This window comes from Narcine bancroftii, chromosome 5 (assembly GCF_036971445.1).
Source record: "Narcine bancroftii isolate sNarBan1 chromosome 5, sNarBan1.hap1, whole genome shotgun sequence".
Classification (NCBI taxonomy): Eukaryota; Metazoa; Chordata; class Chondrichthyes; order Torpediniformes; family Narcinidae; genus Narcine; species Narcine bancroftii.
In genome coordinates this window covers 186,813,709-187,077,014 of record NC_091473.1, presented here as the reverse complement: position 1 = coordinate 187,077,014, position 263,306 = coordinate 186,813,709, and the positions used below count along the sequence as shown (strand labels likewise).

The 263,306-nt window shown below is 44.7% G+C and overlaps 4 protein-coding genes and 1 long non-coding RNA gene across 9 annotated transcripts in view; 1 reads left to right on the top strand and 4 right to left on the bottom strand.

Moving 5' to 3' along the window:
* LOC138765399 (SRSF protein kinase 3-like) overlaps nucleotides 1-2,536 on the bottom strand; it is a gene marked incomplete at its 5' end in the record, with an annotated part of 35,832 nt that extends 33,296 nt beyond the window's left edge. The window contains one exon of the mRNA XM_069942442.1: nucleotides 2,433-2,536. Coding sequence (XP_069798543.1) covers nucleotides 2,433-2,536 — 104 coding nt within the window. The remainder of the gene's footprint in view (nucleotides 1-2,432) is intronic.
* A 19,194-nt stretch (nucleotides 2,537-21,730) lies between these two features.
* On the bottom strand, nucleotides 21,731-152,529 carry pi4kb (phosphatidylinositol 4-kinase, catalytic, beta). Of its 4 annotated transcripts, none has more exons than XM_069940196.1 (12): nucleotides 152,397-152,478; nucleotides 108,507-109,405; nucleotides 67,658-67,702; nucleotides 55,813-56,043; nucleotides 51,153-51,380; nucleotides 48,146-48,255; nucleotides 36,128-36,232; nucleotides 34,641-34,764; nucleotides 30,838-31,103; nucleotides 28,223-28,355; nucleotides 27,130-27,250; nucleotides 21,731-24,434 (listed from the first exon to the last, which is right to left on the bottom strand). In XM_069940196.1, the coding sequence occupies exons 2-12, from the start codon at nucleotides 109,386-109,388 to the stop codon at nucleotides 24,253-24,255; spliced, it is 2,427 nt and encodes an 808-aa protein (XP_069796297.1). In that variant the 5' UTR covers nucleotides 109,389-109,405; nucleotides 152,397-152,478; the 3' UTR covers nucleotides 21,731-24,252. The 4 variants fall into 4 exon arrangements, with proteins under 4 accessions (XP_069796297.1, XP_069796299.1, XP_069796298.1 ...); XM_069940198.1 differs by lacking the exon at nucleotides 152,397-152,478 and adding an exon at nucleotides 114,951-115,191; XM_069940197.1 differs by lacking the exon at nucleotides 67,658-67,702.
* On the top strand, nucleotides 152,260-168,063 carry LOC138764365 (uncharacterized). The gene is made up of 3 exons (XR_011358129.1): nucleotides 152,260-152,498; nucleotides 160,366-160,491; nucleotides 166,604-168,063. It is a non-coding gene; the product is annotated as an uncharacterized lncRNA (long non-coding RNA).
* On the bottom strand, nucleotides 160,384-193,795 carry rfx5 (regulatory factor X, 5). 2 transcript variants are annotated; one of them, XM_069940200.1, is made up of 10 exons: nucleotides 193,412-193,795; nucleotides 191,133-191,257; nucleotides 188,033-188,066; nucleotides 182,266-182,348; nucleotides 175,537-175,671; nucleotides 175,184-175,300; nucleotides 171,725-171,806; nucleotides 169,668-169,869; nucleotides 166,364-166,443; nucleotides 160,384-164,578 (listed from the first exon to the last, which is right to left on the bottom strand). In XM_069940200.1, the coding sequence occupies exons 1-10, from the start codon at nucleotides 193,463-193,465 to the stop codon at nucleotides 163,676-163,678; spliced, it is 1,815 nt and encodes a 604-aa protein (XP_069796301.1). In that variant the 5' UTR covers nucleotides 193,466-193,795; the 3' UTR covers nucleotides 160,384-163,675. The 2 variants fall into 2 exon arrangements, with proteins under 2 accessions (XP_069796301.1, XP_069796302.1); XM_069940201.1 differs by lacking the exon at nucleotides 193,412-193,795 and adding an exon at nucleotides 193,047-193,224.
* Nucleotides 193,796-216,208: 22,413 nt separating this feature from the next.
* On the bottom strand, nucleotides 216,209-257,777 carry selenbp1 (selenium binding protein 1). The gene is made up of 12 exons (XM_069940195.1): nucleotides 257,639-257,777; nucleotides 251,403-251,459; nucleotides 247,878-247,990; nucleotides 245,533-245,718; nucleotides 242,858-242,978; nucleotides 240,297-240,479; nucleotides 234,879-235,060; nucleotides 227,143-227,221; nucleotides 225,656-225,777; nucleotides 224,049-224,141; nucleotides 220,233-220,351; nucleotides 216,209-217,720 (listed from the first exon to the last, which is right to left on the bottom strand). Exons 1-12 carry the CDS (start codon nucleotides 257,640-257,642, stop codon nucleotides 217,558-217,560), a joined length of 1,422 nt encoding a protein of 473 aa, XP_069796296.1. The 5' UTR covers nucleotides 257,643-257,777; the 3' UTR covers nucleotides 216,209-217,557.
* Nucleotides 257,778-263,306: the final 5,529 nt, after the last annotated feature.

Here is a 263,306-nt window from a genome sequence, read left to right as displayed (position 1 = left end):
TATCACCCCCTGGCTTTCACTCCACAGGAACATGTTGACCCTTGAACTCTTCATCATTACTCTCCTGAAGACCTCACAGCGCAGATCTATTCACCAACGTCTCAAAATGTCTCTGGAGGCTCCATGTCGATGCAATCACCAAGAAGGCTGGGCAGCGGCTGTACTTGGTATGCCACCGAAGATGCTCAAAATCCTCTCCAGGTGTACTGCATTCTGGCTGGTTGCATCGCTGTCTGGTACAGAGGTGCTAATTCTCAGGACAGGAAAAAAAATTCCAAAGGATTGTTCATGCGGCCAGCGACATCATGGGCACCAGACTTCATTCCATCAAAGGTAGTTACAAGACACTGTGTCTTAAGACCAGCCTCCGTCCTCATGGACCCCCACCTCCCAGGTCATGCTCTCTTCACTCTGCTACCATTGGGAAAAAGGCACAGGAGCCTGAAGGTAAGCACCCAGCAGCAAAAGGACAGCTTCTTCCCCGCTGCCATCAGATTCCTGAACAAATAATAAACTGCAAACACTGCCTCTCTTTGTCTTTTCATTTTTTTTTTGCACTAATTTTATTTATTTTGTAAGGCTGTTTTCATAAATACCTGCACTGTGAAGCTGTCGCAAAATGACGAATTTCATGACATGTTCGTGACAATAAATTGATTCCTAAAATGTCTCTGGACTCTTGAGTGCAGGTCAATCCTGGGACTGAATGGCAAAACAAATGGGGGGGGGGGGGGGGGGGGAATGCTGAATGGCTTCCTCCTGTTCCTAAAATCCAAACCAACTTTTACAGCTTTTCCCAGACACAGGGCAGATCTATGCACTGGGAAGGGATAAACATGGGGGTAAGGTTAGAGCAGAAGAAGCCAGGGAGTGGGGGGAGAAGGGGCTGGTGTCAGCTGGGCTGCCAAGGCCTGTGGGAGGCTCAAAGAACAGTCCAGGCTCCAGGAAAGGGGGGGGGGGGTGGGGGAGGGGGGAGGGGAGACCTCTCTATTTTTACACCAGTTGCTCATCCTGCAATGCCTGTTTGACAGCTGGCTCCAGCCCACAGCAGTGCTTCCCCTCAGGGGCATGGCCCTCTGGCTGGCGGGGCATGGCCCTCTGGCTGGCGGGGCACCCTCAGGTCCTCACACCCATCTCGGCTCCTTCCCCCTCAGCCAGACGCCTCGACCCTCCACGCAGTTCCCCAAGGACTCCAACCTTGATCGGTAACCAGCCACAACCTACCACAACCTCTTCCCTCATCCTATCCTGCTCTGCATCACTCCTTCATTTATTCCCCTTTCTACATCATCCTCCTCCTCCTATCACTCCCTGCCAAACCATCTTTATCCATTGTTCATTCCAGGTCTGCTTCGCCCTCCACCCCCCCAATCCTCCACAACCTCCTTCCATTCCCTTTCCCTCCACCCTCGATTCACTCTTCCTCACCTCTTCTTTCCCTCCCTCTTGCTTTCAACTCATCCCCCTCAGTTCCCTGCATCCCCACTCCATACCCTCCTCCCCTCATCTCTCCTCATTCCTATCATCCTTCCCTTATCCCTCACACCCCTCATCCTTCCCTCCCTCATCACCCTTCTTCATGCCCTCACGCCTCCCCCTCCATTGCACCCTCATCCTCCCCATTCCTCATATCCCCCACCCTCAGCCACCCATAACCCTCTGTCCCCCCACTGTCACCTCCCCTCATCTCCATCCCCACCCCTCATCCCCTTCCCTTAATCCATCCTCACCTCCTCCTCCTCATCCCCTTCCCTCCACCCTCACCCCCCTCCCCCTCCACCCTCACCCCCTCCCTCCTCCACCCCTCCCCCTCCACCCTCAACCCCCCTCCCCCTCCACCCTCACCCCCTCCCCCCTCCCTCCACCCACCCACTCCCCCTCCCTCCACCCTCACCCACTCCCCTCCCTCACCCACTCTCCCTCCCCATCCCTTGCCCAATCCTTCCCTCAACCCACCCCTTTAATCGCCCTCCCTCAATTCTCATCCCCTCCCTCAATTCTTCCACCTCATTCCACCCTCCCTCCCATCCCTCTTCCTCCCTCATCTCCATCCCCTCATCCTCCCCTCCCTCAATCCCCATCCCTCTCCCTTCATCCCACACCGTCACCTCTTCTCATCCACCCTCACCCTCCCTTCGCAGCCCCTCCATCCCCTGCTCTCACCTCCCTTCATCTCACCCCCTCCCTCTTCTCCCCCCGCCACATCTCACCCCCTTCCCCCTCATCTCTCCCCTTCAATCGCTCATCCCACCCCCTCCCCCATCTCCCCACCTGCCGGCCCCTCCCCCTCCATTCCTCACCCACCGGCCCCCGCCCCCTCCATTCCCCCCCACCGGCCCCGCCCCCTCCATTCCCCCCCCACCGGCCCCCGCCCCCTCCATTCCCCCCCACCGGCCCCGCCCCCTCCATCCCCCCCCCCCTCCACCCCCTACCCGCCAGCTCCGCTCTCTCCGCCCTTTCCGCCGGCCCTTTTTCCGGCCCTTCTTGCCCCGGGCCACCGCCACCACCGTCCCCGCCGCCCGAACGCCACCGGCGTTCATCGCGCTCGCTCGCGCGCGCCGCCGACCCTGCGCAGCTGGGACTGGGGTCGGAACTGCGCAGGCGCGCGTCGTGGCCCGTGGGGGGGGGGGGCCTTAAAGCGAGACCCTGCCCCTTAAAGCGAGACCGACGCCCCCATTTGTCGCTACACAACCAAAAACGATGGCATGCACGGTTTCTGAGGGCCGAAGGGTCTCTGTTGTGAGCAGCCCGGGCTTTGGAAGACGAAATCAAACAAATTCAACGGTTGTTAAGGCAGAAAATATTTTTTACCCAATTGTAGTGGGGGTGGAAGGGGCCATTCAGCCCCCTTGAGAATTGGGGACGGGCAGTGGCGTTCAGCCCCTCAGTGGGTCCTATTATAGAGATAGGAGTCCGCCATTCTGCTCAAAGCAAAATAAAATAACAACTGGAAGAACTCAGCAAGTTGAGCAGGATCTGTGGAGCTAAAAGAATGGTCAACTGCTGTTTAAATGGCAGGCGATTGCATCTACATGGTGAAGCCGCATCTTGTGCACTGCATATAGTTCTGGTCTATATAAATGTTTCCATTGCAATACTGCTGCAAAACCATAGATTTTGTGATATGTCCATAACAAATTCTGAGTTTCATATCCGCCCACGCCATGTTGCACATCTCTCCGGTCACCCTTATGTGAGAGATGAGAAAAACTGACATTGCAATATGAACATTAAGAAATGAAGAAAATAAAATTGATACATAAGTAAATGAATGAAGCCAGTGCAAACAACATGAGACATGGATATTAGAAGACAGGAAGCTGACACTGTCTGAGTAAGATAAGAATCTCCTACACCAGCAAGTTCACTGAATGAAGGAGAGAAGGACAGACAATTGAGAATAGAAGTAGAGTTAGTCTGAATGAGATAAGGGTCGCCAAGCCCCAGATAGAATTAGCAAGGCTTGCAGAAATAATTAGAAGACCTTAGATAGTATTAGCAAGTTATACATATATAATTAGTAAGCCATACAACAGATTTTTCAAGTATGCATATTTAACTAGTAAACCCTAGACAAGATTAACGAACCCTGCAGATGAAGGGACTGTAGCCCTGAGAGTCGGGAAGGTGTGAATGGGGACAAGGGCTAGGATGTGAATAAGGACAATGGGAATAATGGCATAAGAAGACACCGACAGGATACCCCCTGATCCTCCAAGTGTACTGAAACTGCACGTAGGCAGGAAGAATTGCCTCTGCCAAACCCATCCAGGGGGCAGAAGAATGTAAGGGGGAGGGTATTCTGATGCTGAAATTTACTGTATAAAAGTTGGGTGAGCCCCAGTGTATGTGTGTATTCCCAGGGTAAGGGGAAGCACCCAACTTTGCATTGTTGCTGTAATAAATGTTCTTTGTTCTCAATTTTTGTCTCGAGCAATTTCTTTAAAGGTACATCTATTTCTAACACTTACGAAGACCTTCTCCTTCGTCTCTCCGTCGATTCGAAGCTTTCATCTTTCAATTGCCCAAGGTTGGTTTGCAGATGCAGCAGGCGATCGAGAAGGCAAATGGATGTTGGCCTCTTTTGCCAGACGACTTGAATATAGGACAGGGAGGTTATGCTGCAACTGTACAAGGTCCTGGTGAGGTGAGATCTGGATTACAGTTCTTAGATTTATTGTCAGAGTACATACAACCCTGAGATTAATTTCCCTGTGGGCCTGGCAGAATTATCACTTGGCAGTGCAATAAATCTGTCTTCAACATACACATGTAAACAAATAAAGAAATGTAAACAAACTGACTGTGCAATACAGAGGACAAACTGCTTTTCCCAGAGCATGGAGAATCTGTGGAATTCGCTGCCCATTGAAGCAGTGGAGGCGATATCGGTAAATATATTTAAGACAGGATGGATAGATTTTTACATAGTAGGGGAATTAAGGGATATGGGGAAAAGGCTGTGAGGTGGAGATAATCCGATCACCCATGATCTCATTGAATGGTTGAACAGGCTCAATGGGCCGGATGGTTGACTCCTGCTCCTATTTCTTATGTTTCAGCTGCTTCTGTCAGGAGGATACAGGAGGATCAGAGCCAGCACCACCAGGCTGAGGAACAGCTTCTTCCCATGGCCAGTGAGAACGTGAACAACCAAAGGAACCGCTCACACTGACCACCCGAGACTCTTGTATTCACGAAACAATATTTATTTGTATATACGAATACTTGTCCTGCGTATGCATTGTTTGTCTGTATGTGCATTATGTCTGGTTGTGTGTCTGCGGGTTTTGCAGAGGACCAGAGGACGCTGCTTCGTCAAGTTGTGCTTGTGCAATCAGCTGACAGTAAAAGTTTTACCAGCATTCACGGCCAAGATCTCTTGCTTCACGGTTGCCAAGACAATCACCAACTGTTCCTTCCACGGGTCTTGTCTCAAATCCCGACAATGAGGTCTGCTGGCTCCATCTCGGGAAGGGGTGGGGGGGTGGTTCAGATCATAGATGCAGCATGGTAACTGACCCTTCCAAACGCACCAACGTGAATTAACCACCAATTCAGACAAATCCTTCATTCATCTGGATTTTTAAAAATCCTCCTGACAATTCCACCCCCATCCTCCCCACGGATTCTACCACTCACTTATACCTTTGACCGCAGACATTAGAACAGAGTTAGGCCTTCCAGTCTGCTCCACCATGCTTGATTTATTTTTCCTCAGCCCCATTCACCTGCTTCCCACCACCCCCACGCTAAACTTTGACACTGTTACTAATATAGAACCTTCAATCTCTGGAGTGATTCTGGAAATGAAAAGGTTATCAGATTGTTTTTATTTTTATTTTTATTTTTTAAATTTTTTATTTTTCACACCATAAACCACATTGACCATGATACATACATTTTCCTTTTCAAATATAGACAGTGTCATTTTCTCCCCCCCCTCCCTACCTCCCCCCCATCCATTTAAAGTAAAAAATCTAAGATACATTAAACCAGTCAAACAATGTTGTCATTCAATAAAAATAAACAAGAAATTCCACTGAGTCAATTCTTTTCATTTCTTTCTCCTTTCGTTAATTTAGGTGGTAAATGTCCCCGGTAGGTTTTCTCTATTGTGTTTCATGTATGGCTCCCATATTTGTTCAAATATTTCAATATTATTTCTTAAACTATATGTTATTTTTTCTAATGGAATACATTTATTCATTTCTATATACCATTGTTGTATTTTCAAATTGTCTTCCAATTTCCAGGTTGACATAATACATTTTTTTTGCTACGGCTAGAGCTATCTTAACAAATCTTTTTTGTGCACCATCCAAATCAAGTCCAAATTCTTTGTTTTTTATGTTACTTAGGAGGAAGATCTCTGGGTTTTTTGGTATATTGTTTTCTGTAATTTTATTTAATATCTGGTTTAGATCTTCCCAAAATTTTTTCACTTTCTCACACGTCCAGATTGCATGAATTGTTGTTCCCATTTCTTTTTTACAACGAAAACATCTGTCAGATACTGTTGGGTCCCATTTATTTAACTTTTGAGGTGCAATAAATAGCCTGTGTATCCAGTTATATTGTATCATACGTAACCTCGTATTTATTGTATTTCTCATCGTTCCAGAACATAACTTCTCCCATGTTTCCTTTTTTATCTTTATATTTAAATCTTGTTCCCATTTTTGTTTAGTTTTACCATTTGTTTTCTCATTCTCCTTTTCTTGCAGTTTAATATACATATTTGTTATAAATCTTTTGATTATCATTGTATCTGTAATCACATATTCAAAGTTACTTCCCTCTGGTAACCTCAGACTGCTTCCTAATTTGTCCTTCAAGTTGGATCTCAATTGGTAATATGCCAGCATTGTATCTTGAGTTATATTGTATTTATCTTTCATTTGTTCAAAGGATAATAATCTATTTCCTGAAAAACAATTTTCTATTCTTTTGATCCCTTTTCTCTCCCATTCTCTAAAGGAAAGGTTATCTATTGTAAAAGGGATTAGCTGATTTTGCGTCAATATTAGTTTTGGTACCAAAGAATCCAGAAATCTTTCTCCTAAGTAACATAAAAAATAAAGAATTTGGAATTGACTTGGAGGTTGCACAAAAAAGATTTGTTAAGATAGCCCTAGCCGTAGCAAAAAAATGTATTATGTCAACCTGGAAATTGGAAGATAATTTGAAAATACAACAATGGTATATAGAAATGAATAAATGTATTCCATTAGAAAAAATAACATATAGTGTAAGAAATAATATTGAAATATTCGAACAAGTATGGGAGCCTTACATTAAATACAATAGCGAAAACCTACCGGGAACAAACATTACCTAAGTTGATGGAAGGAGAAGAGAAGAAAAGAATGGACTCAGTAGAATTTCTGGTGTATTTTTGTTGAATGACAACATTGTCTGACTGGCTTAATGCAACCTAGATTGTATACCTAAAATGGATGAGGGGGGTGGGGGTGGCTTGGGAGGAGGGAGGGGGGGGAGAAAAAGTCACTGTATATGTGTGAAAAAGAAAAAGTGTATATCATGGCTAACGTGATTTATGGTGTGAAAAATAAAAAATTTTAAAAAAAATATTAGTTTTGGTAGTTGGTAATTTGTTTTATTCCTTTCTACGTGAATCTTCTTCCAAATATTGAGCAGATGATGTAATACTGGAGAATTCCTACGTTGTACCAATTTTTCATCCCATTTAATATGTGTTTAGGTGTCTTTTCCCCTATTTTATCTAATTCTAATCTAGTCCAATCTGGCTTTTCCCTTGTTTGGTAAAAATCTGATAGGTATCTTAATTGTGCGGCTCTATAATAATTTTTAAAGTTTGGCAGTTGTAAGCCTCCTTGTTTATACCATTCTGTTAATTTATCTAGTGCTATCCTCGGTTTCCCCCCTTTCCATAAAAATTTCCTTATTATTTTCTTTAACTCCTTGAAGAATTTTTCTGTCAAGTGTATTGGCAATGCCTGAAATAGGTATTGTATCCTTGGGAAAATGTTCATTTTAATACAGTTTATCCTTCCTATTAGTGTTAATGGTAAATCTTTCCAATGCTCCAAATCGCCCTGTAATTTTTTCATTAGTGGATAATAATTGAGTTTATATAGATGGCCGAGATTTTTATTTATTTGTAAACCTAGGTATCTTATTGCTTGCATTTGCCATCTGAATGGTGATTCCTTCTTAAATTTTGAGAAATCCGCATTATTCATTGGCATTGATTCACTTTTATTTACGTTAATCTTGTAACATGATACTTCTCCATATTCCTTCAATTTCTTATATAATTCTTTTATTGATAGTTCTGGTTCTGTTAAGTATACTATAACATCATCCGCAAATAAACTGATTTTATATTCCTTGTCTTTTATTTTTATCCCTTTTATATTATTTTCTGTTCTTATCAATTCTGCTAGTGGTTCTATAGCTAACGCAAACAATAAGGGTGATAGTGGGCATCCCTGCCTTGTTGATCTGCTTAGGTTAAATTGCTTTGATATATATCCATTTACTGTCACTTTCGCCAATGGCCCCTTATATAATGCTTTAATCCAATTAATATACTGCTCTGGTAAACTGAATTTTTGCAATACTTTGAATAAATAATTCCATTCTACTCTGTCAAAGGCCTTCTCTGCGTCTAAAGCAACTGCTACTGTTGGCGCTTTACTCCCTTCTACTGCATGAATTAAGTTAATAAATTTACAAATATTGTCTGTTGTGCATCTTTTTTTAATAAATCCAATTTGGTCTAGATTTACCATTTTAGGTACATAATCTGCTAATCTGTTTGTTAATAGTTTAGCTATTATCTTATAATCAGTGTTAAGTAATGATATTGGTCTATATGACGCTGGTGCGAGTGGATCTTTCCCTTGCTTTGGTATTACTGTAAATATTGCTGTTTTACATGAATCTGGTAAGCTTTGTGTTTTGTCAATCTGGTTGATTACTTCCAGGACGGGAGAAATTAATAAATCTTTAAATGTTTTATAGAATTCTATTGGGAATCCATCCTCTCCTGGTGTTTTATTATTTGGTAGTTTTTTTATTATCTCTTGTATTTCTACTATTTCAAATAGTTCTGTTAATTTATTTTGTTCCACTATTTGTAATTTTGGTAGTTCAATTTTAGTTAAAAATTCATCTATTTTGCCTTCTTTCCCTTCGTTTTCAGTTTGGTATAATTGTTCATAGAATTCTCTAAAGTTTTCATTGATCTCCGTTGGATTATATGTGATTTGTTTGTCTTTTTTCCTTGATGCCAATACCATTTTCTTAGCTTGTTCTGTCTTAAGCTGCCATGCTAGAATTTTGTGCGTTTTTTCCCCTAGTTCATAATATTTGTTTTGTCTTCATTATGTTCTTCTCCACCTTATATGTTTGTAGTGTTTCATATTTTATTTTTTTTATCTGCCAATTCTCTTCTTTTAGTTGTATCTTCCTTCATTGCTAATTCTTTTTCTATATTTACTATTTCCCTTTCCAACTGCTCTGTTTCCTGATTATAGTCCCTCTTCATCTTGGTTACATAACTTATTATTTGCCCTCTAATGAACTCTTTCATTGCATCCCATAGTATAAACTTATCTTTCACTGATTCTGTATTTATTTCAAAGCACATTTTAATTTGTCTTTCAATGAATTCTCTAAAATCCTGCCTTTTAAGTAGCATGGAGTTTAATCTCCATCTATACATTCTTGGAGGGATGTCCTCTAACTCTATTGTCAATATCAAGGGTGAATGGTCCGATAATATTCTAGCTTTATATTCAGTTTTTCTTACTCTATCTTGCATACGAGCTGATAACAGAAATAGGTCTATTCTTGAGTATGTTTTATGTCTACCCGAATAATATGAATATTCCTTTTCCTTTGGGTGTTGTTTCCTCCATATATCCAAAAGTTGCATTTCTTCCATCGATTTATTTATAAATTTGGTTACTTTGTTCTTTCTGTTAATTTTTTTCCCAGTTTTATCCATATTTGAATCCAAATTAAGGTTGAAATCCCCTCCTATTAATATGTTCCCTTGCGTATCTGCTATCTTCAAAAAAATATCTTGCATAAACTTTTGATCTTCTTCGTTAGGTGAATATACATTGAGTAGATTCCAAAACTCCGAATATATCTGACATTTGATCATTACATATCTCCCTGCTGGATCTATTATTTCCTCTTCTATTTTAATTGGTACATTTTTACTGATTAATATAGCTACTCCTCTTTCTTTTGAATTATACGACGCTGCTGTTACATGTCCTACCCAATCTCTCTTTAATTTCTTGTGCTCCAATTCAGTTAAATGTGTTTCTTGCACAAATGCTATATCAATTTTTTCTTTTTTCAGTAAATTTAGCAGTTTCTTCCTTTTGATTTGGTTATATATTCCATTAATATTTAAAGTCATATAGTTCAACGTAGCCATTTCATACTTTGTTTATCTTCCCTGTCCGTTTCTCCATCATCACCTTTCCTTCTTATCCATTTCTGCTTTCTTTTTTTGAACACTTTATAAGACAACATATCTAAAACATCAAACATTTTCCTTATTTTCCTATTTAAAACTTCTTTAACCCCATTCTCCCCTCCCCCTCCTGAGTTGCCCTTTATCCCTTGTCGGGCAACAACATCTTCCCTCTCCATTTGGATTCGCGAATTCACTCGCAAACGTCAACTGATTTTGCAGTGACCGTAACTCCTCCCCACCCAGCCCCCCCCCTCAGAAAATATTTCAATTTTCATATGTAACAAAGGTCACTCTTTTAATTCCCTCCTTATTCCCTCTATTCCCTTATTAATTCTTATCTATACTCTATATATTTTCCTCTAAATACGGATACATTCATGTATACACACATATACATACACATCTAAATACACACACATATACCCATGTACACACATACATATAGTTCGTGGTCATTTTTACTCTCATTACATGTCTTCATCTCTCTGCTTGTTTTGTAGTTGTTCTGCAAATTTTCGTGCTTCCTCCGGATCCGAGAATAGTCTGTTTTGCTGCCCTGGAATAACTATTTTAAGTACCGCTGGGTACTTTAGCATAAATTTATATCCTTTTTTCCATAGGATCGTTTTTGCTGTATTAAACTCCTTCCTCTTCTTCAGGAGTTCAAAACTTATGTCTGGATAGAAAAAAATGTTTTGACCTTTGTATTCTTTTTTTTTTTTTTTTTTTTTTTTTTTTTTTTAAATTTTTTTATTTTTCACACCATAAATCACATTAGCCATGATATACACTATTTCTTTTCACACATATACAGTGACTTTTTCTCCCCCCCCCCCCTTTCCTCCCAAACCACCCCCCCACCCCCCCCTCTCATCCATTTTAGGTATACAATCTAGGTTGCATTAAGCCAGTCAGACAATGTTGTCATTCAACCAAATTACACCAGAAATTCTACTGAGTCCATTCTTTTCTTTCCTTCTCCTTCCATCAACTTAGGTAATGTTTGTCCCCGGTAGGTTTTCGCTATTGTATTTAATGTAAGGCTCCTATACTTGTTCGAATATTTCAATGTTATTTCTTAACCAATATGTTATTTTTTCTAATGGAATACATTTATTCATTTAAATTTGGTAGTTTCTTCCTTTTAATTTGGTTATGTATTCCATTAATATTTAAAGACATATAGTTCAGCGTAGCCCTTTTATATTTTGTTTATCTTCTCTTTCCGTTTTTCCATCATTACCTTTCCTCCTTTTCCATTTCTGTTTTCTTATTTTCAACTCTTTATAAGACAACATTCCTACAACATCTAACATTTTCCTTATTCTCCTATTTCTATCTTATTTATCCCCAATCTCCCCTTCACCTCCTGAGTTGTCCTTTATCCCTTGTCGGACAACCACATCTCCCCTCTCCATTTGGATTTGCGAATCCACTCGCAAGCGTCAACTGATTTTGCAGTGACCGCTATTTCCCCCCACCCCGCCTCCCCCAGAAAAGATTTCACTTTTCATATGTCACAAAGGTCCCTCTTTTAATTCCCTCCTTATTCTCTCTATTCCATTACCTTCCCTTATTAATTCTTGTCTATACTATCCATATTTTCCTCTAAGTACAGATACATTCATGTATGCTCATTGTCTCTATTCACTCTTATACCTCTTTACCTGCATACATATCAATCGTGATCATTTTTACTCTCATTACCCGTCTTCATCCCTCAGTCTATTTTTGTCTTTACCCACATACATATCAGTCGTGATCATTTTAACTCTCATTACCCGTCTTCCTCCCTCAGTCTATTTTTGTAATTGTTCTGCAAATTTTCGTGCTTCTTCTGGATCCGCGAATAGTCTGTTTTGTTGTCCTGGAATAAATATTTTCAATACCGCTGGATGCTTTAGTATAAATTTATACCCTTTCTTCCATAAAATCGCCTTTGCTGTATTGAACTCTTTTCTCTTCTTTAGGAGTTCAAAACTTATATCTGGATAAATGAAGATTTTTTGTCCTTTATACTCCAGTGGTTTGTTGCCCTCTCTTACTTTTTCCATTGTCTTCTCCAGTACCTTTTCTCTTGTAGTATATCTTAGGAATTTTACTACAATAGATCTTGGTTTTTGTTGTGGTTGTGGTTTAGAGGCCAATACTCTATGTGCCCTTTCTATTTCCATTTCATGCTGTAGTTCTGGACATCCTAGGGTCTTAGGTATCCACTCTTTTATAAACTCCCTCATATTCTTGCCTTCTTCATCTTCCTTAAGGCCCACTATCTTTATGTTATTTCTTCTGTTATGGTTTTCCATTGTATCTATTTTTTGAGCTAGTAGTTCTTGTGTCTCTTTAGTTTTTTTATTAGATTCCTCCAATTTCTTTTTTAAGTCTTCTACCTCCATTTCTGCTGCTACTGCCCGCTCTTCCATCTTGTCCATTTTCTTTCCCATTTCTGTTAAGGTCATCTCCATTTTATTTATTTTCTCTTCTGTGTTGTTTATTCTTTTTCTTAAATCCTTAAATTCCTGTGTTTGCCATTCTCTAAATGATTCCATGTATCCTCTAATAAGAGCAAGTATATCCTTTACCTTGCCTCTCTTTTCTTCTTCTATTTCACCATACTCTTCCTCTTCTTCTTCCTCTGGGTTGGCCATCTGTTGTTTCTTTGCTGCCCTTTCCTCCTCTTCTATCTTGTTTCTATTGTCTTCTGTGGTCTCTTCTTGCTGCAGGTGTTCTGCAGCTGTCGTTGCCGGCTGTGGAGATCGACTCCCCAGCTGGTCCCCCCTCCCGTCGGTGTGTTTTTTTTCATTCGCATCGCGCATGCGCGAAACTTCGCGCATGCGCGGTTGCGCACTTTTGTTCGGCTCTGCGAGCCATTTTTGTAGTCCATTATTTACCGACCTGAGGGAGCGGGTTTCTCTCTCCGCAGCGGGCCTCTTCGGACAGGTAAGGCCTTCACCTTTTTCCTCCTTTGTCTTCTCTTCCTCTCTTCTTACCGTTGCTTTCGACTTTTCTTTTTTTGTCGCCATCTTCTTTCCACCTTTATACTCACTTTTCTGTAACTTTTATTTCTGTGCCTTTGTGTTTTCTCTTGTTTTTCCCGACTTTTCTGGAGAGGGCTGGAGTTCACCGTCCGGCCACTACTCCATCACGTGACTCCTCGACCTTTGTATTCCAGTGGCTTTTTGTCTTCTCTTATTTTCTTCATTGCTTTCTCCAATATATTTTCTCTTGTTGTATATCTTAAGAATTTTACTAAAATGGATCTTGGTTTTTGCTGCGGTTGTGGTTTCGGGGCTAATGTTCTATGTGCCCTCTCTATTTCCATTTCTTCCTGTAATTCTGGTCTTCCTAGGACCCTGGGGATTTATAAATTCTCTCATATTCTTGCCTTCTTCATCTTCCTTAAGGCCCACTATCTTTATATTATTTCTTCTATTATAGTTTTCTATTATATCTATCTTCTGAGCTAACAGCTCATGTGCCTCTTTAACTTTTTTATTAGATTCTTCTAATTTCTCTTTTAAGTCCTCTACTTCCATTTCTATGATTATTTCTCGTTCTTCCACATTATCCACTCTTTTTCCTATCTCTGATATGGCCATTTCCATTTTATTCATTTTTTCTTCTGCATTCTTAATTCTTCTTTTTATCTCATTAAATTCTTGTAATTGCCATTTTTTCACTGATTCCATATATTCTTTAAAAAATGATACATCCATTGTCTTGCTTTTCTCTTCTTCTTCCACTTCTTTCTGTTCTTCTTCTTCCTCTTGATTGACCATCTGTTGTTTCCTTGTTTTCTTTTTACCCTCTTCTTTCTTGTTGTCGTTATTGTCTGTGTTCTGCACCTGCTGCTGTGCTGCAGGTGTCTCTCAGCTGTGGAGATCGACTCCGCAGCTGTTCCCCCCTCCCGTCAGTGTGTTTTTTTTCATGCGCATGCGTGGTTGCGCACTTTTACTCGGCTCTGCCAGCCATTTTTGTAGTCCCGAGCCCGGGACTTCCACTGACCTGTGGGAGCGGGCTTCTCTCTCCGCGGCGGGCCTCCTCGGACAGGTAAGGCCTTCACCTTTTTCTTCCGACGTTCTTTCTTCTTCTCTTCTTCCCGTTGTTTTCGACTTTTCTCTCTTCGCTGCCATTTTCTTCTCACCTTTATTTTTACTTTGTTTTAAATTTTAATCTTGTACCTTTGAGTTTTGTGCGTTTTTTTTTAACTTTTCCGGAGAGGACTGGAATTCCCTGACTGGCCACTACTCCATCATGTGACTCCCCAAAAGGTTATCAGATGAGGAGCGTTTAACAGCTCATGGCCTGTACTTGTTGGAATTTAGGAAAACGAGGGGGGGGAGGGGGAAATCTCATTGAAACATTTCAAATGTTGAAAGATGTGTACAGAGTCGATGGAGGAAGGGTGTTTCGCACGGTAGGAGAGTCTCGGACAAGAGGGCGCAACTTCAGGATTGGAGGGTGTCCGCTTCGGACAGAGCTGCGGAGGAATTCCTTCAGCTGGAGAGGCGAATCTGTGGAATTTGTTGCCACAGGCAGTTGTGGTCATTGGGTGTATTTAAGGCAGAGATTGATTAGTCAGGGCAACAAAGGTTTAATGGGGAGAAGTAAAACACCAAAGTCTGCAAACACCGCAGTTGAAGTCAAAATGGAGAAACTCAGCAGGTCAAACAACGTGCAGGTTGAGGTATTTAGGTATCATGGGCCTGTTACCGTGCTGGGTGTCCGAATGTAGTTAAATTTATATAAAGTGTGATGCGAGACCTGCTGAGTTTCTCCGCCATTGTGTTTTTACTACAATTACAGCATCGGCAGATTTTCATGTTTCACGCTGTTCCACTCCCCTCAGAAGCAAGTCCTTCGGCTCATCCTCTGCATGTAAACTGTACGCGTCACAGCTTGGTTCAGAAATCCCAGGAATGCTGAAGGTTGCGGAATAGTGGAAAATTAAACCAGGCCTGTCACGCACCTACCTCCCGTCCACTGCCTTCATCCACCTGAGACGCCGCCTCAACAAGGCAGCCGTCATCATGAAGGTCCCCCCTTGGTCACAACCTCTTCTCAGTGCTCCCTTCGGGCAGAATGTTACAGAAGAGGCCTGAAAGCCCACACCTCCCGGGGTCAAGTGCGGCACGGTTAGAGCAATACAGCGCCAGCGTTCAGGACTGGGGTTTGGATCTGACGTTGCCTGTAAGGAGTTTTTACGTTCTCCACATGTCTGCGTGGGTTTCCTCCCACCCTTTAGAAACGTGCCATGTGGGTTGTAAGTCAATTTCGTGCAATTGCGCAGCACGGGCTTGTGGACCGAAAGGGCCTGTTACTGTGCTGTAGGTCTAAATTTAAATGGTTTTTTCCACAAAGGCTCTTGAACTCCATCTCCCCATATCCCCTAATTCCTCTATCATGTAAAAATTTATCTAACTGAATTTTAAATATGTTTAATGAGGCAGCCTCAACCACTTCCCTGGTTAGAGAATTCCAAACATTCACTACTCTCTGGAAAAAACTATTTTTCCTCATCTCTGTCCTAAATCTACTCCCCCGAATCTTGAGACTGTGTCCTCTCGTTTTAGTAACTTGCATATCCAAGAAGAAATAGCTCTTCGATAGAACCAATAGAATTGAATGGCCCTTGAATGTGCTGTGAAGTTCTATGGTTTGAGAGGAAATCCAGAAGATTATGGAGGAGATTCTGGGGCCTGCTTAAAGGACACTCAGAGTGAAACATGAATGTCTGCAGATGTGATTGTAGTAAAAATACACAGAAATGCTGGCAGGTAGGTGGAGTTAGGTCATAAATTAGATCAGCCATGATCGTATTGAATGGTGGAACAGGCTCGATGGGTCATTTTTGGCCTACTCCTGTTCCTACTTCCCATGTTCATATGAACTTCCTCATATAACCCTATCCCATTGGTTCCTATGGCATCCTAGGCCAGGGGTACTCCGTGGTTACTCAGGAATTACTTAAGGTGGTATGTGAGTGAAAAGAAAAGGTTGAGAACCACTGCCCTATCCCTAAACCACTCCGGGACCAGCAAATTCGCTGGAGAAACTCAGCAGGCCACACTGCATCCTCGGAAAGTAATATGTGGTTAGCGTTTTGGACCTGAACACCTCACCAGTAATGCCCAATATCGGGCAGATGAGAGAATGAGGAGGAGGGTGGGTGGGGAGGAGCATGGCTTTACAGGTCATTCGTAGATGCAGGTGAGGGGGGGGGGGCAGAGAAAGGAACTGGGAGATGATGGGGAGGGAGCAGAAAAATGCTGTCTGAGAGGAGTAAGGGGTCAGGGTGGGGAGCTGGAGGAAGGTTTGCAGGTACTGAGAGTCTAGATAGGCAAGGAGTGCAATGTTGGTAAATGTGACTTTATTCCCTTCGGAAGGAAAAATGGAAGATCAGATTGTTATTTCAATGGAAAGTGATTGCAGCCGTGCAGAAGGGCTTGTGCATGAATTGCATAAGGTTGATTTGTAGGTGCAACAGGCAAATGGAAGGTTGGCCTTCAATGCCGGAGGGATTGAATTTAGGAGCAGGGAGGTTGTGCTGCCACTGGACAAGGTCCTGGTGAAGCCGCATCTGGAGAACTGCAGCAGTTCCGGTCTCCGTACTCAAGGAAGGATGGACTGGCTTTGAACGCGGTGCAGAGGAGGGATGAAGGGGTCGGCCTATGAGGAGAGATCGAATCGTCTGGGACTGTACTAAAAGAATGAGAGTGGTTCTTATAGAAATGTATAAAATTATGAAACACGTCAATAAGATAGAGGTCGGTAAGTTGTTCCCATTGATGGGGGAGACCAAACCTGGGGACATAGCCTCAACATCTAGGGTAGTAGATTTAGGGCGGAGATGAGGAGGAACTGCTCTTAACAGAGGTTCGGGAATCTGTGGGATTTGCTGCCCGTTGAAGCAATGGTGCCGACCTCAGTAAATATTTTTAAGACAAGGTTGGATGGATTTTGACACAGTAGGGGGATTAAGGGATACGGGGAAAAGGCAGGTCGGTGGAGATGATCAGATCAGCCATGATCTCACTGAATGGTGGAGCAGGCTGGACGGGCCGGATGGCCGACTCCTGATCCTATTTCTTAGATCTGATGTTCTTAATTGGCCCCCCCCTTCCCCATCAACACCTTGGTTCCACGAGACTCTTGTGAGCCCACACGTGGGGTTTTGGAGACGCCTCATGACAGGAAGGATGTGGAAGCTCTGGAAAGGTCGCAGAGGATGCTGTCTGGATTGGAGGTTGACAGAGCTGGGACTTTTTGGAGTGACAAAGGATGGGAGGTGACTTAATAGAGGTCGACGAGATTATGAGGGGCTTAGATAGGGCGGACGGACAGCGCCTTCTTCCTGAGGCAAATACAGCAAATACCAGAAGATATCAGTTTAAGGCGAGTAGGGGAGGCATCGGGCAAGTTTTAAAAAAAACTATATAGGTGGGTGCCTGGAATACATTGCCAGGGGTGGAGATGGCGGCTGGGGCAACAGAAAGGTTCATAAGACTCTGAGACAGGCACATGGATGTAAGAAAAATAGTTTGTGTGGTGGAATTAGACTGTTGTGGAGTGGGTTTGTGTAGATTAGCACAATGCTGTGGGCTGATGGTAAAACGTGAAAGTCTGCGGACACTGCGATTAAAGTAAGAACACAAAGCTCAGCAGGTCAAACAGCGAACTTTATGTAGCAAAGATAAAGACACACAATTTACGTTTTGGGCTTGAGACCTTCGTCAAGGTACAAGCAAGATATCGGCAGGAGCCTGCACAAAATGGGGGGGGGGGGGGGTGAGGGGAGGAGCACAGTCCAACAGGCGGGAAGTAATAAGGGAGTGGGGAGGAATGGCTCTGCGAATGCAGAGTGGAGAACTGGAGGAATGGAAGGAGAATGGAGAGTGGTCCAGCAGAAACTGGAGAAGTCAATGTTAACCTCATCCTGTGGGAGACCCCAGGCAGGAAATTAAGTGTGGTTCCTCCAATGCACGGGTGCACTCGGGGGAGGGGGAGGCCATGGACAGACTTCAGTGTGGGAGTAGGGCTCGGATCTGAAGGGCCTGTGCTGTGATCTTGTCTCACCAATTCATAATATTACATTTCTATCGGATTCCCGCTCGTTCTTTGGAACTCTTGTGAGTACAGTCCAAGGGACTCTCTCTCCTCATGGGCTGACCCTCCCCCCCCATCAGCTCCAGCGCAAGCCCACCCTCCCCAAAGGGGTGACCCAGAGTTCCTCAGGCCCAAATCTCAGCCAAAGGGCCGGAGGACATGGAAGGGAAGCCGCATTGGGAGAGGCATTCACCGAGCGAACTGGTCCGCCCCGCCACCCCCTGCCAATTACTCTCAGGGGTGGGGTGTGGGGAGGGAGGGTCGCTGAGTGCGGCGGCATGTCCCGTCATGGGTCCCCGCGATGAAAATGACCCACAGCTTGACTCGATTTTGCGGGAGGTGTTTTTTTTAATCAATCACAAGACGACATGTACAAAACAGGAGTGGGGGGGGGGGAGGTTGACAAGTGAGAGGAAGTCTGGTGCGGGGCTGGTAAACAAAGGAAACAGAATTGTTGTTACGCCAGAGGCAAAAACTGTACAGCAATAAAATCTCAGCAGCTGTGGTTCCAATCAGGGAATGCAGCCAAACTGTTGCTTCAAATCCTATCCTCACATTGCCTGGAAAGTCTTAAAGAATTTAGTTACAGATTTTCAAAAAAAATCTAAATTTCAAAGCGTGCATTGCTTATACATACATATATATATATATATATATATATATATATATATGCATATGCATATATAAAAGAGCAATTTAAATACATTTTTAATAATATGTACAAAGATCCCTCTGTCGTGCTGGCAAAAAAGGGCGGGGAGGGGGTGTCATCCACAGAGCGAGGAGGGTGAAGAAAGGGGCTGGGATGCTATTCGGCACAGCCAGTTTTGGGATGGGAAGGGGGCAGAGCAGCATGGGAACGAGCATCGGGGGAGGGCTGCAGGCGAGGGGTGGCGGAAAGGGGAGGCTGCCTGCAAGAGAGGAAAAAATAAACGGGGGCATTTCGCAGTAAGTCACCGATTAGCTGGACCAACTCCCTGGTTCCTTCGATGTCATGTCACCAAAAACCCCAGGAACAGAAATAAGCCCCATCAGAGAGGAGGCGCACAGATGAAACCTCCGCCAACACCCACAGAGCCAAGCTCTCTCTTATCCACAGTCTCAGGTTAAGGCTTGTAAGGACAGCCTAGGTTAGGTACAAATTTTCCTGCACCATGCCTCAAAGATGCCATGACCAGATGAATCATTCTAAACGAATCATTCTCAACAGCAACAATTTCACTGGTGAACTTTGCCTGTGCACATTGAACAAGCAGTGAACCTGTTTCTTGGTGATGTCAAGGGGAAAAACGCTGGCCTCAGACACCAGTTTGCCATAGACAACTTAGCAAGCTAGGATGAGTGGTTTAGAAGGAAGTCGACCTGTGAGTGGTGAAACTTCTGGTTCTGTAAGGAATAGTTTTGCATTGATGTGGAAGGAGTGACAATTTTATTTACAAAACCAGATGTGGTAATTGTGAGGGAGCAAAGATGTGTTTGAAAAAGTGTGTGATGCATTGTGCATGGCAAAATATTCCCATTTCAAACAGACTGTTCCTGAACCGTCCCATCACACACTCCAGGGGCTGGGCTGAATGAAGTTCCCTCTGCACCGTCTCATCACACACTCCCAGGGTCACACAGAGTGAAGATCCCTCCACACCGTCCTGTCACCCACTCCCGGGGTCAGACACAGAGTAAAGCTCCCTCTGCATTTTCCCATCACACATACACAGGGTCAGACACAGAGTGAAGCTCCCTCCACACTGTCCCATCACCCACTCCCGGGGTCAGACACAGAGTGAAGTTCCCTCCACACCATCCTGTCACACACTCCCAGGGTCAGACACACAGTGAAGCTCCCTCCGCAACGTCCCATCACACGTTCCTGGGGTCAGACACAGAGTGAAGCTCCCTCCACACCGTCCCTTCACACACTCCCAGGGTCACACAGAGTGAAGATCTTTGCACACCGTCCCGTCACCCACTCCTGGGGTCAGACACAGAGTAAAGCTCCCTCTGCATTTTCCCATCACACATTCGCAGGGTCAGACACAGAGTGAAGCTCCCTCCACACTGTCCGGTCACCCACTCCAAGGGTCAGACACACAGTGAAGCTCCCTCCGCACCGTCCCATCACACGTTCCCGGGGTCAGACACAGAGAGAAGCTCCCTCTGCACTGTCCCATCTCACACTCCCAGGGTCAGACACAGAGTGAAGCTCCCTCCGCACCGTCCCATCACACGTTCCCGGGGTCAGACACAGAGAGAAGCTCCCTCTGCACTGTCCCATCACACACTTCCATGATACAGGTAAGAAACACAACAAAGCCCCTCTGTACTGTTTGGTCAGACATTCCCACTTGGGTGGGTGCATCATGAGTGAACAGAATAAAGCTCCCTCTTCTTTCAATGGCCAATCTCATGGCAGAGATAGCACAAGTTAGATGCAGAGTAAATGCCTCCCACAATCTCCTGAAGATATCCAGGACAAGTGTGTCACACCTCTTCGAAATACTCCTCTAAAACACATGTGGTTCGGTGAAGTGGTGGGAATGTTAATTGAAAGACCAGATCATCTATTAGCAGCTGTTGTTGATGTAACAGTAGGGTGTGGGGTTAGGATGGGCAACCATTTGTGGCACACAACTCTGCAACTCCGCCAATGGGCAGAAACTGTCACTGATGAATCGGCTCAACGAGCAAGAGTTCATCTTCACTGTCACAAGTTTCCACTTGGAGATTAAAGTGTCCCACTCAGCTGTCACCCTTCCTGAAGCGATGGCCTACTTTAGCCCAGTTGTCAATGACATCCTTGGCCCAGATAGGGGACGGGAGGAACTTCAGAATATGGACAGCCTCCCTCCCTCTGGGTTCAGTGACAGTGGGGCGTGAAGCTTCCCAGAGATACAATGGGAGAGCGAGAGCGTACGTGAATGAGGGAGAGAGCATATGGGAATGAGGGAGAGTATGTGTGAGAGAGAGCAATGGGAACGAGGGAGAGGGCAAGGGAGAGAGAGCACGGGAACGAGGGAGACCGTGAAGGAGAGCCCGAGGGAGAGCGCAGGGAGAGGGAAAGTGTGCAGGAGGGAAAATGAAAGGGAATGAGAGTGTGAGGGAGAGTGATGGAAAGAGTGTGAGAGGGCGAGGGAGAGAGAGTGTGAGGGAGAGAGTGTGAGAGAGAGGGAGGGCGAGGGAGAGAGTGCGCGAGGGAGGGAGAGGAAAGGGGGGAGAGAGCTCGAGAGGGGAGAGACGGAGAACAGCATTCCAGCAAAGGCAGCTGAGAGCTGCACCCGTGCACCAGGAAATTTCCACCTCTCAAATATTCACTCCTCTCGAACCTGGAAGATGAACAGCAAGGGCCGTCCAGGCATTGACATGGAATTTCCCTCTTCCTGACCGACTGTGGCAAAGGTGTGTGGGGCGAGGTGGGTGGGGGTCAGAGCTGGTGCCAGCTTGGGGCTGGAACACTGTACAACCAAAACGTGTGGTTTGACAGCGCCGGGTTTAACGGGGATCAGGTGAACCAAGACAGAATCATACAGGCTGCATCTCTCTCCTGCCAGTAACTCCCCAACCCCCCGCCTCTCTGCAGCCGATATCTCCCCCACCCTTCCACCTCTCTGCAGTCAACATCTTCTCCACCCCCCATCCGCTTCTCTGCAGCTGACAACTCCCCCCATCTCTATGCCGCCAGCATCTCCCCCATCCCCATCTCTCTGCAGCCAACTCTCCCACCCCACTTCGTTACCGCTCCTATGGAGTGGTGGTGAGGGGGAGAGGACTGGCTGGTCTTATTGGGGTTGGCGGAGATTGGAAGAACAAGGAAAATGGATTTTCTTCATGCTTTTGTTGGGGAGAAAGAACAAGCAGGCCATGACACCCAGAGACTGGCATTTCCCATCAGCAGACAGCTGAGACAAACAGAAAGACAGGCAAATCCCATCTCCCTGAAGTGAGGGTAAATTTGGTTGGGTGAAGGGGTGGGTGGGGGGGGGGGGGAACAAGAGCAAGAATAAACAATGCAATTCCCTCTAATCCATCCAAGGTGTACCGTTGGTTTGAGGTTCCAGAAACACTGCAACGTGGCCTTCATGAGAACCTCAAAACATTCTTGGCATGTTCCTACCTCGCCACAGACTTGGAACCAATCCACTCTCATTCTGCTCCCCCCCAACTTGGGTGGGGTTAATTCTGGTCTTGAACCTGCACCCCCCCCCATTAGTTTTGCACAAGGAAGCAAACTGAAAGCAGAAGGCCCCCATAGCTCTCTCGATTGTTCCAACCGGACGCAGGCAGTTGGGATGGGGGGGGGGGGGTGGGAAAAGTTTAGTTGAGGCTGAGTGTGGACCTCTTCTGGTTCAGCATCAAGGCTGGGTGGTTTTTTTTTTGTTCTCTCTTCTCCTTCCGCTTCTCCCTCAGCCATGGCAAATTCTACACGCCACCACACAGGACTGTGAGATCGACAGTGGGTGGGGGAAATTGGCAAGTGCAGCTCAGAACCAATACCTGGCATGACGGTCTGCACAGAACTGAGGGCACACGCTACGGGCAGCCGGGGGTGGGGGGGCGGGGTGGTGGGAGAAAGAGTTCCACCAGGGGAAGAGGGACAGGGAAGAACCGTTTGACTGAGAGCGGGGCTGCTGAAGTGAGAACAAAATAGGGAGCAGACCTCATTGAAGGAAAAGGGAGATAAACTCCCAAACTAGTATAGGTTGAACCTCTATTATCCGGTGCTCTGTGGTCCAACAACTCCCGTGGTCTGTCACGTTTTGAACCTGCCGCCGTTAGTACAAACTCCTTACAGACAACACGGGACTCGCTGGCGCTGTAAAGGCGTTTCCACCCCACAGTATTAGTTCCTGTTTTAACCTTTGTTCTACCTTTGATATGTTTACATAGGAGGTTCCCTTAGGGGTCAATTTCTGTTTTCCAGTATTTTATTGTGGTCCGCCAATAGCCAGGACCCGACGTCACCGGATTAAAGAGTTCAACCTGTACCTCTTAACTGACTTGCATTTTCTGTCCAAGAAAGACTTGTATTTCAATCGCAAACCTTCATGACATCCAAAAGTGCTTCACAGCCAATCGAAAACAGATATTTGCTGAAGAAAACTAAACCACAGATGTACAGAACAGAGATACCGCCCTTCTGACTTCACCAAGGTCCTATTGACCAAAGGAGAAAAAAATACTCAATTAAAAAGCATTGACACGCACACACAAACACAAAACGTGAGGGGTGTTTGCAGGTGGGGGAATTCAGAGCAGCGAGGAACGGTGGGTGCTTGGTCAGAATCAACGGGAGTGGAAAGGAAGGAGGCGGGGGGGGGGAGGGGGAGGAGGAGAGAAGATGCCTGGAAGGGGACAGTCTGAGCCAACCTGGCCCCGAGAGGTCGGCGAGCTGTTTCTCGTCAGAGCAGTGGTTCTTGGGGGATGACAGAGCGCCGAGGCAGGCGCCCACGGTTTGGATCAGAGGGAGGTTCCTCGCCGCTTCCCGAAACACTGTGCAGCCAGGTCAAGTATCTCTTCGTGTGCTGCCAGGACGCCGGGAATGCAGCCAATGTGACCACAGCAAGGTCCGAAATATGCAACGTAGACTTCTGTTTTTTTTAAATGTATATATTATATATACATATGTAATATATGTACATGGTTGGTTGAGGAATGAACACGTCAGGAACACCAGAACGGGCAGCAGTCACCATGAACTCTTCCTGTCCTCATTTCGAAGATTCAAGCAGGACTTGACACAGTCCCTTCAAGTATTTAGGGCAGTCTTCGGTTTGATGCAAAAGTGCTCTTTCTTGCCCTCCCCCCAAAAATTCTGAGCAAGCTCAGATGCATAGGAAGGACGGGTGGGTATAGTGTGGGGGAGAAAAAACAGGCTCTTTCATCGAGGAATCCAATCGTCTCCTGCAGATGGTGAGAGGTCCAGGCGACTCCTGGTTCCATGGAGAAACAGCATCTCGATCGCCCTTAGACGCAGGTATTCCTGTAACAATCTGCGAGGGTTTTGGGGAGGGGAGGGGGCTGGGTCCAGAAATCCACTGTGTCTTGGTCTTGGCAAACTTGCCCTCAGTTGTCCAGAGAGTGCAAATGCTCTCTCTTCACACATTCCCTTTCTTCGGTCTTCCCCACACAAATCCAGGGGAGGCGGAGGGGGGTTTGAGCAGAGCAGATCACATGATGCCATTGGTGAGGTACTGGAAGCCGTCGTAGAGCTTGGTGGTCAGCGAGCGCATGCTCCCATCCACCATCTGCTCAACCAGTCCCTGAAGCTGCTCCTCCGTCAGGTTCATGTGGAAACGCTCCTTGAGGTGACGTATTGTTCCGGAGCCGTGGAAACAGGGAAGCTGCGAGCCTGCGGAACAGGATGAAAGCACCAGGATTACTGGAAGCCAGAAGAATTCCTGCTGCGGTGCCCTTGCATTTGACACACCAGATGCTCCTACCTATTGAATGACACTTGGCAGAGCAATGGAACCAGGGTTGGGATGAGGTTTCTGTGGTGCACAGACCCAATGGGCCAAATGGCCTCCCATTGAGAAGCAGAGGAGACGTTTCTACAGGGGAAGGTGACCACGGCAGCAGACGAGCGAGGGGCTCAGTGGCCCCACACAGGTGGTGGACGACTTGCGGTCGGGGGACCTGCATGAGCCGCAGGAGACCAGGTGTTGGAGCCGGGATTCGAGAGGGTGCGAGGGCAGGAAGGGCTCCCGAAGGAGGCCTCGGACGCTGAAGGCTTCCCAATTGTGTTGGGTGGGGGTTTGGATCTGGAGCGCGGGCTGCTGTGGCCACGGGCGTGCTGGAGGCGAATCCACAGACACTCGGTGGCTCTGAAGGGACTCTCTTTTGCTTCTCTTTCTCCTATTGTCAGGGCAATGCTTATTTGCCTCACGACAGACAAACTTTGGCTCATCATGTATATTTTGTGATTAATGTATAATTTACATGACAATAAAATAAACTGTTGAACCTTTTGCACTGCAAATTTTTCACGAAAGAACGTAGAATAGCACAGTGCAGGAATAGGCCCTTTGGCCCACAATCTCTGTGTTGAACATGATAAACTAACACCTTGCTGCTTGCACATGGCCCATATCCCTCTGTTCCCTACACATTCACGTGTCTATCCTGAAGCCCCTTGAATCCCATGTGTTGTATCTGCTTCTGCCACCATCCCAGGCAGATTGTTCCAGGGTGAAAATCAACTTGCCCCACACATCTACGCTGATACAGTGCCAGTGACCCAGCTTTGAATCTGCCATTATGTGTTAGGAGTTTGTATGTTCTTCCCGTGTCTGCGTGGGTTCCCTCCCCACCCTCCAAAATGTACGGGGGTTGTAGATTCATTGGTTTACATAAAACCCCTGGTATCCGGAATTCAAGCAGCAACTGGGAGAAAAAAAATTGCAGAAAATAAGTAAGGATTAAAAACTAGGTAAAAAAATGTCAGTTTAAAATTGTAAAGGTAAATGTTCTCTGAAGTAACAGATAAACCTTTGGTTAAGATTGGAGCGGAAGAAGGAGGGCCCTGGTTGGGCTTTGCTCATAGCAGCTGTTTTGAATAAAGTTGTGTGAAACAGCGATGGTGTCACCCAGATTGAAGAGCTGGCTGATGCCACTCGCTAACGGGGCAACTCTCTTAAAGTGTCTCCTTACCCCTGCTTAGTAAGAGCCGCTCCGGGCAGAGGCTTTATCTGTAAACCTGGGGGGAGGTCAATTATCTATGTTATTGTTTGTCTTTCAGGCAGCTCGTGGAGGGGGAGGAACCTGCAGATGCAGCGATGGTTAAATGTTTTCAGTGACTGAAAAATAAAGTAAAATGCTTTGTTTATATGCAAGTGAAGTTTGTTCCGTTTAAGTACAGTGCAGTATTTTTGTCTTTTAAACTGTTTATTCTTAAGGCAGGTGTATTAGTTAGGCACTGGAAGAGTCTCAAGCAACCAGAAAATACATTTATCCGGTAATTACCAATCCCTGTAGGTGCTGGATACCAGGTTGGGGGGGGGGGGGGGGGGCGGTTTACAGTATTTGAGCGCCATGGGTTCAAATGAGCAGCCTGTTACCATGCTTATGTCTAAATTGAAAAAAATATCACCTTTAAACTTGACCCCCCCCCCCGCCCAATCTTAAATGCATGACCTCCAGTGAGTCACATTTTACCCTGTGAAACCGGATTCTGACTCTGTACCCCATCCAAGCTTCTCAATTCAATAAATCTATCAGGTCTCCTCCAAGCATCTGACGCTCCCATTTAACCATAGAACTCTACAGCACAGAAACAGGCCCCTTCGGCCCTTCTAGTCTGTGCCAAAACATATTTTGCCTAGTCCCACTGACCTGCACCCAGCCAATAGCCCTCCATACCTCACCCCTCTATGTACCTGTCCAAATTCTTCTTAGATGTTAAAATTGAATCCGCATTCACCACCTCAGCTGGCAGCTCATTCCACACCCCCAGCACTCTCCAACCTCTCCCCATAACACACACCCTCTCATCCAGGCAGCATCCTGGTACATCTCTCCTGCACCTTACCCAAAGCCTTCACTGACGGCGGGGGGAGGTGATGGTCAGAACTGCACACAATGCCCCAAGTGCGGCCAGCCGTCGAGTCTGGGGTCTTCACGCTGTTGCGCAAAATTCTCTCAGGCCCCCCCGAGCAAGCCACGAGATGGTAACACTCCATTGCTTTCACTCTGCGCCAACCGAGAATACCTCCCCGAGAAAAAGCAGAAGAGATGACCCTACGGGGATGACCATGGCAGTGAACCCACACGGGGAATCTCCATGGGCCGCTGGAGACCGGCTCAGGGGAACCAGGGATCGGTGGGAGTCCATGTGGATACAGAGGCTGCGGGAGTGCTGGAGGCGAATCCACGCTCACTCAGTGTCTCTTCGGTTTCTCTTTCTCTGACTGTAAGGGGCGCCGGGCAATGCCAATGGTGAATCTTCGTCTGCCTTATGGTAGACCAAAGGTAAGTTTATGTAATCTGACTTTTGTTTTATTACATTACAATAAACAGTATATAAAATGAGCCTGCAGTCCACTTGCCTTGCTGCATAATCTCCACAATCTGAGCCACCTTATCCATGTGCTTCCGTGCTGCAATCAGTCCTTGCAACATCAGCATCTTGTAGTAGTTGAACATGTCCCCGTCTGGGCCCCCCATCACCTGTGGGGGAGAAACTCTCTGTGAGTTGGGTGCTGACCCTAACCCGGTTCTGTTACCCTCTCTGCGCCAGCCGAAAACAGTCAGCTCCTGGTAAATCTCTGCACCCTCTTCATAGGTTCCACATCCTTCCTGCAATGAAGCGATCGAAGTGTGGTTTAACCAGAGTTTTATAGAGCTGCAACTTTACCTCATGATGTCTAAACTCAATCCCCTGACAAATGAAGCCCAGCATCCCATATAGGCCTTCTTAACTACTCTATCAACCAGTGTGGCAACTTGGAGAGATGTATGGATTTGGACCCCAAGGCCCCTCTGTTCGTCCATTCTGTGAAGTAGCCAACCATTAACCCTGTACAGGCAGTCCCCGGGTTACGAGCGTCTGACTTAAGGAAGACTTGTACTTACGGATGGACTTCAGCGGTTCGAGGAAGGAGAACGCCGCCCGCCATTTTAAGTCGGATCATGGCTATTTACCCTTGTAACCAAGCCTCCAAAGTGTAAATCTGATGCAAGAAAAACTCTGTACAAACCTCCCTTGATGCCTAATAAGATGCTAAATAAGAACCGTATGTTCTGACTTACCTTCATATTCGACTTAAAGACAGACTTAGGAATGGATCTCTTTCGTAACCCAGGGATTGCCTGTACTCAGCCTTCAGGTTTGACCTTCCAAAATGCATCACCTCACATTTATCCGGACTGAACTCCATATGCCACTCCTCTGCCCAACTCTGTATCCTGTCGATATCCTGTCGTAACCTATGATGACTATTACTCTATCCACAACACCTCCAACCATCGTATCATTTAGCATTATTCTGGATAAATTATCTCACTCTTGGCATTGTTGTTCTCTCCTCTCTCTGCTCTTCAGTGATGACTTTTGGCATCATTGCTCCAATCCAACACTCATCTGTCGGCTAAAACGCTGCTTGAGAATGTGTCGGGAGGGGAGGGCGGTGAGGAACTCACGTCAACAAATTCGCTGGTGAGCTTGAAAGCAGATGTCTCAAAGCCCAGATTTCGGGGAGAGCTGGAGAGAATGAAGCCAAAGTCGATGTGAATGATGTGACCCTCAGAGTCCAGCAGGATGTTGCCATTGTGCCTGAGGAGACACACAGGTCAGATTTATTGTCAGAGTACATACCCGACATCACATACAACGCTGAGATTCCTTTTTCCTGCGGGCGCGGCAGAATTACCACTAATTGGTAGTGCAAAAAGTAAACCGTACCCAGCGTAAAACAAAGAACTGTAAACAGATAATGAATGCAAACAAACTGACTGTGCAATACAGAAAGAAGAAAAATCAATGAAGTGCAGAAGTAAGAGTTCTTAAATGAGTCCCTGATTGAGTTTGTCGTTGAGGAGCCTGAGAGGGTGCAGCTGTTCCTGAACCGGAGGGGTGTGAGCTTTGTGGCACCGACACCTCTTTCCTGATGGCAGCAGCGAGAACAGAGTGTGTGCTGAGTGGTGTGGATCCTTGATGATCGCTCCTGCTCTCTGACAGCAGCTTTCCCTGTTGATGTACTCAATAGTGGGGAGAGTTTTGCCTGTGATGCCCTGGGCTGTGTTCACTCCCTTTTGGAGGGCTTTACACTCAGGGGTACTGGTGTTTCCATAAGGCAGCCAGTCAGCCCACGTTTGTAGAAATTTGCCAGTGTTTCTGATGTCACATCAAATTGTGCGGGAATGGGCAGTTCAGATTCATAAGAACATAAGAAAGAGTAGCAGGAGTGGGACATTCGGCCCAACAAACCTGCTCCATCATTCATCTGATCTAATGACAGGATCATCTCCACCTACATGACTTTTTCCCATATCCCTTAATTCCCCTTTGTTAAAATCTATCCAACCTTGTCTTAAATATATTTACTGAGGTCACCTCCAGTGCTTCAATGGGCAGCGAATTCTATAGATTCACCATCCTCTGGAAAAAGCAGTTCCTCCTCATCTCCATCCCAAATCTACTACCCTGAACACTGAGGCAATGTCCCTAGTTCTCATCTCCCCCCATCAAAGGGAACAACTTACCTACCTCTGGCTTATCTATGCCTTTTATAATTTTATCTGTTTCTATGATCTCCTCTCATTCTTCTAAATTCCAGCGAGTACAGACCCAGACGACTCAATTTCTCCTCATAGGCCGACCTCCTCTCATCCCCGAAATCAACCTGGTGACCCTCTGCACCGCCACCAAAGCCTTCCTCGAGTCAAGAAACCAGAACTGCAAACAGTTCTCCAGATGCGGCCTCACCAAGACCTTGTAGAGTCGCAGCACAACCTCCCTGCTCCTAAACTCAATCCCTCCAGCAATGAAGGCCAACATTCCATTTGCCTTCTTGATAACCTGCTGCACCCGCAAACCAACCTTTGTGATTCAAGCCCCAGCCCTCCCCAGTCCTTCTGAACGGCTGCAATCGCCATTTAAATAACCTGATCTTCCATTTTACCTTCAAAGGTGGATCACCACACATCTACCGACATTGTTCTGCCAGACCCTTGCCCACTCACTTAGCCTATCCATATCTCTCCCCAGACTCTCTGCATCCTCTGCACAATTTGCTTTTCCTCTTAATTTAGTGCCATCAGCAAACTTGGACAACACTGCTCTCCATCCCCTCCAGATCGTTAATGTATAATCGTGAACAGTTGTCACTCTAGCACTGAACCCCTGCATCCTGTTTATCGCTGATTGCCAACCAGAAAAACATCCCTGTCGACGATGCTTTACCAACCAGGAGTTGGGATATCATAAGGCATCGATGAGGCCATATTTGGAGTTTGTGTGCAGGTTTGGTCACCTAACTACAGAGTTAGATCAAAAGAGTGCAGACATATTTACTAGGATGTTGCTGGGACTTGAGGAACTGATTTACAGGGAAAGGTTAAACAGATTAAGACTTTATTCCCTGGAGTGCAGAAGTGCCTGGAGTCCTTCAGGAACCCTTCTTGACCTCAGCACCCTCTCAATTCCCAGTTCCAGTTCCCATGAGCCAGTCCCCAGCAGCCCGTGTGGCTCCCCCGACTGTGTCGCCCACTGCCGTGGGCATCCCCCAGCTGCTAAGCCCCTCGTTGGTCTGCCTCCGTAAGGTCATCTCCACTGCTTCTCCCTCTAAACTGTGGTGTGGTGGGCTGTTCTCCCAGTTTCTGACGCCCTGCGCCGGTCCTCGTGGCTTCTGCCGAGCACAAGCATAGACACTGCAGTTTTAGGATTTTACTTACAAACACTGTCAGCTCCTTTAACAGGCTGGTTAACGCCTGTACGGAGCCGATTACATTAGGACTGGGTGGTTGGACTCTTTGGAGCAGCAGGGTCCATACCAGTGGCAGTGCTGTCGTTTTACACACACACATAGACACATACAGTTACACATATAGACTTGTACACTCACATAGTGATGCACACACACACAGACAGACACACACATGCAGACACACAAATACACTCAGTTACACACACACACAAATATCATACTGTGCAAATATGAACACACGAACTCGATCTGTGCAGCCTCCTCTGAGTTGGGATTGATAATATATACCAGTGTACCCAGTGAATGAACATGAAGGAAGATAATGCTCACCTGTCCTTGACCTGCAGGAGGTAGCAGACAAGACAGTAGCCGGCACAGCTCTGGACGAAGTTACGCTGTGCTGACAGGAACTCCTCAGTGGTGTAGTTGCCGTGCTCCTGCAGGAAGTAATCCAGCAGCGAGAGCTGGGACTGCTTCTTGATCTGGTGCAGCGACACCGCGTTCACCACTGGCTCGATCATCCCGCTGTCGGCCGAGATCACCAGGATCTTGTAGGGCTTGATCCACAGTGGGACTCGCTCCACCTCCCAGATGGCCTGCAAGGAAGAGCCCAGAGAACACTAAAGCATAGACCCTTCAGCCCATCAGGGGTATCCCTTCCCTCTATTGCCAACTGTGGCCTAAACAGGGCTCAAGAAATTAGAGATGATCCTTTCCTGAGAATGTAAGTCTTATAGACAAAGGTAGAGAAGTGTGTATGTTGGTGATTCGGCAACGCTAAAGCTGATTGTGAAGAATAACAACTCCTTATTTGGAAAAGACAGAAAAAGACAATATATTAACTAGTGGATAAGGGGCACGACCCATAAGACCTAGGAGCTCTTTAGCTATTTAATCCTGACCTGACCCGTTTTTCCATTCAGCTGCATTACTCGGCCTTCTCCCCCCCCCCCCCCCCCGCACCCCCCCACCCCCAAATCTTCTGTCTAATCAGGAGTCCAGTGCCACAAATCCTAAGAAACATGGACGGCGCTGTTAACAAGGCAGTTAGCTCCACGTTGTTAACAGCGTCAGCGATCGGGATTGATGTTCGAATCCCGCGCGGTCTGCAGGGAGTTTGTACATTCTCCCTGGGTCTGCGTGGAAATAAATCAGACATACAGCACTGTAACAGGCCAATTTGGCCCCATGAGTCCGTGCCATCCTTGTTAACCTGCACGGCCAATACATTTTGAAGGGTGGGAGGAAACCAGAGTCCCAGGAGAAAACCCACCCAGTCACGGGGAGAACGTCCTTGCAAATGGCGCGGGATTTGAACCCAGATCGCTGGTGCTGTAAAGGCGTTGTTCTAACCGCTATGCCACCCCTTCTTCTGGATGCTCCAGTTTCCTCCCAACATTTAAATATGATTAATGGGGTGTAATTGGGCAGCATGGGATCGTGGGCCGAGATGGGCTATTACCATGCTGTATGTCCGCATTTTAAAAATGTTATTTACAGACATATTTATGTGGAAAAGTCTGTTCAAATGTTCTGTAAAAGCTGGAAGTCTCTCAGTATAAATATGCAACCTGTGAAAATCATCCGTAGACATTTATTTCGATTTATTTACGTGATCATTATGTACTCTGTATTTTGCATGTGCACAGAGACGCAGTTTTATCGGGTTTTACATGTACAATCTCAAAACTCAAAACGGTCAACCAGTTTACCTATCTCGGCTGCACCATTTCATCAGATGCAAGGATCGACAATGAGATAGACAACAGACTCGCCAAGGCAAATAGCGCCTTTGGAAGACTACACAAAAGAGTCTGGAAAAACAACCAACTGAAAAACCTCACAAAGATAAGCGTATACAGAGCCGTTGTCATACCCACACTCCTGTTCGGCTCCGAATCATGGGTCCTCTACCGGCACCACCTACGGCTCCTAGAACGCTTCCACCAGCGTTGTCTCCGCTCCATCCTCAACATCCATTGGAGCGCTTACACCCCTAACGTCGAAGTACTCGAGATGGCAGAGGTCGACAGCATCGAGTCCACGCTGCTGAAGATCCAACTGCGCTGGATGGGTCATGTCTCCAGAATGGAGGACCATCGCCTTCCCAAGATTGTGTTATATGGCGAGCTCTCCACTGGCCACCGTGACAGAGGTGCACCAAAGAAAAGGTACAAGGACTGCCTAAAGAAATCTCTTGGTGCCTGCCACATTGACCACCGCCAGTGGGCTGATAACGCCTCAAACCGTGCATCTTGGCGCCTCACCGTTTGGCGGGCAGCAACCTCCTTTGAAGAAGACCGCAGAGCCCACCTCACTGACAAAAGGCAAAGGAGGAAAAACCCAACACCCAACCCCAACCAACCAATTTTCCCTTGCAACCGCTGCAATCGTGTCTGCCTGTCCCGCATCGGACTTGTCAGCCACAAACGAGCCTGCAGCTGACGTGGACTTTTCACCCCCTCCATAAATCTTCGTCCGCGAAGCCAAGCCAAAGAAGAAGACATGTACAATCAGATGTTAATAAACTTGAACTTGGTCCACACAGAATTGATGGGCTGAATGGCTCTTCTCGATACTTTTAATGTGGTGTCGATTTTACTTCCACCAATAGAACTACAGAACAGAAACAGGTCCTTCGGCCCATCTAGTCCGTGCAAAACTATTATTCTGCCTCATCCCAATGACCTGTACCTGGATCATATTCCTCCAAATCCCTCCCATCCACGTGGCTGTCCGAGTTTATCTTATCTGTCAATAAGCTCGAATTCATCATTTCAGCTGGGAGCTGGTTCCACACTCTCACAACTCTCGGTGTGAATTCCCCCTTATTCTCATGAAACATTGCACCTTTCACCCTGAACGCATGCCCTCTACTTCTCCTCTCACCCAGTGGAAAACCTGCTTGCCTTTACTTGAGGAAGAGGGGCTGGAAAGGACTGGGTCTGACCAGTCTGGGAGGGCAAATGAGGCCCCTCTTTGAATCACGGTCACTGCATTGTCCACAGCCTCTGTCCAATCTGGAAGGCTGTGCCACAGCTCACTGTCCAACTGTGGATGGAGATCTGACTGCAGTGGTGTACGGCCTTGGTGAGGACACACCTTGAGAACTGTGTGGAGTTTTGTTCTCCAAATCTGAGGAAGGACACTTGACAGACACGGAGAGGGAGGGAGATGGGGAGAGAAGGAGATGGAGAAGAAGGAAGGGAGGGAGATGGAGAGGGAGGGAAACAGAGAGTGAGGGAGACTGGGATGGAGGGAGACAAGGACAGAGGGAGGGAAACAGAGTGAGGGAGACTGGACAGAAAGAGACAGAGGGAGATGGAGACAGAGGGAGATGGAGAGGAAGGAAGGGAGGAAGATGGAGAGGGAGGGAAACAGAGAGTGAGGGAGACTGGGATGGAGGGAGACTGGGACAGGAGACAGAGGGAGGGAGGCAGGGAGACAGGGTGGGAGGTAGATGGGGAAGATGGATGAGGAAGGAGACAGGGTGGGAGGCAGAGACAGGGTGGGGAGGGAGGAGAGAGGCAAGCAGGGAGGGAGATGGGGAAAGGGAAGGAGGAAGCGAGGGAGGGAGATGGGGAAGGAGGGAGGCGGGGAAGAAAGAGGCAGGGGGTGAAGGAGATGGGGAAGGAGGGGGATGGCTGGAGGGAGGGAGACAAGGTGGGAGGAAGGCAGAGAGGAAGGGAGGGAGGGACATGGGGGGAGGGAGGGAAATTGAGATGAAGGAGGGAGGGAATGAGGGAAGGAAATCCCTTTATCGCTTGACCCTAACCTTAGCCTAAAACCTTGACAATTTTCAAAGAAACCCATCCCCTTGGTCACAGCCTCTCATCTTCCTTTGGGCAAAAAGTACAGAAGCCAGAAGACCAGAGCCTGCAGGTTCCTTTCCAACGTCTATCGCGCTCTGGACCCTCCTCCTTGCCACATACACCGTGGACTGCTCCGACATCACACAAGGACAACTGCAAAATTAATTTTTTTTCGTGCCCTTTTGTTAAGTGCAGAATATTGTTCATTTATTCCTGGGGTGGAGGGGAGGGGGTAGAAAAGAGGGAAGGGAAGGAGGCAGGAGGTGACCCAGTTTTTCCCTGGAATTCTGGAGACAAAAGCTGCATGCTGAGTTGACGTACCTGCAGTTGCTTTAACACCTGGTAAGCTAAGAGCTCCTGTCGAAGATCGTCGCCGCACTTGACAATAACCGATAGCAGCCGCCAGATGGGGAAGTGGCCGTAGGGAGAATTCTCTCGGATTCGCCTGCACACGGGATTGCAAAGGGTTGAAAGACCTGCTCAGCGCAGAAAGAATGCTAGGAGCAGCCGAGCTGGTCCAGCAGTGCATGTCGGACTTATCTGGAATGTAAGTGCCGCGCGTTCTTGATCATGGGTCAGGTTCAGGTTCCCATTCAAAAGCTGAGATCTTGGACCTGGAGCACATACAGCGATCCCGCAATAGCGGGTCACTTTATAATCACCGCAAGTTCCTCCATCACCGACCCTGGAGTCAAAGAATGTGGGCTTTTGTGTGAGCGGGCAAGGGTGGAGAGCAGAGTCAGGCTGTGGACAGCAAACAATAAATGGGTGACACCGTTGGCATAGAGCGCCAGCAATTGGGACTGGAGTTCGAATCCTGTGCTGTCTGTAAGGAGTTTGTACCTTCTCCCCATGACTTCATGAGTTTTCCCCGTGGGTTCTGTTCGAAATGTAGGTTAATTGGGTGTAAAATTAGGCAGCATGGGGCTCGTGGGCCAAAATTGTTTGTTACCATGTCTAAATTTTAAAAAACAGAAAGCAACTGAAGCAGAAAATGCCAGGAGCACTCAGTGGGGAGAATGTGAGAGAGAGAGCGAGAGCACGAGAGAGAGTGAGCACAAAAGTGATAGAATGCGAGAGTGTGAGTGAGAATTGAGAGTGTGAGAATGAGGATGCGCGCAAGACAGAGAGCCAGAGAGAGAGAGAGAGAGAGAGAGAGAGAGAGCAAAAGAACAAGAGTGAGAGAGCAAGTGAGAGAGAGAGAGAGAGCGCGAGTGTGAGAGAGGGCAAGAAAGAATGAAAGAGACAGCAAGAGAGAACGGGAGAGAGAGCAGGCAAGAGAGAGAGTGCAAGAGAATGGTGAACGCGAGAGTGTGTGCATGAGATACAGCGAGCGAGAGAGAGAGAGAGAGAGAGAGAGAGAGAGAGAGAGAATGCAAAACCAGTTTTCCAGCCTCAGTTACAGCTCACAATCACAAGGGGCAGTGCAGGCACATCAACTCCAGCCACCCAGGCTCCATTCTGACTTCCAGTGCAGTCCGTGAGGAGTCTGCTTGTTGTCATGCAACCCTAACCTTAGGTGGGTTCTCTAATGTTGCACTGATCACTGTTATAAATTGCACCAAGCATTGGAGAACCGGATGGTGGGAAGCAGGAGGGTTGTTCATTCCCAGCATGTGAGCAAGAACAAGTTTGAAGATCATTGCAGAGTGGATGGGATTGCATTGACTAATGGGGTGAACGGCCTCTGCCTAATCCCAAGATGTGAATTTCCTCTCGATTTTGGCTCCTGGTCCTGCTGGCTTGGGTTTTCTCACTGAAGCAAAGCCCCCGGTCTCCAACATGAAGGTCACTTCGAAGAAACATACCTGACCTTCTCCTGCCAGGGTTCCTTCAGGGCCACGGCAGAGGGGTCCTCGGGGTCCCGCTTGAACGTGGTGGGTGCATGGGCCAACTGCTCGGAGAGCCGTCGCCTATGTTGGGATAGAGAGATGCCCATTAAGTCACAGGTACCTGGATGAGATGAAGCACCAACCTCCCTCGCCCATTCCTGTCCTCATCAGCCTGATGTCCAATAACCAACCCCCCTTCATTGCTGGAGCAATGGAGGGGGTGGGGGTGTTTGGCTGCCCCAGCACTGGTGAGACTGCCCCTGGAGTAATGCGTGTAGAGTTCTACAGCACAGAAACAGACCTTTTGGCCCTTCTAGTCTGTAATGAACTGTTATTCTACCTAGTCCTACTGACTTGCACCCAGACCATATACCTCTACACCCCTCCTGGCCATGTACCTGTCCAAATCTTTCTTAAATGACAAAATTGAGCTTGCCTTCACCACTTCAGCGGGCGGCTTGATCCACATTCATACCATTTACTGGAGAAAGGATCTACTGCAGTACTATGACATGGTTGGCGTAGCAGTTAGCGCAACGCCTTTACAGTGCCAGCGGTCAGGACCGGACCTGGGTTCAAATTCCGTACTGTCTGGAAGGGGTTTGTACTTTCTCCCTGTGTCTGTGTGGGCTTTCTCTGGGGGCTCTGGTTTCCTCCCACTCTTCAGAAACATACTGGGGGTGTAGGTTAATGGGGTATAAATTGGGCCGAAATGGCCTGTTACAGTGTTGTATGTCTAAATTTAAATTTTAAAAAATAAGTGGCTTTCAACCTTTTTTTTTCGACTCACATACCACTTTAAGTAATCCCTATGGTCCGTGATTAGTAAGGGTTACTTAATGTGGTATGTGAGAGGGAAGGGAAGGTTGAGAACCACAGCTCTCTCAAGCAAAATGTTTCATTAACAATTGGATCGAGAGCTGTGGTTCTCAACCTTCCCTTCCCATCCACATACCACCTTAGGCAATCCCTTACGAGCACCGATTCCATAGGGATTACTTAAAGTGGTTTGTGAGTGGAAAGGAAGATTGAAAACCCCTGATCTACTAGGTTTGGAGGTTGTGCAGAGGAAGTTCACCAGAAAGGAGGGAGTTATCCCAGCTATATATTCTCCTTCCTTTTTAATCTTTTTTATTGGTTTTTATAATAAATACAGTAAAATAAAGACAAGAGAACGAAACTAAAAATACAATATCGCATCTGTATGCGTGTATATATTAAAAAAAAAAGAACAAACAGTGTAAACTCGGTCCCCTCTCCACTGTAGTGGACGAAGACAGAAAAGACATCAAAAATATTTTATTTAAAACCCACCTAACCTCTTCTACTAAAAAAAGAAACATCTGAGGGTTCCATATATTTTGTAACTTTCGATTTATACTGTGAATCAAATAACCAGGTAAGACTATATCTCATCTGGAAGAATGAGTACATCTAATCACATTAAAAACATTTACATCAAATGAAAATAAGACCTAAAAGGCCACCGTGTATCTTCAAATTTCACCGATAAATCAAATTCATGATATCTAATTTTTTTCTGAACTTAAACAGGACATAATTTGAGAGAACCATTGAAACACTGTTGGAGGTTTCATTCTTGTAGCCAAGAATATCCCATCGCGCAGGTACGGAAACACTCCCGATGTCTGGTTCAATAACCCCAAAAAGACCAATCTCAATGGGGCGTGGGGGGTCACAGCACATTTAAGTAAAAGCCTTATTTCCTTTTAACCTCGTGTAACTTCAATATTTCTTATGTAGTAAGTAGAAGTATGGAAGAAACCCAACTAAACTTGACTGCTTCACAGGGAAGGGGCCCATAAACTTTAAGCAGAGTTTTAGGGTGGGGTGGGGGGGGGAACATGGCCAAAAAAAAAGGTTAAGAATGGCAGAGTTTGCCTATGGTAATAAGACCATAAGCCATAGGAGTAGAAAGAGGCTGTTCAGCATATAAAGACTGCCCTGCCATTTATTTATTTATTTGTACATATTAATACTTGTCATGCATATGTGCTGTACGTATGTTATGTCTGGTAGTTTGTCTGCGTGTTTTGCAATGCAGATCAGAGAACACAGTTTCGATGGGTTGTACTTTTGCAATTGGATGATAAATGAACTAAACTTTCACTGTACCCATGGACCGAGAAATAAAATGTACGGCCACAAGGTGGAAGAGTTGGGCCAGGCAGCACCAAGTAACTGGGGGACCTGATGCATGACTCACCCCTGCCTTGCCCCGACTCTGCTGCCTTGACTTCTGGCCTCTCCCACCAGCCTCCCCAATTGACCTCAGCTGTCTGGCACCTCCCCTGCCCCACCCCGAAACCAACCTCGCCCCCTCCATCAAACCCTCCCTGCCAAACCAAACTTGCCCCCTCCACCCTGATGGCTTTGACGCCTGAATGGCCGATGTCCCACCACCAAATCAGGTTTATTGCCATGAATGAGAGCCACAAGATTTGTTTCGCAGCAGCAATGTCGTGTAGTTCAGGCGCTGTAAATTGCTGTAAATGACGGTTCTGTAAATACAATATTTAAAAATAAACAGCAAGCGCAAAAAGGAGAAAGTGAGGTTGTGTCTATGGTTCATTGTCCGTTCGGAAATCTGATGGTGCAGGGAAAGAAGCTGTTTTTGTGCCACTGGATGTTCCACTACAGGCTCCTGTATCTCCTTCCTGATGGAAGCAGTGAGAAGAGGGCTTGGCCTGGGTGGGGAGGGTCTTTGAGGATAGTGTTACGAGCCCAGAGAAATTCACCCTCAAATGGTTACTTAAAACAAAAGTTGCTTTTAATTATCTTTAAACATGAAATTAGGATAAAACTTTAACTTATTACTATTAACTTAACCTAACTTGATTCTAAGCCCACGTGTAGGTATATTCAGAAAAGTTCTTTGGTTCACAGTCCAATCTCACTTCTCACTCCTCCAAGTTCACTGGTTGCAGGCAATTCTTATACTGTGCACAGAATTTAACATTTATGAATCTTCACCAGGCTTTGGTGCTTGAAAGGTCAATGGTTACCGCTGAGGAAGGTTCTCGTCGGTTTTCAGAGAGATTTGTTGCTCGTTGGACACCTACAAATGATTCCTTCTGATCAGCCACTTCAGTGTCTTGCTGAAGAAACTTGTCCCATCAGGGTTTTCAGGTCACCACAGGGTTCCTTTTTGTTTCCCTTATTTCAAGTGAAACATTAGGCAACCGGTCCTCTCCTCTTGTGTGGACTACAAGGGCTTTGACCAGGCTGAACTAAGAACTCACAACCTGGCTTCAACATGGGGGTCTTTCCACAAGTTTGCCAGCTTGTCCTGTTCCAGTCCCAACTGCTGCTGAACTGTAGAACTGAATTCTCTCTCTCTCTCTCTCTCAGAGAAAACCACATGACCCTCCTAGAACAGCCAACTGCACTCAGACAGACTGCAGCTCCGGACCTAATCTTCCAAGTTCGTTCACCTGCTGCTTTCCAAAACAAAAATCCATTACTCCACAGCATGTCTAATTAACACCTACTTGTGAGGTCCTTATAGGCATTTTTTTTTTTTAAATTTTTTATTTTTCACACCATAAATCACGTTAGCCATGATATACACTTTTTCCTTTTCACACATATACAGTGACTTTTTCTCCCCCCCACCCCCTCCTCCCAAGCCACCCCCCCACCCCCCCCTCTCATCCATTTTAGGTATACAATCTAGGTTGCATTAAGCCAGTCAGACAATGTTGTCATTCAACAAAAATACACCAGAAATTCTACTGAGTCCATTCTTTTCTTTTCTTCTCCTTCCATCAACTTAGGTAATGTTTGTTCCCGGTAGGTTTTCGCTATTGTATTTAATGTAAGGCTCCCATACTTGTTCGAATATTTCAATATTATTTCTTAAACTATATGTTATTTTTTCTAATGGAATACATTTATTCATTTCTATATACCATTGTTGTATTTTCAAATTATCTTACAATTTCCAGATTGACATAATACATTTTCTTGCTACGGCTAGGGCTATCTTAACAAATCTTTTTTGTGCATCTTCCAAGTCAATTCCAAATTCTTTATTTTTTATGTTACTTAGGAGAAAGATCTCTGGATTCTTTGGTATATTGTTTTCTGTTATTTTATTTAATATCTGATTGAGATCATCCCAAAATTTTTCTACTCTCTCACATGTCCAGATTGCATGAATTGTTGTTCCCCTTTCTTTTTTACATCGAAAACATCTATCAGATACTGTTGGGTCCCATTTATTTAACTTTTGCGGTGTAATGTATAGTCTGTGTAGCCAATTATATTGTATCATACGCAGCCTCGTATTTATTGTATTTCTCATCGTTCCAGAACATAATTTCTCCCATGTTTCCTTTTTTATCTTTATATTTAAATCTTGTTCCCATTTTTGTTTAGTTTTACCATTTGTTTCCTCATTCTCCTTTTCTTGCAGTTTAATATACATATTTGTTATAAATCTTTTGATTAACATTGTATCTGTAATCACATATTCAAGGTTACTTCCCTCTGGTAAACTCAAATTGCTTCCTAATTTATCTTTCAAGTAGGATCTCAGTTGGTAATATGCCAGCGCTGTATCTCCAGTTATATTGTACTTATCTCTCATTTGTTCAAAGGATAAGAATCTACTTCCTGAAAAACAATTTTCTATTCTTTTAATCCCTTTTTTTTCCCATTTTCTAAAGGAAAGGTTGTCTATTGTAAAAGGGAGTAGCTTATTTTGCGTCAATATTAGTTTTGGTAATTGATAATTTGTTTTATTTCTTTCTACATGAATCTTCTTCCATATATTGAGGAGATGGTGTAATACTGGAGAAGTTCTATGTTGTACCAATTTTTCATCCCATTTATATAATATGTGTTCAGGTATCTTTTCCCCTATTTTATCTAATTCTAATCTCGTCCAGTCTGGTTTTTCCCTTGTTTGATAAAAATCTGATAGGTACCTTAATTGTGCGGCTCTATAATAATTTTTGAAGTTTGGCAATTGTAAGCCTCCTTGTTTATACCATTCTGTTAATTTATCTAGTGCTATCCTCGGTTTCCCCCCTCTCCATAAAAATTTCCTTATTATTTTCTTTAACTCTTTGAAGAATTTTTCTGTCAGTTGTATTGGCAATGCCTGAAATAAGTATAGTATCCTTGGAAAAATGTTCATTTTAATACAGTTTATCCTTCCTATCAGTGTTAGTGGTAGCTCTTTCCAATGCTCTAAATCGTCCTGTAATTTTTTTCATTAGTGGATTGTAATTGAGTTTATATAATTGGCCTAGATTTTTGTTTATTTGTACACCTAGGTATCTTATTGCCTGCATTTGCCATCTGAATGGGGATTCCTTCTTAAATTTTGAGAAATCCGCGTTATTCATAGGCATTGCTTCACTTTTATTTACGTTTATCTTGTATCCCGACACTTCTCCATATTCCTTCAATTTCTTATATAGTTCTTTTATTGATAGTTCTGGTTCTGTTAAGTATTCTATCACATCATCCGCAAATAGACTGATTTTATATTCCCTGTCTTTTATTTTTATTCCTTTTATATTATTATCTATTCTTATCGATTCTGCTGGTGGTTCTATAGCTAGTGCAAACAATAATGGTGATAGTGGGCATACCTGCCGCGTTGACCTGCTTAAGTTAAATTGCTTTGATACATGTCCATTTACTGTCACTTTCGCTAACGGTCCCTTATATAATGCTTTAATCCAATTAATATACTTCTCCGGTAAACTGAATTTTTGCAATACTTTGAACAAATAATTCCATTCTACTCTGTCGAAGGCCTTCTCTGCGTCTAAAGCAACTGCTACTGCAGGTGCTTTATTTCCTTCTACTGCATGAATTAAGTTAATAAATTTACAAATATTGTCTGTTGTGCGTCTTTTTTTGATAAATCCAGTTTGGTCTAAATTTACCATTTTCGGTACCTGTTCTGCTAATCTGTTTGCTAATAGTTTAGCTATTATCTTATAATCTGTGTTTAGCAAAGATATTGGTCTATATGACGCTGGTGAGAGTGGATCTTTCCCTTGTTTTAGTATCACTGTAATTATTGCTGTTTTACATGAATCTGGTAAGTTTTGTGTCTCATCAATCTGGTTGATTACATCCAGGAGGGGCGGTATTAATAGGTCTTTAAATGTTTTGTAGAATTCTATTGGGAGTCCATCCTCTCCTGGTGTCTTATTATTTGGTAATTTTTTTATTATCTCTTGTATTTCTACTGTTCCAAATGGTTCTGTTAATTTATTTTGTTCCTCTATTTGTAGTTTTGGTAGTTCAATTTTAGTCAAAAATTCATCTATTTTCCCTTCTTTCCCTTCATTTTCAGTTCGGTATAATTGTTCATAGAATTCTCTGAAGTTTTCCTTAATTTCTTTTGGATTATATGTAATTTGTTTGTCTTTTTTCCTTGTTGCCAATATCATTTTCTTAGTTTGCTTTGTCTTAAGCTGCCATGCTAAGATTTTGTGTGTTTTTTCACCTAGTTCATAATATTTCTGTTTTGTCTTCATTATATTCTTCTCCACCTTATATGTTTGTAATGTTTCATATTTTATTTTTTTATCCGCCAATTCTCTTCTTTTGGTTGTGTCTTCCTTTATTGCTAATTTTTTTTCTATGTTTACTATTTCCCTTTCCAACTGCTCTGTTTCCTGATTATAGTCCTTCTTCATCTTGGTTGCATAACTTATTATTTGCCCTCTAATGAATGCTTTCATTGCGTCCCATAGTATAAACTTATCTTCCACTGATTCCGTATTTACTTCAAAATACATTTTTAATTGTTTTTCAATAAATTCTCTAAAATCCTGTCTTTTAAGTAGCATGGGGTTTAATCTCCATCTATACATTCTTGGAGGGATGTCCTCTAGCTTTACTGTCAGTATTAAGGGTGAATGGTCCGATAGCATTCTCGCTTTATATTCTGTTTTTCTTACTCTATCCTGCATACTAGCTGATAACAAAAATAGGTCTATTCTTGAGTATGTTTTATGTCTAGTCGAGTAGTATGAGTATTCCTTTTCTTTTGGGTTTTGTTTCCTCCATATGTCCACAAGTTTCATTTCTTGCATTGATTTAATTATAAATTTGGTTACTTTGTTCTTCCTGTTAATTTTTTTCCCCGTTTTATCCATATTTGGATCCAAATTCAGATTGAAATCCCCTCCTATTAGTATGTTCCCTTGCGTATTAGCTACCTTCAAAAAGATATCTTGCATAAACTTTTGATCTTCTTCGTTAGGTGAATATATATTAAGTAGATTCCAAAGCTCTGAATATATCTGACATTTTATCATAACATATCTCCCTGCTGGATCTATTATTTCCTCTTCTATTTTAAATGGCACATTTTTGCTAATTAATATAGCCACTCCTCTTGCTTTTGAATTATACAATGTTGCTGTTACATGTCCTACCCAATCTCTCTTTAATTTCTTGTGCTCCAATTCATTTAAGTGTGTTTCTTGGACAAATGCTATATCTATTTTTTCCCTTTTCAGTAAATTTAGTAGTTTCTTCCTTTTAATTTGGTTATGTATCCATTAATATTTAAAGTCATATAGTTCAGCGTAGCCATTTTATATTTTGTTTATCTTCTCTTTCCGTTTTTCCATCATTACCTTTCCTCCTTTTCCATTTCTGTTTTCTTATTTTCAACTCTTTACAAGACAACATTCCTACAACATCCAACATTTTCCTTATTCTCCTATTTCTATCTTATTTATCCCCAATCTCCCCTTCCCCTCCTGAGTTGTCCTTTATCCCTTGTCGGACAACCACATCTCCCCTCTCCATTTGGATTTGCGAATCCACTCGCAAGCATCAACTGATTTTGCAGTGACCGCTCTTTTCCCCCACCCAGCTCCCCCCAGAAAAGATTTCACTTTTCATATGTCACAAAGGTCACTCTTTTAATTCCCTCCTTATTCTCTCTATTCCATTACCTTCCCTTATTAATTCTTGTCTATACTATCTATGTTTTCCTCTAATTACAGATACTTTCATGTATGCCCATTGTCTCTATTCACTCTTATACCTCTTTACCCGCATACATATCAATCGTGGTCATTTTTACCCTCATTACCCGTCTTCATCCCTCAGTCTATTTTTGTCTTTACCCACATACATATCAATCGTGATCATTTTTACTCTCATTACCCGTCTTCATCCCTCAGTCTATTTTTGTAATTGTTCTGCAAATTTTCGTGCTTCTTCTGGATCCGAGAACAGTCTGTTTTGTTGTCCTGGAATAAATATTTTCAATACCGCTGGATGCTTTAGTATAAATTTATACCCTTTCTTCCATAAAATCGCCTTTGCTGTATTGAACTCTTTTCTCTTCTTTAGGAGTTCAAAACTTATATCTGGATAAATGAAGATTTTTTGCCCTTTATACTCCAGTGGTTTGTTGCCCTCTCTTACTTTTTCCATTGTCTTCTCCAGTACCTTTTCTCTTGTAGTATATCTTAGGAATTTTACTACAATAGATCTTGGTTTTTGTTGTGGTTGTGGTTTAGAGGCCAATGCTCTATGTGCCCTTTCTATTTCCATTTCTTGCTGTAGTTCTGGACATCCTAGGGTCTTAGGGATCCACTCTTTTATAAACTCCCTCATATTCTTGCCTTCTTCATCTTCCTTAAGGCCCACTATCTTTATGTTATTTCTTCTGTTATAATTTTCCATTATATCTATTTTTTGAGCTAGTAGTTCTTGTGTCTCTTTAGTTTTTTTATTAGATTCCTCCAATTTCTTTTTAAAGTCTTCTACCTCCATTTCTGCTGCTACTGCCCGTTCTTCCATCTTGTCCATTTTTTTCCCCATTTCTGTTAAGGTCATATCTATTTTATTCACTTTCTCTTCTGTGTTGTTTATTCTTCTTCTTAAATCATTGAATTACTGTGTTTGCCATTCTTTAAATGACTCCATGTATCCTCTAACAAGAGCAAGTATATCCTTTACCTTGCCTTTCCCTTCATCTATTTCACTGTATTCTTCCTCTTCTTCTTCCTCTGGGTTGGCCATCTGTTGTTTCTTTGTTGCCCTTTCCTTCTCTTCTTTCTTGTTTCTATTGTCTTCTGTGGTCTCTTCTTGCTGCAGGTGTTCTGCAGCTGTCGTTGCCGGCTGTGGAGATCGACTCCCCAGCTGGTCCCCCCTCCCGTCGGTGTGTTTTTTTTCATGCGCATCACGCATGCGCGACTCCTCGCGCATGCGTGGTTGCGCACTTTTACTCGGCTCTGTGAGCCATTGTTGTAGTTCTTTTTCTACCGACCTGAGGTAGCGGGCTCCTCTCTCCACAGCGGGCCTCTTCGGACAGGTAAGGCCTTCACCTTTTTCCTCCGTTGTCTTCTCTTCCTCTCTTCTTACCGTTGATTTTGATTTTTCTTCTTTTGTCTCCATCTTCTTTCCACCTTTATACTCACTTTTCTTTAACTTTTATTTCTGTGCCTTTGTATTTTCTCTTGTTTTTCCCGATTTTTCTGGAGAGGGCTGGAGTTCTCCGTCCGGCCACTACTCCATCACGTGACTCCTCCTCCTTATAGGCATTCTTCAAGTTTTTGTAAAGGAACCCGGAGCCTGAACTGCCTGGTTTGAGCAGAGCCCTGAGATCTGTTTTGAAGTGTTTGTATGTGACTTAACTGAAAAAAACCTGCCACAATTTATCTCCTTTAAAACTTATCAATATACAATATAAAATATAATATAATCTGTCACAATAGAAGCTGCTTTCTTGAGACACCACCTCTGACAGGTATCCTTGATGGAATGAAGACTGGTTTCCGTGATGGCACTGGCTGAGTTTACAACTCTCTGTAGCCTGTACCTGGCCTGTGCACTGGCACAAGATATAGGAGCAAGTCGGCCCATCGAGGCCGCTCCGTTATTCTAATCATGAGCTTATCCATCCTCCCACTCGGAACCTCCCCCAGCTTTCTCCCCATAACCCAGTGGTGGCCAACATTTTAATGTTTAATTTAGACATACAGCACAGTAACAGGCCATTTTCGCCCATGAGTCCGTGCTGACCCCGATATCCAATGACCTCCCACCTGAGGCAGCAAGTTCCACACACTCACAACACTGGGACTTGAGAAATTTTTCCACATATCTGTTTTAAATTGCCATCCTTTTAACCTTAAGTTATGACTCCCCTGCCATGGGAGAAACACAATAGGCTGCAGATGATATGATTGTAGTAAACACACCAAAATGCTGGAGGAACTCAGATCTTTTTAGCATCTCTAGGAGATAAAGATATTTTGCAGACGTTTCAGGCCTGAGCCCTTCCTCAAGGAAAAATCAGAGGCAGAAGCAGGAAATATCAGAAAGTCTCAGAATTCAAACCACGGGTGAGGAATCCAGACCAACAAAAGGTGTTAATTGGGTGTGAGGTTGAATTAATCATGTCTGTGCGAAAGGACACAGGCAATGGAGAGACTACGGGGGAAGCAGGTGTGGTGGGGGAGCCAGGAGATGCTCTACTTGTGCCCACACCTCCTCCCTCACCACCATTTGGGGGCCACAAACAATCCTTCCAAGCGAAGTAACATTTCGCTTGTGAATCTGCAGGGGGTCGTCTACAGCGTCCGGTGCTCCCGTTGTGGTCTCCTCTACACCAGAGAGTCTGGACCCAGTCTGGGAGATCGCTTTGTTGAGCACTTCGGCTCTGTCCACCGCAATAGCGTGGGTCCTCCAGTGGCCGCCCATTTCAATTCCCCATCACATTTCCCTGCTGACATGTCTGCCCATGGTCTCGTGCATGGCAGACTGAGATCACCCACAAATTGGAGGAACTACACCTCATCTTCTGACTGGGCACCCTCCAGCCGGATAGCGTTAACATCGACTTCTCTGGCTTTCGTTAAATCAAACCCCCCCCCCCCACAACCCCTGCCCCACATTGTCTCTCCATTGCCTATCTCCTTTTGCACAGGCATGATAAATCCCACCTAGAAACTTATCACATCCAATTAACACTCTATGTTGCTCTGGATTCCTCCCCCATTGTTTGAAGAAGGGCTCAGGCTTGTAACGTCGGCAATATATCTTTGTCTTCTATAGATGCTGAAAAGACCGGCAGAGTTCCTCCAACATTTCGGTGTGTTTATCATGGGAAACATCCTGGCCACATCTACTCTGTCCAGGCTTTTCAGCATTTGAAATGTCTCTATGTTCTCCCCCCCGCTCCCCCCCATCCTTCTGTACTCCAACTAGTACCGTTCAAGATCCAACAGTGATGTAACCAGTCAGAATATTCTCTGTGGTACCGATGTAGAAATTTGCAAGGGTCTTGCATCCAACCCGCACCTGTTAAGAGGGTCAAGAACTTCACATTCCTGGGTGTCAACATCTCCGAGGATCTGTCCTGGAGCCTCCACGTCGACGCCATCACAAAGAAGGCTTGCCAGCAGCTGTACTTTGTGAGGTGTTTGAGGAGATTCGGTATGTCTTGTAAGCTTCTAAAGGTGAACCGTGGAGAGTTTCATCATTTCCTGGTGTGGAGGCGCCAATGCTCAGGACAAGAAAAAACTCCAGAGGCTTGTTAACTCGGCCAGCGACATCACAGGCACCAGGCTTCACTCCATTGAGGATATCTACAAGAGGTGGTGTCTTAAGAAAGTCACTTCTATCTTCAGGGACCCCCACCACCCTCTTCACTGCTACCATCAGGACAAAGGTACAGGAGCACTCAAAGTACAAGGGCAGCTTCTTCCCCTCTGCCATCAGATTCCTGGATGAACAATGAACCACGGACTATTTCTGCTGGGTTTTGGTGTCCTCTGGGCTCATAACAACTGACTTACTTTGATCTTTTCTTGCACTTTTAAAAATTTACTTTGAAAGGTGTTTGCACAGTGATGCTGCGGCAAAACAACAAATTTTGTGACATGTTCGTGACAATAAATTCTGATTCTGTTACGCCAACTTCAAACCAGCATTGAGAGAGGAAGCTATCAGCTGGGAGGGAGCAAGATGAGGTACCTGATATCACCAGCAGCTATGAACACCGGCTCCTTGTTCTCTTGACTCGTGATGCTATCAACGGAGAACTGGGAGATGTTGTCGCTGCTGTTTGTATGGACCTCCGGCAACTGTGGGGAGAGAAGGGGTCTGAAATTAGCCTCCAGTCCAAACTACTGCGAGAAGGAACGAGGGAGGAGTTCAGTTGAGGGGTTGAGTTCTTTGACTAGTCAGTCTAGTCTAAAGTTTATTGCCGCCATTCACCGAGATGCAACAACAGAGGTTGTTTTGAAAGCAGACCAGTGAGACATCTCGTATAGAGTACAAGGCACTGTAGAAAAGTGCAGAGCATCAGACAGAAAGAGAGCGAGGGAGAGGCAGAGAGATAGAGTGAGAGAGAGAGAGGAGAGAGAGAGAAAGAGAAAGTGAGAGAGAGAGATAGAGTGCAGTTGGGCCAGAGCAAACGGAGCAGAATTATACTATTTTGGGGTTTATTCTGGAGACTGAGAATGACAGGAAAGAAACGATGATGTGGCATTTCATATCAACCTTCCTCCTGATGGGTGGGGAGTGGGGTTGTGAGGAGAGAGTGTGGCAGGGATAGCACAAGCGTTTTAACGTGTTGGCTGCTTTTCTGAAGCCACAGGAAAGACAAAGAGAGACAGTGAAGGGGTGATGACGAGCCAGGGTGGTGCCTCTGGGCACTTCCACAGGGCCAAGGAAAGGCCTTTCTGTGGTGCATGAACAACAAACATGACTCTGAATCAACACACAAAACAAAAGGTGCCGTGAAACTCAGCAGGCCATGCGGCATCCACGTAAAGCAAAAGGCCGTCGACGTTTGGGCCCTGAGCTCTTTGCCTGGAAGAACGAGTGGTGTGGAGGGGAAGGAAGAGGAGCTCAGGCTGACAGGATGGATACTTTGTGACCTGCTGAGTCCATAAGATGTAGGAGCAGGAATAGGCTCTTCAGCTCATCGATGCTTGCCCGCCATTCAATGACGAGCTGATCCATTTCCCCACTCACCCCTGGCCTTTCCCTCATCAACTTTGATGCCCTGGCTAATCAAGAACCTATCAATCTCTGCCTTAAGTACATGCAACAACCTGGCCTCCACAGCTGCCTCTGGCAACAAATTTCAAAGATCCACTGCCCTCTGGCTGAAGAAATTTCTCCACATCTCTGTTCTAAGTGGATGCCTTTCAAGCCTGAAGTTGTGCTGTCTTGTCCTGGACTCTCCCACTGTGGGAAATAAAATTTCCACATCTACTCTGTCCTCGCCTTTCAACATTCAAAATGTTTCAATGAGATCCCCTTCATCCTCCTAAATTCCAACAAATACAGGCCAAAAGCGGTCAAGTATTCCTCATATGTTTTTTTTATTTAAGACATACAGCACAGTAACAGGCCATTTCGGCACACGAATCCATACCGCCCAATTTACACCTCATTAACCTGCACCCCCCAGTACATTTTAACCTTTTCATTTCTGGAAACATCCAAGTGAACCTGCTTGGAACCCTCTCTGAGTATTGGGTGCCTGGAATGCATTGCCGGGGGTGGTGGTGGAGGCTGGTACAATAAGGAGAGAAAAAAGTGCCTCTTAGACAGGCACATGGATGGAAGTAAAATAGAAGGAGGGAAGTAAGGGCTGGAGTCTCTCCAGCCCACTTGTGCGTGGCAAAGGAGAGGAGCCGAGAGGGTGAGGGGGTGGGAGGTGGGCGGAGAGCCAAGAGGATGAGGAGGGTTGAGACAGGGCCTCGGGCGATCGTATTGGAGGTTCCAATCCAGGAGTTCAGGATCAGACAAGAGGCCATGCTGGAGGTGAATTCGTGGAGACTCTGAAGGGACTTTCTTCCTCCTGTTGTCAGGGGATGCTGGGCTGTGCGTGTGGTGCCTCTCGCATAGAAGTTCACTTGGATGTTTCCAGGAATGCAACAGTTAACACGTGAGGAATACTTGACAGCTCATGGCCTGTATTCATTGAATTTAGGAGGGGAGGGGGGATCGCATTGAAACATTTTGAACATTGAAAGGCATGGACAGAGAAGATGTAGTCAGGTTGTTTCCAACGGTGGGAGAGTCTAGGACAACTTCAGGATTGAAGGGCATCCACTGAGATGTTGAGCAATTTCTTCAGCCAGAGGGCAGTGGATCTGTGGAATTTGTTGCCACAGACGGTTGTGGGGGTCATGTCATTGGGTTTATTTAAGGCAGAGATTGATAGGTTCTTGATTAGCTTGGGCATCAAAGGTTTTGTGTATCAGCAGATTTTTTTGCACTAGTAGGTAAAAACAATGGAATCTCGGACAGAGGTTCTCAGGGAGTCTGTGAGATTTGATCAACAGAGCTGGGGGCTTTTCTCTTTGGAGCTAAGAAGGACGAGAGGTGACTTAATAGAGGTCTATGAGAGGCATAGACAGGGTGGACAGCCAGTACCTATTTCCAGGGGCGACAGTAGCAAACACCAGAGGACATCTGTTCAAGGGGAAGGACGAAGGTTTAGGGGAGGTGTGGGTGCCTGGAATATATTGCGTGGGTGCAGGCTGGTACAATAGGGACACTTAGTTATGGGTGTGAGGGAGGGAAGGGTTAGATTGTTGAGGACGTTTCTACAGGGCGGCACAACATTGTGGGCTGAAGGGTCTTATTGTACTGTAATGTTAACATAGAAATGTACAGCACAGTGCAGGCCATTCGGCCCACAGTGTTGTGCTGAAAAAAAATCTACTCTAACAACTGCCTTGAGTTTTCTTACTGCATAACTCTCCATTTTTCTCAATCCCATGTCCCTATCTAACGTCTCTTAAAAGATCCTATTGTACCTGCCTTCACCACCACTGTTGGAAGCACATTCCATGCACCCACCCCTCTCTGTGTGAAGATCTAACCTCTTTCATTCCTTCATACCAACTCCGAAGGACCTTAAAACTATGCCCACTCGTGTTGAACATTTCAGCCCTGGGGAAAAGTATCTGGATCAACTACCCCTCTCACTCCCCTGCCCTGTGCACCGCTGACCATTCACCTCCACCTGCAGCTCCCCGATGTCGTCCACTGACCAGGCCTCATCATCGTTGTCGTAGTTGGGTACGGTGGTAAAGGTGGAGGCTCGCTGCTCATGGGTCGAGCTGCAGCCCGGCAAGTTCTCCACCGAGCGCGTGCTACGGATGCGGTTCTCCGGGATACGGGTGGGCACGGCCGAGGCCTCCAGGTTGTCGCACTCCAGCACCTCCACATAGATCAAGTAGGGCGCCTGGGAAGCGAACGGGAGGGGGCAGGAGACAGATGGGGAGGGAGGAGGGGAGTGAGTAGGAGATAGAGTGGGGGAGAGGGGGGGCGAGGTGAGGGAGAGAGCGGGAGGGGGCAGGAGACAGTCAGGAGGAGGAGGGGAGAGGAGTGGGGAGAAGGGGGGAGTGAGCAGATAGATATGGGGGAGAGAGAGGGTGAGGTGGGAAAGAACAGGAGGGGGCAGGAGGCAGTCAGGGGAGAGGGGGTGGGGGAGTGAGTGGGAGGGGGCAGGAGACAGAAGGGGAGATGGAAAGGGGTAAGGGTGAGAGGAGGAGAGTAAGGGGGAGGGGCAATAGAGTGAAGGGGAGAGAAAGGGTAGAGTGGGGAAGGGAGTGGGGGAAAGGGGACAGAGGGAGGGAAGGAAAGAGTGGAAGGGGTGAGAGAGGGAGTGGGAGAGAAAGGGAGGGGGAGGGGTAGAGGAAAATGGGTGAGAGGGGAGAGAGAGAAGGGTAAGGGGGAGAGGGAAGTAATAGAGAGTTCATTTAGAATAATCTGCCTGAGGTGTATTCTGTATTCGAAATATCGTCTCCTCCATGTTGGAGAAATCAAATGCAGAAAATGTGACAGCTCTCCTCTGTCCACCCCTTCCTTTCCCTCCTTCCACTCCTCTCTATCCCCTTCTTGCTCTTCTTCCTCTCTTTCTCTCACACCCCATCTCTCTTTTTCTCTCTCCTTCTCCACACTCTCTCCCTCCCTGCCTCTCACTCTCCTCCCCTCCTTTCTCTTTCTCTCTCCCTCCGCCCTTCCTCTCTCTCTCTCTCTCTCTCTCTCGGGAATAGGGCGATTTGGCCCAGTTCGAGCTGTTCAAACCAAATTCTGGCCTGTTTCCATACTGCAGGCTCTTCGTAGCTTCTGAGTGCTGTGTGTGCAGCCAAGGATTTTGCAATCTGGATGCTTTACACAGAGGTCGCTGCAAAGATATATTTCAACACACCAGTTTTACTTTACATGGTAGAATTACTGGCCAAGGGGCTTCTCGATCATGTAGCAGCAAGGTTTGCCATACCCGTCGGATTGTTCAGCTAACAATCCTAATTGTGAAGAACCAAATAGTTCAAGACCCGAGTTCAAGAATGAAGAAGGAAAAGCAAATAATAATTCACCCTCGTCTCGTGAAATGCACAATGTTGTCAATGACAAAAAAGCAAAAAGATGCTCGAGTCAGACCTGACATTTTAGAAAAGACTTTTTTTTTACTTCAGCAAGCACTTGGCAGCTTACAGTCGATCACCGATACACATATGGAGAAAAGAGTTAAACGTGAGAGAGGAGAGAAGGCATGGAGTGGAATCTAAAGCAAAACAAAAGCAGAACTGCTGGAGGAATGGCAGGTCAGGTGGCATCCATGGATGGAGACCAACAAACTCACAGACGTGTCGTCGCAAAGAAAGCGCATCAGTGCCTCAACCTTTTCAGGAGCTTGCAGAGGTTTGGCATGACTTCAGAAACTCTAGCACAGGGATGGCCAACTTTTAATTTAGACATGCAGCATAGTAACAGGCCATTTCAGCCATGAGTCTGTACCAGGGATGTAGGTTAATTGGGCGGGACGGACTTGTGGACTGAAATGGGTAAATTAAAATTAAAAGGTTGCCCGCCCTGCTCTGGCAAATTTCTTCAGAAGTGTGGTGGAAAGTGCACTGACCGGATGCATCACTGATGGGTGCACCGATATCTCTGAGTGGAAAGCCCTGCGAAAGGTAGTGATTGTACACGTACGGTCAGACAACAAAGTTGAACGGGCTGTGTTTGCTCCTCTTCCCCGGATCTGTGCGGCAGTGAACTCCCAAACTCTCTGCCCCCTTGCTAACTTTCTTTCCCAGGAATCTAAAACCCGGCAATGTCAGCTGCAATTCCAAAGGTCTTGCATGTCCTGGTGTGGGTCAAATATTCCTTCCATCACATGAGGATTGTTCTATAACGCTGCAGGATCATTTACCCAAGGCTTCAATCTAGGCATTGCATTTTGTCTTTGTTTATTCAGTTGCTTGGGCCTGAACTCCTCCAGTGTGACAGGAAGAGAGGCAGCTTGTGTCAGTATGATCTGGCACACACACACACATATATGCTGAGCGTATGATTTACAGCATCGTTTAGGTCCAACTCTCCCAACATAAACAGAGTGGAAGGAGATTTAAACCAAAGGCAGATGGATTCTACATTCAAAACAACAGCACAGAGAACGCAACGCGTATGCCAGCAGTCTGTGTTAAAAAGCTATTCCACAGGGACAATGTGAAAATATGCTTTTCCTTTTAAACTGAACTCTGCTCCAATTGCAGTGAAGTTGTAATCGAGCTGACAAACACTAAAACTATCTGCCTATGGGGATTGGTAGGTAGATGCCGGATAAGTGAATTTTCCAGTTGCATGGATTGGTGGCCTAACGGTGAGGAGTGCCAATTGCAAACCTATTCATTTTCAGTTTTTATTTTGCCGGGTGCTTGAGGCTGCTGGTTGGTTGAATTCCGGATGACAGGGGTTTTACCATAGTTTCATTTTAGTAGCTAATAAGACATAGGTCAGATGAGGAGTAAACTGCCAAAGGACAAGGTTTGATGTGGAGTTAAGCTCAACCTGACTGTGTCAGTAGTGGGACTGCCCCTGGAGCGGGCCCCGGGGACCAGAGACTCAGCACTCCTCCGAAGGGTTCCACCACCCAGACTTACTACCAATGGTTCTGTACAGGCTTTAAAGGAGCCAGCGGTGTTAATCCTGCGACCGCGAGTTCTGGGCCCAAGATGGCGGCGTCTGTGGCTGGCAGGTTTTGCAGAGGGCTGGCACAGGGCACCAGGAAAACAAGGAGACCACCCCCTGTTTGAGAAGGAGAAGCAGAGGGGATGACCCCACAGAACAGCGATCATGATGGCGGGCCAGTAAAGGCCTCTGAGGCTCAAGAACACACATGCGGTGGGCTGTGGGCGCCTTGAGGCGTGGAACCCATGCAGGCTGTGGCTGACCTGTGATCAAAGGGCGCACACCAGGCTGCGTACTACTGGAGACTGGCTGAAGGGGGGTACCAGGTATCATAATTGGGATGCGAGAGGCAGCTGAGGTTGGGAGGGGCTCCCGAGGTTTAGATCTGGAGCTTGGGTTTCCAAAGGATTGAAAAGGGTGTTGGGGGTGAACCCACGGACACTTGGTGACCCTGGCGGGATCTCCCTTTTGCTTCTCTTCCTCTGACTGTAAGGGGCTCTGGGTAATTTCTGCTGATAGCGAATTTTTGTCTGCCTTACGTGTAATATTACATTGGTTTTAATACATGACAATGCAAGAATCTTGAATCAACTGTCTCTGCCAGGGAAGGGACAATATAGGATATGCACAGGATTTATTCCTCCACAATGTCCCAGGGGCAGGGTTAGACAAAGAGTAAAGGATTGTCTGCACCATTTCAACCCCACGCAGGGACAGCGGGCGTGAGATACAGCCAAGCTCCCACTGAAGTGATCCTGGTACACACAAGAGTTATGCTCCCTTAAGCCAGTCCCACCTCACACTTCCATGGCAGGGAGAGCGCCTATCTTCACAGTGGGGCAGTTTTCCATCATCTACCTTTGCGGCCTCCTGCAACTTCCCGAAGCAGGATTTCGACCTGAAACACTGACCACCCATTTGGCTTCCTGGATGCTGCCTGACGCGCCGGGTTCCTCCAGCAGTTTGTTCTGTGTGGCTGCATCTGCAGTAGCTGGTGCCTCCATTTATCGGACGATAGTCCTTTGAGGGATAGAACCTTCACCAGACATAATATTTGCTGTACAAGGCAGCCAAATGATGAAAAGAAGAAAACACTCATTGTCAAATCAGCGCCACACAGCCCCAGCCACCTGGGTTCACTGTTGAGCTCTGGTACTGCCTGTGTAGAGTCTGAACATTCTTCTTGTGACTGGGCTCTCCCCACCCCGCCCCCCCTACAACAACACGGCATGGCGGCTTAATAGGCTGGCATATATGTTACTCCAGAAACAGAAAGAGAAAGAAGCAGAGAGAGAGAGAGAGAGAGAGAGAGAGAGAGAGAGAGAAAGAGAGAGAGATAGAGAGAGAAAGAGAGAGACCGAAATAGAGAGAGAGTGAGAAAGTCAGAGAGAGAAAATTCAGTCACCGGGAAATGGTTCAAGAGTTAGTATGGACATGATGTACAGCAAAGTAGAAACTGATTCTGGCTGTTTAACCCTGGGCCGGCCAATTACCTATAGCCCTGCACGTTTTGGAAGATGAGAGGAAACTGAAGCCTTGGGAAAACCAACGCATGAGCGGGGAGAACGTACAAACACCTTACAGACAGCGCTGGGTTTGAACCCGGGACGCTGGTGGTGTAATAGCATCTTGCTAACCGTGCTGCTCTTCTGTGCCCTATGAAAGTAATGCGGGATCGGTGGGAAGAAATGTTGACTCACCTTGTCCTTGGAGTTGAGCACCACTGCCTGGTTGTGGGGAACGCGGACCACATGGTGCTCAAAACCAGATGTTGGGAGCCAGACGCGGGACGGAAGCTTGTGGTTCAGCAGCGACAGCTCCGAGATGAGCCTCTGCGTCTTCTGCTCCTTCGTGTGCAGGGTGACTAGCCGCTTGCCGATGCCCATGAGAGACTTGATGAACTCCCTCTCCGGCGCCAGTCTGGCAGGTTGCTGTGGGGATAATGGAGGGGAGCTTGAGAGGCAGAAGGAAGACAGCACGTCGCTCTTGCACACTGATCAGCATTTACAAAAAAGTGCTTCGTTTGACATAAATCACTTTCAACTTATTCCCATTTTAAGACAGGAAGTACTCAATAGGTCGCTCAAACCTTTCGTGAGGCCCTCTGGATGCAATAAATGTGGATTCTCTTCTTTCAAAACATCCTGTGACACTTCCCACGATCTTTCACTCAAAGATTTAAAGTCATTGAGAGATTTTAAGGAGATACTTTGAGGAGGATGGCTCCCAGCCAGCTGTCACTGGAGTGTTGCGAATTGGAGATGAACCAGGTTCTAATTTAATTTTTGACTTCTGCACGGTAAAAGGTCATTTTGGCCCATATTGCCCAATTACACCCAATTGACCTACAACCCCGGTACGTTTTGAACGGAGGAAACTGGAGGCCCTGGGGGGAAACCTCTCGTAGACACGGGGGAGAACGTACAAAATCCTTACAGACTTACAGAACTCAGATCGCTGGTCCTGTAATAATGATGTGCTAACTGGTTCACTAACTGTGCTCCCCCAGGAGAAACAACAAAGATCTTGCAGGGGGGTGGAAGAAGTGAGGCCATGTCCCAAGATTGGGAAGATAAAGAGCACAGGGTTTAAGGCACAAAGCAACTCCTTTCCAAATGGATGGCAATTGACAAGGATGTTGCCGGGACCTGAGGAACTGAGTTACAAGGAGAGATTAAACAGGTTAGGGCTTTATTCCTTGGGGCTTAGAAGAATGAGGGGAGATTTAATAGAGGTGTACAAAATTATGAGGGGGATAAATAAATGTAAGTCGGCTTCCCTCCCTACGACAGAAATAGTTATCATTCAAGAGTTTTAGCCTTTTTTAGCCAGATCTGAAGATGAGTGAAGACCTGAAAAGCTATTGATGTTTCTCTCTCCATAGACGCTACTGTCTACCTGCTGAGTGTTGCCAAAGTTTTTGAAGCCCTCGGCTGCACACACATGATCGAGAAGTTGCGTCAAGCCTGCTGGTTGGAAACTACCCAGCATTTGGTTTGGACGGCTCCACTGTGCCAAATCACCGTTTCACATTCAGAATTGCAAGAGGAATCGTTTTCTCATGAACTGTGGTGCATTCGGTGTTCCAAGTGTAAAAACCAAGGAGCTGACTGCGAATTTCAGGGGTGAGGGGAGATCAGGAGAACATGAACCAGTCCTCATTGAGGGGGACAGCAGTGGAAAGGGTTAAGGACTTCAAGTTCCTGGGTAGAAACCTCTCTGAGGATCTGTCCTGGAGCCCCCATGTCAATGCAATCACAAAGAAGGCTCACATCGGTTAAACTTCACGAAGAATTTGAGGAAGTTTCGAATGTCACCAAAGATGCTTGCAAATTTCTACAGGTGTACCGTGGAGAGTATTCTGACTGGTTGCATCACGGTCCGGTATGGAGGTGCCAATGCACAGGGCAGGAAAAAAGCTCCAGAGCTGTAAACTCGGCTAGCGCCCATCAGAGGTATCAGTCTCCATCCATCAAGGAAATCTACAAGAGGCGGTGTCTTAAGGCAACAGTCTCTATCCTCAAGGACCCTCTCCACATTGGGAAGGAAGTTTAGGAGCACCCAAGAACAGCTTCTTCCCCTTCGCTAAGAGATTTCTGAATGGACAATGAATCAGATGCTCCCTCAACTTTTTCTTATTTTTGCACTAATTCATTTATTTTTAAATGTAATTTTGTAACGCCTGTAATGCTGCCACAAAACAGCGAATTGCACGACATGTTTGCGACAATAAATTCTGAATCTGATCACCTCCACATTGCAGAAACCAAACTCAGATAGGGTGACTTTGTGGAATACAGTCTGCTCCAGAGCTGCAACTAATACCAGGTAGTTTCTTTTTTAAAAAGAGTTCATTTGCCTCTTGACATCCTTTCATTCCCTCTGCAGGAACTTCTGTCGATTCTCGCCTTTCAAGCAACTCCATGATCCGGCATCCACAGGCTTCTGGAAGCGGTGAAGAGGAAAGAGAATTCCAGAAATTCACAAGCCTCGTCGAAGAAACTTGATTGAAACCTGTTCCGAGATGCAGGGAAAAATTTCCTTTCTCTTTCCACGAAAAAAGGTTGTCACACTCCAGGGTCATTTTGGATCCACACAGTAAGAAATTCACAGAAAATAGCAACAGGATTGATCAAGACTTCATGATAGGGCAGCGCGTGGGTGTAGAGGCCAGCACAACACCGCTATAGCAGCAGTGACATGGGTTCGAATCCAGCACTGTCTGTAAGGAGTCGGTATGTTCTCCCGTGTCTGCATGGATTTCCTCTGGGTGCTTTTATTTCCTCCCGCACTTTAAAACGTAACTGGGTGACACGAGCTCGTAGGCTGAAGGGCCTGTTACCATGCTCTGAGTCTAAATTAAAATATGTAACTTCAAGATAACTGGCAAATCAAAGTTAACACTTAAATCAGATCTAACAGCTGCTTCAAGATGGGAATCCAACACAATTGAATCTCTTACGGTCAAGTGCGTGCATTCACACCTCTCCTTTCTCAGAAGATGGAGTTCAACATGCCGGTTTCCCCCACCCTGTACCTCAACGACTCCCACTGGGAGACCATTGAAAGCAGACTTGCTGGTTGTCTCACAAGATCGGAGGAAGCTGCAGAAGGCCGTGAATGGAGCTCAGAACATCAATCAAACCACCCACCCCTCCACGGACTCTGGATACCCCTGAGGGCTGAATGGCCAACTTGAGCACTCCCCCAGGGTGTCAAGTGCTGAGTGGCCATCTTGCCCCCTTGCAAGCGCCTGTAGTATGAATGGGCACCTTCCCCCCCCACCACCCCCGTACAAGCCCGAGGATTAAATGGCCCCTCTGACTAGTGCTGAGCATAGTTGTCAGAAGCCCCTTTTCGACTGGCATCCCAGTTAATCGGCCATACGGGGTCCTGGGATAGGAAACCCTTTGTGCCGTTTCCATTGGGACATTAATTGCTTTTCCACTGATCACACTCACCCCCACGGATCGGACTGTTCTACCTTCAACTGGAACCAGGTGACTTTCTGCTGTCCCTTTTCCACTGGTTTTATCAGCACACCGGCATCAGCAAATGCCAGGGATGTGAGTAAGGGTAGAGGCAGTTAATCCCTACGTGAAATAACGTCATTTGATGCTAGTGTTTGGACAGTTTCTTTTCCATTGGACCCTGTCCCAGTAAATTCCTGGGGCAGGGTACCAGTGCAAAAGGGGCGTGATAATTGACTGGCCCCATCCTGTTCTTGGTGAGTAGATTGCAAGGGTCTGAATGGCCCCACTGTTCCTTTAGGCAGGGCCGTGGCACCAGCAATACATCCATTGCCTATCCTGACCAGCCACTGCCTATCCTGCCTCTGTAAGGTTCCTGCATGGGTTTCCCAATGGGTCCCTGCAGTGTTTGTGGTGAATGGGTAGAATCTCGTGGAGGAGGGTGGGGGGGTGGGGGGTGGTGGTTGATGGGAATGCAGGGAGAATAAAATGGGTGTAAAACACAAAAATCTGTAGACGCAACGATTGAAGTAAAAACACAATGCCGGAGAAACTCAGCAGGTCAAACAGTGTTATTTATCTAGAACTGTAGAACACTACAGCACAGAAAACAGGCCATTCATCCCCTTTAGTCTGTGCCGAAATATTATTCCACAGTCCCAATGACTTGCACACAGACCATAACCCTCCAGACCTCTCCCATGTATCTATCCAACTTATTCTTAAGAGTGAGCCCGCATTTACCACATCAGATGGCAACTCATTTCACATTCCCATCACTCTCTAAGTGGTTTCCCCCTAAACCTTTCCCCTTTCATCCTCAAGCCATGTCCTTTTGTATTTATCTCTCCTAATCTAAGAGGAAAGAGCCTACTTGCATTTACTCTGTCTATACCCCTCATAATTTCATAGAAAAGATAAAGACACTGAATGGCCACCTTGCCACCCCCCCAAATTCCAGGTTGAAAGGCTGAACGACCATTGTGCTCCTCCCTCTGCTTCACCCCCCCCATTGTTTTGTTCGGTCGCCTATCTACATTTTGCTCATACTTTGATGAGGGTCTCAAGCCCAAAAGGTTGGTTATGTATCTTTTTTCTTTGCTACATAAGGTACGCTGAGTTTCTCCAGCATTGAGTTTTTACTTTAGAGTAAAATGGGTGGTCTCTGCAGACTTGGGAGTGCTGGAGTCCAACTCGTGCTGGAGGGCCCGGATGGCCTCACCTCCCTGGCTCAGGGAAGAAAATCAGTGCCTGGATGGCCTCGCCTCCCTGGCTCAGGGAAGGGCAGAAGTACAGATGGGAAGTTGGGCTTTCCGCCACAAAAGGGTGACAGTGTGTGACCTCCTCCATTGAACGTACAGCATTACAGACCAGGTCATTTGGTCCACAATGCTGTAAACCTTCCCTACCTCACACCCTTAATCTGGCTGTCTTCCTTGTCGATGCCTCTCAAAATCTTGTCAACCTCTATCGAGTCTCCTTTCATCCTTCTTTGCTTCGAAAAGAAAAGCCCTGGCTCTGTTAACCTTGTTTCATATGTTCTCCAACCCGGGAAATCTCTTCTGCCCCCTCTCCACACCTTCCACATCCTTGCTGTAATGAGGTGACTAGAACTGGACACAACATTCTAAGTGTCTTCCAACTGGAGTTTCATAGAGCTGCAACATTATCTCATTACACAGGGGATGTGGCTTTCCAGAGTGAGCCAGCATTTAATGACCTCTTGCTATGTATCACCACCATCATGTCAACTTTAGACAGGAGCTCTATTGAGAGCGTCCCAGCCGGCTGCATCACATTTGCTGTAGACCATCAGATCGGCGTTCAATCCACAGGTCCGTAAGAGTGGCAGAGATGATCACTGCCACCCACCACCCCCCCCCCCCACATCCCGCCAAATCGATGTGATCTGCCAGGAAAATCGATGACAACCACACACCCCATCGTTCATCTGATCCCCTCAATGAAGAGATCCAGGAGGATCAGAGCCAGCACCACCAGACTGAGGAGCAGCTTCTTCCCACAGACAGTGAGAACGCTGAAGGACTTAAATGAACTGCTGGCACTAACCCTCTGAGACTCTACTATTTATTAAACAATATTTATTTATTTTTACATATGTATATTTGTCCTGCGAATTGTTTGTATGTGTGTTATGTCTGGTTCTGCGTCTGCGTGTTTTGCACCGAGAACCTGAGAACACGGTTTGGTCGTGTTGTACAATCAGATGATAATGTACTTGAATTATTTTCCCCAGAGAACCCTGGCCATAATGGTTTCATGGTCTTCATGAATGACCAGGTACAGTCTCACTTCTCGTCACTTCGGCAAAACAAATATTAAAATTGGAATGAGAGGAGAGAGCTCAGGGATTACATCCAAATCCACAAAGCATCCCATATTATGTTTTTTGAGATGGCACGGTTAGTTCTGCACCGTTACAGTGCCAGCGACCCGAGCGCGAACCTGGCACTGCTGGTCAGGAGTTTGTACGTTCTCCCCCTCTCAGTTTCGCCTGGGTGCTCCAGTTCCCTCCCACCTCACATTCCAAAGACATAGGGGGGCAGGGTGTATTGTTGGGTAGGTTCATTGGTCACATTAAGTGTATTTGGGCGGCATGGGCTCGTGGGCTGGAAGGGCCTCTTAGTGTGAGTACACGGCAAAATTTAAAGTACGGGCTGTGGTAGTACGATTATTCAATGACATTAAAGCCAGTGAGGCAAAGTTAACGGAGTTGGGACTTTTCTCTTTGGAGAGTAGAAGTGACTTAGTAGATTTCAGATTTAATGTCAGAGTACATCCATAACATCACATACTTTTTTCTGTGGGCGCAACAGAATTACCACTTATTGGTAGTGCAAAAAATAAATTGTACACAGCAAAACATGTAAACAAACAAAGCACTGCAAACGGATAACGAGTGTAAACAAACTGACTGTGCAATACAGAGAGAACAAAAAGTGCACAAGTAAAAGTCCTTAAATGAGTCTTTGATGGAGTTTGCTATTGAGGAGTCTGATGGTAGAGGGGTTCCTGAACCTGATGGTGCGAGTTTTGTGGCACCTAGACCTCTTTCCTGATGGCAGAAGCGAGAACAGAGTGTGTGCTGGGTGGTGTGGATCTTTGCTGATTGCCGCTGCTCTCCAATGGCAGCGTTCCCTGTAGATGTACTCATTAGGAGGGAGGATTTTTGCCTGTGATGTCCTGGGCCTGAAAGATTCTGACAGGCACAGATAAGGTAGCCTGCCAGCCAGCCAGCACCTTTTTTCAAACACCAGAGGACATCTGTGCAAAGTGAAGGGAGAAAAGTTTAGGGGAGAGATCAGGGGTAATTTTTTTAAATACATAGAGTTGTGTGTGTCTGGATTGCCTTGCGAGTGGTGGTGATGGAGGCTGAAACATTAGTGGGGGGGGGGGTGGGGGTTTAAAAAGACTCTTAGACAGCCAAATAGATGAAAGAAAACTGGTGGGTTATAAGGTAGGAAGGATTAACTTCTTTTCTCATTTTGGTAGGAATATATAGGTCAGCACAACATCAAGGGCCGAAGGGCCTGTAGTGCTCTATGTTCTATTTAAAGCAACACAATAGTTAATTTTGACATACAGCATAGTAACAGGCCCTTTCCGGTTAACAGGAAACAGGTGGGAGGGTACAATAGGAAGAAGCTAAGATGTGATAAGGGGAGAGGGTAGCTCTCGGATTGGTGAAGGAAGGGGGTGGGGCACTGGAGGAGAAGAAAGAGGGGAATGAGAGAGTCTGGGGAAGGGGGTGCAAAGGAAATTAGAGATCAATATTTATTTCCGGAAGGTAGGAGTAACCACCACGCCATGCCCAGACAGGGTGCAAAGTTTACCTGTGTTTCTTGTTTCGCCATTCAATCTGTCCCATTCCCTTGCTCTCCACTTTCTTTTATTTGTCCTCAAGTCCTAACCCCATTTGTCTGTAAGGAGTTTGGATGCTCTCCCTGTGTCTGCATGGGTTTTCTCCGGGGGCCTCCGGTTTCCTCCCACCGTTAAAACGGGGGTGAAGGTTAATGAGGAGTAAATTGGGCGGCCCGGACTCGTGGGTCGAAATGGCTTATTACCGTGCTATACGTCTAAATTTAAATTTAAAAATTTCCCACTGGCCCCCTCAACATCTTACCCACACAACATGGAGTCAGAGGAGGTTCAGAAATGAGGTGGGGAGGGGAGAGGTTGAGCTTACAGGGAGAGATTGAGTTCCCTGGGACAATGTTCATTGGAGTTTAGAAGATGAAAGGGGATCTTACGGAGACATTTAAAATCATGAAAGGAATAGATATGATGGAGGCAGGGAGATTAGTCCTGGGCGCCTGCCTACATTTTACTCACACCTTAACAAACCCCGAAACGCTGGTTCTGTATCTTTATCTTTGCTGTATAAAGGACACTGTTTGACCTGCTGAGTTTCTGCAGACTTCTGTGTTTCACTCCAGCTTCTTTCCACTGGCAGGTGGGACGAGAACTAGGGGCATTTGCCTTGAGATTCAGGGGAGTAGATTTATTAGGACAGAGATGAGGATGGACTGGTTCTTCCAGAGAGGGGAGAATTTGTGGAATTCTTTGCCTCGGATTCTTTGCCTCATGGTATGTTATTTTTAAAAATTTAGACCTACAGCAGGGTCACGGGCCCTTCCGGCCCATGCCGTCCAATTACACCCAACTGACCCAATGGTGGTGGGAGGAAACTGAAGCCCCGGAGGAAACCCACACAGACAGTGGGAGAATGTACAAACTCCTCATGGACAGTGCAGGTTTAGATACCCTGTCAAGATCACTGGTGCTTTAAAAGCATTGCGCTAACAGCTACATTTTTTCCCCGTGGGGGGATGAAGAGATCTGGGGAATAGGCAGGTATGTGAAGCTGAGTCCACAGCCAGATAGGCCAGGATCTCACCGAATGGGGGAAGAATTCTCTGAGCAAGGAAGCAGTGGAGACTTTAAAATGCCTGTTAAAGGAACTGATTGGTGGTTTATTTTAAAATCCTGCGATCGCAGGGTCTGGGCCCAGTGTTCGGCAGGAGTCTCTAAAGGTTGCAGACTTCGAGGAAGCAGAAGGCTGGCGCAGGACACCAGAAAACAGGGAGAGCACCTCCCATTTGAGAAGGAGAAGCAGAGGAGCTGATGCTACAGGGTGATGACCACGGCAGCAGACCAGTGAGGGGCTCTGTGGCTGATGGTGGCTCAAGGCGAGGAACCAAAGCAGGCTGATGGTGGCTTATGGTCAGAGGATTCTCACCAGGCTGGGTGTGGGGGGGGGGGGGGGGGGGGGGGCGGTACCAGTTATCAGAACCAGGACGGTACTGAAGGCACTGAAAACTTCCTGACTGTGCCGGAGGTTTGGATCTGGAGCTTGGGCTGCTGATGGTTTGGATTGGAGTCAATGCGGCTGCAGAAGCGCTGGAGGCGAATCCATGGGCACTCGGACTCCGAGGGAGACTCTCTTTTACCTCTCTTTTTCTGTCTATAAGGGGTGTCTGGCAATTTCTACTGATGGTGAATGTTTGTCAATGGATGTGAGATGTCTTAATAGAGGTCTACAATATTCTGAGAGGCAGAGATAAGATAGACAGCCAGGGAGGGAATTAGCAAACACCAGAGGACATCTGGACAAAGTGAAGGGGTAAGGTTTTTTTTAACACATTTTTTTGTGGGTGCCTGGAATGCCTTGCCAGAGGTAATGGCAGAGGCTGGAACATTAGGGACATTTTAAGAGACGCTTAGACAGGCACATGGTTGAAAGAAAAATAGAGAGTTACGAGGTAGGAATGATTTAGTATTTTTTTTGTTAGGAATATATAGGTCAGCTTGTACTGTGCTGTGGTGTTCTATGTTCTAATGGCAGACTAGTCAATTTCATGTAATACAGGTGCACAATCCTTTATCCGGACAGCTAAAATCTGGAAAGCTCCAAAAACTGGCAAGTGGGGAAGAGAGAAGGCAGCGCGAGTCGGGCGGGTGAGGAGGAGAGACAGGCCGCGCGAGTCGAGTGGGCGAGGTGGGGGGAGGCTGGCAGGGTGAGTCGGGCGGGCGAAGGGGGGGAGACCGGCAGCGCGAGTCGGGCGGGTGAGGGGGGAAACTGGCAGCACGACTGGAAGAGGGTTGGGGTGGATACGGCAGCACAATTCGGGTGGGCTTAAATCTGGCTTTCTGAAATCCGGAAAATCTGAAATTCAGAACACACTGTCCCCCAAGGGTTCCAGATACAGGATTGTGTACCTGTATTATGAGTGTTTTTATCATAGGTCAATAAAGGAATCTTGAAGTGCATTTAAGACACAGATAGATCTTTGTAGGGGAATTAAGGGATATTGGGAACAGGCAAATAAGGGAGCTGAGTCCACAGCCATGATTTTATTGACTAGCAGAGGAATCTCGATGGGCAGTCAGATGTCCTATACCCACTCCTATTTCTGATGTAACCAACTGGGTCTTACTAACACGGCTGGATGGACTGAAATGCACCTGCAACCAGGCATTAAAACACATATCCAGCCACTGCCAAATTTGGCTCCAAGGTTTGAGAATTCCAGTCCCCCAGAGTAAAGGGTTCCAGCAATTCTTCTTAGAAACCAGGACCATTTTTAAGATTTAATCCCATCATCAATTAACACCAGCTATTATCTAATCACTGAACAACAGCAACTAAGGTTGGGGAGGGAGCAAGTGGATTAGGGAGGAATAAAAAAACATCTATGTTCAAGACCACAGCACTCTTTGCCCCTCCCCACAGCCTGTCTGGGGAGTGAATGGCGAATATAGTAACTGGAGAAAGAACAAGCAAACGCAGTAGAGATGGTGAAAAAAAGAGTAATTCCATTGTACAAGAGAAAGAGATGGAACAAGAGAATCAATAGTTCTTGCAGAAACAGTATTTTCTCAGGCCAGAGTGTCTTTTGTTTTGATGGGTCAGTTTTGATCTCATTCAAGTACTTTCAAATCAATCGGGAGTCGAGTTCTTTTGTGGAATTTTTTTTCCGCATTATGTTGAGCACTGCATTGGACAGGACTATAGACCAATAAGAACATATGAAATAGGAGCAGGAGTCAGCCAACTGGTCCTTCGAGCCTGCTCCTCCAGTCCATGAGATCATGGCTGATCTGATGATAGACTCATCTCCACCGACCTGCCTTTTCCATTTAATTCCCTGACTATGTAAAAATCAATCCAACCTCGTCTTAACTCTATTTATTGAGGTCATCTTCACTGCTTCAAAGGGCAGCAAGTTCCGCAAATTCACCGCCCTCCGGGAAAAGCAGTTCCTCTTCATCTCTGTCCTAAATCTACTACCCTGGATCGTGAGGCTATTTCCCCTAGATCTAGACTCCCCCACCGTAGGGAACAACTTACCAATCACTATCTTATCTGTGCGTTTCATAATTTTAAATGTTTTTATAATATCCATTCTCATTCTTCTAAGTTCCAGTGAGCACAGTCCCAAACGACTCAATCTCCCCTGAAAGGTTAATCCCATCATCTCTGGAATCAACCTTGTGAACCTCCTCTGTACCACCTCCAAAGCACTGCTGTTTGCTATTTTGCGCCCAAATCTAACTCACTCAGACAGACTAATTGGTTGGGAGGGATGAGTTGCACCAAAGGCCCCGTTTCCATGCTGCAGGCCTCTACGGGTCAGCATAACAACAGGCCCTTCAGCCCATTCCAGCCCCATTTACCTCTATTCAGCTTCTATCCTCCTAAATCTTTCCTAAGTCTTGATGTCTTTTAAATGTCGCCATAATCTCCACCTCCCTCATCCCCTTTGGCAGGTAGCATCACATACCTGCCACCCTTTGTGTGAAGAGGGTGTCCCTCAGATGAGACTGAATCTACAAAATCTAACCCCTGCTGTACTTGGACCAGGAGGCTTGGGAGTTTTTCATAAGAAGATATAGGGGCAGGAAGCCCACTGAGTCAGCCCTGCCATTCTAATCATGAGCCAATCCATCCTCCCACTCAGCTCCACTCCCCAGCTTTCTCTCCGTAACCCTTGATGTCCTGATTAATCAAATGTCTTTAATTTATAGATACAGGGCCTTCCAACCCGCGAGCCCACGCTGCCCAAATACACCCAATTAACCCGCTTACCCTGTACAGCTTTGGAATGTGGGAGGAAACACGAAGCACCCAGAGGAAACCCACGTGGTCATGGGGAGAACAAACAATCTCCTGAAAGACGATGGCGGATTCGAACCTATGAGGCAGGGGCTGAAATAGCCTCGGCCCAACCATGTTGCCCCAATTTGGACTCTTCCAGCCCCTGGGAGAGCTGGACAGGAGATCGATCTGGGAGTTTTAGGTCATCGCCACCCTGTTGGTGTTGAACGGTAGATTTATCCTGACTTGAATAGACATTGTCTGAGCAAGAGGCAGGGACGCCTTCATGCCTGCGGGGCAAAGCAGCTCGACTCAGAGGGTCATTTTGAAACGGTGTTCAGCCAATTGACACTTTTCATGTTCGTCAGCTGTGACCATGAGAAGCACAAGGAGGAAATACTGTTTGGAAGAAAGGACCCAGCTACCCAGCCACCTCAACAAAAACGGGCCACTTACAGAGTTGTCATCGCTACCAACACTCTCATTACTGGACGAAAGCGCCTGGGAAACAGTGGGAAGGAAAGGTTCGTTACTTCAAGTCTTCACAAAAGAAACTATTCTCATTCAGATAAACCTGTGCTAATCTGCTTCCTCTCCCAGCACACAAGATTAGCAAAATACATGTTCATACATCAATATATTTGGTTAAAAAACAGAAATGCTGGAGGAACTCTGCCAGTCTTGCAGTATCCCTAAGAGGTAAAGATATACAGTGCCCTCCATAATATTTGGGACAAAGACACATTTGCCCCAATTCACAGGTGATTAAAGTGCACATTCCAGATTTTATTCAAGGTTATTTGTAGATGTTTTGGTTTGACCATCTAGGAATTACAGCACTTTTTGTAGATAGTCCCCTCATTTCAGGGCACCATAATATTTGGGACATAGCAATGGTACGTATATTAAAGTCATGTTTGGTATTTTGTTGTATATCCCTTGCATGAAATGACTGCGATTCATCGACATCATCAAGTGGTGTATCTTCTCTGGTGATGCTCCCCCAGGCTTCTACTGGAGCCATCTTCAGCTCCTGCTTGTTTTGTTTTGGGGGGTGGTGATTTGTCCCCTCGTGTTTTCTCTTCAGCATATGGAAGTCATGCCCAATTGGATTTAGATCAGGTGACTGACTTGGCCATTCGAGAATTTTCCAGTTTTTCTCTTTAGAAAACTCCTTTGTTGCTTTAGCAGTATGTTTGGGATCATTGTCTTGCTATAGGATGAAGCTCCGTCCAATGAGTTTGGAGGCATTTGCTCGAACATTAGCAGATAAGATGTTTATATACACCATTTTACTACTGGCCATCAGCAGTTACATTCATCAATGAAGGTAAGTGCGCCAGTACCTGTGGCAGCCATACATGCCCAGGCCATAATATCCCCATTGTCATGTTTTGCAGATAAGGTGGTATGCTTTGTATCATGGGCAGTTCCTTTCCACCTCCACACTTTGCTACCATCATCACTCTGATCTTGGTCTCATCTGTCCACAATTCTGCAGGCTCTTTTAAATACTTCTTTGTAAACTGTAATCTGGCCATCCTATTTCTGTGGCTAACTAGTGGTTTGCATCTTGCAGTGTAGAACCATAGAACATTACAGCACCAGAAACAGACCCCTTCGTCCCTTCTAGTCTGTGCCAAACCATCTTCTTGCCTAGACCCGCTGACCTGCACTCAGTCCATAACCCTCCTTACCCCTCCCATCCACGTATCGGTCCAAACTCTTAAATGATAAAATTGAGACTTCAGCTGGCATCTCATTCCACACTCCCACCATTCTCTGTGTGAAGAAGTTCCCCCTTATATTCACCTAAACCTTTCCTCCTTCATGCTTAATCCATGTCTGGTTTGTACCTCACCGACCCTCAGGGGAAAAAGCCAACCTACATTGACTCTGTCCATCCCCCTCATCATTTTGAATACCTCTATCAAATCTCCCCTCATTCTTCTACTCTTCAGGGAATAAAGTTCTAACCTGTTTAAACTTTCCCTGTAACTCAGTTCCTGAAGTACAGGCAACATCCTAGTCAATCTTCTCTGCACTCTTCCAATCTTATTGATATCTTTCCTGTAGTGAGGTGACCAAAACTGCACACAATATTCTACATTTGGCCTCAGTCTTATAAAGTCTTATATAACTTTACCATAACATCCCAACTCCTGTACTCAATACTTTGATTTATGAAGCACAATATGCCAAAAGCTCCCTTTACAATCCTATCCACCCATGATGCCACATTCAAGGAATTATGTATTTGTATTCCCAGATCCCTCTGCTCTGCCGCACTCCTCAGTGCCCGACCATCTACTGTGCACATCCTTTAATGATCTGTTCTTCTAAGATGCAGCTCCTCACACTTGTCTCCATTAAATTCCATCTGCCATTTTCAGCCTGTTTTTCCAGCTGGTCCAGATTCCTCTGCAACCTTTGAAAACCTGATTTACTGTCCACAAGGCCTCCAATCTTAGTGCCGTCTGCAAATTTACCACATTATCATCCAGATCATTGATCTAGATGACAAACAACAATGATCCCAGCACCGATCGCTGAGGCACATTACGAGTCACAGGCCTCCAGTCTGAGAAGCAATCATCCACCACTACTCTCTGGTTCTCCTGTCCAGCCAATGTCAAATCCAGTTTACTAACTCACCATGAAGAATGAGCATTTCGACCTTCCTGACTAACCTCAAAGGACTTACTAAAGTCCATGTAGATAATACCCACAGCCTTTCCTCGTAACCGCCACAATAATCTCTATAAGATTGGTTAAACGCGACCTACCACGCACAAAACCATGTTGACCATCTCTAATTGGACCTGATTATCCAAATACTTGTCTATCTGATCTCTTAGAACACCTTCTAATAATTTACCTATGATTAATGTCAGACACCGGACTATAATTTCCAGAGTTACTTTTGGAGCCTCTTTTAAACAACGTGAGATACCCTCCCATCTTCCTGCACCACACTCATGGCTAAGGATATTTTAAATATTTCTGCCAGAGCCTCTGCAATCTCTACAGTAGCTTCCCTCAAGGCCCAAGGGCGTATCTTGTCAAGCCCTGAGGATTTATCCCTTCTTATTTGCTTTAAGACAGGAAGCACCTCCTCCTCTTTAATCTGTCAAGGGTCCAGTTTCCTGAGTGATTACTGAAGCAAAAATCCATTTAAGATCTTCCCCATCTCTTCTGGCTCCATACAAAGCCAACCCGTCTGATCTTCAAAGGGGACTAATTTTGTCCCTTACTATCCTTTTGCTCTTAATATACCTGAAGAAATCCTTAGGATCTTCCTTCACATTGTCTGCCAAAGCGACCTCATGTCTCCTTTTAGCCTCCTGATTTCTTTCTTGAGGTTTTTCCTGGCATTTTTTAATACTCCTCAAGTACCTCATTTACTCCATGTTGCCAGTACCTGCTGTACATTTATCTCTTCTTCTGATTGAGATTTTCAATATCCTTCAAAAACCAAGGTTCCCTATGCCTGTTAACTTTGCCTTTAACCCTGACAGGAACATGCAAACTCTTTACTCCCAAAATGTCACCTCTGTATTTCTCTTTATGAGGTCTTCTGCAGACAGTCATTGATTCATCCACACCTGCCTCCTGAAGAGTGTTTCTGATCTGTTGGATGGGCATTTGGGCATTTTTCTTTGTTATGTTGAGAATTTTTCTGTCATCAGCAGTGGAGATCTTCCTTGGAAGACCAGTCCCTTTACGATTACCGAGCTCACCAGTACGCTCTTTCTTCTTCTTCCAAACAGTTAATTTTGTAATCCTCAGGGTTGGGTGACGTCTGTTACCCTTTTATTCTTGATTTTCAGCCTCGTAATGGTTTATTTGACTTTCTTTGGCGCAACTCTAGTCCCCGTGTTGAAAAATGGCAACTACAGACTCCAAATATTATCAAAAGCTTAGAAGCTAGCTGAGTTCTCTTATCCCTGGACCAATGGTGCAATTAAACATACTGGATTAATCACCAGAGAAGCCAAATATCACAAACGCTCTGAAATGGGGGAACTATCTATAAAGAGTGCTGTTATTTCTACACGGTCAAACCAAAATGTACACAAATAGCCTTGAATACAATGTGGAATGTGCACTTTAATCACATGTGAATTGTTTGATTACACATTTCAAACTGTGGAGCACAGGGTCAAATAGAAGAACAAATGTGTCTTTATTCCCAACATTATGGAAGTTACTTTACTGTATAACAAACTTTTCAGGTACGAGTGAAAAGCAGACAAGTGCCCAAATTAAAAGGCTGGGGAGAAGGGAAAGGGCAAGGGGAGGAGTCCAGGCCAACACAGAAAAGGTGTTAATGGGATATGATATGAGGGGAGGTGAGAATTGATCTTGATCTTGACTCTGTGAAAGGAGACAGAGGGAAAATGGAAGGGAGAGAGAGAGCTGGGAGAAAAGAGACCTCATCTGGGCAGGGGGAAGAAGATGAGGGGTGGGGGGAGGTTTTAACAGAAACTAGAAAAGTTGACGTTAATCCCATCTGGTTGGAAAGTGCCCAGACAGAAGATGATGAGGTGCTGTTCCTCCAATCTGTGGGTGGTCTCAGAATGCCTTCAAATGCCTGTCTTTTTTTTTTACTCATACCTTGAGGGAAAGTTCAGGCCCGAATTGTTGGTAATATCTTTACCTCCCAAGATCCCCTGCATTTCTGTGTTTTGACTACAATCACAGCATCTGCAGACTCTCGTGTTTCACATTAATATTCCTGGGTTTACTTAAAATAGTGACACAAAGTCATTTACGCTGATTGTGATTTCACTCACATCGTACATCACCTTTCTCTCTCCACAGATGCTCGATTCAAGTTTTACTTGCATGAACTGTAACTATTTTTCCTTCCTTTACTACTTTATTTATTTTAAATTAATTTCGCGATACCGTGCAGGAAATGGGCTCTTCCAGTCCAAGCACCTCCCCCGGCCCAATAAACCTACAAACCCGCTATGTTTTTAGAGACTGGGAGGAATGTACAAATTCCTTACAGACAACACCGGATATGAACCAGGGTCACTGGCGCCGTAAGAGCGCTGTACCATTTTTGTCTCATGACATATTGATATATTTGTTGTTGTTCCACCTTGCATTAAGAAATTCAGGGCAACTGTACATTGCACAATAAACTCTCATTCTAACTCTCCCTTCACCTGCTTGGCAAGAGATGACATGAAGCAAACTTGGGCATCCCTTTGGGGGTCAAGGTCGAGGTGATTGGGAAATGACTGGCAAGTCCAACACAATCTCACAGGGATCTCCCACTGCTCAACCATTTCAATTCTTCACCCCACTCCATGCTGACGTGCCCATCCATGTCCTCGCGCACTGTCAAACCAAGGCCACCCGTAAATTGGATTGGCAACATTCAATTTTCCGTCCGGGCACTCCCCAACTGGACGGCATTAAACCGACCTCTCAGGTTTCCACTAACCCACTCCCCGTTCTCCCTCCAGCTCTCCACACCCTTCCCTCTCCATTCACAGAGCCATCCCTTTTCCCCTTGTTTGCTGGTGTGCCCGCCATCATCCCAGAGCACACGCTCTATGTTCTTGCTGGTGCCACAAGACTCGCACCCATCAGGTTCAGGAACAGCCGCTGCCCCTCCCCCGTCAGACTCCTCAACGACAAATTCAATCAGGGACCCAATAAAGGACTCTTAACTTGTGTACTTTATTGTTTATTTTCCTCTTTGTACTGCATATCAGTTGTTTACATTTCTTTCTGTTTACATGTGTACATAGAGTCAGGTTTTTTTTTGTGTGGCCAATAATTCTGCCTGGCCCTCAGGGAAAAGAATCTCAGGGTTGTATATGTTGTCATATATGTACTCTGACAAAAAATAAATATGAAATCTGGGTGGCAAGGTTGGCATAGCGGTTAGTGCAGCGCCAGCAATTGGGACCGGGGTTCGAATCTCGCGCTATCTGTAAGGAGTTGGTATGGAGGTAAAGAGATATTACCAACATTTCGTGCTTGAGCCTTTCTTCAAGGAATAATGAAATGACAGGAAGATGTCAGAATAAAGACAAGGGTGGCTGGGGAAAGAGTCCAGGCCAACAAAAGGTTCCCCCCCCATCGACGTAACCCTCAGCTCTTTTCCTTCTGTCACCTTTCACACAGAGCCAGAATCAATTCTCATCTGCCTTTTTATCAGATTCAATTAGCGCCTTTTGTTGATCTGGACTCCTCCCCCCTCCATTTCTTCAGTCTTTATTCTGACATCTTTTCCTGTTCTTTCCTTATTCCTTGAAGATGGGCTCAAGACCGAAACGTGGGTAATCTATCTTTATCTCTGACGGACGCTGCAAGACCGGCTGAGTTCCTCCAACACTTCTGGGCATTTTCCCTCTGAAGACAACAATGAATTGCAAGGCCAACACAAGCCTTTGTTAAAAGGTGCCTTCCCAAACGTAGTCCTTTTTTCTTCCCAGAGTCTTACTTCAAGGGTGGTGGGAGGTTTTGTTTCGGATTGGGCAGCTTGACACAGAATTCTTGTTCGAGCGAAGGTTAGGTTTAATTTCAACGTCACAGGCCCTACTAAGCCATGAGTCTGTGCCCCACTAATATACCAAATAACCCACAACCTCCCATGCGCTTTTGGAGTATGGGAGAAAACCGGAGCACCCAGTGGAAACCCATGCTGACATGTAGAGAAAGCACAAGCTCTTTACGGACAGCGCCAGATTCGAACCTGGGTTGCTGGTGCTTTAATAGCATTACACTATCCACTACACTCACCGTGCCTTTAAGTCTAAGGTCTCTTCACTTGTCCACTTCTGTGAACCAGAGTAAAAATACAATGCTGCAGATTTCGCTCATACCTTGATGAAGGTCTTGAGCCAGAATCGTTGGTGATGCCTCTTTATTTTTGCCATGCAAAGTACACTATATGACCTGCTGAGCTTCTCCAGCGAGTGTGTTTGTATTTCATTCATGGTGTCTGCAGACTTTCGTGTTTTACTTCCGGCCTCCAAATACAAGTATGGGGAGGCATCGTCTCGATGGGGGGTGGGCCAGAACTGAAAGACAAGGTTCTGGCATCAATGATGCAGCCTTGCTTGACATCAGGTAGGACTTGCTGAACAGAGAAGAGAAGGGACTGCTGGGCAAAGAGCAAAGCCAGAAAACTGCAATTCTACAACTCAAGTTCTTAACCAAGAAAATTCTCTCTTGGAAACTGCCTGCCGCACTCTCCGTATTTCAATTTCACAGATGGTAACGAGGAAGTGCGCAGGAGGGAGATAGATCAGCTCGTTTAGTGGTATCACAACAACAACTTTGCACTCAACGTTAGTAATACTAAGGAACTGATTGTGGGCTTGAGGAGGGGGAAATCAGAAGATCACGAACCAGTCCTTGTCGAGGGGACAGCAGTGGAGAGGGTTAGGAACTTCAAACTCCTGGGTGTAAACATCGACGAAGATCTGCCCTGGGGCCTCAATGTTCGATGCAATCATGAAGAAGGCTCGCCAGCGACGATACTTCATGAGGAGATTTGGTACGCCACCAAAGGCTCTTGCAAACTTCTACAGGTTTATCATGGAAAGCATTCTGGCTGGTTGCATCCCTGTCTGGTATTGAGGTGCAAATGCTCAGGACAAGAAAAAACTCGGCCTGCTACATTACAGGTACCAGACCAGTCCACCTGTAAAAGTTTCCGAGAGTCTTCGGTGACATACCGGATCTCCTCAAACACCTCACAAAGCATAGCTGCCGGCAAGCCTTCTTCGTTCATTTCTCAAGTAATCGCAGGTTCACTTTAATACTTGAATTATAAGGATAGGCTGAAACCTGTCGTTTTTGAGGGTAGGACACCAAGAGGTGACCCCATTGAGGAATTGATAAAATCACAGGGGAAGGGTGCAGAGGTAAAGCAAACATTCACAGTCTTCTCCTTGGCGTGGGGAGTTGAACTAGAAGCCATGGTTCAGGGTGAGAGGCTAAAGATTTAAAGGGCTCCTGAAGGGCATCTTTATTTTTAACACATGTGACAGTGATGGGTACAATTTGCAACATTTAGAAGTCTCTGGGATAGGTTTACTGATCAGACATGGGCCGATCCTGGCTTGCTGCATCAGTGTGGAACGGTTGCTGCAAAGAAATGGATTGGAGGTCAATCCACTGGAACAGTGGCAGAGAGGATCATTGCAGTCTCCCTTACCCCCACCCCCCCCCATCAACGTGATCTACCAGGATTGTTTTCTGAAGAGGGTGCGCAAAATCACCTTGCATACAGCATCTTTCAGCTGCTCTCGTCGGGGAAGAGATACAGGGGTAACAGAGCCCCCACCACCAGGCTAAGGAACGGTTTCTTCCCTCGGGCAGTGAGAATGCTGACACTAACTATCCGAGACTCTCATTTGTACAAAACAATATTTTATTTGTCTGTACGTGTTAAGTCAGTTGTGTGTCTGCGTGTTTTGCTTCAAGGACCAGAGAACGCTGTTTTGTCGGGTTGTACTTGCGCAATCAGATGACAATAAACTTGACTTGAAAACTTTATGACAAAGACAGTCAGTGGGTGCTGCTGCGCTTGTTGATGGAGCTGGTGGTTTGACCCAAATGGCGTGAAGCTGGAAAAGGTGCGAGGGTGCTCAAAAAATTCATAATGATGTAACCAAGATAGGAGGGATTAAGGAGAGCCCAGATTGGATGGGGCTTTTTCCCCTTCAGAGCTGAGAGATGATCCCATCGAGGTTTATAAAATCATCAAGAGTATAGATACGGTGCTTTACAGGATAGAGAAATCAACAACTGGAGGGAACAAATTAAGAGTGAGAGGGGAAAGGTTCAAAGGGGCAACTTTTTCCCACACAAAAAGTGGTGGGTGTGTGGAACAACCTGCCAGAGGAAGTGGTGGAGGCGAGGACAATTGCACCATTTAAAATGGGTATAGGCCCACAGAGGCTTGAATTGTGCAAATCACAAATGGGCTTGAGAAACTCTGCAGGTCACGAAGCAGCTAGAGGATGTATAGGGATAGTAAATGTTACCTGACAAAGGGTCCAAGCCCGAAATATTGGTTACCCAATACTTCTGCTAGATGTATGTGGATAAATGTGAGGTTATCCACTTTGGTAATACAAACCGGAGGGCAGATTACTATTTGAATGGCAATAGATTAAGAGATGGGGAAGTGCAGAGAGACCTAGGGGTACTTGTACACCAGTCTCTGAAGGCGAGCATGCAGGTACAGCAGGCGGTTAAAAAGGCAAATGGTATGTTGGCCTTCATATCAAGAGGGTTTGAGTATAGGAACAAGGATACCTTACTGCAGCTGTACAGGGCCTTGGTGAGACCCCACCTGGAGTATTGTGTGCAGTTGTGGTCACCTTATCTAAGGAAGGATGTTCTTGCAATGGAAGGAGTGCAGAGGCAATTCACCAGGCTGATACCTGGAATGGCAGGAATGACTTATGAGGAAAGATTGCGCAAATTGGGATTGTACTCGCTGGAGTTTAGAAGATTGAGAGGGGATCTCATAGAGACATATAAAATTCTGGCAGGACTGGACAGAATGGATGCAGATGGGATGTTTCCAATGGTGGGAAAATCCAGATCCTGGGGCCATGGTTTGAGGATAATAGGCAAACCATTTAGGACCAAGATGAGGAGGAATTTCTTTACCCAGAGGGTGGTGAATCTGTGGAATTCATTGCCACAGAGGGCAGTAGAGGCAGGTTCATTAAATATATTTAAGAGGGAATTAGATCTATTTCTTCAGTTAAGGGTATTAAAGGTTACAGAGAGAAGGCGGGGACGGGGTACTGAACTTTAAGATCAGCCATGATCTCGTTGAATGGCGGAGCAGGCTTGAAGGGTCGAATGACCTACTCCTGCTCCTATCTTCTATGTTTCTATGCTATGTGATCTGTGGAGTTTCTCCAGCGCATTTGTGTATCGGGCAGGTATGTGGAGAGGACAAGTTTTGAAGGATGTGGGCTGATCTAGCTTAGTGAAGCAACTGGGCTGGCATGGCCAAAGAAGGGCCTGTTTCTGTGTGGTGTAACCCTCTGAGTCCAAATGAAGCACAAACTCTGTTCTTTGGCATCTTTTTCTGGCCTTTTCTAGATACAAATTTCCTTTATTGTTACATAATAAAAATTAAATGGAATTTGCTTTAGTTTGCCTTAAGACAGATAGATTTTCCGTTGGCAGAAACTGCCTTTTACAGTCAGAGAGTGAGAAGCAAAAGAGAGCCCCCCCCCTCCCCCCAACAGAGTCACCAAGTATCTGTGGATTCACCTCCAGGGCTCTGGAGTCCAGACCAAGCCAGAAGTCCAGATCCCAATCTCTGACACAATCAGCACCCTTGACGCCCTCTCACATCCTGGCTCCAATATCTGGTCAGCCAGTCTCCAGCAGACCACAGACTGCAGCCCGGCATGAATCCCTTGACCAGAGTCGCCAGCCTGCACAGGATCCTCACCTCGAGTCACCAAGAGCTCGTATGCTCTTCAGCCACCACCAGGGCCAGAAGGGCTCCTGAAGAACCTCGGGTACTGAAGGCTTCCTGATCGTGACAGAGGTTTGGATCTAGAGTTGCCGATGATTTGAACTGCAGGAGCGATGGGGGAAAATCCACGGACCCTTAGTGACTCTCAAGGGACTCTTTTGCATCTTTCTCTCTTGCTACAAGGGCCACACTAAAGGCGACTCTTTCTCTACTGTACCCTATGGCAGGCAAAAGGCAATATCCTGTAATATTACGTGTTCTGTACTATTGCATGCAATAAAGGAATCTTGAACATTGTGGGCCTGTGATGTTCTGATGGTTTGTACAACCCACCAAACGTGCTTTGTTACACTCAATAGCTTCCTAATAATTAGAGATCAAGGAAATAATGATGTTCCTTCTGGTGAGTATCAAGTATCTTGACCAAGGGCTCAAGCCTGAAACACTGGTTCTGTATCTTTGCCGTATAAAGTACGCCGTTTGACCTGCTGAGTTTCTCCAGCGTTGTTTTTACTGCCATAGCTTTCTTACTTTTTTTTCTAAAACTCACCACCAATTAGTGAGATGGATCTGAATTCAATCCCATTAAAAGGTGCTGTAAAGGGATTTAGACGCCATCTCTGGGTCATTTATTATGAAGGTTCTCCTCAAGCTCAGTTGTTAATCAGCCAGGACACGCCGACATCAGCAGAATCGATGTTTAGTCTTGGCCGTGTTAAGCTCTCAAGTTCAGGTTTATTGTCAGAGTACATACATAACATCACATAAAACCCTGGGATTCTTTTTCCTGCGGGCCAGGCAGAATGACCACTTATTGGTAGTGCTAAAAACTGTACTCAACATACACATATAAACAAATAAAGAAATGTAAACAAACTGACTGTGCAATACAGAGAGAGAAAAAAACGAGGCACCTAGACCTCTTTCCTGATGGCAGCAGCAAGGACAGAGCATGTGCTGGGTGGTGTGGATCCTCGATGATCACTGGTGCTCTCCGACGGCAGCGTTCCCTGTAGATGTTTTTTTTTTAAAACACTTAATATGATTTTTTTATTTTTCACACTATGAAGCATATCAACCAAGATATGTACAAACATTTCTCATTAAATTTACAGTGGTCTTTTCTCCCCTTTCCCTCCCTCCCCTCTACTCACCCACCTCTCCAAAACCATATACAATACCCTGTAGATGTTCTTGAGGGTGGGTGGGGTTTTGGCTGCGATGTCCTGGGCTGTGTCCACTACCTTTTTCAGGGCTTTACACTCAGGGGTATTGGTGTCCCCAGACCACGATGCAGCCAGTCAGCACATTTTCTGTCATACCTCTGCAGAAATTTGCCAGGGTTATACCAAACCTCCGCAAACTCCATGGGAAGCAGAGGAGCTGACGTGCTTTCTTCATGATGCCATTAGTGTGTTGGCTCCAGGAAAGATCCTCCAAGAGAGTGACTCCCAAGAATTCCCTCTCCAAATCCAGCTTCTGCCCAGATCAAAGTGGAAGCTGGGATCGGACTCCTAGCCAATGGTGGCAACATACGAGAGGAAGAGATTTTGCCCAGACTGAGGAAAATGAGAATCCAGAGGTGAAGTGTGAGAGATTTAACAGGAACCTGAAAGGTCACCTTTGTTTTACATAGGGGACGGTGGGTGTATGGAACAAGTGCTGGAGGAGTTTGTTGAGGCTGGGACTGTGGCAACATTGAAGAAACATTTGGACATGGATAGGACAACTTCTGAGGATATGGGCCAAATGAAGGCAGGTAGGATGAGTAGGGGAGGCAGTTTGGGCTTAAAGACCCGTTTCCACACTTTATGATTATGATATCCCGAATAGATCTCATTTACCAGTGGGACTATTGTTAGGCAGAATTTTATGGCCCAATTTCTCCAAGCAAATCTGCTGACTTCTCCTTGCTCTTGTGAAATCTCTTCCAACTGCGCAATCCTCAGATCTCCATACTCCTCCGTCTCACGTTCCGCACTTCCTCACCTCCTTCGGTCCACCAATGATAGAGATACCTCATCACCAGTCCACGTTGAGGGGTTCAGCAGTGGAGAGGGGAAAGAACTTCAGATTCTGGGTGTCGATACCTCTAAAGATCTATCCGAGGCCATCACGTTGATGCAATCGCGAAGAAGGCTCACCAGCGGCGATGCTTCATGAGGATATTGAGGTTCGGTACGTCTCCAAATACTCTTGCAAATTCCTACAGGCAGACCGTGAAGAGTATTCTGACTGGCTGCTTCATGGTCTGGTATGGAGGTGGCAATGGACAGGGCAGGGAAAGACTACAGAGGGCTGTAAACTCTGCCAGCACCATCATGGGCGTCAATCTTCACTCCAGTTAAGAAATATTTCAGAAGCGGGATCTCAAGAAAGCAGCCTCTACATATAGGACCCTCACCACCCAGGCCATGTCCTCTTCTAACTGCTACCATCAGGAAGAAAATACCTGTGGCCGTAAGTCCCAATGCTGCTTTCAAGTGCAACAGGGGATTCTCCGAGCTGGAGAAAATACCTACAGGAGGAGGATTAGGTAAGTGCTCCTCCTGGCCAGGTTCTCCACTTTCAGGTGGCCACCCGACAGCCGCATTGGGGTAGAATAGGCGGCTTTACAGTTGGGTATTCTGGCCATTGAAAGCAGCTAAAGAGACTGTTTGATAGGCACATGGATGAAAGAAAAATAGAGGGTTGAGGTCAGGAGGGTTTAGTATTTTTTTAGTAGGTATAATATGGGTCAGCACAACATCATGGGCCGAAGGGCCTGCGCTGTGCTGTTCTATGCTCTAACCAGCTTCTTCCCCTCTGACGTCGGATTTCTGAATGGACCTTGAACCTCCCAACACAATCTCACTTTTTTTTCTCCTCTTTGCACTAATTTTTTATTTTTAAATATCGTATTTACAGAAACAAAATCTATAGCAAATTTTGTACCTGTAACCGCTGCTGCAAATCCACACATTTCATGCCACTGGGATGGAAGCCATTCAGCGTACAAGTTCTTGCTGCGCGTTAAATGCACATCACGACTCCTCTTTGGTTGATTTTGTCATGTGTGATAGTACAGATTCTATCACCCATGTATATATGTACAGATTGTCGGGTAGGAGGACTGTGATTGGCTGAGAGCGTAGCCACGCCTACTGGTAGGTCTTAAAGGGTTGCTCCTTGCCAGACCAGGTCATTCCGGACTGGTTGACCTTCATGTGATACGCTCCAGTCATCTAGTTAATAAAAGCCTTGGTTTGGATCAACAAGCCTTTGGTTCTTTCGAAGCCCTCTACAACATTCACCTGAACAAGGATAGTTCATTTCTTCAGCCACCAATTAAACTAATTTGCAAGCGAACTCGAGCTATGGGCCAGGCCTTTTCTCCCTGGACCATTGTTGGAGGCGGAGGGGAACGAAGGTCAGCAAGGAAAGGTGGGGGTGGAGGGGGGGGGAAGGAAGGAAGTGAGCACCTGCTCTCCTCCCTCCCTCCCCCCAGGTCTCATCCCATCTCCCCACCCACCACTGCGAGAGCATGGGGAAGGGGGAGGGAATGAAAAATCAGCTTCAATCTAAATGAAAGGTGCCAGAATCTGGTTCCTTGCGTTTGAATGGAATGAAGATATTTAAAAGCCAGTTACATGGTGCCATTTAAAAACAATAGAACATTGATAACTAATTTCATTTTGATCCACTTCACTAGTTTTCCTATGGCCCTGAGATCGCAAGATGCAGGAGCAGTAGGCAGCCCTTCGAGTCTACTCCGCCACAAGCTGATCCATTTCCCCACTCAGCCCCACTGCCCAGCCTTCTCCCCTTAACCTTTGATGCCCTGGTTCCTCAAGAACCTATCAATCTCTGCCTTAAATATACCCAACATCCTGGCCTCCACAGCCGCCTGTGGCAACAAGTTCCACAGACTCACCCCCGTTACAAATTATCCTGAAGTTGTGCCCTCCCGTTCTAGACACCCCCAACGCGAGAAAAAACCTGCCTTGCCACATCTACTCTGTCCAGGGTTTTCAGCATTCAAAATGCCACTATTCTATTTTGATTTATTTTAATTTTATTTTACAGTTGCTTAAGGCTGCTAGTTATTTGAATTCCATATACCAGGGCTTTTATTGATTTATCTATCCCTTTCAAATTATTACCTCTTTTTTTCTGGTCCACAGTATACTGTGGTCATCATGGCCTTTCAATTTACACAATTGTAGCTGGTGTATCTGACATACCCATGCAGCTGCAGCAAGTCGGAATTTCAGGGCATCGGTACATTGACCAATGTATAGGACAATAAACCTACTGCTCGTACTGCCCACAGCATTACTAAGTATAAAACAGGTCACAAAGGTAAAAGTTGGAATAAGCCACCAAAGATTAAAACAAACAAGTCTGCAGATGCTGGGGTCGACTGCCCTGTACAAACGTGCTGGGGAAACTCAACAGGTCTCGCAACATCCATAGGAAGCAAAGGGTCACCAACGTTTCTGGCCTGGGCTTTTTTGTCGGGTACATGGAAATAAAATAGGCAGGCGCCAGAATAAAAAGTGACGGGGCGGTGGGAGCATAGGAGAAAAAGGTGGAAAGGGCAGCGGGAGGTGAACAGGCAAGTGCAGTAAAATCCACAGTATCCGACACCTGTGCTAGATGCCGGATAAGTGAATTTGCCAGTTGCTTGAGATTGCCTGTTACATGACTGGCAAACCAATCGCAAAGGTGCGCCAATTTTAAATTTACATAGTTTTCACCAATTTATTTTCCACAATTTTTTTGCTGGTTGCTTGAACTCCGGATAACTGGGATTTTAGTGTAATAGGTGGATACAGGTGGGAGGATAGAAGAGAAAAAAAGCTGAGGGTGATGGGGAAGAGGACTGAGGTCCTCAAAAGCATTGTTGAAAGTCCTGAATAGAGAAGATGTGGCGGTTTTTTCCCCATGGTGGGAGAGTCTAGGACAAGAGGGCACAACTTCAGGACTGAAGGGCGTCCATTTAAAACAGAGATGTAAAGGAATTTCTTTAGCCAGAGAGTGGCGAACCTCTGGAATTTAGCGGCTATGGAGGCCAAGTCATTGGTTGTATTTAAGGCAAAGTTTGTTAGCTATTGGAATAGTTTGAGCCCAACCTATATTTTTGTATCAAAGGTTATGGGGAAAAGGGAGGGGGGTGGGGCTGAGTGAGATCAGCTCATGATGGAATGGCGGAACAGACATGATGGGCCAAATGGCCTACTTCTACTCCAATATATGATAGTCTTATGGATCCCGGTCCTCTCAGTTTCACCACTGGAGGAGCATAGTTTCTCCAGAGAAACATGGTGAATGCGGGGGTTAGTACGTCTTAATTGCAGTAAAGAGAGTTGGCGTGAGGCCCATGGCTCATGGTGATCTGCGTGGGTCCACAGAAAATAGAGTGGAAGAGACCTTCTCCACTCCGCCCCCTCCCCCTCCCCACTCTTCCTCCTGCCCACTCCACTTTTCTTCCCCTCCCCCTTTCAGCTTTTGGCTTCAGCGCAAGGATGTCTGGGCAGAGCTAAGCCCCAGCTTTTGCTCGACATTCAACACCCGGTCCAGGTCATGGAGAAGGCCATCAATAATAGAGCATTTTTCCACAGGACTGCTGATTCGCTGGAAATGAGTTATCAGTGCAAAGCTGTAACAAACAGAAAAGCACAAGTGTAGAGTGAAGAGCCCAAGCATGAGGTTGAGTGGGCTCAGAGAGGCTTGAACAAGGTGTGGGGAGCACTGTACCGAGAATGTGGTAGGGCACAATCTTTGGGCTACAATCAGACTTTTCTGGGACAGCACTTTTCATTCAAAGGGAAATTACGAGCTCTTTGCCACACTATAAAAATAAGCTCTCAAATCTTGTGCTCAAAAGAAATTCTCCAATTTGCAAAATTTACTGGGCAAAGCTATTCAGTGAGAAAAAAAGGCAAGTAAATGGAATTAAGATGTATACTGTGACCTTGTTGTATAATGCCACAGGATTGAAGGACTGAATGGCACAGTACTTTAAAAAAATTTATTAGACCTACAGCATGGTAACAGGCCCTTTCCAGCCCACGAGCCCGTGCCGCCCAATTAACCTTCAACCTCCTTACATTTTGAAGGGTGGGAGGAAACCAGAGCACCTGGAGGAAACCAACATATGGGGGAGAATGAACAAACTCCTTACAGACAGCACCAGATTCAAACCCAGGTCATGAGCGCTGTAATAGTGTCAGACTAACTGTGCTGCCCATTCACCCAGTGGCTCGGGGGAGGGCAGAGGCAATAGGTTAAAAACTGCAACAGGCACTCTGCTCAGTACTGGTTATTCTAGCCTCCTCCCATCCCTCCCCACCTACATTTACAGAATTTCTTTTCTTTATCCCCACCTTTCTCTTAAATCCATCTTTGGTGTCTGGCCCAACCACATCCTTTGGAGGAAATACAGGTACCCAATTCTTTATCCGGAACCCTTGGGGGACAGTGTGTTCCGAATTTCGGATTTTTCCGGATTTCAGAACAAAAGCCAGCTGCCCCAGATTTAAGCCCACCCAAATTGTGCTGCCATATCCGCCCCCTTCCAGTCGCGCTGGCAGCTCTCCCCCCCCGCCCACCCGAGTTGCGCTGCCGTCTCCCCCCTCCCCCACCCAACCTAGTCACGCTGCTGTCTCTCTCTCTCTCTCTCCCCTCCTCTGTACCAGCACCAGGAAAAAAATACTGGTTTTTGGATCTTTCCAGACTTTAGATGTCCGAATAAAGGATTGTGTACCAGTATTCCACATTTTTCCCACACTCCAGATTATCCTGAGTTTCTGAATGAATTAATTAGTGAGTTCCCCATTTGCAACATCTAGGCCTGCTTTGGGTGGAAATGGAAATGTAGCGAAACACTTGGTATCCAGCAGTTATGGGGATTGTTAGATGCCGAATAAGTGAGTTTTCTGATTGCTTGAGACTCACTCTTATTATGCCTAATTAATACACCAGCATTAAAAGACAAAGACAGTGCAAAATGTCATTTGAAAACAATCAGTATTGTAGTCCTTAATTATGTGAAGTTCACTTTAATCAGGTAATTCCCGTAACTTAATTCGTACCCGTCGTTGGTGCTGTAACAGCACTGCGTTAACCACTACGGTAATAGTGCCGTCATCATAATTAACTCTCCCTCCCCTAAGTTTACAGATAATGTCTTACTAATCTTCCTATTAATAAAGATAAAGACTCTTACTCAGCAGAGATAAGGAGACACTTTACGAGAGTTGCTCCAACGGTGAGTGGCATCAACCAGCTCTTCATCCTGGGTGATACCATTGCTGTTTCACACAACTTTATTGAAACAGCTGCTATGACCAAAGCACTCCACTGGCTGAAAATTTGCTTCAGGGAACATATACATTTACAATTTTAAACTTTTGTTTAAATTTTTTATTCATTGTTATTTTATATTTATTTATTTTCCGCGGGTTTTTTTTTGCCAATTGCTTGAGGTTGTCAGATGCTTGAATTCCAGATTACAGGGGTTTTACTGCACCTCAAATGTTAGCCCATCAATAAACTTTGCCTTGAAACACCCGGGAAACAAGGACCCTCACATCAAGACCACTATGGAGAGAGCCTTCAACATTATAGCACCCAACAAATGTAGCATTGTGGATAAGTCTGGCGGTCAGCTGAGGTCACAGAAGGGCATTGATAGGATGCAAAGCTGGGCTGAGAAATGGCAGATGGAGTTTAACCCAGAAAAGTGTGAAGTGGTTCATTTCGGGTCGGTCAAATTTGGAGACAGAATATAATGTTAAAGGGAGGGCTCTGAACAGGGTGGACAGACTGAGAGATCTTGGGATCTGTGTTCATAGGACACTCAAAGCTCCTGCACAGGTCAACGTTGTTAAGATGGCATGTTGTCCTTCATCAGCCATGGAATCAAATTCAAGAGCCGTGAGACAATGTTGCAGCTTATAAGACCCCACTTGGAATATTGTTCTGTCACCTCACTGCAGGAAGGATGTGGACACTGTAGAGAGGATGCAGAGGAGATTCACTGGATTGGAGAGCACACCTTATGAGGCGAGGGTGAGTGAACTTGGTCTTTTCTCCTTGGTGTGAAGGAGGATGAGGGGGAGCCTAATAGCCTAATAGAGGTGTACATGATGATGAGAGGCATTGACCGTGGGATGGCCAGAGGCTTTCTCGCCAGAGCTGAAATGGCTAATGCGAAAGAGCATAGCGTAAAGGAGTTTTGGAATAAGTACAGAGGGAATGTAAGAGGTAGGTTATTCACACAAAGAGTGGTTACTGCATGGAATGTGCTGCCAGTAATGCTGGTGGGGGCAGATAGAGTAGAATATTTTAGAGACTATTCAATAGGTACATGGAACTGAGAAAAATAGAGGTTTATTCAGTCAGGAAAGTCCAGGCAGTAGGTTATTAGGTCAGTACAACACTGTGGGCCAAACGGCCTGTAGACTTGTATGTAAACTCATGCACATTGTAAGTATCCCATCAGGGTGCATCACTGCGGACTAAGGAATCTGCTCCACTGAAGACTGCAAGAAACAGCAGAGGGTTACAAATGGAGCTCAGATCATTAACTCCATCCATAACTCACATTTTCTTGGAAAAGCAGTCAACGACCGATTTTATGTTATTTTCAGAATAAGCCTCACAGAAACCAAACCAGTTATAGCCGGCTGCACCACTGTGGTATGGTTGCTGTAGAACATTGGATTGGAGGTCAATCCACAGGACTATGATTAGCAGAGAGGATTATTAGGGTCGCCCTTCACCCCCTCCCCACCACCCCATCAACATGATCTACTGGGATTGTTGTCTGAAGAAGGTGTGCAAAAGCGTTGAGTACCCCTTCTACCCCACCTTTCAGCTGCATCTGTCGGGAAAGAGATACAGGAGGATCAGAGACAGCGCCACCAGGCTGAGGAACAGCTTCTTCCCACAGGCAGCGAGAATGCTGAATGATTGAATCAAGTTCATTGTCATCTGATTCCACAAGTACAACCCAATGAAACGGCATTCTCCGGTTCTCGGTGCAAAAAATATGAAGACACAGCCAGAGAAACAGAGAAACAATAGACATGAGGGACAAGTATTCATACATACAAATAAATAAATATCGTTCCATGAATGAGAGTCTTGGAGGGTTAGGGCGAGCCGTTCCTTTGGTCGTTCAGTATTCTCACTGCCTGTGGGAAGAAGTTGCTCTTCAGCCTGGCGGTGCTGGCTCTGATCCTCCTGTATCTCTTTCCCAATGGGAGCAGCTGAAAGATGCTGTGTGCAGGGTGGAAGGAGCCGATTTTGCGTGCCCTCTTCAGACAACAGGTCATCACGTCAGTGGGAGGTGGTGGGGGGGGGGGGGGGTGGGAGAATACAGTGATCCTCTCTGTCACTTGTGATCCTGCGGATTGACCTGTGATCCATTTCTCTCCACCACCGTACTGTGATGCAGGAGAAGGAGAGGAGACACCCCTACAGGATGTTAACTACTGCAGCGAACCAGTGAGGTGGCTTAGAGGCCCACAGGCTGCTGGTGACTGGTTCATGGTCTCGCAACCAGGATTCGAGAGGGTGCTGAAGTGGGGCTCCCGAAGGGCCTCCTGATTGTGTTGTAAGTTAGGATTTGGAATTGGGTTTCAGATCTTCGGTACACATTGAGGAACCAACTCCTCCTTCAATAACTTTCAAGATTCTTTTATTGTCACAAAATAGTGCTCCACGTGTGATTGTGCCAGACAGACTCCAGTCCAAACCATCGGCAACCCGAGCTCCAGATCAAACCCTCCAACACGATCAGGAAGTCTTCTGTGCCCTTGCATCCCGGTTCCAATGTCTGGTACCCTTTCAGCTTGTCTCGAGCCAGTCTGCAGCCTGGTGTGGGAGCTTTGACCTCAAGTTGCCAGCAGTCCTCTGCCTGCGTGGGTCTGCACCACCACCAGCAGCATTTACTGCCTCATTTACTTGAGGCAGTTAGCCTTTCAGCTGACAGATACGGTAGTTAAGCCATTTGAGGGTGAATGCAGCAGGTATGGCAACATGTGTGGAAAAAGGGCAAACCAGGAGAACACAAACCAGTCCTCATTAGTGGAAAGGGTAAAGAGTGTCAACATCTCTGAAGATTTATTCTGGGGCTTTCATGTCGACGCAATCATGAAGAAGGCTTGCCAGTGGTTACACTCTGTGAGGAGATTGAGAAGATTTGGTAAGTCTGCAAAGGCTCTTGGAGATTCCTACAGGTGTACCATGGAAACCATTGTGACTGTTTACATTGTGGTGTGGTGTGGAGATGCCAATACACAGGACAGGAACAGGCCACATAGAGTGGTAAACTCGACCAGTGCCATCATGGGCATTAGTCTTTACTCCATTAAGGACGTCAAGAAAGCAGCCCCTATCCTTGAGGATCCTCACCACTCAGGCCACCCCCCTCTTCTCATTTGCTCCATCAGGAAGCAGGTACAGAGCCTGAAGATGAAAACCCACCATTACAAAAATATCTTTTTCCCCTCCACCATCAGATTTCTGAATTGACGCTACCTCACTATTTTTCTCTTCTTTGCACTAATTATCCTTTTTAATTGTGTATTTATGGAAATGTAATTTATAGCAATGTTTGTACCCTTCTGCTGCCGCAAAACAACTACCGGTAATTTCAAGACACGTTCATGGCAATAAACCCAATTCTGAAAGAAGCAAAACATTTCAGGTCCAGCTTCCAGACCTGCTCTAATTCTGAAAGATAGAGTGTTCATCTCTCCATATTTGCTGCCTGATCGCTTCAATTTTCCCTTTTTATTTCAGAATCTGTGTGTTTTTAAATGTTCTTTTCCTGTTGGATGGAGGCTTCTTCCGTGGAAAACGACAGTGAAACATGAAAGACGCTGTGATTGTAGTCAAAACGCACAGGTGCTGGAGGAATTTAACCGCTCTTGCAACGTCCATCAGAAGTAATATTTCGGGTCTGAGTTATTCTTCAAGGTATGAGCGACAAAAGACAAAAGTTTTGGAATTAAAGGCTGGGGTGAAAAAAAGTGGCAGGAGTACAGACCAACAGAAAAAAAGTGTAAATTGGATATAATGGAAGAGGACAGGAGAGGTATTGTGACAGAGTATTAAAGGTGACTTGGGAGGGATTGCTAGAGCAGCTTGCACACACAGATTTTAAAACACAGAAATTTTGCAGGGCTTTTACAGAGTACTTTTGCAGAAAGAACATCAAAGTTGCAGAATACAGCTAACCTGGGAGAGGATGTGATTTTTGTAGGCAGGGACAGAACAGCTTTGCTCTCAGAGAGGGAGGGAATGAAACAGAGAGAGAAGGATTCACAGAAATCAGTTCCAGAGGGACAAGCTGGCAAACTTTGGAAGGCTGCCTGGTCAAAGGAGCAGACTGGCGGTGTGAAAGGTGACCTGAAAGAAAGAGGATCGTCTGGAGAACCCTGAAGGGGGCAAGTTTTGTCAGTAAGACCGATTGAGAAGGAATCAGTTGTGGATGTCCTGGAAAAGGAATCTCATGGGGAGTCACGTGATGGAGTAGTGGCCGGTCAGGGAACTCCAGCCCACTCCGGAAAAGTTTTAAAGAAACACACAAAACACAAAGGCACAAACATAAAAATTAAAACAAAGTGAAAGTAAAGGTGGGAAGAAAATGGCACCGAAGAAAGAAAAGTCGGAAGAAGAAGGTGAAGGCCTTACCTGTCCGAGGAGGCCGGCCACGGAGAGAGAAGCCCGCTCCCTCAGGTCAGTGGAAGTCCCAAGCTCGGGACTACAAAAATGGCTCGCGGATCCAAGTAAAAGTGCGCAACCGCGCATGAAAAAAAAAACACTGACGGGAGGGGGGACCAGCTGAGGAGTCGATCTCCACAGCTGAGAATGACAGCTACAACACAACAACAGGAAGAGAACATAGAAAACAACGAGAACAAGAAAGAAGAGAGTAAAAAGAAAACAAGGAAACTACAGATGACCAACCCAGAGGAAGAAGAAGAAGAACACAGAGAAATGGAAGAAGGGAAAGGCAAGACAATGGATATATTTTTTTTAAAGAATATATGGAATCAGTAAAAGAATGGCAATTACAAGAATTTAGTGAAATAAAAAGAATTAAAAGTGCAGAAGAAAAAATGAATAGAATAGAGATGGTCATGTCAGATATAGGAAAAAGAGTGGACAAGGTGGAAGAACGAGAAACAGCCGTAGAAATGGAAGTAGAGGACTTAAAAAAGAAATTAGAAGAATCTAATAAAAAAGTTAGAGACACAAGAGCTGTTAGCTCAGAAGATAGATATAATGGAAAATTATAATAGAAGAAATAATATAAAGATAGTGGGCCTTAAGGAAGATGAAGAAGCCAAGAATATGAGAGAATTTATAAAAGATTGGATCCCCAGGGTCCTAGGAAGACCAGAATTACAGGAAGAAATGGAAATAGAAAGGGCACATAGAACATTAGCCATATATATACCCATATATATATATGTGTGTGTGTGTGTGTATGTATATATGTGTGTACATAAGTGTATCCGTATTTAAAGGAAAATATATAGAGTTTTGATAAGAATTAATAAGGGAAAGAAAGGGAAGAGAGGAAGTAAGGAGGGAATTAAGAGAGTGACCTATGTTATATATGAAAATTGAAATCTTTTCTGGGGGGGGCTGGGTGGGGAGGAGTTACGGTCACTGCGAAATCAGTTGACGCTTGCGAGTGAATTCGCAAATCCAAATGGAGAGGGGAGATGTGGTTGCCCGACAAGGGATAAAGGGCAACTCAGGAAGGGGAGGGGGTAGTGGGGTTAAAGAAATTTTAGATAGGAGAATAAGGGAAATGTTTGATGTTTTAGAAATGTTGTCTTATGAAGTGTTCAAAACAAGAAAGCAGAAATGGATAAGAAGGAAAGGTGACAATGAGGAAACAGAAAGGAAAGATAAACAAAGTATGAAATGGCTACGTTGAACTATATGACTTTAAATATTAACGGAATACATAACCAAATCAAAAGGAAGAAACTGCTAAATTTACTGAAAAAAGAAAAAATTGATATAGCATTCGTGCAAGAAACACATTTAACTGAAATGGAGCAGAAGAAATTAAAGAGAGATTGGGTAGGACATGTAACAGCAGCGTCATATAATTCAAAAGCTAGAGGAGTAGCTATATTAATCAGTAAAAATGTACCAATTAAAATAGAAGAGGAAATAATAGGTCCAGCAGGGAGATATGTAATGATAAAATGTCAGATATATTCGGAGTTTTGGAATTTACTCAATGTATATTCACCTAACGAAGAAGATCAAAAATTTATGCAAGATATTTTTTTGAAGATAGCAGACACGCAGGGAACATACTAATAGGAGGGGATTTCAACCTTAATTTGGATTCAAACATGGATAAAGCTGGGAAAAAAATTAAGAGGAAGAACAAAGTAACCAAATTTATAATTAAATCGATGGAAGAAATGCAACTTTTGGATATATGGAGGAAACAACACCCAAAGGAAAAGGAATATTCATATTATTCGGGTAGACACAAAACATACTCAAGAATAGACCTATTTCTGTTATCAGCTCGTATGCAAGACAGAGTACGAAAAACAGAATATAAAGCTAGAATATTATCGGACCATTCACCCTTGATAATGACAATAGAGTTAGAGGACATCCCTCCAAGAATGTATAGATGGAGATTAAACTCCATGCTACTTAAAAGGCAGGATTTTAGAGAATTCATTGAACGACAAATTAAAATGTACTTTGAAATAAATACGGAATCAGTGAAAGATAAGTTCATACTATGGGATGCAATGAAAGCGTTCATTAGAGGGCAAATAATAAGTTATGTAACCAAGATAAAGAAGGATTACAATCAGGAAACAGAGCAGTTGGAAAGGGAAATAGAAAATATAGAAAAAGAATTAGCAATGAAGGAAGACACAACTAAAAGAAGAGAATTGGCAGATAAAAAAATAAAATATGAAACACTACAAACATATAAGGTGGAGAAGAATATAAAGAAGACAAAACAGAAATATTATTAACTAGGGGAAAAAACGCACAAAATTCTAGCATGGCAGCTTAAGACAGAACAAGCTAAGAGAATGGTATTGGCATCAAGGAAAAAAGACAAACAAATCACATATAATCCAACGGAGATTAATGAAAACTTCAGAGAATTCTACGAACAATTATACCAAACTGAAAACTCCCCTCCTGGAAGTAATAAACCAGATTGATAAAGTACAAAGCTTACCAGATTCATGCAAAACAGCAATAATTACAGTAATACCAAAGACAGGGAAAGATCCACTCGCACCAGCGTCATATAGACCAATATCTTTACTTAACACAGATTATAAGATAATAGCTAAACTATTAGCAAACAGATTAGCCGACTATGTACCAAAAATAGTAAATCTAGACCAAACTGGATTTATTAAAAAAAGACCAACAACAGACAATATTTGTAAATTTATTAACTTAATTCATACAGTAGAAGGGAATAAAGCGCCAACAGTAGCAGTTGCTTTAGACGCAGATAAGGCCTTTGAATGAGTAGAATGGAATTATTTATTCAAAGTACTACAAAAATTCAGTTTACCAGAGAAGTATATTAATTGGATTAAAACACTATATAAGGGGCCATTGGCGAAAGTGACAGTAAATGGATATATATCAAAGCAATTTAACTTAAGCAGATCAACAAGGCAGGGATGCCCACTATCACCCTTATTGTTCGCGTTAGCTATAGAACCACTAGCAGAATTGATAAGAACAGAAAATAAAATAAAAGGGATAAAAATAAAAGACAAGGAATATAAAATCAGTTTATTTGCAGATGACGTTATAGTATACTTAACAGAACCAGAAATATCAATAAAAGAATTACATAGGAAATTGACGGAATATGGAGAAGTGTCGGGGTACAAGATTAACGCAAATAAAAGTGAAGCAAGCAATGCCAATGAATAATGCAAATTTCTCAAAATTTAAGAAAGAATCACCATTCAGATGGCAAATGCAAGCAATGCGATACCTAGGTATACAAATAAATAAAAACCTCGGCCATCTATATAAACTCAATTATTATCCACTAATGAAAAAAATTACAGGACGACTTAGAGCATTGGAAAGACTTACCACTAACACTAATAGGAAGGATAAACTGTATTAAAATTAACATTTTCCCAAGGATACAATACCTATTTCAGGCATTGCCAATACACTTGATGGAGAAATTCTTCAAGGAGTTAAAGAAAATAAGAAGGAAATTTTTATGGAAAGGAGGGAAACCGAGGATAGCACTAGATAAATTAACAGAATGGTATAAACAAGGAGGCTTACAACTGCCAAACTTTAAAAATTATTATAGAGCCACACAATTAAGATACCTATCAGATTTTTATCAAACAAGGGAAAAGCCAGATTGGACTAGATTAGAACTAGATAAAATAGGGGAGAGGATACCTGAACATATATTATATAAATGGGATGAAAGATTGGTACAACGTAGGAATTCTCCAGTATTACATCATCTGCTCAATATTTGGAAGTAGATTAATGTAGAAAGGAATAAAACAAATTACCAATTACCAAAACTAATACTGACGCAAAATCAGCTAATCCCTTTAACAATAGATAACCTTTCCTTTAGAGAATGGGAGAAAAAAGAGATCAAAAGAATAGAAAATTGCTTATCAGGAAATAAATTATTATCCTTTGAACAAATGAAGGATAAATATAATATAACTCACGATACAGTGTTGGCATACTACCAACTGAAATCCTACTTGAAGGACAAATTGGGAAGCAGTCTGAGGTTGCCAGAGGGAAGTAATTTTGAATATGTGATTACAGACACAATGATAATCAAAAAATTTATAACAAATATGTATATTAAACTGCAAGAAAAGGAGAATGAGGAAACAAATGGTAAAACTAAACAAAAATGGGAACAAGATTTAAACATAAAGAAGGAAGCATGGGAGAAGTTATGCTCTGGAACTATGAGAAATACAATAAATACGAGGTTACGTATGATACAATATAACTGGATACACAGGCTATACATTACACCTCAAAAGTTAAATAAATGGGACCCAACAGTATCTGACAGATGTTTTCGCTGTAAAAAGGAAATGGGAACAACAATTCATGCAATCTGGACGTGTGAGAAAATGAAAAAATTTTGGGAAGATCTAAACCAGATATTAAATAAAATCACAGAAAGCAATATACCAAAAAAACCCAGAGATCTTCCTCCTAAGTAACACAAAAAACAAAGAATTTGGACTTGATTTGGATGGTGCACAAAAAAGATTTGTTAGGATAGCCTTAGCTGTAGCAAAAAAATGTATTATGTCAGCCTGGAAATTAGAAGATAACTTGAGAATACAACAATGGTATATAGAAATGAATAAATGTCTTCCATTAGAAAAAATAACATATAATTTAAGAAATAATATTGCAATATTTGAACAAATATGGGAGCCATACATGAAACACAATAGAGAAAACCTACCAGGGACATCTACCACCTAAAATGACAGAAGGAGAAGATAATGAAAAGAATTGACTCAGTGGAATTTCTTGTTTATTTTTATTGAGTGACAACATTGTTTGACGGGTTTAATGTATCTTAGATTCTGTGCTTTGGATGGGTGGGAGGGGGGGTGGGATGGGAGGAGGGGGGGGGAGAAAATGACACTGTATATATTTGAAAAGAAAAATGTATGCATCTTGATCAATGTGGTTTATAGTATGAAAAATAAAAAATTTAAAAAAAGAAAAAAAAGAAAAGGAATCTCTCTCTGAAAACCAGCAAGAACCCTCCTGAGTGGTAACCATTTATTTGCCTATTAATCACCAAAGCCTGGTGAACTTTGTTAATGCTAACTTCTGTGCACAGTACAAGAATTGCCTGCAACCAGTGAAATTGGACTGTGATACAAAGAACTTTTCTAATCTTAAATATAGATTACACACACCTGCTCTTAGTATTAGAGTGGGGGGGAGGGGAATTATGCAGGTTAATTAATAAGTTAAAGTTTAATTCTGTTTTTTGTTCAAGTTTAATTAAAAACTACTTTTGTTTAAGTACCCCTTTGTGTTGTGGTGCTTATCTATTGCTGCTGGTTTTGGGGGTCCTCTGGACTCCGTAACAGTAAGCATCGATTTTTGGCTCTGTGAAAGGAGACAGAGGGGAGGGTGAGAGTATGCGCTAGAGGAAAGGAGATGGCAGTGGTGTGGGGGGGGCGTGGAAATGACAATTCAAGCCAACACCTCCCTGACTCCAAATCAAGCTCGTAGATGGAGCTCAACAACACGGCAAATATAAAGAATGTGAAAAGATTCAAAGAGAGGCCAGGTTATTTTCTTTGCAAATTATCTGTAAGGTTTCAATTGAGCAATACCCTATTCCCTTAGAACCTAGAACATTAGAGTACCGATGCTCCTCCGCTTATGATGGTTCGACTTACAATTTTTCAGTTACGATGGTACGGTAGTGATAGTGATTCTAGTACATAGTCACTCGATTCTGTAGTTTCACAATTTGCCACATGGTTGTTTGGGTGTGACTGTCATGTTTTAGATAAATTTGCCCAGCTGCAGGCCACAGTGAGTGTTCTGAGCATGTTTAAGGTTGGCTAGGCTGTGGTGTTCATTCGGTATTCTTTTATGACTTACAGTTTTTTCACAAATGGAGAGCAGCAGCGGCCCCGGCCCCGGTCCGGGCGAAGGGTAGACGGCGGCGGCCACGATACGGGCAGGAGCAAGGGGGAGACGGCGGCCCCGGCCTCGGTCGAGTGAGGCAGGCGGAGGCCCCGGTCCGGACAGGGAGTGGGAGACGGCGGCCCCAGTCCGGGCACAGGGAGAGCAGCAGCGGCCCCGGCCCCGGTCCGGGCGAAGGGTAGACGGCGGCGGCCCCGATCCGGGCAGGAGCAAGGGGGAGACGGCGGCCGCAGTCCGGGCACAGGGAGAGCAGCAGCGGCCCCGGCCCCGGACCGGGCGAAGGGTAGACGGCGGCGGCCACGATACGGGCAGGAGCAAGGGGGAGACGGCGGCCCCGGCCTCGGTCGAGTGAGGCAGGCGGAGGCCCCGGTCCGGGCAGGGAGTGGGAGGCGGTGGCCCCAGTCCAGACACAGGGTGAACTGCGGCGGCCTCGGCCCCGGTCCGGGCAGTATGGACCGACCTAGGAGGGGAGGCAGGCCCCTCCAGCCCGGGTAAGAAACCTGCATAGGAGAAGGCCACTCCGATATAAAACCTACGACCCAAGGACCTCGCTGCCACGTCCCAGCTTGCTTGGCCACGGCACACGAACCATGGGTGTAAAGGGTGGGGCCAGTACTGCGCGCACTGCACTCCACCTAAAAGCTCCTTTGCGCAGGCCCGAGGACAGGTCCGCGTCCTCCCCCTCCACGTCCTCCCCCTCCACGTCCTCCCCCTCCACGTCCTCCCCCTCCACGTCCTCCCCCTCCACGTCCTCCCCCTCCACGTCCTCCCCCTCCACGTCCTCCCCCTCCACGTCCTCCCCCTCCACGTCCTCCCCCTCCACGTCCTCCCCCTCCACGTCCTCCCCCTCCACGTCCTCCCCCTCCACGTCCTCCCCCTCCACGTCCTCCCCCTCCACGTCCTCCCCCTCCACGTCCTCCCCCTCCACGTCCTCCCCCTCCACGTCCTCCCCCTCCACGTCCTCCCCCTCCACGTCCTCCCCCTCCACGTCCTCCCCCTCCACGTCCTCCCCCTCCACGTCCTCCCCCTCCACGTCCTCCCCCTCCACGTCCTCCCCCTCCACGTCCTCCCCCTCCACGTCCTCCCCCTCCACGTCCTCCCCCTCCACGTCCTCCCCCTCCACGTCCTCCCCCTCCACGTCCTCCCCCTCAAAAGATGCTCACAAACTCAAGCTAGCATGCTGGAACATCAGAACCATGCTAGACAAGACTGACAGCCACCGACCTGAACGTCGGTCTGCCCTCATTGCACATGAACTCCTCAGACTTGACATCGACATAGCCGCTCTCAGTGAAGTCCGCCTGGCAGATGTAGGCAGCCTCCAAGAACGCGGCGCGGGCTACACACTCTACTGGTCTGGCAAGCCTTCGGATGAACGACGCCTATCTGGTGTAGGACAAGGACTGCCTAAAGAAATCTCTTGGTGCCTGCCACATTGACCACCGCCAATGGGCTGATAACGCCTCAAACCGTGCATCTTGGCGCCTCACAGTTTGGCGGGCAGCAGCCTCCTTTGAAGAAGACCGCAGAGCCCACCTCACTGACAAAAGGCAAAGGAGGAAAAACCCAACACCCAACCCCAACCAACCAATTTTCCCTTGCAACCGCTGCAATCGTGTCTGCCTGTCCCACATCGGACTGGTCAGCCACAAACGAGCCTGCAGCTGACGTGGACTTTTTACCCCCTCCATAAATCTTCGTCCGCGAAGCCAAGCCAAAGAAGACCCCATCGTAAAGTCAAGGAGCATCTGTACAAGCCCTTTGATCCACAATGTTGCGCTGACTTGTATTTTAAAATCTACTCAAAACCTTTCCTACCTCACATTACTTTTTTTCCCATCAGTGTGCCGAAGAGTCACTCAAATGCCCCACCACCACTGGCAATGCATCCCAGGCACCCACTACTCTGTGTAAAAATTTTTTTTACCCCTGATGTCTCCCCTAAATTTTCCTCCCCTCGCCTTCTACAGGTATCCTCTGGGATTTGCTACAGATGCTCTGGGGAAAAAGATGCTGGCTGTTCACTCCTATCTGTGCCTCTCAATCTTGTCGACCTCTATTAAGTCACCGCTTATCCACCTTTGCTCCAAGGAGAAAAGGTCCAACTCTGTCAACCTTGTTGTCTAATCCAGGCAAGATGGGGGGCGTGGCAAGATGGCGGAGGAAGAAGACGTATGGAACCTCTTCTCCCCAGCTGATTAATTAATGCCCAAATTATAAATACATTCAGCACTTTTAAAACTTTTTCTGAAGTGGCTTAAACTTAATATACAATAACAATTAAGAAAACGAGAGGCCAATTGGTGAAGAAATTATATTTTAAATGTGCAGAAAGTACAGAGGAATTGAGGCCTACCTTCCAGAAGGATCCACGGAAGTTGACTGGAGAAGCCCCGAAACCACAGAGGACTCTGCAGATGAAACTGACTGTTACACCGGAGCCCTCATTGCGTTTGGGGACGCAAGATAGCGCCGGTGTGGTGAGTCTGATCCCAGAGTGGTGGGGGAAGGGGTGCGCAGGCACAACACCAGACGCGCACCCGAAGAGGCCAGGGAACGCGCAGGTGAGCACCGATCGTGATCGTAATCGTGAGCGCGAACGCGTGTGGGTGGCCGGTGGCGTCTCTGCCATTAGTGTAAGATCGGAGGATATTCACCTCCGGCTGATCTGGGCATGCATGAGGAATCGTGCCCGACCCACAACCGGGCCCGGGCTGCAGGTGTGACTGGCCTCAAAGTCAGCTCAGCCTTGGGGGGTGGTGGGGGGAGGCGGGGGTCCAGACCCGCAGCCAAGTGGCTCGGGCTGAGATGGTCTCCAATGAACAGGAAGAAGAGAAAGAAGCAATTCTACAAGCAGCCAGAATCATAGAAGGTCGGCCCCAAAGGTATAAACCCATTCAATTACCAACTTTTATAACGTTAAGACACAGCACAGTAACAGGCCCTTTTGGCCCATGAGCCTGGTACCTTTCAAACGATGGGAGGAAACTGGAAACTGGAGACCCCGAGGAAAAACCACACAGACATGGGGAGAACGTACAAACTCCTTATAGAAAGTCCTGGATTCAAATCCAGGTCTCGATTGTTGGTGCTGTAGAAGCATTGTGCAAACTTACACCTACCGTCAGACGGCATTGTTACTGTGGTGAATGTCTAAAATGTAAGAAGGAAAATTTATCCTATCAACCTACACAGAACCTTCAAAGATCTATGGATTTGGACCCCAAGGTCCCTCCGTTCTTCCACACTGTTAAGAACCCTGCCGTTAACCACGTACTCAACATTTAAAAAATTCAATTTATCAATGCTAGAGGTAATTATATACAAGGAATCAATGCATTTCAAATTATGCTGTTGTAAGCCAGTGTCTGTGATGTATTTGATAGTCAGCTCCAGGTATTTTCTTATTGCAATATCTGACCACGAATGCTGAGCTCATAGATATCCACCCACATACTCTCACCTTGCCCAATCACCCATTGTTCACACACAAGCTCACACAATGCCTGCCAGTTTCTGACCACAGAGGAGGCACTGTCGTAAGGCTAACTCAGGTCGCAATCAGAATCCATGGCTCTCTGGTTTGAGACCAAGACAGTGAACCAGTGAAGCCAGAGAGGGAGGGAGCGGGCAAGATCAAGGGGCGGTTTCATAACAGCACCAAACGTTTCACTGCTATTTGAAGAACATCCATTTTTTGCCACATCAGCTTTGTCACAAAATCTAACTATTGAAAATTGTCCTCTTCCTTCCAAAATTGTGGGTTCCCTTCCACCACCATCAACTTAGCCCTTACCCGCTTATCCAGGATTCCCTGGTACTTTAAAAGATTAAAATTTAAGACAAAATTTAATTCGTGAATAGCCTAAGTCCGTCAGTATTATTGCACAACAACAGATTGCAAAAGGAAGATCAAAAGAAACAGGAGTAAACACTTAGGGAAGTTTTTCTGTGACTACATGGCTGACTTGAGTCCCTCCGCTGCTCAATGAGATCACAGTTCACCTCTCTTTTGCTGGCTATGCTTTCGTGACCTCTGTCAGTAACTCCACAATGGCCCAAAAACTGCCTTATCCCTATCTTTAAAGTTCCGATTTACTGTTAGAGTCCACACGTGACATCACATACAATGCTGAGATTCTTTTTTCCCTGCAGGTCAGGCAGAATTTCTACTCATTGGTAGAGCAAAATACTACTCAAGAAAAGATACATATACAAAGAAAGAAATACAAACAAACTGAATGTGCAATATAGAAAATAAATATTCAGTAATAAACAACATGCAAAGTAAGAGTTCTTAAATTAACCCCTGATTGAGTTTGTGGTTGAAGAGTCGGATTTGGTGGGGGGGGGGGGTAGCAGCTATTCGGTGCAAGTCTTGTGGCACTGATACCTCTTTCCTGATGGCAGCAGCGAGAACAGAGCGTGTGCTGGGTGAGTGGATCCTTGATGATCGCTGCTGCTCTCCAACGGCAGCATTCCCTGTAGATGCTCTTGATGGTGAGGAGGGTTTTGCCTGTGATGTACTGGGCTACGCCCACTTCCTTTCGCAGAGCTTTCCACTCAGAAGCATTAGTGAGCCCATACCATGCTGTGATGTAGCCGGTTAGAATACATTCCACAACACATCTGTAGAAGTTTGCCAAGTTTTTCGAGGTCATACCAAACATCCGCAAACCCGAGAAAGTAGATGCACTGATATGCTTTCTTCGTGATGACATTAACGGTTCTGCCTCCAAAGTTATTCAGTAGGAAACTCCAAAAGATTTACAGCCCTCACCAGAAACTCCTCCAAATCTCCATCTCAAGCAGCTGGTGTGTGCTAATTTGCCCTCCACATCTCCCTTGCCAATCATTCATAAAGCAATTGTGTATATTTTTTACAAGATCAATTCCAGCACCTATGGGGATTGGTAGATGCCAGATAAGTAAATTTTCCGGTTGCTTGACATTGCGAGTTGCATGATTGGGAAACTAACAGTTACGGGGCACAAATTTTAAACTTTCAAATTTTTTACCTATTTATTTTCTGCAATTTTTTGAGAGTTGCTTGAATTCTGGATTACAGGGATTTTACTGTAAATGATATGGTCTCACCAATACCATGTACAATAACAGAAAGGCTTCCTTAATTAAATATGCAAAGTCTTTTGCAATTAAGTTCTACCTTTGCTATTTCATGTAAATATTTTTTCAGCATCTGTTGACACGACATTTAAACAGGCTGCTTTTTAAATTAGTCTTACCCAAGAGAATAAGCTCATTTCCCAACATGATATTGAATTGAAACTAACTAATTGCCCCATAATTTAACTTCTCTATTAGATCTCATCATACCCATCTTGCATCACAAACTAATATGGCTAAAATACACCCAAAAAATAACCTGAATGACTGGTAGCAGAATGCATCAAACCCCACCTTCCAGTGACATTGGACCCATTCCAGTTTGCCTACCATCTAAACCTGTCCATAGATGCGTTGACCTGCCACTCCTTCTTCACCCATCTGGAGAAGGATGCCTCACACGCCTGGCTGTTGTTGTTCGCTGAATTCAGCTTGGCGTTCAAGTTTATTGTCAGAGAACATACATGACATCACATGCAACCCTGAGATTCCTTTGCCAGTGGGCCAGGCAAAATCTCAACTTATTGGTAGTGCAAAAAAAGAGAAATGTAAACAAGACAAAGTGCACAGTACAGAAGATAAATATTCAATAATAAATCACTGAAAGTCCATAAATGAGTCTTTGATAGTTGGAGTCTAATGGTGGAGGGGTAGCAGCTGTTCCTGAACCTGGTGGTGCGAGTCCTGTGGCACTGATATCTCTTTCCTGACGGCAGCGGAGAGAACAGAGCGTGTGCTGGGAGGTGCAGATCCTTGACGATTGTTGCTGCTCTCCAACAGCAGCTTTCCCTGTAGATGTCCTCAATGGTGGGGAGGGTTTTGCTTGTGATGTGCTGGGCTGTGTCCACTACCTTTTCACAATCATACATCAGAGACCGGTGGATGAACTGTCACCATTGGGACTTGACGCGCCTCTCTGGACCACTTGTCCCGAAAGATCACAGTCAGTCTGGGTTGGCACCAAGATCTCTTGTCTCATCACTGGTGCACCTCAGGGATGTGTGCTCAGCCCACTACTGTTCACGCTAACTCAAGATGCACTGCCAGATTCAGTTCAAACAGAATCATCAAATTTGAGGATGATACATAGTAGTTGGCCTCATAGGCAACAATGAAGATTCAGCTTTCACAGCAGTTGGGTGGCTCATAAAATGGTATGAGAACAACGATCAGAGTCACACTTTGGCAAGACAAAGGAGATGATTGTGGACCTCAGGAGGATGAAGGTCAACCACTCTCCATTACACGTCAATGGAGAGAGCAGGAAGTACCAAGTTCCCTGGTGTGCAGATAAATGGATGACCTATCCTGGACCCACAACACCTCCTCATTAGTCAGCAAGGCACAAGAGTGGTTACTCTTCCTCTGGAGGTTGAGGAGGGCAAGGATACTGGCTCCCATCAGGACATTACTTTATAGGAGCACCAATGAGAGTGTCCTATCTGACCATATCATTGTACGTTACTTGCAAAGCATCGGACTGGAGACAATACAGAGGATCATCAAAACTGCCGAGACGATCTGGAGGTCTCCCTTTCCTCTATTGGCGACATTCACCAAGAGCTTTGCTTAAATAGGGCTCAAAGAATTACTGAGGACCCTTTCCATCCAGTACTAGTACACTTGACCTAGGGACAGCAGGACTGCCAGGCTAGGGAATAATTTCTTCCTGCAGGTTGTGAGATTGACAAATGATACTCTGTAACCTTGGGTCTTCAATAGAAAAGGGGCGCACATCATTGAGGACCCTTCCCACCTGCATACAGCATCTTCCAGCTGCTCCCGTCGGGGAAGAGATACAGGAGTATCAGAGCCAGCACCACCAGGCTGAGGAACTGCTTCTTCCCATGGGCAGTGAGAATGCAGAACTAACCACCCGAGACTTTCATATTTACTAAACTATTTATTTATTTTTATATATGTATATTTGTCCTACGTATGTACTGTTTGGCTGTATGTGCCTTTGGGTCTGGTTGTGTATCTGCATGATTTGCACCAAAGACCGGAGATGCTGTTTCATTGGATTGTAGTTGTATAATCAGATGATAATAAATTTGAAACGATTAAATTATTCTGAAAAATTTACATATTTATTTGATATTATATTTTTTGTATATATGTGATTATTACCTTCTGTGTATGTGTGTACACCGTGGTCCAGAGAAACACTTTCGCCTGTTAGTTTATATACAGACAGATGATTACAAACTTAAACTTAACCTTGGAGTGCCGGAGGATTGGGGGAGGGAGGGTGACCTGATAAAAATGTACAAGATGATCAAAGGCATTGACGGTATGGATAGCCAAAGGCTTCCCCCACCTCCCTCCCCACCCCCCACCCCCACACCCGGACTGAAATGGCTAACATGAGGTTTAAGTACAGGGGAGATGCAAGAAGCAAGTTCACACAGAGAGTGGTGGGTGCATGGAATGCGCTGCCAGCAAAGGAAGTGGAGGCAGGTACGTGTGAGCTGAGAAAAACAGAGGGTTATGCGATGTTAGAGTAAGGTTATCGGAACAGCCCAACACCATGGGCCGAAAGGCCTGTACTGTGCTGTAGATTTCTACGTTCCATTTCCGTGTGAGCATTACAGGGTCAATGCTGATCCCTGAGGAGTATTAATGACAAGAGGACAGTTTCTTTCACCTGGAGAGGGGATACTGAATGAGTGGGGCACTCTGTATGGAAATGAGGGAGAGGTTTCACCATTGACCAATGGTGAGCTCGTTAGCTTGCAGGTCTGTGGATGCATATTCAATCCACTAAAATTTTGCGCTTCTAGGGGGAATGGACTCTGGGCAGAAATACGAGTGATATTAAAAGCTGCAACAGGCACAAGATGCCCCCAGATTTAGTTTGCCGTTGAACAGCTGAGCTGGAGCTATTCACCTGGATATACTCATCATCACCAAAACCTCAAAAGCCCACATATACGGGGCACAGCACAATAAGAAGTCCTGTCAACACCAAGCGCATCTCGAGTTGCTTGGCAACTAAATACCAGATGCAAGACTCATCCAAAAAGAAATCTAAGGTTCCCTTTGGCATAATTCAGCTGAAAGAAGCGTCAGAGGTGGGTAAAGGACAAGACTTCCTGGTCAGGTGCTACTGGAAAATATTATCCTAAAACCCAGGGGTAAATGCGAAGAGTCTAAAAAAAAGTGACCGTATAAGACAATCCAAAAGTTTAAAATGTCACCTCAAAATCAAAGTCGTCTTATACACTGGGTCTTGAGAGTGAAGACAACACGATCATCACATTCCACAATGCCCCCCCCCCCCCACCTCCATATCCAATCCCCATCCCACCAGCTACAAATAAGTGTTCTACAGGAGCTCTATTGGGAGCGTCATGGCCAAATGCATCACAGTGTTAAATGGTTGCTGCAGAGATAAGGATCAGAGGTCAAACCTCTGGACTATAAGAGTGGCACAGAGGATAACTGGAGTCTCCCTCACCCTTGTGACATTATCTACTGGGGTCGTGTCCTGAAGAGGGCGCAAAATCATTGAGGACCCCTTCCACCCCGCACACAGCATCTTTTAGCTACTCCCATCGGAAAGAGATACAGAGAATCAGAGCCAGCACCACCAGGCTGCGGAACAACTTCTTCCCACAGACAGTGAGAATACTGAACAGCCAAAGGAACTGCTCACTTTAACCATCCGAGACTCTCATATTTTCAAAATAATATGTATTTGTATATATGAAAACTTGTCCTGCCTACAGTGCCCTCCATAATGTTTGAGACAAAGACACTTTTTCCTCTATTTGATCCTGTGCTCTATAGTTTTTAATTTGTAATCAAACATTTCACAAGTAATTTGTGGACATTTTGGTTTTACCATGTAGAAATTACAGGTAGTCTCCAATATACGTCCACGTTCTGTTCTGATGGATTGGTCAGATCACAAAATGGTCACAAGTCAGACAAATGTTAACCTCAGGTGTCCCACAGTTGAGTGCATGTTGTGGATTCGGGCTGTTAGTAATCTTACGCGTTTTCCAGTCACGTGTATGGATGGCTGTAGGTTGTAGGTCGGGGACTACCTGTACAGCACTTTTTACACATAGTCCCCTCATTTCAGCGCACCATAATGTTTGGGACAGGTGTTTGTGAGAACTTAATTCATCATTCATTCAGATGCCTTACCGTTCGGTGTGAGTGAGCGTGTCTCTCCATCCATCACGATCCAATCCACCCGCCAAATTGTAGTCGTTGCCTCCCCTGTTCTCCTTCGGTGAAGTATCCGTCTTTGTGCTGAGACCACAGTCGATGTTGAGTTCATGATTATACAAGGTAAAAATATGAAGTGGTTCCCATTGCCTTCTTCAGTTGCAGTGCCCATATTGGACTGGTATCCAACCCTGGGCATTGATCAGCAGATTTTCACCTGCCCAGCATTTTTCGTTTTACAACCATAAATTCTAATTTGTAGAATCTGCTTGGATAAACCACCCACCAACTGCAATCCATGGCTTCATGTGACCCCGTTTGGGAGGCTAAACAGGTACTACACTTTGCCCAAGGGGGACCTGAAAGCTATCAGATGGAAGGAGCATCTTGCACCTGCTTTTACTGAGCAACTGCACAGCATCAACGCCGATATGAGTACTTGGGTATGTTTAATTGCTTAATTGGGGCAGCTATAAGAGAGCTAGGCTTGCTTCTAAACTTCTGATCACCTTTGGAATCTGTAGTTGCCATGAGGACCAGAGTTGGGGCAATGAAAGTCAAAGAAGACATTATGAGGCTGAAAAACAGGAATGAAACAGTAAGAGACATCGCTCAAACCTGAGAATTACCAAAATCAACAGCTTGGAGGATTATTAAGAAGAAAGAACATCCTGGTGAGCTCAGTAATCGCAAAGGGGCTAGTAGACCAAGGAAGACTCCACTGATGACAGAAGAATTCTGCTCATAATGAAGAAAAATCCACAATCGTATGTCTGACAGATCAGAAACACTCTTCAGGAGACAGATATTGAAATGTCAATGACTACTCTCTGCAGAAGACTTCATGAACAGAAATACAGAGGCTACACTGCAAGATGCAAACCATGGCAGCGGTGGTCTGCTTTGGATCTTGGGCAGGTCCTCCCTGCTTTGCTCTTGCCATCACTCTGACAATAGGTTAATCTTGGTCTCTTCTGTCCACAAGACCTTTTTCCAGAATTCTGCAGGTTCTTTTACATACTTCTTGCCAAACTTTAATCTGGCCATTCTGTTTCTGTGGCCAACTGGTGGTTTGCATCTTGCAGTGTAGCCTCCGTATTTCTGTTCATGAAGTTTTCCACGGACAGTAGTCACTGACACCTGCCTCCTGAAAAGTGTTTCTGATCTGTCAGATTATGTTTGGGGATTTTTCTTCATTATGATGAGAATTCTTCTGTCTTCAGCAGTGGCAGTCTTCCTTGGAATACCAATCCCTTTGTGATTACTGAGCTCACCAGTACGCTCTTTCTTCTCAATGATGTTCCAAGCTGTTGATTTTGGTAATCCTAAGGACCGAGGCAATGTCTCTTATGTTTTATTCCTATTTTTCAGCTTCTTTGACTTTCATTGGCACAACTCTGGTCTTCGTGTTGAAAATGGCAACTACAGACTCCAAACATGATCAAAAGCTTAGAAGCCAGCCCAGCTCTCTTATCCCTGCACCAATGGAGCAATTAAACATACCCAAGTTCTCACAAACCTCTAGGAAGCCAAATGTCCCAAGGCGCCATGAAATGAGGGGACTATAATTGGACTGTAATTTCTACATGGTCAAACCAAAATAACCTTGAATAAAATCTGGAATGTGCACTTTAATCACGTGAATTGTTTGATTACAAATTTAAAACTGTGGAGCACAGGGGTAAATAAAGGAAAAAAGTGTCTTTGTCCCAAACATTATGATGGCACTATGCTTATCGTTTGTATGTGTGTTTTGCCTGGTTGTGTATCTGCATGTTTTGCACCAAGGACTGGAGAACGCAGTTTCGTAGGATCAAACTTGAGCAATCAGATGACAATAAACTTGACGTGAACTATTATAGCCCCTCACCGGTCACACTTTCTAAACCCTCCTCCACTGGCAGAAGACACACACGCATGTGGTGTCTTTCCTTATCCTCTTGCAACCCCACACCCTTTCCTCTTCTCTCAGAGAGGTACCATCTCCCCCTATCACTTCTCAGCTTCTTTCTCCTACCCTCCCATCCATATCCACCTGTGATCTCTTACCTATTGGCCTGTGGTCCAAACCCTGCCCCTTCCTCCCTCCTCTCCTGCCCCTTCCTCCCACCTCTCCCTGCTCTTTCCTCCCTCCTCCCCTGCCCCTTCCTCCCTCCTCTGCTCCCTGCCCCTTCCTCCCTCCTCTCCCCGCCCCTTCCACCCTCCTTTCCTGCTCCTTCCTCTCTCCTCCCCTGCCCCTTCCTTTCTCTTCTCCTCCTCCCTGCCCCTTCCTCCCTTCCCCTGCCCTTTCCTCCTCCCTGTCGCTTTCTCCCTCCTCTCCCCGCCCCTTCCTCCCTCCTCCCCTGCCCCTTTTTTCCTCCTCTCCTCCTCCCCTGCCCCTTCCTCCCTCCTCTCCTCCCCCCCTGCCCCTTCCTCCCTCCTCTCCTCCCCCCAGCTTTTTATTCAGACGCCTGCCTGCCTTTTGCCCACACCTTAACAAAGGGCTCAAACTCTGAAACGTTGGTTGTATATCTCTGCCTCCTCTGGATGCTGCAGGACATAATTTTTAATTTGGACATACACAGTAACAAGCTCTTCCGGCCCATGAACCTACACACCCTGTAAGTCTTGGACTGTGGGAGGAAACCGGAGCACTCAAATCAAACCCTCGCAGACACAGGGCTACGCTAACCATCTTCTCTTCTACTCTCCCACCTACATCCACCTGTGACATCTTACCTGTTAGCCTATGCTCATCTCCCTGCCCCTTCCTCACTTGCCTCCTCCCCACTGCGCTTTTATGCAGGTGCCTATGCGCTTTCTGCTCATTCCTCGAAGAAGGGCCCGAGCCTGATATATCTCTGCCTCCTATGGACACTGCAGGATCCGCTGAATTTCTCCAGTACTTCTGTTTGTGAACTACAATCACAAAGTCTGCATACTTTGTGGCTTCACTGCACAGTTGTTGGGTCCAAATCACATTCCAGGTACAGCGCTAAACACAACAGGGCTGATGAATGGACAGCAAACACAGTGCATCTACAGACTAGCAGTGGAAGTGAGTTCTATGAGAGCTGCTCCCTCTCTGTTATGCTTGGGACTCTCAAGGTCTAAGGCCTTGCTCGCTCTTCCCCCCCACCTTTTCACTCACGTATCTGTCTGGTTCTTGTTCTCACCCTGCTCAGGTAACCCTTTACATCCTGTGGATGCTGCGTGACTGGCTGTGTTTTCCAGTAAGTTTGTGTATTGCAGCAACTTCTAAGCTGTTGCGACCCACCCTACCAGGGTCAGACAGAATGAAGCTCTCTCCTCACTGTCCCGTCACACACTCCCGGGGTCAGACACAGAGTGAAGCTCCCTCCTCACTGTCCCATCATACCCTCCCGGGGTCAGACACAGAGTGAAGCTCCCTCCTCACTGTCCCATTATACTCTCCTGGGGTCAGACACAGAGTGAAGCTCCCTCCGCATCTTCCCATCACACACTCCCGGAGTCAGACACAGAGTGAAGCTCCCTCCGCACTGTCCCATCACCCACATGAGTTACTCTTTACTTCCACGAATGCTGCATGACCTGCTGAGTTTCTCCAGCGAATTTGTGCATTGCCAATTAAAATCTTGCCATGGGGTTTTTCAGCAACATTGCAAAATTCATTGCAATGGCATCACATCAAGCACCACAACCCTCCAAACCACGTGCTATCATGCATGTACACCTTGGGTAGCTTATGGCCCCCATGAGCACCGTTAAGGCAGATGGTGCCTCGAGGGGCAAAGTGGTTCGCTGCAAACTGACAGCCAATGAGTGCCGTCCCCTCACCTCATCCTGCTGCCTCTCCACCTTCGGGTTGCTGGCCGTCCGCTTCAGGTTGCTGCCCAGGCTGATGCTGGCTGCAGCGTCCGACTTGGAGCGCTGGTGGGTCCGCTTGGAGGGTGACTGGCTGGTGTCGTTGGCAGGGCTGACTGCCGGCACCTCCTTGCGCCGGTGGGCTGGCTTCAGCTCGTCGGAGAGGATGAGCTTGCGCAGCTTGGTGCCACGGGAGTGGCGCTGGGCGGAGATGTGCATGTCCGAGGAGTAGGCGCCCAGCAGCCAGGCACACTGCAGGGAGAAGTTGATGCTCTGGCGACACCGGTAGACCACATAGGGCTTGATGGCATCGCCCACATCCTCGTCCATGTGTATGTACATGTTCAGCAGCTGGGGCAGGTAGAAGTCCACCTCCTCATGCCGGAAGCTGAAGAGTCTGTTGCCGATGTAGGCCTGCACGCCCGGCTCCTTGGAGTTGTACAGGTATGAGATGGCCATCGAGATGTCGAAGAGCTTGGACTCGAAGAGCCGGAGCAGCCACGACTGCTTGGCCGAGTTGTACCTCTGCCGCCTCCTGGCGCTCTTCACCGTGTGGCCTACTGCCTCGTCCTCTGCCCGCACCCTAGCCTGCTCGCCATCGCTGGCGTTCCCGTTGGGGATGGGTGAGGCTGTGGGCGGGCAGCCGTCCTCTGCCTCGTCCGATGAAGCGCACCGCAGGAGCTTGACTTTCTCCAGCACCTCCTCGCAGGCCCGCTTGGCAACCTCAGAGTCAATGAGGGATGACTCGCCCACGCCTTCCTTGATGACGCCTAGGGCACTGCTGGGCTGCGACTCACCACCATTGACTGCATGGCGCTGATCGGCCTGCTCAGTGTCTCCCTCTGCCTCCTCCATGGTAATGGTCCTCGGGCCTGCAACATTGAGATCACAAGACCATCTGTCAACCTTCAGAACATTTCCACAGTACAGGGACACCACAGAGCACAGAAACGAGCCTGTTGGTCTAACTCACCCCATTTGCCAGCATTGGGCCTGTAGGTGGTACAGTTGGTGTAGTGGTTAGTACAACACTGCTACAGCGCCAGCAATCAGGACTGGATTTCAGATCCTGTGGTGTCTGTAAGCAGTTTGTTCATTTTCCCCATGTCTACATCTGCTTCCTCCCAACCTTTAAAATGTACTGGGGGTTTTGGTCAATTGGATGTAATTGGACGACATGGGCTCCTGCCTGTTACCGTGCTGTGTCTAAATTTAAATTTAATTTGGAGCAAAATACATTGCTGCAGCTGTTTCTCCAACAGTTTGCTTTTTACTGGAAGATGAAATTCCTTTTTAAAATTTGTCTCTGTCCTGACCTTCAAGACATTTCTTGAAACCCATCTCTGCAGCCAAGCTTTAGGATGCCTGCCCTGTTCTCTCATTAGGTGGCTGAGAGCCCAGCCCTCTTTAGTTACACTCACCTGCAAAACATCATGAAATGGTTGCAAAACAAATGCAAATCTTTGTTCACGCAACTGTCTTCCATTACTTTAAGAACCACCATTGAGGCTAGAAGCAAGTAACCAGCATCTGTGACGTATTTTTTTTTAATTGGCGGTGCGATGCTGCAATGGACCCAGGGAGAGTGGGGAATGGAGACACAGCCCTCCCCCATGGGGTCCTACTGCCCCGTTCTACTGCTGACTGTTCTATAAAGGCTTTAAACACCTTATTAGAGGAGCCGAGGGTGTTTTATTTTAAAATACTGTGACCACGGGTCTGGACCCAGGATGGCGGTGCCTGTGTTTGCCCGTGGCCACGAGGGGTTGCAGACTCTGGGGGAGCAGCAGACCAGAATAGGGCTTCAGTAATGAGGATAATGTGGCCTCCCCCCCCATGAGAAAGAGAAGCAGAGGAGATGATGACCACTTTGGCAGACCAGCGAGGGGCTCTGCTGCTGAAGGACACACGCACAGGCGAGCTGTTGGCAACTTGTAGGCGAGGAACCCACACAGGCTGCGAGCTGCTGGCAACCTGAGGTCAAAAGACTCACACCAGGCTGCAGGCCGCTGGAGACTGGCTCATAAAAACCAGGTATCGGAACCACGATTCGAGAAGGTGATGAGGGCAAGATAGGCTCCCGAAGGGCGTTGAAGGCTTCCTCAACATGTCAGAGGTTTGGATCTGGAGCTTGGGTTACTGACAGTTTGAACATGTGGCTGCAGAGACCGTGAAAGCGCTGGAGGTGAATCCACTCAGCAACTCTTGGGTGGGGTGGGGGGAATTCTCTTTTGCCTCTCATTCTCCGAGGGGCACCGGGCAATAATGATGGTGAATCTTTGTCTGCCTTATGACAGACTGAAGGCAATTTTGTGTAGCAGGGCATTTCTGTTTTATTACATGACAATAAATAGCATCGATTGGAACATGGATTAATTCATCTGCTTTTGGCAAGCCATCACTAAGAAGGATTAACAAATGGATTATGGCAACGATGAACAAGAGCAGGTCATGCTTATAATCCAATGCAAATTAAATCTTTCAGTGTGAACAGCCAATTCACCCAGAAACAAGACAAGATATTGCAGTATTCCTACCATTTAGACTCAGATCCTTTAATGTTGTTGAGTAATCTTAATGGTTTGGAAACAAGATATTGGGAAAATGGACATGGGAAATTCATTTCAAGCTTACACAACATTATTCTGGTGCAACACTTATTTTCACTACCCAAATCACCAGTATCAGATATGCATCCACCCAACACTCTTGCCTAGGCCCCAGTCTTCCACAACCCACCCCCCCCCCCCCAACCTCACTCTGCCAAGCTCCCAAAGCCCCGGCTCCCGCTCATCCAAGCTCCTGACACTCCAGCTGTCGTGCCAGCCGAGCTCCTGACGCCCTGGCCACCCTCCCGCCCATCCAGCTGCCCTCCCATCCAGTCCGCAACTTCCCCACAGATCAACTCTGCCTGCCCCATTCCCCCTCTACTGTATTTTCCTTCAACCCCTGTAACTTACTAACCATCCTTTGATTGGTTATGCCACTCACCAACACAAAGGCCATCATCCAATTACTCTACCAAATACACAAATGTGCTGAAGAAACTCCGCAAGTGACGGGGATTGAGTTTCTCCACCACGTTTATGTACTGCCCTGTTTTATTATAACAATGATTTGATGTACTTTGAGGAGGTTAACTTGCTTGGAGAGCAGGGAGCACAAAATATTTCACAGTACCTTGGTTAAACAACTCAATTCAAGCTCACCAAAATGGGGGAGAGAATAACCATCAAGGAGGATTTTAATTCTGAAAATTAAAGACAGAGCAGAAGTTGAAGCACAATCTTGTTTGCCTTATGGCTGGCAAAAGTTGAAGTGTATCGCTTGAATGTTGTTTATAACTTTTGCTTTCTAGAGTACAGGAAGTAAAGCAGGATTACAGGCAGCAATGAGGAAGCGTACAGGAGGGCGATAGGTCAGCTAGTTGAGTGGTGCCACACGAACAACCTTGCACTCAATGTTTGCAAAACTAAGGAACTGATTGTGGACTTCAGGATGGGGAAACCAGGAGAACACAAACCATTTCTCATTGAGGAGTCAGCAATGGAGAGGGTAAAAGAACTTCAAATTCCTGAGTGTCAACATTTCCTGGGGCTATCTTGTCAAGTCAATAATGAAGAGCCGGCAGCTATATTTCGTTAAGAGTTTGAGGAGACTTGATATGTCACCAAAGACTTGCAAATTTCTACAGGTGAACCATGAAGAGCATGCTGACTGGTATGGAGGACAGAAAAAGACTACAGAGGGTTGGCCTGCGACATCACGGGCGTTAGTCTTCACTCCATTGAAGTCATTTTTAAAAAGACAGTGTCTCAAGAAACCCACCTCAAGGCGTCTCTTCTCCCCACTACAATCAGGAAAGAGGTACAGGAGCCTAAAGATGAACACCCAAGTTTTGTACTGCACTCGATCACAGCATCTCCAGATCTTCTTGCTTAACCCACAATTATTCTTCTAACCTCTCCAGGGGATATGGGAATTCAGAGCACAAAGGGACATTGGACCTAGTTTTTGGGACAACAAATCTGGTGGGCAGAGATCAGGATCAAAGCTGGGTCCTTGGAACTGAGACAGCCAACACTAACTGCTGCAACTCCATGCCTCATTTGCCCGGGATTACATTTAAAAAAAAACTCCAAGAGTCCTTTTGCCAATATTTATCCTTCAACTTCCCCACAAATGAATTTTTCGATAAGTTCATGAAATTTGTCGATTTGTGGCATCGGTGTTGTACATTACAGGTGCAAAATTGCTATAAGTTCCAGTTCCAGAAATATATTTCAAAATAAAGTGAAAAAAAGAGAAAAAAAAAATTTGTGTCTATAGCTTCATTGTTCATTCAGAGATCTGATGGCAGAGGGAAGAAGCTGTTTTGGTTCCATCGGCTGTGCGTCTTCAGGCTCCTGGACCTCCCCCCTGATGGTTTCAGTGAGGAAAGGGCACGGCCTGGGTGGTGAGGGTCCTTGATGATTGTCTCTCTTGAGACAATGCCTTTGAAAAGCTTCCTTAGTGGAATGAAGACTAATGCCCATGATGGTGGTGGCCTGAGGGCAAGGTTATTGTGAAACCATTCAACTTGCTGATCTATCTCTGTGGTTGCCTACATACCACCTGCCAACTTTCCAACAGCCTTCAACTCACTTCCTCCTGCCTCGTATGCATTGGAATGCCCAACTGGCCACTGTAAGTTGCCCCCGAGCAGGTCAGAGAAATGCGGAGGAGGGAGAAAGTTGAAGGCAAAGCGGAGAGAACATAGAATGGGATCAATGTGGGAAATGAGCAGGTGATGTGTACAGGAAGGACCCTCCTGCATCGCCTCCGAGGTTGGGATCTGGAGCTCGGATTACCGATTGTTTGAGCAGGAGTCTGTGTGACTCTGAAGAAACTCTCTTTTGCTTCTCTTTCTCCCATTGTTAGGGGTGACAGGCAATGCTCACGGCAACTTTGTTTGACTTATGGCAGGCAAAAGTTGAAGAGTATCATGCATGTTACATTTTTATCTATTATGACATGACAATTAGCGTGGTTAGCATAGCGCTTAGCGCAACGCTGTTACGGGATCAGTGACTGGGGGTCAAATCCCGAACTGTCTGTAAGGCATTTATACGTCCTCCCCGTGTCTGGGTGGGTTTCCTCCGGATGTTCTGTAATTTTCCCACCGTTCAACACATACCAGGGTTGTAGGTCAATTGTGTGTAATTGGGCGACATGGACGTGAGCCGAAAGGGCCTTATGTCTAAACTCAAATTTAAAAAAAATTAATAAAAGGAACTTTGAACTATGCTGGCCGCAAACCACTTGAGGCAATATCCCAAGAGTCTTAAAAAATTTGTTAACTGCACTTACGAGGACTTAATGGATTCCTTTTACAAGAAAACCCTCGCAGTTTTTGGGGAGGTGGGGGGGAAGGGACACGGCGGTTGTAGAAGGAGCAAAGGAAGCCTGGAAACTGCTCCCCTCCATCTTCAGAAATGAGGAGCCAGCTCTGGTGATCCACGCTGGAAATGAAGACTGGGTGACATGTTAATGGGGGGCAACAATGACTGCGAAAATAATTTGCCAACACAAAAAAAACCTGCAGAGGCTGGAATCTCGAGCAAACAATGAGAAGCTGTAGGGACACAGCGGGGTCGGGGAGATGGTCTCGATAAAAATTGTGACCTGAAACGATGACTGACCATTTCTACGGGTGGATGCTGCCTCGCCTGAAGAGTTCCTTCAGCTTCTCAATGACATGTTGTAAATAATTGAGCACTGGAACATTGGAATCTGAGAATGCGAGACGCAGGCAAACAGCCGTGTAGTGGCAAGAGGCAAGACTAAAAAAGATTTTCCACCCTAATGCAATAAAGATCTAACCCAGGGAAGGTCACAGCCCTTCCTTACTCTACAAAGAGTCAAACACACAGAGGACGATCAGATCAGATGCTATTTATTGTCATAATAAATCAGAAATGTAATATGACATAAAATTACACATAGGGCAAGATTAGCAATGCCTGGTGCCCCTTAGAGTCAGAGAAAGAGAAGCAGAGTTTCCCACCCCCCCCACCCGAGTCACAGAGTGTCTGCGGATTTGCCTCCAGCCGCACAGACCATTGTCCAAACCAGACCCGAGCTTCAAATCCAAACCTCCAACACAATGAGGAAGCTTACAGTATCCAGGGCCCTTCTTTTTCTTGACACCCACTTGAAACCCGGTTCCGCTACCTGGTTCTCATAACTGGTGCGAACCCCTCAACCCCAAGTTAGCACAGCCTGTGTGGGATCTTCACCCGCAAGTCACCACAGCTCGCCCTCTGTGCGTGCCCTTCAGCTGCGGAGTCCCTTGCTGATCCACCACGATGGTTGGCGTTCTATGGTCGTTTTCTCTGCTTCTCCTTCTCAATGGGGGAGAAGGGGTGGCGACCTCACCTTTACTGGTGCACTGCAACAGTCTGCTGTTCCCCTGGAGTCGGCGACCCCTCGTGGCTGCCTCCAAGCACAGGCGCCGCTGTTTCGGGTCCAGAGCCTGCAGTCGCAGTCTTTTAAATAAACCAAAATCAGCTCCTTTAACGGGCCTTTCAAAGGCCGTACGGAGCAGTCTGCAGACAGACTGGCCGGCAGGATCTGAGCTGCATTTCCACTCCCCGGTCTTCCAGGGTCCACACCAACGGGAAATTACAACAGCTCTGGCATATTTTAAAAAAAATGAAACAGTAGATGTTCCCTCCCTATGAAACACGATTTCAAATAAAATATCAACGTAACTACATCTTTCTCAACTCCTGACGAACAAGCTACATCCTGAAGTGCAATCATAATCGTAATTCTGGAAGTAAAGGTAAAAGTTCCATATTGGAAAAGTAATACTACATTTAGAATGCAACATTCTTTCACTTTGTCTACCTTAAAGAAGAGAGTCACCACTTTGTCCTGTGCCCCTCACAGGGACGAGGCCCACGAACTTGCAACCCCCAGTTTACAAGACCAGTGCTCTAACCACTGAGATATCGGAGCTTGTTGTAGCTGCTCCACAACAAGCATCACAGTTATCACAACGCTGTTACAGCACTGGCGAACCAGTTCAAATCTGGCACTGCCTGTCAGGAGTTGGTACATTCTTGTGGGCTTTCACGGGGTTGGTAGATTAATTGGTTGGTAAGGACTTAGAGGGCTGGAAGGGTTTCTGTATCATTAAGAGTTAAAGCTTCGAGGTATGACCTTCACTGCCACGAGTGCATCCAGTCACCCCTCTTTTATATTTGGTCACACTCAAGCCAATTCACTTGAAGTGATTGCAATCACAGCAAATCCAGCTAGATTAATAATGTGGCACAGCTGCTGGGGATCAGTATCCTCCAACGGGTGTGTATGAACACTCACTGTCACTGACCAACTGAAATAACACGTCAGGCATGAGGATGTAGCAGACATACCACGCTTCGACGATACTACTCACCCAGAAAGGATTCTATTCCATTCTCTTAATTTCTCTGTCATATCTGTTCCCAAGAGGAGGTCTCCCAGTCCAGATCATCCAAAATGTCCTTCTTCCTAAAACGCGGCTTCCCCCTCCACCACCAGCAACTCTGCCCTTACCCGCATCTCCTCCATTTCCCACTCATCTGCCCTGGCCCCGTCTGCCCCAGACACAACGTAAAAAGGATTTCCCCTTGTCCTCACCTCCCACCCCACAGGCCTCCGAATCCATCACATTATCCTCTGTAATTTAAGAGGCCTGCCCACATTTTGCTCATACCTTATGAAGGGCTCCAGGCCAAAATGTTGGTTATGAATCTTTAGCCGCTTTCAGGTGGCCAGAATACCCGACTGTAAATCCACCTATTCTACCCCAATCTGGCTGTCGGGTAGCCACCTGAAAGTGGAGAACCTGGCCAGGAAGAGCATTTACCTAACCCTCCTCCTGTAGGTATATTCTCCGGCTCCAAGAATCCCCGCCCGCCCCCCCCCCACCCCCAACCGTTGCATCTGAAAGCAGCAGTGGGACTACGGCCAGTCCACAGGAGCTGGTGTTCGCTCGGACATGGCCCTCCTTCAGCCGGCATGTTCAGATGACAGAAAGGCGTCTTCTCCGCAGCCACTCGAACATCCCAGCTGCACTTCCCCAGCCACATCTGCCAGCACATTATCTGCGTCCGAGCACCTGAAAGCGGCTTTTATCTTTGCTACACATAGTACACCATTTGACCTGCTGAGTTTCCCCAACATTGTGTTTTTACATTAGGATGTGGTGTCTGCCTGCCTCACAAGAGCCCTGTAGAATGCTCAACGCTGCCAAGGACAATTAGACTCGACGCATGTACAATCTATAACAACCCCTGTCTGGATGTTGCAGCATTCTGTGAAGCCTTGCATCAGGTCTTTTCCAAAACCTCGCAAACCTTTGAGCAGGAAAAGTATGCTAGACAGGGAAAACATACCGTCTGACCCCCAGGAAGATGAATCTCAGGGTTGTATGTGATGTCAAGTCTGTACTCTTACAATAAATCTGAACTTAGAAACACCATCAGCAAAGCCTCGTTCGTAAATCATCCTTCCTTGCAAAGTGATCGGAATAGATCTGTGATCAGTTCTATATCCTGGTGATGGTTGGTGCAACTTAACTTGCAACCTTCAATTCTAGACATCCTCTTTTTACTCCCATTGTTCTTTGCAGAGCAACATATCCAATTAACAATGAGGTTGCAGGTAAACATAAAAACAATGCTGGAGAAACTCAACAGGTCAAACAGCATACTTTATCTACCAAAGATAAAGTTTCATAACCAATGTTTCAGGATTGAGACTTTCATTAAGGTATGAGCAAAATGTAAGCAGGCGCCCGAACAAAATGGCAGTAGGAAGGGGCAGGAGAGGAGCAGAGTCCCACGGGCAGGAGGTAATAGGTGGATGGGGGTGGGGGGAGGGGAGAAGGCACACCTGCAAGCAAGGGGCTCTGTAAATGGAAAGGGAAGGGGTGGAGAGCTGGAGGAAAGGAGACAGAGGGATGAGGAAGAGAGGAAGTGAGAAGCAGAAACCAGAGAAGTTGACGTTAATGCCAACAGGATGGAGTGCCCTTGACAGAATATCAGGTATTGCTCCTCCAATTTATGGGTGGCCTTTGTTTGACAGTGCACACGACCATGGACAGACATGTCAGTGTGAGAGTGGGGCACAGAATTGAAATGGTTGGCCATTGCAAGCTTGCTGGAGAGACTCATTAAGTCAGGCTACAGCCATGGGTAGAAATGGCCAGACGGCGTTTCAAGTCCAGACTCTTCGCCGAGAGTAACATAGAAAAAGGGAAGATACTAATTTTATCAAGGCTTGGAACAGCTCTCAACGTTGTCAGAAGCTCACAAACCCACATCACTGAAGAAGTGGGGGAGGAGGTTAGCGTTATGAAGATGAGGCAAGAACGTCAGATTTCCAGAGCCTCGATGGATCTCCTTTTGCTGTGCAACTTATAACATATAACAATTACAGTACGGAAACAGGCCATATCAGCCCTTCTAGTCTGCACCGATTTAAATGACCCCACTAGTACCACCTACCTTTTCCCTGCCCATAACCCTCCAACCCCCTCACATCCACGTACTCATCCAACCTCCTCTTAAATTACAAAATTGATCCTGTCTTGGAAATGTCTTATTGTCCCTCCCCACTAGTTCTGGGTTTCTCGATTTGAGAGCATCTGCACCACATGGAGAGGGCAACAATTCACCTCAATCTTCTGAAGGAATAATTAGGGAAAGACCAGAGTTTATCCGGGTCTGCAGCAGAACGTTGACCACCATCACGCCGAGCACTGGCACATCTCAGGGTTATGTACTCAGCCCGCTTCTGCCAATGCTGTTGACCAGATCCGACTGCATCACCCAGATCCGGCTCCAACAGTATAATCAAGTTTGCAGATGACACAACAGTAGCTGGCCTCGTCAGCAACAACGACGAGTCACGCTACAGGTGGAAAAGTTCATGATTATGGTGCGAGAATAACAGCCTGAGTCTCAGAGTGGACGAAATAAAGGAGATGATTGTGGACTTCAGGAGGGCCAGGGCAACCACCCTCCACTACACATCAACAACTCTGTAGTGGAGAGCATCAAGTTCCTCTGATCTATCCTGGACATACATCTCCTCACTTGTCAGGAAACGACTGCACTTCCTTATAGAGACTGAAGCGGGCAAGGCTACTGGCTGCCATCATGTCAACTTTCTGCAGGAACTCTATCGAGAGCAGCTTGGCCTGTGGCATCACACTGTGGTACTGCAGAGCATCGGATCAGAGTTCAAACCACAGGGCCATAAAAGCACCAGGCAATCAATGGGGTCTGCCACCCCCCCTCCCTCGATATAATTTACTGAGATCATTGATTGCAAAATCAGTGAGGACCCCCTACCACCCTGCACACAGCATCTTTCAGTTACTCTCAGTGGGAAAGAGAAACAGAAGCATTAGAGCTGGAACCACCAAGCTGAGGAACAGCTTCTTCCTATGGACAATGACTATTGATCTGCTAAACAACTCTGAGAGTCTGTACTATTTATTACTACCTATTTGTTTTAAACATATGTATGAAGATTAGATTCAACTTTATTGTCACTGTGCCAAGTAAAATACAAAGCCGATGAAATACAATTAGCATCCAACCACAAGTTAAAAAAAATAGTGCTCTACATTAATAACTATGTGCAGATAAAAACAAGTGCATTCAGCAAGCAAACAATTATAAAAGTACTGACAGTGCAACGTGAGTGCAGATCCACTCAGCACTGGGATTTAAGGTTCAGCAGGGTCACAGGCTTCGGTGGGGTGGGGGGGGAGCTCTTCCTGAGCCTGCTGCTTCGAGAGTGAAGGCTCCTGTAGCACCTATCAGATGGGAGTCCATAGTCAAGGTGAGATGCATCCTTGATGATGATGCTCTTCCCACTGTCCAGACGGCGTTCCTGATAAATGTTCTCAATGGTGGGCAACTGGATGCAGATAATCCGCTGGACAGTTTTCACCACCCGCTGAAGTGCTTTAAAGTCCGACAAGAGACAATTGTCACACCAACTGAGATGCCACAGGCCAAGTATGCTCTCAAGCAGTAAAAGTTTCGCAGGAAATAAAAGTGCTTTTTGATCAGCGTACTTGTCCAATCACGTGTTTGTACTGTACACCGAAGAAACAATTTTTCGTCGGGTTGTACAAAGCTGCTGTTAATGACCAATCACGCTGGAGAATGCAGATAAACGCAGGTTGTGTCACTGTTGTCATTCATCCTACCCACAGCCTAATTCCACACAGTGGAACAAAGCTATATTCAATCAGGAATTAGTGTGATAAACCAAATAAATGACATGGACAAAAACATACACAGCTAAAGCAGGATAGATTAGACACTTCACGGACTGGCTTGACCAGCGGAGGAGGGGGCGAATAGCAATGTTTATTTAAAGGGAATTTCAATGAGAAAGAGGTCAGACAGTGACCAATCAGGTGAGTTGAAGAGAGGTGGTCACAGATAATAAATGCCACCCACCCCCCTCACCAAGCTACTCATCTCAGCCTTTTTAATTTTGGCTATCGCTCTCTTCGGACTTTGCTCAAAGTTTATGGGCCCCTTTCCCGGTGAAGCAATCATGCTTAATTAATTTCTTCCAGACTTCTCTCGCACAGACATTAAACAAAAACGTTTAATCTTTGGACTCAGTGTCCCTTATGGTTTTTAGGCTGGGTAACAGCACGATCAAGGAATTTTGCTGCTACTCGGGCACTCTAACAAGGAATGTTGAGTCCATTCCTGCATCGCGATTTATCCTGCAGGACCCCTACCACTTTTTGGAGGAAGCCTGCAGTGTAAATTGTTCTGGAAAAATTCATTGATAGTCATCTACTCGACTGCACGTCCAACCACCGAGACTATTGTACTCAGGTACTTGCAGTCTAAAAAGGCACCCAGTGTGAACGACCATACAGACAGTAGCAATTTTCCCAACATTGCAGTCTAAACCATACCTGTTTTCAGGGACTACCAATAACTGCAGTACACCGTATGAAACGCAAAACTCTGCAGATGCTGCGATTTTAGTAAAAACACACTGAAATGCTGGCCAGGGGAGGAATCTTGACCAACAAAAGGTGTTAATTAGATGTGATAAGGAACTAGGTAAGAATTTATCATGTTTGTGTGAAAGGAGAAAGGGAAAAGGGAGAGAGATAGAGCTGGGGAAGGTGACGGGGGGGGGGGGGGGGGGGTAATGAAAGCCAGAGGAGTCAATATTAATGCCATCTGGCTGGAGAGTGCCCAGTCGGAAGATGAGGTGGTGTTCCTCCAATTTGCAGGTGGTCTGAGTCAGGCAGAGCATGTGACCATGGATAGACACGTCAGCGTGGGAACATGAAGGGGAATTGAAATGGGTGAACTATCAGGAGATCCGCGATATTGCTGTGGACTGAGCCAAGGTGCTCAGCGAAGCAATCTCCCAGTCTGCGTCCAGTCTCTCCACAACAGTCTTGGTCAGCACTGTCTGAATTCTGAGTCTTTCTGAGATTTCCTGCTTCTGGCTCGTTCTACTTATTCCTTGAAGAAGGGCTCAGGCCCAAATCGTTGGCAATATATCTTTGCTTTTTATGGATGTTCAAAAGTCCGGCTGAGTTCCTCTAGCAATTCTAGTTTCTACATGTCTCCGTTTTCTGGGACTGGTTTGATAATCAACTACCAGATGGTTCATACTGGTGTTCATACTGTAGTTTACCCCATACATCCAGTCTGGAGTATATATTATGAAAGTTTAAATTTGGCCACTCCAAAGGGTTAAAAATGTTTTATGATTTCAGTCTATGGCCCCTTATATGTGGCCTGGACCCTGGGGTGGGGGGAGGGGCTGTAAGGTCCCTGTTGAGAATGGCTGATCTAAAGCAAGCAGAAAAGCTGGGGGTGGGGGGGGGGGGGGGGAGCTCAGCAGGTCGGACAGCGTCCCATGGAGAGAAATGGTTAGTCAATGCTTTGGGTCAGGGGAAATAAAACTCAAAAGGAGTAATATCAAGAGTGGTGGAGTGGGGGGGAAGGCAATTGATTTACTCAATTTCTGGTAATCTCCCCCCCCCCAACCCTGATCCACTTCCACTGTTTCCATCTGTTCTTTACCCATTCTCACAACCGACCCCACCACCCCAACTTCACCTCTCCCCATTTCATCTGCCCATTTACCTTCTGGCCTCTCCCTCCCTCCTTTGTATGTTTGCTAGCTCCTCCCCTCAGCTGAGGGTCCCAAGCCAAAACATTGACTGCTCACTTCTCTCCACAGAGGCTGCCTGACCCACTCACTGGGTCTCGCCCACTTCTCATCGTTTCCTCAAAATTCCAGAATCTGCCCCATCAAATACCAGCCTCGTTGCAGAGAATTTTTCTTTTGTTAAAATTACCTCATTGAAATGGAAAGAATTTCAGGGAGTGTCTCGACAGCTGAAACAATGACCTGAAACTGCTGAACAAAATCTTGTCCTGACGGCCAAATTCAAGATTATTATCACCTGAATGCACATTTCCAACCTGACGATATGGAGGAGTGTCTCCAGGCCACCATGGGCATGCAATACACAATACATAATAATTGATGAATATATATGAATATACAAATTAAAATAAATATTTTGGGGTACAGTAAAATCTTGTTAGAACGCGGTAGTTAGTGTCCAAGATTTCATACTGCGTTCCAGCCGAGTCGCAGAACAAAGCTCACAGATGATCAAACCCAAATATTACCCATTTTCGAAGGATCTGCTGTCTATAACTAACAATTTCAATGAAAGAAAGCAAGTGCATTCTTTTAATATTGGGATTCTGAATTTTAATCAACTCATTTTACAGAAATTTGCAAAGTTTGGGGTCCACATACACCCGTGCTATAAGCGATTCCGTGGATTAACGAATCGCGTTCTAATGAGGTTTCAGTGTAATTTACTCGGTTACAGGTTCGTCAATCGTGCGGCCGGTAGAAGAAAGCTATTTCCCAGCCTGACTGTGATGCTCTTGCACCACCTCTTTGATGGTAGTGGGTCAATCATACTGTGTGCTGAATGGAGAGGGTCCTCTCATTTCTTTGAGCCCTATTTAAGCCACGCTTCCAGTAAATGGTGTCAATAGATCCTGGGCTCTCTAGTAGAGGCCAGTGGACTGAACCGAGGCTGCTGGGCCAGTAATTTATTTCTCAATTCAGAGGAGATTTACTAGAATGATTCCCAGAATGCAAGGGCTATCTTACGAGGAGAATGAGAGGAAATCTCAGAGGCATTTCGTATTTTGAAAGGCTTAGATAGGGTGGATGCAGGTAAGATGTTTCCCTTGGTGGGTGAATCGAGGGCAGGGGGGGGGGGGTCATAGTCTAAAAATTAGAGGTTATCCACATAAAACAGAGATTAGGAAGAATTTCTTTAGCCAGAGGGTTGTGGATCTGTGGAACTCACTACCACACACGGCAGTGGAAGACAGATCACTGGGAGTATTTAAACAAGAAATACACAAGTATCTCATTAGTGAGGGCTCAAGGGATATGGGGAAAAGGACGGGAATTGGAACTAGTGTAGAGTAGCTTAGTGTAGATTTACGGAACAGACTTGATGAGCCTAGTGGCCTCCTTCTGTTCCTTTGTCTTGTGATATTATGAACCCAAGCAATCCTGCAGATGACCTGGTCATTGTAGAATCTTGCAACGTGCACGATGATCTGCCACACTTCCGAGTTGAGATTCTTTTATTACATTGTCATGTAATAGTACAGAATATATATTACACAAAACTGTCTTTTGCCTGCCCTAAGGCAGACAAAGAGTTACCATTGGTATCGCCCAGTGCCCATTACAGTAAGAAAGCAAAAATGAGCCCCTTCAGAGCCACTGAATGACCGCAGATTCGCCTCCAGCACTCCCACAGCTTAGGCTGCCGCACAGACTCTTGCTTGATTCTTCAACAACCCAAGCTCCAGATCCAGACCTCCAACACAATCAGAAAGAATTCAGCGCCTGAGGCCCTCCGGGAGCCTTCCTGCCCACTTGAATCCTGGTACCGAAACCTGGTTCCCATGAGCCATTCTCCGGCAGTATACAGCCCATCCGGGTCTCCCGACTGCAGGTTGTCCGCAGTCTGATCAGTCAGCCTCTGATCCCCTCACTGGTCCGCTGTCGTGTTCACCGTCCAGTAGGGACATCTCCTCTGCTTCCAGCATCAGAGCAATGGCATCTCAGCTTGGAGTTCTTGAGATCGCAACTGTGGCAAGGAGCAGGGAAAATAGGCAGGGGATAGAGTGCAGAAAGCAAGAGGAACTAAAGGACATTCCAGATTCAAGGCAACAAACTGAAGGGAACTATCACATCAGGACACACATTATCCTTCTAAAAAAAGAGAAGTCCAAGAGGGTGAAATCAGCAGGCTGTCGGTGACCCGAGGAGAGGAACCCACACAGGCTGTGGGCAATTGTGGTCAAAGGACTCACACCAGCTGCGGACTGCTGGAGGCTGGCTGAAGTGGGTACCAGGTATCAGAACCGAGATGCAAGAGGGTGCTGGAGGCTTTCTGATTTATGTCAGAGGTTTGGATCTGGAGCTCAGGTTGCTGACGGTTTGGACTGAAGGCTACATGGGTTGCAGGTGAACAGGAGGCAAATCCACAGATATTCAGCAACTCTGGGGGAGGGGGGGGGGGGGGAGACACACACTCTCTTTTGCTTCTCTTTCTTTGGCTGTAAGAGGTGCTGGGCAATTTCTACTGAGAGCGAATCTTTGCCTGCCTTATGTAATATTACATTTTCTGTTTTATTACATAACAATAAAATAATCTTGAATTACAACGGGCTCAGAGACGGCATCTCTCACTCAGCTATCAGGCTAGTGCATCAGCCTCACAACAGTGCTCTTCATGCTCCCTTGGCTACGTACTCATTGAGCCTTCTCCCTGTTACCCTACACTGCAACCTTACTCCTGCCCTGCAACTTTGTGGACTGTATGAATGTTAGGGTGGACTTGCTGGATGGCTCTCTGCACTGGGTATAAAGTGACTAACTTGAAAAACTTTCCTTTTTTAAAAAAAACCAAAAATGGACTTTATTCACAATATTTACAAAAGAAAAACCATTCCAAGTCTCTTTCCACTCTTGGTTTCCTATCCATACATTACCATAAAAAGTTGCTAATTTCTATTTATACCATTCTCTCCATTGTGTCACCTAGTCGCTTCACCACCCACCCCCCCCCCATTGTTTGAGGGGCTTCCCCTCAATGCCCGCTAATGGGAGAACATTACAAGATGGCCTTTCCCCACAGCACCCTCGCGTTGGCTGCCAGCCTCAGTGTGCTCCTCAGCACGGACTCCTGCTGTCAGTTGATAAGATACTTGCACCAAAATCTATGTGTGCTGGAAGACCAACAAGTTTTGGCAGACCAAAGTGCATCTTTCACCGAGTTAATGGTCTGTCAGCAGTTCTGGGTGTCCGACCCTGTGTGCGTTCCTGTGAACAGCTGTAAATCAGAGAGTCTTCTGTCATACTGCTGATGGGAATTAACCGTGACAAGGACCCTTGCACCCTTCTCCACCCACTCTTATCAAATCTGCATTCTGCAAAGAGGTGGACGACTCTCTCCTCTCCACCATCATCTCGGGGACAATGTACATTGTGGGGGTTGTACAGGAAGGTTCTGACAGGAAGGCCACCTCTCACTACAATCAGGCTAAATCCTGGTTTTTGTCCATCCAGATCATTTGACTACGACACATTACGCCAGATGACCTGACGGTTTTCTCAAGGAATCACCCCATCGTGTCTATGAAGTCCTTGTCTCTCAGTGTTCACAGGACGTTCCATACTGACCACTGTCTGATGGCCTTGCGGTCAAAGGTGTTGGTCTGAAAAAACTTTTCCATGAAGTATAGGTGGTGTGACAAAGCTGACTGTGATATTGATTGGCAACAGGGCCAGGCCAATCCTTGGCAACACCTGGGACAGGTAGATTTTAAAAGTCTGCAGGTGCTGGGGTAGCAGGTAGCACAATACAATTACAGCAGCAGTGACCCAGGTTCAAATCTGGTGCTGATCGTAAGGAGTTTGTATGTTCTCCCCAGGTCTGTGTGGGTCTCTTCCGGGTGCTCTTGTTTCCTCCCATCCTTTAAAACGTACTGGGGTTGTAATTTAATTGGGTGCATTTGGGTGGCTTGTTCATGGGCTTGTTACTGTGCTGTACATAGTGAAGGGTGATCTTTCCTGGTGTCGTCAGACTCTTGCACCTCATTAGTGAAAGATAAAATCTTGTACTGGTTAACTGTACTTTCCTCTTTAGCAAAGGATGACACAGTTGGCCTAGCGGTTAGTGCAATGCCAGCAATTGGGACTGGACCTGGGTTCAAATCCTGCACTCTTATTTTTTGTAATTCTTTATTTATTGCACTATGAACCATATCAACCAATATATTTACAGATGCATCTCTTTAAATATTCATTGACATTTTCTCTTTTTTTCCCCCATCCCTCCCTTCCCCCTCCCCTCCAAAAACAGTAAATATTGGACATATAGAATACAATCAAACAATATCTTTATACAAAAGGAATACAAACAAAAAAGACGAATCATCTACTTATTCACATTAAATCTGATCGTGTTTATCTTCTTATTTCAGGTAGTGGAGGTCCGAGGCCTGCTCTTTCTGTTATGTTCCATATATGGTTCCCAGGTTTCCCCAATCATTATAACTTTGTCTTTTAAATTATATGTGATTTTTTTTCCCAATGGGATACACTTAAACTTGGTTATATATTCCATTAATGTTTATAGTCATTTAGTCTAACGTGGCCATCTTATATCTTTTTTTTCACTTCTTTTCCGCCTCTTCACCACCTCCATCCCCTTTTTTCCATTACTGTTTTTTAAGTTTTCCTTTTTAATCTCAAAATATGACAACGTATTTAAGACGAAATACCCCAACAATCCCCACAAGCAATAATCCTTCAACCCTAAATGAAACCCCCCCCCCTCCTTGGATTGCCTCCTGTCCCTTGACGGCAAACACAACTCCCTTTTCCATTTAGTTTGTGAACTCCCCACCGCCCAGCCCCCCCGAGAACACTATTTTCCTATACTAATAACAAAGCTCTCTCTTTTTTCTTTCTTCCCCTTCTCTTATCCATCTTTAAATCTTTATATATACATTATCTGTACTTTATATTTTTACATATTTTTGTTTATTTTCTTGCCGGTCTTCCTTCTTGTCACTTCTCTTCCTCTCTTCTCCTGTCCTGCAAATGTTCAGCAAATTCTTGGGCTTTCTTTGGGTCCGAGAACAATCTATTCCGTTTCCCAGGAATGAATACTTTGAGTACTGCTGGATGTCTCAATATAAAGTTATAATCTTTCTTCCATAAGATTGTTTTCGCCATGTTGAATTCTTCTTTAAAGTTCGAAGCTTAAGTCCAGGTAAAAAAATATTTTTTGTCCCTTATATTCCAACGGCTTATTGTCTTCTCTAACCTTCTTTCTTGCCTGCTCCAATATGTTTTCTCTTGTCGTACATCTTAGAAATTTCACCAATATGGATCTCGGTTTTTGATGTGGTGGCGGTTTTGGTACTAGCGCTCTATGTGCCCTTTCGATTTCTATTTCTTAAATTTTTTTATTTTTCACACTATGAACCATATTGACCAAAATACACAAAGATTTCCCTCTTGAATATACAGTGTCATTTTCTCCCCTTTATCCCCCTCCCTTCTCTCCCTCCTTCCCATCCCCCCTCCCCACCCACTAAACATTCAACATATACGATACATTAAACCCATTAAACAATGTCATCACACAAATGAAAATTGTGTCATCTACTTTTACACACTGGATCAGTTCATTTCATCTTCTTCTCCTTCTGTCATTTTAGGGGTGGAGGTCCGCAGTAGGACTTCTCTGTTGTGTTCCATGTACGGTTCCCAAATTTGTTCAAATACTGTGATGTTATTTCTTAAATTATATGTTATTTTTTCCAATGGAATACATTTATTAATTTCTATGTATCATTGTTGTATTCTTAGGCTATCTTCTGATTTGCAGGTTAACATTATACATTTTTTTGCTACAGCTAAGGCTATCATAATAAATCTTTTTTGTGCTCCATCCAAATCGAGGCCAAGTTCTTTACTTCTTATATTACTTAGAAGAAAGATCTCTGGATTTTTTGGTATGTTGCTTTTTGTGATTTTATTTAATACCTGATTTAGATCTTCCCAAAACTTTTCCACTCGATTTCTATTTCTTCATGTCAGTATTTTCCCAGAACCTTCGGGATCCATCCTTTTATAAATTCCTTCATATCTGTCTCTTTTTTGCCTTCTTTTTCAGATCAACTATTTTTATGTTGCTTCGCCTACTGTAGTTTTCCAATACATCAATTTTTGGGACAATAAATCTTGTCTCTAATTTTATTTTTTTTTCGCTCTCTTCCAACTTCACTCTTAAATCATTTATCTCCATTTCTACAGCAGCTTCTCGTTCCTCCACATTTTCTACTCTTTTCCCTATTTCAGTCATGACCAACTCTAAGCTTTGCATTCTGTCTTCATCTCTTTTCATTTTTCTTTTGATTGAACTAAATTCTAATGATAGCCATTCTTTTAATGACCTCATTTGTTCGTCAAAAAAGGCTTTATCTAAACTTTGTCCTTCTATTTTACCTTCTTCTTAACTTTGAAATTCTTGGTCTTCTTCCTCCTCTTCTTCTGTGTCTGTATCTATGTCTGTGTCATCATCTTCTCTTCTCTGTATCTTTGTATCTTCATCCTTCTCTGGTGAGTGGCTTCTGTATCCTTGCTGGGCCTCCAGCTGCTGAGTCTCCTGCTGCAGGTTGACCCGTTATTGGGCCTCCCACTGCAGGTCGACCCACTGCTGGGCCTCCCGCTACAGGCTGACCCACTGCTGGGCCTTCTGCTGCAGGCTGACCCGCAGCTGGGTCTCCTGTTGCAGGTTGTCCCCCTGCCGGTCACCCCGTTGCCGCTCATCCTCTTCCCACCCTTTGTTCTCTTTCTCACTATTCTTCTTTTCTTCTTTATTTCCCCCAGCCGAACACCCCGATACTGGGCGTCTCTCAGCTGGCCGCTCCTCAGCTGAGTCCCCCTCCCATCGGCATTGACTTTTTCTTTTACTTGCACACTGCGCACGCACAACTCTTCGCGCATGCGCAGTTGCGCACCTCTTCTTGGCTCTGAGAGCCATTTTTGAAGTCCGCCGGTTGGGAGGACACCAGTCCTCTGGGGACTCACCAACATCGGAGATCGGACGTTCCTCTCCATGGTGGCTCTCTGCTCTGATGTGCAGGCAAGGCCGCCTTCTTTCTTCTCCAGTGATTTTCCTTTTTCCCTTTTCTCTGTTATTCTTACTTTCTCTCTTTTGGGTGCCATTTTCTGTCTCTTCTCTGTAACTTTATCTTTCTCTTCCTGTATTTTATGTTTATTGAGCTCTGTTTTTTCACACTTTTTTTCTTTTCTCTGGAGAGGGCTGTTTCCACCCGACCAGCCACTACTCTATCATGTGACTCCTAAATCCTGCACTGTCTTTGAGGAGTTTGTATGTTCCCCCCCGTGTCTACATGGGTTTTCTCTGGGGGCTCCGGTTTCCTCCCACCCTTCAAAAACATACCGTGGTGTAGGTTAATGGGGTGTAAATTGGACTCATTGGGCCAAATTGGCTTGTTACAGTGCAGCATGTCTACATTTTTAAAAAATTTAAACCTCATTTTATTGTAACAATGATTTGGTTCTGCATGCTGCACTTGGTGGAAGTTAACTTGAGAGCCAGCAACACAAAGTCTTCCACTGTATCTTGGTACACCTAACAGTAAACAATTCAATTCAAGCTTCATACAGGTTTGGAATAGATGGTTTTGTGGCTAAATTTGTAGATGATATCAAAATAGGTGGTAGGGCAGGTGGAACCTAGGATACAGAAAGGCTTGGAAAGATTAGGAAAATGGGCAAGGATGTGGCAGATAAAATACAATGTTGGGAAGTGTACGGTGATGCACTTTGGGAGAAGGAATAGACAGGCAGACTATTATTTAGATGGGCAGAAAATTTAAAATTATGAGGTGCCAAGGGACTCGAGAGTCCTCGTGCAGGATACCCTAAAGGTTTACCTCCAAGTTGAGTTGGTGGTAAAGAAGGTGAATGCAGTGTTGACATTCATTTCTGTAGAAATGCATAAAGAGCAGAGATGTATTGTTGAGACTCTACAAGGCACTGGTGAGACCTCACTTGGAGTACGGTGTACAGTTTTGGGTGCCTTATTTGAGAAAAGATGTGCTGGCGTTGGAGAGGGTTCAGAGAAGATTTACTTAGAATGATACCAGGAATGAAAGGGTTAGCATATGAGGAATGTTTGTTGGATCTTGGACTGTACTCGCTGGAGTACAGAAGGATGAGGGGGAACCTCAGAGAGGCAAGGATGTTTCCCATGGTAAGGGAGTCTCAGACAAGAGGGCACAACTTCAGGATAAAAGGGCATCAATTTAAAACAGAGAAGCAGAAAAATTCCTTTCATCAAAGAGTTGTGAGTCTGTGGAACTTGTTGCCACAGGCAACTGTGGGAGCAAGGTCGTTGGGTATATTTAAGGCAGAGATTGTCAGGTATTTGATTACTCAGGCCATTAACCGGGGAGTGGGGCTGAGTGGGAGGATGGATCAGCTCATGATTAGAATGGCGGAGCAGACTCGATGGGCCAACCTCTGTTTATATATCTTGTGATCTGGTGAAGCTCACCAAAATGGGAGAGAGAATGACCATCAAGGAGGATTTTAATTCTAAAATTTAAAATACCGGAGCAGAAGTTGGGGCACAGTTTCAATAAAAATTTGAACTTTGCTTACCTTTTACTTCCTATAGTACAGGACGTAAAGCAGAATTACAGACAGCAATGAGGAAGCGTACAGGAGCAAGAAAGATCAGCTAGTTGAGTGGTGTCACAACAATACCTTGGCACTCAGTGTTAGCAAAACTAAAGAACTGATTGTGGACTTCATCAAGGGGTTAACAGAGGAGAAGGTTCAGCTGTTCTCACCGCTACAATCAGGAAGGAGGCACAGGAGCCTGAAGACAAACACCCAATGTTACTAAAACAAGTGCTCCCCCAACCAAATCAGATCTCCGCGTGGTCAATGACCACCCATAAATTGGAGGAACACCACCCAGTTTTCCATCTGGGCACTCTCCAGTCGGATGGCATTAACATTGACTTTTCTGGTTTAACCTGCTCTCCTTTCCCCCTCCCTTGTAGCTCTCCACCCCCTTCCCTCTCTACTCACCAGCCATCCCTCCCCTCCTTGCTTGCTGCTATGTCCCCCTTCCCTTCTCCACCTATCACCTCCTGCCTTTGTGACCATCCTCCTCCCCCCCCCCCCCACACCTCCTCTTACTCTTTTATTTGGATGCCTGCCAACATTTTTCCATACCTCGATGAAGTGCTCAAGCCCGAAATGTCAGTTATGTATTTTTTATCTTTGCTATATAAAGGATGCTGTTTGACCAGCTGGGTTTCTCCAGCTCTGTGATTTTAATTTTTATAGTACCTCACTTTTTTTTTCTCTTCAAGTAATTGTGCACCTGTAATGAACAACACTGCTGCCACAAAACAACACATTTCATAACAATAAACCCGATTCTGTTTTTAACTTTTACTGAGAGACCTGCTAAGTTTCTCCAGCACTTTTGCGTATTTGAACTTGAGGCCTTCCAAGTTCACAAAGCTCAACTGCGTCCTGCAGAGCACATCAACAATGGAGCCTTTAATGCATTCAGAATTTACCAAGGCTTTCAAAGGCACAATGCATGGGTTATTGGTGACAACACCCACAGGTTGTATGATGGCCATTGTGCCTCAGATTATTGACTGTTTGCATCAGTACATACTGAACATTCAGTAAAGAGAATAGCACAATGTAGGGTTGGAAACCAGCGGCGCCATCCCTAACTGATTGCAGGAGGAATAAAAACATTCAGCCTGGATAGGCGGCAGAAACTCAGGAGGTTGCACAGCACCGACAGGAAGCCATATTTCAGGCTTGAGCTCTTCGACAAGGTACAGACAAAATGGAGGCAGGTGCCCAAGTTATTCAGCCTGGATAACTTGTAAACTCAAGCCACCTACTTCATCCTGGATTCAAAACCTTTCTCCATCACTCAAAATTCTGCTCTTCTCTGCACTGATCATATTTTACAGTAAATGCTGAAGAAACTCAACCGGTCTCTGTGATTAGTAAGTGATTGCTTAATGATGGATTTGGGTGGGAAGGGAAGGTTGAGAACCACTGCTCTGGACCCAATTGTTACTGAAATATTTGGTTGAGAAAAATTTCCTTGGCCCATTTCCTTTGGAGTTCTGAACCCGTCCACATAACGAGTCAATGACGTACGATTAAAACAGTGGTTTTCAAACTTTTTCTTCCCACTCACATACCACCTTAAGCAACCCCTTACTAATCACAGAGCAATTATGGTCTAGGGATTGCTTAAGGTGGAATGCGAGTTTGGGGGGGGGGGGGCGCCAGTTTGCAAACCACTGATCCATTGTCTTTTCTTCTCCTATGCATTGGCACCTCCATATCTGAGGGTGATGCACAACAATTGCCTTCATCCATGACCTTTTCCCTTGGAATTCCAAAACTAAATTAATCTCAGTTATATTGAGCTACAATCTCCCCACTGACTCCCACCATTGTTCACTGAGGTACAGATTTGCCAGCCCTCATGTAGATCTTAATGTGATGACAGTGGAAAGGGAACCATTTACTGGAGACACCAAATCTCTGCTATATAGAGACTAAATTTATTGCCATCTGATTCCAAAAGTACAATCTGATGAAACCGTGATCTCCAGCCCTCAGTGCAAAAGGAGTTCCAGGAAGTCATGCAGATGCTATGTGAACGAAGTGCAATGACATGGACAAGTCTGGTCCTATTTAGACGAGATACAATGTACAAATACACTGAAATTCTTCTTGCTTGTTCCAGCTACATCAATATCAATAAAGAGCAAGTACAAGTTAAATTACCAAAAGAGCGAAAAGGAATGACTGGATAATTATTGGATTACAAGATGGATAGTCATTTGATCAGGAGAATGGATTTCCTTCCTCGTCAGGAGTTGAGTGAAGAAATTACTCATCACCTTCTTAAAGAAGCCATCTAAGCACTCTGTTGAACGCCAGATTTCTTCACTGGCACTTTTGTACTTGGCCACTGAAAAGGGCTTCACAACTGAACTGTTGGGTCCTTTCTTTCTGTCTCCTAATTATTTCTACTCCCTGACTGTCTGTAAGTGAACTCCTGTTCGTGTGCAGACAGGATGTCAGTGACGAAGACAGGAAGGCAACACAACAACAAACTTGATTCCCCACGCAACCCTTGCTGCAGCGGCTCAGGCTGCCTTTGATGCGACAATATGGAGGAAGGAAACTTTATTCACACCCAACCCAGGCCGCATGCACCCAGGAAATGTTCAACAAGGCAGTGCAGAGGAGCTTCAGTCAGGCTTGGGAATCATCACGTCGTGTAGCACTGAAATAGTTGCCCATCACAGACAAGCTGACATTTTCGCCCATTTACATTCAACCCACTGATCTTCTGTGCCTTGCCCATATCGAGCTAAAGTTTACGATAATCTGATTGTACAAGTACAACCCGTCAAAACAGAGTTCTCCAGTCCTCGGTGCAAAAACATCCAAACATACATAAACACACACACACACACACAAACTATACATATGCAGTACGTTTATACATGTATACATTTTTAAAATTATTTTTTATTTTAAATTTAGACGTAACAGGCCCTTTCGGCCCACGAGCCCATGCCGCCCAATTACACCTATTGACCTACACCCGGTACGCTTTGAAGGGTGGAAGAAACCGGGCACTCCTGGAGTAAACTCCTTAGTCGTTCAGCTCGTGGGAAGAAGCTGTTCCTCAGCCTGGTGGTTCTGGCTCTGATACTCCTGGATCTCTTTTCCAATGGGAGTAGCTGATGCAACTCTACAAATCTCCAGTGAGACCACACCTGTAATATTGTGTCCAGTTCTGGTCACTTCATGATCGGAAGGATGTGGAAGCTATGGAGAGGGTGCAGAGGAGAATTACCAGGAAGTTGCCCTGATCAGAAATTAAGTCTCATGAGGCAAGGTTAGCAGAGCTGGGATTTTTCTCTTCGGAACGTAGAAGGATGAGAGGAGACCTAAAAGAGGTCCACAAGATTATGAGAGGCATAGATAGGATAGGTAGCCAGCACCTTTTCCCCAGGGCAGGAGTAGCAAACAGTAGAGGACAGCTGTACAAAGTGAAGGGAGGAAAGTTTAGGTAAGACAGAGTTATGGGTGCCTGGAATACCTTTAGGGGTGGTGGCAGAGGCTAAAATATTTGTGGCATTTAAGAGACTCTTAGACAGGTGCATGGATTAAATAAAAATAGAGGGTTACACGGTCGGAAGGGTTTAGTTCTTTTTTTGGTAGGAATATATAGGTCGGCACAACCTCTACGGTGCTGTAGCAGTGTGTTCTTTGTATACAGAAGTACTGGAGATGCTACTGGAGATAGGGGCAGCTCAGTTAGCACAATGCTTTTACCACACCAGTAACCCGAGTTAGAATATAGGTGCTCCTCGACTTACGATGGAGTTGCATTCAGGCAAACCCACCATAAGTTGAAAAAGAATACCGCACCAACTGTTTATTATAATTAAATTTTGAATATTCCGCACTGAAAAAAAACATTAATGCACACCACTGAAAGCACACTGGGCATGAAGAATGTTTGAAGTATTGAAATAAAATTAATTGCACATGGTGAGGATGGTCACTGATTCACCTCTTATCCTTTAAGATGGTCGAGATCATCAACTATGAAAGTCCTAGCTCGCGTGCCATAGCCGTTACCGGCTTGCCACCTTCATGCTGAGCAAGTACATTGAGTTTCTTTCCAGAGTCTTTTACTTTACTTCTCACCAGAAGCAGGAGATACACATAAGTTGTTTACAGTGTACCCGTTCGCATGATCACTACATAGGTCGTGTTTCTACTGAGCAATGAAAATTCGGGGCAATGCGAGGTGATGCGAGGTAACACCTCAAATTTTTCCTCAGTAGAAATACATCGGGTAGTGGCCGATGCACGGTGATGCGAGGGACGATTTTTCAATAGAAACACAGCGAGTAACGAATTCGCGGTGTACCGGAAGTCTCAATTTTTCGCCCGTGCTTTTCAATTGATCATCGCATGCACGCACCGGCATAGCGCATTATCTTATTGCATATATATACTGCACAAGCTACCTACTAGCTAGCTATACTGCGTTCATATCGCCTCTGCTGTTCCTTTGTGTATCGTTAAATTGGAGTAATTTCCCTGGACAAATATCAAGCTTGTCTGTCGTTATAATAACTTTTTCGTTTCTTCGTTGGAATATGTTGGACAGTATCAACTGGACATTTGATCTTCAGCGATTCTTGATCACAAAATGGCAGGAAATAATGGTGAAGGGCATTTTGGATGGGAAAACAAAACGACCTAATATGTGACCTTAAAATACGCGACTTCCTGGTCACTTCGCATCGCCCCGCATCACCGCGTATTTATTGCTCAGTAGAAACAGTTCGGGTAGTTGTAAAATACGCGGTGATGCGGGGGACAAAAATTCGCGGTGATGTGAGGTGATGCGGGGTGATATGAGGTGTCCCAATAGAAACACACACAAAAACTGCGAGTGTGGTTGAGACAGCATCGCAAGAGTGTATGCTGTATGATACTTTCACACAATGCCACCATCGCCCAGCATCGCAAGAGAGGGAACAGATCAGAATTCAAAATTGAAAGTACTGATTTGAAGCACTGTAACTTGGTAACATCGTACATCGGACCTTTGAAAGTAGGGAATCACCTATATGGCACTGTCAGCAAGGCGTTTGTTCATTTCTGCAAGCGTTTTCTCCATGTGCTCTGGTTTCCTCCTATTCTTCAAAAACGGACAGGGGTTGTAGGTTAATTAGGGTATTTTGGGCGGCATGGGCTTATGGGTTGGAAAGGCCTGTTATCATGCTGTATGTCTAAATTTAAAGTTAAGACAATAGTGACCGAGTATTTAGAGGTGTTTTGGGAAGGATTATTAGAGCAGGTTGCACACAAACATTTTAAAACACAGAATATTCACAGGACTTTTGCAGAGTGCTTTTTGCAAAAAAGAGCAACAAAGTTGCAGCATACAGCTTGCCTGGGAGAGCATGCGATTTTTGCAAGCAGACAGAACAGTTTTGCTCTCTCAGAGAGGGAGGGTTTGAAACAGAAAGAAAGGAGAGAGAAATCAGTTCCAGGAGGACAAAGCTGGCAAACTTTTGGACGACTGCCTGGTCAAAGGAGAAGACTGGCAGTCTGAAAGGTGACCTGAAAGAAGGTGGATCATCTGGAGAACCCTGAAGGGGGCAAGTTTTGTAATTTGATTAAACAGGAATCAGGTTTGGATGTCCTGGAACAAAAAGGAATCTCTCTCTCTGAAGACCTTCCTGAGTGGTAACCATTTGCCTGTTAAGCACCAAAGATTGATGAACTTTATTAATGCTAACTTCTGTGCACAGTACAAGAATTGCCTGCAACCAGTGAGATTGGACTGTGATCCAAAGAACTTCTCTAATCTTATATACACATTACACACACCTGCTCTTAGTATTAGAGGTTAGGTAGGTAAAGTAATAAGTTAAAGTTTAATTTTGTTTTCTTGTTCAAATAATTAAAAACTCCTTTTGTTTAAGTAACTCTTTGTGTTGTGGTGCATATCTATTGCTGCTGGTTTTGGGGGTCCTCTGGACTCCGTAACACAATATTCAGCAGATCATGTAGCATCTCCTTGAAGTAAGGAGTAACCATAGAAACAGGCCCCAAGCCCTTCATCAAGGTGTGAGCAAAAAGCAGACAGGTGTCTGAATAACAAATGTGGAGGGGAGGAGAGGAGGAAAATGGTCAGGGGAGGAGCACAGGCCAATCTGCAAGAGGTCATAGGTAGAGGGAGGGCAGAAGAGAAAAAAGCTGAAGTGATGGGGGTTCTGAATGGAGAAGGAAGATGGAGGAAAGAAGACAGAGGGACAGGAAGTCCTAGTCCTAACTATAAAGCCATCATTGAAGACCACAGTCAGTATGAATTGGAAACGACGTCTCCTCCTCACTGACAATCAACAGAGGTGCACCTCAAGAACGTCCCACCCTAATTAGTTATGATTTACGACTGTTATGTAAATTGCAAATAATTAATTATAAGATAGTTTTATTAGACAGGTTTTTTCTTTTTTTTCCTACTTTTGGGGGGGGGGGGTTGGGAGAAAATATATAAAAATTGTATTATTTTTATGTCGTAGCTTTATCTTTTTCAAGTTATGGATAAATACTATATATGTTTTGATGCAAATGAAAAATAAAATTTTCAAAACAAAATGCATGCACAAAGCACTGCTTGACACCAATGACTGTGTGGCTTAGGCACAATTCAAATGTTTATCTGCAAATTTCTTCCACGGTTGTTGGAAGAATCCCAGTCAGCAAAGAGGAAGCGTACAGGAGGGGAAAAGATCAGCCACAACAACAATGTTAGCAAAACCAAGGAACTCATTGTGTATCTCAGGAGGAAACCAGTCCTCATCGAGAGGTCAGCAGCGGAGAGGGACAAGAAATTCAAATTCCTGGTTGTCAACATCTCTGAGGATCTGCCCTGGAGCCTCCATGCTGATACAATCACCAAGAAGGCTCGCCAGTGGCTATACTTAATGAGGAATTTGAGGAGATTCTGGATGTCACCAAAGACTCTTGAAAACTTCTATAGGTGTACTGTGGAGAGCATTCTGGCTGGTGACATAAGTCTGGTATGGAGGTGCCAACCCTCAGGTCAAGAAAAACTCTAGAAGGTTGTTAATGTGGCATAACGGTCGCCAGTCTTCACTCCATTGAGGACACCCACAAGAGGTGGTGTCTTAAGAAAGCAGCCTCTATCCTCACGGACCCCCCCCCCACCCTCCCGCCACCCAGGCCACTTTGCTAACGTCAGGAGGAAGGTACAGGAGCCTGAAGACGAGCACTCAGCGGCACAAGGTCAGCTTCTTCCCCTCCGCCATCAATTTCCTGAATGAACAATGAACCACACACACTGCCTCACATTGACTTTTCCTTTTTCTTGCACTTTTTTTTTGAAATGTGGTTCACAGAAATGTTTACACTGCTCCCATAAAACAACGAATTTCATAACAATAAATTCTGATAACTTCTCTCAAGCTTTCCTCTCAGGGCAAATCCAGTACCTCAAGATCACCTTTTCTGAGCATAGAGAGGCTGGAATTTAAAAAAAAGCAGGGAACCTTTCTGACACCCATCCTGTTCCAGGCAGAATAAATGCACAGATGCTGCTAGACCTTTCATTTATATGAGTCATGGGTAATTAGACAGCAGACAACTTTTTAATGTAATTAATCATTCTTGGGACATGACAATCCTAATAATTATTAGTATTTATTGCCCTTCCTGGATGGTCATGGGGCGATGGGTCACCTTATTAAATGTTCCTGATGAAATTTCCCAGAATTTTAATGCAGTTACAAAGAACAGGGAGGTGGTCCACATTCAGGCCTGTAAACATCCCGTTTCAATTCCCCGTCCCATTCCCTTGCCAACATGTCTGTCTATGGTCTCGTGCACTGCCAGATTGGGATCACCGACAAATTGGAGGAATAACACTTCATCTTCTGTCTGGGCACCCTCCCACCAGATAGTATTAACATCAACTTCTCTGATTTCCATTAAACCCACCCCCCCATTCCTTATGGTTCCTTTCATCCAGTTCTGCCTCTCTCTCTCTCTTCTTTCCTCCAGTTCTGCATTCACAGAGCAACCTCTCTTCCCCCGATCAATTCTCACCGTTCCTTTCCCATCCAATTATCACCCTTTTTGCTGTTGGTCTGAACTTCTCCCCCTGCCCATTCTTTCCTTCACCCCAGCCTTTTAATTCAGGCGGCTGCCTGCTTTTTACTCGTACCTCAGGCCCGAAACATTGGTTACACATCTTTACCTCCTATGGATGCTGCGAGACCTCCAAAGTTTCTCTAGCATAATATTCCATTTGGGCACCCTCCAATTAATAGACCCTCTGTTCTCCCCCATCCATGTCTTCTTTCCTCCACCCTCTCCCTTCTCCATTCACAGAGCTGTCCCCCACCCCTCCCCTTGTTTGCTGGTGTGCCTTCCCTCCCTTATCCACCTATTAACTCCTGCCTGTAGCATTGTGCTCCTCCCCTGACCCTCCCACCATCATTTTGTTCGGTCCTGCCTACATTTTGCTCCTACCTTGATGAAACGTTGGTTATGTACCTTTATCTATGCTATATAAAGCTTTCGCGCAAACAGAGGAACTACTGACATGGACTTTGCCCTCAGACAGCTCCAAGAAAAGTGCAGAGAACAAAACAAAGGACTCTACATCACCTTTGTTGACCTCACCAAAGCCTTCGACACCGTGAGCAGGAAAGGGCTTTGGCAAATACTAGAGCGCATCGGATGTCCCCCAAAGTTCCTCAGCATGATTATCCAACTGCACGAAAACCAACAAGGTCGGGTCAGATACAAAAATGAGCTCTCTGAACCCTTCTCCATTAACAATGGCGTGAAGCAAGGCTGTGTTCTCGCACCAACCCTCTTTTCAATCTTCTTCAGCATGATGCTGAACCAAGCCATGAAAGACCCCAACAATGAAGACGCTGTTTACATCCGGTAACGCACGGATGGCAGTCTCTTCAATCTGAGGCGCCTGCAAGCTCACACCAAGACACAAGAGAAACTTGTCCGTGAACTACTCTTTGCAGACGATACCGCTTTAGTTGCCCATTCAGAGCCAGCTCTTCAGCGCTTGACGTCCTGCTTTGCGCAAACTGCCAAAATGTTTGGCCTGGAAGTCAGCCTGAAGAAAACTGAGGTCCTCCATCAGCCAGCTCCCCACCATGACTACCAGCCCCCCCACATCTCCATCGGACACACAAAACTCAAAACGGTCAACCAGTTTACCTATCTCGGCTGCACCATTTCATCAGATGCAAGGATCGACAATGAGATAGACAACAGACTCGCCAAGGCAAATAGCGCCTTTGGAAGACTACACAAAAGAGTCTGGAAAAACAACCAACTGAAAAACCTCACAAAGATAAGCGTATACAGAGCCGTTGTCATACCCACACTCCTGTTCGGCTCCGAATCATGGGTCCTCTACCGGCATCACCTACGGCTCCTAGAACGCTTCCACCAGCGTTGTCTCCGCTCCATCCTCAACATCCATTGGAGCGCTTTCATCCCTAACGTCGAAGTACTCAAGATGGCAGAGGTCGACAGCATCGAGTCCACGCTGCTGAAGATCCAGCTGCGCTGGATGGGTCACGTTTCCAGAATGGAGGACCATCGCCTTCCCAAGATCGTGTTATATGGCGAGCTCTCCACTGGCCACCGTGACAGAGGTGCACCAAAGAAAAGGTACAAGGACTGCCTAAAGAAATCTCTTGGTGCCTGCCACATTGACCACCGCCAGTGGGCTGATATCGCCTCAAACCGTGCATCTTGGCGCCTCACAGTTTGGCGGGCAGCAACCTCCTTTGAAGAAGACCGCAGAGCCCACCTCACTGACAAAAGGCAAAGGAGGAAAAACCCAACACCCAACCCCAACCAACCAATTTTCCCCTGCAGCCGCTGCAACCGTGTCTGCCTGTCCCGCATCGGACTTGTCAGCCACAAACGAGCCTGCAGCTGACGTGGACTTTTACCCCCTCCATAAATCTTCGTCCGCGAAGCCAAGCCAAAGAGAAAGATAAAGAACATTGATTGACCTGCTGAATTTCTCCATTCACGGTGTCTGCAGACAGTCGTGTTTCACTATATATATCCATGCATCCTGCCTGGAACCAGAGTGCAGGAATGTCTGTGCATCAACCCCACACACACACACACGGACTGCTGAAGATCTGCACTCTGCGCATCCAAGCTTGAACTCTCAGTAGTCAACCATTTCCATTCCCTTCACTCCTACATTAACACATCCTTCATCACTGCCTGCGTCAAACGTAAACTTCAAAGTTACTGTCAGAGTCCATACATGATATCACAAAAAAAAATCCATGAGATATAGGAGCAGAACTCAGTGATTTGGCCCATCAAGTTTGTTCTACCATTCTATCATGAGCTGATCCATTCTCCTTCTCAGACCCACTTCCCGGCTTTCTCCCCAGAGCCCTTGATGCCCTGACTAATCAAACACCTGTCACTCTCTGCCTTAAATGCAGAATTTCCACTTGTACAGTGGAAGGGTACAGTGTGAAAAAAACTGTGTTCAAAAAAAATGTAGACAAAAGCAAACAAACTACGCAATTCAGAAAATAAATATTCAATAACGAATAATGTGCAAAGTCAGAGTCCGTAAATGAGTCTAATTGAGTTTGTTGTCTTGTTTGTTGATTGCAGTCTTGAGCAACATGTCATGAACATTGATTTTTTTTCCTCATTTTAGGCAACCCCCATCTCTCTTCTTGAATTACTCCCATTTAATTTTACTTTTCTCTCAAACATTCTCTCCTCACCCCAGTGTTCTCTCCCTCTGCCCGTCTCTTCACCTCTCCCTTTTTTCTGTCCATCGCGTCTCAGCCTCCTCTCCCAGCTTCTTCCACCCCTCGATGCAGCCGAAATGTCCCCTTCCCACTTTAATCACAATAAAGGGCTCCGACCCAAAACACCGACTGGCCATTTTGACCCATGGATGCTGCCTGACAAGTCAGTGGTATTGGGCAGAAAAGCATTTTGGCACAGATTAGACGGGCAAAAGGGCCAATTTCTCTGCTGTGGTGCTCTATGGTTCTAACAATTCATTGTTCATTTGTATTACTCCTAGAATGCTTCGCTGACACACAGGCACACAATGAGATGCTTGGACAGGTGAGCAAAAACTGCCAGTAGGAGATGTTGAGCAAAGAAAAACAGGAGAAACTTGGGGAGAGAAATCCAGAGCTTGGAGCCAAGGCAGCTGAGGATAGAGCAGCCACGGAAATCGTGGATAAGCCATTCTGATTGTGCCAAATTGTAGGGCTGTAGAAGGGATTACATTTTGGGCGGCATTGTTCACAGCGCCAGCAATCGGGACCGAGGTTCTAATCCGGCACTGTAATTAGTTTGTATGTCCTCCCCATGTTTGTGCAGGTTTAGACCAAGCGTTCCAGCTTCCTCCCACCGTTCAAAAATGTACTGGGGTTATAGGTTAATTGGGCAGCATGGGGCAAAAAGAGCTTGTTACCGTGCTGTATGTCTAAACTTAAATAAATTTTTTAAAATTTAATTAAATTTAAACGTTTAAACTTCCGCAAGTGGCTTTTTAAAAGACATGCCTTGATCGCACCTGCTCCAGTGTAACAGCAACTAGACAACACACCAGCACCCACAGGTAGAGCCTCTCCCACATGGTGCCAGGGAACAGAATTCAGTCTGGAGGCTGTCCACGTACAGCTCACAAGCTCTCCCTGTAACTGTGTGGGTTTCCTCAGATATGCTGATTTCCTTCAAACCCCCAAGTTTATTGCCAAGTACAGTGCACAGTGAAAGTCCAAAAATCAAGATGCCAGAAACCCAAACCACCCAAGAATCCAGACTCTCAAACTTTTTTAATTTAGTGGGCTTTTGTGTGTGTGCATAAGCAACACAGATGCACAGCGGCAACAAGGTAATCTTATCGCAGAGAAACTTGCTTATATAATGGATTTTTTTTTTTTACAATGTTTATTTTTAAACATAACTTCAAGCATTTCACACTTTTTTTGTAGTGAAATAAATTTGTTTACATTTTTGTCGAGTGTTGACTTTATTTTTCTTTAAAGCTGCGTTTTAATAAATGAAGCCTGTTGTATTTGCTAATGAATTAGTGATCAAAAGTTACCGGTCCATCTACTCTTAATTCCATATAACCATATAACAATTACAGCACCAAAGCAGGCCAATTTGGCCCTTCTAGTCCGCACTGATCCAAGTACCCTCCTCGAATCCCACTTACCAGCACTCTGCCCATATCCCTCCATCCCCCTCCTATCCATATACTTATCCAACTCTTTCTTAAATGACGAAATTGACCCTGCCTCCACCACCTTTCCTGGAAGCCCATTCCACACAGTAACCACTCTCTGAGTAAAGAAGTTCCCCCTCATGTTACTTCTAAACCTTTGCCCGTCAACTCTCAACCCATGACCTCTTGTATCCATCTCTCCTACTCTCAATGGGAAAAGCCTTTCCACATCAACTCTATCTATCCCTCTCATTATCTTAAACACCTCTATCAAGTCTCCTCTCAGCCTTCTATGTTCCAAGCAATAAAGACCTAATTTGCTCAATCTCTCCTTGTATTCCAAATGCTGAAACCCAGGCAACATTTTTGTAAATCTTCTCTGCACTATCTCTATCTTGTTAATATTCTTCCCATAAATCAGTGACCAGAATTGCACACAGTACTCTAAATTTCCCTGCGGGCCAGGCAGGATTTCTACTTGTCAGGATTGCAAAAAAAAACTGTACTCAAGAAAACATACATAGACAAGAGAATACACTGCACATGGCATCTTTCAGTTGCTCCCGTCAGGGAAGAGATCCAGGAGGATCAGAGCCAGCACCAACAGGCTGAAGAACAGCTTCTTCCCACGAGCAGTGAGAACGGTGAACGACCAAAGGGATGGCTCGCACTGACCACCTGAGACTCTCATGTTCATGAAACAAAATTTATTTATTTATAAAATGAATTCTTGTTCTGCGTATGTATTGTTTGTCTGTTTGTGCAACTGTGTGTTGCACCGAGGACCGGAGAACACAGCTTCATCAGGTTGTGCAATCAGATAATAAACTTGATTTGAAAGTCCTGATTCTGATTTGATAGCTCACCTGCAGGCAGAGGAACAGTACATCAGAATTCTGTGGCGTGGACAAATTATTCCCTGCAATCCTTTGCACCTTTCATACAATGTGTCAAGTCCATCTTCCACAGCTCTGGAATAATTTGTCAATGAAAACAGCTTTCCTCTGTTGGAGACACGTGAGAGACTGCTGGTGCCGGAATCTGGAGCAGAAAAGTACCATCTGCTAGAGGAACTCGGGCAAGGGGGGGGTCAAGCAGCAACAGAGGGAGAAAAAGAATGGTCACTGCTTTGAGTTTAAGCCCTTAGGCAGTCTTCATTAATTTCTCCATCCTGAAACGATCATTCCTTTTTCATCCACTGATTCCACCCAATTTGCCAAGTTCCTCCAGCTGGTGGATTTCACCCTCCCCCCCCCCACCACCCCCCCACCCCCTGCTATTGGCCCTGCCCAAACCAGTCGGCCACTTATCCAACACTGCAAATTTCTTCATCTTTTTTTCTTCAAGGACACCAGATCCTCCAGTTGAATCTTTCGTTGAAATTTTTCATCTCTAGAACCATTTGTTATATTTACATGTAAACAAGAACCTGAAACCTTAATTCCATTTCACCGTCACTGTTCAAGTTCACTTATCATTCCATTGTACAAGTACAACCTGATGAGAAAGCGCTCTCTGCTCCTTGGTGCAACATATTGCAAACACACATACAGACAAAAGGTATATATATACACAGTATTAAAATAGCTCTTAATTATGTCTTAACTTTTTAAAATGTAAATTAATTTTTTAAAATTTAGACATACAACATGGTAGCAGGCCCTTTCGGCCCATGAGCTGGAGCCACCCAATTACACCTTTCCTTTGGCTTGGCTTCGCGGACGAAGATTTATGGAGGGGGTGAATGTCCACGTCAGCTGCAGGCTCGTTTGTGGCTGACAAGTCCGATGCGGGACAGGCAGACACGGTTGCAGAGGAAAATTGGTTGGTTGGGGTTGGGTGTTGGGTTTTTCCTCCTTTGTCTTTTGTCAGTGAGGTGGGCTCTGCGGTCTTTAATTAACCTACAAACCCCCCGCCCCAGTATGTTTTGAGGGGAGAAAATCCACACGGACAGAGGGAGAATGTACAAACTCCTCATAGACAGTGCCAGATTCGAACCCTGGTCGCTGGTGTTGTTACAGCTTTGACCTAATGCTAACCGTGCCAGCCCAAATATTAAAAAAAAAATTGAATCATGGAGAACATTTTCTACTGCTAATTTAGCATTTCACTCTGCTCCGTAATGTCGTGGGAAAAGAAACAGAGGGAAATATAACACAAAGTGAAGATGAATTAAGGCATGAAAGGGCAAGAGAAACAGAAATGCAAAATCCTTTCACAGATCAAGCAAAAGCACTGTGCCCCAGATGGCCTCCTCCTGTGGTGCACAGTTCTATTAATAAGCTTCTTGACCAACCTTGTTCAGAGAATTGAAACTGATTCCTTCGCTCTTACAGAAACTTTATGCCTCTTCAGGACATCCCAAAGCATCTCACGCAAACCGCAATTTTGAAAGTGATGTCATTTGAGATGGGCGGTGGGAGGGGGGGAGATGTGGCAACTTACTGGCACATATGCGAAATGGTCAGCAGGAAATGAATGCAGGATAAATTCTGACCCCAGGAAAACGTTCCTGATCTTCAAATTGTTTGCACCTCCTGGCAGTAGATGGAATTAAGACACAAAAGTGCTGGAGAAACTCAGCAGGCCCCACAGCATCCACAGGAGGCAAAGATATAAACCCAACGTTTCAGGCCTGAGCCCTTCGTCAAGGTAATTGAGCCTTTCATGTTGGGACATTAGTTTAACACCTCATCTAAAAGAAAATAACTGCACCTCCAACAGTGCACCTTACTGCCAGCAATGCAGTCGATTGTTCGGCAGGTTTGTTCAAGCTTCAGAAACAGAGTGAAAGTTTACAAGTTTATCATCAGATTGTAACAACCTGACGGGGTGTTCTGCGGACCACCAGGCACAAACAGTGCGCGCGCATTCATTCATAGACAAACAATACAAAGACACAAATCTGACATACGTGTATATTAAAAATAAATATCATTAATAAACACAGCAGCTAATATCCTGAGACTATCTGACCTCAGAACCCAAGCAAGCACAGGACTGGTCAGTACTTAGAGGGGAGACCGCCTGGGAATACCAGGTGCTGTAGGTTTCTGGGAGGGCTGCAGGACAAAATGGCAACTCTCTTTGCCTTACAGTGGACAAAAGTTAAAGAATTTCATGTATGTTACATTCTAAATGTAGTTTTACGGGACAATAATGGAACCTTTACCTTTAGTAGAATCACAGGGAGTTGCTTTAGCAGTTCAGCAGCCATTCGGTAATCTCAGAAGAACCTGTTCCTCAGCCTGGTGGTTCTGGCTCTGATACTCCTGTATCTCTTTCCAGACGGGAGAGGCTGGAAGATGCTGAGTGATAAGGGTCCTTGCAGATTTTGCAAGCTCTCTTTAAACAACAACGATGGGAGTGGGGAGGGAGACTCCAGTAATCCTCCTCTGTCGTTCTTATGGTCCTGTGGATTGACCTCTGATCCAATGCTTTACAGCAACTGTACCACACTGCAATACAGTCGGCCAGGACACTCTACTTAGAGTTCCTGTAGGAAGTTGACAGGATGGTGGCCAGTAGCCTTGCCCGCCTCAGCCTTCTCAGAAAGTGCAATCACTGTTGCACCTTCCGGACAAGCAAGATGTTATGTGTCCAGGATGGGTCACTACTTAAGTGGTCTCTGAGGAACTTGGTGCTCTCTACTCTCTTCACCACTAAGCTATTAATGTGTAGTGGAGGGTGGCCGTCTCTCAAACCCAAGATTGAGAAAGGTAACAGTGAAGCCGCAGGGGTCTCCAAAATAGAAGTATTATTTGCTTATTACCTCAAGACTAACATGATCATATAATCTTGCAAAAGGAAGATGTGAAACACTGTTCCAGTAACTATGCTTGCACTGAGTGGCTGAAACAAAGCCCTGGGATCTTTCCGGTCCTGTATAAATAGTTGCAGAGCAGTCAACTGGACAGTTCCTTTCTCCAGGGCGATACAAAAGTAAATTACCTGCAGTTTTCCAAATCAGGAGTCATTGCAAACCAATCAAAACGGTGCCATGCAAAAGAACATTCACCATAAATGAAATGCAATTCATTCTGGAATGCTTCTCCAAATCCCAATGAGGAGCTTTGTGATATTTGATCATCACTCCCAAGTGCAAAAGTGTCATATATCATTTACACATTGTCATGCATGACTCAAATACAAAGAGAATTATTTCCTGCTTGCACCAACTAGTCATGAGCATGTACAAATCTAGCTGAAAGTCTGTCTTAAGAACATAAGCTCAAAAGAAATGGGAGCAGGAGTAGATCATCTGGCCCATTGAGCCTGCTACGCCATTCATTGAGATCATGGCTGATCTCTACGTACATGCCTTTTCTCTATATCCCTTTATCTCCTTACTAGGTCGAAATCTATCCAACCTTGTCTTAAATATATTTATTGAGGTCGCCTCCTCTGCTTTAATGGGCAGCAAATTCCACCCTCTAGGAAATGCAGTTCCTCCTCATCTCCATCTTAAATCTACTACCCTAAATCTTGACGCTATGTCCCCTAGTTCTGGTTTCCCCTACCAATGGAAACAACTCACCTACCTCAATCTTATCTATGCCTTTCATAAATTTTTGTTTCTATAAGGTTGCTTCTCAATCTTCTAAATTCCAGCGAGTACAGTCCCAAATGGCTCACTCTCTCCTCACATCCCTGGAATCCACCTGGTGAACCTCCTCTGCACCGCCTCCAAAGCCAGTCCATCCTTCCTCAAGTAAGGAATCCACGCAGTTCTCCAGATGCGGCCTCACCAGGACCTTGCACAGTTGCAGCACAACCTCCCCACTCCTAAATCACTCTGGAAATGAAGGCCAACATTCCATTTGCCTTCTCAACAGCCTGCTGCGCTTGTAAACCCATTCTTTGTGATTCATGCACAAGCACTCCCTCGTCCTCATTCATGGCAGCATGCTATAATTGCTTATCTTAACACAAAAAAAAATGTCTTAATACAAAAAAAGGCACCGTTCATTTTAATTCCCCACCTATAGCATCTGAGAAGAAACCTTACAAGGACAGGAATCTTGAATATTCCATCTTTTCAGTACAACTCATCATACTGTGCAAGCAATTACCCTTTCTGTCGAGATGCAACATCTTCTACCTCACTTTGACCCACAGCTCAGGAACATGATAAATATTACATCTGCCAGATCAATAGTTATAGCAACATATTTAAAGCAGTTTTCAAAGGCACTTTCAAAAGAGCCCTGCTCGGAGAAAGATTCAGGCCTGGACTGTGCAAGCAAAACATTTTTGAACTTCCCATGAAATCGTGCATTAAGTGCTCAAGTCCAGAGCAAATTCAACAAGTCACAAACATGGATACAGGCCCACCCTTCAACCCAAGTCTTCCTATGTCCGTCAAGGTACACACCTCAGTCTGCCCATTTTCCTGCACTTTGTCCCACATCCCCAATTCTTCCCCACCCACGTTCCTATCCAAAATAACATGGACTGAAGCCCATGTGGCTGCGGGAATGCGAGAGGCAAAGCCATGGACATTCAGAGACCGGGTATGTGTGGGGGGGGGGGGGGGGGGCTCTCTTTTCAAGTCAACTTTATTGTCATCCAATTACACAAGTAGAACCCAACGAAACAGCATTCTCCAGTACTCAGTGTAAAACACGCAGACATAACGCACATTCAGATAGATAATACTTTCTCTGGCTATAAGGGGTGCTGGGCAATATTTTCTGACAGGAAATCTTTGTCTGCCTTGCAGTAGACTGAAGGAAATTTTGTGTGACATCACATTTTCTGTTTTATTACATGACAATAAAACAATCTTAAGTATCATAATTGAGTGTAGAGCCCTACAAAGGATAGTGGACACAGCCCAGGACATCACAGGGAAAAATCTCCCCACTGTCGTGAACATCTACAGCAGTAGTCTCAACCTTTTTCTTTCCACTCACATACCATTTTAAGTATTCCCAATGCCATAGGTGCTCTGTGATTAGTAAGGGTTAGTAAGGGATTGCTTAAGGTGGTGTGTGGATGCAAAGAAAATGTTTGAAAACGACTGTACCTAATTGACTCGTTATGTACAAGGTTTCACAACTCCAAAGGAAATAGGCCAATGACAATTTTCTCAAGCAAAATATTTCAGTAACAATTGGGTCTAGAGCAGTGATTCTCAACCTTCCCTTCCCACCCACATCCCACCTTAAGCAATCCCTTACTAATCACAGAGCACATTACATATGGCATTGGAATTACTTAAAGAGGCATGTGAGTTGAAAAAAAAGATTGAGAACCACTGATCTACAGAGAATGCTGTCGTCGGGGAGCAGCACCAATCATCAAGGATCCACACCATTCAGCACCGTCAGACTCCTCAACAACAAACTCAATCAGGGATTCATTTAAGGACCCTTACTCTTGCATTTAATTAATTTTTTTTGTTCTGTACTGCAGTTTGTTTTACATTTTTTTTATTTGTTTACATGTGGTTGTTGCAGTTTTTTTGCACTACCAATAAGTGGTAAATTCTGCCTCGTTCACAGGAAAATGTAATCTGACAATAAATCTGGTCAAGTTTATTGTCATCTAATTGAATAAGTCTCTTTGGCTTGGCTTCGCAGACGAAGATTTATGGAGGGGGTAAAAGTCCACGTCAGCTGCAGGCTCGTTTGTGGCTGACAAGTCCGATGCGGGACAGGCAGACACGGTTGCAGCGGCTGCAGGGGAAAATTGGTTGGTTGGGGTTGGGTGTTGGGTTTTTCCTCCTTTGCCTTTTGTCAGTGAGGTGGGCTCTGCGGTCTTCTTCAAAGGAGGTTGCTGCCCGCCAAACTGTGAGGCGCCAAGATGCACGGTTTGAGGCGATATCAGCCCACTGGCAGTGGTCAATGTGGCAGGCACCAAGAGATTTCTTTAGGCAGTCCTTGTACCTTTTCTTTGGTGCACCTCTGTCACCGTGGCCAGTGGAGAGCTCGCCATATAACACGATCTTGGGAAGGCGATGGTCCTCCATTCTGGAGACGTGACCCACCCAGCACAGCTGGATCTTCAGCAGCGTGGACTCGATGCTGTCGACCTCTGCCATCTCGAGTACTTCGACGTTAGGGATGAAAGCGCTCCAATGGATGTTGAGGATGGAGCGGAGACAATGCTGGTGGAAGTGTTCTAGGAGCCGTAGGTGATGCCGGTAGAGGACCCATGATTCGGAGCCGAACAGGAGTGTGGGTATGACAACGGATCTGTATACGCTTATCTTTGTGAGGTTTTTCAGTTGGTTGTTTTTCCAGACTCTTTTGTGTAGTCTTCCAAAGGCACTATTTGCCTTGGCGAGTCTGTTGTCTATCTCATTGTCGATCCTTGCATCTGATGAAATAGTGCAGCCGAGATAGGTAAACTGGTTGACCGTTTTGAGTTTTGTGTGCCCGATGGAGATGTGCTCTCCATTGCAGGCAAAATCTTCGCTAGGATTCTACTAAATAGAATAATACCTAGTGTCGCCGAGAATATTCTCCCAGAATCACAGTGCGGCTTTCGCGCAAACAGAGGAACTACTGACATGGTCTTTGCCCTCAGACAGCTCCAAGAAAAGTGCAGAGAACAAAACAAAGGACTCTACATCACCTTTGTTGACCTCACCAAAGCCTTCGACACCGTGAGCAGGAAAGGGCTTTGGCAAATACTAGAGCGCATCGGATGTCCCCCAAAGTTCCTCAACATGATTATCCAACTGCACGAAAACCAACAAGGTCGGGTCAGATACAGTAATGAGCTCTCTGAACCCTTCTCCATTAACAATGGTGTGTAGCAAGGTTGTGTTCTCGCACCAACCCTCTTTTCAATCTTCTTCAGCATGATGCTGAACCAAGCCATGAAAGACCCCAACAATGAAGACGCTGTTTACATCCGGTACCGCACGGATGGCAGTCTCTTCAATCTGAGGCGCCTGCAAGCTCACACCAAGACACAAGAGAAACTTGTCCGTGAACTACTCTTTGCAGACGATGCCGCTTTAGTTGCCCATTCAGAGCCAGCTCTTCAGCGCTTGACATCCTGCTTTGCGGAAACTGCCAAAATGTTTGGCCTGGAAGTCAGCCTGAAGAAAACTGAGGTCCTCCATCAGCCAGCTCCCCACCATGACTACCAGCCCCCCCACATCTCCAATTGAATAAGTACAACCTGATGAAACAACGTTCTTCGGTGTACAACACACAGATGCACACATCACGCTTACAGACAGACAATACTTTCTCTGGCTGTAAGGGGCGGCAGGCAATTTCTGCAAATCTTTGTCTGCCTTAGAGTAGACTGAGGGAAATTTTGTGTAATATTACATTTTCTGTTTTATTACATGACAATAAAATAAATAATGGGTGGCATGGTTCGCATAGTGATAAGTGCAATGTCTTTACAGCATCAGCGATCGGGACAAGGGTTCGAATCCTGCGCTGTAAAGAGTTTGTAGATTCTCTCTGTGTCTGGATGGGCTTTCCCAGGGGGCTCTGGTTTCCTCCCACTGTTCAAAATGTTGTAGGTTAGTTGGGTGTAAAATGAGCAGCACAGACTGGTGGGATGAAATGCCCAGAACTGGAGAGTGTCAAGAACTTCAAATTCCTGGGTGTCAACATCTCTGAAGATCTGTCCTGGAGCCTCCATGTTAATGCAATCACAAAGACGGCTGGCCAGTGACTATACTTCGTGAAGTGTCTGAGGAGATTTGGTTAGTCATAGAAGACTCTCGTAAACTTCGACGGGTGCACAGTGGAGAGCATTGTCCGGTTGCATCACTGTCTGATATGGAAGCGCCAACTCTCAGTACAGGAGTAAACTCCAGAGGGTTGTTAACTCAGCCTGCGACATCACAGGCACCCAGACTTCACTACATGAGATGGTGTCTTTAAAAAAAAAGTGGCCTCTATCCTCAAAGACCCCCTTCGTTCTGCTACCATCAGGGAAAGGTACAGGAGCCCAAAGGCGAGTACTCAGCTGCACAAGGACAGCTTCTTCCCCTCCACCATCAGTTTCCTGAATAATCAATGAACCAAAGGTGCTGCCTTACTTTCCGTGCACTATTATTGCAGAGAAGATTTACTAATACTTTTACTTTTAAAAAAAAATATATAAAGTAACATCGTAAGATGAATGTTTGCCGGAAAACACCAAATTTCGGGACAATTAAATCTGATACCGTGCTGTACGTCTAAATAAACCCGAATTTGAAAATAATCACAATTGGAACCACCTCCACCATGTCCCTTGGCAACTCCCTGTATAAAATAAAGACCCTTTTGACGGCTCTGACCCCCCCCCCCCCAACTGAAACAAAATCCCTCCAGTTGTGGACCTCTATGCTGGGCGACAAGGCTGTGACCATTCAAACCCTCGGCTCCCCTTGAAAATAAGACCATATTTCACAAGCGACGCTTATTTTGTGGTGCCCACCTTGACTGGGGGTGGTGGGGTGAAGCACCTGAACTGATCCTATTTCTCCCTCCCCTTGAAAGCAAAAGCGGTGCAGAGCAACTTCAGGAACTCCCCGCTCCGCACACTAACTTGTACCGCTCCTCGTCTATCAACGTTCCAGGCAGCACGCCGGCCCAATCGGCGGCGCCGGCCCTGACGTCAGTGGGGAGCCCCAGCCAATCGCCGCGAGGCGAAGGCGAGGCTTCCGCCCGACTCTCAGGTTTGGTTGCGCCCTTCCCTCACACATACACACTCAGGGGGGTTGTTTATTCTCGGCGTTACTTCGAAGAGAAAATTACCGACACCGCCATTGCCGACGCCGAGGAGAAAGCGGTTAAAAGGGTTCCACCAACCTTCGAGCAGGTCCGGAGGAGGAGGAAGGGGGGTGGGGGAGGAAAGACTGGTCCCACCACCCTCAGCTCGCCATCGTCTCTGCCGCTCGCAGCCGACTCCAGGTACGACGGCCGCCACCGCGCATGTGCCCGCAAGTGGCCCGATGCGCAGGTCTAAAGGGGCAGCTGTGTGCGCGTGCGCCCTTCCCCACTGCCTGAAGTTCCTTCTCCCATTTCTGGTCTCTCTCTCTCCCCCCCCCCCCTTTCTCCATCTGGTCTCACTATTCCCTTTCCCCTCCTCCAGGACCCTCTCTGATGCTTTTATTTTAAGAAAGTTGAGGGAATCACTAATCCTCCCTGTTCAAAGTTCAGATTTTATTGTCAGGGTACACCCGACATCACATACAACCCTTATGGCAATCGAAAGGCAATTTCGTGTAATATGAAATATTATCTGATCTGATGAAATGGAAAACTGGCAGAAAATCGAGAAGTGCGCCCTCGAGTAGCTGGATGGGGATCTGCAAATGAATGCAGATAACTGGATAACCAAGGGACCGATTGAAAGGGGACGATGGCCTGATAAAGAAGGAGAACATTCCAAACAAAAATTGGGCTGCTTGCCAATGCCCGAAGGAGCGCATTCGATGACTTCACAAACATCCCGGTCGAGGAGATAGTGAACAAGATGCCACAACTTCAGGACTGGCGTCCACTTGGAAAGGAGACGCCCAGGAATTTCTTCAGCCACAGGGATGGTGAATTTGTTGCCGCTGGCGGTGGTGGAAGCCGGGTCATTGGGTGTATTTAAGGCACAGACAGATTGATAGGTTTTTGATTAGCCAGGTCGTCAGAGGTCGAGGAGTGGGGCTGAGTGGGAAAATGGATCAGTTCATGGGGCAGATTTGATGGGCTGAATGGCCTACTTCTGCTCCTATGCCAGTGGTTTTCAAACTTTCTCTTTCCACTCACATACCACCTTAATCCCTATGCCATAGCTGCTCTGTGATTAGTAAGGTGGTATGTGAGTAGGAAGGGAAGGTTGAGAACCACTGGACTGAAATATTTTACTTGAGAAAAATTGCCATTGGCCCATTTCCTTTGGAGCTCTCAAATAAGGAGTCAATTAAGGATGATTAAAACGGTGGTTTCCAAACTTTTTCTTTCCACTCACTTACCACCTTAAGTAATCCCTTACTAATCAGAGCACCTATGGCATAGGGCTTACTTCAGGTGAGGGTTCAGAGAAGATGTTACTGGGAGAGGAGGGCTTGAGTTGTAAGAAGAGGCTGGATAGGCTGGTTGATTTTTGGAGTGCAGGAGGCTGTGGGGTCACCTTAAAGCAGGGGTGTCAAACTCAAATTCACGGAGGGCCAAAATTAAAAACTTGGACTAAGTCGAGGGTCGAACTAAATATTTATTGAAAATTTTCAACAACATCTGCATGTTTTCTCTTCTTTCAAAATATGTAATGTTAAACTTTTTCTTATTAAAATAAATGTTTAATAATAGTTTTGGATAAACTCTTTCATTGTCATTGTTATTGGCCCATTTCCTTTAGCGTTCTGAAACCGTGCACATGACGAGTCAATGAGGGATGATTAAAGCAGTGGTCTTCAAACTTTTTCTTTCCACCCACTGACCACCTTAAGCAATCCCTTACTAATCAGAGCACCAATGGCACAGGGACGTGAGTGGAAAGAAAAAGGTTGAGAACTGTTGTATTGTGGTAACTCCACATCTGATTAGGTTAATTGTTAGGCAAGTGGTCAGAGAAGGACCCACCCCCCACCCCAAGAAAGGCTTAAATCACAGGAACAAATAAGCTTCCGTCTCACTGCTCCCAATCTTACACACAGTCCTGATGTGGAATGTGGGGTCGCAGCTCCACGTTCACCCAAGTTCAGGTGCTGTCTGTGTGGAGTTTGTACGCTCTCCCCTTGTCTTGGACCAACAGGTCGGTCGCCTGACGAAGGCACCCGAACCCCCCGTTGAAATGCCGGTGTCCAGGGCGGTGGAGGAATTGGCTGAGAAGAGCGCGTTGCTCCCACCCCCCCCCCCACCTCCCATGGTTGGAGAGGGATTAAACTGCGATCTCACGGCGCCAGGCTCGTCTCCAACAAAAGGAGAGGGAAACAGGGTCCGCCGTGCACGGAGCGAGGGGGAAGGCATCGCCAACGAGACGTTCGGTCCGGCATCGCCGCTGAAGCGCAGACCCAGCGAGGATGGTCCCCAACTCCAGCTGCGTCTGTGTGTCCGGGAGCCGGGCGAGCTGAGTGCGGCGCTCCGATCCCCGGAATTCGGGACTCTGAGATCCCTCCACACCTCCAGCGTCTTCATTTTCACCTTCAGTGTGCATGCGCTATACTGGCGCGGCGGCCTGCGGGCCAACTCTAATATATATTTAATATGATCTTGCGGGCCAAATATAATTATATCGCGGGCCAAAGTTTGACATGTGTGCCTTAAAGAGAAGGAAAAAAAGTTTGAAAACCACTGTCCTATGCCTTACGGTCTAAAAAAGTGATGAGGCCTGAAATGAACTCAGCATTCAACTTGGGCGCTGAAGGCTTCCTGATCATGTCAAGAGTTTTGGATCTGGAGCTCGGGTTGCCGATGGATCGAACAGGAGTCCGTTCGGCTGCGGGATTGCTGGAAGTGAATCCATGGATACTCGGTGACCCTGAAAGATCTTCCTTTTGCTTCTCTTGTTATTGGGAGTTACAGGTAATGCTCATGGCAACTTTTTTGTTTGCCTTTACTGCAGGCAAAAGTTGAAGTAGATCATGTGCAGTAAAATATAAGAACATCGGAAATAGGAGCAGAAGTCCATCCAGCCCATCAAGCCTGCTCCACCATTCAATGGGATCATGGATGATCTGATAATAGGCTCACCCCCCTCCTACCTGACAATTTCCTACCATGTAAAAATCGATCCAACCTTGTCTTAAATATATTTACTGAGGTCACCTCCACTGCTTCAATGGGCAGTGAATTCCACAGATTCACCACCCTCTGGGGAAAGCGATTCCTTCTCATCTCCATCTTAACTCTACTGCCATAAATCTTGAATCTATGTCTCCTAGTTCTGGTCTCCCTCACCAATGGGAACAACTTACCAACCTTGATCTTATCTTTGCCTTTCATAATTTTATACATTTCTATAACATCCCTCCTCATTCTTCTAAATTCCAGCGAGTACAGCCACAGAAAATTTATTCTCTCCTCACAGGTAACCCCATCATCTTTGGAATCAACCTGATTAACCACCTCTAAAGCAAGTACATCATTCCTTAAGTGAGGAGACCAGAACTGGTGTCCGGCACCACTAAGGGGGATTGGTAGATGCCGGATAAGTGAATTTTCCAGTTGCCTAAGATTGCATATTGTGTGGATTGGCGACCTAACTGTGAGGGGCACCAATTTTAAACTTTTATGTTTTTTTAAACCTATTTAAGTCCGCAAATTTTTGCCAGTTGCTTAAATTCTGGATAACAGGGATTTTACTGGTATATTACATTTTGATAAACAATGACAATAAAAGGAATCTTTCAACCATTGAAGTGTGATTCTCCTTGCAGTTTAATGAAGTGCTGGCAATCGGTCATTGCTCCCACAAGAACAATCTTTGTTTAATTAAAGTCCCAAGGGTATTTGGCAGAAATGTTATGAGAGACTGATCTGGAAATTGAACTGGCAAGGGTTCAGAGAAGATTCACAAAGGTTGTTACTAGGAGAGGAGGGCTTGAGTTATAAGAGGTGGGTGGATTGGCTGGGTTATTTTTGGAGTGCAGGAGGCTGTGGGGTCACCTTAAAGAGTACATTAAAATCATTCACGACTATTTTATTGTCATGTAATAAAACAGAAAATGTGACAATACATTCAATTGCCTTTAGCTTGCCTTAAGGCAGACAAAGATTTGCCATCAACAGAAATTGCCCAGTGCCCCTTAGTCAGAGGAGAACCAAAAGAGAATCTTCAACCCCCGTGTCCATGGATTCGTCTCCAGCGTTCCCACAGCTACAAAGACCCCAGTCTGAACCATCGGCAACCCGAGGTCCAGATGCACACCTCTGACATGATCAGAAAACCTCCAACGCCCTCTCACATCTCCATGCCGTTACCTGGTACACCTTCAGCCAGTCTCAAGCTGGTCTCCTGCAGCCTGCAGCCTATGTGGGTTCCTCACTTCGAGTCACCAACAGACCATCTCCTCTGTGTTCTTCAGATGCAGAACCCTTCACTGGTCTGCTGACATGGTTACCCTCCAGAAGGGTCGTAACTTCTGCTTCTCCTTCTCCTTCTCAAACCAGAGGGGGTGGTCTCCACATTTTCTGGTGCCTTGCACCAGGCCTCTACTTTGCTAGAGTCTGCAATTCTTCTTGGCCACTGCCGATCATAGGCACTGCCATAGAATGCTACAGTACAGAAAACAGGCCATTCGGCCCTTCTAGGCCATTTTGGACCTAGGTTTTAAAATAAACCATCAGTTCCTTTAGCAGGCCGTTTAAAGCCCGTCCAGAGCAGATGGCAGTCGGGCTGAGTAGTTGGACCCCACTGGGGAGTGCTGTGACTCTGTGCCATTTTCCATCGGTCCATACCAGTGGCAGCGCTGTCACAACAGCAGCTCTACATTGCTGTCAATCAAGAGAGGCGTAGATAAGATAAATAGACTTTAAAGCACAATACCATTATTCCCTCAGTGCTGGTCAACAAGCTCCAAATCCTGGACCTCTGCAACTAGATCCTTGACTTTCTTATTGGAAGACCACAATCAGTACAAATCAGAAACATCGCCTCCTCATTGACGATCAACTCAGGTGGACCTCAAGGATATGTGTTTGCCTGCTGCTCTACTGTGGCTAGGAACAGTTCCAAAGCTATCTACAATTCTGCCAATGACACCACAATGGTCAGCAGACTAACAAACGGCAATGATGACACGTACAGGAGGGAGATAGATCAGCTCGTTGAGTGGTGTCACACCAACAATCTTGTACTCAATGTTCGCAAAATCAAGATGATTGTGGACTTCAGGAGGAAGTCACAAGAACAGAACTCGTCCTCATTTAGGGTCAGCAGTGGAAAGAGTCAAGAATTCCTGGATGTTTACATCTCAAAGGGTCTATTCTGGAGCCTCCCATGTTGATGCAATCATGAAGAAGGCTCCAGTTATACTTTGGTTGGGAGTTTGAGAAGATTTGGTACGTCATCAGACTCTTGCACATTTCTACACGTGTACCAAGGAGAGCCTTCTGACTGGTTGCATCACTGTCTGGTATGGAGATACCAATGCACAGAACAGAAAAATGCTACAGTAGGTTATAAACTCAGCCAGTCGCATCATGGGCATCAGTCTTCCCTCCATTAATGACACCTTTGAGAAAGTGTCTCAAGAAAGTCGCCTCTATCATCAAGGACCCCCACCACCCAGGCCATGCCCTCTTCTCATTGCTACCATCAGGAAGCAGGTACAGGACCCTGAAGACAACACCCAATGTTTAAAAAACAGCTTCTTCCCCCACTTCTCCCTGTCAGATTTCAGAATGGACAATGAACCACAGACATTACATCAGTTTTTTCTCTTCTGTAACTCTCTGACAGCAGCTTTCCCCATAAATGTTCTCGACGTTAGGAAAGGGTTTGCCTGTGATGTACTGGGCTGTATCCACTACCTTTTGCGGGGCTTTTCGCTCGGGGTATTGGGGTTTCCATACCAGGCCATGATGCAGGTGGTCAGCACACTTTCCACCACACTTCTATATAAATTTGCCAAGGTTTCTGATGTCATATCAAACTTTTACAAACTCCTGAGAAAGTAGAGGCACTGACATACTTTCTTCACAAAACCCCGGTATCTGGCACCTCTGGGGATTGGTAGATGTGGATAAGTGTATTTTCCGGTTGCTTGTGACTTGCTCGTACAATGTTTATCTAATATATCTGTGTGAAAAAGACAAAATACTATACTGTACTTACACTGAACAGACTTCATTTTCATGAATATATAAACCTTAAAGCATTTTACTTTATTTTCAGTCACATTCTTTGAAATCACTTAAACTGTTGCTGCATCTGCAGGTTCCTCCCCTCCCGAAAGTCGAACGATAACATTATAGATTATTTACCCCCACCCAAGTTTACAGATAAACTTCTGACTTACTTCGCAGAGATAAATTTAAATTTTAAATTTAGAAATACAGCACGGTAACAGGCCCTTTCGACTCCACGAGCCCATGCTGCCCAATTACATCTAATTGACCTACAACCCCCAGTACATTTTGAAGAGTAGGAGAAAACTGGGAGTGCCTGGGGAAAACCCATGCAAAAATGGGGAGAGAACATACAAGCTCCTTACAGACAGCTCAGGATTCAAACCCCTGTCCTGATCGCTGGCGCTGTAACAGCATTGCACTAAACGCTAACCATGCCACCCAGGAAAAGGAAACACAAGACAGTGACCCCAACGGTGAGCAGCATCAACCAGCTCTTCATTCTGGGCATTGCTGTTTCACACAACTTTATTCAAACAGCTGCTGTAAGCAAAGCACAACCAAGGCACCCCACTGGCTGTATATTTGCTCCAATCTTCACCAAAAATGTATGTTACTTCTGAGCATCTTTACTTTTACAATTTTAAATGTCCATATTTTTCACCTCATTTTTTTGCCGTTATTTGAATTTTGGATACATGGGGTTTTACTGTATGACTGACTTGTCAGTCCTGAGCCCTTCTTCAAAGTAACCTACTCCAACTTCACCATAACATCCCAATTCCTATCCTATGAAGGCCATGTGCCAAAACCTCTCTTTATGACCCTATCTACCTGTGTTACCACTTTCAGGGAAATGTATCTGTATTCCCAGAATCCTCTGTCCTACTTTGGTTTATCCTTCCAAATTGCAAAAAGATTTGGAGCTTGTTGACCAGCACTGAGGGAATAATGGTATTGTGGTTTAAAGTCTATCTGCCATTTTTCCAACTAGTCCAGATCCCTCTGCAAATTTTGAAAGCTTTCTTCGCTGACCACTGCATCTCCAATCTTTATGTCATCTGCAAACTTGAAGATCCAATTTATCACATTGTCCTCCAGATCATTGATAAAGATGACAAACAACAATAATCCCTTTACACTCAGATTATTGATATAGATGACAGAACAACAATGGACCCAACCCCACACCACTGGTCACAGACCTCTAGTCTGAGGCAATCATCCACTACTACTCTCTGGCTTCTCCTGTAAAGCCAAGTCTAATCTAATTTTACTACTTCAAGTATAGCCAGTGAACTTTCCTGACTAATCTCCTACGTGGAACCTTGTCAAAGGCCTTACTAAGGTCCATGTAGACAACATCCACAACCTTTGCTTCAACAACTTTCCTGGTAACCTCCCTAAACAACTCTAAAAGATTAGTTAAACATGACCTACCATTCACAAAGCCACATTGACTATCCCCAATTCGCCCGTCTATCCAAACACTTGTATATGCGATATTGTCCAAATAAACTTAAGCCAGCTAAGTTTTTTTTGTGTCCAAACTATCCATTTCTGCCTATAATCATTTTGGATCAGTTTTATTTTTAGATAGTCTGGATTGCTTAGGTTATTGCTGAAGGGTGGCAGGGTTGGTGTAGAGGTTAGCATAACACTGTTACGGAGCCAGTGATCAGGTCTGGGGTTTGAATCCCATGCTGTCTGTACGGAGTCTGTGTGGGTTTCCCTGGGAGCTCAGGCTTTCTCCCACCATTTGAAAGGTTACCGGGGGTATAGGTTAATTAGGTGTAGATTGGGCCGAAATGGCTTGATACGGTGCCGAAGATCTAAATTTGAAAAATCCTACAGCCTTGCCACATTTAGTCATTTGGTCTCACCCCACCAGAGATGTTCCCTTTGTTCAACCCACAACCTGCCCAAATCCTTTGCCAAATATCCTCTCTTGCCCAGCTGTAAACAGTACTGAATCGGAAATGTTCTTTCTCCACAGACGCTGCCTCACCTGCTGAGTATTTCCAGCATCTTTCAGTTTTTGCAACCAGTTCCACAAAGTTCTGAGGAGAAACTTTTGGTTGCCAGGCAATTTCAAAGGGCTAAAGGCACACAAAAATACACGGTACATGTCATTAATTTGTTTATTTATATTTTTAACACATATTATAATTTATATACTTTTGCTTAAAAAAAACTCTCAGTAGATAGACAAATCAATTAAGAGACCAGATGTGTTGTCTCTCTGGAGCAAGTATTTGGTTATGCTAAAGAAAGATTCCTGGAGGGAATAAGGATCCATGGGCCAAGGGAAGACCCCTTCCCCCAGAGTTTGCCAAATTGCTTGCAGCCATGGAAGAATTTCCCAGCATTGTTAATTCTCACCTCCCTGCTTCACTTTATTCTGATCACTCAACCCCAACTCTCCAAGGGGATCAGTGTGAACATGTCGTCCAGGCAATGGCCCAAAGGCTTTGTGTCTTCTCCGGTGTAATCTTAACATGGCTCTCATTGGCCACGTGAAGTAATGCCTCTGTGCTCATGAACACATGCTCCTTGTCCGACGGTGCCAGTGTAGCGTCGCTCCCCACCATCTCCCAATCCTTTCAGGCCTCCTCCCACACTCAAAGCCTCTGTTGGTGGCTGTGCCAGAGTCCCAATTCTGGAATTCCTTCCCTAAAACTCCCTCTCCTTCAAGAAGCTCACTGAGAGTAGCCTCTTTGAATACCAGAATATGACCCAGGTCAAGCCTTTCCTGCAAACAACCTCTGAGCAGCATCTTTTGGAAGTTCCACTAAATTGCAACGGTGCTACATTAATGCAACAACCTGATGCCAAGTTTTACAAAATCCCTTTGCAATCCAAAACCGTTTTTGCAATCCAAAAGGTTTGGTATTTCCATAACATCTTCCACTGTTAAGGTTGACAGACAAGCACAGTGATCCTTTGGAATGGGCAGTAATTTGTCAGGTTAAACCCAATTCAATGAGGAAAGTCCACAATTTTCCTCTTTCCAGAGTGTTACGAGGGGATGCCAGCTTGCAGGGAATCCCCTCTGCTTTTCAAGAATCACAATTCAGTCTTGTGTGAGATAGAGGAAGAAAGAAGAGGGAGGAAGGAAGGAGGGGGAAACAAGGGGGGATGGGTGGGGATGGGGAAGGAGAGAAGTTGGGAGGAAAGGAGGCAAGGAAGGGAGGAGAGGGTAAAGGAGGCAAGGAAGGAGGGGCCAAAGAGGGGGGAAAGGAGGGAGGAAAAGGAGAAGAGGGGGAAGGAGGGAGGGAATGAAAGGGGGAATGCAGGCGGAGAACGGAGAAGGGGAAAGATGACATTTAATTTCAGTGCCTTGCAGGTGAATCTTCCTGAATTTGGCAATATGCCTCCAATTTGCTTTATTTCTCAAGGCCCTTGCAATAATTCACAAAATAATTCCATTTCCACCATTCATTTCACCGCTGCACCTGATGGAAAACTTCAGACATCCAGTCACTGTCTTGCCAGCAAATTTATACATAGCAAGCCCCCCCCCCCAACCCTGAGTACAATGAGGTACCTTAGATGGGTACTTCTACTGGAAGAATTCGAAATGGCAAATTTTAAAAGGGCAAGATGGGGGGGCTTTGTTTAAGATAGAATTGGATCTCTGAAGAGGTGATAAAATTAATTTCCATTCAGTGATCCTTAGATGTCAAAACGACAATGGTAGGGCGGTGGATGTAGTCGACAGGATGTTGGTGGGGGTGGGGAGAACAAGGGCAGTGTACATAGTTGACACAAGGTGTGGGAGGGGAAGTTTAAACACATGGCTGCTGCCAGGGCAGAGTGGAGCAGGGGAAGCAGATAGGATAGCAAAGTATTTGGACAAGTGCATGAGCAGGCAGGGAATGGAGGGAGATGAGTCACGTGCAGGCAGATAGGATTTGTTTAATTTAGTGTTGAGGTCAGCACAGACATGGTGAGTCGAAGGGCCTGTTTCAGTGGGATTTTGTTCTGTGCTATTAAGACAGGGCTGCGGGGAGGTAAAGGCCGGGTGGAGAGCAGGAATGTGCAGAACCGTTGAAGAGAAATCACAGGCATATTCAGGTCTGTACTTCCATCAATAGAGACTCCTGTGCGACTCCTCGCGTTCACCGAAATCTGCAGGGAAACAGACCGTTTTTGCCTCTACTCCCTCAGTGAACAGAGGGAGGCCCAGTTCCTGCTCTTAATGCCCCAACTGTGGGGCAGGACAGGGTGACATGAGGAGGAAAAAGGAGCCAAAAGTTGCCGGGCAGGCCAAGGAGTGTGCAGGGATAAGGACCTTTCCTAGCACAAGCCTAGTGAACAGGGGAGAAGACAGCAGCTTGAGCAGATGAAGGGGGAGGAGGTCTTAGCCAACCTTGTGAACAATAGCACAAGTAGGGACGGGACTGGCTGCAATAGAAGTAAAACACAAAACACCATGGTTGAGGTAAAAACACAATGCTGGAGAAACTCAGCAGGTCAAACAGTGTGCATTTTATAACAAAGTTAAAGATACATAACCAACATTTCAGGCTTGAGCCCTTCATCAAGATAGATACCTTAATGAAAGGCTCAAGCCTGAAATGTTGGTTATGTATCCTTAACTTTGCTATATAAAGTATGCTGCTTGTCCTGTGTTGTTTCACTGGTCGCAAAAGATAACGGCATGTAACTGAGCTATGAAGTTAAGTTGATCTCCCCTGTAACCAGATCTCACTTCTTCACTCACTGCAGGTTGCCGGCACAATTAGTCGGCTTCAATCCACGGAAAATGCTGCAGCTTCGAGCGGTTTTTTTTTGCCGCAGCTCGTCTTTTTAATTAGGTGGTGTGAATTGATACAAATGCTGCCTAGTGACCTCTTCAGTTCGCCGAAACACCTGGGAATGTTTCTTCATCACTGCCTCTCTTCCCAGACCAAAACAGTGGGCAAAACAAAAAGCCACAGGAAAAATACTTTAAACTCAAATTTTGTCTTTGTGGGGAATAAGATCTTTGGGACGACCAAGACACCCAACTATCTTAAAAAGTCAACTTTAAAAGATCAACTAGTTGTTCAGATTTTAAACAGAATGGAATTTAGAAAGTTGAGACTGTAAACCATCAGGTCTCTTTAAGATAGGGTGTGGGGATTGAAATTTTAGCTGGGTTGGAAGGTGTAATGGTGGTTTGTATCTGCTGCTTAGAATTCAGTGCTGCAGAGAGGGTGTGGAATTAAATGCAGTAACTGGCAGATCTAAGCTCACCGACACTGGGCGAGCAGCTTTCACCATCTCTCATCCTCCCTCATGCTCCAATCCTGAGCCAAGCCTCAGGGGAGTCCCAGTGAAGGGGAGCCAGCGACCATCGTCCGTGGGGTCTGGACATCCTGTGAGTCATTGCGTCTGCTTTGGCCCGCTACGCTGGCCAACCTGATTACCGAGGTCTTGCGCGCCATCCCACTGTTAGTCCTGGGTTGGCCAAGGGCCGGGGGAGGGGGAAAGATGTCTCCTTGCGACTTCACCTCACCGTGCACAGGGAGAGAGGAGGCAGCTGTGTCTGCTGGCTGTACGGGCACTGCAAGCAGGGAAGGTGCCGTGGCCTGACCGGGATCTGGAGGCATCCGGGTCGCTGGGGTTTCTTCAGTTGGGCTGCCAGGATCCCCATGTCCATCTGAAGCCTTCCGTGGGCGCCCGCGCCTCTTCTTGGACAGCTGGCCCCTGGAGGAGGGCGGCGAGATGGTGGGGCGCTTGCGTGGCGAGACGGCGGGGCTCTTGATGCGGCGCTTCCCGTCTTTGAGCTTGCTGGCCCTGGGGCTGCTAGCTGTGCCATCGGGAGGGTGAAGGGGACTGGTGGAGGGGGCTGCCTCGGTCACTGGGAGCCTGAAGGGACCTGGGGACTGCCCTGGGAGGAGGATGGGGACGTTCTTCATCAGCGGCACGTTGGTGGCGGCAATGAGCCCGGCGCTGTTGGCACCTGAGGTGGGCAGAGCCAGGGACACGGCAGGTGCGATGGGGCCCACCCTGACTGGCACTCTGGAGGAGACAAGGCAGGGACTCATGCCAGCAGCTGGGATGGTGACCAGATTCTTGGCCTGTGCCTTGGGTCGAATGGGGGCGAAGCGATTGATCACGCTGTCAATGTCAGCCGCGCTAGTCTGCTTCCTCCGACCAGCTCCTGACCCATCTTCTTTTCCGCTCTGCGCACATGGCAACGTCCCTTTGGATGCTTCCGTCTGGCCAGTTGAAAGAAAGAAATCATTCAATTCCTTCAGCCTACTATGCTATACTAACACAATGCTACTCCTGAACTGGGTCTCGACAGTGCCAAGGTCTAGCTTGACAAGGGGATCAACTGATACTAGGAGTCATTCCAATACCCCAGCCCTTGACCACTATCCATCAATTCTTGCTTGAGAAATGGATCAAGTTTCAGTTAGTGCAGCACTGGTGACTGGGGTTCAAATCCGGCTCTGCCTGTAAGGAGTTTGTTCGTTCTCCATGTCTGCGTGGGTTTCCTCCAAGTGCTCCGGTTTCCTTCCACCCTTCAAATATGTACCGAGGTTGTAGGTTAATTGGGTGAAATTGGATGGCACTGGTGAAAGGGTCTGTTACCATGCTGTATGTCTACATTTTAAAATTTAATTTAAAAATTGCTGCCATCCTTTTGGCATTTTATTTTGATGATACAGCATGGTAGGCCTTTCTTGCCCATGAAGCCTGTGCTGCCAAATTTACTTATGTTTTGACACTTCAAGAGAAGGCGGTTGAGGGATTAACACTGGGCCCAGGCACCACCATATCTTTTGCAAAGCACATTCCTCATGCATCCCGAGGACAGACGGTGCCTTGTGCTATATTCCACCTGAAGCAGGATACCTCTGATGGAGCAGCACTATGTCACCAAGTGTTGGCCTGGGGCTTCAAGCTTGTAGTTGTATGGACTTTTAATCTGTTACTCTAACACACCAGAGATTCATACAAGGCCAAACTGGTTCAATGACATGCAAACAATGAATTGCTGGAGGAGTGGGGCAACTAGCATCCGTGGGCAGGGAATGGTGGGGTCAATGTTTCAGGTCAGAATCCCTCCTTAACGCCAAAGTAGGAGAAGATGCCATTCAGTATGTCAAAGGAGAGTGAAGGCAAGGAGGGTCTAATCGGTGATAGGGTATTGGACAGACTGTGGGAGAGGTAGGTAGAGGGAGCAACCACAGAGAAAGAGAAAGAAATGAGAGAAAAATAAGAACAAAAATGTACCAGGTTTTAAGTCAATTGGGTGGCACAGGCTTGTGGGCCAAAAGGGCTATATTTCTAAATTTAAAAATATTTGTAAAAAATTAACAGTAAAGATTTTTTTTTAATGGAAACAGTACAACCAGATAGAGATGGTGGGGGAGGGGGGGAAATTACCTAACATTAAATTTAGAGATACAGTATGGTAACAGGTCCTTCCAGACCACGTTGTCCAAAAACACTAACAAACCAACCCTGTATGTTTTTAGAGGGTGGGAAAAGACTGGAGCACCAGGAGGAAACCAACGCGGTCCTGTGGATCCAGCGCTGGATTTGAACCAAGGTCGCTGACGCTGCAACCACTACGCTAAATGAGAAAAAATAACGTTCATGCTGTTGAGTTTAAGGCTGCCCAGGATACATTGTTCTTCAGGTCCGCTCAAGGCCTCACCCTGCCAGTGCACGACAGGGAGTGGGAAAGGTGAAGGGGAAATCAAAAGTAGATGGCAACTGGGAGTTCAAGCTGACACTCACAAGCAGAGCAAGTGTTCAGCGAAGTAATTTGCAGGATTACAGCATCCGTAGTTTTTGTGTTCCGCCATAGTTCAAAATGTTCTCTGAGGACTTTCTTTACAATAGGCCTTGTTTAAGCACAACTCCAACCATCTCCGGAAGAGAAACACGGCTGATTTTTAATGAGCCAGTGAGGTGTCTGGTTCCATCAAAACGGTGGGCAACCAGGAGCAGCAGGTAATGGTCAGCAATGAGCAACATTTAGTACTTACCTGCAACTCTTGCATTCTCTCCTCAGCATTCTTGGGCTGCTGTCGATGCTTTGAGTCTTTATGGGTTTTCAACATGTTTTCTACAGGTGAAGCACAAGAGGAAATGAACAGGGGAGAAGTGAGAATGAAAAAACTTTTAACATTGAAGGGGAGGGCAGCTAAAATATTTTCCATGTTAACATAACTTTCCATTAAGTTCATGCTCTGATCCCCTTTTCTCATCAACTTTCAACTATACAGCAGCTCCTATTCTGGAAAGGCCAAAGGATCGCGAGAACACTGGAGACAAGCCTCATCTTGCAGTGACCAGGCCACAGCAACTATTCTCAGATACTCAGAATATCTTCAGTAATTTGGAGCTGATAATGTGAACCTGAAGGGAAACCATAAGGCATAGGAGCAGAAATAGGCCATTCAGCCCATAAAATCTGCCCTGCCATTTATTCACAAGCTGATCCATTTTCCCACTTCCCGGCCTTCTCTCCATAACCTTTGATGCCCTGGCTAATCAAGAACCTGTCAAACTCTGCTTTAAATACACCCAATGACCCAACCTCCACAACCACCTGCGGCAACGTTCCAAAGATTTACCATCTTCTGTCTGAAGAAATTCCTCCACAACCCTGAAGTTGTGCCCTCTTGTCCTAGACTCTCCCACCATGGGAAACATCCTTTATACATCTACTCTGTCTATGGCTTTCAACATTTTAAATATTTCAATGAGATTCCCCCTCATTCTCCTAAATTCCAACGAGTGCAGGCCTAGAGCTGTGAAATGCTTATCGTATGATAATCCTTTCATTCCTGGAATCATCCCAATGAACCTCCTTTGAACCCTCTCCAAAGTCAGCATATCTTTTCTGAGGAGCCCAAAACTGCTCACTGGTGCCTTATAAAGCCTCAACATCATATTCCTACTCTTGTATTCTATTCCTTTCGAAATGAATGCCAGCATTACATTTGCCTTCTTCGCCACCTTCCCACCATTGCAATGCAAAAACAGTGGTAAACACAAACCCAGTGAACTCTCTCAGAGAGTGGGGAGCAGTCACAGCACTCCTCCTCAGAGTCCTATCGCCCAGTCCAACTTACGGTGGCTCCTCACAGGCTTTAAACAGCGTTTATTTTAAAATCCTGTCACCGGAGGGTCTGTGCTCAAAATGGTTCAGCAGCAGCTTCAAGGTGTTGCAGACTCCAGGGAACCAGAGGATTTGCACGGGGCACCAGAAAATGGAGAGACCAAACGCCATTTGAGAAGGAGAAAAAAAAGGAGTTCTGCGGCTGAAGGACACACATGCTGTGGGTTGTTGATGACTCAAAGCAAGGAACTCATTGAGGCTGCAGGCGACTGTGGTCCAAGGACTCACATCAGACTACGGACTGGTCCAAAACTGGCTGAAAAGTTACTAGGTGTTGGAAATGTGAGATGAGAGAGAGCCAACGGCACTGAAGGCTTCCTGATCATGTTGGGGGTTCGGATCTGGAGCTTGGGTTGCCAATGGCTGCAGAGGCTGGAGGTGAATCCACGGACATTCAGTGACTCTGAAGGGACTTTCTTTTGCTTCTCTTTCTCTGACTCTGGGCAATTTCTGCTGATGGTAAATCTGTATTCTTTCTGGCAGACTAAAGGCAATTTTGTGTAATATTACACCTGTTTTATTACATGAGAATAAAATCACCAGTTACTGTTTTCTTAGATACTTAATGAAGAACAAGTATTGGATCATTCCCTTGGTCTCCTCCATGAGATCTCTGACAGCAACCCTGAGAGGAAGACATGTCCTCACATCACGTGAAATATGTTTGAGAAGAAATAAGAACATAGGAAGTAGGAATAGGAGTAGGCCAAAAATGGCCCATCGAGCCTGCTCCGCCATTCAATACGATCATGGCTGATCTAATTTATGACCTAACTCCACCTACCTGCCTTCTCCCCATATCCCCTAATTCCTCTATCATATAAAAATTTATCTAACCGAATTTTAAATATGTTTAATGAGGCAGCCTCAACCACTTCCCTGGTTAGAGAATTCCAAACATTCACTACTCTCTGGGAAAAACTATTTTTCCTCATCTCTGTCCTAAGTCTACTCCCCCGAATCTTGAGACTGTGTCCTCTCGTTTTAGTAACTTGCATATCCAAGAAGAAATAGCTCTCCGATAGAACCAATAGAACTGAATGGCCCTTGAATGTGCTGTGAAGTTCTATGGTTTGAGAGGAAATCCAGAAGATTATGGAGGAGATTCTGGGGCCTGCTTAAAGGACACTCAGAGTGAAACACGAATGTCTGCAGATGTGATTTTAGTAAAAATACACAGAAATGCTGGAGGGACTCAGTAGGTCTTGCAGCATTCACAGGAGGTAAAGATCTACAGTTGAAGTCTGGGGATAGGGTTAGACAAGACTTTTGGATTTTCCGGATTCTCAGCAGGACTTTTAAAATTAAAATTTAAGGAGGAATAGATATGAATAGGTACATTTTGTTAGTTTATTCATTAGTGAATACAGCACATTTCATTTATCAAAACGAGCAGTTTAAAAGACAAATAAAAATGCTGCTGTGCACTTGTGGGGCTTACCCATGCATTCACACACACGCACGCACGTACACAAAAGCCCGCTAAATTTAATACATTTGAGAGTTTTCGAAAACTCCGATTCTCAGGCATTTTGGATTTCTGGCATCCAGATTTTTGGACTTCTGCTGTATATCAACATTTTGGGCCAAAGCCCTTCGTCAAGGTATGAGTAAAAAGCAGGCAGGCACCTGAATTAAAGGGCTGTGAGAAAGGAAGAATGGGGAGGGGGAGAAGTACAGACCAACGGACAAAAACTGTTAATTGGAAATGAACAAAACACAGGAGAGAGAAAAGGTGAGAAAGACAGGGGGAGAGTGGGGTTGTGTTTGGCTCTGTGGAAGCAGAGAAAGGTAACGGAAAAGGGATGAAACACGGAAGTCTGCAGATGCTGTGATTATATGAAATGCAGGAGGAACACATCGGTTCTGTTCTACCTGAACTGAGGGACGGGCGAGACCTTCGATGTGGCGGTCCGCAGGAGGGCTGAGTCCAAGCCCATTAACCGTGGCTCAAAAACACAGAAATGCTGGAGGAACTCAGCCATTCTCGCAGCATCCAAGGGAGGTAAAGATCTATTACTGACATTTCAGGCCTGAGCCCTTCTTCAAGGTGAGTAAATAGCAGGCAGGCATCTAAATTAAAAGGGTAGGAAGGGAAGAATGGGCAAGGGGAATACAGATCAATAAGACAAAAACAGACAGGCATCTGAATTCTCCTCACTCACCAGTCATAAGTTCCTCCATCACCACCATTGCGTTCTTAGTCCTGGGGCTGATGAGATGCTCCATCACAAGGAAACGGGCCAGGTCCACCACTGTGTCAAACTGCCTCATTAGTACCCGCTGAGCCCACTCGCAGATTAGGCTGATGGCCGCCGACATCAGCGCCTCGTTCTGCTGGGACTTGTCTGCTTCCTTGATCTCCAGCTAACACGGGAGAGGGAGAGAAGCCATCAGTACTTGTCATGTTCATTCTCTTGCCTTGCCTACTCCTGAAGTATATGGAACACACCTAAGTCTGCAGACACTGTGACTCTAGTAAAAACACAGAGAATGCTGGAGGTACTCAGCCGGTCTCGCATCATCCACAGGAGGTAAAGATATATTAACGAAGTTTCAGGCCTGAGTCCTTCTTCAAGGTATGAGTGAAAAAAACAGGTGTCTGAATTAAAGGCCGGAGAAAGAAAGGGGCAAAAATGGAAGGGCATGGAGTCCAGACCAAGAGACAAAAGGTGTTATTGGGTATTATGCGAGGAAAGATGAGAATTGATTTTGGCTCTGTGAAAAGAGACAGAGGGAAAAGGAAAGAGAGATCGAGAGACAGAGCTGGGGAAAAGGAGATGGGGGATGAAGATTGGTGGTTCTAATGGAAACTGTTGATGTTAATGCCATCCAGACAGAAGAGGAGCAATCCCAATGGGAGTGACTGACTTCTCCAGTTTCCGTTAGAACCACCACTCCACCTACCCCCCCCCCCCAACATCTTCGTTTCCCCCTGGCTGTGTGTGTCTCTCTCTTCCGTTTTCTCTGTCTCCTTTCACAGAGCCAAAATCAGTTCTCATCTTTCCTCATATCATATCCAATTAACACCTTTTGTCTATTGGTCTAGACTCCTCCCCCTTTCTTTCCCCAGCAGTTGCCTACTTTTTGCTTCTACCTTGAAGGACTCAGGCCCAGAACATGCGTTATATATCTTTACCTCCTTTGTTTGCTGAGAGACACCTGAAGGACATCACAGCCTTGATCTGTCTCTATCATTCACTGTGTCCTTCTCCTCCTCAATCCTACTGTGTCTTTCTTTCCCCCAAATTCCCTTATATGGTGTGTCACCATCTCCCTCATTCCGTTGCTTCCTGCAACTTTCTCTCTCTCTCTCTCCCTGCAACGTATCACCCTCTGCTGTTGATTTGTGTTACTCCAGTCTCATGCCAGGTATATCCTGTCCCTCTCATGTAATTTAAAGCAGCCATTCTCAATGGGGACCGCATGCACCACCCCTTCTATGGGGCAACAGCAATTTAAAGGGGGTGGTGTGGAATGAAATTTAAAAATACTGTAAAACCTGGCACCTGGGGATTGGTAGATGCCAGATAAGTGAATTTTGTGGTTGCTTAAGATTGCGTGCTGTGGGGATTGGCAAACGAACGCCGAGGTGTGCCAATTTTAAACTTTCGTATTTTTTACCTATTTATTTTAGCCATACAATATAGTAACCAGTCCTTTCAGCCTATGCAGCCCAAATATACCTAAAAGACCTACAACCCCTGTTCGTTTTAAAAGGTGGGAGAAAACCAGAGCACCCGGAGGTAACCCACGCAGACACAGGGAAAGTGTACAAATTCCTTACAGACGGTGCTGAATTAAAACCCCAGTTGCTGGCACTGTAAGAGCGTTGTCCTAACCATGTTGCCCTGTATTGAGTTTTCCTCAACTTGTTTTGCTTGAATTTCGGATACAGGAGAGTTACTGTATTTGTTATGTTTTATATGTTGTCGGTAGAAGTACAGAAGAAACCCATTAAATGACTGTTTCACAGGAAAGGGGGCTCTTAAGCTTTGAGCAGAATCCGAAGGGGGCCAATAGCAAAAGGAAAGGTTGAGAATGGCTGATTTGGAGGCACATCCTTGCACAAAAAAAACCCTTTCTGACTGAGGACTCCTCCCACCCCCCACCCCATCAATGCAGTATTCCTTCAATACACACTGGAGCAAACAATGTGCTTCTGGAGGGACATAGCGCAATGGTCAAGTCAACACAATGGTCAATAAACACTAACACTTACTGGGTCTGGGAGCTTCAAATCCAGGCTTGGAAGAGAAGGCATACTGACCACAGTCTTTCTTCTGATTCCACCATAGCAGTATGTTGGAAAGAGTTAAGTACATAAACCAGACCATTACAATTGAGGATAACGTTAACATTGTGGTTAAATTACTGGATTGGCACGCAGACAACAGGACCACTGAACTGTCAAGACCCAAATTCAAACTCCATCCTGAAGTTCAAGTACAGTAATTGCTTGAAAATCCCAACTCAAGAATATAAGAAATAGGAGGAGTCACCCATCCGGCCATTTGAGCCTGCTGCACCATTCAGTGTGATCTGATAATAGGCTCATCTTTATCTACCTGTCTTTTCCCCATATCTCATAATTCCCCATACAATGTAAAAATCTATCCAAACGTCCATAGGCAGAAAATTCCACAGATTTCCCACCCTCTGGGGGAAGCAGTTCCTCCTTATCTCTGTCCTAAATTTACTACCCTGAATCTTGAGGCTAAGTCCCCTAGTTCTAGCTTCCCCCACCAATGAAAACAACTTACCTACCAATAGTATATCTTATTTTGATCATTAACCTCACACAATAGAACCATAGAACATTGTAGCACATAAAATAGGCCCCTTAACCCTTCTAGCCTGTGCCAGATTTTTATTCAGCCTAGTTCCACTGACCTGCACCCATTCCATATCCCTCCATACCTCTCCCATCCATGTAACTGTAAGGAAGGAATTATTTCGCAGACTGGCCTGAAAGTTACTGCTGAGACACTGATAGCCCCAGCAGAGTTGCCACCTCATTGCTCCAACAACCCAAGTTCCATTCTTATGTCCAGCACGAGCTGTGTAGAGTTTAAACAAAGTCCCTCTGTCTGCAAGTTCAAGTTAATTTATCAACCAATTGAACAATCTGGTACAATCCGACATTCTCTGGTCCACTGTGCAAGCACACATGCAGACACACTATACATATACACAGAACCTATGCATAGTAAAACCCCTAGTATCCGGAATTCAAGCAACCAGTGAAAAAAAAAATCAAGGAAAATAAATTTTAAAATTAAAATAAATAAAAAATAATAGGTAAAAAAAACCGCAAGTTTAGAATTGTAAAAGTAAATGCTCCCTGAAGATACACATGAACCTTTGGTGAAGATGGGAGCAAATATTGTTCGTCTTTCGGGCAGCTCCATGGAGGGGGAGGAAACTGCAGATGCAGCAACGGTTAAATGTTTTAAAAGAATGTGACTGAAAATAAAGTAAAATACTTTAAGGTTTATATATTCATGCAAGTGTAGCATTTTTGTCTTCCCCTTCACAATTGGGGGTTAGTCTCCTCGTTTTCTAGTGCCATGTGCCAGTCATCTACTTTCCCAGTGTCTGTAAGCTCTCAAAGCTGCTGCCAAACACAGGCACCGCCATCATGGCCCCAGACCCCATAGTCGAAAGATTTGAAAATAAACCACTGTCAGCTCCTTTCACCAGCAGTTAAAAATCCCTTCTGCTCCCTTGCTCAGAGAATTCCTCCCCCATTCAGTGAGGTCCCAGCTAATCTGGCCGTGGACTCAGCTTCACTTACCCGTCTGCTCCCCAAATCACTTAATTCCCCCCCCCATCTCCCCACCACTGTGCAAAAATGAATTTAAAGCATGTATGGAGCTGTCGGTAGTTGGACTAGGCAGAAGAAACTGTGGGGGAGCACTATGCCTTACCTCCCAGCTCTCCGCACCAGCAACTCTGGCAGCGCCACCATTTGTGAACGTGGCTTAGCCCTTTACGCAAACCCTCCCAACCCCCCCCATCAATAGTTTCTGCTGCTTTGCAAAAACAGCCAACATATTGAAAGACTCCTCCATCCATTCTATACTCTCTTCACCCCTCTTCTGTCAGAAAGATTGACAGTTGTGAGATCCCAGACCACCAGATTCAAGGACAGTTTCTTTTCCATGGTCACCAGACTCCTGAATGAACCCCATAATAGTACAATTCCACTGTCTTTGCGCCATCCCAACTGATCCTCTCTGTATCTCTGCATTTCTGTTGTTTTATGAGTACAAGAAGAATATTATTTGCCACAAAATACTTAGTCTGGTGAGAAGGGTTATATTTAAATGTAAATGCATAGTAACAGACTTTGCTGGCCCTCAAGCCCGTGCCGCCCAAATACCCCCAATTACCGATAACCCCTGTACGATTTAGAAGGGTGGGAGGAAACCGGAGCAGACGCCGGGAGAATATATAAACTCCTTAGAGAGTGGAAGAATCAAAATCGTGTCACTGGCATTGTAATAGCATTGCACTAACTGCTATGCTAACCATGCCTCTTCTGCGAATAGACTAATAGATTATCTTTAACATTCGTACAGCTGTATAAAGGCCACAATTCATAGATTTTAGGAAAAGATCAATTTAAAAGAGAGATATCAGTCATATAGAAAGTGTTCAGAGCTCAACAGGTGCAGAGTAGAACAAAGCATTCTATTTGGAAGGGAGAATCTGCGGGAGTTTGTGGAATTTTGCCATGTTTCCTTGTCACATACAAGGATGAAATAGCTACTGGTCTGCTCATGAAACCTTCATCAATACATCTTGGTGCATGTGACAATAAACTTGACTCCAAATTAACATTGCCTGTATTGATGGGAGAATAAATAGTAAATCGAGAGCAGCAGGGAGAACCTAAAAGCTCTTCTTCAGTTTTGTGGGGGGAGGGTGAGGGGGGGTAAAATAGCTTATATTGCTCAAGAGGGAGGGTTCATTCTACTATCTTGCACCTGCAACTGTCAGTGAAGTCTATCCACAGCATCATGCAGAAGCTGAACAGTTTTCAACACCAGGTCAGAGCTTGCTCCTCAGAGAGCAGGTAGTCCTGCTGGATGTTTTCATAGCATGATGGAAATAAGCAGTGGACCGGTGCAGGGTAACAGAAACGGGGGGTGGTGGGGGGAACACCACCCCTCCCCCCTCCAATGAGAAGAAGCAGAGGAGACAACCCAACAGGGAAGGTGACCACTGCGGTGGACCAACGAGGGGCTCAGTAGCTGAAGGATCCACACAGGCTGCAGGCGATTTTAGGTAGGGGGACTCACACGTGCTGTGCGCTGCTAGAGACTGGGTTATGGAATTGAAACTGGGATTCAAGAGAGTGCTGAGAGTAAGAAGGGCTCCCGAAGGGCCTCAGTTGCTGATGAGTCAAGCAGGATTCTGTGCAGCTGCAGAAGCTGTGGGAGCGCTGGCGATGAATCAACGAACACTCAAGGTCGCTGAAGGGATTATCTTTTGCTTCTCCTTCGCTTGCACTGTACCGGGCACTGGGCAACATTAACGGCGACCCTTTGCCTGCCTTACTGCAGACAGAAGGCAATTTGGTGAAATATTTCATGATCTGCATTATTGCATGACAACAAAGGAATCAAATCCAACACAGGCTGCTTTTGATGAAAAAGGAGAAGGAAAAGGATATTTAGATTGGCCTCGGCCACCCAGTCTTCGAGCCTTGAAGTTCGGAAAGACATCACGCATGATTTTGCCAAAGTTTGCAGCACTCAGGAGCCGGTAAGACAGATTATCACAGTATCGTCTGTGTTCAAAGACAAAAGATCATTGTTTTTTATTTTAAGTTTAAGATTCTGCACTCTTTGTTTCTTAGTTTAGATTTATTACTACAAATTTTTCTCTGGCAGACACCACTATGTGTCAGTAACCATTTGATTGGTACAGATCTTCAAACCCTCCTTGAATACCATCACAACAGGGTGGGTGGATGGGGGGTTGTGAAGAAATTGTCATAAGCCATGTAACAAATCAGTCACATACTTGTAAGCATCATAGACATCTTGCTTTGGCAGACAGGTGTCCGGATGTTCCTCAAGATGGTTCCTTATCCAGTTGCAAGCATGCATTTGATCAGCAGTGCTCGTGGGGTACTGGTCGCTGCTAGTGACACTGGAGCTGCAACCAAACGGTGGCAATGAAAAAAGCCAGAGTTAATTTTTATGCATTAAAATCTGTGAATAGAACATTATAGCACAAAAAATAGGCCCTTCAGACCATCTACGATTAGCGTAGCAATTAGTGCCATGCTGTTACAGTTCCAGCGACTGAGGCGGGTTCAAATCCTGTGCTGTCTGTAAGGAATTTGTAAGTTTTCCCCATGTCGCATGGGTTTCCACCCACCCACCGTTCAAAACATACCAGGGTTGTAGGTCAACTGGGTGTTAATTGGGCAGAAATGACCTGTTACTGTGATGTATGTCTAAATTTAAAATTTTAAATTTAGTCTGTGCTGAACTATTATTCTGCCGGAGGAGTCACGTGATGGAGTAGTGGCCGGTCGGGGAACTCCAGCCCTCTCCAGAAAAGTTTAAAAAAAAAACACACAAAACACAAAGGCACAAACATAAAAATTAAAATAAAGTGAAAGTGAAGGTGGGAAGAAAATGGCAGCGAAGAAAGAAAAGTCGAGAGCAACGGGAAGAAGAGAAGAAAGGATGTCGGAAGAAGAAGGTGAAGGCCTTACCTGTCCGAGGAGGCCCGCCGCAGAGAGAGAAGCCCGCTCCCTAAGGTCAGTTGAAGTCCCGAGCTCGGGACTACAAAAATGGCTCGCTGAGCCAAGTAAAAGTGCGCAACCGCGCATGAAAAAAAAAACACTGACGGGCGGGGGGACCAGCTGAGGAGTCGCTCTCCACAGCTGAGGATGACAGCTGCAACACAACAACGGGAAGAGAACATATAAAACAACGAGAACAAGAAAGAAGAGAGTAAAAAGAAAACAAGGAAACAACAGATGACCAACCCAGAGGAAGAAGAAGAAGAAGAAGAAGAAGAAGAAGAACATAGAGAAATGGAAGAAGAAGGGAAAGGCAAGACAATGGATTTTTTTTTAAAGAATATATGGAATCAGTAAAAGAATGGCAATTACAAGAATTTAGTGAAATAAAAAGAAGAATTAAAAGTACAGAAGAAAAAATGAATAGATTAGAGATGGTCATGTCGGATATAGGAAAAAGAGTGGACAAGGTGGAAGAAAGAGAAACAGCCGTAGAAATAGAAATAGAGGCCTTAAAAAAGAAATTAGAAGAATCTAATAAAAAGGTTAAAGAGACACAAGAGCTGTTAGCTCAGAAGATAGATATAATGGAAAATTATAATAGAAGAAATAATATAAAGATAGTGGGCCTTAAGGAAGATGAAGAAGGAGAAGGCAAGAATATGAGAGAATTTATAAAAGATTGGATCCCCAGGGTCCTAGGAAGACCAGAATTACAGGAAGAAATGGAAATAGAAAGGGCACATAGAACATTAGCCCCGAAACCACAGCCACAACAAAAACCAAGATCCATTATAGTAAAATTCTTAAGATATACAACAAGAGAAAATATATTGGAGAAAGCAATGAAGAAAATAAGGGAAGACAAAAAGCCACTGGAATACAAAGGTCAAAAATTTTTTTTCTATCCAGACATAAGTTTGCAACTCCTGAAGAAGAGAAAGGAGTTTAATACAGCAAAAGCGATCCTGTGGAAAAAAGGATATAAATTTATGCTAAAGTACCCAGCGGTACTTAAAATAGTTATTCCAGGGCAGCAAAACAGACTATTCTCGGATCCGGAGGAAGCACGAAAACTTGGAGAACAACTACAAAACAGACAGAGAGATGAAGACATGTAACGAGAGTAAAAATGACCACGAACTATATGTATGTGTGTATATGGGTATATATATATATATATATATATATGTGTGTGTGTATGTATATATGTGTGTACATGAGTATGTCCGTATTTAAAGGAAAATATATTGAGTATAGATAAGAATTAATAAGGGAAAGAAAGGGAAGAGAGGAAGTAAGGAAGGAATAAAGAGAGTGACCTTTGTTATATATGAAAATTAAAATCTTTTCTGGGGGGGGGGCTGGGTGGGGAGGAGTTACGGTCACTGCGAAATCAGTTGACGCTTGCGAGTGAATTCGCAAATCCAAATGGAGAGGGGAGATGTGGTTGCCCGACAAGGGATAAAGGGCAACTCAGGAAGGAGAGGGGATAGTGGGGTTAAAGAAATTTTAGATAGGAGAATAAGGGAAATGTTTGATGTTTTAGAAATGTTGTCTTATAAAGTGTTCAAAACAAGAAAGCAGAAATGGATAAGAAGGAAAGGTGATGATGAGGAACGGAAAGGAAAGATAAACAAAGTATGAAATGGATACGTTGAACTATATGACTTTAAATATTAACGGAATACATAACCAAATCAAAAGGAAGAAACTGCTAAATTTATTGAAAAAAGAAAAAATTGATATAGCATTCGTGCAAGAAACACATTTAACTGAAATGGAGCACAAGAAATTAAAGAGAGATTGGGTAGGACATGTAACAGCAGCGTCATAAAATTCAAAAGCTAGAGGAGTAGCTATATTAATCAGTAAAAATGTACTAATTAAAATAGAAGAGGAAATAATAGATCCAGCAGGGAGATATGTAAAAATAAAATGTCAGATATATTCGGAGTTTTGGAATTTACTCAATGTATATTCACCTAACGAAGAAGAACAAAACTTTATGCAAGATATTTTTTGAAGACAGCAGACATGCAAGGGAACATACTAATAGGAGGGGATTTCAACCTTAATTTGGATTCAAACATGGATAAAACTGGGAAAAAAATTAACAAAAAGAACAAAGTAACCAAATTTATAAATAAATCGATGCAAGAAATGCAATTTTTTCCCTCCTGCCTTCCCAACATTCAGATGGCAAATGCAAGCAATGCGATACCTAGGTATACAAATAAATAAAAACCTCGGCCATCTATATAAACTCAATTATTATCCACTAATGAAAAAATTACAGGATGACTTAGAGCATTGGAAAGACTTACCACTAACACTAATAGGAAGGATAAACTGTATTAAAATTAACATTTTCCCAAGGATACAATACCTATTTCAGGCATTGCCAATACACCTAACTGAGAAATTCTTCAAGGAGTTAAAGAAAATAGTAAAGAAATTTTTATGGAAAGGGGGGAAACCGAGGATAGCACTAGATAAATTAACAGAATGGTATTAACAAGGAGGCTTACAACTGCCAAACTTTAAAAATTATTATAGAGCCGCACAATTAAGATACCTATCAGATTTTTATCAAACAAGGGAAATGCCAGATTGGACCAAATTAGAACTAGATAAAATAGGGGAGAAGATACCTGAACATATATTATATAAATGGGATGAAAAATTGGTACAACGTAGGAATTCTCCAGTATTATATCATCTGCTCAATATTTGGAAGAAGATTCATGTAGAAAGGAATAAAACAAATTACCAATTACCAAAACTAATACTGACGCAACATCAGCTAATCCCTTTTACAATAGATAACCTTTCCTTTAGAGAATGGGAGAAAAAAAGAGATCAAAAGAATAGAAAATTGCTTTTCAGGAAATAAATTATTATCCTTTGAACAAATGAAGGATAAATATAATATAACTCACGATACAGTGTTGGCATACTACCAACTGAAATTCTACTTGAAGGACAAATTGGGAAACTGTCTGAGGTTGCCAGAGGGAAGTAATTTTGAATATGTGATTACAGATACAATGATAATCAAAAAATTTATAACCAACATGTATATTAAATTGCAAGAAAAGGAGAATGAGGAAACAAATGGTAAAACTAAACAAAAATGGGAACAAGATTTAAACATAAAGATAAAGAAGGAAGCATAGGAGAAGTTATGCTCTGGAACTATGAGAAATACCATAAACACGAGGTTACGTATGATACAATATAACTGGATACACAGGCTATACATTACACCTCAAAAGTTAAATAAATGGGACCCAAAGGTATCTGACAGATGTTTTCGCTGTAAAAAGGAAATGGGAACAACAATTCATGCAATGTGAGAAAGTGAAAAAATTTTGGGAAGATCTAAACCAGATATTAAATAAAATCACAAAAATCAATATACCAAAAAACCCAGAGATCTTCCTCCTAAGTAATATAAAAAACAAAGAATTTGTACTTGATTTGGATGGTGCACAAAAAAGATTTGTTAGGATAGCCCTAGCTGTAGCAAAAAAATGTATTATGTCAGCCTGGAAATTAGAAGATAACTTGAGAATACAACAATGGTATATAGAAATGAATAAATGTATTCCACTAGAAAAAATAACATATAATTTAAGAAATAATATTACAATATTTGAACAAATATGGGAGCCATACATGAAACACAATAGAGAAAACCTACCGGAGACATCTACCACCTAAAATGACAGAAGGAGAAGGAAATGAAAAGAATTGACTCAGTGGAATTCCTTGTTTATTCTTATTGAGTGACAACATTGTTTGACGGTTTAATGTATCTTAGATTCTGAACTTTAAATGAATGTATGGGGAGGTAGGGAGGGAGGGATGGGAAGAGGGAGGGGGGGGAGAAAACGACACTGTATATATTTGAAAAGAAAAATGTATGTATCTTGATCAATGTGGTTTATAGTGTGAAAAATAAATTTTTTTAAAAAAACTATTATTCTGCCGAGTCCCATTGACCTGCACCCAGTCATACCCCTCCCATCCATGTACCTGTCCAAATTTTTTTCAAATATAAAATTCCTCTTAAGGGTCTAGATAAAAGTCAAACAGGCGGAGACACCATTCAGTCTGTGCCAGCAAACCCATTTCCTATTAAATTTTGTTTAAACTATCCTCCCTGCATTACTCCCGACATATATTCCCTAAATACAGGTACACGATCCTTTATCCGGACTTCTAAAATCCGGAAAGCTCCAAAATCCGGAAAGTGGGGAGAAAGGCACCCAGCACTTGGGGGAGGCAGCCGAGGGACTGGCACTTCGGGGAGGTGGCCAAGGGACTGGCGCTTGGGGGAGGCGGCTGAGGGACTGGTGCTTGGGGGAGGTGGCTGTGGGACTGGTGCTTGGGGGAGGTGGCCGGCGCTTGGGGTAGGCGGTCGAGGGGCTGCCGTTTGGGGGAAGAGGCTGGCACTTGCGGGAGGAGGCCGGCACTTCGGGGAGGCAGCTGAGGGACAGGAGCTTGGGGAAGGCGGCCGGCACGTGGAGGAGGCGGCCGAGGGAATGGTGCTTGGGGGGAGGCGGCTGAGGGACCGACACTTGGGGGAAGCGGCCAAGGGACTGGTGGTTGGGGAAGACAGCCGGGTGACTGGAAAGGGGTGGGGGTGGATATGGCAGCACAATTTGGGTGGGCTTTCCGAAATCCGGAAAAATCCTAAATTCGGAACACACTATCCCCCAAGGGTTCCGGATAAAGGATCGTGTACCTGTACTACATGTGCCCACACCTCCTCATGGCCATTCAAGGCTCCAAACAGTCCTTCTAAGCGAAGCAACACTTCACTTGCGAATTTGCAGGAGTCATCTCCTATATCTGGTGCTTCCGCTGTGGTCTCTTCCGCATCAAGAGACTCGAGGAGATCTTTTCGTTGAGCACTTTCACTCTGTCCACCTGAATAACGGGGACACCCCAGTGGTCAACCGTTTTAATTGCATGCCCCAGTCACACAATGACATCACTGCTGAACTGAGGCCACCCACAACACCTAATATTCCAACTGAGCACCCTCCAACCAGATGGCATGAACGTTAATTTCTTCAGTTTCCGATAGGTCCCTCCCCTATCTCTTTCCTCATTCCTTTATCTCCTTTCCTCCAGCTTCCCCCCCCCCCTTTGTTCAGAGAGCTAACCCCTCCCCCATCACCTATTTTTCCCTCCTGCCTTCCCACCCATTTCTACTTATGACCAGGGGGTGCAGTGCTAATTTTGTAGGTGCCGGACCTCACCAAAATGGTGACAAGGGGGTCTCACAAGATCTGGCCTTGGTGGCCACCATGTTGTTTTGGCACATTATAATTAACTGTAGGACTACAAAGTCGGACAACCAGTCATGGAAGAATCAGATCTGTCCAGAATAGAGAACAGCACTCTGCACCCCTCCTTATGACCTTTTGCCTGTGCTCTTCCTCCAACCTCTTCATTCAGGTGCATACTTGCTTTTTGCTCACACCTTGACAAAGGGTTCAGCCCTGAAACACTGCCTACCCTTTGCTTCCTCTGGATGCTGCGTGACCCGCTGAGTTTCTCCAGGATTTTTGGTGCATTGAACTCCTTTTATTCCTATTGCCTCTTCCCAGATTCTACCACTCGCCAACACACCAATTTATCCTGGACAATTGCACCTACCAAAACTCACACATCTTTGGCATGTGGAAGACAACCGGAGCCATTCGAGGGGGATGAAGACCAGACATGATTGCAAGATGTGAGCTCAAACTCCAGAAGGTACCAGAGATCAGATTTCACCCAGGTTGCTGAAGCAGTGAAGCAGCTCTCACCCCCAATGGGGTTAATGGGAATACCACTGATGAAATTCATTCCATCAGCTTGCACAACATTGGTGTTTGGAGGGCCAAACAACTTCAGTGCAGGTCTGCCAAGGCTCCTTAAAATTTAGCCCTGGAAACAAGTTTGGCACCATTTTAAACACGCAAGTACCATGTACTTACCTTTTGTCCCCATGACTAGGGCCGGAAGGGAGTTGTAGGTAAAGGTAGAGCTTCTCAGAATCGGAAAACCCTTTCACTTCTTGCTGTAAACAAATTGAGAAAATGAATCAATACTTCATCGAGTCAGAGAATCAGTGGCTTATAGCACAGAAACTCTGGCCCGACTTGTCCTTGCCAACCATGCTTGTCCCATACCTCTCGAAGCATATCCAAATGTCTTCCTGCCTCCACCACTTACTCCGGCAGCTTGTTCCACGTACAAACCACCCTTTCAATCAAAGGTGTGGGATATGCGGAGATAGTCACAGTGAAAGAAATCACTGAGATGACACTCACAACCTTAATGTGACTAATGGCAAGCAAATGTGCCTCTAGTTGAGATGGTAACGAGTTCAAGTTCCAATCCACATTTTCAAACAATCCATCTGGAACTGGAAATGCCCTGTGCCAGAACTGAGGAATGCTTCAGTGTTTCAGCCAAGATGCAAAGCTGCCGACCTTCTCAGTGTGTCATTAAAATAAAACACAAGGGGACCACACAAGCAACTCAGTCTTGATGAATGGTTCCAACCCAAAATAAGTGGCAAGGTTAGCACAACGTTATTACAGCGCCAACAACCTGGGTTCAAATCTGGCACTGTCTGTAAGGAGTTTGTACATTTTCCCTATATCTGTGTGGGTTTTCCTCTGTGTTTCCTCCCACCCTTCAAAACATGCAGGGTGGGGGGGGGGGGGGGGGGCGTTGTATGTTAATTGGGGTATTTGGGCAGCATGGGCTTGTGGGCTGGGAGGCCCTGTCTGTCTAAAAAAAAATGTTGACCACTTCCACTGATGCTGCCTGAACTGCTGAATATCTCCAGAGGAGGTTCTCTAATTACACTGGACAGCAAAGACTTTCCTTCCTGAACACTTCTGGGTGCATTATATGAATTTTGGGCTTCAATCACAAAAATCACCTTAAAATTTTCCTATCAAGAAAATATTTTTAGATTTAACCTATTTTTGTGATTTCCTGTCATATTTTAAGTCAACTTCATACAGACAAAACCATGAAGTGCAACTTGTCAATGAAAATTCATTTTCTGCCTTCGCACTTGGACGTCTTCCCTGCTCATTAAATTTTAAATTAAATTTAGATATACAGCACAGTAACAGGCCATTTCAGCCCAAGAGTCCATGCCACCAATTTATACCCAATTAACCTACACCCTGGGAAGCCAGAACCCCCCCCAAGGAAAACCCATGCAGACATGGGGAGAACATGTAAACTCCTTACAGATGGGATGGGATTCAAACCATGGTCCTGATCGCTGACACTGTAAAGATGTTGCGCTGGTCACTACGCCAACCATGCTGACCCAATCTTAGTGCAGTCACTGACAAACACGGTGAAAGGTTTCACAAGGACATTGTGACCAGGAAAAACCGGTATTAGGGCAACTGGAAGCCATCAATGCCGGCCAAACATTAAGAACATAAGAAATAGGAGCAGGAGTAGGCCATCCGGCCTGTCAAGCCTGCTACACCATTCAATGAGATCATGGCTGATCTGATGATTGGCTCATATCCATCTCCCTGCCTTTTCCCCATATCCCTTAATCCCTCTACTTTGTAAAAATCGGACACTATTGTTGGGACACTGACATGAGGAGCAGTAGATGCTGAGTGCAAACAAAAATCAGCGGCAAAACAATTTTTTTTAGGTCATTATGCAATTAAGCATGCTTAATCAATAAAAGTGAATTTAATGTTTCTCAAACTTCCTATGTGATAAGAGCAAATTTGAAATTATCTTTGTGTTCAGCTTGAACTTAAATATCATAATCTCCAATTTTCTTTCAGGAAGCAAACCTTTTGAAAATAAATTGTTCTCCACTGTAACAGAGGAAGTGCAGAGAGTGTTGACCCCCCCCCCCCCCCCCCCCCCCCCCCCCGTAGCTAATATTTATCCATCAACCAATTTGGCAAAAAAAGGTAAATGAGTTGGTCAGCATCATAATCTCTGTGCAAGATTGCTGCCACATTTCAATGTGGCTTCAGTTACTTTGCTGGATGCCATCTCAGGTGGTGAAAAAAGAGAAGCTCCTTTGCTTCAGGGACAAAAAAAGGAACCATTTCTTTATAAAAACCTAACACCCCTCATCATTGCACAAGTTTGCCGAAATGGCTATTGGTAGTGGATTATTAATTGATGTTCACATGCTGCTATTATAGCACCAACGACTGGGGTTCAATCCAGCACTGCCTGTAAGGTGTTTGTACATTCTCGTCGTATTTGTGTGGGTTTTCCCTAGGTGCTCCCGTTTCCTCCCACCCTTCAAAATGTACGGATGTTGTAGGTGAATTGGGTAGCACGGCCTCATGGGGCGAAAGGGCCTATGACTGTGCCATATGTCTAAATTTAAAAATTTAATATAAACTTAAAACCTCTTGGCTAAATTCTAGAGATCAAAATTGAATCAATTGAGGGTTCCTTATTTCTGGCACCTCGAGGGTCAAGAACAAATTCCCCCCACCCCCAACATCCATCAATTCAACCACATTACTACAGGACCACAGCACTTCATTGTGCATGACTGCAACTGTGAATAATTATCTATCCTTTTCGATTTATTACCTTGATTATTTTCTTGTGGAGCATTGTGTTGATTCAATTTACAGTTAAACCCCTGATATCTGGCAACTATGGGGATTGGTAGATGCCAGTTATGTATATTTTCTGGTTGCTTGAGACATATTCTTAACTCAAACCTATCCACTGCCTCAAGCTCCAATGATTTCTACTCACTGGACAAGTCTAATACAGTAAAACACCTGGTATCCGGAATTCAAGCAACCGGCAGCCTCAAACAACTTTTAAAAAAAATCAAGGAAAATAAATTTTAAAATTAAAATAAATAAGAATAAATTAATAGGTAAAAATAGACATTTAAAATTGTAAGTCTTATCTGAAGCAACATAAACCTTTGGTGAAGATGGGAGCAACTATTCAGCCAGCGGAGTTCCTTGGTTGGACTTTGCTCGTAACAGCTATTTGTATAAAGTTTTGTGAAGCAGTGTCACCCAGAATGAAGAGCTGGTTGATGCCGCTTCTTATCCCTGGTTATTAAGAGTTGCCCTGGTCAGAGGCTTTATCTGTAAACGTGGGGGAGGGGTGAGTTAATTATCTTTGTTATTGTTCACCTTTTGGGTGGCTTCGTGGAGGGGGAGGAACCTGCAGATGCAGTGATGATTAAATGTTTTCAAAGAATGTGACTGAAAATAAACTAAATGCTCTAAGGTTTATATATTCATGCAAGTGAAGTTTGTTCTGTGTTAGTACAGGATGGTATTTTTGTCTTTTAAAATGTTTATTCTTAATGCAGGTGCCAAAAGTCTCTTCTTCTTTGGCTTGGCTTCGCGGACGAAGATATATGGAGGGGCAATGTCCACGTCAGCTGCAGGCTCGTTTGTGGCTGACAAATCCGATGCAGGACAGGCAGACACGGTTGCAAGGGAAAATTGGTTGGTTGGGGTTGGGTGTTGAGTTTTTCCTCCTTTGTCTTTTGACAGTGAGGTGAGCTCTGCGGTCTTCTTCAAAGGAGGTTGCTGCCCGCCGAACTGTGAGGCGCCAAGATGCACGGTTTGAGGCGATATCAGCCCACTGGCGGTGGTCAATGTGGCAGGCACCAAGAGATTTCTTTAGGCAGTCCTTGTACCTCTTCTTTGGTGCACCTCTGTCTCGGTGGCCAGTGGAGAGCTCGCCATATAACACGATCTTGGGAAGGCCATGGTCCTCCATTCTGGAGACGTGACCTACCCAGCGCAGTTTGATCTTCAGCAACGTGAATTCGATGCTGTCGGCCTCTGCCATCTCGAGTACTTCAATGTTGGAAGTCGCTCCAATGAATGTTGAGGATGGAGCGGAGACAACGCTGGTGGAAGCGTTCTAGGAGCCGTAGGTGATGCCGGTAAAGGACCCATGATTCGGAGCCGAACAGGAGTGTGGGTATGACAACGGCTCTGTATACGCTAATCTTTGTGAGGTTTTTCAGTTGGTTGTTTTTCCAGACTCTTTTGTTTAGTCTTCCAAAGGCGCTATTTGCCTTGGCGAGTCTGTTGTCTATCTCATTGTCGATCCTTGCATCCGATGAAATGGTGCAGCCGAAATAGGTAAACTGGTTAACCGTTTTGAGCTTTGTGTGCCCGATGGAGATGTGGGGGGGCTGGTAGTCATGGTGTGGAGCTGGCTGATGGAGGACCTCAGTTTTCTTCAGGCCGACTTCCATGCCAAACATTTTGGCAGTTTCCGCAAAACAGGACGTCAAGCGCTGAAGAGCTGGCTCTGAATGGGCACTAAAGCGGCATCGTCTGCAAAGAGTAGTTCACGGACAAGTTGCTCTTGTGTCTTTGTGTGAGCTTGCAGGCGCCTCAATCTATCAAGTGTTTTACTGTATGTGGATACTGAGACAAATCGTGAATCTGCTAACCCAACCATTTGAAAAAGGACATTGTGCTTTAATATTCATCTTCCTGTAGAACTCCTTGCCTTTTCTTGCAACATGGGTCCTGACATGGAACCAACTTCCAACATTTTCAAACTAAGTCACTCAATAAGAGCCTGGTCAAGTCCATCTTGGAGGTATGAAGAGTGTGACATTGCTCAACACTTTTATTGGTGTCGGGATTTCAGATAAAACTGCTTAATTTTTTGTGACTGGGTCTTAATTTTGTAGATGGTTGATGAGCCAACATTAAATTCCTCCATAAGCACTGTACGACTTTCACCTTTTTCCAGTCTCTAACACATCTCAATCTTCTGCTTAGGGTAAGCACTACATGTTTATGCCTGCCTGGTTGCTTAGGGGGAAATTTGCCCAAAATAATGACCTGCAAAATGGAACCTCTCTTTGTTTATGTTGGTCACAAGGCAGGAACTGGTTGCAGATGTTGCTTGGCGAGCGAGTAGTGGATTGGCAAACTAACAGCGGGCTTGCCAATTTTAAACTTGCGTATTTTTTAACCTATTTTTTTTTCTTATTCATTTTAATTTGTATTATTTTCCCCTTTTTTTGCCAATTGCTTGAATTCTGGATACCAAGGGGTTCACTGTACATTGTTAAAACACAATGCTTGAGAAACTCAGCAGATCAAACAATGTCCTTTATATAGCAAAGATAGATACATAACCAACATTTCAGATGAGCCCTTCATCAAGGTACGAGCAAAATGTAGGAAGGTGTCCGAACAGATAAACCCCTCTCCCTATCTTTATACCTTGATGAAGCACTCAAGCCTGAAACATCGGTTATAAAAGACACTGTTTTAGCTGCTGAGTTCTCCAGCCTCGTGTTTTTACTTCAAAAAAGTGTCTGCAGACTTTCGCGTTTTACGTACATGTGCTGCTGAATCTAGCAAGAAGCTCATTGCATCTGTACATTGTACTGATGTATATGGCAATATACATTATCCGGCGCTGTCTGACCCACTGAGTTTCTCCAGCATTGTATATCTACTTCAATCACAGTGTCTGTGCAGATTTTTGTATTTCATTGCTGTTTGTACATTCTCCCCGTGTCCACTCCGGTTTCCTCCCACCCTTCAAAACGTACAGGTGTTGTAAGATAATGGGGGGGGGGGGGGGGGGTTGGGCAGCACCGGCTCATGGAGCAGAAGGGCCTGTTAACGTGCAGCATGTCTAAATTTAAATTAAAAAAAATTCTCTGATCTCATCCCACCCAGGGAGGATAGGGAAGACAAGAGTGTATGAAACTGAACAAGTGCTTACCAGAACATTATCCACTTTTAATTGGATATTTTTGCTGTAAGAAATAAAGACAAGAATGTTGTTAAATGGGATCTCGGACAATGCAATGCAGATTTTGCACTGAACTAAAATTAAAACTATTCTTAAATCTATAGTTTGCCAGAAGGAAGGAATCTTCAGCTGACTCTATTCTAGAATTGAGCCAAGAGGTTTTGCGTGGACAAATATCTGCCATCAATAGCAAAGGCCATTTAAGCACATGCTGATCAGCAGACCAGAGCAGGTTCCAATATAATGAGTTCTTGATTTTAGGAGCTGTAGTCCATCTCTCCCTGCTGCTCCAACAACCCCTCCCCACTAGCCCAACTCCTCTCTCCACACTGATATTACAGGCAAGAAAGTGCAGCAACACCGCAACTTCCTCAGGAATTTTGGCATATGCTCAGTGTTCATTGCCATTTATTTTACAGATGCACCATAGAAGGTATTCTATCTGGATGCATGACAGCTTGTTCTGACTGCAAGGCATAGGCCGTTCAGCCCATCAAGTCTGACCCACCATTTAATCATGAGCCATCCATTTTCCCTCTCAGCCCTATTGCCTGACCTTCTCCCCATAACCTTTGATGCCCAGGCTAATCAAGAACCTGTCAATCTCTGTCTTAAATACACCCAATGACCCTGCCTCCACAAACACCTGTGGCAACAGGTTCCACAGATTTGTAACTCTCTGGCTGAAGAAATTAAGAACAGAAGAATTTGGAGCAGGTGTTGGTCATTCGGCCTATTGAGCCTGCTCTGCCATTCAATAAGATCATGGCTTATCTGACGATAGGCCCATATCCACCAACTGCCTTTTCCCACATAGCACTTAATTCCCCTACTATGTAAAAATCTATCCAACGTTGTCTGAAATATATTTATTGAGGTCATCTCCACTGCTTCAATGAACTGCAAATTCCTGGATTGGACACAAAATGAACTCTCGATTCCTTGGCACATGTGACAATAAATTTGAACTTGACGTGTGCCTTTTGTTTTGTGTTGTTGCCTGTTCTTAATTAGATGGCATTTGCTGAGGTGGGTCCAGTGGGGAAGGATATGATGAGCCCAACACAAATAACACAGGCAGACACACCATTCCGCATCGCGAGGACTTCAGCTTGAATCTGACTATATTCAAACATTACATCTATAATAGCTCAGAGGATCCAATCCTTATGGAATGCTACATTTTTGATTATTTTCTCCCTATCCTTCTTCGGCTGCAAGGGAGGTGCTGAGGATTGGAGAAAGGGAAATGTAGTCCCCTTGTTTAAAAATGTAATAGGGAGAATCCTGGGAATTATAGACTGGTGAGTCTTTCTTCAGTGGTGTGCAAACTATTGGAGAGGATTCCTAAGGATAGAATTTATGAGCATTTGGAGAAGTACAGTCTACTCCAGGATAGTCAGCATGACCTGCGAAGGGAAGGTTGTCCCTCATAAGCATAATTGAGTTTTTTGAGGAAGTAACAAAAGAAACTGATGCGGATAGGGCAGTAGATATGGTCAACATGCATTTTAGTAAGGCATTTGTCAAAGTCTCCAACCCCACCCCCCCTCCCCCCGCCATGATAGACATTTATAACGGCCGTTGTTTGCAGAAAGCCATAAACATCGTGAAGGACTCCACACACCCCTCCCACAATCGGTTCTCCCTCCTGCCATCCGGGAAGAGGTACCAAAGCGTTCAGGCCCTCACGACCAGATTACGAGACAGCTTTATCCCCAAGCCGTGAGGCTTCTGAACTCACGGGACACAGGGCTAGCATATGTCACATGATATTTAATAAGTGATATGTTATTTATGATATATTATTTATAAAAGTTTCTGAGGTAATGTATCCATGTAAATAACCAGCCCCAAGGTCCTACCTCGTTTTCACTGTACACAACAAGGTTTATGATATGAACGACAAATAAATGCGACATGACTTCAGAGGCTCATCCAGAAAATCATGAGGGATGGGAACAGTGGAACCTTGGCTGTGTGGATAAAAAAATTGGCTTGCAGGTAGAAAGCAGAGTAGTAGTAGTGAAAGGTAAGCATTCTGCCTGGAGGTCACTGACTAGTGGAGTCCCCTTGCTCCTTGTGATTTTTATAAATGACCTAGATGATGAGGCAGAAGGATGGGTGACACGGAGTTGTGGATGGAGCTGTAGGTTGTCTAAGGTTACAAGAGAATATAGACAGGATGCAGAGTTGGGCAGAAAAGTGGCAGATGGAGATAAGTGTGAGGTGATGTATTTTGGAAGGACAAACCAGAAGGCTGAGTACAGGGTTAATGGTCAGCTGCTTAAGTGTGGATGATCATAGGGACCTTGGGTACAAATCCATACATCCCTCAAGGTCGCTGCACAGGTTGATAGGATAGTTAAGTAGACCTATGGGATGCTGGGCTTCATTAATAGGGGGATTGAGTAGCGAGGTCATGTTGCAACTCTACAAATCTCTGTTAAGACCACACTTGGAGTGTTGTGTTCAATTCTGGTCACCTCTTGATAGGAGGGATGTGGAGGAGATTTACCAGGATGTTGCCAGTATTGGAAAACATCTTATAAGGCAAGGTTAGAAGAGCTGGGACTTTTCTCTTTGGAGTGAAGAAGGATGAAAGGAGACTTGATAGAGGTCTACAAGATTATGAGAGGCAATAGATAGGGTGGCAGCCAGCTCCTGTTTCCCAGAGCAGGAACAGCAAACACCAGAGGACATCTGTACAAATTTAAGGCAGAGAAGTTTAGGGGACACATCAAAGATAAGTCTTTTTTAACACAGATTTTTGGGTGCCTGGAATGCTTTGCCAAGGATGGTGGTAGAGAATGGAACATTTTAAACATTTAAGAGTCTCTTAGGCACATGCATGAAAGAAAAATAGAGGGTATGGGGTAGGTTGGCTTTAGTAGTTTTTTTTTTTAAAAGGAATTTATGGGTCAACACCACATCAAAGGGCTTGTACTGTGCTATGTTCTATACTCAGAAGAGAGAGGTTGATCTGTCTTTCTAGTGCGTTGTTCAGCGAGGAGATAAATTGACAAGTTTGGGGGGGCCTGTGCAAAATAATATTCAAACTACTTCTTACTTGATACCACCCTTCAACTTTAGAATGCTTGGTTCAGTATCCACTGTCTCAGAATCTGGTGGAGTTAGACTTCCTTGGTTTGGCACTTGCAGGTGGGCCTCTTCCACCTCCATGGGGTCCAGTCTCTAGAAGAAAACATAAGACTGTCAATGAAAAATGGTGAGGAGAGGAAAACGGGGAAAAAAATGACAGCACTGCTAATGGTGCAGACACAGGAGAGTGGGGAGCAGGGATACAGCACTGCTCCACAAGGCTTTACAATCCAGTGATCATTGGGGGATCAGAGGTGGAGAGGGAGAGCAAATTTAAATTCTTGGGAGACTCTATCTCAGAGGATCTTTCCTGGATTCAACACACTAATGGCATCGTGAAGAAAGCACGTCAGCGCCTCTACTTATTCAAGAGTTTGTGGAGGTTTGGTATGACATTGATAACCCTGGGATATTTCTAGATGTGTGGTGGTCTGGTATAGAGGTACAATGCCCCTGAGAGGCGCACTCTGCAAAAGATAGTAGACACTGTCCAGGACATCCAGACCAAACCCTCCCCACTATCAAGAACATCTACAGGGTCTGTTCTCGCTGCTACCATCAGGAAAGAGGTATTGCACAGTCAATTTGTTTACATTTCTTTAATTGTTTCTATGTGCACATTGAGTAGTTTTATTTGCACTACCAAATTCTGCCTCGCCCACATGAAAAAGAATCTCAGGGTTGTATGTGATTTCATGTCTGTACTCTGACAATAAATTTGAAATCTGAAAAATTCTACTGCTTAGTCATGCTGCCAGCAGCTCCGTACAGGTTTTAAACAACCTATTAAAGCAGCTGATGGTGTTTTTATAATTCCAAAGCCATGGAAGTCTGTGCCCACTTATACTGGGCAGCGTACCACAAAGGGTGCAGACTCTGGTAGAGCAACGAACTGGTGCAGGGCATCAGTAACGGAGAGAACAACCTCCCCCCGTTAAGAAGCATGGGAGACAAACCTACAGGAAGGTGACCATGATGGCAGACTAGCAAGGAGCCATACAGGACCCATACAAGCTGCAGGTGACTTGTGGTTGAAGGATCCAGGAAGGGTGCAAGCTGCTGGAGATTGCCTCATGGGTATCAGGTATTGGAACCAAGATTCAAGAGGGTGCTGAGGGCAAGAGAGGTTTCTGACGGGCCTGAAGTCTTCCTTATCATATTGGAGGTTTGGACCTGGAGCTTGAGCTGCTGATGGTTTGATCAGGATTCCGTGGGGCTGCAGAAATGCTGGAAGCGAATCCACGGACACTTGGTGCCTTTCAAAGTACTCTTTTGCTTCCCCTTCTCTTATTGTTAGGGACACCAGGGTGACTCTTTGTTTGCTTTACAGCAGGCAAAAGTTGAAGAGGGCAGCACAGTTAGTGCAAGGCTCTTACACCACCAGCAATGAGGACTGGGGTTCAATTCCCACACTGATTATAAGGAGCTTGTACGTTCTCCCTGTGTCTGCGTGGGTTTTCCGCGCGGGCTCTGGTTTCCACCTACCATTCGAAATGTACCGTGACTTGTAGGTTAATTGGGCGTAAATTGGGCAGCACAGATTTGTGGGCCAAAATGTCAAAAGTTAAAAATTTAACAGTGAAGACTTTATTCCCTGGAGCATAGAAGAGTGAGGGGAGATTTGATAGAGGTATTTAAAATTATGAGGGGTCAAGACAGAGTAGATAGGCTTTTTCCACCGAGGGTGGGTGAGAAGCAAACCAGAGGGCATGGGTTAAGGGTGAAAGGGGAAAGGTTTAGGGGAAACTTCTTCACAGAGTGTATGGACCGAGCTGAAATGGTGAATTTTAAGTTTTTTTTAAAAGAAGAATCTGGACAGGTGCACGGATTGCATGGGTAGGCACTGGGTACAGTTGAGCGGGGATTATAGGAGCAGCAATACCTCAGCATGGACGAGAAGGGCCGAAGGGCCTGTTTCTGTGAAGCAGCGTTGGATCACACGTGTTGAACTCTTGTGCAGTGGCTTGGACCATTGGTGGGGAATGGGCAGAGGGGGCTCGACGTTACTGAGGCCATTCCCCCTCTCTGTGCCTCTTTCGCCCTCCCTCAGGCCCACCACTCCCCTCTCCATTCCCCACCACACCTCCCTCCACGCCCACCCACCCCCCCCCCCTTCTCTGTCTCTCTCTCTCTCTCTCTCTCCCCTCTCCTTGACCGCCACCCCAAGCACGGCAGGGGGGAAGGGGGGGTGACCACAAAGAATAAATAACCATGATCCTCCCGGTAAATTAAATAAAAATTTAATACCTCAAACAACTCAGCCTCGACTCCAAAGTCATGCCCTCCCGCGCCCGTGACCATTGGTCAGTCCCCCCCCAAGCGGAAGTGCTCCATCCGCTCGCCCATTGGTCCGCCGCGCTGCCAATCACCCCCTTCGCCCGCTAGGTCACCGCGAAGGCGGGCCCGCCGTTGCAAGTATTAAAAACGCCGCCGGCTTCGCTCGGAGAAAATTCGCTGCCTCAGGGTCCGCAATGGATATATTTTTTTTCGCTCGTTGTTTGGGGATTGTGGCGGCCCGTAAGTCACGTGCTTCCCGGGGTGGGGTGGGGAGAGGGGGTGGAAATCAACCAAAATTACTCGACGAGAGAGGTCCGACCTCGAACGCTCTGGCTTTCGCTGAATTCCTATTGGCTGCAGGGGGGTAGTGCCTCCGCCTTCGGAACTCGGTCTTGCATTGGTCGCAGCTCCTGTCAATCTACCACGTGTCCGCGTTTGAGTGCGCACACGGTGCTCCCGGAGGCGCACAAAACGCCCTTAACGGACATCGGTTGGGTTTCTGCTTTGAAAACGTTTGCTTTTTTTTTTCTTAATTTATTCATATTTCGTTGAGCTCCTTTAGCTGCTTCAATATTTTTAATGAAAAAAAAGTTTTGTTAAATGGGAGGGTACTATACCGCACTTAACTCCTTGGTAGTGTTGATTGGCTGACGGAGTATGGCAGGCTGATTCCCATTGGTGAGTTTTAACGTCAATCATTCTAGTGTGGCACTTGAGAGGGGACATAAAGAGACTACAATAAGATTGAAGATTTTTTTTTAATTGTCATGTAATAAAGCAGAAGTGATATATTACAGAAAATTTCCTTTAGTCTACAGTAAGGCAGACAGATTTGCCATCAGCAGAGATCAAGATTTATTTATTGTCATGTAATATAAGGCAGTGTAATATTACATGGAATTTATTTCAGCCCACCATAAGGCAGACAGATTTGCCATCGGCAGAAATTTCCTGAAGAGCCCCTTACAGCCAGAGAAGGGGAGCCCCGTCAGCATCTCTGAGTGTCCGTGGATTCACCTCTGGCACTCCCACAGCCTTCGGTCCGAACCATCAGCAACCCGAGCTCCAGATCTGAACATCTGACTTGATTGGGAAGCCGCCAGCGCCCTGGTGCACCCCACTTCTGATACCTAGTACCTTTTCTGCCCACGTGGGTTTTCGCATAAAAGCATTAACAGCATGCTGCCTGTATTCTTCAGCCGAGAGCCCCTCGCTGGTCTGCCACCGTAGTCACCATCCTGTGCGTTGTCTCCTCTGCTTCTTCTGGAAGAATTCAATAACCGAGGATTCCCTGATTCACCGGGCCATGCTGAGTGGACAAATGCTGTGATTCAGTGGAAGCTCTTTGGTCTGGATTAAACATCATGGTCTTCCAGAGAGACTGGACACAGGCTAGGAGATCGTTTTGTGAGAGATGGGAAAATTGATCTAAAATTATGAACATGGAAGAAACTAAAGTTCATCAGTAAATGGCTGTAACCAGTTCAAACAGGATAAGCTTGTTGGGGCTTAGGATGCAGGAAAGCAGAGTCAGCACGATTAACATAAGAATCTTCTAGTCTTTGTGACAAGACCATAAGACTAAGATAAGGAATGGTAAGGTACAATAGAATGTAGGAAGTTGAGGTAGTCTGGATCAGATAAGGGTCTCCTAGCCCTGGACAGAAGTACCAAGTCATACATTTCTAATTAGCTAACCATACACAGATTTATACATATGAAATTAGCCAACCCTAGATAGAATGAGTCAACTCTGCATATCAAGAGACTGTAGCCCCGAGAATCAGGAAGGTGTGAATAAGGACAATGACATGATGGGGCACCCACAGGATACCCCCTGGTCCTCCAAGTGTACTGAAACTGCACGTAGGCAGGAAGGATTACCTATGCCAAACCCATCCAGGGGGCAGAAGAATGTAAGGGGGAGGGCATTCTGAAACTGAAATTGACTGTATAAAAGTTGGGTGAGCCCCAGTATGTGTGTGTATTCCCAGGGTAAGGGGAAGCACCCAACTTTGCATTGTTGTAGTAATAAATGTTCTTTGTTCTCAATTTTTGTCTCGAGCAATTTCTTTAAAGGTACTTTAATTTCTAACAAATGGGGGCTCGTCCGGGATCACACTCCCTCCACTGACAGAGTACCCCGACGACGAGAGTAGGTGCACCCCGGCTGATTCAGCTGGACTCACGGGCGACGGGTGGCTGGTCAGTGGAAGAAGCGAGTGATATCCGAGAAGAGGCATTGAGAACAAACGACGGAAGGAAGCGCGCTAGAGCATTGCTACTGGAACTCGGTAAGAGTAATTTTACTTGTTTATAAGTATGGGAATAATGAGTAGCAAGGAAGAGAGTCCTGGTTCAGGACGTGAACACCAGATAGCTATGTACAGCCCGCTTGGGTTGATGTTATCTGAGTGGGGCACAGGAAAGACCCGTGGGAAAGACAAACTGACAATGGTCAGGTATTGTTGTAGTCCTGGTTCAGGATGTGAACACCAGATAGCTACGTACAGCCCGCTTGGGTTGATGTTATCTGAGTGGGGCACAGGAAAGACCTGTGGGAAAGACAAACTGACAATGGTCAGGTATTGTTGTATTGAATGGGTTAAATACCCGGTTAAAGGGAGCTCCGTGTACTGGCCAAAATTCGGATCTGAGGATGAATGGATGTGTAAAGCTTTGAACCTATGGCTCTATCAAAACCAGAAAGACAATGTTGAGAGCAGGGAATATGCAGCCTGCTGGCTCAAGGGATCCATTGAACAGCTGGTTTTGAATGAGAAAGAATTCAGGGATAAGAGAGAGGAGGAACCTTTTGTCCCTGAATCACAGGGTTGGGATGTGTTACATTCCCTCCCTCCACCTTATGTTCCTCCTATGCCGGCTCCTATCTTTCCTTCCCCTCCTATGACCTACCCTTCTGCACCTTCCCCACCTCCCCCACCACTAGAGAAGAGAGAAGAGAGCAGGAGTGGTATGATAACTTGCTCACAAAGCACTCGATTACCACCTCTGTTGACAGAAGAGAGAGGTAACTTTAATTCAGAACAGCGTGAGACTCTTCAGGAAGAAAGGGCAGAACCCTTTGATTCATTTCCCAGGGAGCAGGAACCCAGACCTAATAAGCCAGAAACCAATTGGATGAGACCACTGCGGGAAGTTCCCATGGGAGAGGGTCTCGGTTTCGTAAATGTGCCCCTGACCAGTACTGAAGTGCGTAACTTTAAGAAAGAACTGACCTCCCTGATAGAAGATCCCCAGGGATGTGCCGAACAGTTAGACCAATTTTTGGGACCAAATATATATACAATATGGGGGTCTCGACATAGAATCCCCAGCAGGGGAACAATTGGTACTAACAGGTTTTGTTACCAACTCAGCCCCAGACATTAGGAGAAAATTACAAAAGACAGAAAATTGGCATGAGCAGGGAATAACCCAGCTTCTACAGATCACACAAAAAGCATTTGTCCAGACATCTGAGGATAAGCAGAAAGCAAAGGCTAACATTTTGATGCAAGCAGTTAAAGTAATAGTAGATGAGTAACATGGAAAAGGCAGGGACTGTGTGCCAGCTCCTGAATGTTGGGAGAAGCGTCGGGAGTGGGAGAGTAGAGACCAGAGATAATTTCATAAATCACGACTTCCCACTTCAGTCACTGACCAATATTGATTAAAATTCATGCTAAAAATTAAATGTCATAAATGATCGTTTTTCAATACTGTAGAATTAGCGAATTTAACTACCAGTTAATTCCAATTTATGAAATAAATTGTATTCAAATGTGATTTTGCACAGGGAGTACCTGAGAGTTGTGATGTTATAACATTTGCAGGGAGAAATGTTTGCGCAAATAGGGTGAGTTCGACACATCTTATTTTAAGTGTATGTAAGATAAAGAAAGGATCTGATGTGTAAAGTGGCTGGATCAGCCAGTTGAAGGGGGAGTGTGCATGTCCCTTTAAGTGCACTGTGGCACTTGAAATTGAGGCTTCAGGCTCTTGTCTTGCAGTTAGAGGTATGGAGCCCTATCAACACATTTAATACATTTCTTCTACACATTCAGCAGTCAAGGTCCGTGAGTTTAAAGATCACCCACCTCTGGAGAATAAAGATACCTCTGGGGATTCCTATAAGTTTAATCATTCATTTCTCTGGTGCATTTTCCTCCGGAGTGAAATTAATGCCTCAGCACAATTTCTCTGTATTGCCGCTGTTATTTAATTCATGATAACTTCCCCCATTCATCAGGTTTATATTTAAATCCGGTAGTGCGGAAGTTACATTGTAAATAATCACGGAGGTAAACCCTGCGCAACTGGATTCAACTTAATGGAGAAATAAACCTGCGAACTGGTCTATGGTGGTGTGTGAGTACTGCAATAGGTGGAATATGATTTAAATTGGTGGCATCGTTCAGAACAATTGGGCGCATAGGAATAATAGCATTAATTACTCACAGATCTTGTACCTGATACTATTCACTACGTCCCGGCTTCAGGACTGGGAAATTGGCATGGTACAGAGAAATTGGCATGGCACCAATATTTCTTGATTCACTAATGACTCCACAAGCTCCAGGATTCATGCAGCTAAACTTTAAGTGCAATATTATAGAAACTAGCCGGTACGTAAATGATTGTGTGTGCAATCAACATTGGAAAAATATGAAAGGTAATACAGGTGCTCCCCTACTTATGATTTTACGATGACACAATAGCATGACTGTCATTTACTTTCATATAATGTGTTAAAGGTCATCACAAGCATCGTTGATTTTTCCAATAAACTTTGATAATTCCTCTAAGGTGAATTTTTTGTAGCCTCGTTGGTTAATCACATTTTCGGAAAGCTTACAGGGACTGTTGGGAGAGAGCAAGGTAGTGGGATCCGTATGGGGACTGATACAGCGCTGTCGTTAGAGAGTGGGGCAGCGGGATCAGTATGAGGACTGATACAGTGCTGTCAATGTTAGACAAGGTACGTCTCCAATTAAGATTTTTTTCAACTTACACTGGGTCTGCTGGAACGCAACCCTATCGTAAATTGAGGAGCACCTGTGATGTTCTTCTATCTAAAGCCAGCTTTAGATAAACTCTTATCATTCTGACAAATCCAGGTCTAAGTCTAATTTTCCTCCAGCCTTTGAGCAAGCACTTCCACTGCTGCATCTTACTGATCACCTCCTCACCAATGAATCAGAAGACCATGGTGTATGGCACTCACTGCACAAGCAGTCTGAAAATGTGTACAAGCCTGTTCAACTTCATTTTACAAAATCAACAATCGGTTCCAGGCTCCCCAATGCTCTCTGTGGAGAGAAAATTGCCAGATTTTTACCCTTTTAATGCCCTTGGTTATGTTTGCCTCTTCTCAAAGATTACATGGCTGCACAGAGGAGCAAGGCTGAAAGTGCCTTGAAGTAATCTGTTGGCTGCACTTGTGACCTTTAGTCAGAAAATGCATGGGCTCTTGTCTCACTTTGGGTAGTGCAGCGGTTAGTTCAACTATATTACAGTGGCACTGATGAGTACATGGATGTGAGGGGGTTGGAGGCTTATGGGCAGGGAGTAGGTAGGTGGAACTAGTTGGAGTTTCATGTAAATCGGTGCGGACTAGAAGGGCCAATATGGCCTGTTTCCGTACTGTTATTGCTATATGGTTATTATATGGAATATGGTTGTGAGCTGTGGCACAAGGCATTTTACTTAAGGCAGAACTAAAGGTTGAATATGTTTCAAGTTCTCTTCCAGAGGCTCTTGTGCTACAATGTCTGTTATGTACTCTAACAAATTGGAGGGTTGTGCCCCATACAGACAAGCAGCTCCAACTGCATTTTAATAAGGTCTAACATATTCAAAACCCATGCAAATATGGTTTGTGTTTCATTTTACAATTTTTACACTAACACAAAGGAAAGTCAGATTGTTATTCATTTTATTAAAATCTAGTGATTGGTTATATGTAAAAGCATGGCAAGAGGATCAACTAAAACCTGCCTGGGATGGTCCCTTCTGTGTACTTTTAAGTACAGACACCGCAGTAAGAACAAGAAAGGCTGGACCCACATTCAAAGAATTAAACCAGCTTCTGAACCACAACATCATGACACACAGATTCAACCCTCAACCTGGCGTGCAGTTCTTCATCCATCAGACCTGAAACTTACACTGCGCCGTGACAAAGTGCCGTAATGTTACATTTATTGTCGTATTTTAATGGATTATACAGTTATTGTTGTATTTTTTATTGCCGTATTTTAATGGGTTTTACATTTATTGTTGTGTCCTATTTTAATGGTTTATACAGTTATTGTTGTTGTTTCCTATTTTAATGGTTTATACAGTTATTGTTGTTGTTTCCTATTTTAATGGTTTATACAGTTATTGTTGTTGTTTCCTATTTTAATGGTTTATACAGTTATTGTTGTTGTTTCCTATTTTAATGGTTTATACAGTTATTGTTGTTGTTTCCTATTTTAATGGTTTATACAGTTATTGTTGTTGTTTCCTATTTTAATGGTTTATACAGTTATTGTTGTTGTTTCCTATTTTAATGGTTTATACAGTTATTGTTGTTGTTTCCTATTTTAATGGTTTATACAGTTATTGTTGTTTATTCATTTTTTTGGAATATTGTTCGTTAAATGGATATGTCACTTCAGTACTCGCTATGTTTTAAGTCCTCCTGGAATAGGGGCAGCAGAGGTTAAAATTGTGCTCCTTTAGAATGTAGACAGGGCATAGATTTAATGTACAGTCATAGTGGGATATGGGTTAACAAGGGATTCCAATACGGACCAGGGGAACTGAACAGCTTTAGTGGAGTACATTTAATTTGTATCTTAGCCTACACAGGTATTAAAGACAAGAGTTTTGAAGCGATAGCACAAAGGACATGGTGGGACAAAGACAGACAGAATGGTAGTCAGGATTGTACATGTAGCAGAGAGAGAGAGTTAATACATATGCTAATGTACACAGACAGGCTGCAACTCACAAGTTCAATGATACCCATGCTAATGTTAGCAGACAAGCTGCAACACACAGTTAAATCACAAGAAACAATCCCCCCCCCAGCTTGGTCTCTTTTCATCACCCCGTGAAGGGGAGCACCAGTTACCAACAACGTGAGCTGCTTGACACTTTAATATCATGGTGCTCCCCTACCTAAAGACTTTACACAGGTGTTACAATTCGGTTATTGACCAGCTGGGTAAAACTACACCTTACACTTGAAAGATCAGTATTACTGATCTAAAAGAAAAGTGAGGAAGGGGGGGGGAATCAGTCACACTGACACTAGTAACCAAAGATCAGTAACACTGATCATGGTGAAAGATCAGTATTACTGATCTAAAAGAAAAGTGAGGATTGTGAGAGATGGGAAAATTGATCTAAAATTATGAACATGGAAGAAACTAAAGTTCATCAGTTAATGGCTGTAACCAGTTCAAACAGGATAAGCTTGGGGCTTAGGATGCAGGAAAGCAGAGTCAGCACGATTAACATAAGAATCTTCTAGTCTTTGTGACAAGACCATAAGACTAAGATAAGGAATGGTAAGGTACAATAGAATGTAGGAAGTTGAGGTAGTCTGGATCAGATAAGGGTCTCCTAGCCCTGGACAGAAGTACCAAGTCATACGTTTCTAATTAGCTAACCATACACAGATTTATACATATGAAATTAGCCAACCCTAGATAGAATGAGTCAACTCTGCATATCAAGAGACTGTAGCCCCGAGAATCAGGAAGGTGTGAATAAGGACAATGACATGATGGGGCACCCACAGGATACCCCCTGGTCCTCCAAGTGTACTGAAACTGCACGTAGGCAGGAAGGATTACCTATGCCAAACCCATCCAGGGGGCAGAAGAATGTAAGGGGGAGGGCATTCTGATACTGAAATTGACTGTATAAAAGTTGGGTGAGCCCCAGTATGTGTGTGTATTCCCAGGGTAAGGGGAAGCACCCAACTTTGCATTGTTGTAGTAATAAATGTTCTTTGTTCTCAATTTTTGTCTCGAGCAATTTCTTTAAAGGTACTTTAATTTCTAACAGTTTCATTGATCATCTTTGCTCTATCCACTGTAATAGCGAGGAACTCCAGTGGCTACCTATTTTCTATTCCTCACCCCATTCCCATGCTGACATGTCTGCCCACGGTGTTATGCACTACCAGACTGAGACCACCTGCAAATTAGACCATAAGATATTGTTGTGTTCAGAATAGGTTCGACGGGTTCAAAGAGAATTATGGCTGGGCACATGTTATTAACAAACAGTGGTCTTTACACTCCGGGGAATTCACAAAATAACCACACACTCAAACACAAAGACAGCAATAATACACAAACAACTACGTTTTCACATAAACAAACACTAATAATAGAAATAACTGTACATTGGGTGCAAGTAAATAAGTGCCAAACAATCTCAACTCCTGGGTTAAACTTTCACAGTACCCATCACCCACAGGCACAGTAGAGCGAGAAATGAGGGTTAAACCCATTCAGTACCTATCCATCCACAGGCATGGTACACCAATAATCAATAAATTAATTACAAGTAAAACAGGAATATCAAAACTTGCAAAACATTGTGAGTGATTAGTTTGATTAATAGATTTCAACAATCTTCAGATCATCCGATGGTGATATCCTTAGATGCAGAAAAAGCATTTGATAGAGTTGAATGAAATTTTTTGTTTAAAGTTTTGGAGAAATTTAAGTTTGGTCCTTCTTTTATTGGTTGGATTAGGGTTCTATATAATAAACCGGTAGCTAGAGTATTGACGAATGGTTTGATTTCAGAATCTTTTAAGTTAACTCGATCAACTCGTCAAGGTTGTCCTTTATCACCAGCTTTGTTTGCGTTAGTTGCTTTAGCACAGTTGATAAGACAAAATACACAGATACAAGGTATGAAAGTTTTGGATGAGGAGTATAAAATTAATTTATTTGCTGATGATGTATTGGTGTATTTAACAAATCCAGCTCAGTCACTTTTGCATTTGAATGAATGTTTAATACAATATGGATGTCTTTCTGGATATAAAATTATTTGGGGAAAAAAGTGAAATATTACCAGTAAGTGAAGGAGATTATTCAGTTTATAAGAATATTATTAATTTGAAGTGGACTGATCTAATTAAATATCTGGTCATAATTTTGAATGTTAATTATCAATCTTTATATAAATTAATTGTGCTCGGTTAATGAAAAAAATTAAAATTGATTTGATTAAATGGAAAGATTTATAAGGCAATCGAACAACTGAAAAGTGGCAAAGCAGCAGGTATGGATGGAATCCCCCCAGAAGTCTGGAAGGCTGGCGGCAAAACTCTGCATGCCAAACTGCATGAGTTTTTCAAGCTTTGTTGGGACCAAGGTAAACTGCCTCAGGATCTTCGTGATGCCACCATCATCACCCTGTACAAAAACAAAGGCGAGAAATCAGACTGCTCAAACTACAGGGGAATCACGTTGCTCTCCATTGCAGGCAAAATCTTCGCTAGGATTCTACTAAATAGAATAATACCTAGTGTCGCTGAGAATATTCTCCCAGAATCACAGTGCGGCTTTCGCGCTAACAGAGGAACCACTGACATGGTCTTTGCCCTCAGACAGCTCCAAGAAAAGTGTAGAGAACAAAACAAAGGACTCTACATCACCTTTGTTGACCTCACCAAAGCCTTCGACACCGTGAGCAGGAAAGGGCTTTGGCAAATACTAGAGCGCATCGGATGTCCCCCAAAGTTCCTCAACATGATTATCCAACTGCACGAAAACCAACAAGGTCGGGTCAGATACAGCAATGAGCTCTCTGAACCCTTCTCCATTAACAATGGCGTGAAGCAAGGCTGTGTTCTCGCACCAACCCTCTTTTCAATCTTCTTCAGCATGATGCTGAACCAAGCCATGAAAGACCCCAACAATGAAGACGCTGTTTACATCCGGTACCGCACGGATGGCAGTCTCTTCAATCTGAGGCGCCTGCAAGCTCACACCAAGACACAAGAGAAACTTGTCCGTGAACTACTCTTTGCAGATGATGCCGCTTTAGTTGCCCATTCAGAGCCAGCTCTTCAGCGCTTGACGTCCTGCTTTGCGGAAACTGCCAAAATGTTTGGCCTGGAAGTCAGCCTGAAGAAAACTGAGGTCCTCCATCAGCCAGCTCCCCCACATCTCCATCGGGCACACAAAACTCAAAACGGTCAACCAGTTTACCTATCTCGGCTGCACCATTTCATCAGATGCAAGGATCGACAATGAGATAGACAACAGACTCGCCAAGGCAAATAGCGCCTTTGGAAGACTACACAAAAGAGTCTGGAAAAACAACCAACTGAAAAACCTCACAAAGATAAGCGTATACAGAGCCGTTGTCATACCCACACTCCTGTTCGGCTCCGAATCATGGGTCCTCTACCGGCACCACCTACGGCTCCTAGAACGCTTCCACCAGCGTTGTCTCCGCTCCATCCTCAACATCCATTGGAGCGCTCACACCCCTAACGTCGAGGTACTCGAGATGGCAGAGGTCGACAGCATCGAGTCCACGCTGCTGAAGATCCAGCTGCGCTGGATGGGTCACGTCTCCAGAATGGAGGACCATCGCCTTCCCAAGATCGTATTATATGGCGAGCTCTCCACTGGCCACCGTGACAGAGGTGCACCAAAGAAAAGGTACAAGGACTGCCTAAAGAAATCTCTTGGTGCCTGCCACATTGACCACCGCCAGTGGGCTGATAACGCCTCAAACCGTGCATCTTGGCGCCTCACAGTTTGGCGGGCAGCAGCCTCCTTTGAAGAAGACCGCAGAGCCCACCTCACTGACAAAAGGCAAAGGAGGAAAAACCCAACACCCAACCCCAACCAACCAATTTTCCCTTGCAACCGCTGCAATCGTGTCTGCCTGTCCCGCATCGGACTGGTCAGCCACAAACGAGCCTGCAGCTGACGTGGACTTTTTACCCCCTCCATAAATCTTCGTCCGTGAAGCCAAGCCAAAGAAAGAAAAAAAAAATATAAATTAATTGTGCTCGGTTAATGAAAAAAATTAAAATTGATTTGATTAAATGGAAAGATTTACCTATTAATTTAATGGGAAGGATAAATACAATTAAGATGAATATCTTTCCACATATACAATATTTGTTTCAATCTATTCTGTATTTACTTGATAAAATTTTTTTTCGAGATTTGAATAAAATGGTTAGGGAGTTTTTATGGAGGGGTAAATTTTCGAGAGTAGCTTTGAATAAATTAACTTGGAAATATGAGTTAGGGGGATTACGTTTACCACATTTTCAAAATTATTATGAGGCAGCCCAACTTAAATTTATTAGTTCATTGATGGATTTGGTATGGCCTCCTAGTTGGGCTAAAATTGAGATGGCAAGTATTTCTGAATTTCAAATATATCAATTTTTGTTTAGGTGGAATATGAATTTGTAACAATAATATAATGTGCCTATACTAAAACATTTAATGAAGTTATGGATAAAGAAAAATAAAATGACAGGCTCTAGGGGTAAATTATTGGCTTTGACTCCGATGTATAATAATCAACTTATTTCTTTTTCAATACATAATCAAAGTTTATTGCATTGGAGACTTAAAGGTGTGAAAAATTTGGGAGATTGTTTTAAAGAGTTTTTATCTTTGAATCAGATGAGGGAAGATTTTGGTATTGATAAGAATTCTTTATTATCAAATTCGATCTTTGGTAAAATGTATGTTTGGTAGAGATATGATTTTACCTAAAATAACTAAATTTGAGACATTTCTTATGAAGGTACCAGAGAAAGGTTATATTTCATTTATGTATCAAATATTACAGGATGGTATGGATAAAAAGGGTTGGGATAGATCTAAAATTAAATGGGAAGCAGATATTGGTTTTACTTTTTCTGAAGAGGATTGGTTAGATATTTGTTATGATAGTGTAACTAGATTGATAAATGCACGTTATGCAATGATTAATTACAATTTTTTACATCAATTATATTTGACACCTGAAAAATTTAAAAAATATGGTTTTAATGAATCAGATTTGTGTTTTAGATGTGGTGATACGGTTGGAACTTTTTTTCATGCTGTTTGGTCATGTATACATATACTATCTTTTTGGAAGAAAATTCAATTGTTTTTAGAATATCTGTATAAGATTAAAATAGTTTTAGATCCAACAGTATTTTTATTGGGTAGTTTGCAACCTCTGAAAGGCCTGAGATTAGATAAGTTTCAGCTTGTTTTTGTATATTTAGCTTTATGCGTAGCAAAAAAATGTATTGCTAGTATGTGGATACAAATTTTAATAATTAATAGATGGCTTAATGAGATGAAATATTGTTTAATAATGGAAAGAATTACGTATGTTTTGCATAATTAATTTTTAAATTAATAAGTGGTTATAGTCTGAATTTTTACATTTCAATTTATCTTGATTAGATTTTAATATGTATATTTAACTTTTTAATATTTCGTTTTTTATGGCTCTTAGGAGAGTTGGCTGAAGGGGGGGTCTTTTCTTTTTTCTTTTTTTTTAATATATATTAAAAAAATGTTCATGCTTAATTGCGGTATGTCATATATTTATTTGTTTTTTGAATGAATAAATAAAGTTTTTTGCAAAACATGACAGTTCCCTCTCTCCCCCCCCCCCCCCCCACCCAAAAAAGGTCTCTGTTATGAGTGCTAGCATGGATTAGTGTTGACGGCAGTCCTTCGGTAGCATTCAAGTTGTTGGCTCTGTCAACATACTCATCAGACACATGTTCAATCACTGTTCAGTGACAATCACTGCTTCCAGTGCCTGCAGATGAATCATCTTATTGTGAGAGATGGGAAAATTGATCTAAAATTATGAACATGGAAGAAACTAAAATTCATCAGTTAATGGCTGTAACCAGTACAAACAGGATGAGCTTGGGGATTAGGATGCAGGAAAGCAGAGTCAACACGATTAACATAAGAATCTTCTTTGTGACAAGAGCCACCATAAGACTAAGATAAGGAATGGTAAGGTACAATAGAATGTAGGAAGTTGAGGTAGTCTGGATCAGATAAGGGTCTCCTAGCCCTAGATAGAAGTACCAAGTCCTACATATCTAATTAGCTAACCTTACACAGATTTATACATATTAAATTAGCCAACCCTAGATAGGATGAGTCAACTCTGCATACCAAGAGACTGTAGCCCCGAGAATCAGGAAGGTGTGAATAAGGACAATGACATGATGGGACACCCACAGGATACCCCCTGGTCTTCCAAGTGTACTGAAACTGCACGTAGGCAGGAAGGATTGCCTATGCCAAACCCATCCAGGGGGCAGAAGAATGTAAGGGGGAGGGTATTCTGATACTGAAATTGACTGTATAAAAGTTGGGTGAGCCCCAGTATGTGTGTGTATTCCCAAGGCAAGGGGAAGCACCCAACTTTGCATTGTTGTTGTAATAAATGTTCTTTGCTCTCAATTTTTGTCTTGAGCTATTTCTTGAAAGGTAAATTCTGTTTCTAACAAATGGGGACTCGTCCGGGATCACACTCCCTCCACTGACAGAGTGCCCCGACGACGAGAGTAGATGCACCCCGGCTGATTCAGCTGGACTCACGGGCGACGGGTGGCTGGTCAGTGGAAGAAGCGAGTGATATCCGAGAAGAGGCATTGAGAACAAACGACGGGAGGAAGCGCGCTAGAGCATTGCTACTGGAACTCGGTAAGAGAAATTTTACTTGCCTATAAGTATGGGAATAATGAGTAGCAAGGAAGAGAGTCCTGGTTCAGGATGTGAACACCAGATAGCTGCGTACAGCCCGCTTGGGTTGATGTTATCTGAGTGGGGCACGGGAAGGACCCGTGGGAAAGACAAACTGACAATGGTCAGGTATTGTTGTATTGAATGGGTTAAACGCCCGGTTAAAGGGAGCTCCGTGTACTGGCCAAAGTTCGGATCCGAGGATGAATGGATGTGTCAAGCTTTGAACATCTGGCTTTATCAAAACCAGAGAGACAATGTTGAGAGCAGAGAATATGCAGACTGCTGGCTCAAGGGACCCATTGAACAACTGGTTTTGAATGAGAAAGAACTCAGGGATAAGAGAGAGGAGGAACATTTTGTCCCTGAATCATAGGGGTGGGATGTGCTACATTCCCTCCCTCCACCTTATGTTCCACCTATGCCGGCTCCTATCTTTCCTTCCCCTCCTATGACCTACCCTTCTGCACCTCCCCCTCCACTAGAGAAGAAAGAAAAGAACCGGAGTGGTACGGTGACTCGCTCACAGAGCGCTCGATTACCACCTCCGTTGACAGGAGAGAGAGATCATTGTAATTTAGAACAGCGTGAGATCCCTCAGGAAGAAAGGGCAGAACCCTCCGATTCACTTCTCAGGGAACAGGAACACAAATCTAAGAAACCAGAAATCAGCTGGATGCGACCCCTGCGGGAGGTTCCCGTGGGAGAGGGTCTTGGGTTCGTAAATGTGCCCCTGACCAGCACTGAAGTATGTAATTTTAAGAAAGAATTAACCTCCCTGATAGAAGATCCCCAGGGATGTGCCGAACAGTTAGACCAATTTTTGGGACCAAACCTGTATACTTGATAGGAATTAACATCCATCTTTAAGACTCTGTTTACCTTAGATGAGCGGGGAATGATTTGACAAGCAGGCATTAGAGTCTAGGATAAGGAACACCAAGGGGTGCACGAGGTGACCCCTGGAGAAGTCAAATTCCCCCTCACAAAACCTAATTGGGACAAAAATACCAGTGGTGGCCGCACACTGATGGAAGAATACAGGATTAATTTGATCAAAGGAATCAGAGAATCTGTCCCCAAAGGACAGAATTTCAAAAAAGCCTTTGAGGTTCCCCAAGGTCCCGAGGAGACCCCCTCTGCATTTCTCAATAGATTGCGCACGGCAATTCAACAATATGGGGGTCTTGACATAGAATCTCCAGCAGGAGAACAATTGGTTCTAACGGGTTTTGTTACCAACTCAGCCCCAGACATCAGAAGAAAATTACAAAAGACAGAAAATTGGCACGAGCAAGGAATTACCCAGCTACTGCAGATTGCTCAGAGAGCATTTGTCCAGAGGGCAGAAGATAAACAAAAAGGGAAAGCTAAAATTTTAATACAAACAGTCAAAGGAATAGTAGCTGATCATCACGAAAAAGATAAGGATTACGGGCCAACTTCTGTACGCGGTGAGGGGAGCCACAGGTGGGGAAGTGGGGACCCCAGCAGGTGGAGGAGTAGAGGAGGATTGCGGGGACGACGGGTGTCCCCTAGAAATTTTGGGAGAGATTGGGAAACAGGACCTCTTATCTGTTTCCATGGTAAAAAGGAAGGGCACTTTAAAAAGGAATGCCCACTGCGAGCAATGGACACACGCTCCTATGCCCTGATGGAAGCTGATTACGAATAAGGGGGTCACGGTTCTCAGCCAATACACACTGTGGGGCTGCACGGAGAACCATTAGTTAATTTATGCATAGGACCCCACAGTGACAAGATGATATTTTTAGTCGATTCTGGAGCTGCCCGATCTAGCATTCTACACCAACCCCAGGGGGTTAAAATAGAAGGGACAGTTACAGTTTCTGGGGTGGGAGGACGAGACTTTCCAGTCCCAGTATTGCGAGAGGTCAGAATTCAAATGGGAGATAAGATCATAATTGAGGATCTTCTATTACTTCCCCAAGCCGGAGTATGTTTGCTAGGAAGGGACTTACAGGACCAATTGACTATCGGTACCCAACCTTTACAATCAGGCATTGGAGTACAATTCTATGTTTTGAACGAGGAGGATCGAAAACTTATAAATCCAAGAGTATGGGCAGGAAAAGGCAATAGAGGAATCCTCGACATTCCTCCACTACAAGTCACTTTAAGGGATACTCAACAAATTGTTAGGCAGAAACAGTACCCGATTCCGATGGCTGGCCGAAAAGGTTTACAGCCCGTAATTGACCAGTTGATTCAGGACGGCATACTCGAACCCTGTATGTCTCCCTTTAATACCCCGATTTTACCTGTTCAAAAACCAGACGGCACCTAGTACAGGACTTGAGGGAGCTTAACAAATTCATTCTTGCCCGTCACCCGGTTGTACCTAACCCCTATACCATCATGAGTAAAATTGACCCCCATAATCAATGGTTTAGTGTCACTGATCTCAAGGATGCATTTTGGACTTGTCCATTAGCTACAGAGAGCAGAGACATGTTCGCCTTTGAATAGGAGAACCCCTTTACTGGCCGTAAAAACCAATACCGGTGGACTGTCCTTCCACAAGGCTTTACAGAATCGCCCAATTTATTCGGTCAGGTCCTAGAACAGGTATTAGATGAAGCTCCTCGGAGAGAAAATTGCCAACTCATACAATACGTTGATGACTTGCTAATTACAGCGAGGACTTATGAATTAGCTAAAGATTTTACGGTAGCACTTTTAAATTTTTTAGAGAAGAAAGGCCTGAGAGTCAGCAAGTCCAAACTACAATTTATGCAATCCGAAGTCAAATACTTAGGACATCTAGTGAGTCAAGGAACCAGGAAAATTAGCCCAGAGAGAATAACTGGTATTATGCAGATTCCCCCTCCCAAAAATGCCCAGGAACTCAGGAAATTCCTTGGGTTAGTGGGATTCTGTAGAATCTGGATGGAAAATTATTCTAACCTGGTCAAATTCCTTTATGATAAACTTCCCAGTATAGGAACCGAACCCCTTGACTGGACGGATGAAGAGATCAAAAATTTTAACTCTGTTAAACATTGCCTTACGCGTGCCCCAGTTTTAGCGCTACCCGACCTAAACAAACCTTTTGACTTATACACTAATACCAAAGCTGGGGCAGCCACCGGAGTGCTCACCCAAAACAGGGCAGGCTATAGACAACCAGTAGCTTTCCTGTCAAAGCTTTTAGACCCCGTTTGTCGCGGCTGGCAATTTTGGTTGAAGAAGGGCGAAAGATTACTTTTGGCGCCCCTATGATAGTTCACACCCCTCATACAGTCCGCAATATTCTCTTACAGCGGGCTGGAAGGTGGCTCACGGATTCGAGAATTTTAAAATATGAAACGATCCTAATGGATAGCAATGATTTGACCTTACTTACAACCAAAACTCTCAACCCAGCAGCCTTCCTCATCTCTCCAACTACTGACCAATCCTCAAACGATTTAGAACATGTGTGCTCAGAGGTTATCGACTTACAAACCAAAATTAGGGAAGACCTAACCGATGTCCCTTTAACTGAAGGAGAAAGATTGTTTATTGACGGCTCTTCACGTTGTATTGCAGGAACCCGCTATAGTGGGTATAGTGTAGTGGACGGTAAGCAAGAACTGGTGATCGAAGCCGGTCGCCTCCCTGGTCATTGGTCAGCACAATCCTGTGAGCTATATGCCCTCTGTAGAGCACTCCACGAACTAGAGAACAAGGTAGGAACTATCTACACTGACTCTAAATACGCTTTTGGTGTAGTCCATACCTTCGGTAAGATATGGAAAGAACGAGGGATGATAACTGGCAAAGGACAGAAGTTAGCCCATGAACAGTTAATTACCCAATCCCTAGAGGCTTTAACACTCCCGTCCGAAATTGCCATTGTACATGTGCGGGGACACCAGACTGGTAACAGTCCTGAAGCTAGAGGAAACAGGCAGGCTGATAGAGATTAAAAAGACCCCCATCTTTTCACGGGAAGAGGAGGTCTCAATGAAAGATAAGGGATTTCGCCAGACTGCCGACGGGTTGTGGTGGACAGTAGACAGACGGCAAGTCCTTTACAAAGCCATAACTCGCCAAGTCATAGATCAGCTACATCAACAAACACACTGGGGAACCCAGTCCCTTGTTGATACCTTTGGACGTTTCCTTCACTGCCCTGGCATATACAATATTACTAAACTTGCTACTAGATCTTGTCCCATCTGTCAGAGGGTTAATAAGAAATCGATGCGCCAAGTAATACCTGGCGGTCGCGACATTGCCGTTCTCCCGTTCCAGCGCATACAAATAGACTTCACTGAACTTCCTAAAATTGGTATTTACAAATTTCTCCTTGTCATGGTCGATCATTTTACACGATGGGTTGAAGCTTTTCCTACCCCGAATGATCGCGCCAACACTGTCATCAGAATACTCATTGAATGTGTCATTCCACGATACGGTATGATGCAGACCATTGATTCAGATCGAGGTACGCATTTCACCTCTCAGATTCTCCAGGGTGTCTGCAAGAACCTAGGAATAGACTGGCAACTACATACCCCATGGCATCCCCAAAGTTCGGGTCGAGTCGAACGTATGAATCAAACTTTGAAACTTCAACTCACCCGACTTCATGAAGAGACTGGTCTTTCCTGGATTAAATCGTTACCATTAGCCCTGATTAGAATTCGCACAGCCCCTCGTAAAGGCCTTGCAGTCTCACTGTACGAGATGATGTTTGGGCTCCCATTTATGGGGTTCCACACTGATTCTCCCATCCCTGAGGCTAATGACCAATACATTTCAAAATTTTTACGAGGGCTTTCTACTTCCATCCACGACTTGAAACAAAAGGGACTAATAGCCCAAACACCACCCTTAGACTTTCCTATCCATTCTATTAAACCTGGTGATTGGGTTTATGTAAAAGCATGGCAAGAGGATCAACTAAAACCTGCCTGGGATGGTCCCTTCTGTGTACTTTTAATTACAGACACCGCAGTAAGAACAAGAGAGAAAGGCTGGACCCACATTCAAAGAATTAAACCAGCTTCCGAACCACAACATCACGACACACAGACTCAACCCGCAACCTGGCGTGCAGTTCCTCATCCTTCAGACCTGAAACTTACACTACGCCGTGACAAAGTGCCGTAATGTTACATTTATTGTTGTATTTTTAACTGTTTATTTTTTTAACTGTTTATTCATTTATTGGGGTATTGTTTGTTAACTGTTTATGTCACTTCATTACTCGCTATGTTTTAAGTCCTCCTGGAATAGGGGCAGCAGAGGTTACAATTGTGCTACTTTACAGTGTAGACAGGGCATAGATTTAAGGCATTTTCAATACGGACCAGGGGGAACACAGTAGCGATGGTCAGTTAACAGCCTACATAGTGATTAATCAATGTAGATTTCGCACACAGGGTGAGACTCACAGGCAAGCTGCAAAACACAATTAAATCACGAGAAACAATCCCCCCCCAGCTTGGTCTCTTTTCATCACCCCGTGAAGGGGAGCACCAGTTACCAACAACGTGAGCTGCTTGGCACCTCAATATCAGACTCCAGACAGCCTTCGGAGATCGGTGGCCCTAGGGTTCGGGGCTGAAGAGGACATCAGATACTAGCCACAATTCAGCGGAACCGCCTGACTCCCGCTATTCCTTCGCTGCTGAAGGCAGCGTTTCTCACAGACTTCGTCAGGACAATGCTTACAACAGTCGGGCGGTTAAAGACACTGCTTCAAGATTTCAACAAGAATCTGCCCATGCCCATGTTCAGACGTGGCAACCTCGGACTGATGTGGGATGGACTAGACTCTTTACTGAGAACTGGAGCCTGATACTCACAACCCTAATAGCAGCTGGACTCGCTACTCTGACCTTCATGGTGCTCCCCTACCTAAAGACTTTACACAGATATTACAATTCAGTTATTGACCAGCTGGGTAAAACAACACCTTACACTTTACAGCATCAGTAATACTGATCTAAAAGAAAAGTGAGGATGGGGGAATCAGTCACACTGACACCAGTAACCAAAGATCAGTAACACTGATCATGGTGAAAGATCAGTATTACTGATCTAAAAGAAAAGTGAGGATTGTGAGAGATGGGAAAATTGATCTAAAATTATGAACATTGTTAGGTCTGCATTGTTCATGAATGAGTGAGACAAACACCAGACTGAGTCGAAATCAGGGTTCTTTGTTCTTTATTACCGGATTGTAACACTTGCGACTAACAAAGTTAGTCGGAGAATGCATTCTGCCGTTATCAGCAAAATGGTGATTTTTTATACCCTTGGATACATGTTTAGAACATCATCATATCATTACTTGTCCAATGACTAAAACTGTTGCTATCCTTTCCCTGCTAGCTTCCTGCCTCTCAATCCATCAATGTCTCTCTTATCTTGTAAGTACAAGGATGCATTCTGTTACTCCTTAGTACTGGGTGACTCCTTCTCCGGTCCCATCTCATGATGTTTTACCTAACAGGAGTACAAGGACACCTCCCCTTCTTGTTACTGCCCTGTACAGGGTAACTCCCTACACATTCCCATCTCATGATGTTTTACCTTACAACATGGAAGAAACTAAAATTCATCAGTTAATGGCTGTAACCAGTACAAACAGGATGAGCTTGGGGATTCGGATGCAGGAAAGCAGAGTCAACACGATTAACATAAGAATCTTTGTGACAAGAGCCACCATAAGACTAAGATAAGGAATGGTAAGGTACAATAGAATGTAGGAAGTTGAGGTAGTCTGGATCAGATAAGGGTCCCGAGATCAGGAAGGTGTGAATAAGGACAATGACATGATGGGACACCCACAGGATACCCCCTGGTCCTCCAAGTGTACTGAAACTGCACGTAGGCAGGAAGGATTACCTATGCCAAACCCATCCAGGGGGCAGAAGAATGTAAGGGGGAGGGCATTCTGATACTGAAATTGACTGTATAAAAGTTGGGTGAGCCCCAGTATGTGTCTGTATTCCCAGGGTAAGGGGAAGCACCCAACTTTGCATTGTTGTAGTAATAAATGTTCTTTGTTCTCAATTTTTGTCTCGAGCTATTTCTTGAAAGGTAAATTCTGTTTCTAACATTATGAATGAAGGAAACTCACCCAATCCAGGTTAGTTTTTGTGCAAAAACATCAAACTGCATAGGTCCATTTGAATCTCCTTAAACCCTTTGTGGATTGTGGAGGGTCATGTGACTTCTCTGGTGACCTTGAGATCAGAAGTGATCTCATCTGCCAATCAAGGGTTAGTTGATCTGTGATTGGCCCTTACAGCTGACATGTGATTGATGTTAGGTAAAAACATCATGAGCTGGGAATGTAGAGGGAGTCACCCAGTGCTGGGCCGTAACAAGATGCAGTTGTGACCTTGTACTCTCAAGATAAGAGTGGGGATGACAAATTGATGTGCAGGAGGCTAGCAGAGAGGGACAGCAACAGTTTATTCATTGGACAATGTCATGGTATGATAATTTACTAAGTACGTATCCTAAGGTATATAAAAAACACCACTTGCTGATAACGGCAGAATGCGCCTTCTCCAACTAACACTGTTAGTTGCAAGTGTTACAATCCGGCAATAAAGAACAAAGAACCTTGATTTCGACTCAGTCTGGTGTTTGACTCACTCATTCATGAACAAAGCAGACCTAACATTGGTTCTCCTGGTGTCAGTCAATGGTTAGATCACCCTGCAGCTGGCATGTGATTGGTCCTTACAAGTCACATGGACGGGCATGTACAAGTGCTATGATTCAATGGAAGATTCTTTGGTCTGCATGACACATCTTGGACTTGCACCACCAGGTTCAGGAACAGTTGCTACCCCTCCACCATCAGACTCCTCAACAACAAACTCATTCAGGGACTCATTTAAGGTCTCTGACTTTGCACATTGTTTATTATTGAAGATTTATTTTCCATATTGAACAGTTGGCACTTTTTCTTTGTTTACACGTCTCTCTTTCGTATATTCATCTTTTCTGAAATACAGTTGTTTCTGAACTACCGATAATTAGAAATTCTGTCTGGCCCGCAGGAAAAAGAATCTCAGGGTTGTATGTAATGTCATGTATGTACTCTGACAAGTCAAGTTTATTGCCATCCAATTGCACAAGTACAACCTGACAAAACAGCGTTCTCCGGTCTTCAGAGCAAAACATGCAGACACACAGCGAGACATAAGACACAAAGAGACAAACAATACAAATGTAAAGCAAGTATAAACAAATAAATATTAATTTGTGAATGTGAAAGCCTCTGGTGATCAGTGTGAGCAGTTCCTTTGGTCATTCAGCATTCTCACTGCCCGTGGGAAGAAGCTGTTCCTCAGCCTGGTGGCTCTGATCCTCCTGTATCTCTTTCCCAACGGGAGCAGTTGATAGATGCTGTGCACGGTGGAAGGGGTTTTCAGTGATTTGGCGCGCCATCTTCAAACAATGATCCCAGTAGATCACATTGATGGGCCGGACTGGGGGCAGGGAGAGAGTCTCCAGAGATCCTCTCTGCTACTGTTATGGTCTTGTGGATTGGTCCCCAATCCATTTCTCTGCATCAACCATTCCACACTGATGCAGTCAGCCAGGATGCTCTCAATAGACCTGTAAAAGGTTGACATAAAAATATAGTGGTAATTCCGCCTGGCCAGCAGGAAAAAGAATCTTAGGGTTGTACGTGATGTCATGAATGTACTCTGACAATAAATCTGAACTTTGAACTTCTACATTAAAAAAAATTATGATTTCAGTTCATGTTCTTCCCACCCCCTCCCCAAACTTGCTGTGGCCCCCAGGGGAGGGCCATACGGCCTCCATTGAGAATGGCAAGTCAAGACTCCTTCTGTTACCTGCCACTGAAGGGCTGAGGTCTGAAGGGAAGCCCCTCAAATAACAGAGGGGGAGAATCTGCAAGGGGCCACAGTAGTGACAACAGTGCACAATAGCAAAGGAGAGGATGAGTGTTATAAAGTAGTGATAGAATACATGAAGGATGCAAAAAGACTGCACATTTTCCTTTGTACAGGGGTTTATTGTAAATAATGTTTCCTTTTGGAAAAAAAATGGGAAAATGCAAAGACAGCAGATGCAATACATTGAAAGTAGAACATTATAATAAGGGTCCCTCACCCCTCAGTGATGTGCCAATCTCCTTAAACCTACCTCAGCCTTAGGACGTACCCCCTTCAGAAGAGCCCTGCATTTAGTGGATCAGAAAATTTAGCCACCTCAAAGCAAATATGTAGCATACTAATTTTACAACATAAACCAGCAGCAATAGAAATTCGCAAAAGCAATGGTATTTTCTAAACAATCATTTTTAACTATTAATGATATAAAATCTTACTTAACCCCACTATATGTGTGTGTGTGTGTGTGTGTGTGTGAAATCCCAAACCATTACAGTTCAGGCACTATTCTGAAGAATTGATTTTAAAGTTCAGTTTTACAAATCTTTTGAGTTGAAATTTTGAGTCTTTAAACTATTGTTCAAAAGTTCTCAAACTCACAAATTCTTGTAGATTTGCTTTCAGATAAATATTTCTTAATGCAAATTATTTTTTTCACAAATTCTCTTCTCTTGCATGGAGGTTTCACAACTTGTTTTTCACACGATGATCTCACCAACCCAGGAGAACCAATCACATGTCAGCTGCAAGGGCCAATCACAGATCATTACAAATGGACATCTCTTGATAAAGAGACAGTTGAAATGGCCCTTTCCTTTGAAGTCACTGATTCTGTGTTCCTTTTCTACCAAAGGGAGAACACACAACAGTACTTCTCTCATTGAAGGTTACTGCATCTCTAACTTCAGATAAAGCATGGTTCTGCCTTCTTGAAGTGTCCCAATCACATGATATGACATCACAACTAGTTCTGTTTGAAGTTTATCTCCTCTAAAAATTTAGGAGGAAATGTCTCAGAGTTGTCTGCACAGCTAACAAGCAGATAGCTTTCTTCTGTACACAGGTGCCTTTCTGAGCAAACATCCATTGTCTTCAAACTTTCAATGAAGAACAATACCATCTTTTATGGCTTTTAACTGAACATTGATGAGGTTTTGATGCCTTCTGCTTGATTTAGAATTAGCAAACACTTTGTCTTCAGAAGACCTTTCTTATCTGCTCATTTGAATGTGTGATTTGTCTTTATGTAAGTATCCCTGATTCCAACCCACAAAATCCCTTTACTAAAAATAATAAATTTATAAACTAAAGACTAATAATAATATGATTCTGAAACACTATTGTGAGCAAAGTCAAATCATACAGCCAGCAATGACAGAGGAGCATTCAAAGACCTTTATCTGTTTCTCTCTAGCTCTTTGCTCCCCTCGCAACATCACCCTTAACTCATCTATATCCAAATGTCAGAGCTGCAGTCTCCTCCGGGATATCGAACTTCATGGGCCAGGGCCGGTCCATCGGGTTCCTTCCCAAAATCGACCAGGAAATTCTCATTGATCGTCAGGCCTCCCTTTTCTGTGTCCACATCAACCTGCAACATCACTGATCCTTTCCTGCAATAAACAAGGGTTACTGTACAAAGTTACCACCTTTTAAAAGGGGTGTTCATTTATTTTCCGTCCCTAACTCCACCATAAACCAAGGAGGCAGTTGAGTTTCACAGTAGTTACAATGAGGCCAGGCCAGACTAAGTCATGATGACAGATCCCATTTCTAAATTGCTTCAGAGAACCAGATGTTCAATCCACAGTTCATTGGGGGATCAGAGGTGGGGAGGGTGAGTAAATTTAAGTTCTTAGGAGTCACTATCTCGGAGAATCTTTTCTGGACACAACACACTCATAGCATCATGAAGAAAGCATGTCAGCACCTCTATTTGTGTTTGTGGAGGTTTGGTGTGACATCGGAAACCTTGGCAAATTTCTGCAGATGTGTGGTGGAAAATGTGCTGACTGGCTGCATCATGGTCTGGTATAGGGACACCGACCAATACACCCAAGTATAAAGCCTTGAAAAAGGTGGACACAGTACAGGACATCAAGGGTAAAACCCTCCTCACCATCGAGCAGGCTCCCCACCTTCGAGCATGCTGTTCTTGCTGCTACCATCAGGAAAGAGGAATAGGTGCCTCAAGACTCGGACAACTAGGTTCAGGAAGAGCTGGTACCCCTCCACCATCAGACTCTTCAACAACAAACTCAATCAGGGACTTATTTAAGGACCTTTACCTATGCACTTTATTGATTTTCTTCCCTTTCTCTATATAACAGTCAGCATGTTTACATTTCTTTATTTATGTGTGTATATTGAGTCAGGCTTTTATTGCACGACCATTAAGTGATAATTCTGCCATGTATCCAGGAAAAAGAATCTCAGGATTGTACGTGATGTCATGTATGTATTCTGAAATCTGAATTCCTTAGTTTTGTGGTTGCTCACTCACCCTACCAGTTTCCTACCAGTTTATTAATTCCATTCAGGAGCGAAATAAAATTCAGTACCGTTTTGGTCTCACTTATTTTAATTTTAAAAAATTTAATTTAATGTAGGCATACATTAACCAGCTCTTTTGGCCCACAATCTTGTGCCACCCAATTGACCTACAACCCCCTGTACATTTTGAATGGTGGGAGGAAACCCAAGCAGATAGGGGGAGAACGTACAAACTCCTTACGAAGATTTGAACCTCAGCAGCTGGCACCGTAACAGTGTTGCGCAAACTGCTGCACTAACTCTACCACCCCAAGAATCCCTTCAGACATGGAAAAATTTCAAGGTTTGCCAAAAGAGGAAACATTGAGTAGATAGAAACTATTCTTAAGAATTTATACTCTAAATACAAGAGGATATCGAACACAGAATAGTTCAGCACAGGAAGAGCACCTTTGGCCTCTATGTTTGTGCCAAATACAATTCTAAATTGAACTAAAATTGCTGTTTGTACATGATACATTTCCCTCTATTCCCTGCACATTCATGGGTCTCAAACCCACTTGAACACTACAGCTCTTTTTACGCTGAAACTCCACATTATAGCTGGCTCAAGTTTTTAAAAAAAGGCGAATTTACCTTATATGGTAATTACCTATAATACAGATCCCGCGGTGCCTTTATGCAGAGAAGGGAAACCAGCCCTTACTCGAAAATGGCAACTGAGGAGCAGGGAAGAGCATTGGTGGAAATCTGTGCATGCATTCTTGGGACTCAGGCAGATCTCCTGTGCAACATAATGGCAATGAACCCGCATGATCAGCCATGACCTTAATGAACGTGGTACAGGCCCTTCGGCCCTTGATATTAACCATATAACCATTTACGGAGCGGAAACAGGCCATGTTGGCCTTTCGAGTCTGCACTGGTTCACTGATTTTGTGCGCCCTCTTCAAGCATTGGTCCCAGTTTGTATGACTCGGTCTTGCACTCGTTGTGAAACACCTTGGAGGTGCAGTTTGTTACCGGTTTGACTCGGTCTTGCACTCGTCGTGAAGCACTTTGCAGGTGCAGTTTGTTACAGGTTTTGTGACTCGGTCGTGCACTGGTTGTGAAAACACCTTGCAGATGCAGATTTTTACAGGTTTGTTTGACTCGGTCTTGCACTCATTGTGAAACACCTTGCAGGTGCAGATTTTTACCGGTTTGTTTGACTCGGTCTTGCACTCGTTGTGAAACACCTACCCCGTAACCCTCTATTTTTCTTTCATTCATGTGCCTGACTAAGAGTTTCTTAAACCCCTTCATGTTTCAGCCTGCACCACCACCCCTGACAAGGCATTCCAGGCACCCACAGATTGCTGTGTAAAAAAAACTTCCCACAGGTTTCGCCCCTAAACTTTCCTCCCTTCATTTTGAACAGACTCCCTCTATTGTTTGTCACTCCCACCCTGGGAAATGAATGGCAGAACAGGTTTGAAGGGCTGAATGGCCAAATCTCTGTACCTGTGTCTTCTGTTCTCCTGAATAGGATGGCAGGATCATGGCTATTTCTAAGATCTGGTATAGTCTGTTGAAGTGGAATGGCCTTATTTTGAAAAGAAAAGGGGCCATGTGATTCTGTGAATGACTTACTTGATGAGGTCCGGGTAGAATTGTTTGTCCCATGCACTGTACAGAGACGTGGTGACGTACAGGCGCTTCCCATCCAAGCTCAGCTGGATCATCTGAGGTCCACCGTATATCTGTGTCCCCTGTTCAAACAGGAAGAGGTTACTTGCTGGTGTGTAGGAACAGGAAAAGAAGGAACTTGGACGTTCACCATCCGAAACAATGTTCCAAAACCCTTTGGCACCTGTCTATATTTTGCTCCTACCTTAATGAAGGGCTCAAGCCCGATACATTGGTTAGGTATCTTTATCTTTACTATACACTGACCAACTGAGTATCTCCAGTATTGTGTTTTCTCTTCAACCACGGTGTTTTACTCCAAAGCCCTTCAATATCAGTTGCACAAACATTTTAATAGTGATCTGCTTATTAGTGACATTGCTTGAGAAATAAATAGCCATGGGCTACCAGAAAAAAACTAACCTGGCCCTCTTTTGATAGTGTCATTGCATTTTAAATGCCAGCTACAAATTTGCCGAATGACAGACAGCAACGAGAAAGCGTGCAGGAGTGAGCTAGATCAGCTAGTTGAGTGGTGTCACTCAATATTATGGAAATTGATTATTAATCAATATTAAGGAATTGATTGTGGACTTCAGGAAAGGGAAACCAGGAGAACACAAACCAGTCCTCATTAAAGAGTCATCAGTGGAAAGGGTAAAAATTCCTGGGTGTCAACATCTCTCACCTATCCTGGCACTATCATGAAGAAGGCTCACCAGTGGTTATATTTCTTTATGAGTTTGAGGAGATTTTGGTATTTTACCAAAGGCTCTTGCAGATTTCTATAGGTGTACCATGAAGAGAATCCTGACTGGTGGCATCACTCTGGTATGAAGGTGCCAATGCCCAGGACAGGAAAAGGATACAGAGGGTTGTAAACTTAGCCAGCACCATTATGGGCATTAGTCTTCATGAAGGAAATCTGCAAGAGGCTGTGTCTCAAAAAAGCAGCCTCGATCATCAAGAACCCCCACCATCCAGGCCATGCCTTCTTCTCACTGCTACCATCAGGAGGAGGTAGACAAACACCTAACATTACAAAAACAGCTTCTTCCCCTCTGCCATCAGATTTCTGGACATGACCTCATTTCTTCTTTATTTGCAATAATTGTCTATTTTTAAATACAGTAAAAACCCCTGTTATCCAAAATTCAAGCAACCAGCAAAAAAAATTGCAGAAAACAGATAAAAAATACATCATTTAAGTCATCGGCCACGCATCACACAATCTGGAGCAACCAGAAAATTCACTTATTTGTCATCTACCTCATGGATGACCTATATCAGGGGTTTTACTGTGTTGTATTTATGGAACCATAATTTTGCACCTGTAACGTCCAATAATGCAAAACAACAAATTGCGTGATAGACGTTCATGACAATAAATCTGATTCTAATTCTAATGTGTGTCTGTGAGAGGCATCTCTTCTAATAAATTGTACCCCTGACAACGTTGCACTCTCTCAGCACTGTATTGAGTAAGCACAGAGCTTGAACCTCTGACCGACTGATTCAAAGGGAGGTCTGTGCCTCATGCCATGGTGAGGCTTCCCAAGCCTGAAGAAGAACATATGAAGGTTACGCCTTCTGAATGGTGCTCTGCATCCTTGTACTAGTGTCCAAATCCCCCTACGTTCTCGGGGAAAGTAATAAGCCCATCTCACCAGGAACCTGTAATGATCTTTGCATCTGTTAACTATCACTCTTGACTCGCAGACATAGAGTACAGAAGCAGGCTCCTTAACCCACTGGGCCCGCACTATTTATCAATCAAGCTTTTACAGTAATCTGTGGTTATTATTTAAATAGCAAGCAATTGCAGCATGCTGCCGTACAGAAGGACTCGGGAGTGCTTTTGCATGAATTGTAAAAGGTTGGCAGGCTATCAGGAAGGCAAATGGAATGTTGGCCTTCATTGCTGGAGGGAGCGTGTTTGGGAGCCGGGAGGTTATGCTGCAACTATACAAGGTACTGGTGAGGCCGCATCTGGAGTACTGGGTTAGATTTTTACAAAGTAGGAGAATTGAGATATGAAGATGAGCCAATCATCAGATCAGCCATGATCTTAATGAATGGTTCGATGGGCTGAATGGCCTACACTTGTTCCTATTTCTTGTGCTCTTAATCCACTTTTTTATTCTCCCCACATTCTCACCAACCTACCCTCTGATTTTTGCCCCTCACCCACACACTAGCATCAATTTACAGTGGCCATTTAACCTGCATACCTTTTGGGATGAAGGAAGATCCCCATGTAGACACAACAAGAACATGCCAAGCTCCATCCAGACAATTCCTGAGATTAGCGTAAGGGCAGCTTGGTTAGCATCAGGGAAGTATAGTTAGTGTAGGGGCAGCATGGCTCAGGTAGGAGAAGCACGGTTAACAACAGGTCAGCATGGTTAGTGTAGAGTGGCATAGTGAGCATAGGGGCAGTTCGGTTAGCGTGGGGAAGCCATGGTTAGCATAGGGTTTGGCATGGTTGGTGTAGCAGTGGCACAATTAATGTATGGGGCAGCACGGTTAGCAAAGTGGTTAGTGCAACACTGTTACAGCACCAGTGACCCGGGTTTGTATCCAGTGCTTTCTGTAAGGAATTTGCACGTTCTCCCCATGTCCATGGGTTTCCTCCAGGTGCTTCAGTTTCCCCCCCACCCCACCTTTCAAAACATACCAGGGTTGTAGATTAATCGGATATAATTGGGTGGCATGGGCTCATGGACCAAAAGGTCCTGTTACCTGCTGTATGCCTGATTCTTTAAATTTAAAATGAAAAACTCATGAAATGTCGTGTTTTTACGACAATCCCAGCCACTGCAGATTTTCATGCTTCCATCCACAGTCCAACTTTTGTACGTTGAACCAATTCAGCCAATTTCTCACTCAGTATCAAGCCTAACGTTGTACTTGGGGCCATCACCAGTAGTGATCCTGGTTCCTGAGATCGAGAAAAGGAGTGGTTAAGGCACATGTTCTTCCTCCTTCACTAATCCCTGCTGGATTGAATCCGCCTGTACAATCAGCGTGTGTAAAACACGAAGTCAGCAGGCACCATGATTGAAGTAAAAACGCAATGCTGGAGAAATTCAGCAGGTCAAACAGCGTACTCTATATAGCAGTGGTAAAGATATATGAGCAAGGTTTCAGGCTTGAGCTCTTCATCAAGGTATGAGCAGGTGGTGTGAAAAGGAAAAAGTGTGTATCATGGTTAATGTGATTTATGGTGTGAAAAATAAAAAAATTTTATAAAAAGGTATGAGCAGGTGCCTGAACAAAATGGTTGGGGAGTGAAGAGTCATGAGGAGGACCACAGTCCTACAGGCAAGAGGTAAACAGCAGGAGCTCAGTTTCAGATATATTGTCACATGCACCTAGGTACATGAGAATGTCTGTTTTGCGAGACCAGATAATTAGCCCATGCATAGTACAGCAGCTAAATCAAACAGTGCAGAATTACGGAGGGGCATCTGTTAGAACAGAGCTGAGGCCACATGGTGTAACTAGTGTGAGGTTCGTACAGGTGTCTCAGTGACAAAACCTGAAAAGAGGTTTAAAAGCACAGCGTTAGTGACCTTGGAAGTGTTATGGTGGAGAGGTGAGATCATTGAGTGTGCGGAAGCAGCTCGCCAAATCATCGCTTCTCTCCAGCACCATCCTGAAGCTTGAGAACCAGGTGACAACCAGAACATGGCTTGGCTCTGGTCAAAGAACTTGCTCGTATATCCTTAAATGGGAGGCAGCACCATTTTGATGTTACCTCACAAGACAGAGGCTAACCTTCACAATTCGGGGTTCAGGCTGACTCTTCATTTCCTTGTCCTCGAGAACCTTCACTGGCCCACCCTTCAAAATGCATCCTCCGATAAAAACCTGCAAAGGAAAGCAAAGCCGGCGATTCAAGGTTTTGAGTGAACAACGATAAGCTAGAGGGACTCAGCGTCCGTGGAGAGAAATGATCAGTCAATGATTCGGGTTGGGACCTCCGGTCAAGGCTGACGCAGGAATTTGTTTCCCAAAGCAGTGAAACTGAGTTGCAAAGAAGAAGCCTCCAGCAGGTTATTTCACTGAACTTGAGGAACACATCAGATTCAGCTGAGGTTGCCTCAAACCCATGGTGAGAACGTAGAATTTACCAAATTTAGCTTACCCCCTCTCCCCCCACCACACCAATCCAGTTCCATTTAATTTTTTTTTTACATTTAAATAAGAGATACAACACACACTGCCCAGCCAGCTCATGATCCCATGCCACCCAAATTAACCGACAAACCCTGTTCATCTTTGGACCATGAGAGGAACTGGAGCACACAGAGGAAACCCACACAGTCACTATGAAAACATGCAAACTTCTTACTGGCAGCGCCAGATTTGACCCTGGGTCGCTGGCACTGCAATAGCTTCGCACAATCCACTAAGCTAACTGTGCCACCCTCCATCTGCTCCCATTCTCAAGCTTTCCCACCATCCACCCCCCCCCCCACCAATCCCATCTCTTCCCATACCTCTCTCTTCATCTCTACCACTTTATCCAAAAACTACTCCAGGAGGGAGGCACAGTTAATGTCAGTGCCAGTGACCAGGGTTTGAATCTGGCGCAGTCTGTAAGAAGTTTGTACATTCTATGTGGGTTTTCTCCAGGTGCTCTGGTTTCCTCCCACCCTTCAAAACATTTTGGCTTTGCAGGTAAATTGGGTGTAATTGGGCAGCAAAGGCTTGTGAGCCTGAAGGGCCTGTTACCGTACTGTACGTCGAAATTTTTAAAAATAAATTAAAAAGATCTGATTCTGCACAATTGCACTATTCCATTTACTAAACTTTTTTCTTGCATTAATCATAACTGAATATTATCTCTCCATTGCATTTATTATCTCTTTTCTTACTTTTAATGTGTACTTTTTACAAAAAGAACTTGATTGGCTGCAAGTAAAATTTGGTGCATACTGAATATACGTGTGTAATAGTTGATCGTTACACGCATACTACTTTTGACTGCAGTAGATAACTGCGTCGTTTGAGCTTGAAATAGGCTTGGCAGCCAGGGCCAAGATGAAAGTCTGTGATTGGGGCGTCTGGAGCTCAAATGGGCGGGCGAGTGGCTGGGGTCAAGTTGAGAGTCCACGGTTGGGCCGTTGGGAGCTCGGCAGGCAGCTGGGCCATCAGGAGCTTGGATGGGCAGGTGGCCATGGCCAAAAAATATGGATGGTCGACTTTTACACTATATCGACTATTACACACATATGTAATGGAATGTACATTGTATGACGATAAACTTTATCATTATCAACTCTTCCCTATTTATCACCCCTCCTCGTCCAAACTACCACAGCCACATTTGCCATTGTTCAGATTAACAGCCAAAGCAGAAGCCCTGCTGGCATACTTACCTGTCCCACCAGCTTGGGCTTCCTGGTGTCCGTAATGTCATACTGCCGAATGTCACCGTGGAGCCAATTACTGAAGTACAGGAAGCGGTCGTCCAGGGAGATCAGGATGTCGGTGATGAGACCTGAAGCAATGGCAATAGACAGTCCAACAACAACAACCTCACACTCAATGTCACCAAAACCAAGGAGTTGTTTGTTGACTTCAGGAAGGGAAAACCAGAGGTGGGGAGAGTGAGCAAATTTTAAGTTATTGGGAGTCACTATCTCAGAGGACCTTTCCCGGACCTAACACACTAATGGCATCGTGAAGAAAACATACCAGTGCCTTTACTTCCTCAGAAGTTTGCAGAGGTTTGGCAAGACATCGGAAACCCTGGCAAACTTCTATAGATGTGTGGTGGAATATGTGCTGACTGGCTGCATCATGGTCTGGTATGGGGACATCAATATACCTGAGTTGAAAGCTCTGCAAGAGGTAGTGGACACAGCTCAGGACATCACAGACAAAACCCTCCCCACCATCAAGAACATCTACAGGGAACGTTGCCATCGGAGAGCAGCAGCGATCATCGAGGATCCACACCACCCAGCACAAGCTCTGTTCTCACTGCTCCTGTCAGGAAAGGGGTATAGGTGCCACAGGAAAAAGAATCTCAGGGTTGTATGTATGTATGTACTCTGACAAGAAATCTAAATCTGAATTCTAATATACTTTAACTTCTGCCTGATCATATAATAACCTTTTTCATTCCTGAAATTATTCTTATGTACCTCCCCTGAACCCTCTCCAAAGTCAGCATATCCTTTCTAAAATGAGGAGCTTACATGTGTGATGGTCTGAGCTGCATTGTGCTTAGGTATGGGTTGACTTCCTTGGATAGCATGCAAAGCAATATTTCTCCATTCTCCTATAACAGCTCTATAAAGCTCTAGTGAGAACGCACTTGGAATATTGTGTTCAGTTCTGGTTGCCTCATTATAGGAAGAATGTGGTAGCTATGGAGAGGGTGCAGAAGAGATTTACCAGATGTTGCCTGGATTGGAGAAAAAAAAGTATTAAGGTTAGCAGAGCCTGGACTTTTCTCTTTGGAGCAAAGAAGGATGAAAGGTGAATTATTAGAGGTCTACAAGATTATGAGAGCCATAGATAAGGTGGATGGCCAGCACCTTTTTCCCAGGGTGTTAGTAGCAAACACCAGAGGACATCTGTACGAAGTGAAAGGAGGAAAGTTTCGGAGCAATATCAGGGATGTTTTTTTACATAGAGAATTGTGGGTGCCAGAATGCATTGACAAGGGGTGGTGATGGAGACTGAAACATTAGAGTAATTTAAAAGACAGGCACATGGATGCAAGAAAAATAAAAGGTTATGAATTAGGGAAGGTTTAGTTTTTTGGGTAGGTATTTATAGGTTGGCACAATATTGTGGGGTGAATGGCCTGTATTGCACTGTAGTATTCTATGTAATGCAAAAACCTTGCACCTGCCTGGTATCTCTGGCAAGATCCAGCTTTCGACTTTCTTACTGGGAACGGAGATTACTTTTTCTGCAGCCCAGTCACCTTCCTGTGTAAATAGAAGAAAATTCAAAATGAAGGTTAGGAAAAAAAACTGGAGATTAAAAAAAAACATAAAAATGGAAACTATGGGAGCCACATGATGGAGTAGTGGCCGGTAGGGGAACTCAGGCCCTCTCCAGAAAAGTAAAAAAATGATAGAGAAAAAACAAAGGCACAAACATAGAAACAATAACAAAGTGAAAGTAAAAGTGTAGAGAAAATGGCAGCGAAGAAAGAAAAAGCAAAAACAACGGCAAGAAAAGAAGAATGAAGGACGTCGGAGGAGGAAGGTGAAGGCCTTCCCGGTACGAGGAGGCCCGCCATGGAGAGAGAAGCCCGCTCCCTGAGGTCAATGGATGCCCGAACTCGGGGCTGGGTGGGGAAGAATAACAGTCACTGCAAAATCAGTTGACGCTTGCGAGCGGATTCGCAAATCCAAATGGAGTGGGGAGATGTGGTTGCCCGACAAGGGACAAAGGGCAATTCAGAAAGGGGAGGGACTATTGGGGTAAAAGGAATTTTAGATATGAGAATAGTGGAAATATTTTATGTTTCAGAAATGTTGTCTTATGAAGTGTTCAAAACAAGAAAGCAGAAATGGATAAGAAGGAAAGGTGACAATAAGGAAACGGAAAGGAAAGATAAACAAAGTATGAAATGGCTATGTTGAACTATATGACTTTAAATATTAACGGAATACATAACCAAATCAAAAGGAAGAAACTGTTAAATTTACTGAAAAAAGAAAAAATTGACAGAGCATTCATACAAGAAACACATCTAACTGAAGTGGAACACAAGAAATTAAAGAGAGATTGGATAGGACATGTAACAGCAGCATCATATAATTCAAAAGCCAGAGGAGTAGCTATATTAATCAGTAAAAATGTACCAATCAAAATAGAAGAGGAAATAATAGATCCAGCAGGGAGGTATGTAATGATAAAATGTCAGATATATTCAGAATTTTGGAATTTACTCAATGTATATTCACCTAATGAAGAAGATCAAAAATTTATGCAAGATATCTTTTTGAAGATAGCAGATACGCAAGGGAACATACTAATAGGAGGGGATTTTAACCTTAATTTGGACTCAAACATGGATAAAACTGGAAAAAAAACTAACAGAAAGAACAAAGTAACCAAATTTATAATTAAATCGATGGAAGAAATGCAACTTTTGGATATATGGAGGAAACAACATCCAAAGGAAAAGGAATATTCATATTATTCGGGTAGACATAAAACATAGTCAAGGATAGACCTATTCCTGTTATCAGCCCACATTCAAGGGAGAGTTAGGAAAACGGAATATAAAGCCAGACTATTATCGGACCACTCACCCCTGTTATTGGCAATAGAGCTAGAGGACATCCCACCAAGGATGTATAGATGGAGATTAAACTCCATGCTACTTAAAAGACAGGATTTCAGAGAATTCATTGAACGACAAATTAAAATGTACTTTGAAATAAATACGGAATCAGTGAAAGATAAGTTTATACTATGGGACACAATTAAAGCGTTCATCAGAGGGCAAATAATAAGTTATGTAACTAAGATGAAGAAGGACTACAATCGGGAAACAGAACAGTTGGAAAGGGAAATAACAAATATAGAAAAAGAATTAGCAATAAAGGAAGATACAACTAAAAGAAGAGAATTGGCAGATAAAAAAATAAAATAAGAAACACTACAAACATATAAGGTGGAGAAGAACATAATGAAGACAGAAATATTATGAGCTAGGAGAAAAAACGCACAAAATTCTAGCGTGGTAGCTTAAGACAGAACAAACTAAAAGAATGGTATTGGCATTAAGGAAAAAGGACAAATTACATATAATCCAACAGAGATCAATGAAAACTTCAGGGAATTCTACGAGCAACTATATCAAACTGAAAACGAAGGGAAAGAAGACAAAATAGATGAATTTCTAACTAAAATTGAACTACCGAAATTACAAAGAGGAGCAAAATAAATTAATAAAACCATTTGAAATAGAAGAATTACAGGAGATATTAAAAAAACTACCGAACAATAAAACACCAGGAGAGGATGGATTCCCAATAGAATTCTATTAAACACTTAAAGATTTATTAATTCTTCCCCTCCTGGAAGTAATCAACCAGATTGATAAAGTACAAAGCTTACCAGATTCATGCAAAACAGGAATAATTACAGTAATACCAAAGACAGGGAAAGATCCACTCGCACCAGCGTCATATAGACCAATATCTTTACTTAACACAGATTATAAGATAATAGCTAAACTATTAGCAAACAGATTAGCCGACTATGTACCAAAAATAGTAAATCTAGACCAGGGGTGTCAAACTCAAATTCACGGAGGGCCAAAATTAAAAACTTGGACTAAGTCGAGGGCCGAACTAAATATTTATTGAAAATTTTCAACAACATCTGCATGTTTTCTCTTCTTTCAACATATGTAATGTTAAACTTTTTGTTATTAAAATAAATGTTTAAAAATAGTTTTGGATAAACTCTTTCATTGTCATTAGCCCATTTCCTTTAGCGTTCTGAAACCGTGCACATGACGAGTCAATGAGAGATGATTAAAGCAGTGGTCTTCAAACTTTTTCTTTCAACCCACAGACCATCGTCTGTGAATAGACTTATTCATGAAGGATAAATATAATATAACTTACGATACAATGTTTGCATACTACCAACTGAAAACCCACCCCAAGAAAGGCTTAAATCACAGGAACAAATAAGCTTCTGTCTCACTGCTCCCAATCTTACACACAGTCCTGATGTGGAATGTGGGGTCACAGCTCAACGTTCACCCGAGTTCAGGTGCTGTCTGTGTGGAGTTTGTACGCTCTCCCCTTGTCTTGGACCAACAGGTCGGTTGCCTGACGAAGGCACCCGAACCCCCCGTTGAAACGCCAGCGTCCGGGGCGGTGGAGGATTTGGCTGAGAACAGCGTGCTGCTCCCACCCCCCCTCCCATGGTTGGAGAGGGATTAAACTGCGATCTCACGGTGCCGGGCTCGTCTCCAACAAAAGGAGCGGGAGGCAGGGTCCACCGCGCACGGAGCGAGGGGGAAGGCATGGCCAATGAGACGTTCGGTCCGGCGTCGCCGCTGAAGCGCAGCCCCAGTGAGGATGGTCCCCAACTCCAGCCGTGTCTGTGTGTCCAGGAGCTGGGCGGGCTGAGTGCGGCGCTCCGATCCCCGGGATTCGGGACTCTGAGATCCCTCCACACCTCCGGCGTCTTCATTTTCACCTTCAGTATGCATGCACTATACTGGCGCGGCGGCCAGCGGGCCAACTCTAATATATATTTAATATGATCTTGCGGGCCAAATATAATTATATCGCGGGCCAAATTTGGCCCGCGGGCCAGAGTTTGACATGTGTGATCTAGACCAAACTGGATTTATTAAAAAAAGATGAACAACAGACAATATCTGTAAATGTATTAACTTAATTCATGCAGTAGAAGGAAATAAAACTCCAACAGTAGCGGTTGCTTTAGACGCAGAGAAGGCCTTTGACAGTGTAGAATGGAATTATTTATTCAAAGTACTACAAAAATTCAGCTTACCAGAGAAATATATTAATTGGATTAAAGCATTATATAAGGGGCCATTGGCGAAAGTGACAGTAAATGGATATATATCAAAACAATTTAACTTAAGCAGATCAACAAGGCAGGGATGTCCACTATCTCCCTCACTGTTCGCGTTAGCTATAGAACCACTAGCAGAACTGATAAGAACAGAAAATAAAATAAGAGGGATAAAAATACAAGAGAAGGAAATATAAAATAAGTCTATTTGCAGATGACGTTATAATATACTTAACAGAACCAGAAATATCAATAAAAGAATTACATAGGAAATTGAAGGAATATGGAGACGTATCGGGGTACAAGATCAATGCAAATAAAAGTGAAGCAATGCCAATGAATAATGCGGATTTCACAAAGTTTAAGAAAGAATCGCCATTTAGATGGCAAACACAAGCAATGCGATACCTAGGTATGCAACTAAATAAAAACCTCGGCCATCTATATAAACTCAATTACCATCCATTAATAAAAAATTACAAGACGACTTAGAGCAGGGGTGTCAAACTCAAATTCACGGAGGGCCAAAATTAAAAACTTGGACTAAGTCGAGGGCCGAACTAAATATTTATTGAAAATTTTCAACAACATCTGCATGTTTTCTCTTCTTTCAACATATGTAATATTAAACTTTAGGATATAACTTTAGGAGGATAATGTTACAGGTCAGGAGTAGGTAGCTCAAGTTCACCCTTTGCTTGACCTGAGGGAAACATATTTGGTCCCTGTCGAGATGTAGTCAGCATTCACAGGCTGTGTCCATTTTGGCCTGCATCAGGACTCAACATTTCCTGCTCACTCCTCAGGCTCTAGGGCTCTATTCACCCTCGACCCACCATCCCTCTACCTGACCAGTCCTTTACCCAACCTCTACTCACCCCTCACTCCACTCGCTCTGCCTCTACCCACCCCATCCTATACACGCCCCTCTACTGCCTCTCCCCTCAACCTGTTCCTCCCTCTACCCGTCTCTCACCCTCTAATCACCCCTCCCCTACTCTCCCTGCCCCTCCCCTTTTACCTCTTCCCTATCCACCCCTCCTTCTACTCATCCCTCCCTCTAATTGGCCCTCGCACCACCATAACTTCCCCTGCCCATTACTCCTCACCTACACCCTCTGCCCACCCCTGCTTACCCACCCACTCAGGCCCAGTGCGCTGCCGATCAGCCTTTGCGGAAAGCCACCATCTCTCTCTTCACGTGCAGGGCCAAACCAGCCGTCCTGGGGTCCGCGCGGCTGCAAGCGCTGAAGGCCGTGACGACCGGGAGAAGTGCGCTTGCGCTGTGGAAGGGCTGTCCAGTGCCAGTCGCTAGGGGCCCGCGCTGCCCGGGGGCCGTATGCAGCCTGCCATGCCCGTCGCGCCGACAGGAAATCACAGGCGCTCGCCCATCCGCCGCACTGCTCGACAGGTGGAAGAAGTGACTGGATGTGCGGGGAGCCTTCCAACTGGCTTGCCGGCTGATGACATCAACAGACTTCTCATGTTACAATTTCTCGTGTTACACTGGGGAAGGATGTGCAATGAAGGGGGAGGATGGTGGGGGTGACATTACCAAAAAACAGCATCGGCTCTCGCTGCAGGGCGGGCCACCTCTAATACATTTTTGAAATGATCTTGCAGGCCAAATATAATTATATCGCGGGCCAAATTTGGCCCGCAGGCCAGAGTTTGACGTGTGTGACTTGGAGCATTGCAAAGACTTACCACTAACACTGATAGGAAGGATAAACTGTATTAAAATGAACATTTTCCCAAGGATACAATACCTATTTCAGTCATTACCAATACACCTAACAGAGAAATTCTTCAAGGAGTTAAAGAAAATAATAAGGAAATTCTTATGGAAAGGGGGGAAACCGAGGATAGCACTGGATAAATTAACAGAATGGTACAAACAAGGAGGCTTACAACTACCAAACTTTAAGAATTATTATAGAGCCGCACAATTAAGATACCTATCAGATTTTTATCAAACAAGGGAAAAACCAGATTGGACCAGATTAGAACTAGATAAAATAGGGGAGAAGATACCTGAACATATACTATATAAATGGGATGAAAAATTGGTTCCACATAGGAATTCACCGGTCTTGCATCATTTGCTCAACATTTGGAAGAAGATTGATGTAGAAAGGAATAAAACAAATTACCAACTACCAAAACTAATATTGACTCAAAATCAGCTAATCCCTTTTACAATAGATAACCTTTCCTTTAGAGAATGGGAGAGAAAAGGGATCAAAAGAATAGAAAATTGTTTTACAGGAAATAAATTATTATCCTTTGAACAAATGAAGGATAAATATAATATAACTTACGATACAATGTTTGCATACTACCAACTGAAAACCTACTTGAAGGACAAATTGGGAAACAGTCTGAGGTTACCAGAAGGAAGAAATTTTGAATATGTGATTACAGACACAATGATAATTTAAAAATTTGTAACAAACATGTACATCAAACTGCAAGAAAAGGAGAATGTGGAAACAAACTGTAAACCTAAACAAAAATGGGAACAAGATCTAAACATAAAGATAAAGAATGAAACATGGGAGAAGCTATGCTCTGGAACTATGAGAAATACAATAAACACGAGGTTACGCATGATACAATATAACTGGATGCACAGGCTATACATTACACCTCAAAAGTTAAATAAATGGGACCCAACAGTATCAGACAGATGTTTTTGCTGTAAAAAGGAAACAGGAACAACAATTCATGCAATTTGGACATGTAAGAAAGTGGAAAAATTTTGGGAAGATCTAAACCAGATATTAAATAAAATTACAAAAAGCAATATACCAAAAAACCTAGAGATCTTCCTCCTAAGTAATATAAGAAACAAAGAATTTGGACTCGATTTGGATGGAGCACAAAAAAGATTTGTTATGATAGTCCTAGCTGTAGCGAAAAAATGTATTATGTCAACATGGAAATTAGAAGACAACTTGAGAATACAACAATGGTATATAGAAATGAATAAATGTATTCCATTAGAAAAAATAACATATCATTTTAGAAATAACATTACAATATTCGAACAAATATGGGAGCCATTCATGAAACACAATAGAGAAAACCTACCGTGGACATCTACCACCTAAAATGACAGAAGGAGAAGATAATGAAAAGAACTGACTCAGTAAAATTTCTTGTTTATTTTTATTAAGTGACAACATTGTTTAACGGGTTTAATGTATCTTATAGATTGAACAAATAAATGGGGAAGAGGGGGAGGGAGGGAGGGAAGGGAGGGGGGAAAAGGGGGAGAAAACGACACTGTATATATTTAAGAAGAAAAATGTCTGTATGTATCTTGGTCAATATGGTTTATAGTGTGAAAAATTTTTTTTTAAATTATGGAAAATATTCAGCAGACCAAGCAGTCACAGAAATAACGTGTTCACGATGACCATGTTCATCTTGCCTGTGTTCAGAGCAATATTCCCCTCTAAATATATCCGATACATGTAGCTGTTTAAATGTCTTCTAAGCACTACAATTGTACCATTTTCTCAGGGATTCATAACATATACCCATCACCGTCTGTGTGAAAAAGGTGCTCCTCAGGTCTCTATTCAATCTTGCCCTTCTCATCTCAACCCCTCACTTTTCCTCTCACCTTTCCCCTCTCATCCACCTTTCACCTCTCACCTTACCCTCCTTATCTTTTGCCATTCACCTTCATCCTCCAGACTATATAATGGAGACTCAGGAACTTTTTTATTCCCACAAGAAGTTGCCAGAGAAACTGATGGAGGTGGCAGCTCATTTCACAGATCCATTTGGTGTGGAAAAAATGCCCCTCAGGCCCTTTTAAATCTTACCCTTCTTAATTATATCCTTGAGTTTGAGACTCCCCGATGATGATTTCCCTTATCTGTGGCCAAATGATTTTGTGAACCTCTATAAGTTCCCTCCTAGGCCTCATACACTCCATGGAGAAAAGTCCCAGCCTCTCCTCAAAACTCCAGAAAGAGCTGAAACAGGACTCCCCCCCCCCCCCCCCACCCCCCACAACTTGCTGGATCAGAATTCACACCCTCACAGGCATACCTCTGTCTTGTAAAAGCGGAAGACACAACTGCTCAAAGCACACCCAACGAACCCCTCTGCGGCCTTGGGATCATGGAGGAAGCGGATCTCCAGTGGAACATAGCCGTCCTTGCCAAGGTCGATAGTCTGTGTGCGTGTGTGCTTGGTCCAGTCCCAGACATGAAGGCAATGTCCGTAGTGTCCTGAAAGATGCAAACCCCTCTCGTGGTGAAAACCTGTGCCCGTTCCCCATAAAGTTCTGAGAATCCAGTACCCTGGTGACACTGGTTGCTTTTCCAATCAATTAGTGTACCCACACACTTCTAATTCACTTTTAGATGCCATACGGTATCTTATAATAAATGTTATATTCATCAGGTGTTTAAAGAGATTGAAGGTTTGGAAAGCAGGGTCTTGATGTGTTTTAATGGAACACAGGAACCGAGGCCTGGTGTGTTTAAATAGAACATGGGAAATGGAATTCCCATGGGAGCATGGAATTGTTTAAATGGTTTTTGGGGAAGCAAAGGCCTGAAGTGTTTTAAAGACATGAGGGAAATGGTGGCCTTGATGTATTTGAAGAGAGCACGGGAAGCAGAAGGGCAGTGAGCCATGCGCCAAACCATCTAGTGTTCCAAACAATGTTTTGACTTCAAAGGCAAAACCCAGGTTATGTAAGGGCTCCATTTCAGAGAACTGTCCCCAAAGCAATTTCTCCGGAAGTCAGAAAACTGCATTTTCTGCTGCACATTGCGTATCTCTCTACTTTCATGTTAATTTAGATACACATACAGCACAGTAACAGTTTTGGAGGATTTAAATGTTGACCTGTTGCAGGGTAATAGGCCCATGAGCCAATGCCCCCCAAATACCCCAATTAACCTACAAACCTCATACTTTTTTTAAGGGTGGGAGGAAACCGGAGCACCCAGAGGAAACCCACGCAGGCAGGGTGAGAACTCCTCACAGACAGCACCAGTTTCGAACCCGGGCTATTGGCGCAGTAATAGCCTCCCGCTAACTGTACTGTCACATTGCACATTTTAGTCAGTCAGGTGAATTTATCAGATGGGGAGTCCCTTTATTCATATTGCAGTGAAAATAGTGAACAAATCTTCATTGCATTAATCCACAGATGGTGCAGGAGAAGAGGTATGTTCTGGAATCTATGAGTTTTATTTCAATCATTTACAGGTTATGCTGTCTGTTGTAATTGCATCTTTTATTGCTAATTGGCCTTGAGAATGTGCCTGTGACCCACCTTAAACCAATGGGTGGGGCACATGGTAAGGCACTGCCTGGTGGTGGATGCAGGATTTAGATCAGAATCAAATCAAGCTTATTAGCTTGAATGTGTGTCACAAAATTTGCTGTTTTGCGGCAGAAGTATTGCACGTGGCTGCTACAAAACTGTTATCGATTACAATTCAATAAACACAAGATTTTAAAAATAAATAAATGAAAGGGTGGTTGGGATGTGGAATAAGCTTCCAGCAGAGGTGGTTGAAGCAAGGGCGTTATTTACATTTAAGGCAAGACTGGATAATTAGATGGAGGGGAGAGGATTGGAGGGGTATGGACCAGGTGCTAGTCAGTGGGACGAGGAGGTTGGGATTTGTTCCAGCATGGACTAGTAGGGCCAAACTGGCCTGTTCTTTGCTAAATATGGTGATATGGACAGGACAATATGATTAGTGTAGTGGTTAGCGCAATGCTGTTACTGCACCAATGACCCAGGTTCGACTCCGGCACTGTCTGTGAGGAGTTTGTATGTTCTCCTTGTGTCTGCATTGGTTTCCTCTGGGTGGTCCAGTTTCTTCCCCCTTCAAAACGTTCTGGGGTTTAAGCTAATTGGGTGTAATTGGGCAGCAGGGGCTCATGGGCCAAAAGGGCCCGTAACCGTGCTGTATGTCTAAATTTAAATTTAAAAAAAAACATTTAAAAATTTTTAATTAAAAATAGAGAAAAATGAGATGGTGTCCGTTCAGAAATCTGATGGCGGAGGGGAAGGAGCTGCTTTTACACCGCCTATTTGAAAGGGGAAATGGCTAACCTGGTTACCCTGGAACTTTGAACAGAAAGAACACAAGGAACAGGGGATTCACTATGGCTGCGGGACAGGATCTCCCTTAAATGACCAGGTTGACGACTGAAAAGGAAGGTTAGGCTGCTATTTGAAAGATGCAGGAGGCACACACGCCCCAGTAATCTCACCCAGGTTCCAGGAGGGCTACACGGGTGCTGCAATTTGAAAACGCCTAGTGTCTATGGGTGGACTCTCTTTTCCTTGTCTTTCTCATAGTAAAGGAGTGCTGGAAGACACAATGATGACTCTTTGCCTTACAACAGGAAGGAGGCAATTTTGTGCAATATTCTGTTCAAAGGGAAGAAAGTTTAGGGGAGACATCAGGGGCAAGTTTTGTTTTGCACAGAGAGTTGTGGATTCCTGGAATACTGTGCCTGAGATGGTGGTGAAGGCTGAAATATTAGGGGCATTTAAGAGACCCTTAGACAGACCCAAGAATGCAAGAAAAATAGAGGGTTACGAAATAGGTTTTGTATTATTTGGTAGGAATATATAGGTCAACACGACTTCAAGGGCTGAAGGGCCTGTACTGCGCTGTTGGGCCTGTACTGCACTGTAGTGTTCTGTATTCTTTTACATGTTCTGTACTATTACAGGACAATAAAGGAATTTTTATGTGTAGACATAGAGCACAGTAATATTAGATGTGGGAGTTGTTGAAGTATTTTATGTTTTAAATGTGTTGTCATACATTGAGTTCAAAAAGGGAAAACTGACAGAAATGAAAATGGGGAAAAGGGGAAAGGTGGTGGTGAGGAAGCGGAAATGTATGTAAACTGAATATGAGATGGCCATGTTGAACTATATGACTATAAATATTAATGGAATACATAACCAAATTAAACAAAAAAGGCTATTAAATTTATTGAAAAAAGAAAAAATACATAGCATTTGTGCAGGAAACGCATCTAACTGAAGTGGAACATGACAAATTAAAGAGAGACTGGGTAGGGGACGTAGCGGCAGCATCATATAATTCAAAAGCTAGAGGTGTAGCTATATTAATTAATAAAAATGTACCAATCAAAATAGAGGAGGAAATAATAGATCCAGCAAGAAGGTATGTAATGATAAAGTGTCAGATATATTCAGAATTCTGGAATTTGGTCAATATAAATGCACCTAATGAAGAGGATCAAAAGTTTATGCAAGATATTTTTTTGAAGATTGTAGATACGCAGGGGAATGTATTGATAGGAGGGGATTTTAACCTTAATTTGGATCCAATGTTGGATAAAACAAGACAAAAGACTAGCAAAAAGAATAAAGTGGCCAAATTTATGGTTAAATCAATGCAGGAAATGAAACTTATGGATATATGGAGGAGGCAGCACCCAGGGGAGAAGGAATACTCATATTATTCATGTAGGCATAAAACATACTCAAGGATTGATATGTTTTTGTTGTCAGCCCATATTCAAGGGAGAGTTAGTAAAACTGAATATAAAGCTAGATTGCTATCTGATCATTCACCCCTGTTATTAGCAATAGAACTGGAGGACATCCCACCAAGAACATATAGATGGAGGTTAAACTCCATGCTACTTAAAAGGCAGGAATTTAGAGAATTTATTGAACACCAAATTAAAATGTACTTTGAAATAAATACGGAATCAGTGAAAGACAAATTTATCTGGGATGCAATGAAAGCCTTCATTAGAGGGCAGATAATAAGTTATGTAACTAAGGTGAAAAAGGACTACAATCGGGAAATAGAACAGTTGGAAAGGGAAATAGTAAGTACAGAAAAAGAACTAGCAACAAGGGAAGATACAACAAAAAGAGAATTGGCAGACAAAAAAATAAAATACGAAACATTACAAATGTATAAGGTGGAGAAGAACATAATGAAAATAAAGCAAAAGTATTATGAGCTAGGAGAAAAAACATACAAAATATTAGCCTGGCAACTTAAAACTGAACAAGCTAAAAGAACTGTATTGGCATCAAGGAAAAAGGACAAACAAATTACATATAACCCAATGGAGATTAATGAGAACTTTAAGGAATTTTATGAACATTTATACCAAACTGAGAACGAGGGGAAAGATGATAAAATAGAAGAGTTTTTAGCTAAAATTGAACTGCCAAAATTGCAAGAAGAGGAGCAAAACAAGCTGATAAAACCATTTGAAAAAGAGGAAGACATACAGCACGGTAACAGGCCTTCTCGGCCCGCGAGCCTCGTGCCACCCATTTACATCCAATTGACCTGCATCCCAGTATGTTTTGGGCAGGAGGAAACCCACACAGACCCAGGGAGAATGTACAAACACCTTACAGACAGTGTTGGACTCGAACCCCATGTGCTAACCATGCTGCCAAGTTCAGTGTATGTACAAATATATTTGTCTTTTAAACTGTTTATTCTTAAAGCAGGTATATTAACTGGACATTGTAAGAGTGAGTCTCAAGCAACTGGAAAACTCACTTATCTGGGATCTATCAATCCCCACAGGTGCCAGATACCAGGGGTTTCACCATTATGGGTCTTGAATCATGAAGAATGCAGAGCACTTGATTAAATATCACACACGGACTGTACGCATGTCTGAACAGGGAATGGATGGCCAGAGCATATTTGAATCTGGCGAGGGCAGGGAACAGTGTTACAATTAGTCAAATTGTGCATGGTATGGAGAAAAATGCTGTTAAAAAACAGTACAAGGACAGGGCAGTTCTTTTAAGACAGTGAGGTACATGGAAGTACTGGGCTGCACCAAGGGTCTGGGCAGGACAGAGTGGGTTGACTCATCGAGCTTCTGCCCCACAATTCCAGCAGTTGGATTTCATCCTGGCCTCTTGGAATTATTGTTGGTCTTGATGCAAATTACAGTTGGAATCACGGCGAGGAGTTTTAAATCAACATCCTGACTTTCAGTGTTGCATGAGAACTTTGCCTGTTCTTCCCTGTAGCGCTGATGCTGCTACAACTGGGAGGCATGGTATGCATAGTGGTTAGCGCAACAATGCTACAACGCCAGCAACCGGGGTTTGAAACCGGCGCTGTCTAGAAGGTATTTGTGTGTTCACCCTTTTCCTATAGGTGCTCTGGTTTCCCTCCCCCATTCAAAACGAACCAGAGATGTTGGTCAATTGGTTGACACGGGCTCGTGAGCCGAAAGGGCTTGTGATCATACTGTACATCTAAAAATAAATCTCCCCGAGTGTGAGCAGGTGAGGGGTAAAATCTGGGCAGAGTTAATCTGAATGCGGGGAGTGCAAGGTGTGTAATCAGTGTAGAAATAGGTTTTGTGGTCAGCACAGACTGGATGGGCTGAAGGGCCCTGCTTCAGTGCTGAATCTGCAGAAGGAAGAATGGCTGAAGCAGGTCCTATCCGTCACACACTCACCAGCTTCAAGATCTTCCAACTTAAACCCGTCGGCAAAGGCTTTGGGTGTGCCCCATTCTGAGCTGATCATGACATTGTGTCGGGGCTGATACCAGAAGTCGTAGCCGAAGGGAGCTGCCTGTTCCTCCTGCTCCCAATTCCCTGTCACTTCAAACGTCTCGCCATCCAGCAACACAAAGCCACCTGGTTGACAAGGCAAAGGAGATCGAAGTGAAACAAGAGCCTGCAGATGCTGTGATCATTCAAAATTGACCTTTCTCCTTCGAAATTTGGTGTTGGAAACTCAACCCGCAGACCAAATCTAATCTTAGTCAAGTCACCTTTATCTATGCTTGCATGGTGAAGATGAGATAGCGTTTCTCCAGGACCCCGGAGCATATTTACATAAGTTAGAACAGAAGTTAAACACATATAAAATATTATACAGTAAAAATCCATGGTACATTATCCACATATGTCCTGGTAATTCAGGATCCTGATGGCTTGAGAGGAAAAACTTGCCAATCTGGACATAAAGGGTCCTAGTGCTGCAGTACCTCCCACCAGATGGCAGAAGGGAGAACAGTTTACATGAGGGGTATGTGGAGTCCTTCACAATGTTTATTGCCTTTTGCCTAGATGTCCATCATAGTATCCATAATTATCTTTTAAAATTTTTTTTATTTTTATAGACTTGCAAAATTCAGTGTAATCTTCTAACATTCTTACAATATACAGGGTCTGTGTTTATTACCCCCGCCCCTCCCCCCTCCCCCCCGCCACCCCTCTACCCTGACTCTTCTGAAAAAAGTCAATGAACTTGTACAAAAACAAATTCTGGTGGCGTCATAGACTCCTACAGAACCTAGGATTAAAAACAACCAGCATGGCTAACTAACAAAGGCAAAAGGAAAAAATTAAAAGGAAAATAAAACTTAAAAACTACACTAAAAAAGCACATCCCCTGCACCATCTCCCACTTTCTTGGTCACTTTCGTTTCCCTGCTAGGACAGATTGCTACAGTACCCCCATTTCAAAAAGGGGGTGCTAATCGATCTGTGTGCCAATGTATTTCAAGTAAGGTTGCCACACTTATATTGAAACTAATGGCTTCATGATCATGAAAATGTTCCCCTAAACATACTTCTGTCACCTGTCCTGTCTCATTCCCTAATAGGAGATCCAGTATTCAGGTCAACTCAAGTTCAAGTTTATCATCATCTGATTCTACAAGAACAACCCGACAAAACAGCGTTCTCTGGTCTTCAGTGCAAAAACACGCAGACATAACACACATATAGAAAAATAAAAACATACGCTGGGGGGGAGGGAGACTCCAGTGATCCTCTCTGTCACTCTCTCTGTGGATTGACCTCCAATCTATTTCTCTGCAGCCACCCGACTGCACTGTGATGCAGTATGCTCTCAATAGAGCCTCTATAGGAGGTCGACATGATAATGGCCAGTAGTCTTTCCCACTTCAGTCTTCTCAATAAGTGCAGTCGCTGTTGTAAGGGAGGAGATGTTGAGTGTCCACGATAGGTCACTGGTTAAATGAACTCCAAGGAACTTGATGCTCTCCACTACACAGTTGTTGATGTGTAGTGGAGAGTGGTCTTTCCTGGTCCTCCTGAAGTCCACAGTCACCTCCTTTGTCTCGTCCACATTGAGACTCAGGTTGTTACTCTTGCACCATATTACGAGATCCTCCACCTCTTCTCTGTAGTGTGACTCCTCGTTGTTGCTGATGGGGCCAACTACAGTCGTATCATCTGCAAACTTGTTGACGTTGTTGCAGCTGGATCTGGCGATGCAGTCGTGGGTCAGTAGCGAGAATAGGAGCGGGCTGAGTATTTAGAAAACTTTTATGAACACATTTGACAAAGAGCCATCCAACTCTTTTACATTACAAGAGTTCCAGTCAATATGTGGAATGTTAAAGTCACCAGTTATCAAAACCTCCTGATTCCTGCAGTTGTCTGCTATCACCCTGTCACTCCTCCAATCCTTGCTGACTATTGGATTGTCTATAAAACAACCCCATTAACAGTGCAACACTGTTACAGCACCAGTGACCCGGGTTCAAATCCTGTGCTGTCTGTATGGAGTTTGTACGTTCTCCCAATGTCCACATGGGTTTCGTCCGGGTGCTCTGGTTTCCTTCTATCCTTCAAAAATGTACGGGGGGATAGTAGGTTAATTGGGTGTATTTGGGAAGCACGGATTTGTGGGCCAGAGGGCTTGTTACCATGCTGAATACCCTCTGGTCTGTCCTGCCTGAGCACAGCTGTGATATTTTCCCTGACAAGAAATGCCACTCCTCCTCCTTTCTTCGCTCCCGCTCTATTGCATCTGAAAAAATGAGCTGCCAGTCCTGAAACCAAGTTTCACTAATGGCCACAATATCATAATTCCACATGCCAATCCACGCTCTAAGCTTGTCCGCCTTTCCTACAATACTCCTTGCATTGAATTAGATGCATCTGAGAACATTATTTCCACCAAGCCCTGCTTCCAAAGAAAGACATTGTTAGTGTTATGCACTCTTGTGCTGTAAGGGATGTTGTCTATGACACACTACCTTTGGCGTTCCCAGACGGGTCACCGAGGGAACTGATCATGACTTCTCCGCTAGCCAGGCAGTGAGATGTGTGAGGATTGGCCAGGTTACACTTCCAGAATACCTCAGTTGGTTCCACAGTCTGAAAAGAGAGTGCCACAGCATGACAACAAAAGAGGAGGGGGCGGCCGTTTCTAAAGAGTAAACGAATGAAAAATCGTATGGTTCACAGGCAACCCCAGTGGTTGTTATCTAGATGGGTGGGAGTGATCTGAATCTATCCTCAAACCGTGGTGACAGAGTTTAGCATCATACAGCAAGGAAACAGGCCATGAAGCATCTGTTCACGCTAATTCTATTCATATTCCTGTCAATGTCCCCAAAGTTCCACCCCTCACCCGCTATCAAGGAGGACACTTGACAGCTGCCAATTAAGGCATTGATTACCCCCCACTCACATCGAAGGGATGTGAGCGGAAAGGAACATCTGGGTGGGAAGCCCATGCAGTCACAAGGAGGACATGCAAATTACACACCCAAACACAGTCTATCTCTCTCTCTCTCATACACAGTCTCTATCTCTTTTACACACACGCCCACCCACGCAGTGTATCTCTCTCTCTCATATACACACAGTTTCTCTCTCACACACATAGTGCCTCTCTCTCACACACGCACCTGCACACATACATATGCACAGTGTTTCTCTCATACACACCTGCACACACACATATAGTGTCTCATACTCAGTGTATGATAGAGGATAGTTCTATGAATGGAGAGGAAAGACAGTGAGGAAAGGAGGGATAAGGGGAGAGAGATAGTCATACACACACACACGTGCATAATTACATTGTCTCTCACACACACACACACACACACACACACACACACGCGTACATGCACACGTGAAAGGAATGTGGCCAGGGTATGAGGATGTTGGCTACTTTTCTCAGGCAGATGGAGGGAATTTTTTTTGATGGTCTTATCTTATGTTCTTGAGCAGAGCACTTCCTGTTCCACAGCGAGGCAGCCTGACAGTGCACCTGCAGGTATTAATGGATGCAGGAGATGTCCTGAATTTCCCTGTGTGACTGAGGACATCGAGGCACCGGTGGGTTTCTTGGCCATTATGTCAACATGTTTGACCAGGACAGGTCATGGGAGACCTGTCGGAACTTAAAGCTGACTACTCTCCTCGCCTCTGATGTTCCACAGCTGCCTCCATGAGGCCAGCCAGAGATATTCCTTTTGCTTTATGCCCCCCTCGCCATCATCTACTCAAGTCCTGATGAAGGGCCCTGGACCCAACACCTTAACTACTTTCTCTGTCCTGCCGAGTGCTTCCATCCTTTTCCGTATTTTGTTTGGACTTTGCTTGGAAAGATTAAAACAATTTCAGTGGAAAAAATACACAAATGGGCCAAAAACAAGCCTTGTATTTACTCAAGGACAACCCAGCAGTCACAAAGACCCCTCGCTCACTCGGGGACAACCCAGCGGTCCCAGAGACCCCTCGCTCACTCAGGAACAACGCTGGCATTTTATTTATTTTTTTTTTTTAAATTTTTTATTAACAACGCTGGCATTTTAGAAGCAGATACAATGGTCATGTTTAAGAGGCTTCTAGATAGACACATGAATATGGAAGGTTGGCGAAACTCAGCAGGCCACGAAGCATCCGCAGGGTAACCAATGCTTCATGTCTGAGCCCTTTGTCAGGAAAAAAAAACAGGCAGATGGGGGAGGAGTTGAGGAGAGGTGGGGGGGGGAGGTGGAAGACCACAGGCCATTAGGTGTGAATACAGGTGGGAGGTTGCAAGAGAAAGAAGCAAAGAATAGATAGAGGAGAGGATAGGTCTATGAATGGAGAGGAAAGGAGAAAAGGGGAGAGAGGCAGTCTCACATACACACAATTGGTGGTACTGCCAGAGTTCCTGTCATGGCTGCCACTGGTGCGGACCTGGGAGAGCAGGGAGTGGAGACACAGCCCTCTCCCACAGGGTCCTACCACCCAGCCTAACTGGCAACAGATCCATACAGGCTTTAAACAGCTCATTAAAGGAGACAACAGTGGTTCATTTAAAATCCTGCGACTGTGGGGTCTGGGCCAAAATGGAGGCATCTTTGCTTGGCAGTGGCCTGGAGGGGTTGCAGACTCCAGGGGAACAGCGGACTGGCAAAGCAGGGAACAACCCCCATTGAAAAGAAGCAAAGGGGATGACCCCCAAGGACCATGACCATGGCGATGGACCAGCTTGGGGAAGGGGGGAGTAGGTTCAGTGGCTGAAGGACACACACAGGTGGTGGGCTGTTGGCGACCTTTGACTGAGGATCCCGCACAGACTGCGGGCTGCTAGCGACTTGATGTCAAAGGAATCAACCAGGCTGCTGGAGACAGTCTTGTGAGAGCTAGGTATCAGAACTATGATATGAGAGGATAATGAGGGCAAGAAGGGGCTCTCAGAGGGCCCTGAGTGCTGAAGGCTTCCTCGTTGTGTTGGAGCTCGGGTCGCTGATAGTTTGAACAGAGTCTATGAGCCTGCAGAGGAGGCGAATCCATGAACACTTGGTGTCTCCAAAGGGACTCTCTTTCGATTCCTTTTCTCTGACTGTAAGGGACATGGGGCAATTTCTGCTGATGGTGAATCTTTGTCTGCCTTATGGATCTGACCTGATCTGCTGAAAAGTATCACCTTGTGCAACCTGGGTGCTCGTACATCAGTGCCAACATCCACCACGTAGATCCTGGACGAGATCAGGGACGGCAGGATCAGACGGTTACGCTTTTTGGAAGGGTTCCCATAGCAACTGCTGCAAGCATTCCAGCCAGAGTGGTGAAGCTCATCATTCAGGTTTGGCATTGGCAAACGATGGATAACCTGTGGAGGAGGTGGGGGGGGGAGAGCTCATCTTTATTACCATTGTCGCTGGACCACCTCCCACCCCCCCCCCACCCCCAGTACCCCATCAATTTCAACCTCCACATGCACCTCGGGTGGACAATTCCATGGGTTCACAACCCTGTGAGCATAGTGGTTCCTCCAGAGGCCCGACCTTTCTAGCTCTCTGAGAAAGATACCCATTTATCACCAGAGAACACATTGGTCACATGACACAGTCTTGCCCAGAGATTTGGGCAATTTCCAACTTTCCATGCATTTCCATAGGTTGTATTTTGATGGAATTCTCTGTCCATTAAAGTAATGGAGGCTGCCTCAGCAATGGGGGCTACCTTGGAGCGCCATGGTTAGTGAAAAAGATGGCAAGGTTAGTGTAGGGCAGCACAGTTGCGTAGGGCTGCACAGTTAGCATAGCGCAACGCTGTTACAGTGCGAGCGACTGGCGTTCAAATCCAGCGCTGTAAGGAGTTTGTACATTCTCCTCATCTCTGCATGGATTTCCTCTGGATGCTCCTACCATTCAAAACATACAGGATTGGTTGGTCAACTGGGTGGCACAGGGTTGAGGACCAAAAGGGTCTGTTACTGTACTGTATCTCTAAATTTAAAAAATTTTTAAATTAAAAATTAAATATTTAAGGGGAGATTGGATAGATTTTTGCATACTAGGGGAAATTAAAGGATTTGGGGAAAAGGCAGGTAGATGGAGATGGGCCTATAATAAGATCAGACATGATCTCTTTGAATTGCGGAGGAGGCTGGACAGGCCGGCTGGTCAACTCCTGCTCCTATTTCTTATGAAAATTATTTCCTGAAAACCTTAGCTCCAAAGTCAAAATCAACATAACGTATTCAGTTCTGCTCATCTCATTAAAGGGAGGATGTTGGCGCTGTGAAGAGGGTGCAGAGGAGATTTACCAGGATATTGCCTGGATTGGAAAATGTCTTATGAAGCAAAGTTAACAGAGCTAAGGCTTTTCTCTTCGAATGAAGAAGAATGAGAGGTGATTAATGGAGGTCTGCAAGATTATGAGATGTGTAGGTAGGGTAGACAGGAAGCACCTTTTTCCCAGAGCAGGGGGAGCGAACACCAGAGATTGAACGCCACTGAATCCCGGCCCCCAGCTGGTCTGCTGCCATGATCATGGTCCTTGGGGTTATCTCCTTTGCTTCTACTCAATGGGGACTGTTCCCTCCTTTGCTGATGCCCTGTGCTAGTCTGCTGTTCCCTCGGAGTCTGCAACCCTTCAAGGTCACTGCCAAGCACAGGTGCCTCCATTTGGGCCCAGACCCCACAATCACAGGATTTTAAATGAACTACTGTTGTCTCCTAGATGAGAGGAGGAAAGTTTAGGGGTAAGGTTTTTACACAGAGATATAGCGTGGGTGCCTGACATGCATGGCCTGGGTGGTGGTGAGGGCTGGTGCAATAGAGACATTCAAAAGACTTTGACAGTCACATGGATGCAAAAAAAAGAGGTAGGGAAGTTTGAGATTGTTGAGTAGGTTTATGTGGTTTGGCACAACATTGTGGGCCGAAGGGCCTGTACTGTGTGGAGAACATATAAACTCCTTACAGACAGCGTGCGGATTCGAACCCTGGTCACTGGCGCTGTAACAGCGTGGCGCAAACTGCTACATTAATCATGGCTCCCTGTTGATGTTCCAAGCATTTGAGTTACCCGTAAATATTCATGTATAATGCAAAAAATGTTGTACTGAAATTCAAGCTCTAAGTAGGGAAGGGTCGAATTATATACGAGGTTATTATTTTAACAATTTTTTTCTGCCAGGTTTAACAATAAGTAAGATTACCAGCAGTTGCCTACATTGACGGCAGCGCGACTAGGTTGGGGGGCGGGGGGAGAGGTGGGAGCGCGAATCGGGTGAGCAAGGGGGGAGAGAGACACCAGCGTGACTCGGGCAGGCAAGGGGGGAGAGAGAGAGAGACACCAGTGTGACTCGAGCAAGCGAGGGGAGGGGGGTCGTATTATATACTGGGGTAAAATTTTTCTCTCTTTTTCCCCTCAAAAATGGGGTGGGGGGGGGAAAAAAAAAAAATCGCATTATACACGAATATTTACCTTCGAGGCCCCAGCCAAATCCTTGCTTATATTTTACAAGAGAAGGCTACCGACCTGACAGTAGGTGGACGATTTGGGATCCACATCCACTGTTGCTAGGTAGTCTGGTTTGTTGGCTGCAGTGTTCCTGTAGATACAGGGCAGGTAGACAATTTCTTCCCGTGACCCTTTATTGTCCAAATAAAAAACAAAATGGAAACATTTTAATCCAAAACCTTCTCCACTTTTTCCTCTGAGCAGAGGACCAGCGAGAGCACTCTGCCAGTGTGTATGCAGGCTTCTTGACAGAGAAGGCTTCAAAATTGAATCTTGTTGTCACTGTACGCCCATTGGCACTTTGCCTTGCTGAAGTTAATGCTTGGACAAGTGCGACGATGTTGAGATGAGAGGTTGTCGTCACGTACGTGAGCTTGATTGTCCATGCACTCAGGCCGTGCTGCAGAAGGAATGAGAATCCTGCCCTTTGAACCATACCTGACCTCCACAAGGGAACATGAAACAAATATTGACCTCAAGGATGCGTACTTAGCCCACTGCTCTACTCACTTTACACTCATGACTGTATGGCTTGGCACAATGCTGTCTACAAATTTATCACGGTCATCGGCAGAATCACGGACAGCAGTGAGGGAGATAGATCAGCTCGATGAGTGGTGTCACAACAACCTTGCACTCAACGTTAGCAAAAAAGAGCAGCTGATAGCAGACTTCAGAAGGGGGAAAACCAGGAGAGCACAAACCAATTCTTTTCGAGGGGGTCAACAATAGAAAGGGTTAAGAACTTCAAATTCCTGGGGTCAACATCTCTGAAGATCTGTCCTGGAGATTGTGGATGCAATCATGAAGAAGGCTCTCCAGTGGCGATGCTTTATGAGGACATCTGTACAAGGTGAGGGGAGGAAGGTTTAGAGGAGACATCAGGGTTTTTTTTTTTTTTTTTTTTTTACACAGAGAGTTGTGGGTTCCTAGAATGCCAGGGATGCTAGTGGAGGCTGGTACAATAAGGACATTTAAAAGACTGTTAAACAGGCATGTGGATCCAAAAGAGTAGAAAGTTATGGGTGTGAGGTAGAAAAAATCTAGTTTGTTGAGTCGGTTACTATTTGTCGGCACAGCTTCGTGAGCCAAAGGGCCTGTATTGTTCTGTCCTATGAAAGGTGCTATGAAATACTGGCTCCCAGGAATTTAATTTTGCTCACTCACCTCTGATTCCCCAATGATCACAGGATCTTACACTCTGCTTTCCCTTTCCTGATGCCCACAATCAGCTCCTTGGTCTGGGTGACATCGAGTGAGGGGTTGTTGTTAGTGCACAAAAAACTGGCAGTGCTCCTGCTGTTGTGGACTCCACGGGGTCCAACCACCAAGACCTTACGCCAACGGCTCCGCCGAGGCTTTAAACAGCCTGTTAAATGAGGTAACGGTAGCATACCATGGTGGGGGGGGGGGGGGGCAGCAGACTCCAAATGAGCAGCAGAGCAGTTTCAAAGGGCTGAATGGCCTTCTGCAACTAGTCTCTGTAAAGTCATACAGTGTGCAAATAAGCTCTCTGGGTCAATGTCCCCGCCGACCAAATTGTCCCACCCACGTTCGTGCCATCTGCCTGCCTTTGCCCCATATCCCTCTCAACCCATCCTCTCCACGTACATGTCCAATGTTTTTCTAAACATTGCAATAGCACCTGCCTCAACAACATCGTACGCCAGCCCGTTCCGTACACCCACAATCCTCTATCTAAAAGATACAGTTAGCACGGCGGTTAGCGCCACGCTGTTACTGCGCCAGAGACCGGGGTTCGAATCCGATGCTGTCTGTATGGAGTTTGTACCTTCTCCCCATGTCTGCCTGGGTTTCCTGCGGGTGCTCCCATTTCCTCCCACCCTTCAAAATGTACCAGGGTTGCAGGATAATTGGTGCGTTTGGGAAGCACAGGTCCGTGCCTTAAAAAAGATACCTCTCAAGTTCCTGTTAAATCTCTCCTCTCTCCCCTTAAACTTAATTCCTCTGCTCTGGGCAAAAGACTCTCTGCATTCACCTGATTTATTCCTTCTCCTAATTTTGTACACTTCATCCTCCCGCCTCAGCCAGCTCTGTCTCTCCCTGTGGCTCAGGCACTCGAGTCCCAGCAACATCTTCATTGATCTTCTCTGTACCCACTCCAGCTTGATGACATCTTTCATAGAATATAGAAATCTACAGCACAGTGTACGTCCTTCATCCCATAGTATTGTGCCAACATAATAACCTACCATATATCCCAGCATATAACATAGTCCTTGAACTTTAACCAATGTCACCCAAAAACCAGTATACGACAAGTATAAAAACCGAACGTTAACAGCGAAGTCTCTGCGATCCCCCCATAGGGTCCATCTGCCCAGTCTGACTGCCATCAGCTCTGTTCAGGATTTAAATGGCCCACTAAAGGAGCCAACTGTGGTTTATTTTAACATATGCAAATATAATTTAAACCTTTACTGGGTCATTTACTTTTTTAACATATCGTGACAGCAGTGTGATGGTTGGTAAAGGACTACTGGGGCAGTAAGACGGGGTAGGTTGGCTTATACAGCAAGTTTAGCTCAAAATCATTCCGGGGTCATCTTATACACTGGCATATAATATATGCCTAGAATTTCCCGACTACATGACCATCCATTTTTCTCAGTTCCATGTATCTCTCTAAAGCAATCCTATTGTACCTGCCTCCACCACTGTTGCCGGCAGCACATTCCATGCACCAACCATTCACTCTGTGAAGAACTCCATGTACTTACTCCTGCAGCACGGTGAACTGAAAAGTGGTCAAATGGAGTTCAATCCGATTAAGTGTGAGATGATGCATTTTGGACACCGAGTACAAGGTTAATGGTCGGATACTTAACAGTGTGGAACAACAGAGGGACCTCTCAAGGTTGCCGTGCAGGTTGAGAGGATGGTAAAGAAGGCCTATTCCTGGGCTTCTTTAGTCGGGGGATTGAGTTCAAGAGTGAAGAAGTCATGCTGCAGCTCTACAAATCTCTGTTGAGACCACATTGTGTTCAGTTCTGGTCACCTCATTATCGGAAGGATGTGGAAGCTACGGAGAGGGGGCAGAGGAGAATTACCAGGACATTGCCCGGATTGGAAAATAAGTCTTATGAGGCAAGGTTAGTGGAGCTGGGGCTTTTCTTTTTAGAGTGAAGAAGGATGAGAAGAGACTTAATATTTTGAGAGGCATAGATAGCCAGCAGCTTTTTCCCGGGGCGGGTGTAGCGAACACCAGAGGACATCTGTACAAAGTAAAGGGAGGAAAGTTTAGGGGAGACATCAAAGAGTCATGAGAGCCTAGAATGCTTTGCCAGGGGTGGTGGTAGAGGGTGAAACATTTGGGGCATTTAAGAGACTCCTAATAGGCATATGGATGAAAGAAAAATTGAGGGTAATGAGGTAGGGAGGGCTTAGGATTTTTTTGGTAGGAATATACAAATCCCAACAACATTGTGGGCTGAAGGGCTTGTACTGTGCTGTAGTGTTCTATGTTCTAAAACTGAACACAATCTTCCAAATGCTTTATTCAACATGTGCTGGACTACTCACCCTTCATGGCTTCAAGAGGGCTGCTGTATCCAGGACCACATGACCCACACTTCTTAGCTGAGAAATAAACACAAGCTGTGAGTTCAGTTCAAAAGTTCAAATTCATCGTCAGAGTAAATGTATGACAAAAAACACAAGGCTGGGGATACTCAGCTGCTCAAACAGCGTACTCCATATAACAAAGAAAATGATACATAACCAATGTTTCAGGCTTGAGCTCTTTGCAATATAAAGGACACAGTTTGACCTGCTACGTTTCTCCAGCAATTCTATTTTTACTTCAGTCACGGTCTCTGCAGACTTTCGTGTTTTCTTTCACATATGATAGCTTCTCTTCCTCGCTGACATCATTTCAAGGATGCGAACTTTGCCCACTGTTCTACTCTCTCTAAACCCATGAATGTATGGCTGGGCAACAATTCAAATGCCATCTACAAATGTGCCGATGACACCACGGTCTTCCGCAAGATCACGGACGGCAATGAGGAAGCGCACAGGAGTGAGATAAGATCAGCTGGTTGAGTGGTGTGTCAGGACAACCACCTTGCGCTCAATGTTACCAAAACTTCAGGAGGGGGGAAAATCAGGAGAACTCAAACTCATCGAGGGGTCACAGGGGAAAGAGTTAAGAACTTCAAATTCTTGGGAGTCAGCATCTCTGAATACCTATCCTGGTGCTTCCATGTGGATGCAATTATGAAGAAGTCTCGCCAGCGGTTATATTTGGTGAGGAGTTGAAGGAGATTCGGTACGTCACTGAAGACGCTTGCACATTTCTACAGGCGTACCGTGGAGAGCATTCTGACTGGTCGCATCACGGTCTGGTACAGAGGTACCAATGCCCAGGACAAGAAAAGGCCATAGAGGGTTGTGAACTCAATCAGCACCATCTTTGGCACCAGACCTCACTCCATTGAGGAAACCTACAAGCGGAAGTGTCTTAAAGGAAGCAGCCTCTATCACCAAGATCCCCCACCACCCAGGCCATCACACTGCTATCATCAGGAAGGAGGTCTAGATTTTTATTGAGTGACAACATTGTTTGACGGGTTTAATATATCTTAGATTCTGAACTTTAAATGAGTGGGAGGGGAGGTAGGGAGGGTGGGATGGGAAGAGGGAGGGGGGGGAGAAAACAACACTGTATATATTTGAAAAGAAAAATGTATGTATCTTGATCAATGTGGTTTATAGTGTGAAAAATAAAAAATTTTAAAAAAAGGAAGGAGATCGAGGAGCCTGAAGATGAGGATCCAGCGGCACAAGGACAGCTTCTTCCCCTCCACCATCAGATTCCTGAATGAACAATGAACTGCAGACACCGCCTCACTTGTTCTTATTTTTGTTTGCACTAATCTATTTATTTTTAAATGTAACATAGCAATATCTGCTGCAAAACAAGGAATTTCATGACTGATTCATGACGATAAATTCTAATTCTGATTTCAGAAATACATTTTTTTAAATATTCAGCTATCCTTGCAAAAACAAAATGATATAGTGACAGTGTGGAAGTGATTCTGTGGTGTGGGGAGCAATCCCTGATCAGAACAAGGGGGTGGTTCAAGAGAGCTGGGAGAAAGGAACTGTTTTTAACCCCAGAGGTGTTGGTCAGTGGTCCGTGGCCTTCTGCCCAAAAGGAGCAGGGAGAGGAGGCTGTGACTAGGGTGATGGGGGGGGGGGGGGGGGAGTGTTCTTTCTGTGCCAGCTGCCTTCTCCCCATGTTCTCATTAAATCCTCTCTGATTCCAGCCCCCATCCCACCAGATACTAACGGCAATTTACAATGTCAATTAACCTAATCCACCGGTGTCAGAAGTAAAAGTGGAGAAATTAAACCAGATGGCATTAATATCGATCTCCTGTTTCCATTTGCTCACTTTGCCTCCATCTCTCTCAATCTTAATTCCTGTCTCCTTCACTCCAGCTCCCCTTGTCTCTCTCTCTCTCTCTCTCTCTCTCTCTGTCTCTGTCTCTGTCTCTGTCTCTGTCTCTGTCTCTGTCTCTCCCTCGGTCTCCTTCACTCCAGCTCTGCATTCATAGGGCCACCCCCCTCTCCTGATCAGTTCTCAGCTTTCCACTCCTGCCCTCTTACCCATGTCTTCTTGGATCTTGGTCTGTGCACCTCTTCTGCCCCTTCTTCCCTCTGTAACGAGCCCAAAGGACCCCAAAACCCAGCAGCAATAGACATTCACCAAGACAAGGAGTTTTTAAAAGACAAAAGTTGTTTTTAATCAACTTTAAACATGAAAACAGAATCAAACTTTAACTTATCTCTATACTTAACTACCTCAAATTAACCCCCTTCTAATTCTAAGCGCACGTGTATGATGTGTGTGTAAATTTAAGAAAAGTTCTTTGGTTCACAGTCCAATCTCACTACTTCTCCTTCTTCCAAGTTCTCTGGATGCAGGCAATTCTTATACTGTGCACAGAATTTAACATGTATAAAGTTCACTAGGCTCTGGTGCTCGAAAAGTAAATGTTTACTGCTCAGGAAGGTTCTTGTAGGGTTTTCAGAAAGAGATTTGTTGTTCCAGGACATCCACAACTGAGGTATCACCATTAGTCACCTCAATGTCTCGGTGATGAAACTTGCCCCATCAGGGTTCTCCAGATGGTAACCTCTTTCTTTCAGGCTATCACAGAGTTCCTTTCTGTTCCACTTATTCCAAGAGAAACATCAGACAGAGAGCACTTCCAGCCATCCACCACTCTGGAGCTTTTCTGTTTCCCACCAGCTTTTCCTGGCTTGTTTCAGCTGTGACTGTTCAGTCTCTTTCAATGTCACACACACTGGCTGAAAGAGCTTGTTGAGCTAGGTCTCACCTCTCTCTCTCTTCAACTGCCAAGAAGCCCATGTGACTCCTCACTTGCAAAAACCCCCACCTTCTTCAGCAAACCACAGGAGTTCTCCTCTCTTGGTCAAGCTGTTGTCTTTGATAAACAAAACCCAGGATTGACCTTTCTGTGAGCACTTTGCAGAAAGGTCAGAAGCCTTGTAGTTATCCAACCATCTAGCCTGTCTCCAATTCCAAACAATGGTCTCTTAATTTCATGACATCATTTCAATTAGCACCTACTTGTGAAATGTGAATAAAAGTCTCCAAAGATCCTGCAATGTTACTAAATATGAATTCTCAGTATTTCAAATAAGATCTGTTTTAAAATGTGTGTATGCATGTAACCTACTCTAAATCTTACCAAAATTCCTCCCAATATTTATCCATTACATCTCTCCCCTCCACCCGCCAGATTTTTTTTATTCAGATGCCTACTTGATTTTTGCTTTCGCTCGTACCTTGAAGAAGGGCTCAGCCCCGAAACGTCGATAATATACCTTTGCCTCCTCTGGACGCTACAGAACCTGCTGAATTCCTTCAGCACTTTTGTGTATTTACATTAAACTGATCCTTCACTGGCCTCTCAGACCCTTGGGACCATAAGACCACAAGACATCAGAGCAGAAATAGGCCATTCAGTTATGAGCTGATCCATTCTCCCACTCAGCCCCACTGCCTGGGTTTTCCACATAAACTGATGTCCTGGCTAATCAAGAACCTTTCAATCTCTGTCTTAAATACACCCAAAAACTTGACCTCCACAACTGCTTGTGGCAACAAATTCCACAGGTTCACCACCCTCTAGCTGAAGAAATTCCTCTGCATCTCTGTTCTAAGTGGGCGCCTTTCATTGCTGAAGTTGTGCTCCCTCATTCTAAACTCTCCATCCATGGGAAATGACTTTTCTACATCTACTCTGTCCATGCCTTTCAACATTCAAAATATTTCAATGAGATCGCCCCTCATTCTTCTAAATTCCAATGAGTTCAGACCATGAGCTGTCAAACACTCCTCATATAGCCTTTTCATTCCCAGAATTATCCACTTGAACCTCCTTTGAACTGTCTCCAACGTCATCACATCCTTTCTTAAATGAGGAGCCCAAAACTGCTCACAATACTCCAAGTGAGGTCTCACCAGGGCCTTAAAAGCCTCAACATGGCACCCCTGCTCTTGTGTTCTATTCCTCTTGAAACTAATGCCAGAAACATAGGAGTGTGATCTTGTCCCACTGCCCTGACTCTGTAAGGGCAGCTCTTTCCCATCAGATCACATCAGATACTATTTATTGTTATGTAATAAAACAGAAATGTAATATTATGTGAAATTGCCTTTAGTCTGCATGGCGAAGATTTGCCATTATCATTGCCTGACGCCCCCTCACAGTCAGAGAAAGAGAAGCCAAAGAAAGTCCACCCAGAGACGGATTTGTGTATTCCCCCACCCTCCAGTACTCCCGCAGCCTCTGTCGCTGCACAAGATTCCAGTCTGGTTCAAACCCGTCCTCAGATGCAGACCTCCGACAAGATGAGGGAGGTTGCTGTTCTTTAGCAACCAGCCACATTTCATACCTTTGCCAACCTCGACGAAGGGCTTGGGCCTGAAACACTCCTTTACTTCCTATGGATGCTACTTGACCTGCTGAGTTTCTCCAGCATACAACATATAACAATTACTGTGCCAAAAGAGGCCATATTGGCCCTTCCAGCCAACACCGATTTGAGTGTCACACCACAATCGCAGAATTTACGGACTTTCCCGTTTCACTCCTTTCAGCCAGATTTCTCATTTGGCACAGGATCCACTAAATTAACTCAGCCCCAGCACCCCGCTTCAGGTCTCTGAACTCAAGGGATGTTTTTAAGTGCAAAGAGCAAGTTGTTCTCTGCATGGTTGCAGTGGCGCGGGGGTGGGGGGCTGGGTAGAGTCCAAGGTGAGGAAAGGTGAGAAATGATGGGGAGGTAGCTCTGTGAACACAGAGATAGGGGAAAGGAGACAGATAGACAGGGGGTGTAGGTTAATTGAGCAGCACACTCCCATGGGCTATTACTGTGCTGTAGGTCTAAATTAAAAATGAAAAGGTTGGCCACCCCTGGGTTAAGGGCTTCAAATTCCTGGCTGTCAACATCTCTGAGGATATGTCCTGGGGCCTCCACGTCGATGCAAGTAGGTTCACCAGCTGCTATATTTCATTAGGAGTTTGAAGAGGTTTGGTATGTGTGGTGGTACACCACTGGCCTACTGCAGGGGGCAACCTCTGTACCTGCAGGAGTGTAAGGGGACAGGACAACACCTGGCAGCCTGTCAATCAGTCAGCCTGAATGCGGCAAGCCACACCTGGTGGGGTGTCAATCACCCTCTGGGCTCTAAGCCTTCACCACCTCACTCAGAGTTGCTGCAGCCACAGCCAGCCTGTCTCTGTGGAAGTCTTTGTGGATTCAAGCCTGTTGTACAGTCTTTATCTTTGTGTGTGTCTGATTCTGGCTAATAGTGCACCACAGTATGTCATCGAAGACCTTTGCAAATTTCTTGTGTATTGGGAAGGGGAGAGATAGAATGGGGGAGTGGCTATCAGGAACCAGAGAAATCAATATTAATGCCACCTGGTTGGAGGGTTGTCCAGACAGAACCATCCTCCAATTTGGAGGTGGTCTCAGTCTGGCACTGAGACCACAGACAGATATGTCAGCAAGGGAATGGGGCGGGGTAATTGAAATGGGTGGCCACTGGGGGAATCCATGCTGTTGCAACAGATAGCTTGCAGGCGAGGGGAAAGGACATTGGAATAGTGGGGTGGGGTGAGGTTCAATGCAAAGTCGATGTCAATGCCATCTGGTTGGAGGGTGTCCAGACTGAAAATGAGGTGTTGTTCCTCCTAAAAGCAGGTGGTCTCAGTCTGGAAGTGTAAGAGACCATGGTCAGACATGTCAGTAAGGGTATGGAAATAGGTGGATAACTTCTCTTTCACCTGTATAACCTGAATTAGTGGCACTGGATTCCAGCCAATGAAAAGCCTAGTAACCAGATGATTGTATTTTGCAACTTTCTATGAAGCGTTCTGAGACTTTGACCATTTGCACCAAATCATTCTACCCGGCTGCGTTCTGAACCCTCCCTGCGTGAAACTCCTGCAAGTAGAGATCCTCCCGCCGTGAAAGCCTCAGCCCTCCACCCCCTTCTCCCTTCGCAGAGACTTACAAATTGGTAGGCAAACATCAGGGGCTCTCGTCGCCACCCCCACGTTCTCAGAGAGACAGACGCCTCCAAACACCTGAGCGCTTCACGGAGAGCGAGGTTACTCGAAAGCCCTGCACAACTTCCTGAGAGAGTTGCAAACACTGAGCCTTTTGTTGAATAGTAGAGACAATAAAAAGGACAGGAGCCACCGCCTTACCCATTTTCTCAGATCTCAAGGAATTGGAACAATCACAAAGGGTGGCGGCGAAGTAACGTGTCGAACCAGAGAGAGAGAACAAACTCCACCAAGTTTTACAGCGGGCTGCTCTGTCCACATGGGAGGAGGATCGAAGATGTTTGCTGATCCGGGACTCGGGCACACGATCTCTTTTTTTTTAACTCTTTGCATTCCGAGCCAGTACGACCCTGAAACTTCCTTCCCCGCCTCGGTTTCTTCCAGCCACAATTGTAACATTGCTTGGGACCAAATAGATATCTGCCAAAATTCGCAGATTGACAGTACATCCTTCGGCCCTCGAAGTTCTGCCGTCCTGTATATTCCTACCAAAACAAAACCTCTAAACCCTCCCTACCTCGTAACCCTCTATTTTATTTTCATCCATGGGCCTGTCTAAGAGTCTTTGAATGCCCCTAATGTTCCAGCTTCCACCACCATCCCAGGCAAGGCATTCCAGGCCCCCACAACTCTCTGTGTAAAAAAAAAACACCCTATATCTCCCCTAAACTTTCCTCCCTTCATTTTGTACACGTCCTTTGGTGTTTGCTGTTCCTGCCCAGGGGAAAAAGGCGCTGGCTGTTAAGCCTATCTATGGCTTTCATAATCTTGTGGACCTCTATTAAGTCTTCACTCCAGAGAGAAAAGTCCCAGCCCTGATAACCTTGCCTCGAAAGACTTATTTTCTAATCTAGGTAAATCTTCTCTGCCCCTCCTTCATAGCTTCCACATCCTTCCTGTAATGAGATGACCAGAACGGAACAACATATAAAAACTGAAGACAAGTGTGGCATCTCCTGAGATTTGTTGAGTTGTGACATGACCTCTAGAACCTTGAACTCAATCATTCAGGTGCCTTGCCATTTGGCATTTGGCATGGGTTATCATGTCTCTCCATCTGTCACCATCTCTGGCCCTCCAAATTATTGTTGTTGCCTCCCCTGTTCTCCTTTGGACTTGGACTCAATCCCACCATCTGATAGGCCTTCTTAATTATCCTATCAACCTTCAATACGTCTGCGCCTGGTCTCATGCGCTGCCAGACTGAGACCACTCGCAAATTGGATGAACAACACCTCATCCTCCATCTGGGCACCCTCCAACCAGATGGTATTTACATTGACTTCTCTGGTTTCCGTTAACCCCCTCCCCTTCTTTTTTCCCCATCACCTTTCCCCCAGAGTTTCTATGTGTTTTTAACACATCTAGTAGGGACCCTCTGTTGGAATCTAGGGGTTAAAACAGTATGAAATAAATGATTAATTAATAAGTGTATATTTACTGCATGGTTCAGGGAAAAAGGAATGTGATTAAGTGGCAATCACAGCAGGGAGCAAAGTTGGCTGAGCAAAATTGTCTCTCCAAAATACAGGGAGAGGAAATGCATAAAACAATTTAGGAGGAATGCTCAAACTAAATGAGGTGGTGAGTAGCACAGGAGACACAGGCCAGATCAGAACAAAGAATGGCCTGTAAGAAACAAAGGGAATGGAAAACAAGTCTAGGAGGAAGATTAAGGCAGGAGGAGGTGTTAAAGAGAACAGCAGAAATTGGCAGGACAAGAACAGAATGGTGATTAGAGATATCTGGGGATGAATTAATTTCTGATCAACACAACGGGATAGTCTGGCCTGGAGGATTAAGATGGGAGTGCTACACCCCAGATATCTGCAAAACAGGAGATGACTTGTGATAACCCTTATGCAAAAAGATCTAGCAAAGGAAGATAACTTTTGTTCTGTATGATAATGAAATCTAGCAAAGGAAGCCAACTTTTGTTCTGTATGATAAGGTTGACCTATATAAACTGAACCAACTGGACAATAGGGGTCAGTCTTGGGGAGTAGCTCACTGTGAAAGTGACCTATGAACTAATGAGTGACCCAGAGCTCTGTTAAGTTTTATTCTTGTGCTGTGTAATAAATTGACTGTTGAACCGAATACCTTCTCCTATCACTTCATTCAAAGAACGCGCTGGACTCAGACTACACATAGACTAAATTAAGAGTAAGTTAAAGCCAGAGTCCGACACCTCTCACAGGTCCAATGACCCAGGTTAGATTTGGACCACCACTGTGAGTGAATTAGAATCAGGTTTGTTGTCTGAACACGTGTCACGGAATTTGTTGTTTTCCATCAACAGTATTGTGCAGAACGAAGTGTAAAAGTACTATAAATTACAATTCCATAAATACAAGATTTTTAAAAATAAATACTCGTGCAAAAAAAAGGAGAAAAAGAGCAAGTTGTTCTCTGCATGGTTGCAATCTGGTTGCATCACTGTCTGGTATGGAGGTGCAATGCACAGGACAGGAAAAGGCAACAGAGAGTTGTGAACTTGTTCAGTCACCAGTCTTCACTCCATCAAAGACATCTACAAGAGCCAGTGTCTCAGGATAGAGGCGGTGTCTTTATCCTCAAGGACCCTCACCACCCAGGCCATGCCCTCTTCACACTGCTGCCATCAGGAAGGTGGTCCAGGACCCTGAAGACAAACCCACAATGGTACAAAACCAGCTTCTTTCCTCTATAGCCTGTTCCTGCCCTGAACTTTGGCTCTTCCATACCAGACAGTGATCCAACCAGTCAGAATGCTCTCCACGGTACACCTACAAGTCTTTGGTGACATTCCAAATCTCCTCAAACTCCTCACAAAGTATAGCTGCAGGTGATCTTCCTTCATGATTGCATTGACATGGATGTTCCTGGATTGATCATCAGAGATGTTGACACCCATGAATCTGAAGTTCTTAACCCTTTCCACTGCTGACCCCTTGATGATGACTGGTTCATGTTCTCCTGATCTCCCCCTCTTGAAGGGTGCGTATTTCCAAATTATCCACATGACCGCATGGAGCTCCTCCTCTTCCCTGGGCGCACTCCAGTTTTTACCCCCCCCCCCATATCCCTACCACGCTCGCATTAGCAGATTAATTACCCGCTGTAAAAGTAGGCGAGTTGGTCAAGTTTATTGTCATCTGTCACACATACACAACCCTCGGTGCAAATCACACAGACGCACAACCAGACAACTCACATACAGACAATATGGGCATGACGAGTATTCATATATACAAGTAAATAAATATTGTTTCATGGATATGAGAGTCTCGGGTGATCAGTGGGAGCAGTTCCTTTGGTCATTCAGCATTCTCACTGCCCGTGGGAAGAAGCTGTTCCTCAGCCTGGTGGCTCTGATCCTCCTGTATCTCTTTCCCAACGGGAGCAGCAGAATATGCTGTGTATGGGGTGGAAGGGGTGTTCAATGATTTTGTGTGCCCTCTTCAGATAATGTTAGTATCTGGAGTGGGAGTTGTTTTCTTCAATATTTATTACTTCACCGTGAAGATATCAATTATAATATATACAAATATTCATCATTAAAATATACACAGTGACATTTTCAGGGTGGGAGTTGTTTTTTGTAACTTTATTTATTGCACTTTGAATTGTATTAACAATATGTTCAAATGTTCTTCATTAAATATACATAGTTACATTTTCCCTCTTTTCTCCCCCCACCCCTCTCCAAAACCAATAAATATTAAACCTACAAAATACAAAAAAAAAACCATCTTCACAAGAAAGAAAAACAAAAAAGAAAGTCGTGTCGTCTACTTTTGCATGTTGAATCTAATCATGTTTATCTTCTTATCACTTTAGGAGATGAAGGTCCGATGCCGGCATTTTCTTTCATATATGGTTCCCAAATTTGTTCAAACAATGTATATTCTTTTAAATTATACATAATTTTTTCCAATGGAATACACTTATTCATTTCCATGTATCATTGTTGTATTTTCAGGCTCCCTTACAGGTTGTTGTTATGCATTTTTTTTGCTACTGCTAAGGCTATCATAATGAATCTTTCTGGGCTCTATCCAATTTGAGACCTTGTTCTTTACCCCTTATATCATTTCAAAGAAAAATTTCTGGTTTTTTTTTGGTATGATATTCTTTGCGATTTTGCTTAATATCTGACTTACCTCTTTCCAAAAAGTATTCACTTTTGTACATGCCCAAATTGCGTGTTTTGTTGTTCCAATTTCTTGTTTATAGTGAAAGCATCTATCCGACATTGTTGGGTCCCACTCTTTTAATTTTAGTATCGTCTGTGTAACCAATTATATTGTATCATACACAATCTTGTGTTTATTGTATTTTTCATAGTTCCTGTAGAGAGCTCTTCCCATGTTTTGTTCTTTATGTTTAAATCTTTTTCCCAGCTTTGCTTAGGTTTATACCTTGTTTCATCATTTTCTTTACATTGCAGTTGAATGTACATGTATATTTTAAATCTTTGTATCTGTAATTATATATTCAAAGCTGCTTCCCAGTTTGTCTTTTAAATAAACTTTCAACTGATGGTATGCAAACATTGTACCGTGAGGGTGGGAATTGTTGATGGGAATGGGGTGGAGGGGATGGAAATAAAGTGGAGATGGTGCAAAGATGCTGGCAGCTGACGCAGGCTTATTGGGCCAAAGGGCCTGTTTGCCTGATCGTAGTTATGGCCTCTACGACCTGCAATTCTCACTGATCTTCTTCTCCCAGTTGCTTCCCAGTAAACAGCTTGGTTCAGGGCCATGGCAGAAGGAATTTCGGTTTGCAGAATTCTTTTGGGTGTAGACTAACTCCTGACCTCAAGCGACTTCCTACAGATGCTGGAAGAGCAAAACAATGGTTTAAAGTTAGTTTTTCTGTCAGACAAAGAGTCACCATGAGCCTTTCCCAGCGCCCCTAACAATAGGAAAAAGAGAATCAAAAGAGGAGTCCCTTCAGAGATACTGAGTGTCCGTGGATTCACCTCCAGCGTCTCCCACTGCACAGACCCCTGTTCAAACCATCAGCAATCCAAGCTCCAGATTAAACCTCTGGCACAATCAGGAAGCCTTCAGTGCCCAGGCTTTCAAAGCTTTGAACGACAGTAAAACCCCTGGTATCCGGCACCTATGGGGGGTGGGGGTTGGTAGATGGCAGATAAGTATTTTCCGGTCGCCTGAGACTTACAATGCCCAACTAATACACCTGGATTGAGAATAAACAGTTTAAAAGAGAAAAATACTAAATTGCATTACACTGAACAAACATGGATGTATAAACCTTAGAGCATTTATTTTCACTCACTTTGAAAACATTTAACCGTCGCTGGTGGTGTTACTGCAAATTTTCACTCCAATTAAATTGTCTTTTACATCTCTCCAGGCAGATGTGTGAATATTGAGATGGAAGGATGTTGCTCCACCCACTCGTTATCAATGGCTGAGGGACATTATGTCCTGTTTAAGTTTAGAAAAGATATGTCAATCAATTAACTATTCAAATGTAAGGTTTCAAATGCTGTGGGGACCATTCTTGAATTACTATCATAAACTCTAGACAAAATATTATTTTCAAATTTTAATGTTTTCCATTTTATTCCATGATCGAAGTACATATTTTCTGTAGTTATAGACCTTGGATTAGGGAATAGGGTTTAGAATCACACCGTACTTGGAAAATATACTTTTTTTTCTCTATTTGATGTAATTTTGAATTACGGTTGTGTTTCATCTGCTTTTTTTAAAAAATTTTTTATTTTTCACACCATAAACCACATTGACCATGATACATACATTTTCCTTTTCAAATATATACAGTGTCATTTTCT

What these genes read in the sequence shown, in the direction of transcription:
- pi4kb (XM_069940196.1), bottom strand. Translation starts at nt 109,388, where the DNA reads ATGGAGGAGGCAGAGGGAGACACTGAGCAGGCCGATCAGCGCCATGCA. An exon ending in CCCTGGCAGGAGAAGGTCAG is followed by an intron (nt 34,765 to 36,127) that starts GTATGTTTCTTC and finishes TCCCGTGTGCAG; the next exon opens with GCGAATCCGAGAGAATTCTC. An exon ending in CTCCTGCAGGTCAAGGACAG is followed by an intron (nt 28,356 to 30,837) that starts GTGAGCATTATC and finishes GTGTCTCCTCAG; the next exon opens with GCACAATGGCAACATCCTGC.
- rfx5 (XM_069940200.1), bottom strand. Translation starts at nt 193,465, where the DNA reads ATGGTCACGGGCGCGGGAGGGCATGACTTTGGAGTCGAGGCTGAGTTG. An exon ending in TCGAGGCTGAGTTGTTTGAG is followed by an intron (nt 191,258 to 193,411) that starts GTATTAAATTTT and finishes GTTTTCTTCTAG; the next exon opens with AGACTGGACCCCATGGAGGT. An exon ending in GATGTCTATGATGCTTACAA is followed by an intron (nt 175,301 to 175,536) that starts GTATGTGACTGA and finishes CTTTGAACACAG; the next exon opens with ACGATACTGTGATAATCTGT.
- selenbp1 (XM_069940195.1), bottom strand. An exon ending in AATCGTCCACCTACTGTCAG is followed by an intron (nt 245,719 to 247,877) that starts GTCGGTAGCCTT and finishes CCTCCTCCACAG; the next exon opens with GTTATCCATCGTTTGCCAAT. An exon ending in AGCCCAAGCTGGTGGGACAG is followed by an intron (nt 224,142 to 225,655) that starts GTAAGTATGCCA and finishes TTTCCTTTGCAG; the next exon opens with GTTTTTATCGGAGGATGCAT.